At 35.9% G+C, this 288,358-nt stretch overlaps 2 protein-coding genes across 6 annotated transcripts; one reads left to right on the top strand and one right to left on the bottom strand.

The window, feature by feature from the left end:
• Window positions 1-48,754: 48,754 nt before the first annotated feature.
• Window positions 48,755-255,624, top strand: mino (glycerol-3-phosphate acyltransferase mino). Of its 5 annotated transcripts, none has more exons than XM_069834076.1 (13): window positions 48,755-48,789; window positions 201,528-201,690; window positions 203,096-203,209; window positions 207,700-208,031; window positions 211,100-211,333; window positions 213,564-213,751; window positions 217,640-217,875; window positions 224,546-224,771; window positions 229,253-229,437; window positions 233,896-234,058; window positions 237,829-238,160; window positions 244,815-245,007; window positions 255,051-255,624. In XM_069834076.1, the coding sequence occupies exons 2-13, from the start codon at window positions 201,538-201,540 to the stop codon at window positions 255,239-255,241; spliced, it is 2,547 nt and encodes an 848-aa protein (XP_069690177.1). In that variant the 5' UTR covers window positions 48,755-48,789; window positions 201,528-201,537; the 3' UTR covers window positions 255,242-255,624. The 5 variants fall into 5 exon arrangements, with proteins under 5 accessions (XP_069690177.1, XP_069690176.1, XP_069690174.1 ...); XM_069834075.1 differs by having other exon boundaries at window positions 48,760-48,893; XM_069834073.1 differs by lacking the exon at window positions 48,755-48,789 and adding an exon at window positions 122,460-122,685.
• Window positions 255,625-273,257: 17,633 nt separating this feature from the next.
• LOC138704350 (uncharacterized) lies at window positions 273,258-287,684 on the bottom strand. The gene is made up of 4 exons (XM_069832191.1): window positions 287,636-287,684; window positions 287,089-287,206; window positions 285,153-285,273; window positions 273,258-273,618 (listed from the first exon to the last, which is right to left on the bottom strand). The coding sequence occupies exons 2-4, from the start codon at window positions 287,199-287,201 to the stop codon at window positions 273,493-273,495; spliced, it is 360 nt and encodes a 119-aa protein (XP_069688292.1). The 5' UTR covers window positions 287,202-287,206; window positions 287,636-287,684; the 3' UTR covers window positions 273,258-273,492.
• Window positions 287,685-288,358: the final 674 nt, after the last annotated feature.

Here is a 288,358-nt window from a genome sequence, read left to right as displayed (position 1 = left end):
AGAATCTTTGCAATCTAAATATCACTATTCTTGGATTTCCCTATTTCATTATATCATGACCTGAATCAGTTTCTTCCAATTTTGTAATATATGCATAGGCATAGTAAGAAAACTTGGTACAAAGGCTGTCCCTCAGGTGCATTTTTTTCCTAAATCTTGGTATATACTTACTTACTTACTTACTTACTTACTTACTTACTTACTTACTTACTTACTTACTTACTTACTTACTTACTTACTTACTTACTTACTTACTGCCTTTTAAGGAACCCGGAGATTCATTGCCGCCCTCACATAAGCCCGCCATTGGTCCCTATACTGAGCAAGATTAATCCATTCTCTATCATCATATCCCACCTCCCCAAAATCCATTTTAATATTATCTTCCCGTCTACGTCTCGGCCTCCCTAAAGGTCTTTTTCCCTCTGGCATTGATGAATTCCGAGGACGAAATGCACTTTTTAGAGGAGATCCAGGAATTGGCTTTGGGGCATTCTTCAAATGCCTTTATGTGGGAGCTGGCACCATGACTGGAATTATTGTTTTCTGAGAACTTCTCTGAGATGTCAACTATTATTCCGAATTAAACCTAAAGCTAAGCATGTCTTGTCTCCTTATTTTAACTGCGCCACCTTGTACATTGTTAGGAGTTTTATGAATTCGTGGAAGTTTATAGAACATTGGAATTGTGTGAAAAGTCTGAAAGAGATCTCCTGAAGTACTGAATTTTAAATAAAATAAAGGCAGGAGAAGAGATTTTCCCCACTTCTTCACATGAATCGATTCCAAGGTTTTCCAGTTCTTTCTGTCGTTTATAGCATAAATTTTGTACTAACGATTTGAATATTTTATTATTTGATCGGTTTGTGACTTCACAGTTATTGCAGATATGGAACTGACTTAATTCACAGTATCTCTGAAAATTGAATTAATTAATAGGCCTGCTTTTGATGTGAACTAATTGATAACCTTGAAGACATGTTTGATACGTATCATTCAAAGCTTCAAGTCACGTTAGTGCAAGTGTTGCAGACATCTGGTTGTTAGAAAACAATTTTCTCTCTCAATAACACATGCAATAAAACCACAGTTATTAAGAATTATTGCATTTCTATTAGTAATTATGTCGGCTTTAATAACTGAATTTTGGTAGTGAATATTCAGGTTATTAAGACACTGATGAAATTTTTATGTCAATAATCTTCTTAAAAAAATATTTTCCTGAACATAAAATAATATATTTTTGTGAAATGTACCGTTTCTCGTCCTCAAAATATAATAATACCAGTGGGAAATGTTACAAGAATTTTCTTTATTCCTAATCTTATGTGATGTGAATTTACTTCTTGTTGATTTTTAATCACTATCATTGATTGTGTTTTAAAATTGTTTGTGCTCGACCATGCCGAAATGTACTAATTATACATCTGGTAGCAGTCCTTTAATGCATGTCATTAAAGTACACCTACTCATTAAAGTACAGATCTTCAGCCAATGATAACTCAGCTTACATGTGTTCAGCCAATGACAAGTCAGCTTTGTACCGTTATAAAACCGCAAGTATCGATTATTCTCGGATATGCAATCGAAAGAGAATTAGCGAAAAGTCACGGAGGCTGGAAATCCAATACTGTCGCAGAAGGTTATGTTCTGTTACTATAATAATTAGCGTTAATTGTAAATAATATTCAAATAAATTCAATTTGTCATCTCGTTTTTCAATGTCGAATTCAATAATCAAGGTTATAATATTATGTTATTATCAAGTTTAACGGGACTACGTCAAGGTCAATGACATTATTGTTCCTCGGAAAAAATCAATACTTTAGCGTCTGCGCACATTTCACAATTCACGACCTAGAACAAGGTCACTTCCGATCTTGTCAGTTACAAATAAAATGTATACATCTGAATACCGGTAATTTCAAGTTAGAAATATGGTCGAGCATAAAAAGTCGTATGAAACTCGCCTATAATGGTAATTAAGAAGCTCGTATGAAAATTATGAAACTCGCTTGCGCTCGTTTCATAAATATCCATACTCGATTCTTAATTACTATCATTATAGGCTCGTTGCATAATGTACTATTTCACTTTACAAATCGAATTAGTCTTGTTCAGTGTTGTTATTAATGTAAAAGAAGTTTAACAAACGACATACGAAAATTCAGAACAAAACATAATTTACCTCACACCTGACAGCGCGTTCAGCGAATAGGGATTATAAGGAATGGACACTGAGCGAATTTTCCTGTCTTTTGTTTCTCTGTGCGCCGGTTTTTAGTTCCATTTTCAAGCGCTAGAGGTTAGTGTAATCGAGCACACGCTAAGATAATAATTAAGAATAGAGTTGGGACACAGGATTCAAACATCGCCTACCTTATTGCATAATCCAGTAACGCTTTGCTTCAAATAAATTGAAGTTAACAGCTTTTCCTTATTTCTTAGTGAAAAACTAGTTGTAATAATAATTTTTATTTTTCGTATATAGTAAATTATTTTATAAAATTATGTATCAAATTCGTTTAATATTTGTATACAATATATAGGCATATGATTTTACTTCTCATAGGAGTTTTGTTTTTCCATTTTCAGTGCTATCAAATCAATACATATTTTAATTGTTGTTGGGGTCAACGTCTCAACTCTCATTATAAAGGAACTCTAGAGTCTAGCCTAGACATTACAGATAATGACGGAATTATTATTTCATCGGTCCAATTTATTTTATTTGAGTATATAATGTACGTAGATGTATTAATTGTATGTCTGTTATATTCCGCTCTGTCGACTGTTAGCTGGTGTGATGTAAACGCCAACTCTAGGGAAAAAGCAGAAATCTCACGCTCAAGCTGGTTTGAAGGTCATTGAAATCATTCCAGCTACATCAAAGGTACCGACGCGAAGTGTCCATACTTGTAATTCCCTATACGCTGGCACGTTCCCCTGATACCAATCCAGCAGATTTTTTTGGCTGTGGGGTTATTTAAAAAAACCGAGTTTTTTTTTAACTAATCCTACGACTACCGACGAACTATAGTCGCGACGCTGTTATTCCCGGAGTGACTCCTCTTCTTTGCTTACGTCTTAGGAAGTGAAGGCTCTGTAAAGTCTAGGTAGGTAGTATCGTTCGCCATTTTTGTTCTTTCGTTTCCGAGCTACCAGACGAGGAATCTATTTGCAACACCGTTAAACATTATCATGTCGTAATTCCTATGATATAAATCAAACGCACTGTATTTCAGCAAATAATTGAGAGGCAAATAATGTCTTCGTGTGCTTTCTGCGAACGCCAAGGAAAGAGCCAAAATGGCGGGCGATTATATTAAGTATTTATCTAGCCTTAGGAAATGCATAACGTCTTCAACAGCGAATCACAAGACGCAGACGTTTAAATGTAGCCGACCTGCAACGTGATTGGCTGCCGGAAATTAGAGCGACGGGACTATAAAATATGCAATTTCGCAACAAATTGAAAATATCCCACCAGATCTATTAGTAAATGCTATTCACAACATAGAAGAAAGATTGTTGCTTGTTGAAGAACAAAATGGCGGACATATTCAACATTTAAACTAAATCCAATAAGCCCCATATCTTCATGAGTATAAGTGTGTTCTTGTTTTGTGTATATCTTAATTCTTAAAAAGGTTATGGCGACGTCAAAATGTAACTTTTTTAATAACCTTGTATAATACAAATATCCTAGTGCAATGGCTATATATGATATGATGTAAAGAGATACTTGGTTTAATATTGCGATGTTCTAAATGTATTTCTTGCTTAATTTAATAAAAAAATAGTAGCTGGACATGTTCTAATTGCTTAGAGTTTTAACGAAAAAAATTATCAATTTGTAAGTACAATGCGTTACATAATTAGCCTACAGTTTTTTATCACCCGTTTACCATTGCATTGTTTGATAAACACAATTCAGCAAGGCCTTAGCTCTTAGATAGGAAAATACTGCGCATATACGCTTGCACCAAGTCTGCGAAACTTCGTATTTTTTTGTATGTCACATATTTCCTTCTACGATAATTAAAAGCTCGGCGGATCATTACCCAATAACTGAATGACTGAGCTACGTAGCCGTCGATCACATTAACGGTCTGCTTTTACATACTACCGTTTTATAGGTAGGCCTATACTACGTAACAAGAAACGTCCGCATAGATATTTTTTTTTATAAATGACAAATACTGATTGACTTTCTCTCTTCTCTTTTGATGATTTATGAATTCTAACCTTACAATATAATCAAAGAGCTAGTTGCATTTTAATTCCAAGTTTTCAAAAATAACATTTTAAGAATCTGTATAATATCATCATCATCATCATCATCATCATCATCTATTAGGCCGCTGTTCTGACTCCCTAAGTCACTTTACGCCATCTTTTCCATGGTCACCTCCGCTTCCATCTTATTTTAGGTTTAAATCATAGGAGGAAAATTCGCTTCTGCGCCTGGGATCGAACCCGGGTCCTTGGTTCTACGTACCAAGCGCTCTAACCATTGAGCTACCCCGAAGTTCAATCCACAGCACCGGATCGAATCCCTCTCCTCCAGTGTTTTTCCCTTTGTGGCCTGACTACAAGTTCGACATGTATATTGACAGTTTTATATTAACAGTATAACTAATAAACCATGTATAGTTTTTATACGAGACTTATGCAGAGTTGAGACAGAAAACATTACAAATAAACCGTGAATAGCTATGGACGTATAAACAGGCTGTAACTATACAATGGGAATTGCTTTGCAGTAGTTATATACACGAAACCCCTTGTTTAAGCGTTGTATATAGGGAAAAAATGGCCGCCCCTTTAACAGCTGTTTGCATCGACTGTCATTTTATGATGATGTTTACCTTGTAACCACAGAAGAACAAACCAAAGATCATAGGTTTATTAGAATAATATTGCTGTAGCTTGTACTCTTTGACCAAAATGTAGTGTGGTAATCGATTAGAGCCAGTTGTACTATCGATATTTAACACGCCACACTAGAGCGCTCTACCGGATGCAATAGAAAACCTCAAATACTCTATTACCTTTCGTAACGAAGTAATGACGAAACTATGACGTAGCTGTGTAACAGTTGTACTGCTATACACGATGTATGTCGTGATTATTAGTAAGGAATTTACACACGACTTATAAACGAGCTACTCATTGTATAAGTATAAGACAGTTAAACGTCTGTATATAGAGTTTTTATTAGTAAGACCGAAAGTCAACTGTCATTATACAAGGAGCGCACTCAGTTGAGTGACTTGGTGGCCGGGATTCCACAGTAATGTGCACTGTTACTCGAAAAATCTACGTAAAGATTAATTTTTTTTTGGTTCTACAGAATACGTTTGTTACGGTAACAATTAATATCTTTCCTTAGATAGTAATTTTTGCGCTCTCTCGAGCCAATACTGAAGACAGTGACACATATCAATATCTACACTACACCGCCATTAAGTATATGAAAAAGACCCAACCCCACTGGGTTAATAAGTATAAAAATATTTGATTTTTAATAACAATATTATTATCTTACTTAAGTTTTGTAGTTATATATAGCAGTCACTCAGTAAATGATAGAAATGGAGATCTAAATTAAGATATTCTCTACATTTACTTACATAACCTCAAAACGCTTCACTTTCATGTCATCAATATAGCATCAATATTATTTACAATTAATGAAAAATAGACGCATCATGATATTAACTATAATATTTTATTTATAATGGTAAAAATTTCATCAAACCACCTCAAGTTTCGTAGATTTGAATATCCAATACACAGCTATACTCAGAAAATTATGCACTGCAGAATCGGTTTTTAATAACAAATTGAATTGAGCTCTAAATATGTCGGCAATCCTGCAGGTCATGGCCTTCGTGTAATAGCCTATTGTTTATTGCAGTGTGTGTTTTGTTCTGAAATTCAATCAAGTCGGCCGTGATTCAATAAAATTAGTTCTCAAAACTGACAACAGATGGATTTTGGAAAATAGAAAAATTATGTAGGAAAATTGACATTTCACCGAAAACTACTACTTTTCCGAAAAACTTTGGACGCCAGGCATGAAAATGAGGGGTCACTCATTAAAATCCGTTCAGCCGTTTTCCTGTAATTTCCATTACCAGTTCAAATTATTAATATTCATTGTTACCGTAACAGACGTATTCTGTAGTACCAAAAAAAATCTTTACGTAGATTCTTTTAGGTTTGTACAGCACTGCGATTTTCGCTATTCTCTCTTCTGGCATGCGTTGTAGATGTTCTTTCCAATTATTTCTGTATTGCTGAATTATGCCTGTGATGTCCTTGACATTTAATTATTTTCTAATGACGTTATTGGTTTTGCGGTCTCTTAACGAGTATCCTGCTACAGAGGAGAGCCAATCTCATTTCTGCAAACTCTTGATTGAGCTGTTGTGATTGTCCAGTTTTCGAGTAAGGGAAGGGCTTTGACTAATTTCATTAGTGTTTCCTTTCTTACTTTATGTTTCAGTGTATGTTGGATCTTCACAGTAAAATGCCATAAATTTATTAAGTTTTGTATTTAAGTCTTATGATATTTATATGTAGAATTAAAACCTAAATATTTTATTCATATTTGAGGAGAAAAATTGGCTCTGGCGCCGGGGATCGAACCCGGGTCCTTGGTTCTACGTACCAAGCGCTCTGACCACTGAGCTACGCCGAATTCAATCCACAGCACCGGACCGAATCCTCCTCCTTCAGTGTTTCCCTTTGTGGCCTGACTCCAAGTTAGGCATATATGTTGACGTATATGTCTAGTGTCAACTGCCATTATACTAGGAGCGCACTCAGTTGAGTGACTTATTTGGCCGGGATTCAGCAGATTCGATCCAGTGCTGTGGATTGGATTCGGCGTAGCTCAGTGGTCAGAGCGCTTGGTACGTAGAACAAAGGACCCGGGTTCGATCCCCGGCGCCGGAGCGAATTTTTCTCCTCAAATATTAATTGTCAACATTACAGAGATTATTCTGTAGGACAAATTAATAAATTCATAATATTCTAAATATTTAAATTCACTGATCTGCTGTATTAATTTACCATTTATCATAATTTTTGCTCTTATTGGATGTATTCCTATAAATTCTGTAGTTTTTGTTTCCTGAGTTTAAATTAAGTACTCTGGAAACTTGGTTCGTCTTCAGCTCTTCCTATGATAAGCTGTTCATCTCAAGTAATAAAGACATCAGATCATTTTCATTTATTTTGAAATGATTTTTAGATTTATCTCCCATTTCTTTATTGTTTCGTCTATATAGACTATACTGATAATAAATCTGTAGCCGAAATTTTTCTGATAATTTTCGATTTTCCAAAAATAATTGGTCCTAACATATATAATTAACCGCCCTGAAACCGAAAATCGCTTTCTTGACATTTTTGTTTGTATGTCTGTCTGTCTGTCTGTCTGGATGTTTGTTGCCTTTTCACGTGATAATGGCTGAACTGATTTATATGAAAATTGGAATATAAATTAAGTTCGTTGTAACTTAGAATTTAGGCTATATGGCATTCAAAATTTTTTATTTAAAAGGGGGGTTATAAGGAGGCTTGAATTAAATAAATCGAAATATCTCCCTTATTATTAATTTTCATGAAAAATATTACATAACAAACGTTTCTTTAAAAATAATTTCCGATAAGTTTTATTCCATTCAAAATTTTGATAGGATTGATATTTAATGAGATAAATGAGTTTCAAAATTACAATAACAATGCCATCTAAGGCGGTGTAACGAAATAAAAAACAAATGACTTCGTCTATAAGGGGCCTTGGACAACAACAATCGAAAGCTATGAAACATAGCCTACAGAGAATGTTTCTGTGTTTGTATGAAGTAATATCGGAAGCTAAATTAACCGATTTGTATAATTAATTATTAATTCACCATTGGAAAGTGTGGTTTCTCTAGATGGACATATTGCTATAATGTTATTACAGTAACTTCTGAGTGAATCGAGGACAGGTAAGATTAAAATAGCTTCTTATGCACAGAAAACTTGATAGGCATTCGTTTCCTGTATTTACCGAAATAATTTTTATGACCAAATGAGTGGTCTCTGGATCAAAATGATCGCATTTTAATTTTTTAATACAATTTAAGTAACATAATAAACGATTTATCCTTCTATCAAATACGAATGTTCCCTGGATCAAATGTCCTATTTTAATTATGTAATTACTCTGAGAGAGGAACATAGGTTAAGGGTGTTTGAGAATAAGGTGCTTAGGAAATTATTTGGGGCTAAGCGGGATGAAGTTACAGGAGAATGGAGAAAGTTACACAACACAGAACTGCACGCATTGTATTCTTCACCTTACATAATTAGGAACTTAAAATACAGACGTTTGAAATGGGCAGGGCATGTAGCACGTATGGGCGAATCCAGAAATGCATATAGAGTGTTAGTTGGGAGACCGGAGGGAAAAAGACCTTTAGGTAGGCCGAGACGTAGATGGGAGGATAATATTAAAATGGATTTGAGGGAAGTGGGGTATGATGATAGAGACTGGATTAATCTTGCACAGGATAGGGACCGATGGCGGGCTTATGTGAGGGCGGCAATGAACCTTCGGGTTCCTTAAAAGCCATTTGTAAGTAAGTAAGTAAGTAATTACTTTATATTTATTTCTAACGGTTGCAGCGGAGCGCACGGATACGGCTAGTATTAAATAATATCGGTAACAGAGGACAACCTTGTCATACTCTTTGATCGACACTGTCCTAGGTAGTTGACAGCATTCCACTTTTGACAGTCAGCATCTTCTTCTTCTTCTTCTTCTACAACATGGAATTAGGCCTCAGGCCTGTTTCCACATCAAGAGATCGAGTCTCTCCACCTTGTCATCAGACGCCCAACATTCCTTCTACCTTTAGGTTGGTAGTGGAGTAAAATCAGTGGAAGCCTTTAAGGTGGCATTCTTTCTATGTGCTGTAGCCAATTAGATCTTAGACTTTGAATTCTTTCTGTCAGGTTAAAAATATTTAATTCTGTTCTGATCTCTTCATTATATTTCTTGTCCAATAATGTATAGCCTGCTACTGAACGTAAGAGCTTCATTTCAGCTGCCTCTATTCTTCTTTTATTTGATCTGTTAAGTGTGCAATTTTTGCAGGCGCATGTCGGCATTGGTACTGCCATTGTTTTATAAAATGTTAGCTGTGTGGATTTTAGTGTTTTATTTTTCAATGTTCTTCTTATTGTTCCGCACATGTTATAAAATCTATTTAATTTTATGTTCATATCGTTCTTTTCACAGTAAGATACGTTGAATCCTAGATAATTGATCTATTAATTTATTATTAACTAGCCGTACCCGTGCGCTCCGCTGCACCCGTTAGAAATAAATATAAAGTAATTACATAATTAAAATAGGACGTTTGATCCAGGGAACATTCGTGTATGATAGAAGGATAAATCGTTTAATATGTTACTTAATTTAAACTGTATTAGAAAATTAAAATGCGATCATTTTGATCCAGACACCACTAATTCCGTCATAAAAATTATTTTAGGAAATACAGGAAACGAATGTACAGAATAGCCTATCAAGTTTTCTGTGCATAAAAATCTATTTTAATCTTACCTGTCCTCGATTCACTCAGAAGTTACTGTAATAACATTATAGCATTGTGTCCATCTAGAGAAAGTACACTTTCCAATGGTGAATTAATAATTAATTATACAAATCGGTTAATTTAGCTTCCGATATTACTTCATACAAACACAGAAACATTGTCTGTAGGCTATGTTTCATAGCTTTCGATTGTTGTTGTGTAAGGCCCCTTATAGACGAAGTCATTTGTTTTTTATTTCATTACACTGCCTTAGATGGCGTTGTTATTGTAATTTTGAAACTCATTTATCTCATTAAATATCAGTCCTATCAAAATTTTGCATGGAATAAAACTTATCGGAAATTATTTTTAAAGAAACCTTTGTTATGTAATATTTTTCACGAAAATTAATGATAAGGGAGATATTTCGATTTATTTAATTCAAGCCCCTCTTATAACCCTCCTTTTAAATAAAATATTTTGAATGTCATATAGCCTAAATTCTAAGTTACAACGAATTTAATTCATATTCCAATTTTCATATAAATCGGTTCAGCCATTATCGCGTGAAAAGGTAACAAACATCCAGACAGACAGACAGACATACATACAAACAAAAATTTCAAAAAAGCGATTTTCGGTTTCAGGGAGGTTAATTACATATGTTAGGATCAATTATTTTTGGAAAATCGAAAATTACCAGAAAAATTTCGGCTACAGATTTATTATTAGTATAGATCATTATTTTGCATCTTTTATGATTTGTACCTTCGAAAGCCATTGCTTTGGCTTTCTTCTCAGAAATACTCACATTATATTCACTTGCGAGTTCGTTCAGTTTATGAGCAGCAACTTGTAATTCGTCCTCAGTGTTACTAAAAATTACTTGATTGTCTGCGAACAGTATACTGTTCAAGACTTCGTCATCAATTTTAAAATGAGTAGGTCTATTTAGTTGTTCTTGCCATTGTCTAATGACATTGTCAATATATACAGAGACATCATTTTATTTTTACTTCAATTTTTATTGTACCTGAGTTTTTTAATGTACTTCACTCCCACCCCCTCTACTGATGAAGTCCACACCTGTGGAGTAACGGTCAGCGCGTCTGCCGCGAAACCAGGTGGCCCGGGTTCGATTCCCGGTCGGGGCAAGTTACCTGTTTGAGGTTTTTCCGGGGTTTTCCCTCAAACCAATATGAGCAAATGCTGGGTAACTTTCGGTGCTGGATCCCGGACTCATTTCACCGGCATTATCACCTTCATCTCATTCAGACGCTAAATAACCAAAGATGTTGATAAAGCGTCGTAAAATAACCTACTGAAAAAAAAATCTACTGATGAAGTTCAACCGTCCTGCACAAAGATCCAAGACCGTATATACAGTCATAGTAGCCTTACGGTCATAGTAAACAGTACGTTCCAAAAATATGTTCGCGTTTTTCAGTGACGAAAGAGCTTTCAATATTGAATCATTTTCGCACAGGTACTATCGTTCATTTGCCTACGTCGTATCCCGATTTCCCCACCTGCTTTTATTCGCCAGCTAGTGACTGGGCTGTCGTCTTAGCTCTTTTGTGAGAACATTATTTTCTGTTAGGAATTGGACGTCTACGTAATAATATACAACTGTTTAAAACAACTTAAATAAACGGGCCTCGTTAAATAATTAACTGTCACGTGATTTCCTCCCTTTCTACGACCCTACGACATAACCACTTGGACGGACAGTAGATAGGATGTCTGAGTAATTTTATCTTTTCGGATCGGGCAGAAGTGAAGATTGAATTTTCAGTACGTAAGGTACTCTTTTATAGAGTAGGTACAGAATTATTTCAACATGAGTTACTAGTTACGAAGGACGAAACTGGTAATTGGGATTAGGTACAATAGTGCGATAATATGCACATTAGAAGTGAAGCCTGTATCGAAATGAACGGCCACCATTTTAAAAAATGTGTTTAAATATCCATATTATGATTATTTTTCAATTTAACTTCATTCTCTATATTGTACGCTAATGTGCTGTAGACAGTATAATATACACTGCATAATGAATACGTCCGTATGGACAGCTCAGTTCATGAGTAAAAACACTCATTGTTAATACTATATTGTATTTTGATTAAACAAAAACCCAATGAAAATGATCAAACTCAAAATCGCGGTATTTCCTAGTTTACGTAAATGGATGAACTACTTTTCTTCCCTCCTATACCTAGTAAAATGATTTGTTTGTATATTACGCCAGTATCATCGAACTCCAGTCGTGGAAGGGGGTAGCAAACGGCGTTGATCAAAAGGTATAGCCAGGTTAATATTAAAAATGTTAGTAAAAATAAAATTATGTCCCTGTATATACTAAACAGCGCAGGGGACATTGGACAGCCCTGTTTAACTCCTTGGTTAGTTTTTATTTGTTTATTACTGGTGTAGTCTGTTCTTATTTTTATCTGTGTTCCGCATCTTAATATTGTTATTGCTATAAAGTGATTGTATTGCTTGAATTAGATGTTTAGGGATTCCTATGTTTTTCAACGTTGCCCACTATACTTTATCGAACGTTTCTTTGTAGATAGTACAGTATGTTGGTAAGTTAAGTTCTCTTGTCTTTTCAGTAATTCGAGTTATTACTTAATATGGACTTTTGGTAATTATTTCGCGGCAATGTGGCTTTTGTTAAGTCACCCTGGTTGCTTGAGCGGTTATTACTATTCTGGGCATTAGATGAAAACTTTACGGACGATGAAAATTCTTAGCGTGGCTTCTTTCAAAAGCAAACAGAAGCCAGAAGACGTAATTGTAGATTTACAGCAGATAATGAAATCGTGGGACGTGAATATGTTAGGAAAAAATCCACAAAAGATTAGAGAAAACACGGGAATTTTACTGGAAGCAAGTAAACAGATAGGTTTGGAAGTAAATCCCGAAAAGACAAAGTATATGATTATGTCTCGTGACCAGAATATTGTACGAAATGGAAATATAAAAATTGGAAATTTATCTTTTGAAGAGGTGGAGAAGTTCAAATATCTTGGAGCAACAGTAGCAAATATAAATGATACTCGGGACGAAATTAAATGCAGAATAAATATGGGAAATGCCTGTTATTATTCGGTTGAGAAGCTGTCAAAAAATCTGAAAGTTGGAATTTCTAAAACAGTTATATTACCGGTTGTTCTTTATGGTTGTGAAACTTGGACTCTCACTTTGAGAGAGGAACATAGGTTAAGGGTATTTGAGAATAAGGTGCTTAGGAAAATATTTGGGGCTAAGCGGGATGAAGTTACAGGAGAATGGAGAAAGTTACACAACACAGAACTGCACGCATTGTATTCTTCACCTGACATAATTAGAAACATTAAATCCAGACGTTTGAGATGGACAGGGCATGGACGATTCCAGAAATGGACGATTCCAGAAATGCATATAGAGTGTTATAGTTGGGAGGCCGGAGGGAAAAAGACCTTTAGGGAGGCCGAGACGTAGATTGGAAAATAATATTAAAATGGATTTGAGGGAGGTGGGATATGATGATAGAGACTGGATTAATCTTGCTCAGGATAGGGACCAATGGCGGGCTTATGTGAGGACGGCAATGAACCTCCGGGTTCCTTAAAAGCCAGTAAGTAAGTAATGAAATCTTGTCCTTGAATGAGGTGACTATAGACAAAATTAACTGGCTTATTTGAGCCCACGTTAAACTACTCTCATTATCATCCTCACCCATCATATTGTTTTTGTGGCTAATAAAATTTTCCTCTGAAGTTTCTTGGGATATAAATTCTATTTCTAGTCATTGTGCCCACTTATTCATTTCCTTTAATTGGCTGAGGCTATATACGAAGTGCTCTTTAAAATTGATCTGAGACTAATTAAAAATAATCAATTGATTTAGTTGACGTATTTTATCCCATTACTGCCGAAATTATTACGCGAAGTAATTTAAAATTCTGTGTTAAAATATTCTTGAAATTGACTTTTGTTCGCCATAAAGTAACAAGTTTAAATAATTAAATATACTGTAAATTTGGCTTATCGTGACTCTAAGATTCCACGTCACGTGTGCACACGTAGATACATAATTATGAAAATCTTGATATTGAATTCTCTCATGACTAAAACGCACTTCATTTACAAGACTTTATAAATAATTACATGTTCTAGTTGATGTTTTAAATATGTATTTCCTCAATAATTCATAACCAAAATCTCTCGCAAAACGAGGTAGAAAAGAAGAGAAATTCCTATATTTTTCAAATTCAAATTCAAATTCAAATTCAAATTTATTTACAATTTACATACGAATTGAATACATGTGAATAGATACCCGAAATGAGCATAATGCTCGTGCTCGGGTACAGTCCAGTAGTCTACATAAATTTTACAGGGTTCAAATAATAAAGATGATATAAATAATAACAACAATAATAATAATAATAATAATAATAATAATAATAATAATAATAATAGAATAATCGTGACAGAAATTATACAAAGATTGTCATACAAAATAATTCATTAATAATAATAATAATAATAATAATAATAATAATAATAATAGTGATAAAACAAAAATATTTACAATAATAAAATAAATACTAAGACGGATAAAATAAAATATAAAACCACTAGCGAGAGTTAACACAACTTAAATAAGGATATAATAACCGGAAAAAATGCCAAACTCGAAAATCAACAGAAAAGTTCGTTGTATCGCAGACGATAGCAACCGCCGTATTGACATTGTGTTGTGCATTAATGGTAGTAGCGGGGAGCTGAAAGTCTACGTAACTGCCGTTCTCTTCGAATCTTCTCGTAAAATCATGGGAAGTTAATGCTGTAAAAACAAAATGTCTAAGAGTCAAACTGTTCATTATTACCAGGATAAATACAAATAATACTGAAATATATTAATCGAGTTTCAGTTATAGATCTCTCCTTTTGTGCAAGAGGTATCATATCAAAATATTTTATGAATGGCGGGGAAAATATAAATTTCAATAACTTTCTAGTGACAATATATAGTGACAAGTACAATCAAGTGTATCTGTGGCGATGCTAAGGAATCATTTATTGGAGATATACACTGTTATTAATTAAGAAAATGATCTATTTATATTTATTACAATGTTTTATCTTATAGGGTACATGCATCAGATAAATACAATAAAAATTAGTACCATATAATGCTAGTAACACTTAAAAAAATTAATATAATTTATCAAGTATCATACAAACATTTTCACTTTATTTTTAAACTTAAGAATGTGTAAATTGCTTAGGTCTGGATTATTTTTCAATACTGAATTGTATAGTCTTGGTCCATAATTCCTACTGTGTCTTAATCCAGCTGTAGTGTGGCATTTAGGTTTTGCCAAAAGAGTTGGGACAATTCTTCTGGTGTTACGTATATGTTTTTCAGTTATAAAATTCATTCGATTTTTGTGAAAATAAGTTAGTAATGTATGTTTATATATTTGCTCAATTTTTAGTACTTGGAATTCAGAATAAATAAATTAATACTTAAGAATCATATTGATTATTTTTATTTGGTTCAATTGAATAAAAGAATGCCTGGAGTGAAAAAGTTAGGTGCATACAACATTTTATCTGAGACGTGACATGCTGTTTTGTTCAAAGACATAAAACAGTTCCGTCAGAACGGACTTTCACTATTGGACGTAGATGAAACTGTAATAAACAGTTTCTTTTTTCACTTCGTAAAATTTTGATGCAAGTTCTTCAAAAATTAATAAGAAACTGTAGAAACAGCGGGTACTAATTACATAGTACACAATATATTGTAACCACATTAAATGACAAGCGTCTTTATAACAGGAATGATATTTTGTATTTCAGGTAATTCTGTAAATCTAAATGATAAGCAACATATGAAACAAAAATATTAGCCAAATAATGAAGAAGAAGTAGAAGTTCTTATTGGATGATTACACTTAGGAACTCTAGCTCCGTGCCTCGAGTGTACGAATTTCACATTGATTTCAGTCTTAAAAGCGCGCGCACCCCTTAGGAACAACGTATCGTTCGGCCCAAAAGATAAGATCGTCTATTCTGGCCATCTTTTCCTTTAGTTTTGCGTCTTATATCGCGAAATCAAGGTTAAGAAATGATTCTAGATATACTGAAAACATTTTACGTGATAAGGACTAGCATAAATAATTGCTTTTATTCTCCAGTAAACGTTTGAATGCCTGATACTTTGTCCTACTATTTGCCCTTTGTAGATCTTAGGTTCTAACGCTAATGCAATTATCCGTGTTACCTACTTTGTCAACAAAAATATTAAATTTATGCTAGAAACGATTTCATTTGAGTTATAACCTACTGGTACTGGTGGACACGTATTATGTATCTAACGTTATAAATCAAGACTGTTGTTGTTAACAAATATTGAACAGAGAGGTACTTCTGAGACGAACGGAATTGGAAGAATACCTTCGGGTTTTATAAATGCAGATACGAGGATGATATTGATGTTGATAAAAAAAATGAACTCTGAAAGTAGGACACAATGGCCGGTTACTGGATTCTAGACAAGTAGACGCTTTTTCGAATTACAGAATTCACCAAGTCAGTTAGTTCTGCAATTGTTACGGAAATCAACAGAAATTAAAGGTCTCGGTTTCTATTGTACTCAGGTCTACCGAAATATTTCATTGTTCCTAAATTCCTTCTGTCCCGAAGCCCCGTTAACTCTATGTGGAATATCCGTGTGTGGCTTGGGATGTGAATTTCTACTGCAAGAAGGAAATGCGATATCACCGCCTTCGTGGTGGGGGAAAGAAGTGCATAACGACGAAGTGTGTGCATATTGCGGAAACAAGAAACTTATGGAGAATTATGCTAGGAACGATGGCGTTGGCAGTATTGCAGAACATCATATTCGCGCAGTTCGCACTTGAGGCCAGTCTTATCGATCCCTTCACAGGCCGGCCATTAGAAAGGATTGACACCGTTTAGCATGTACCTTTCTTTCTTTTCTGTAATTCGTTCAGTTGAGCGAATTGAAATAGGGGCGCTGCGCAACCTACATTGAAGCTCGTAGAAGTAAATGTACTGCACCTATAGATGGCAGGCAATGACATGGCATGGATTTGCCATCTGTAGGCAGAATTTTAAGGTTGGTCTCTGCCACTTTGATTCTTATGCTCTGGGTCACGTTACATATAGAAGGCCGTGATTTAACCAATGGTTCCAACAATGAAAATATAAATTTCCTTCGTAAACGAGCATGTGATCTGTGAGAACGAGTGAGTACGGAAAGCTGGAAAATGGTGGTAATTTAAACTTATAAAACATACATAACTCATAGTTATGATTCGTACATAGTTATTATAATTTCATTTTAGGAATATTAAAGTATAGCGAAAGTAATTGGCCTACCTGGCGTAATGTATACAACGACCATAGACATATAAGATGACTTTCATGTCTATGACAACGACCAAGTAGTTTTAACATTACGCAAGTTCGAATCCCATCTACTGCATGCTTGTGACATGATGTTAAGCCTTGTTCAGCTTGCTCGGTGCTGTTGACTCCAGTGTTTGTTTCGGTAATGGTGTTTTTCATACTTAGGGCATGAATATCATCCATGCTTAGGGGCTGTCTTGCGCTGGGACATGAAAATTCATAAACTTTAAACGTGCAAGTTGTGATAATTATAAGCTGCACAAAGGAGGCGTTTGGCAGTTTTATTTGTCTTGCTGCCTTTGGTCGCTGACAAAAGAAAAATGTGGAGCCGAAAATGGTTACAGCGTAATAATACGAGATGCATTTTTTTTCAGTGCTAGTGGGTTTGAATGCACATAGTGCTAAAAGAAAAACACATTTCAGTGCCTCCTAGCGCATTCGTTTATTATAGTAATTCGGACTCTGAGTAGCATAGAGGCAAGTTTCTTCCCAGTACGCCTCAATAGAGTCCTATTTGATCCGTGGTCCAACTATAGCTCATTTTGGATACAAACTTTTTAGTTGATTTCTTTAGTTCAAATTGTAAAATCACCTACTGTTTGTCTGCTTCCTCGTCTATTACCAACACTCATGATGAATAAGAAATTAAACCATAAGTGGAAAACAACTGAAGTTCTGTATTGACAATAGTAAATGTTATAACAACGTAAGGCCGGGTGCATACAGAATCAGACGCGACGCGACATTTTGTCTGATAGTAGGCCTACTTGTCTTCCATTGATTTCTTATGATGTGATGCACAGAGAAACGCGGCGCAGACACGGAGAGACAACATCGAATGACTACTTGAAATTCGTTGCGAGGAGACTGATAGCTGCAGTGTACTGCGCATGCGTTAGTAGTGGCTATGATTGCACACTTTCACTATCTACGAGCCACCGGCGTAGCTCTGTCGGCTAAGGCGCTTGCCTGCCGATCCGGAGTTGCGTATGGGCGCGGGTTCGATTCCCGCTTGGGCTGATTACATGGTTGGGTTTTTCCGAGGTTTTCCCCAGCCGTAAGGCAAATCTCAGGTAATCTATGGCGAATCCTCGGCCCCATATCGGCAAAATACCATCTCGATATCACCAATCTCATCGACGCTAAATAACCTCGTAGTTGATACAGCGTCGTTAAATAACCAAGCAAAATAAAATAAAAACTATCTACGAATACTATTGTATAGTGCACATTATTCATAATGTAGCTCGATGTGGATAAATTAGTTGTTTTAGTACAGGAAATATACGTTTGTACAATCTTTGAAACAATATCACGACAATAACGTGATTTCTAAAAAATATGCCAGAAATTGTAAATGAGATGGTCTCAGGATGGCGCCCAGTGCAGACATTGCACTGAGATAGAAACCTTACCCCACATCCTGGGATTCTGCCAACATGGAGCTCTCGTCCGGAATACTAGACACCATGCACTACGAGAACTTATTGCTAAAAGTCTTCCTTCCTTCTACGAGGTTCACCAAGAAGCCTTGCAAAAGATGGAAGTTCTCGGCGAGTTGACATCATTGCCATTGATAGAGGAAATGACAGAGCAATTATCATTGATCCCGCCGTGCACTTTGAAACTGCAGTTGAACAACCTGTAGCAGTATATGAAGAAAAGAAGACCATTTATGACCCTACAATTCAATACTTTAAGGATTATTATCATATACAAGGACAGATTGAAGTATTTGGACTATTGTTCAGAGCAAAGGGAACAATTCCAAAATTCTCAGTTGAATTTTGGAATTCCTTTAAAAATTTTGAATATTATTGCTATAGACGTAATGAAATATTCTGTTTAGATTTTACGTAATCATCTGTACACCTAAATTTCTTTATATTCTATCTGATTATTAATAATTATTGAATAAAAGTACTTTCCCAAGGTTAGCTTCCATTTGAAAATAATAATCATAAATACTGATAACTACAGCTAGGATTCGTATGTAGTAATAGCTAATATTTTTAGTTAGTTGGAAAACAACTAACTTGGTGACACTGTCAAAGTATGCAAGAAAAATATCAAGAAACCGTACAGTAAAATTTTCCTCTTAAAGATTTTTTTTTTTTTTTTTTTTTTTTTTTTTTTTTTTTTTTTTTTTTTTTTTTTTTCACTGGTTAAATTTCCAACTTCATTACTGTGTTAATATTAGGATTTACCATAGCTAACTAGTTCTTCATTGTCCAAAGCCTTTTATGGAGGAGGGACCCGAAGGCTTGCACTGCAGCCTGAAGCTTATTGTGCTTACCACTTCTATTCTGAGAATGATTGGGTAGCCAAACGGCCACACTCTTTTACAAGTACAGCATGCTGCACCGTGAACTGAACCCAGGCTATGGTATGGATGATGATGATATGTAAATTAATGATGGCGAAATGAGTCCGAGGTCCAACGCCAAAAGTTACCCAGCAATTCTGCTTCAATCAGTTCAGGGAAAATCCCGGAAAAGACACCAACCAGGCTTCGAATCTGGGCCTGCTCGTTTCACGACCAGACACACTGATCGTTACCTTACTTAAGTTGCTAAATTTTGTAATTGTAGGCCTACTGATAAAATTTTTACACTTATTGCACTGATTCAATAAATAAATTGCCCTGAAAAGTTTTCAAGAGCAATTTTTTTAGCCTACTGAGTTTGCTAAGTTTTATAATTGTACTGATAGCAACAGGCATCTATAATTAACACCGATCAAAATACCCCTCATTTCTCGTGAAAAACAACAACTGAATAGACTACAGCGGACTATAGTGGACTTTATGTTGTCAGCAGACAGCTGGATACATTAAGAAGAGGTAATTTGCTAGGAGACATCGTTGCATATAGACTACGGTTAAACGAAGTATTTTCCCTGGACCAAAAATACAAGATGCATTGCTCGTTTCACCTTATTATGAATAAGTATCGGGGAAAGTGTCTTATTTTAGGTTATAATTCAGAACTTGTTCAATATTTAATAAGATGTTTAGGATTAGTGTAAAACTGGCCTATGTGCAAAGACGTATCCTAGCAAATTACCTAAGAAGATTGATAACTGTATTGATATATTGTAAATTTTTCTGAAAATGTTTCCCCTTATTAAGTAATTTTTTTAAGCTTATTGATTTTGCTCATTTTTGTATTACTGTTATAATTATAGATTTTTCTGAAAATTTTCTCTTTGTTAAACAATTTTTTGAGGTCATTGATTTTGCAAATTGTTAGAATTGTACTGATATGGGCCCTAATTATAAATCTTCCTGAAAATATTCCCCTTATTAAGCAATTTGCTTAGCTTACTATTGATTTTGATAAATTCTACAATTGTATTGATATAATAATTTTAATTTCTTTGAAACTTTTCCTTTATTCATAATTTTCTTAGTTTATTTATTTTGCTCAGTTTCATAATTGTACTGATATAATTATTATAAAAATTCCTAGGTCATTCTATTGTAAGAATAATGGAATTTACAGTGTGACCAGCACAGGCTGCTAGGCCTTGATCCTTGACTGATGATGACAACGACTATGATGACTATACTAAAAGCCAGGTTATGAACCGACGAAACAGGAAGTAGTTGGGAGGGCGAGAGGAAAGTGCGGGTTAGAGGGGTAGCCTGTGCAGTGATGACATGTTGAGTGTGGGGGATGGAGGGAGAACGAGAACGGAGCTTTTCATTGGACCTCGCGTGAAAATGTCGTCTGCTAACGAAAATCTGGCAACGGAAACACGGAGACAGTGTAGCCAGTTCATTTGCAGTACCACGTGCATTACGAGTCGCATTTCGTACCAGCATCATTAGCTCGTGCTTTCTTAAAACTTACTTACTTACTTACTTACAAATGGCTTTTAAGGAACCCGAAGGTTCATTGCCGCCCTCACATAAGCCCGCCAGCGGTCCCTATCCTGAGCAAGATTAATCCAGTCTCTATCATCATACCCCACCTCCCTCAAATCCATTTTAATATTATCCTCCCATCTACGTCTCGGCCTCCCTAAAGGTCTTTTTCCCTCCGGTCTCCCAACTAACACTCTATATGCATTTCTGGATTCGCCCATACGTGCTACATGCCCTGCCCATCTCAAACGTCTGGATTTAATGTTCCTAATTATGTCAGGTGAAGAATACAATGCGTGCAGTTCTGTGTTGTGTAACTTTCTCCATTCTCCTGTAACTTCATCCCGCTTAGCCCCAAATATTTTCCTAAGCACCTTATTCTCAAACACCCTGAACCTATGTTCCTCTCTCAGAGTGAGAGTCCAAGTTTCACAACCATACAGAAGAACTGGTAATATAACTGTTTTATAAATTCTAACTTTCAGATTTTTGGACAGCAGACTGGATGATAAGAGCTTCTCAACCGAATAATAACACGCATTTCCCATATTTATTCTGCGTTTAATTTCCTCCCGAGTGTCATTTATATTTGTTACTGTTGCTCCAAGATAGTTGAATTTTTCCACCTCTTCGAAGGATAAATCTCCAATTTTTATATTTCCATTTCGTACAATATTCTGGTCACGAGACATAATCATATACTTTGTCTTTTCGGGATTTACTTCCAAACCGATCACTCTACTTGCTTCAAATAAAATTTCCGTGTTTTCTCTAATCGTTTGTGTATTTTCTCCTAATATATTCACGTCATCCGCATAGACAAGAAGCTGATGTAACCCGTTCAATTCCAAACCCTGCCTGTTATCCTGAACTTTCCTAATGGCATATTCTAGTGCGAAGTTAAAAAGTAAAGGTGATAGTGCATCTCCCTGCTTTAGCCCGCAGTGAATTGGAAAAGCATCAGATAGAAACTGACCTATACGGACTCTGCTGTATGTTTCACTGAGACACATTTTAATTAATCGAACTAGTTTCTTGGGAATACCAAATTCAATAAGAATATCATATAATACTTCCCTCTTAACCGAGTCATATGCCTTTTTGAAATCTATGAATAACTGATGTACTGTACCCTTATACTCCCATTTTTTCTCCATTATCTGTCGAATACAAAAAATCTGATCAATAGTCGATCTATTACGCCGAAAACCGCACTGATGATCCCCAATAATTTCATCTACGTACGGAGTTAATGCTTTCTTAAAACAGTAATTTTAATTACTAATGTTGTAGATAGTGTTGTCGAGAACTATTTACAGTAGTTATTTTAAACATATCGGTGACAAACGCTGAACACGCTTTGAATCTCGCCCCACTATGTGGCAACAGAGCTCAGAAAGAGACCAACAGAACGTTGCTTCCGGTTTAGTCGGTTCATAACCTGGCTTTTAGTATAGGACTACGATTATGACGATGAGGCTTGCTTTAAGGTTTGGGTATATGTGACTGATTTGTAAGCCATGAATGCTTTGTAAAAATAAAGTAGGGAATATACAGACATAGTATGAAGCTGGGGAATCAAGAACCACATACCGTACCATATTAATGTTTCCCTCAGGAAATAATAACTAATTGTTTTAATATGATAGACATGCATCAGCCTCATAGTGTTAATGACAATTTAAATTAGATCAGGAAATTTCTCAGAATATCATCTGCACTTACTTGTATTTCTTAGTCAGTGGTGTACCGGTATTTCTAAACAAAACAATGCCCTGGCTGTGGTAGTAATTGTCTTTGTCTTCTTCTTCTTCTTCATCATCATCACCATTTCCATAGAAATGCTTATGGAATACTTACTTACTTACTGGTTTTTAAGGAACCCGGAGGTTCATTGCCGACCTCACATAAGCCCGCCATTGGTCCTTATCCTGAGCAAGACCAATCCAGTCTCTACCATCATATCCCACCTCCCTCAAATCCATTTTAATATTATCTTCTCATCTACGTCTCGTCCCCCCCAAAGGTCTTTTTCCCTCCGGCCTCCCAACTAACACTCTATATGTATTTCTGGATTTGCCCATACATGCTACATGCCCTGTCCATCTCAAACGTCTGGATTTAATGTTTCTAATTATGTCAGGTGAAGAATACAATGTGTGCAGCTCTGCGTTGTGTAACTTTCTCCATTCTCCTGTAACTTCATCCCTCTTAGCCCCAAATATTTTCCTAAGAATCTTATTCTCAAACACCCTTAATCTCTGTTCCTCTTTCAAAGTGAGAGTCCAAGTTTCACAACCATACAGAACAACTGGTAATATAACTGTTTTTAAATTCTAACTTTCAGATTTTTTGACAGCAGACTAGATGACAAAAGCTTCTCAACCGAATAATAACAGGCATTTCCCATATTTATTCTGCGTTTAATTTGCTCCCGAGTGTCATTTATATTTGTTACTGTTGCTCCAAGATATTTGAATTTTTCCACCTCTTCGAAGGATAAATCTCCAATTTTTATAGTTCCATTTCGTACAATATTCTGGTCACGAGACATAATCATATACTTAGTCTTTTCAGAATAATGCTTATGGAATGTCAGACGAAAATACATGGGTTCGAAACTAGATAGAGGTTGAATAATTTCGAGGGAAAAATTGTTCCGGGGCCAGGCATCGAACCCGGGACCTTTGGTTTAACGTACCAACGCTCTACCAACTGAGCTATCCGGGAACTCTACCAGACACCGATCCAATTTTTCCCTCTATATCCACAGACCTCAAAGTGGGCTGAAAACCGTCAAGCAACCAACATTGAGTGCACACTAACTCTGTGTGACTTAAATTGTGGTTTTCTGTTAACGAACAGTGATGTGTTTTGCAAATCAAGCTTTCAGGTATAACTCCCTGTAAAGTTGATTTGAATAATTTCGAGGGAAAAATTGTTCTGGGGCTGGGCATCGAACCCGGGACCTTTGATTTAACGTACCAACGCTCTACCAACTGAGCTACCCGGGAACTCTACCAGACACCGATAGAGGTTGTAGATCTGTGGAGTAGATCTCATTATGAAAATGTTTAAGCACGAATAAAATTTGATTTCTAATAAATGCGAAATTTGACAATAATATGGAAATCATAAGATTGCCCTGGTGCCATCCATCCTTTGAAAAATAGTACCCTGGTGCCATCAGGGCATGCCAAGCCTGAAATACACTCCTGTTCTTAATTAGTATGAATGTTATGGTAAGCAAATTTGGCAATGGACCTGGTTTGAGCCAAAATTGATACAATCATCAAAGGTTAGACAATTTACGACTCCTCATATAACCAGTGGTGTACAGTATGCAGCATTTCTTTCTTGGGGAGGAGGAGGATTTCAATCAAATTTTTGTCCCAATCATAAAGTTATATAGGCTGCTGTATTAATTATGTAGATTTTCAATGCACTTGAAACCCCACCCAAGATCTAAAACTTCATACTATGATATTGTTCCCCTACTATATTTCACTCTTATGTTGTTTTATTAACAGTTTATAAAGAATAATGATGGCCTGGTAGCTCAGTTGTAGAGCAACTCACAACGGAATGGAAGGTCCCAGATTCAATCCCAGGAAGTGGAAGGATTTTTGTCTTTGTTAAAATTGATTTAATATAATATTGTTTTATTTGATGTTCAGTCTAATTGACATCACAATTTAAAAAAATTAATGACATTTACATATGTAAATGATCATTGGTATTATGAAACTTAAGCAAACGTTTTCGCCCTTCGGGCATCATCAGGCATTTTCTTTTTATACAATATCTTGTACATTTTATGTCTTGTTGTGGAATCTGTACAATCTAATTAAAACACAACCTATAATATAATGTTGAACCAATTATTTGAGATGAACTTGTGATGATTAACAATCTGAAATATAAAATACAGGTATAAAATTTAATATATAAATAAAATTGTAGCTGACCTGTCTGTCTTATATTTAAATTATGACATATGAAATTGCAACATGATAAAACTATTTGGTTCCTCTTTAAACTTCATAATAGCTTCCATTAGTTGAATATTTGTTGCGAGTCTTGGTCTCTGGTTACATCACTCGTTTTTCAGTGAAGTATTCTGAAATGTATTGATTATTCTAATCAATTTTGGATGGAAAATCTTGTATAATACAAACGATAAAATTGTAATCGGAATACTCACATTTAAGAATACGTGTGCAGCACTGGGTTATCATGACGACAATTTCAATGAATCAATTTTGTGGGATTGGGTTTTATCTGTAACGAAGTATAAATACCAAATGTATAAGGCGTTAGATACGAGAAATTATGATAATTGTATGAACATACAGTACTTACGTTAAATCTATCACAAACTTCCAGAATGGTCCTGATATTAACTCAGCTTCTATAAAATTGAGTCAGTCTACTGGGTCATTCCTGGGAACAAAAGGCAGTTGGAGTATGATACCGACCACTTCACCTCACTCTAAGGGTGAGGTCATGAAAGTACCTCCATGCCCCTCAGGCACCTTGAGGTATATGAAGGGAATACCTTATAAAGGAGAATATTATTTGTTAAAAACAGTAATAAAATTAATATTCTCGCCATGAATATTGTGTTAATGCATTTTGAACACAATGCACAAAGTAATAATGACTATTGAAATACTACTTCTGGTACTGACCTAATTAGAAATAATAAAAAAAGAGCGTTATTTTCGTTTTTTCTTAGGATTAATCTTGTGATAGATTTTTCCAGCAATTACAACCTTATATGTTAAGACATACAGTTGAAAATACTCACGTTGACATAGAAATTGCACATAGTGATGTGAGAAGGAAAATTTTGCAGAGCATTTTCTGAATTTGGAAAATTGTCTACTGTATTTTTCCGGAAAAATTTCCGACTATCCAAATGATTGCTTTCTTGCACCCTTCCTTACTGTACAGCTTCACTAACTGCATATGTATTGCTCGTTCAGTGTTCTCATTAGCCATTAGTTTATCAAACACAAGGTATCCTGGTAGTGTTGTTGTAATGATGAGAACAACAGAGCCATTGAGCTAAATAACTGAATACAATTATTTTATTACACATCTTTTGTTTTGTCATAGAATATATATTTATTTCGGAATATGTATGATAAGAACTTTGTTGTGTTAAATTTTAACGTACCTTGTTAACATGTTTCGACCTTTTTCGGTCATCTTCGGAACTGGTCGTTGTTGGTCTTGGCACCTCTTGTTTCCTGTGTGGGTGCGTTTGTAGTGTAGAGTCAAAGAGTGTATGTGTTTTGAAATTGAGTTGTGTTTTGAGAATATCGTTGGGGTGTGTTTTCGTGTGTCTGTATATTTCATATTGTTCTAGTGTGTTGAGTTTCTGGCTTTTTGGTTGGAAGTGCAGTATTTCCATGTCTGTGTTGATGTCTCTGTAGGTGTGGTTGGCATTTGTGATGTGTTCTGCATATGTGGAGGTGTTTTGTAATTTTGTTATGGCTGTGATGTGTTCTTTGTAACGTGTTTGAAATGATTTGCCTGTCTGTCCTATGTAGAAGTTGTTGCAGGTGTTACATTTGAGTTTGTATACGCCTGTATTGTTGTATTTGTTTGTTTGTGTTGTTTCTTATCATACATATTCCGAAGTGATACAGTGTTAAAAGTTGTGTAATCAAGATGTATATATTTATTGGCCCAAAATTTGAATAATTCGTTTTTAGAATCCTGAGTGTTTCAAAATACATAGGAAACCATTGTAGAGATGTGACAAAAAGTATTGTGATTATAACCATATGCAATCTTTGCACTCTATAAAAATAATGGTATGAGAAGAGATTCCCTAGAAATAATTGACAAATACCGGTATTAAGAATGCTCTGACAAATACTTATTTCACCTTAGGCTCTTCTCACAAAAAGTATGCAAATGTGTCTGATTTCTTCAATAAATTATTTGTGAATTTGTATGAAAAGTTGATTGAAGAAATAGCAAGAAGAAGAAAAATTGTTGAAGCTTCGATACATACATCTTTCACATATAAACGAAAAGACACAATGCATTTTGTGAAATTCATTTGATAATGAAATAGGTACCGGTACCTATACCGGTACCAAATGCAGGTTTAATAAATGTTTCAATATGCATTAGACGTAACACCAAAATATCTAGTGTGACTGTATCTTTATGGACTAGAGTTATCATACAATTCTTATTTTTACTTAAGAATCACCCAGGTAGAAATTCTGAGAATACACTAGTGTTTTCGGAAAATTGTCTTAATAAGAGATATTGATTAATGATAATACGAAAATGTTAAGTCTTGATTGTTCAGTCTTTGACTTATTTATTGTAGCAAAATAACAAAAAGTTATTTCACCAATACATACTAGTGAAATAACTTTTTGATATTTTGCTACAATAAATAAGTCAAAGAGTGAAAAATCAAGACTTCAGATTTTCGTATTATCATTATATGACTTATTGGAATATAACTAAAATGAATTCAAAATTAAAAAATACTGATTAATGTTTTCCATTAATTATATTAATAAAAGAATAAAATAAAAAAATTACGTAAGTCCACACTCTGGATTTCTACTTCTAATTATTATATGTACCGGTACATATTTTAATGAAGTTGCTTACAGCTCCATCGAAGTCATAATATTATGTGCTGAACTTCATTTGGAATTAAGGCAGTGGCGTTGTTACATAATGATACTTGTTAACTGTAGAACCAGTGAAAGCTATTGCACTTATTAAAGAAAATTGCAAATACCGGTATTTGAATTTTAAAGACTTCTGTAATTATTTGACTAAAAATAAAGATGTGTTGAATATATCATGTCACTAGAAAAATATTAATGGGGCACAGAAGTGAAATTATAACCTACTGTAAAGTTGTGATTAGATAAATTTGAATAGCTTAAGAAAGGTGGTGGATCATGGGCGTCATTGGAGGGGATATGAAGATGTGGGACATGTCTCACCCAATAATTGTTTGTATAATGCCTGTCTGTGTATTTGCACTACAACATAAAAAATTTGAATAAACCTGTTTATTTCTGAGCTTCGAATTTGTAGGAGATGAAGTTAATTTATTTCTGACTGCCGATTGTATTGTTGCAAATATTCGAAGATATACCGGCACCATATTTAGAAATAGAATTAATATTAGTTTTGAAATATGTTTTGTTTAAAATGTGGATATGTTTCTTCGGCTGTTGCTAGTTTATCAAATCAAGTTGAAAAGCAAATAGAAGTCTCAATATCCTTCATTATTTGAAGACATATTGAAAATAGACTAAACTAATCATGAACACTGTAGGTCTACATAGTAGTTTGGTATTACACATTAAGATTTTATTTAGACAATCTTGACAACAAAAGAAGTGGCCGCAATTTTAGTTTCAAGAAGTAATATGCTTATAAGAAAATGTTTGGCATTGATCATTAATATGTGTGAACTTAGATGTCTGCTGGGATGATGGATCATATTTTAGTGAATTGCCTATAATTTATTTTTCATTAAAATATCTATGAAATCTCTGTCTGAAAATCGACAAACAATTGGGGAAAACGCAGAAATTCTACTTAAAGCAAGTAAAGCAATAGGGTTGGAAGTAAATCCCGAAAAGACTAAGTATATGATTATGTCTCGTGACTAGAATATTGTACGAAATGGAACTATAAAAATTGGACATTTATCCTTCGAAGAGGTGGAAAAATTTAAATATCTTGGAGCAACAGTAACAAATATAAATGACACTCGGGAGGAAATTAAATGCAGAATAAATATGGGAAATGCGTGTTATTATTCGGTTGAGCAAATTTTGTCATCTAGTCTGCTGTCAAAAAATCTGAGAGGTTAGAATTTATTCATTCATTCATTCATTCATTCATTTTATTCCATAAATCTTACATGAGCAATGAAGCTTTAAAATGTGGAACAAGTCAAAGTTTTACAATATTACAATTACAATTTTTACAAATTTTTATAGTTTTACAATTTAGTAATTTTCTACAATTTTTACAATTTTGTGCAATTTTTTACATTTTGGCGAGCTGTAGTGAGATGAAGTGAGGTCCGAGGATTCGCCAAAATATTACCCGGCATTTACCTTTTGGTTGGGGGAAACCTCGGAAAAACCCCAACTAGGTAATCAAATCAAAGAGGTTGATGCCAAGGACTCGCCATAGACCATCCGGCTTCAGTCCCACAGCTGTGGAAAACCTCAGAAGAAACCGAAGACTAAAGGTGGAATCCAATCCAAGCCCGAACGCAGCTCCGGATCAGCAGCCCAGCGAGTCTGCCGACTGAGCTACATTGATGGCTCTAATAAAAGTATACAATACATAGCCAATCAGATTATTAAATTTACAAACGCAAACGATCATTCATCAGTTGAGCTATATGTATAATACAAAACAAGTTAATTAAATTTAAGGCATAAACAATTCCACCAGTTGTGATATACAGAAATTGATAATACATATCATGCAAACTACTTCAAATTACAAACACTAACAATTTATCAATAGAGCTATATAGATTACTATTCAATTTAAAGCATATACAATTCATCGGCCAAAACTATAGAAATATATACAATACAAAGTAGCATACTTTCATTAAGCTATTCAAATTTTTGCAATTAATAAAACAGTTATATTACCGGTTGTTCTATATGGCAGTGAAACTTGGACTCTCACTTTGAGTGAGGAACAGAGATTAAGTATGTTTGAGAATAAGGTTCTTAGGAAAATATTTGGGGCTAAGAGGGATGAAGTTACAGGAGAATGGAGAAAGTTACACAACACAGAACTACACGCATTGTATTCTTCACCTGACATAATTAGGAACATTAAATCCAGACGTTTGAGATGGATAGGGCATGTAGCACATATGGGCGAATCCAGAAATGCATATAGAGTGTTAGTTGGGAGGCCGGAGAGAAAAAGACCTTTAGGGAGGCCGAGACGTAGCTGGGAAGATAGTATTAAAATGGATTTGAGGGAGGTGGGATATGATAGTAGAGACTGGATTAATCTTGCTCAGGATAGGCACCGATGGCAGGCTTATGTAAGGGCAGCAATGAACCTGCGGGTTCCTTAAAAGCCAGTAAGTAAGTAAGTAAATCTCTGTCTATATATTATATTGTAGTATGTTTATATTTATGGAAATGTGATTTCATTTCAAAGACAACAATAGAGAATTGGGGTTCAGCACAACATGTATGGAATTATAACAACTTTAATAAAATGTAGCAGTATTCCTGTAATTAGGCATAGGAATCCATATGTTGTAATAGAGAAAATAATCCATTCAGTAATATCTTTGAATATTGGAGTAAAATTAAAAAACAAAATTAATAATGGTGTATTAGCTTATGCTGACGATTTAATATTACTGGCAGAAAGTGAAGATGACATCAAAATTCTTATTATCGAACTGAAAAACTTTATCACTGCAACTGGTTTAAAAATTAATACCGACAAGACAAGATATCTAGTGCAGGTAGAATTCAGAATGTAAATCGAAGTTATTATGCTATATTAAACATTGTGAATAATACTGTACGTTAATTTCAAGAAAGGAAAAATTGTATGGGTCATGAAGTACAATAACCAGCTAAAACACACATCTTACGCGCATATACACACATGCATGCAGAGGAGTATTTTAGGCCTGGCAGGCTCTGGTAATGCCAAGGTACTATTTTTCGAGGCCGGATGGCGCCAGGGCACTTTTCTCATTTTCATGTTATCGTCAAATTTGTTTGTTTTAAGGGAACTGGGTAGTGATGCCTGTGTGATTAAAAAATTTCAGTACAAAAATTTAATTCAATATTTCTAGGCTTTTAGTGCTCAGAGTGGAATAAAAATTGCCATGTGATACAATCAATCATTCTGAATTCAGTGGTATAAAAGACAACTAATTAGTTTCGTATCCAAGTGCAAAAGAAAGGCCCTAACTAATAACCTGTTTTCCCACTTTGTTCAATGTACCTCATTCTTCAGGTGCACATTACTTTCTACAATCTTCACTCATATACCTTGTATTTTTTAAAGTTATATAGTAATGTGTATTGTAAATACTAAAGCAAAATTTAGTTAAATATTTCACCCCTAGTGAAACAGAAAAATATTGAACTTCATTTAACATTTTTTTGCATTTTTTTTTTCAATGTATTTTTTCTCGTCTTATGTCTGCGATATTCTTAAACACGTAGGTCTACTATGTAGTACACAAGCTGCAGAAAACACTGTAAAAATTTTATGTAAATTGATTCAGTAGTTTCAGAGAAAAATGCACTTACTTTTGAAAAATGTCAACTTATGGAAAACTGCATTTAAAAACAGAAGGATATATGAATTACATGCACAGTCAAATTTAAAGAGGTTATTTAAAGGATTTACCTCCAGAAATACCTCCCAGAGTATTTATATTGTTTTAAAGAGCAAGTTTTGTTCTTTTTTAAAACACAAAATAAGAAATCGGATTTTTGACCTCTAATCACTACCTGGTTCCCTTAATACACGTGCACTCGTTGTGAATGCGTGTCAAAGATGGCAGCACTGTACAGCATACAGAACTCTAACAGCTGCGGCGAGAGTGAGGACTGTTTTTGATACTTAAATGGCGACGTTTTCATTACCAGAGCAGCGTGTAATCCAGTAGCGGCCAGTGATCGAAATATTCGGTGAGGCCAGATGCAACTAGTTTAAGTGCCTCCGATAGGAAATGTTTATTTATGATATTTATTATTATTATTATTATATTAATATCATTATTAATGTATTATTATTATTATTATTATTATTATTATTATTATTATTACTACTACTACTACTACTACTACTACTACTACTACTACTACTACTACTACTATTACTATTAATGAAAAATAATAATTTCACTCACCAAATAAGCTGTTATGCTGTGAGTTTCAGTGATTGTTTCAGTGTGATGAAGCATCCCATATTATGTGTTGAAAATCCCCTTTCTTTCTTTTCTTTTTATTTTTTTCCCCTTGACAGCAAGGCCAACAGAGAAGTTTATTTTGCACCACATTACACTTAACCATTTATGTTGCCCATACCAGGATGCAATAGAAACTCGCGTTTTAAGATTATCTGTCAGAAAAATGTCAGCGATGTCGTAGGTATCTCGGTAGACTCTCTCTTTATTTAAAACTTCCTTTCTTTCAATATTATTTCTTCTCGAAAAAGGACACTCTAACAATGAATTAACTACACCAGCATTATTTCTCGCATTTGTTTCTGTTTATATTTTCCCGAAATACATAACAACATTGGCCCAGATTCGCTACTGTACTATGAAGTACAATAGTACAACACCCTAGCTTAAGTCATAAACTAAGGCATAAGGGGAGAGAATAATGTGGGTCTCTGCCTATCAGAGAGCTGGAATTTTTGTTATTTATGGCCTATTTAGGAAGACAAATCACCATTGCTATTTCCCCCCCCCCACTCTACCCTTGAGGCCGGCCCATGGATGGGAGGAGTGAAACCTGACCAGGCCACGATGCCAGACGAATTGTGCCTCAGCTGCAATGTTTTAAGCACAAGCTCAAAGCCCGCGAAAATACAGGAAATGCAGAAACCAGACCCGGCACGAGCGATCTTGGCCTCAGGAACAAATTTTACTGCAAAACAGGTCTATATACATCACAAGCCAGACCCAGCACGAGCGATCCTGGCCTCAGGAGCAAATTTTACTACAAAACAGGTCTATATACATCACAAAGTTTTCAAATGCTTCTACAGCGATATATGCTTCATTCAAATAACTAATACATTATATAAAAACACAAAATTTGATTTCAGTTAAGCCAAGTGACTGAGGCCCGGCCTCACTTGCCTCAGCCAATCAGCCACCACTGGTGTAATCATTCGTTTTCTCCATTTGCGTGGTGTGACACCGACTGAAATTCATCGCCAGTTGAGTGAGACATGTGGTGAAGGTGTCATGGATGTGTCTAATGTGCGTTCGTGGGTGCGACAGTTCAAAGAAGGCAGAACGTCGTGTGACAACAAACCAAGGCAATCTTTGCCTTACACCAGCTGGTCTGACATGATCAAGCGAGTGGAGAAAGTTGTTTTGAAGGATCGCCGAATGAGTGTGGAACACATTGCCTGCAAAGTTGGCATTTCCTTGGGATCTGTGCATACAATCCTACATGAAGACCTGAAAATGCGAAAAGTGACCTCCAGGTGGGTGCCACGAATACTGACAGATGACCACAAGGCTGCGCGCATGGCAAGTTGCCAGGCAATGTTGACGCATGATGACAGCATGAATGGGACTTTCTTTTCATCGATTGTGACAATGGATGAGACATGGATGCCGTTTTTCAATCCTGAAACGAAGCTTCAGTTAGCTCAATGGAAGCACAAAGATTCACTGCACCAAAAAAATTTTGGGTAAGTTCCAGTGCTGAAAAAATGACGGTGGCCATGTTCTGGGACAGCAATGGCGTAATCCTTACTCATTGCGTTCCAAAGGGCACTACGGTGACAGTTGCATCCTACCAAGACATTTTGAAGAAAAAGCTCCTTCCAGCATTGCATGCAAAACAGCTGGAAAAGGCTGCATGTGTGCTCTTTCATCAAGACAATGCACCAGCACATCAGGCGAACGTGACACAGCAGTTTCTTCATGACAACTTTGAAGGGATTTCTCATGCTCCCTACTCACCTGAGCTGGATCCTAGCGACTTCTGGCTGTTTCCAACGATGAAAGACACTCTCCATGATCGCACATTCACTAGTCGTGCCGCAATTGCATCAGTGATTTTCCAGTGGTCAAAACAGACTCCTAAAGAAGCGTTTGCAGTGGCCATGGAATCATGGTGTAGACATGTGAAAAATTTGTGCGGCTGCAGAGAAAGTTTAAAATTTTTCGTGTGATTAGTTTGTGAAGAAAAAAAAAGTCGGAGGTGTTATAACTTGAATGCACTGGTAAAAGCTCCTATGTGACAGAATTGGAAACATTTTTCAAAATAAAATTGCAAATTAAGTACTAGAACGACATTTTATGGAACTTTTAATGTTAATTAATTATTTTTGTTCTTAAAAAACTGCAGGAGGCCATGATCTGTTCATATGCTACCAGTTTTTGGTGATTAAAAAAATTGCATGAACTTTTCAAATAGAGACTTTTGCAACTAGGCAATTCAATAAATAATAAACTAGTACCCCAGAAACTTACTGTACAGCTTCAGTACTTTTCGAGAAAAGGGTTTCTCCAAACAAGAAAACCGAAAAACTTTTTCTGTGTGGAACGTCTCTACATTACTGAGTAGAAGTTTCACGAATGTATCCACAAAAGTTTCTGACACTAATAATGATTATTATTCGTAACACACTTCAATATGTCACACTGGCACAAGCTAGTAGAAAAACGTTTTTTTTTTTATAGTTTGAGCAGACATAGGCCTATACAGATGAGCTGCTTGGTGTTGCACCTACCATTGGCAATTGGGAATACGCTATGTCATTAAACACATTGTTAAAATGGTCTTATAAGCAAGCAGTATAAGCAACCATCAGATGCGTTTGAGCAGATGATGCATGTGGATGATGCATTCTTTCTCGTAATACGTTTCCACGTTTCGTAATAATTCAGATTCTTTATCATGTAGTGAATGATATAACTGTTTGTGGTTTATTTTCATTTAAACAAACACTTAAACGAAAACATTTATTTATTAATAATGGAGAACAAAGAATTCTTTAGGATCAGATAATTAATAATATCATATAGCAAACATTTACTGTTCACACAACTGAAAATGTAAATATTCTTATTGCACATAAGAGACATTGCTTATAATTCCAAACATAAGATTATTTAGGGCCAAATTAAAGAAATACCTAATTTCTCACGCCTTCTATTCTGTAGGTGAATTCGTGACATTCAATAATGCTTCATGAAATTGATACTAAAACTTTGTGTTGTACTAGTAGACTATATTGTAAATCTCTTCTGTATATATTTCATCTAGACTGTGGCTATAAATTAAGACTTTATAATAGTATTAAGTTTTTTGACTTGTTCCATATTCTAACTGTGAAGCAATGTATGAATACCATGGAATGTTAATAAATGCAATACAAAACGTAGAATACTTAATTTCATTTATAAATTGTCCACTTTAATTAGATGTTTATGGTCAGTTTTTAATGAATTCATAGAAAATAGCTACTATTATATCATAAAGCATAATTAGTTGCGATATTATTTTTACTACTAAGATTTATTACAAATCATCCGTCCTCAAGTGAGGTTGACCACTGGGATCCGGAATTAACAAACAGAAAAGATAAAGGGAAATGAAACGAGCAAAATACTGATTCGATTTGTACATTTAAAAAATTTACGTGGTAACATATAGATGATAGTGTAGAATTTGAAGAGAGGCCTTCAGAATTTCCATTGCTTATTTAATTTATACATAGAAACAGCGATTTCTGTTAACGTTGATGATAAACTATCTAATTGGCTTGAAATTTCTTCTGAGTTAAGGGGACACTTCTGTGAGTTTTAAAACTTTTACAATTTTCATCCAAAATTTATGAATTTTAAACTACAGAAACATACCTACAATACTATCATCTGTACAAAATGTTGTGCCATTAGGGCTAATAATTTTGAAATGATACTTTTTAAATATATTTTATATTGACGTCAGTAAAAAGGCTCCTTGCATCACAATTTCCACAATTTTTAATTCATATTAGCTCAAAAGCTTGAAAATAGTCATGGGAACATACATGAATTAGCTTTTTGAGCTCGGTCTAAATAGAGAGCCATAATAAATTTTTAAATCGATTTTCTTAATTTTTCACCATTATTTCACCATAGTGTCTCCTTAAGGAAGCCGACATTCACTTCTTTTACTTAACATTTATATGAATGGAATAATACGTGAATTTAGACATACAAGACATGGACATAATTATAGTTATCAACTTTTAACACTGTATCACGTCCACACCTGTGGAGTAATGGTCAGCGCGTCTGGCCGCGAAATCAGATGGTCCGGGTTCGATTCCCGGTTGGGACAATTTACGTGGTTGAGGTTTTTTTCTGGGGTTTTCCCTCAACCCAATATGAGCAAATGCTGGGTAACTTTCGGTGCTGGACCCCGGACTCATTTTACCGGCATTATCACCTTCATCCCATTCAGATGCTAAATAACCTAAGCTGTTGATAAAGCGTCGTAAAATAACCTACTTAAAAAAAACACTGTATCACTTCGGAATATGTATGATAAGACTTTCTTGTGTTAAATTCTAACGTACCTTGTTTACATGTTTCGACCTTTTATGGGTCATCCTCAGAACTGGTCGTTGTTGGTCTTGGCGCCTCTTGTTTTGTTTCCTGTGAGGGTGTATTCGTGTGGTATAATGTACAGTCAAAGAGTGTGTGTGTTCTGAAATTTATGTTTACATACACTAATCTTCACAGATGATTTAGTCTTATTAGCTAGTTCTGGAGATGACCTACAACAGGGGCGTATTTTGCGGGCTACCGGGGCTACCGGCGGTAGCCCAAGGAAATTACAAAAGAAAAAGTTTATAATATAACATAATGTAATAATTTTGTATTATTAGTTTTACCATAGTAATTAAAATTAAAGTAATTGTTAGATATATTTTGTGTAATAATAGGGTCAGCGGTAGCCCAAACCCTTTAACCAGTGTACGCCACTGACCTACAATGATCAGTCTATAATTTAAAATTAATTGCTGACAAATTTTACGTGAAAATCTCCACTCACAAAACTAAAGTACAAGTAATGGCTTTCTCTGGCAAAGAATCAGTACCAAGTAAGATTTGTATAAATTATTGCTGGGTAAAGAAGGATTCGTGAATTCCTGTGGTTCATGGCTTTCAAGCGGTGTAGATATACTGTCCGCAGAGCATACCTCCTCCCTTGGTACCATTACTAGTTTGTGTGGGTACAAGCAAGCGGCAGCAGTGGTGGAGCAATGGCTGTGTTTAAACCTTCCACTTCTAACAAACGGAGATTTCTGGTGAAATGGGAGGAAGAGTTCATCTGTTGTAGAAAAGATTATGATAGTGTAAAATGCCTAATTTGTAATAAGGTGTTAAGTGGCTTTCTTCGAACCAATATTAAATGGTATTATGACATATCATGCATTATGTGACGAAAAATATATGTAGGCTAAGTACCGTGTATCTATCTTCATTATTTCTTCATAAATTATTATTATTATTATTATTATTATTATTATTATTATTATTATTATTATTACTGTCATTATTAGGGCTAGGATTTTGATGACCTATAAATAATGAAAAAATGTCCTAAAAACAATGCATTTATGACCTAAAAATCTTTCAAAAATGCCCTAAAATTGATCTTACTTAATTGACTTGGTATTAAAAGAGGTTTTGTACCACTTAAAAACCATTCATTCATTCTTTCATTCAATATTTAGACTAGTAATTAAATTAAATTTTACATAATTTTTTCTGAGTAGTACACTTTAATTAATTATTTTACCTGATGTAGTTTCCATGTATGATCGTTCACCTTTGCTTCAGCATGTGGACGTGAGGTCAGCTGGTCGGTCTTGGCCTTTCGTGGGCTGTAGCGCCATGGATTTACTTTACTTTTAGTTTCCATGTAGTCCATCACAGGCCACTCTTATCCGGAATTAGCAGGTATAGAGGAGTCTATATTGAAGGGGAGGTTGGACTGATCCATTACATGGGGTGTACTACGTTAAAAGGCAATATTTATGTAGAAAAACGATTAAAATATTACACAAAATAATGGGTATTAATGGACAAAATATGTAAAGAAAATATCAAAGTAAATTAACTATTTTACATTAATAATAGAGATTTATGGCCAAAATTAAATAAAAATGCCTAGAAAAATGAACGAAAAAACAAAAGATGCTCTTATGAGTTGAAAAAATGCATAACAATGCCCTAACAAATATGTCTCAAAACACTCAGTTTATCACATAACATATAAATACTAAAGCAGCTATGTTACTGGCTTACTAGGAAAAAGATGCAATTTCATCAAAATTCTAGCCCTAGTCATCATCATCATCATCATCATCATCATCAACATCATCATCATCATCATCATCATCATCATCATCATCATCATCATGTGTTGTATTTCAGATTTAGAACATGTCAAAATATTGCAGAATTTGAAAGATAAAAACAAATTACAAAAGGAGGTATCATATGACAGTAGCAATTCAGATATTAACATAAAATTATTCACTTATGCAGTAACTTACGAGATCACTACTACATAAGTGGCTAATTTTATATTAAGTTACAGGACGAAGGATGGGTGAGCGATTTGGCACTTCTTTGCGACATATCTCACCATTTGAATGAACTAAACCGTAATCTTCAAGGTCTCAACCAAAGCATTATAGAGATGTATAGTGCTGTGAAATCATTCATAAGGAAACTTGATTTGTGGATTGGTCATATGAAGAAAGGATAATTATTTTACTTCCAATGTCTAAGTGCACTTTCCACTGTAACACAAGAAAATCTTGCTATGTAGGTCTATAAAGCTATTATGGATAACCTAAAAACTGAATTCACTACACGCAAATTCTGCGATTTCAGGAACATGGAGAATGATCTTGCGGTGTTTGGCAACCCTTTTCTGTATATGTAACCAGTGCAAGAATTAACTTGCAATATGAACTTGACCTACAAACAGACTTAGTGATGAAAATCAACTGCAAAGATTTAGTGAGTAGGAATTTATTTGCACATTTATATAAAGTGAAATATAAGAGAGATTTTGCTGCCTCTCTTACAGCAATATTTAGTTCCATCTATGTTTGTGAACAATTCTTTTCTAGAATGAACGCTGCTAAATCGAAAGCAAGATCCTCTATTTCAGTGACAATCTTTAGGCACAGCTGCGTATAGCTGTTACAGACATTACTCCACATTTTGAATGTATAGTCAAAGGTTCAGATCGAGATTATTAATTTTCCTACTTCTGTTTTCTATTATTTATGTTTTCGCAAGGGAAAATTCAAATACCAATTCAACAAACCACAGTAAGTTTCTGATTGTATGTAATAAATGACAGTTCGCTAGTGTGCAATGTTATATTGCCTATATTGATTTACTTCGAATGAATTGTGTCTGTTTTTCTGTACTTCATATGTTTGTAGCTTTAATTTTGCTCACCAGTGTAGAAGAACGGGAACTTAACGTTCTACTCTCTCGGACGTTCACTATAATGCTAATCTGTCAATGCAAACAAGAAACAGTCAGGACTTAAAATTCATGCACGTGGGACACTTTATAAAGGATGATTAATTTATATAGACTTCTTTATCAGTAATCTTCGAGAAAACTAATTCTTGAGTAATAAACTTGAGTTTTGAAACATCATAGAGTTGTTATTTCGAAGTCGATTTTTTCCATAATAAATGTCATGAAATGGTAATGTAGCATACATAATGTGTTTTTTGATTTACTATTTTTGTCTATTGTTACTGTATGCACGGCCATGAAAACTATGGTGGTTAATACAGATCAAGAACTACATATCAGCCTCTGCTTTATATAGAAACATAGGCTATTAATTTATTATTTTAAGAGTTACAATGTCAGCTCCAGTGGAGTAATGGCTAACATGTCTGACTGTGAAACGAATGGGCCCAGGATAAGTTACCTGGTTGGGTTCTTTTTTCGAGGTTTTCCCTGAACTAATTGGAGCATTAAATTCTAAATAAAACTTACTTACTTACTTACTGGCTTTTAAGGAACCCGGAGGTTCATTGCCGCCCTCACATAAGCCCGCCATTGGTCCCTATCCTGAGCAAAATTAATCCATTCTCTATCATCATATCCCACCTCCCTCAAATCCATTTTAATATTATCTTCCCATCTACGTCTCGGCCTCCCTAAAGGTCTTTTTCCCTCTGGCCTCCCAACTAACACTCTATATGCATTTCTGGATTCGCCCATACATGCTACATGCCCTGCCCATCTCAAACGTCTGGATTTAATGTTCCTAATTATGTCAGGTGAAGAATACAATGCGTGCAGTTCTGTGTTGTGTAACTTTCTCCATTCTCCTGTAACTTCATCCCTCTTAGCCCCAAATATTTTCCTAAGAATCTTATTCTCAAACACCCGTAAATACTAAATAAAACAACAAACAAAATAAATAAAATAATATAATCTCCATCTTATGGTGTTTGGTGACGTATACACGTCCGTTGATGTGACATATTAATGGATTTAAATGCTATTATAGTCACAATCATGCCATGGTATGAAAGTATGAAAGAAAAATTTCACAACCTCGAGCGGGAATCGAACCTGTGACTTCCTGTTCTCCAGACTAGCAGTGCTGACTAGATCAGACGCTATGGACAGTACTCTATAACAGAGTCGACATTATCAAAGGATAATTCCAAGACTTTGGCATGAGACGAACTCGCTAGATCAGTGGTAGAGTGCCTGACCGGAGAACAGGAAGTCGCAGGTTTGATTCCCTCTCGAGGTTGTGAAAAATTTTTCTTTCATACCATGGCATGATTGTGACTATAATAGCATTTAAACCCATTAAAATAATATATACAAACTCTATAGGGTCTTTTCGTCCCTTAAATAAATTTAAGCTGTTTAACTTAAAAATTAAAGGGGAGGAGGGGGTACAATCAGGCAGGGGGCACAATTAGACAGTGACTTTTTCGCAAGATGGAATAGTTGTACATCAAACACCATCTAGTGACAAGAAGTTGAACCCATACCAAGCTGTGAGTTGTTGATTGCAAGACTGCTTTGTCTGTGCTTCGTGAGTTAAAGGTGTTTTGTATATTTCAGGTAAGATTTTGAAAAAAATTCCTTTCATTATTATTTTGTTTGTTTTTATGTGTATATTTTTTTTTAAATAATTAAATATAGGACACTTTATAAAGTTGTTTTTAAGGTACAGTTACACACTGATCAGAATCCGATCACAGTATCCACATGGCAGTGCGAAATCAAAATGTAGTTATGTGCACTATGGGGCACAATTAGACACCCACAATGGGGTACAATCAGACAATGTCTGCCATTAATAAGTATTATAAAATATTGTTTAATTATTACAATAAATTTATAATAATAATAATTGTGACAGTAAAACATTTGTTATTCTAATTATAGGATGGTCAGAAATAGACAAAGGAAGACTGACAAAGGCAGTTTTACATCAGACATGATGAAACACTGAAATCACACCAGTAGTGATAGATCGTCTTGATACCACATCAGCCAGTACTTCAACATCAGGTTCTAACAGGAAAAATTCTTCTGAACTCAGTAAAATGAATCAAGTCCTCCAGTAAAAGGTTTTGTCAGCCCAGTAGAATTCAGAGGCTACCCGAAAGCTGGTGAGCAGAAAAACAGAAGAAAGGGAAGGAGGACAGAGAAAAGCTGCATTGCAACAGACACTCCAATCAAAAAACCTTTAGAAGAAAGAGCATCGAACCAAATTGAAGGCAAAATGGTTAAAAAAAAACAACTATTTAGGAGAAAGATAATAACAAACAAGAAGCCAGAAACCGAATCTTCAGATGACGAGCAAACAATGGACATTGTTTATGATGAAAGTGATCATGACATGGATTGGATGACAGTTCCAGATCCTACTGGTTTCGAGGAATTAGACAGAGGGCCTCAGGAAGGGGATTATGTGCTGGTCCATTTTCATGACAAGAAAAACATTTTTTATGTTGGCAGGATTATTGCTCCAAAGGATGAAAATGGTGATTTTGAAGTCACTTTCCTGCGGAAGAGCTTGAAAATGGAAAATAAATTTGTACAACCACTTGTAGAGGACATATCGTCTGTAAGCTTACAAGATATAAAACTTATTTTACCACCACCACTGAAACTAAAAGGAACAAAACGTCAAGCATCTTATCATCAGTTTGAAGTCCATTTTGATAATATTGATGTGCGATAGAACTTAGAAACTTTGAATTCAGAATGATATATGATTTGTTAATCAAGTAAATGGAAAAAAAAAAAATTGCAGGATTTTATCAATGTTAGTCATGACTAATTCTGCCCCAGTGATGTCTGATAGTGCCCCTTACTAGGGCACAATAAGACACTATGCTGCTGTAATATTAAATGTTTGTATCTAATAAAATTGTTGCATTAAAATTCTGTGAGTTTGTCAGGTGTTAAGTGAAAACATAAATAATGTGCATCCCTAAAAAAAATTGGCATATTCCTAGAAATTTAGCAGTTATAATTTTTTTAAATTTTTTGTCTGATTGTGCCCCCTCCTCCCCAATTATTTTATTTTATTTTTTATGTTAAAATTAATTAATTGTTTTTGTATATGTTGTTGATTAAATTTTACTCGTCTTCAATGGTTTCTGGTTTTTCAGGAAATGAATTTAATTTATATATTATTATTTATATTTCTGGGCAACTTTCGGCATTGGACCTCAGGCTCATTTCCCCATAATTTCTTCGTCAAAGCAAAATTATAGAATCCCAATATAATAAGGTTATGGGGGACATTTTTTACCTTCTCCCCCATTATAGCTTGACCGTAGTACAGAATATCGGAATATGATCATTTAATAAAGATCTTTCCGGGGGGCATATTTCTTTCAGTGTTACATCCATATCCGCGATGTTTTGGACCGAGTTGTATAGGACTAGAAATGTAGGTCTACTACAAATTATAATAACTTAAAACAATCTCCCTATTTTTCTCTGTCATACACAAACACACGTATACATCAATAACACTGCGTAACAGTGCTAATAGCTTCTACCTGAAAGTCAGATTTGCATAAGAAACTTTTTATCTGAAGCTTACTTTCCTGAAGATATCATATGAAATGTAAATTCTTATTAGTTTACTTAATCTCTCGTCTTTAAGTTTACACATTATACCCGGATTACTTTTCTTCTTTCTGCATTGTTGTGCAGTTTGTTATTCATACATCTCCAAGTGGCGGCCTGAACACCTGCAGACTTCTAACACATGAGTACAGGCTGTTACAAAAGAAACATTACAGTGCTTCCATTCCTCAAATGAGGTATAGAAATTATTATACATTCAGAAATTTAAAATAAATATTATAATCCAGACACGTGATCTGAAGACATTAATTCGTCAATTTAAGCACAGAAACTTATTCATAAAAAAGCAAGTAACATCTTTTGAATTCAATATTTTCTAACATTAATAGAAAAAAAAAAAGAGTTCATACAAGTTTGGGGAGGCAGTGACCCCCCCCCCGCCATTCCCCCCATAACTCCGCCTATGTCCTCCTCTCTCAGTCAAAATAAATAAATAAATCACAAATTGAAATTAAACAAAAAAGAGAGACAAGTGGCCATATTTTACACTTACACTTACGATTGATATTCTCACGTTTCTGGTTAGTATGAAAGACATACATCAGAAAATAATTTTTCTCTTTGGAGTGTAAATGCAACGTATCATATTTGTATAATAATTCTATAATCATGCCAGATCAACTATTGACCAGATATTTTGTATTCAACAGATAATGGAGAAAAAATGGGAGTATAAGGGTACAGTGCATCAGTTATTCATAGATTTCAAAAAGGCATATGACTCGGTTAAGAGAGAAGTTTTATATGATATTCTTATGGAATTTGGTATTCCTAAGAAACTAGTTCGATTAATTAAAATGTGTCTCAGTGAAACATACAGCAGAGTTCGTATAGGTCAGTTTCTGTCAGATGCGTTTCCAATTCACTGTGGGCTGAAGCAAGGAGATGCACTATCTCCTTTACTTTTTAACTTTGCTCTAGAGTATGCCATTAGGAAAGTCCAAGATAACAGAGAGGGTTTGGAATTGAATGGGTTACATCAGCTGCTTGTCTATGCGGATGACGTGAATATGTTAGGAGAAAATCCACAAACGATTAGGGAAAACACGGAAATTTTACTTGGAGCAAGTAAAGCGATAGGTTTGGAAGTAAATCCCGAAAAGACAAAGTATATGATTATGTCTCGTGACGAGAATATTGTACGAAATGGGAATATAAAAATTGGAAATTTATCTTTTGAAGAAGTGGAGAAATTCAAATATCTGGGAGCAACAGTAACAAATATAAATGATACTCGGGAGGAAATTAAACACAGAATAAATATGAGAAATGCCTGTTATTATTCGGTTGAGAAACTTTTATCATCCAGTCTGTTGTCAAATGATCTGAAAGTTAGAATTTATAAAACAGTTATATTACCGGTTGTTCTTTATGGTTGTGAAACTTGGACTCTCACTTTGAGAGTAGAACATAGGTTAAGGGTGTTTGAGAATAAGGTGCTTAGGAAAATATTTGGGGCTAAGAGGGATGAAGTTACAGGAGAATGGAGAAAGTTACACAATGCAGAACTGCACGCATTGTATTCTTCACCTGACATAATTAGGAACATTAAATCCAGACGTTTGAGATGGGCAGGGCATGTAGTACGTATGGGCGAATCCAGAAATGCATATAGAGTGTTAGTTGGGAGGCCGGAGGGAAAAAGACCTTTAGGGAGGCCGAGACGTAGATGGGAAGATAATATTAAAATGGATTTGAGGGAGGTGAGATATGATGATAGAGACTGGATTAATCTTGCTCAGGATAGGGACCAATGGCGGGCTTATGTGAGGGCGGCAATGAACCTCCAGGTTCCTTAAAAGCCAGTAAGTAAGTAATCATGCCAAGGCTACGGGTTCATGTGATTAGTTTTATCACATTTTATCTTCGTATTTCGATAACCTTTGAATACTTTTAATTATTATAGCATATATGTCGTGTAACAACTGCAGTTGACACTCAATATTTAATTTTTAAGAAAAACATCAACACGGAAGAAGGTAAAAGAAACTACAGGAAACTAAACAGCGAACTAAGAAGAGAACCTGATAAGGCCAAGGAAGACTGGATGAAAGAGGAATGTAAACAAGTAGAGTATCTAGAGAGAAAAGGAAGCTATGATTTAGTGTACCGCAAAGTTAAATGTTTGGACTTCACAAATAAGAACAGGAAATCCATGTGATTAATAGACGACGAAATAGGAAATGAAATAACAGACAAACAAGGAATACTAAACACATGGACGAAATATGTAGAAGAGTTATATGAGACAGGAATTCTTCCAGATAAGTTAGCCATAGGAGACGAAAAAACTGTATCAGAAGACAAAAAAGGATTCTCTATTTTAAGAGAAAAAGTTGAACTAGCATTTCAGGATATGAAGAATGGGAAAGCAACAGGAGTTGATGGTATTCCCAATGAGGTAGTGAAATGCTTGGGTGAAGACAAGGAGGAAATTCTATCACTATGCAACGAAATATATGAGAAAGGCGAATGGCCTGAAGTGTAAAGATGATGACACGACAAGGAGAAGAAAACAGTAACATGATCATGCAGCGTAAGCGGATTCCTAATCTACATACGATGGCGGTAAGATTAGCGCACTCCAGAAGGAATGCTGACAATAACGGAACAAGAAATACAGGCACTAGAAAAAAGGCGAGTGGTGATAAAAAGAGAAACCAAGATTCAGGAAATGATAGAGAAGAAAGTAGTGAAAAGAATAAGGGTGCGAGTGTAAGTGGAAATCTAGTATCGGAAAGTGAAAGCGTGGGGGGGAAAATAAAAGAGGAATAGAAGAAGAAATAAATAGGAAGACAGACAAGGACAAAAATAAGGCAGAGACGAACAGCAAAGAAAGGTCAAAACCTGCGACAGCTGAGGATATAGCAGAGATATTTGATACGTTTAAAAAAATGTGGATGTGATCAAAAAGTGCAAATAAAGTGAAACTGGAAAAGATCGAGAAGTATAGGGGAGAGAGAAAGTGTATAAGCAGACGTGTAGAATAAAATATAAGTAGGCTATTTATAGGAAGTGAGAATAGTGACAATGGATTAAGTGTAAGCAGAATAGTGAGAAAGTGAAAGTGAGCGCAAATAGGAATGAAATGAAAGAAAGTAGTGAGAAAGGGTTAAGAGAAGTGAACAAGTGACAGCATAAAATTAGTACTAACATCTGAATGGTCCACACCTGTGGAGTAACGGTCAGCGCATCTGGCCGCGAAACCAGGTGGCCCGGGTTCGAATCCCGGTTGGGGCAAGTTACCTGGTTGAGGTTTTTTCTGGGGTTTTCCCTCAACCCAATACGAGCAAATGCTGGGTAACTTTCGGTGCTGGACTCCGGACTCATTTCATCGGCATTATCACTTTCATTTCATTCAGACGCTAAATAACCTAGATGTTGATACAGCGTCGTAAAATAACCCAATAAAAAAAAACATCTGAACGTTGGAACAGTAAATGAATATAAGAGGAAGATAGGAGAAAAGGTCAGAGAACAAATAGGAAAAATTATTCAATGTGATAATTTATAGAGATAAATTGAAACTGAGATTTTAGTGAATAGTAGTTGGAGGATAAAGGGGGTGTGAAAGTAGTATAGAATATTAGATATATTAGGATTAAGGAACAAATAGAGAATAGCAAATGAAATGTAGGAGAAATACTGAAGTTGAGTTTGACCAAAAAACAAAAAAGATATACATAGTGTAATTGGGAGTATTTGTGTAGACGTGTACTGCAAATAATGTGTTATTGTAATAATATGTTAATGGTGGCACCGGATACAGAAATGTGAGGTACACCATTACATGTAAAGAAGTGCTGTGACGAAATATATCTTATCATATCAAAGGCGAATGGCCTGAAGATTTTGTGGAGATGGTGTTTCTGCTAATACCGAAGAAAAAGAATGTCAAGAAATGTAAGGAGTTTAGGACTATCAGCCTGATATCACACTCAGCAAAGATTATCCTCTGAATACTGAATCGACGTTTATATTCTAAGATGGAAGGGCAGTTGGAAGATGAGCAGTTTGGCTTCAGAAAAGGACAGTCGGTGAAAGATATCTAGAGAAGAATAAAGAAGTGCCTATAGAATTTTTGGAACTAGAAAAGGTGTTTGACAGAGTGGATTAGAACAAACCGATGGACATCCTGAAGAAAATAAACACAGATTGGAAAGACAGGAGGCTGTTCAGTAACCTATATATGAAACAAGTCAAAGTCAGGATAGGAGAAGAAATGTCTGAAAGAAGTGAAATAGGGACAGGTGTACGACAAGGATGCACTTTATTATCTATTCTGTTCAACATCTACTTGGAGAATTTGGTGAAGAACTGTTTTCAGAACATGGGAGGGGTAAAAGTAGGAGGAAGAAGAATAAAGTGGTCCACATCTGTGGAGTAATGACTAGCGTGTCTGGAGCGAAATCAGGTGGCCTGTGTTCGATTCCCGGTCGGGGTAAGTTGCCGGGGTTTTCCCTCAACCCAATACGAGCAAATGCTGGGTAACTTTCGGTGCTGGACTCCAGACTCATTTCACCGGCATTATCACCATCTCATTCAGACGCTAAATAACCTGAGATGTTGATAGAGCGTTGTAAAATAATCTACTAAAAAAAAAAAGAAAGTGCATAAGATTTGCTGATGATATGGCGTTGTTAGCAGAAGAGGAGATGATAATAAGGGATATGCTACTGGAGCTAAATGACAGCTGTAAGCAGTATGGGATGAAGATAAATGCAAACAAGACGAAGACCATAGTTGTCGCAAGAAAAATAAAGAAGGTAAACTTGCGAAATCTAAATGAGACACTAGAGCAAGTGAACAGCTTCAGATACATGGGATGTACTATAAGCAGTACCGGTACCGGTAATGTGAACTGCAGTCAGGAAGTCAAAAGGAGGATAGCAATGGCAAAGGAAGCTATTAAAAGAAAAAAGAGCATTTTCTGCGGACCTCTGGAAAAAGAACTAAGGAAGAGAATAGTGAAGTGCTTTGTGTGTGGTGTGGTATTGTAAGGCGCAGAAACATGGACATTACGACAAAATGAAGCGAAACGAATAGAAGCATTTTAAATGTGGATATGGAGAATGGAGCTTGTGAAGTGGACAGACAGAATAAGAAATGAAGCTGTGTTGGAAAGAGTGGGTGAAGAAAGAATGATGCTGAAACCGATCAGAAAGAGAAAAAGGAATTGGTTGGGCCACTGACTGAGAAGAAACTGCCTACTGAAGGATGCACTGGAAGGAATGGTGATTGGAAGAAGGATTCAGGGCAGAAGAAGATCTCAGATGATAGACGACATTAAGATATGTGGATCATTATTATGCGGAGACTAAAAGGAAGGCAGAAAATTCGGAAAGATTGGAGAATGCTGGGTTTGCAGTGAAAGACCTGCCAATGGGCAGTATATGTATGTCAGTTCTTTCCTTTATAGGATTCCCCAAGTTACGTTTATTACTTTACGAAAACAGGTGATTATGTGAGAATTTTGGAACAGGAATTTATTTGCATTAAAAAAAAACGAAATAGGAATGCGGGATACTATCACAGTCTAGAGTATACAGTTACGAAGCTCAATACGTAGCAAATATGCATCCACAGATAGTTGCTAACCACTAGGATCGCGACTATCGCCTCGTCACTGACAATTGGAAATAGTACCTGCACAGTCTATTGGTCCTAGTGCCCTCATAAACTCTAGCTTCGTGACTATCTGTGATACTATGCAGTGGCAGAGTTGCCAATGTAACGATTTTGCCCTTAAATCTGGCGACAATTTCTTTTTTCCTTAAATATGCATTGAGCGACTTTTTAATTATCCTCTAGGGACAAAGATAAAATGTCTCTATTGATAATAAGGAATCAAGCGACTTTTAACTAGTTTGGCGACTTTCCTTTCGCTTCCGTTGGCTACTCTGCGTAACAAAAAGTGGCGTGTTTATTATTCTGTGTAGGTAAGCATGTGGTCTTTTGGTAGCATATTTTGTGAAAATTAATGTATTCTAAATGTGCGATAAGTATTCTCATACGTCCGATATCATCAGTCTTCGAAGTAATAGTAAGTTGTAGTTGTAGTTGTGAATGTTAACGCTCTATATACTGTAGTGTTTTAGTATTACGTAAATATGCAATTTTCAAGGACGGTGCCGGCTAGGTTGTAGGCCCTATGCAATGAATTACTAATTGTTGTTTCATATTCCGATTCTTGAAATGAGCCACTTGAGGCTCCAAAAGGCAGCACTGGCTTTTATAGTTTGTATTGTACTTTAGAATAAAATTAACAGGGCAATGGTATACTTGAGCGGTCCCTGTTTAGGCCCTTATTGCAGGCATGCCGATCAAATATACCATTGCCATTAACAGTTCCATATTATTGTTTTGGTAATTTGCTAGGAGACGTCGTTGCATATAGACCACTTTTACACTAAACCTAACCTTAGTGTATACAACGTATATTAAAACACTAACCTAACCTAACCTGTCACAGATTAAGGAAAAGGTTAGGTTAGAGTTTTAGTATATCTTGCAAAAAAATTTTTAGGTTTAGTGTGAAAGTGATCTATATGCAACGACGTCTCTTAGCAAATTACCATTATTTTTTTTATTATGTTGGAAAACTTGAATATATGTAAGCATCATTGCTTCATGAAAGTGTCATGAAATCACCTAAAATAAACTATGAAAGACAAGTGAGTGGGGTGAGGAAGGCGGCGTTAACATTGTGAGAACTTTATTCTTGCCCACGCGTCCCAAATATTGTCGTTTTCTAAGATGTTGATAAAGCGTCGTAAAATAACCTGCTAAAATAAAATAAATATTGTCGTTTCATATAGGTTTATAGGAAGAATTCGTCCAGCAGATGGACTGTCATATTTTTTATTTCATTTATTGTAGCCTATTCCATAGATCTTAAATAGCATTGTAGCTTTGCGGGTATTTCTTTACAATTGCGTTACCATATTAAGGTACTAAGGTACAAATGTATTTACGTAGGCCTACTTGGCTTCTAGTTGAGTCATATGTATTATAAATGAAGGAAGGAGAGGAGAAACTACACTTTCTGTCCCACAAGAAATTTTTTTTAAAGTCCAACAATATAACACTGATCATGCGCAAGACACAGATAAGTAAGGGAGCTGCTACTCCATAGATAAAGCTAGTGAATAGCAAGACTTGAGTACCAAAACTAATTTTGCGTCGAAATAAGGGTGGAAAGTTTCTGTGAAAGTGGGGGCCGATGGAGAGGTATGGGCAGGCGAGTTCACTCTGTCAAGGTGGATGGAATAGGTGGCAGGAGGGGGGGGGCAGGACCGTCTTGACAGCGTTATAGGCCTCCGGGTAAAGCAATGAACTGGGCCCTGCCTACACAACCACTCACCACAGGAGTAAAAATGTAAATTATCTATAGTAATGTCACTTGTTTCGCTTGTGGATTTATCTGGGAAATCTCAGACCTCGAGTGACATTTATTAGGACTATTTCGTGAATAAAATAAAAATGTAAATAATATATCCCTAAAATTCGCTCACAAAATGTTAATACCGGTAATTATTTATTTACGAATACTTAACCTATTCAGACATTGTGAAATTGAAATAGATGAATATCGATTACTGCAAGAAATAAAAATTGGATGTTATTCAATAATGCCAATTGAGAAAAGGGAAGTACAGGTTTAACAATGTTAATTACATATACTGCGCTTTTCTATTATTATTATAACAGAAGTACATTTGGGTGCGCTTCCGAACAGGAGCAGCGGCATTTCCTCTAAGGTTAGAGCCCAGTTCAGGTGTGTGTATATTAATCGAAAATTAAGGGCTAGAAAATATTGAGAATAGGACGCAAGTTTATATGATATTGTTTTCGATTAATATACACACACCTAAACTGGGCTCTAACCTTAGGGAAAATGCCGCTGCCCCTGTTCGGAAGCGCGCCTGTACATTTTCATTATCTTCTGAAATCATAATTTAATTTAAACATTTATAATATTGTAACTTTTTTTACTCAACAACAATGTAATTTTATTATCTCAACAATAATTATCACTCTCTACAATTTAATTTCACTCTCGTCAACAATGGGATTTGCTCTCCGCACAGCAACACAGCGTTCGTTATTGCACTCCACAAACGACAATGACAATTTACTTGGATTATTGAGAACAACAATGAACTGTTAATTTTAACTAATATTCACAAAGCACTATTTACAACACAGAACTGTCATTTCACAGCTCGTTTGTCTTGACTAGTTCTTCTAGCTCAGTCACTCGCGTTCACAGAATCTCGAACCCCAGACCTTCAGAGACGATCCGCTGCACTTCGAACTCAGGTCCCCCAACTGCGGTCCACTGCACTCGAACTCCGGGCTTCAGGCTCCACAGTTACGGACACAACTCAAGTCGCGCTCTGGTCTCGAAGCTGACTTCACTGCTACACAAGACTGTCTGGCTTGCTCTCCACTGACTTTAACAACACTGCCTTACTGACTGATTGACTGAACTGAACTGAACTAGTTCACTCGCGTTTCTTCTTTTATAACTAAACCATAGTTGCGAGAAAGTACGAGTTCTGGATATTTCCAAACGTGTGTCCATTCTCGAATCATCCGGATATCTCTTCTCTCTGCCGCAGTCGCCCTTTCCCCTTTCTCCCCACCATAGCACATGCCACAGGAAGCAGATGCGCGCGCAACCTCCGCGCCGGCCGACCTTGCACTTCCTTCTGTTGGTCGTGAGTTCGAATCTCACGTCGCTGTCACAATATAATTAGAAGTAACCTGATTAATACATTAATTGAATGAAGAATTGTTAAAAACGCAGTTATCAAATCTGAATGCGGGAGTGTAATTTTCTGTAGATAGCCTACAATGAATATGGAATTAGAAGATGTAGATGTGGAAGTAGGATTTCGCACTTTATTTAGTACTTCATCGTTACATTACATTGAGGACTATGAGCTAGGCTATGTAATATGTGTGGAGACAGTTAGCAATGCTTATGTATTCACAGTTTCACATTATAGCGAGACATATGTTGCTACACAGTGGAGCCATCTCTGTATAGATAATTAAAACACGAATTTTATTACGCCATACGTAAGGCAGTTTGAACAAAGACTTTGTATACAGATTGAGTAAAAATTATGGAACAATGCTTGTAACTTTCTTATTTCTAATTTTATGAAGAAATTATTTGTACAAAAGTTGTAGGGTATCAAAGAAGGAACATTTTGAACATGTTTTCAAATACTATGCTTTTCATTTATAAAGACTGTGTCATTGAGTATGTTTTTTTAAATGGCCCCATATACTTATTTCCCCATTTTTGGATTCTTCAGGTTCCAGTACGTACAAAATCATATATATTTTTTTTTCGCCATTTATAAACTATTGTTTTGTATAAATTACATCTTTTGATGACAATGTATGTGTACTGAACAAAGGGAAATTTAGTACACCAATTTGAGGAAGCTTTGGATTAAACAATTGCAGACAAAAACTAATAGAAACAAGTAAATAAAGATAATAAAAAACAATTGAATAACAATATTAATATTATTTAAATTTATAATTTAAAAAAGACACATTGTAGGATACGCATCATTGAAATTTAACTGAAATAGCAATACAATGAAACCAAAATTAGCATTGTTGTATTGTATCACGTGTTTATTTCAGTTTACAAAAGGTGCTCAAAATGCCATTTCCTGTCAAACAATGCATAAATCTGTATTTGAAATTGTTTAATGTTCTTAGCAATACTGTTCGACTGATCTGCTGTGTTTTCATCCCTAAGTCTTTGTTTTAAGTCTTCCAGGTCTCATCATCGTTCTTGGTAAACTCTCCACAACAATTATCCCCATAAGAAAAAATCTAATGCTTTCAGATCAGGGGATTTTGGCGGCCATTCACTACTTCCTCTTCTGCCTATCCATCTTTCTGGAAATACTCCCTTCCATAATGTGCAGGGGCACCATCTTGCTGGAATAACATATTATCTCAATTCCTCGTCCTTCTCCAGTGAATAAAGTACCACTAGCTGGAATTATTCCATTCTGCAGAAGGTTTAATAAATACAGTTCGGAATTTAAGTTGCCGTCATTGAAAAATTGGCCTATAAATAGGCCTATGCCATCAATTATAGCAGCCCACACACTTACTTTTTGTGAATGTTGTGTATGGTGTTCTATCATCCAACAGGGACAATTTACATTACCGTTTAGACCATACATGGTCATCGTGCGTCACTTGAGAATTAGTGCCTCACTGACTTCACAGAGCTTATCGTTCTGAGTAACATCATCTTCACAGTCCCCTTTCCTCCCTCACGTAGCTCCTAGGCGTGGGCAGGTTCTATATCAGTTTCATAAGCAATATCAGTGGTGGCATAATGGTATTATCAAAGCAGTGTGTACACGTTAGAAAACGATTATTTCATGAGAAATGGGAGGAAGAGTTTTTTTTTTTTCTGTTTAGAAGGGGCGAACATACGATGTATGTCATGCTCGAAAATCCTATTAGGCATTAATAAATTTAATGTACAGTGTCATAAAGAAAGTGCTGAATTAGAAGGTAAGACAAATTAAATGTTATTTTTTCGTACTATTCCGAAGAAAATTCATGATCTTAACATTTGCTTAGTATACTAAATACGACATTATACCTTAAACACGCTGTATTAAAAGGTACGAGGAATTAAATGTTGTTTGTACTCATTATTTCCAAAAGAAATTTATAAAAAAATATATCAAATGTGCGTAGAAAACGAAATATGATTTTCTGAAATTATTTTAGATCGAGAACGTGCAAATCTATTAAGTAATCTTAACGCCAGAATATTCAAGAAAATAAACATAGACAACGTGATGGAATATTATTGGCTAGTTACACAATTTCTCGCCTGTGATTTAAATCAATTCAGCGACGGAGAAATAGTAAAGGGGTTTATGATTAAACCTGCCGAATTAATTTGCCAAATTGAATAAAGGTTTTCGAGTCTCTCACGTTAACCAAGCGCTTTCCTAATAATTCGCCACTGACCGCCTTAGCGATTACGATAAGGTGACGCAGGTCACAGCAGTTTATATTTCCCATCCTACTCTGCAGTCTGCTCTCCTAGTAAACAAACTATTTCAAATCGAGTGCCTCACGTAACCGAAAATTGTGCCCATGTATGGTTTAGACAGAAAGTAGATTCATCGGAGAAACAAACAAGGTAATACCTGGTTGAGCATATCATTGAGGGTTTCAGCAAACTGAGTATGTCTATGAAAGTCATTTTCACTGAGTTCTTGCAGCAGAAGTACCTTGTATGGATGCCATTTGACTGCCTTCATGGTCAGCTGCAAGTTGGCGAGTCGATAAATGTGGGCTGTCTTCTACTGCTAATACAATGTGAAGAGCTTTTTCACTATCTGTAATTTGTTGTGACTTTCCAGGCTTTGGCTTATTTTTAACACTTCCAGTTTCATTGAGCTTTCTTAAAATTTTAGTTGCCGTAATGAGTAATGTTCCTTTCTGGATGAATTTCATTAAATAAGACATATAGGCTACCCCTTCTTGGGTCTTTCTCCTATCACCATAGCCGATCATAATATTAGTACAGTGAAACCTGTTCAAATCGGAACCTGAATAATCCGGAATCCTGTCTATTTCGGAACAGTTTATTGGTCCCGACAAAATTTGTATGTATTATGTGTAATTTTTCCTGAATAAAACGGAAACTGTCCAACACGGAAACGAAAACTGTCTGCTACAGCGCAAGTGTAGTGATTTCCAGGTAAAAAAAAAAGTGCATAAAATGTGGCATTAACATTAAGTGATGAAGTAAAAGTTATCGAGATAAAGGAAAATTAGAAACAAAGTCTATGTGAAATAATATTGAAGTACAGTTGTGGAAAACTCAGGTGTGGCACTTTAAAAAATAAAGATCATAATGAGTGAGTGGCGTGCGGCCAATATTGGTGACACAAAAGGAACCAGAAAGCAACTGTTTATGTGGAAATAAATGAACTGTTGTGGGAGTGGGTTCTTCATGGCCTTTCAAAGAACAAGCCAATTTCTGGATCTGTTCTGCAAAGCAAGCTATTGAACTGGGAAAGAAATTAAATAAACCAGAATTCAAGGCTTCTAATAGATGGCTTCTAGTCCAATTAATTAATAATGTGCAGTGATATGCAGTACAGTATTAGAGTATAGTGTTAGATATTAAATAGAATGAGATTAGTAAACTTTAGTAATGTTTAATGACTAATGAGTGAGTTACGATAATATTTATACAGAAAATGAGATTTTAATCAAGATTATTCACCAACGTAATAAGCGACAGAAAGCTGATTTAATGTGATTAATGTTAAATAGAATATTTTGTACTTCTTGCAGTTTGCGGCATGCCATTTTGTTTTTCATGTATATGAATTTAAAAAATTCCATTTTAATGTCACACCTGAATAATACGGAAACCTGTCCACAATGGAAAAAAAATTAGGACCATGTCACTTCCGTCTTGAACAGGTTTCACTGTATTTCAATTCGTTGTTTTTCTGTAAGGTTTGCCATGATTAATTACTTTCAGGAAGATATTGGAATGAAATTTTTTTAAATATATAAACATTAAATATAAACATTTACATAGAGATAAAAAATTTTACAGGAGAAAAAGTTCGTCCAAAGGGCTGGACTCTGGAAGAGTACCCAAAACGCTCATTGCATTTCCGCGTTGAATAACAATACTTAAGCGTTGACGCAAATAAGTAGTGCAACGGCGATCACCAGTAATGGAGATCAAAATTTGGCCGATTTGAGATACCAAAACTTTAGCGTCATGACTCCAAGGACCGAAGGTCTCCACAGCAAATGGGACAAAGATATAATTGTCTAAAAGATGAGCATATTTATTGACTTTCTTCTTCACGGCTAATTCAGCAGCAGATGCTGCACGTCTGGAGGTATTCGGCAAGTGAGATGGAGCTAGAGTGTCAACGCAAGTGGAGTCCCAAATTAAAGATTTTCCTCTAGACCATGGAATTAAGGTCAGACCATCGGGTCGTTTACCATCTGCGCGACTAATACCTGGTGGTTCCAAAAGAGACGGGATGCCACAAGAAGTCAGAGATCTTTTAATAATATCATTGAGTGATGTATGTCTGGGAATGTGACCCTTGCTCCTCGCACAGCTGAGTGCATGATGACCGTAAATATCAGCAATGAAATAACCATTGTTATTCATTTGTTTTTATTAGCTTTATTCACTTGTTTCTATTAGCTTTTGTCTGTAATTGTTTAATCCAAAGCCTCTTCAAATTGATATACTGAAGCATTAAAATTTCCCTTTGTTCAGTACATATACATTGTCATCAAAAGACGTAATTTTTACAAAACAATAGTTTATTAAATGGCGAAAAATAATGATTTTGTATATACTGAGACCTGAAGAATCCAAAAATGGGGAAATAAGTATATGGTGCCATTTAAAAAAAAAAACGGACTCATTGGCACATCCTTTATAAATGAAAAGCATAGTATTCGAATATGTTCAAAATATTCCTTATTTGATATCCTACAACTTTTGTATAAATAGTTTCTTCATGAAATTAGAAATGAGGAAGTTACAAGCATTGTTCCATACTTTTTACTCACTCTGTATAATACTATACAAGGTCATTGGGTTTGATATGTGCTGATGTTACATAAATTTGAATATCTGACTTTCTATTAATTGTTTAATTTCATTCACGTAATACAAATTTTTGGAAAGTAAATACGGTATCACCATAGATGGACTGAGAATGACCCACCTCCGGTTCGCAGACGATATAATATTGGTAGCGAAATCAGCAGCAGATCTAAAACAGATGCTTGAAGAATTGGACAGGATCAGCAAAGAGGCAGGCTTATCCATGAACCCAGAAAAGACGAAACTAATGACCAACGCGTCTGAAGACCGGATCCACTTAAATGGCCAGCCACTAGAATATGTGGAAGATTATACCTACCTGGGCCAGAACCTGTCCTTCTCCAGCAATTCAGAGAAAGAGATAAAGAGACGAATCAGCATGGCATGGAAGAAGTTCTGGTCTCTAAAGTTCATACTTACAGACAAATTCCAGAAGCTAAGCTTAAAGGTTGAGACCCTGGAAAAATGTGTATTACCTGGTCCCTAACATCAAAACAGAGGCGTATGCTTCAAACCTGCCAACGCAGTATGGAAAGAAAAATCCTGCAACTTTCTCTGAGGAACAAAGTAAGGAACGAGGAACTACGCAACCGTACCAGCATGAAAGACGTCCTAAACACCGCCGAAAGCCTGAAGTGGAAATGGGGAGGGCACGTGGTAAGGATGGACCACAGACGATGGACGCACAGACTGACATTGTGGGATCCCAGGATCGGCACAAGAAGAGTGGGACGCCAGACGACTAGATGGGCCGATTTCTTCAAGAAGAAGGCAGGACCACATTGGACAAGCAGTACAAGAGACAGACAGCTATAGAGAAATCTAGAAGCCACCGTCCTCAGTGTGTAGTGTGGTGCGAATCTTACAAGTGCATATAGTGTTTTCGTACATGGAACACTGCTTAGGATCGGCTCACCTAACGAGTGAAGTCTACTGAGCCAAGCCCTGTCAATCAGGAGGCCCTTGCCCTTACGGGATCTAGCAGGCTAAATTTATTTATTATTTATTATAATACAAATTTTATAGGCTTCAATTGAGACATGTAAATGAAAAACGCTGAAAGTGCCAAAACTTCAGAACATAGTTTTGTATCTGAAAACAGGAGAAAATGACGTCGCCAACAATGTGGGATATTATAGAAATTCTGTAAGATATTTGTTTAGTTTCTAGACCGAGTGATAGGTAGAGTTGAGGTTGAAGTCCCTGTGAATGAAACATGGGTAAGGATGAATATCCAAGCATCACAGTGAATGTGCCAAGTGCGCGTCTAGTGTACTCTTTGCTTTGCTGGGACTCGCTGTGAACGTGTTTGTATTTTGAGTGTAAGATCAGTTGTCTATCAAATAAATGAACTTAGACCGTCCTGTTTGTAAGGTGACTGTGTTGAAAATTCGTCGACGGGCGAGACAGAATGGAAAACGCCATGTAACAAGCTCAGGGAAATAAACTGCAAGTAAACAACCACTGCCACAACAAGCCACCTATTCATGTAAATATGCATGTAAAGATCTTGCACCTGAACAAAAGGAGCTGTTGTGGGATTCTACAAAGTTAGCGAAAACCTACAAGTAAATCATTTACTGAAAGGAATACACATGCAAAATGTGGGTTATAGGTGTCATGGAAAATATGGTGATCCAGCAGAGAGTAGATGTCAGTGTACATTTTCATACAGGATACCAAATGTCTCTGGTAAAAATGTATAGGTATGCTCTAAAACTTTCAAGGATAATTTTGCAATTCTACACATCCGTGTCTTTCATAAGAACCGTCATGTCATTAAAACATCGAGTTTGGATCTTACAAGTGTGTGGACGAAAACAGATGTTCTCAACAAAAGGAAAAAACTTAACTCACTTCCTGATTTACAAAACTTGCCAAGGATTCAGTTTGTTTTCAAAATCAGCACCGAAAAGGCCAAAGATCTACTGGGGATGATAAAGTACCTTAAGAAAGTAGAAGACAAACAGTTCTACCAGGAACTTCTCTTAAAATCTAACAAGAAGGGACACTGAGTTACTTTCGGGAACAAAGATGTAGCGCACCTTGTCGAAGGACATTAATCTCCCCTGTCAAAAAAAAAAAAAAACTTGCTAGGGTCTGCCACTGAGAATGTAGATATTCCATTATTTAATTTATACATCTTGATTACACAACTTTTAACACTGTATCACTTCGGAATATGTATGATAAGAACTTTCTTGTGTTAAGTTTTAATGTACCTTGTTAACATGTTTCGACCTATTTTCGGTCATCTTCGGAATGGTCGTTGTTGGTTTTGGCGCCTCTTGTTTCCTGTGTGGGTGCATTCATACCAACAACGACCAGTTCCGAAGATGACCGAAAATAGGTCGAAAAATGTTAACGAGGTACTTTAAAATTTAACACAAGAAAGTTCTTATCATACATATTCCGAAGTATTTAATTTACTTTGTACCTAATGATTATTGTAACCTGTGTCATAGCATGTGGATATTACTAGTTTATTTTGTGCCTTGAGAGTTGTTTTTTTTTAAGCAGGCAGTATTAGAGTGCGTCTGCACTTTGTTCTTCTCAAGTACAAAATAAATGACATAAAAATATGTTTTCTCTTTGTACCTTGAACTTTCATCCTTTCATAAGTAGCCAGGTGATACACTATTCTCCAGGTTTATGAACAAAGAACTTTCCCCCTTATCCATGCATTCTCCTTACAAAATAAAAAAAATGAATTGAAAAGAATATGATAATATGTAAAATTTTACAATTCAGATTAATGCTTTTTTTTTTCAATAATTTAAACTAAAAAATGCCAGCTTTAAACAGTTTTATGTGATTTCTACAAGTTCATACTTGCAGCACTTTAGCCTTTTCCATTTGCATGCCTCAATTATAGGTTAGGTCACCTGTGGGAGCAGGACCAATGTTAACTAAGCCTTATTTCGAGCGTTACTCTGTGCTACAGGAAAGCATTTTCCATAGCTCGACAAACACATTCTTACGATGTAAGAGTAATGGAACGGAGAAAAATTCTCTCTGGCAACCGGGATTTGAACCCGGGTTTTCAGCTCTACGTGCTCAGAATTTTTCTCCGTTCCATTACTCTTACATCGTATGATGACGCAGAATATCTGCATGGAAATATAATATGTACTTCGGTACATTAAAATAATATATATGATATGCGTAAATCACTTCGTGATTTAAGACGGCGCTTATTCCGTCAGATCCCGGCCAACTAGTCACTCATAACGAGTGCATCTCAGCACACGTGTGGACTTCAGTCCTACGTTCATAGACATCTATGACGTAGTGCAGAGGGTGGCCACTAGAGGGAACCCAAGAGTTGGAGCTTAATCTGAGACTATTCTGTCTGACGCCGGGGTGGTATCCGGTGTGGCTTAGTGGATAAAGCATCAGCACGTAGAGCTGAAAAACCGGGTTCAAATCCCGGTGCCGGAGAGAAATTTTCTCCATTCCATTACTCTTACATCGTATGATGACGCAGAATATCTGCATGGAAATATCATATGTACTTCGGTACATTAAAATAATATAAACACATTCTTGCTGTAGTGTGTAATGGGACTAAAGCTGCAGCTACACAGTTCAGTTTTCCATGCACGAATGCATGCAATCTGGGAAGAATATTGAAAGAATCAAGTTTAAAATGTACATTCAGTTAAGATGCATGAAGATTTTGTGTCTACATGGTGCGCCATTTTGAACATCGTCTTCACTGCGTAAATATATCTATATATATAATTTGAACTGGTAATGAAAATTACGAGAAAATGGCTGAACGGATTTTAATAAATGACCCCTCATTTTGAAGCTTAGAACCCGAAGTTTTTCAGAAAAATAGTAACTTTCAGTGAAACGTTAGTTTTCTTACATAATTTTCATATTTTCCAAAATCCATCTTTCGTCAGTTTTGAGGACTAATTGCATCATTTCAGAATAAAACAGAATAAACACACTAGCCTACAATAAACAATAGGCTATTACACGAAGACCATGACCTGCAGGATTGCTGACATATTTAGAGCTCAAATTCAATGGGTTATTAAAAACTTCAAGGCTTACTAAAAATAATTTACAGGTCTGATTCTGCGGTGTGTAAATTAAGAGTACAGCTATGTATTGGATATTAAAATCTACAAAACTTGAGATGGTTTGATGATATTATTACCATTAGAAATTAAATATTTTAATTAATGCCATGATGCGACTATTTTTCATTAATTATATGTATTAATGCTATATTGATGATATGAAAGTGAAACTTTTGGGGTTATATAAGTAGATATAGAGAATATATGAAATTAGATCTTCATTTCTATAATTTACTGAATGGCTGCATGTAGTATATAACTACAAAACTTACGTAAGATAATAATATTGTTATTAAAAATGAAATATTTTTATAGTTATTTAATCAAGTGGGGTTGGGTCTTTTTCATATACTTAATGGCGGTGTGGTGTAGAATTTATCTGCATCATTCTCTTCAGTACTGGCTCGAGAGTCCACATCTGTGGAGTAACGGTCAGCGCGTCTGGCCGCGAAACCAGGTGGCCCGGGTTCGAATCCCGGTCGGGGCAAGTTACCTGGTTGAGGTTTTTTCCAGGGTTTTCCCTCAACCCAATACGAGCAAATGCTGGGTAACTTTCGGTGCTGGACCCCGGACTCATTTCACTGGCATTATCACCTTCATATCATTCAGATGCTAAATAACCTAGATGTTGATACAGCGTCGTAAAATAACCCAATAAAATAAAAAAAAATTGGCTCGAGAGAGCGCAAAAATTACAGTTCCTAAGGAAAAACCAAAAGGTATTACTTACTGATAAAATAAGAGACTTAGAAAATGTTGTAGTCTCCCGATCATTTCAGCAAGATCTCTTAGCAGGATGAAATGATTTTACCCTCTACATTTCAAGCTCTCCATGCAGCAGGTATACCAAGATGCTATGTTTATTGTTCGAAAACATAGCAAACCTGACATTTTTTTAACTTTCCCGCACAATTCACAATGACCTGAATTAGCTATTATTTAGTTCCATATGAAAAACATACTGATCGTTCCGACATTGTTATTTGCGTTTTCGCGTTGAAACTCAAAACCTTAAGGTGGATAGGTTCAAGAAAAAGTATTTGGTATAAAAAAACATTCAGAGGGAGTATATTTCATTATTACGGAAGAAAATAACTTTCAAAATGTCTGGATTCTTCATTGAAAATAAATCTGAAAAATTTTTATTTGAACGCCTAATTTACTTAGTTTGCAGCATTTGCTGCACAAGCCACTAGTTAATATTAAATATCAACCTTGCATTCATTGCTTTGAATGCGTAAAGTTGAAAGTAAAGTTCAACCGTGTAGATGCATCTTAATGGATTCATTCTCATCGATTTACGGGGAAACAGTTGGCGACACTGACTAAACAAAAGAACGACCACATGATAAATTGATAGTGATAAATCTTGCTGCAAAAATTATCGCGATGTATGACTGTGGTTGGTTGGAATTCAGAATTTCAGTACACTTCATTGGTCGAAAATGGAATGACGTCATATAAACCAAATAGTCTATAAAATAAACTTACATTCATTGGTACCACCAACAAAATCGGTAAGTTATTTTGTCATTTAAAAGAAACATGATGCACAAGAAAGTTGAGTTGGTCAGTACAGACGTTTGAAGAGTATAACATGAGCCTTGAACTTGAAAAACAACAATTTTAGTACAAAAATGATAAATTATACTGATGGAGATTATACAGGCACACATTACGAAATTATCACTAAAATTATTTGTTACTGATCAAGTGTTAAACACTAACATTTGCAAAATTTCTTTGTGGAGAATTCCTTCTGGCCCATCATCTCTAGTAAGACTACACTTCCCTTTTGTTCCCATTTTTTTTTTTCACATCTCTATAATCTGAATCCAGACACGTACTTCTGGCTTTCAATCCGTATTCACTAAATTTGTGTCTAATTTCTTGAAGATACAAGAACAGAAGGCGACAAATATGTTCACATCCCCTGTTCGCAGGGCCTTACTTGTTCTATCCACTCTCTCAAGAATGTCACTCCAAAAAATTGTGAGGAAGATCGTTTCCAGGTTCTCCATTTGCCTTTTGCCTTGTGTTCACTTCCGCACTCCACTCAAAACATTGTTTCATTTCTCCTCAAAGAATTATTTACGAATTTCACTTATACGTAATAAGTCTACAGCTTCTTATTGTCTACAGTTTCTTTTTCCTCACATCACTTTCTCACATTTTCTCTAACAAGTTAGACAAACTTTAATGTTGTAGCAGATGCTAGGAAAATTTGTATTGAATTCTCGTCTGTGCATAGATTTTCATGGGGCCCCTGGGCAACTGCCCAGTGTGCCCATACATTCAGACTGCACTGAGGGAGGGGCAGCACATGTGATTTCCATGCTTTTCTTGCTGATCACAGAGAAAAAGAGAGTTTTCGCAAGGTCGAAACAGTGATAGGCTAGGATAGATTAGTTTAGCTTTTGGTATGCCTTACATGTACTCACATTTGTCTAAGAAAGTGTCCTTTCGTCCAAGACTGTTGAGTGTAGAAAGGACCTAAGTATGGGGCTCATATTCTGTAGAATTGCCATGGATGAATATATGATAGGATGCCAAACTTAACAGAGTTTCCCATAACACATACTAGAGGCGCTGTTGTAGAAATTAATCTTGCTGCCACCTGTTTGGGGGAGGGACGTTATTACATCTAGCAGCGCACCAATTAGCGAAAAGAGTAATTACTCCATGCATTTAGCAGCGCACCTGGTGACGAAAATGTAAAACTGTGCAGAAAGTATTCCCTCCCACCCTCATCGATATTCAAAACTAACCCAATTTAAAATAAAACATTTACATTTTCACTCCTCACAGCATCTTCTACTGAAAATTCTTACCGGAGCCAACAGGAAGATAAAAGAGACGATCTATTTTACACTACCCAATTAAAATATAACCAGACAGAGATAAAAAATAAAGCAAAAAGTTAGATAATTGGGATTGTATTCTTTGGGTATTTATTGTATAGCGCAATGGAAAAGTCTGCAAGAACTACTTAGATAGTTCAATTTTATTATATTACTATTACTTTACAATACATTCAACAACACTATTTTTACAACGTCCATAAACATCACTGTTTAACATACATTGCTTATACACACACGTATCACTTTATGTTCACTTATTAGCAAGTTTCGTCTGCCATCTCGTCTCCTCGAGCAATATCTTGAACGGATAAATAGAGAACTCTGGGTAATGTACCCAACACGTAGTTCTAATGTTCACCACCAACGACATTGGGCGCTGATCATCTTATTCCATCCCCCTGCCGCCAGCTGGTGCTGACCGCAGTTTCGCATCCTATTATATATTTATCCATGGAATTGCCAGAAGTGCAGTGAAGACCACAATGCATGAATTGTGAACTTTTTTGTAACGGCTGAGACTAACAGAGAGTAGATGGAGTTCTAATTTGTGTCTTGTATTAAATTATGAATGTTTTTATTAGCACTAAATGTATCTTCGTTTTTAATATAAAAGATCATTAGGGAAAGGATATACAGCAAAGAGGGCTTACTGGTTAAGGTAATTATTTCTAAATGTTGAAAAATGTTTCTACAGGTGTCTTTTTATGCACATATTTCATTATTCTTAGGGCTTCCTTTTGTGAAATGGAAATATGTTTGAGGAAATCTGAAAGACTGGTTCAGCTTGCTCTTTATAGGATGTCGAGTGATACAGATATTAATGCATAACAGGAAGAGCACAGTTTGGCAGTAGATCTGATGTATTCTATGTGTGGTTTTTCAGTTCAATTAATTATCCAATTTCAGATTAAGAAATTTTGTGCTAGATATTCGTTCAGATCAGTTCTATTTAATCTAATATTGTAGGAAAATTGAGCACTTGTTCCACCATGTTATTAAAATATTCATTGTCCTTCACTCCCACCCATCCCTTCATGTTTTAACTGTTAAGGCTTTTAGCACAGATATTATGATTAGTTTTTCATATGAAATGAGACGAAATTTTTAATATCATGGTTGCTTCTGCATGTTCAAACATCGCAGAACGCTAATGTTTACTACAGATGGCTATGCCATAACAAAAGCTGGGCAAGCCACTGGTGTATCTTAGGTGGCAAGCATGTTTGCGTACTGATCCAGTGGGCGTGGGTTTGAAACCAGCTTAGACTGGTTATCCGGTTGGGGTTTTACCGAGGTTTTCTCTGACTGTAAAGCCATTGTCAGGTAATCTTTGGCGAATCATCGGCCTCGTCTCGCCAAATACCATCTCACTATCACCAGTTCCATGAGTACTAAAAACCTAGTAATTGATACAGTGTTGTTAAATAACGAACTTAAAAAAAAGTTCGGATATATTGCATAACGCTAATGCATTTTGGGAAGTGATATTTCGAGGGTTTATTTTGTGAAGCACATACTGTAGGTCTGTTCAAGACAACTTTTCTCTACTTCAATTCATATTGTGCTCTGTTGTATCCACCTCCAGACCTCCACATTAAATTTATCACTTCCAGCCATCCATTTCAAGAATATTATAGGTAAGAAGGATATCCTTCATAATAATTTTATTGTTACAGACTTTGATGAGGGGTGGTCCTCCAGCTTGGGGGTTGGGCGAAGGGCTAACCCATCACCGCAAAAAACAGCTTGTTATGAATCCTTCAAATAAGATAACAGAGAGGGTTTGGAATTAAATGGGTTACATCAGCTGCTTGTCAATGCTGATGACGTGAATATGTTAGGAGAAAATCCACAAACGATTAGGGAAAACACGGGAATTTTACTTGAAGCAAGTAAAGAGATAGGTTTGGAAGTAAATCCCGAAAAGACAAAGTATATGATTATGTCTCGTGACCAGAATATTGTACGAAATGGAAATATAAAATTTGGACATTTATCTTTTGAAGAGGTGGAGAAGTTCAAATATCTTGGAGCAACAGTAACAAATATAAATGATACTCGGGAGGAAATTAAATACAGAACAAATATGGGAAATGCCTGTTATTATTCGGTTGAGAAGCTTTTATCATCCAGTCTGCTGTCAAAAAATCTGAAAGTTAGAATTTATAAAACAGTTATATTACCGGTTCTTTATGGTTGGACTCTCACTTTGAGAGAGATAACATAGGTTAAGGATGTTTGAGAATAAGGTGCTTAGGAAAATATTTGGGGCTAAGAGGGATGAAGTTACAGGAGAATGGAGAAAGTTACACAACACAGAACTGCACGCATTGTATTCTTCACCTGACATAATTAGGAACATTAAATCCAGACGTTTGAGATGGGCAGGGCATGTAGCATGTATGGGCGAATCCAGAAATGCATATAGAGTGTTAGTTGGGAGGCCAGATGGAAAAAGAGCTTTAGGGAAGCGGAGATGTAGATGGGAAGATAATATTAAAATGGATTTGAGGGAGGTGGGATATGTTGATAGAGAATGGATTAATCTTGCTCAGGATAGGGACCAATGGCGGGCTTATGTGAGGTGGCAATGAACCTACGGGTTCCTTAAAAGCCAGTAAGTAAGTAAGTAATACGTAATAATAGGAAGTTTTTTTTTTTTCATTGTTGCAAAGGAATGAACTCTTTTTTTTTTTTTCTTTTTTTTATCCTATCATCATTGATGAAGTACTGTTGATGAAGTTAGTGGAAAGGTTAATCATGATTTGTCTACATGGATGGGAAGATTTTGTACTATTGACTTTGAAAGTTTTGTTCTTTGTAACAGAATGTTGATAACATTATACATTTTTTTAAAGTGACAAGAAATGATGTGACTGTTTTCTAAAATATATGTTAGAGCACAGGCGGAAAATGTGAACGCCATTCTAAATTCATAAAGCTTGCATTATTTTTCTGTTCATTGTAACAGAATATTGAAAGTAAGTCATCAAGTGAATACAGTATGAAGAAAACTGTGAAAATAATTCCTCATTCAAAATCAGCAGAATCATTGGGTGATGTGATAAAAGGTGAGCATCCTCTCTTCACTCGCGAATTGCGAGAGGATTCTGGTCTTCGAGTGAAAAAATTCTTGGAGAGAGAGAGTATACTCTGGATTGACCTTCGCTCCTTGAGTTCTGGTGAGTGAACGTTTACTTCTGTAAACATAAATGAGGGAGATATCTCATGTTTTCCTGAGTTAGTCGGTGGTTGGCTGAGCATTTTTTTTTGTCATGTAGAAGGAAGGAAAGATGGTCCTCTTCCATATGAAGAAGAAAGAAAGAAAAGAGCATCTTCTTTGACAATGTCAGTGACTCGGGTTTTCATAGTGCAGTGGGTGAAGAGATCGGCGTTCATCGCAGTACTATAGCAGAACATTTTCACTTATTATACTAATAACAATATAATCAGAAAGGATCTGTGGATCCATTTTCTTGCTAATGTTGCTTTCTGTAAACTGAATGGCAGAAGCTCTATGCTTTCCCTCACCCTATAGGAGTAGTGAACTTCACTCACGTGCAAATAAAAAAATCACAATTTCATGGGGATGAATATACGAGGGTCGTTCCGAAATTACTGTCTCCTTTTTTTTTTTTTTTTTGTGTTGACCTATAACGTCTGAGTCGGATGTTAGTGGCGTTGTAGTAAAAGTTGAACCTTCACGCTAATGTTCTGTTAATTTGGTTGTTGTGCAACAGAAAGTGGCAGCAGGGTAGTGTACCAAAATGTTATCAGACATAGAGATGCGTAAGAAACAGAGATGTATTACTGAATCCCTCAGTGCCGAACAAATTGCATCCACTGATGCTTGCTAAAGGTGTACGAAGACCATATAGTGGATGTGAGCACAATGAGGCAGTGGGTAATACATTTCAACAGTGGCGAAAATGACAGTCTTTTGGGAAAGACAGGATGTGATTCTTTTGGATGCCCTGGCTTGGGGAAACTGTCAATTCTGAAAGCTATAAGAAGATGCTGGCTAAGCTGAAAGCCTGACTGTCCAGAGTCAGGCTAGAGAAGAAAACCTTTTGCTTGCAACACAATAAGACCAGGCCCCATACCAGTTTTGCAACCACCGACCATGTTGCAAAATTTGGCTGGACTGCCATACCACATCCATCATTTAGTCCAAAGCTAGAGCCTTTTGAGCCTATGAAAGATGAACTACGTGGCAACATTTTTCAGACAATAATACTGTTAACACAGCTGTAAGAAAGTGGCTTGTCTCTGCTGATTCAAATTTTTCCGAGTGCGGCATACAGGCTTTTGTTCATCACTGGCAAAAATGCATAATGAATGGTGGTAACTATGTAGAAAAATAACTGTATGCAGCTGAAATCTTGCTCTATTTAACTGTGTTAGTATGCTCTCTGTATCTGGTGTCGTTTCCATGAGTGCAATTCCATGGTTACTGATGTAACATTCAGTAAAGTTGTTCCCTCTCCTAACTATGAACTCTTCTTTGGGAAAACCTATCAGATATCAATGGGTTTTATGTAGATAAGCAATAACAGCAACAAGAGTTTGATTGTTTGATTTTATTTTTCCTTATAAAATATAAAAACTTCATTGTTACTGACGTAACATGAAATGGACACAGATTTTATAATGAAATTTTTAATGATGAATTTCTCTGAAGTTATATAGGCTAGTAAAAAGATAATATGAATATAATTTGTGAATCTGATATAGATTACATTTTTTTTATAATCATTAACACTTGTTAAATGTTGTTGTTTTCTAATGCCAGGCGTTTGACAATAAAGTCATTTGACCTCTTGAACTCCAATATTTTTCAAAGATATTATCATGGTCATCCACTGAAGCACAGATTTTGAGGTGTTCAGAATCGATTGCTTGGTTTGAGTTGCACAATGGGCAGTTAGGGGACTGATATATTCCAATTCTATGCAGGTGTTTGGCCAAACAGTCATGGCCTGTTACCAATCTAAATGCAGCTACACACGATTTTCGTGGTAAATCGGTAATTAATTGTGGATTATGATGCAGAGAGTTCCATTTTTTCCCTAGAGATTGTGTTATCAAATTTTGTTTGTTGAAGTCTAAGTATGTAGTTGTTAAATGTAAATAGCATGAAAAACAGACATTTAAAATAATGTTACTGATGTAACTGCTGCAAATTAAATTTATTTATCTCTGTTTAAATTATGTAAGAAAATTATAATCGTATTTAAATTATGACCAGAACAGTAAAAATAAGTGTTACGATATAAATGGACAATTCTACTAGACATAGTAGATATTGTAGAGCTTTCCAAGACAATATCATACACTTTTTTGACATAGAATGTGGAAATATTCTATTTCTTCACTTTGCATGGCATCTTCCAATATGGTTTTGCTGAATGTTAGTGTTGCACCTTTTACATGTTGCACATTATCATTGACCAATGCATATGATGTTTACTTCAAAACAGCTGTAAATATGATAATACTCTTGTTGACTCAGTATGTGGATGCTGGTGTTTTGTCCCAAAATTTTCTGCAAAATCTTTTTGTAAAGCATGATAGGTTGCAAGATTTCCTTTCAGATATTTTATTTCTTGCAGTTGTGTTTTTGCAAATAAACATAGTTTGCGCAAAGCCTTCAGTTGTTCGATCAATATATTTCTTGCAGTTTCAGGAGGACAGGTGACTGCTTCCATTTTATTTGTGTCTGTTCATTGATGAAAACTGCAAATTTGATTTTCTGATTTAGTACTATCTGTAAATAGATTTGTAACACTAATTTATTGGTAGAACGGATATTTATTCGAAATGCACTTGTGTAATCCGTCAATACGAAGTCTACATTTTCATGATGTTGACAACAGCAAACATTTTGATCTTTTTCAGAAACTGGAAGTACATAGGCCTACCTATTTTGGTCGTAAAGTAGCAAACTTACATTTTTTAATTGAACATCTGGATATCCACTTTTAAAAATACTCTAGGTATGCTTCCATTGCTGTCTTCTGTTTTCTTTCTTTTCTCCATCTATATTGATGCAAGCGACAGAATCTTTGTATCCTGGGAATACACTCGACACTAGACCACTTTCGTAAAATTGTAAAACAGCTGAATAATCATGAATTTTCACCTTCCTTCTTATCCTTTCGATAGAAGATGTTGGAGGCATATTGTCTGAAACCTTGATACAAAAGGTTGGATAAAAAGTAATGGCAACAGTTCGATATTTCTGACATGGCTTTATTCACAGGGGTACAACATTTACGTACCTTCAGTATAGTCAGCCCTCTTATTTATCACCTTTTGCTAAATGTTTGGAAGGTGTCGTACACCATCAGCTTGTCCATCTTTGTTATGTTCCGTATTGACCACCCTATAGCACGGATAAGTTCATCTCTGGTATTGTACCGGGTCCCTCGCAGTCGTTCTTTCATTTTGGCGAAGAGATTGTAATCGCATAGACTCATATCACGTGAGTACGGTGTATGTTCCAGAATCTCCCATTGCCAGCGGCGCAAGAGATCCTTGACAGCAGCAGCGGTGTGACTCCTTGCATTGTCGTGAAGATGATTGGGTTCTGTACCACCAAATGTCGTTGTTTTCTCCTGAGCGCTGGACGAAGATGGTGCTGCAGGAACCTGCAGTAGTAGTCCACATTTACTGACTGCCTTGGAGGTACAGCATGGTGCAGTACTACCTCATCAGTGTCATATACCACAATGAACATCTCCTTCACAGCACTTTGTGTAGGACGCACTTTCTTTGAACGAGGAGAACCGGGATGCTTCCATTCATTTGAGTGGCATTTCAAGTTTGGTTGGTTCGTATGAGTGAGCCCAGGTTTCGTCCATGGCAACGATTTGTCCAAGAAAGTCTTCACCTTCCTTTTGGTACCGGTGTTCGATATGGCAACACTGCATCGCCACATGCTTCACACAGTCCCTGAAAACATTCTTGTGCACTACGACCTCGTGCCACTTCAATTTTGATCCAGGAACGTTGCTCTAGTTTCGTAAACATGGTCTTAGGGCGCTCGCACTATCCCTATGAAAGTCAACGTTCTACACACTGCAGTAGATTGACAAAGTACTGTCGCCGCTGGCTGCACTAACTCATCTAACAGTCCTTGTTCATGTCCACACAGCTGGCAGCTCTCGAACGCACCATCGTCACGTGACAGCAGTGTTGCCATAACTTTTTATCCTACCCTTGTATTTGAAGTCAATAATTAAATACTGTTACATCAGTCAGTAACATCAATAGCTTCGAAAAAAAATCACAGATTGCATGAACTGAATGGTAATTAAGTTTGTTAGAACCTCTGTAGTCATTTAAGTTTATTGCGGCTAATTTATTTATAACATCAATTTTAATAACTTTAATGTTACTAACGCAACACAGAAATTAGCATTGAACATCATAGTGAATTTTAAGAATAATCATTTTATGATAGAAATTATTAGTAGGCTAACCTTTCTTCTTACACGAATATTTCTTTATTTTTAATTATGTGATCAATAAAGCTTCAATTACCTACTTGAGAAAGAAGACATTCCATGGTAAGAATAAACATGAGTATATAGTATATACTGGACATTTTTTTAGTATATACTCTTGTTAGTAAGAATAAAAACGTTTGAGTACCTACTCATTTTTGATTACATACTCATAACATGGAAGCATAGTAGAATATACTCAAGTGTCCATCTTGTACAGAATATATACTCATGCTTGATAAGAATAAAAGCTAGTATATTCTCATATTTATAAGTTCGTTCTCATGTTATTCTGAGTATGGTTTGTAGCAGGCTCAATTCTGAATATTTGTTGATATGTGTTCAGTTTAAAGTTAAATAAAAAAATGGCAGAATTTATGGACAATGTAGTACCTCATGGAAAAATATAGAAAAAGCCGTGAACTTCAGAAGCCTTTAACACTTCACAAAAGTTAATGTGAAAAAGGTTAAACACGTATTTGTAATTCATAAAAAACATAACCTATGAAAATATGAAGGCTATCAAATTATAAGGTTAGATTGTATTGTTGAATATAATTAACAATTACAGTTTATTTTGTAAAATTTGAATTGCAAAATGCAATTACTAGTAACTTTAAATTATATATATAACTCTCTATAATAAAAAATAGAATTAGCATAACTGGAATTCTAGAAATGGATTGTAATCTCTATCCAACATCCCGTAATGATGATTTCCCAGTACTATTTCCTTGTTTCCGTTTATTAACGTCACTTATCTGATTCACTCTCTCTTTCATGTTTATTTATTCATTTATTTATTTATTTACTTATTTATTTATTTGTTTATTTATGTATTTATTTATTTGTTTGTTTGTTTATTTACTTATTTATTTATTTATAAAAAGCAAAACACAAACCATTACAACATGCGGATAGCATGTGAAAGTCTATAAAAAAAACTGAGCATCACGGTGCAATGTGGTCAAAGAGGATAGGTAACACGAGTATATACATACTAACTTTTAAACGATCAAGAAAGCTGTAGAGATGAGTATATATTCGCGTTAGGTAGAATGTCTTTATTCTTACGAATATGAGTATGTTCTAGTGGTTACGATCACAGGAAGTGCTCATACTCAAAAGTATAAACCTTGAGAAAGTACTTAAGCTTTATTCTTACTACCCATTATTAATGCTGAAAAATTCTCAGGTGCATGTATACAAAAAAGAAGAAAAACTGATTTCTATAGCAAAACGTAATTCAAATTGGTGATTAAAATATTACAAGCAGTCATATTATAGATGTAAATGACGTTACAAGTTTCCATAAAAAATCATATTAATTTTTTAAGCCTGATGTCCTTATTTTCGTGGAATTGCCCATGAGGAACAGAAAATGAGTCCCTAGCATTAACGTGCACGGGGGAAATAAAATATGTTCATTGATGTAGAAGTCTCTTGGCAAGGCTCCGAAGCTACATTATTCTGGAATTTGGCGAAATTCAGACATTTGTAGAATGATGTCCAGATGCATTGCTGCTATGGAATCTCGCCATGGCTGGTGACATCATACAGAAATCTGAGAACTCCAGTAGAAAGATTCTATAACACCTGTAATTAGTGTAACCAGGAAACTTGTTATTGAAAGATGTTTTGGGCAGTTAAATCAGCACTTTCCCATTCTCTACAGGAAGATACAAATTGCCACTAGAAAGTACCGTTCGTCATTTTGTCACATTTTATACTCCACAACATAGCGAAATATCTCCGTGACGAGGACTTCAAAGTTCCAGAACTGAGTAACAATGAGGAAGATGGAATAGAAGTTGGAAAGGGTATGGTGCACATAACAGAGGGAGAGGGAATTAAAGGATGGGTGAAATAGCTACAGTAATATATAATTTTCATTGTTACTCATATGAAAGTTTAAATTAATTACAATGATCATTCCTTCATAATGATTTATTAATTTAATTATAAACTACATTAGTAATAATAATTCGAATATTCTAGCGATTGTTTTCCAGAATTGACTTTGACCCTGATTTTATATCTCTCCAAATACCATTTCGCTATCACCAATCTCATCGACGCTAAATAACCTAGTAATTGATACAGCGTCGTTAAATAACCAACTAAAAATTAAGTGTTAGCTCAACCTGTTTCCTTAGACTAGAAAACATAACTAATGCTAATCACACATACAATAACATAAATACAGACATGGAAATCTTACACATATAACCCCAAAACCAAAAACTCAACACACTAGAATAATACGAAATATGCAGACACATTAAAACACACCCTAATCAAATTCTCAACACACAGATCAATTTCAGAACACACACACTATTTGACACAACTCTTCATCACACGAACGCACCCACACAGCAGGCAGCGAAGTTGAGATAGCGCCGAGATCTAGTAGGCTCTGAGGATGGTGGCAAGTAGCACCGAAACAGCTGTAAGCCACACATGCTTACATAATTAAAACGAGTAAGATCGCCATTTAATCAATTATTTATATTCAAGTGTTAAAAGTAGTGTACGAAAGATTCAACATAGATTATCAAGAAAATCCTTATTCGTCTTCTGATACGGCTGAGTCATTTTCTGTAGCTAAGTTATTTGGACGATTCCATGTCTCATTAACCTCTATAAAAATACATATAATTCTATCTGTTCAGTATGGTACATCTTGGACAATGCTTATAGGTAGGCAGCAAAAAAAAAAAAAAAAAAAAAAACAGGCTATAACAATTGCAGTTTCGGCGTGTAAAGATTTATCATTAGGAATAAATATGGAATATAACGACGAACGTAACCACAAAATGAATTGAAAAATCAAAACAGAGGTTCAGAACTTGAATAGTGGCAGGCTTATTTAAAATTAGCGCGTTTGCGTGAACAGGTTTGTAACATTCTAACTCTTGGGTTGCATAGTTCGGGAAAGTGACCCGCTGCACGCTACTTTTAGATAATGTGTGCATGTGACGTGCAACGTCTTCAGCTGTGACAGAAAAGTGGTGAGGGGGAGCCGTAGATTTATTCAGCAGTGTCTTTGTTTTAGGGCTTTGGTCTCTATTATAGTACAGGTTTTTCATCATAGTCTATTTCGCCAGCTTCAGATCTGAACCGGGAATTATTTTGCTTTTTACATTTCTAAGGAATTGCTACTTCGTCCTCCACTCTTTTATTGTTCAGTAAATACCGTTTAATAGTATAGAATGGTGCGAGAGTCCCAGCCCACCGGCTGACTATACTGAGGTTCGCTGCGTATCCAGTTTTCGAACAGGCAAGTTCACTCGTCCCTAAGCCAGCCTCCTGCGTGCGTCGCCAGCCGGCGTTCGGAGAATACTAAGGAATGATAACGGAATGATGTTGATGCTTAACGCGGGGAAACGGTACAAACCCGAGAAAAATCCCCCCCCCCCACTTGCGATCTTGTCCGCAACAAGTGTCAGTACGGCTACTGATTTTTCAAATTAAAAAACATCCTGGCCTGACCGGGACTCGAACACGGACCGCTTGCGTGACAAGCTGAAGGTCTGACTACCCAATCATTCATACTACTGTTATTACTACTAATTCTAATTCTAGTAATAATAATAGTAATACTGTAGTAGTATTAGCAGTAGTAGTAGCAGCAGTAGCTATTAACATCAATCTGGTTTCATTTTTTCGAATATACGGGAAATTTCTCCATTGTAGATTACCGACCTATAATAATAATAATAATAATAATAATAATAATAATAATAATAATAATAATAATAGCGTGTAAAGAAATAGGTTTGTTTTCAGTTGGGAGAAATTTTATTTGGTGTATGGCTAATTCTATAAAACAGTTACATTACCGGTTGTTCTTTATGGTTGTGAAACTTGGACTCTGACTTTGAGAGAGGAACATACGTTAAGGGTGTTTGAGATTAAGGTCCTTAGGAAAATATTTGGGGCTAAGAGGGATGAAGTTACATGAGAATGGAGAAAGTTACACAACACAGAACTGCACGCATTGTATTCTTCAACTGACATAATTAGGAACATTAAATCCAGACGTTTGAGATGGGCAGGGCATGTAGCACGAATCCAGAAATGCATATAGAGTATTAGTTGGGAGGCCGAAGGGAAAAAGATTTTTAGAGAGGCCGAGACGTAGATGGGAGGATAATATTAAAATGGATTTGAGGGAGGTGGGATATGATGATAGAGAATGGATTAATCTTGCTCAGGATAAGGACCAATGGCGGGCTTATGTGAGGGCGGCAATGAATCTCCGGGTTCCTTGAAAGCTAGTAAGTAAGTAAGTAGGGCTACTGATTTTTCAAATTAAACATCCTGGCCTGACCGGGACTCGAACACGGACCGCTTGCGTGACAAGCTGGAGGTCTCACTACTCAATCTTTAATACTACTGTTATTACTACTAATACTAATTCCAGTAGTAGTAATAATAATAATAATAATAATAATAATAATAATAATAGTAGTAGTAGTGGTAGTGGTAGTGGTGGTACATATTAACATCAATGGTTTCTCAGATTTGTAGTTTTATGGTCAACCATGCCGAAATGTGGTAATTATACACCTGGTAGCAGCCCTTTAATGGACCTCATTAAAGTACACCTATTCATTAAAGTTCAGATGTTCCACCAATCAGAAAACACCATTGTAGCAATATGAAAGCAAAAGTATAAATTATTCTCGGATATGCAATCGAAAGACAACTAGCGAAACGTCACGGAGGCTGGAAATCCAATACTGTCGCAGAAGGTTATGTTCAGTTACTATAATAATTAGCGTTAATTGTAAATAATATTCAAATAAATTCAATTTGTCATCTTGTTTTTCAATGTCTAAATCAATTTCAAGGTTATATCAAGATTAATCTTTATTTTACTGTCTAGATTATATCAAGGTCAGTGACATTTGTTTCTCGGAAAAAATCAATACTTTCGCGTCTGCGCACAGCTCTCAATTTACGAGATATTGCACGAGGTCAGTTCCGCTCTCCAGTCAGATAAGAATAACTTCAATACTTATGAATAATTTCAAGTTAGAAATATGGTCGAGCATAAAAAGTCGTATGAAACTTGCCTATAATGGTGATTAAGACGCTCGTATGAAAATTATGAAACTCGCTTGCACTCTTTCATAAACATACTCGCGTCTTAATTACTACCATTATAGGCTCGTTGCATAATGTACTATTTTGAGTAGCCTATACGGGAAATTTCTCCATTATAGGTTACCGACCTATATTTATTTATTTATTTATTTATTTATTTATTTATTTATATTTGTGTGCTGAACAACAGCCAGAGGCCAATTATAGTTCAGCACAATACACAAACAGAAGATACAAAGGTGCAAAACAAAAATAAATAATATCTTAAATAACAAAAACATACATAAATAAAATTGAGTACAAACAGTAACAACTAATAATCAAAACAAAACTAAATCTTAAAAGGATCTAAATTGTGCCCATGCAAATTGGCATATTTTATGCATCTACAGACTGGAGAAAGTGATTTTGAATTTCGGTTATAATTTTTTTTTTTGAAATCTTAAACCTTTTGTAGGAATACGAAGGCTGATATTGTTTATGATGGACTCACAATCAATATCACCCTTGATAACTTTGCAAAAAAATTGATAATCAAGATTTAGACGTCTAGCATAAAGGGTACAACAGTTAAAATATTTACAGGTAATCTCATATTTAAAGTCAGTGGAATTGGGTATATATCGAAAAGCACATAAGGAAATAAATTCTCTTTGAATATTTTCCAATTTAACCGAATCGGTTGAAGTAATGGAATTCCAGGCTACATATGCATATTCAAGTTTAGAGCGAACCAAAGTAAAGTATAGAATTAATAGTGACTCAGGAGTAGAAAAAGAATAGGTTATAGACCTTATTAAACCAAGCATTCTTATTGAATGATTATAAATATATTGAACATGATCGTGAAAGTATAATTTAGAATCGAGTAGTACACCAAGATCTTTTATAGAATTTTTCCTAATAATACAGGCGTTATTAAGAGAATAATTAAATTTTATGGAAGTAGTTTTTCGAGAGTACGAAATGACAAAAGTTTTTGTTTCATTAATTTTCATTCCATTAATGTCAGACCAAAGTTCAATGGAGTTAATATCATTTTGAAGAGTTTGGCAATCGGCAGAATTATTTATTGAGCGAAAGATTTTGAGATCATCAGCAAATAACAGGTAGTTTGAACTTATTCTTTTACATATGTCATCAATAAATAATAAAAATAATAGAGGGCCCAATGTAGATCCTTGGGGAACTCCACATAAACAATTAAATGGGTCCGAGAGAGAATCACCTAGACGAACACAACATTGTCTATTAGTTAAATAGTTTTCAAACCAGCTCACGTAGTTAGAAGAGAGACCAAAGTTTTTAAATTTATTTATCAAAATATTGTGAGGTACAACATCAAACGCTTTGCTAAAGTCGATATAAATTGAGTCAATTTGACCTTGGGTTTCAACAACAACAACAACAATAATAATAATAATAATAATAATAATAATAATAATAATAATAATAATAATATAGCTTAGAAAGAAATAGGGTTGTTTTAAGTTGGGAGAAATTGTATTTGGTGTAGGGCTAATTCCCGTAAAATTAATGAGTATTGGTAAAATAGTTTATAATAATTAACGTGTTTCATCCATATTTTTGTTTCATTTGGGGTACAGAGTACCTGCCCCTGTTTATGCTTTGTGAGGGAGAAAAATATTAAACATTTAGCTCGTAACGTTACTACTTGTCGAGGAGAGAGTTCAAGGATATGTAGTTCTTTCCAGTGTTCTGTAATTTCCAAAGTCTTTCCCGCTCGATATGCCCGTCAAAATATTCGGAACGGAGAGTAGACACGGCGTTGTTGTCTATTGAACAATTTTTCGAAATTCAAGATGGCCATTATTGTGACGGACGGACACTTGTTACTTGAGAGACGGGCAAGATTCGAGGTCACACTGAATGATAGTTCAATTACCGCGTGCGACAAGTGTCTCCAAGGATGTCCAAACAATCGGCGGTCTGAGATTGATTAATTGGTGCTGGGTGCTGTCGAGACACTCCTTTTCATGTCTATCCGGTTTCCTTTCGTTAGGAACAGACATGGTCTCATTCGAGGTATGAATTTCCTCTGAACTTACTAGCGGCATATCAATAAAGAGTAATATTTGAAAACCATCGCAGTAAAAACAGTACTTAAATTGTTACTCGAGATGATCATACTGTAGTACTTAAGGAGCCAGGAATGCCGTTTTCGAAATTATATTCATAGTTTGTCGCTAAAGACTTTTCCATCCACATACGTTTTCCAATAATTGTCAGTCATGCGTTATTTTTATGCTCCTCTTCAGTTTCTTCATTGCAGAGGATAGGATTGTACAGGGACATCATTTTATTTTTACTTGCATTTTTATTGTACCTGCATTTCTGAATGTACTTCACTCCCAGCCTTTCACTAATGTCCCTGCTCCCGTCAGACACACAAACTTACGGCCGCTGTTGCATTCGAAGTCTTCAAGCAGTGAAGTAAACACTGCAGTGTATAGTGTGTTTCATAAATATGATTGCGTTTTCTGTAGAAGAAAGAACCTATATTAATAATATCGTACTAAAAATTATATTCAAGAAACGATAAATTCAATTTCAGAGAATATGCTTCAAAATGTTTTTAATAATATGCGTACTGAATTGAAGCCTGCATTGTAATGAACGGCAACCATTTTCAGCAACTTGTTTAAAACTTCAGATTAGCTTTTTTTGAATTGAGGTGGCTAGAAGCAAAGGAATGCTAGTTACATTTGTAATAACATGAGTTAAGTGCATCCAGTGTAAGCAAAAGTATCTAAAATTTTAGTGGCAAAGGGATATTTTAATCGCATCACACATTAAAATTTAAATAAAAATTTCACCGATTCTACGAAAGCTTAAATATTTAAACCCCATTTTCTCAAAAGTAACTTAAGCGCACTTGCAGCCCTTTACTTATGACCCTCTCAATTTAAATGCACTCTCTGTATTGTATGTTAACACCAATAATTAATATGCTAAATAAAGTAGACATTACATAACGAACATAGCCGCCTGAAAAGTTGAGTTTTTTTTTTTTTTTTTTTTTTTTTTTTTTTTTTTTTTAATGTTACTACTCTACTGTATTTTGATAAATTCCGTATAAGTGATGATCAAACTGAAAATCGTAATACCGTATTTCCCTACAACATAAATGGATACACTACTTTTGTCTCCTCCTATACCTAGTAAAATGATTTGTTTACATATTGCACTAGTAACATCAAACTCCTGTAATGGAAGGGAGCAACAGTATTTCCGAGTATAGCCAGGTTAATGTTAAAAATGTTGGTAAAAATAAAGTGATGTCCCTGTATATCTTGCAGAAATTACAGGTTTATGATATACGTACGTATTAGGTGTTTTGAGAACAAATTTCAGTCCCAAAGAAGAAACTATAAACAGAAACAAGATTGGAAGATCAGTAGTACAGTGGACTGTCCTAAGTGCGACTGAACAGAATTGAAAATTCAGTCCAATAAGGGTAGTGGGTGTGGCAGGTCAAAGGAATACAAATTCTTATTGGTTATCTATCAACGAATATAGTACTGTATTTGCATTTCCTGCCCGCCCCGAGACTTGTGTATGCGCTTTTAGTACCACAGTGGGTTTCGACAATTCCGTCTCACAAACGGCACAATTCTCAAATAGAAAAAAAAGAGTTCATTAATTTAAAATCAGTGATTAAATATGGTTGTCCTAATCAATAAAATATTCTGTTTTCCTTTAACAAAAGTATCACTACAAGACACAGAACCAATTCCCATTGAAATGGCAAACCCATTTCTTAGTGCCCGTATAGGGAGGTGTCTAATTCTCCTACGTAAGCAGTCGAACTATAGGGTGTCGAACTTCGAACTTGATTTCTGTCGAACTTAGGAGCTTCCACTGTATCAAGTTTTGGTAGCATGTTTAACAATTTAAAAAAATGTGAATATTTGCATTGTATTATAGCGAAAAATATACGATCTGATTATGAAACAAAGCAGTTGAAAGGAAGATTCTTAATTTAATTATCAAATCGTATAGCGTGTTTCACGTAGGTGAGTCAGGATAACAAAGGGAAAATACATATAAACTCTCTGTCTTGTAAAGGTTGATGTAATACGGACATTATACTGTACACGAATTGAAAAAGCGTTGTTATCCAAATGGAATAAGGAAAAGGAAAAAGTCATATAATTGGATGTATTGAATGTCTTGGTTGTTAGGAATTGGAAGGAGGCTGTGGCACTAAACGAACGACGTAGGGTAGACCTATGGGGTAGGTTTCCTTCGAGTACTTATCCTCAATTGACCTCATTACTTAATTGTATCTGATTTGGTTCCAGTCTTTTGAGTGTCACGGGCCCCTTGAAGCTCATACTTGATTATGGCAGACCCCAAAAATTGTTTTCCATAATTTAGGCCCATGAACATTCTTTGCTTATAAAAATATTTGCATGATGTTGTAAATTAGGGAGTCTGGTTCAGTTGTAGATACTAAAGTTGGAAGTTTAGCTCAGCATTATATTTACTTATGTATTTGTTCTTCAAGAATACAAAAGCAGAAAATATACACTGGGCACAAGTGTATGTTGATGAAAATTTCATTTCAGTATTTTATTGCAATTCGGAAAACATAAGAATGCATGATCGTGCATGTAACCGAGATTGCAACAAAGTCGTTGGAGAAAACAAGATTTTTAAGTTCGAATCAGATGATAATTCTAACATTCTAACAGCTTGTACCCTTCTCCAACAAACTATTTTTTTGTCAACAAGAAGGGTTTCAACCACCAACGTAGCTCAGTCGGCTGAAGCGCTTGCCTGCAGATCCGGAGTTGCGCTCGGGCGTGGATTCGATTCCCGCTTGGATTAATTACCTGGTTGGTTTTTCCAAGCTTTTCCCAACTGTAAGGCGAATGTGAAGTAATCTATGGCGAATCCTCGGCCTCATTTCGCCCATACCATCTCGCTATCACTAATTGCATCGTCGCTTTATAACCGAGTAGTTGATACAGCGTCGTTGATTAATAATTTCAACTAAAAAGTGTTTCACTCAATTGTTTTCTCAACTGAAAGAAGGAAAATATGTTCTTAATTTTATTGTTAATGAATAAAGACGTTCTTTATATTTCCAACGATATTGGGAAAGAGCTCATCATTAGTCTAGAAAGTCACTTAAATTAATAGAATTTTTTATTGATAACTAAGAGAGACCACAAGTTTAATTTCTTTACTCTTTATTCAGTCATATCGTTAATGGTTAACACTATTAAAGTTGGGCCCTGAGAACTGAAATAGATAATTTAGAAAACAGACAAAATTCGCAAACCAAGAGAAAGTCCCTCACGCGATTTCATTCCTGTTTCTGTGTTTCAAAAGTGTGACACGAACAAAGAATATCCCAAGAAACAGAAAAATCAGAGAACATGATAAAGTTAAGTTCAATTAAAACACCATTTTAAAATATACTTTGTTTCTACGGACCCCTTTCGAACTGGATCCGCGGAAAACAGATTGAAAACCATTGGCCTACTGGATAATTACTCTTGAGTATGTTGTATCATCCTATTCCTCGACACAGATATTTATTTCTTATGTCTCTCTTTCCTGACTCGTTATGCATTGTACCGTACCTTTTGTCGTCTTTTCAGAACATCCGTTTCATTTTTTTTTAGCAGTGTGCGTGTTTTAATGTGTTAGAATAGCTTAAGAATCAACTTCACTCTCATATGATTGTTTCACCTGGGTTTATCCATTTCATTTGTTAGCAGTGTGCGTGTTTTAATGTGTTACAATAGCTTAAGAATCAACTTCACTCTCATATGATTGTTTCACCCGGGTTTGTCCGTTTCATTTGTTAGCAGTGTGCGTGTTTTAATGTGTTAGAATAGCTTAGGAATCAACTTCACTCTCATATGATTGTTTCACCTGGGTTTGTCCGTTTCATTTGTTAGCAGTGTGCGTGTTTTAATGTGTTAGAATAGCGTAGGAATCAACTTCACTCTCATATGATTGTTTCACCTAGGTTTGTCCGTTTCATTTTTTACCAGTGTGTGTGTTTTAATGTGTTAGAATAGCTTAGGAATCAACTTCACTCTCATATGATTGTTTCACCTAGGTTTGTCCATTTCATTTGTTAGCACTGTGCGTGTTTTAATGTGTTAGAATAGCTTAGGAATCAACTTCACTCTCATATGATTGTTTCACCTAGGTTTGTCCATTTCATTTGTTAGCAGTGTGCGTGTTTTAATGTGTTAGAATAGCGTAGGAATCAACTTCACTCTCATTATTGTTTCACCTAGGTTTGTCCGTTTCATTTTTTACCAGTGTGTGTGTTTTAATGTGTTAGAATAGCTTAGGAATCAACTTCACTCTCATATGATTGTTTCACCTGGGTTTGTCCATTTCATTTGTTAGCAGTGTGCGTGTTTTAATGTGTTAGAATAGCTTAGGAATCAACTTCACTCTCATATGATTGTTTCACCTGGGTTTGTCCATTTCATTTGTTAGCAGTGTGCGTGTTTTAATATGTTAGAATAGCGTAGGAATCAACTTCACTCTCATATGATTGTTTCACTTAGGTTTGTCCGTTTCATTTTTTACCAGTGTGTGTTTTAATGTGTTAGAATAGCTTAGGAATCAACTTCACTCTCATATGATTGTTTCACCCGGGTTTATCCGTTTCATTTGTTAGCAGTGTGCGTGTTTTAATGTGTTAGAATAGCTTAGGAATCAACTTCACTCTCATATGATTGTTTCGCCTAGGTTTGTCCGTTTTATTTTTTAGAAACGTGTGTGTTCTAATGTGTTAGAATAGCTTAGGAATCAACTTCACTCTCATATGATTGTTTCACCTGGGTTTATCCGTATTGTTTCACCTGGGTTTTCCGTTTCATCCAGTTCACTACAATATCTTATATCATATCATATCATATCTTACTCATTCAGGAGTGGGCTAGTTTATCTTTCATTGTATTTATTAATTTGTATTCATTTCAATCTTACTAGCAATAATAAATAAATAATAAATATGATTGTTTCACCAGGGTTTTTCAGTTAGTCGTAATAATTCCTTGCGTAATAGGGGACAGTTTAATGTTTTAAATCCCGATTTCTGTTCAGTCTTCTCTTGAAGGTGATGATTTGTTCTTCATTTCGTTTCGGTTTTACTCTTGAAGGTGATTGGTTCTTCATAGAAATGTACCTATATGAACTGCATTGGCTCTGGTGCTTAAGGGAAGAGGATGGTATTTTTTGGTGAAAAATGAGTAAATTTTCAAAAAACAATTTTTTTTCCTTAAAATACTCTGTGATATGTGTAGAATACATTGTATAATATTTTGTGGGTATCTGTGCCCTTATTGGATGTTGAGACGCCATTTTTAAAGTTCCTGCGCTCTGGATTATTAAATCACACCCCCTTTGATTGCTGTTTCTGAAACTTTATTTTTTTGCTACATAGCCAGACAAAAATGGATATAATTTTTGAACTATTAAAGATATATGAATGAAATTTAGAATACACATTCTCTAGACTACTAGGAAACTTTTCTCTGTAACGGAATTTCCCTGATTGATTTCATTTTAGAAATAAGTCTCTCTGTTTGCAAGAAAGAAAATTAAAAAAAATGTTATAAAATTTTAATTATTTATTTTACAAATGTAGGAACTAATATCAAAATTCTGTTACAGACAGTTTGTAGAGCGTGCTTTTACAAATAAATTGTAACATAATGTTTGAATTTATCTTTAAAAATGGCTTAGATATATCGAGTTTAGTAAAATCCTGCATTGGGTACTTTTTTTTTTTTTCAAATCTGGCTCCCAAATAATGTTTTCAAAATATTTCTATTTGGTTGAGTTGCTATAGCCATGAGCTCTCTACATACAAAAAATTAATATTTTACACCAAATAGGAAAAAAGTTTTAAAAATTACCATCCTCTCCCCTTAAAGAAAGTATATCGGAAACCGGAAAAATTTGTGGTTATATACAAGAGTGACTCAAAACAGCTTTCTCCCACATCCATAATGGTAGGAATTTTTGCCTCTGAAGCAGTAGGATCGATCCCGGTTGTACAGATTACCTGAGTGGGGATTTTTCGACGTCCCGAACTTTAAGGCGGATATCAGATAATTCCCTGGCGAAACCTCACTCTCCAAATTTCTCGTTATTACTAATTACACCAGCGCTAGATAATATCACAGTTGATAGCGGTTAAATACCTAATGCTCTTCAACCAAAAACAGATACCTAACATTGGAAAACATGTGTAACTTCGGATGCATGATTGAAACTATTCTTTGGAATAGGCATATAAATTAATTAGTTTTGTACCCAATTTTTTAAGTCGGAAGAAGGCGAAAAGTCTGCGATTATTGAAAAACTGGATTTTCATGTGACATTGCTGTGAATGTTACATGTTACCAAAAGCAGGGTATGAAGTAGTTTGGAAGATAGGACCCACTCGTTCTCTATACCCTTAAAGAAATGTACGAGAGAGAGAAGGGAAATTACTTGCTGGAAGTGGATGTGTTGTAGTAGAAATGTAATTGTGTGATCAAGACATAACATGGAACGATATAATGAAAATGTAAGTGATGGTATAACTGTAGCGGCTGGTGATCAAAATCCTCGGTGAGGCCAGATGCAACTAGTTTAAGTGCCTCCGATAGGAAATGTTTGTTTATGATATTAATTATTATTGTTATTATATTATTATCATTATTACTGTATTATTATTATTATTATTATTATTATTATTATTATTATTATTATTATTGGTCTATTCTTATTACTATCAATGAAAAATAATAATTTCACTCACCAAATAAGCTGTCATGCTCTGAGTTTCAGTGATTGTTTCAGTGTGATGAAGCATCCCATATTATGTGTTGAAATTCCCCTTTCTTTCTTTTCTTTTTATTTTTTTCCTTTGACAGCAACAAACAAGGCCAAGAGAAGTTTATTTTGCATCACATTACCACATAACCATTTATGTTGTCCATACCAGGATGCAATAGAAACTCGCGTTTTAAGATTATGTGTCAGAAAAATTATCAGCGATGTCGTAGGTATCTCGGTAGTCTCTCTCTTTATTTAAAACTTCCTTTCTTTTAGTATTATTTCTTCTCGAAAAAGGACACTCTAACAATGAATTAACTGCACTAGCATTATTTCTCTCATTTGTTCCTGTTTATATTTTCCCGAAATACATAACAACATTGGCCCAGATTCACTACTGTACTACGAAGTACAATAGTAGAACACCTTCGCTTATGTCATAAACTGAGACAAGGGGAGAGAATCTCGAGTGGGTTTCTGCCTGCCAAAGAGCTGGAATTTTGTTATTTATGGCCTAATTAGGAAGACAAGTCACCACTGCTATTCCCACCCCACTCTACCCTTGAGGCCGGCCCATGGATGGGAGGAGTGAAACCTGACCAGGCCAGCCGAATTGTGCCTCAGCTACAACGTTTTAAGCGTAAACTCAAAGCCCGCGAAAGGACATGAAATGCATTAAGCCAAACCCGGCACGAACGATTCTGGCCTCAGGAACAAATTTTACTGCAAAACAGGTCTATATACATCACAAGCCAGACCCGGCACGAGCGATCCCGGCCTCAGGAACAAATTTTACTGCAAAACAGGTCTATATACATCAAAGTTTTCAAATGCTTCTACAGCGATATATGCTTCATTCAAATAACTAATACATTATATAAAAACACAAAATTTGATTTCAGTTAAGCCAAGTGACTGAGGCCCGGCCTCACTTGCCTCAGTCAATCAGCCGCCATTGTGGTATAACTGTTCAAATAGCAAGTGATTGACGATAATTTTGCATACTTAAGTACCTTAGTTGTGAATCTTTTACCATGTTTGCAGTTATGTCGTAAATTTTCAAACTCTGTCCGAGTCGAACGCATTGCAACTTATCGTGTGTAATAAATTCTCCCTTACAACTGCCCTAGCTTAGAACTAAAAGGTGGATGTTAAAAATGTTATGCGTTATTTAACGACGCTCGCAACTGCAGAGGTTATATCAGCTTCGCCGGATGTGCCGGAATTTTGTCCCGCAGGAGTTCTTTTACATGCCAGTAAATCTACTGACAGCCTGTCGCATTTAAGGCACACTTAAATGCCATCGACCTGGCCCGGGATCGAACCCGCAACCTTGGGCATAGAAGGCCAGCGCTGTACCAACTCGCCAACCAGGTCGACTAGTTTAAGGTGGAAATCTTTACATTGTCAGACTAGCAGACATCGAGAACGTCTTAGTTGCCACATCTGGAGGTGTTCGTTCGTATGCTATTCTGGTAACCATTCATTGTCATGAATGCCATGACTCAGTTCCTCTATGTAGGGGTCCACACCTGTGGAGTAACGGTCAGCGCATCTGGCCGCGAAACCAGGTGGCCCGGGTTCGAATCCCGGTCGGGGCAAGTTACCTGGTTGAGGTTTTTCCTCAGCCCAATACGAGCAGATGCTGGGTAACTTTCGGTGCTGGACCACAGACTCATTTCACCGGCATTATCACCATCTCATTCAGACGCTAAATAACCTGAGATGTTGATACAACGTCGTAAAATAACCTAATAAAATAAAAAAAAATCTATGTAGGAGCCGACAGGTTTACAATCACAGTCCCATCATTGACCTTTCCTGCAAAACGTTGATGACGTTTTCGAAGAAATAATTACGAGGGAGGATCGTAAAGTAATGCACTTTTTTGGCAAAATATTTAATAGGCAAGGAAAAGAAACTACAGGTTTTTACCTATTTTTAGACATATGAACCAAGTCTCTCGACATATTTCCTCTATCGTGACACCTATTTCAGTATACCTTGTTCATAGAACTCCATTTCCTGCGAGTATAGCCACCTGCACATGACCGATTTAACTTCTTGATCCGAACTGAAGCGTTGGCCTCCCAGAAATTTCTTAATGGGTCTGAAGAGGCGAAAGTCGGGCGGTGCGAGGTCTGAACTGTAGGATGAATGATTGAGCACCTTCTAGCCAAATTTCTCTATTTCTTCACGAACAGGAGCCACAACATGTGGACGAGCATTGTGAAAAAGTCTGACATTTTCAGCGTCTCTGTTAGGGCGTTTGTCCCGAAAGGCACAACGCAACTTTGTCAGTATTAGAGCTGCTCTTCACACGTATAAGATGCTAGCAAACACGCCATCTATAGTCAGTTGCCGCTCGTTTCACCAGAGCGACACCTGATCAAGACATTGCTATCTGTAACGCAAGATTCAAATTAACTTTCTGCCAACTTTGAACGTCCAGACTAAAATAATAATCCGTAAAAAATTGTGTGTGCATTACTTTCTGATCCTCCCTCGTAATTACTCAGCCGTCTAGAAAAAGAACCTGATTAAAAATCTCGTCAAACATCTGTCATTATTATCATTAATTTCTCTAAATAGAATACAAAACCTCTAATGGCAACATTTCATTACATTAATATTCTTATTGTATAAATATATTTAGATTTATATTTTTTTCTCCCTATAACATAGTTCTAGTAAACTTATATTAAATTATCATTTTACTAGCTATCTCAACTTAATTATAATTTATTGAATTAAATTCGCTCATAAATTAAGTTATTACTTTATCTTATAGGTTTATCTAAATAGCCACCGGCATAGCTCAGTCGGCTAAGACGCTTGCCTGCCTATCCGGAGTTGCGTTCGGGTGCGGGTTCGATTCCCGCTTGGGCTGATTACCTGGTTGGGTTTTTTCCGAGGTTTTCCCCAACCATAAGGTATGGTAATGTATGGCGAATCCTCGGCCTCATCTCGCTATCACCAATCCCATCAACGCTAGATAATCTCGTAGTTGTTACAGCGTCGTTAAGTAACCAAGTAAAATAAAATGTATCTAAATTTAAACACACATGTGCTAGTCGTTAAAACTTAACTGAAGAATATTGCTGGAGAATCTTTTAAGTGTAGTGTAAATATTCGTAATTTAAATATGTATTGTATTGATTAAGGCTGGTTGAGTGGAAGAGAAGGCCTTATGGCCTTAACTCTGCCAGCGAAAATAAATCATTCTATTGTATTCTATTTTATTCTATTTTATTAACCAAGGTAGACCAAAGAAATGTTGGAAAGAACATTTATACCGGTACAGAAGGTATCGCCAAATTTCCGGTATAAGTAGAAAAATGAGAATTTTAAGATTGTCATTATAATGGTAGACTAGTGGCTTATGCAGCAAATGCTGCTGCAAACTAAGTTCGTTAGACGTTCAAATAAAAATTTTTCAGATTTATTTTCAATGAAGAATAATTGTCTTTTTGATAGGTATTTGCTTCCATAATAATGAAACATACTCCCTCTGAATGGATTTTTTTTTGGCCAAATACTTTTTATTGAACCTATCCAACTGCAGGTTTTGAGTTTCAACGCGAAAACCCAAGTATCAATGTCAGGACGATAGCAATAGCTATTTCAGGTCATTGTGGATTGTAGGCAAAAGTTAAAAAAATGTCAGGTTTGCTAAGCTTTCGAACAATAGCATTTTTGTATAGCTGCTGCATGTAGAACTTGAAATGTAGAGCGTAAAATCATTTTATCCTACTAAGAGATCGTGCTGAAATGATCTGGAGACTACAAAATTTTCTAGGCGTCTTATTTTATCAGTAAGTAATACTTTTTTATCTTTCCTTAGGAACTGTAATTTTTGCGCTCTCTCGAGCGATTTTTAATAACAATATTATTATCTTACTTAAGTTTTGTAGTTATATATAGCAGTCACTCAGTAAATTATAGAAATGAAGATCTAAATTATGATATTCTCTACATTTACTTACATAACCTCAAAACGTTTCACTTTCATGTCATCAATATAGCATCAATATTATGTACAATTAATGAAGAATAGATGCATCATGATATTAACTATAATAATATTTAATTTCTAATGGTAATAATGTCATCAAACCACCTCAAGTTTCGTAGATTTGAATATCCAATACACAGCTGTACTCAGAAAATTATACACTGCAGAATCAGTATTTAATAACAAATTGAATTGAGCTGTAAATATGTCGGCAATCCTGCAGGTCATGGCCTATTGTTTATTGTAGTGTGTGTTTTGTTCTGAAATTCAATCAAGTCGGCCGTGATTCAGTAAAATTAGTTCTCAAAACTGACAACAGATGGATTTTGGAAAATAGGAAAATTATGTAGGAAAATTGACATTTCACTGAAAACTACTACTTTTCCGAAAAACTTTGGGTTCCAAGCTTCAAAATGAGGGGCCACTTATTAAAATCCGTTCAGTCGTTTTCCCGTAATTTCCATTACCAGTTCAAATTATATATATAGATAGATGTGCTGTTAGGTAATGTGATCGCTTTGGTGAATCAAAGTTTTCGAGACTCATTAACGTTCTTGTACAGCATTGTGCTGCCGGAGAAATTTATGAATTGTATTGTGATGAAATGTATATATTTCAGCCTTGTGTTCGCTTTATTAGCTATTGTGTTTTGGAAATATGACCGATCAGATGTCGGACGTTCACATTGTTAGTTGAATGAGACATTGTGTTTCCTGAGAAACATGAATCGAATTAAACTCCATTGTGAAGGTAAATTACACAAACTTCTCTCTTCATTCCTCGTGTGCTGTAGGTTTTGTCTCGAGCAATAGTCTGTAATCTTGATTCTGTTGGAGAGAATGATAGATGGTTCAATTCTGTTGCGAGAAGTGATCAGAATTCATACTTTTTGCACGCCGTTAATCATGCTGAAGTCCTTGCAAATGCAATTCAAGGATTTAGTAATCAATCACATATTACTTTTACATTCTCACTTTATTGAGATTAATAAGTATTACTCAGGTACATTAAAACATTTAACTGCTAATGAGTTGCAAAATAACGGTGTAAAATGCATTTTTAAATTATGTTGAAAGTTAATTATTCATCTTCAAGTGGGTTGCCAGACATAAAATGTGGTGATGCCTGTTCCAGAGAATTCTATCGGTCATTTACTGTATATTTAGCTCGCGAATCTGCATAAATTCTTGGTTTTGGTTATATTGCATTCTTAATCGAGATTGAGAATAGTGGATGATAGGGATATGATTGATTCCAGAGAGAGTTGAGTGATGAGCCTAGTATTGTATCGAGATTTGAAATCGGGCCATAAGACAGGAGAGGCGAGTCAATAGCCTTTCGGCCAAAATTCTGTGGTGTTCGGGTAAAGGGGTACCTACAAGTCATTTTTTTGTCCAGGTGAAATTTTGTTCCCCAGATGAACACAAGTTAAATTATACAAGTGGGTGTGCAAAAATCAAAGAATACAAGCAGTTGATGTGTTTTATTTGTGTAGAAAATTATTTGTAATAAGGGTTCCAAGTTTAATTTTCATTTATCTCCGAACTCATTATACAAGTGGGTGTGCAAAAATCAAAGAATAGAAGCAGTTGATGTGTTTTATTTGTGTAGAAAATTATTTGTAATAAGGGTTCCAAGTTAAATTTTCATTTATCTCCGAACTCATTATACAAGTGGGTGTGCAAAAATCAAAGAATACAAGCAGTTGATGTGTTTTATTTGTGTAGAAAATTATTTGTAATAAGGGTTCCAAGTTTAATTTTCATTTATCTCCGAACTCATTTTTATGACTTATCTCCCTTTACCCAAACACCACAGAATTATTCCCTGAAACGATTATAAAGAATATTTATTATTATTGATTACGTGGTTAGTTCCCTTTTCTGATTACGAAGACGAATCTATTCCCTACAGTACTGTTGTATGAAGAGTAATAATGAGAAAATCATTGATGAAAAGACATAAAGGATTTTTGTAGCTATCAATCCTGATCACTTACTTATACATCAGATTGGCTATTACCATGTTACGAAATGGCAACATATAAAAGAGAACAATGCGGCGAAGATTCTCCTGCGAATACTGAATCGACGTTTAAGTTTTAAGATGGAAGGACAGTTAGAAGAAGAGCAGTTTGGCTTCAGGAAGGATAAAGGTATAGTTTGACAACTTCAAGTGAAACCCCGTAAAACACGCCAACTTCTGGAATCTCTCTCTTTCTTTCTTCTCTCTCCCTCGCCCCTCGTCATTCAGTCACCAATCACCACGTAAATATCTGAGAGGGTGTGTGTGGGCATCGCGACCCATAGAAGAACCGCTCTCCAGTATTACCACAATAACGGATTCTTCATTTTTGCCTCGATTGTCGGCTAGGAAGGTTCCATTATGCTAGCATTGCAGGCAACTAGTCAACCTTTTAATGCTTTTGTTAGCAGGTTTGACAAACTGTGAGTGGACCTGCAAGTACATAGTGCATAGTGCTCTCTCCCTTCCCCCCTTGCTTTCTCACTTGCTCCTCCCCAAGACAGCCAGCGCTCACGTAGTAACTCGGTCAGGGTTTCAGTTCGATTTGTCAATCTATACGAGGAATGCAATTGGACTACTACGAACAATGAGCGAAAGATACCTCGGGAAGAATAAAGAAGTATATATAGTATTTGTGGACCTAGAAAAGGCGTTTAACAGAGTGGATTGGAATAAACTGATGGGAATCCTGAAGAAACTTGGTGTGGATTGGAAAAAGGCGAGGCTGATCAGAAGTCTAATCTTTATATGAAACAACGAGTCAAAGTCAGGATAGGAGAAGAAATGTCAAAAGGAAGCGAAATAGAGAGAAGAGTACGTCAAGGATGCCTTTATAACCTACCATGTTCAACATCTACTTGGAGGATTTAGTGAAGAACTGTTTTCAGAACATGGGAGAGGTGATAGTAGGAGGAAGAAGAAAGTGCATAAGATTTGCTGCTGATATGACGTTGTTAGCAAAAGAGGAGATGATACCAACGGATATGCTACTGGAGCTAAATGACAGCTGTGAGCAGTATGCGATAAAGATAAATGCAAACAAGACGAATACCATGGTCATAGGAAGAAAAGTAAAAAGGTTTTTGTTTAGTCAGCTATCCGAAGACAAGTCTGAATCTCACAAATGATATCAACATGGCACACTTGTGAGGCAACTTGTCCAGGAGACAATGCGGTAGGGTGACCAGTTGGTAAACTTGCAAACTCTAAATGAGGCAGTATAACAAGTGGACAACTTCAAACATTTGAATTGTAGGCTACTATAAATAGTAACATGAGCTGTTGCTATCTTTAAACAAAGATTTTGGAGCTCGATACGATCTACGTGAATTTCTTTCAACCAGATCTTACAAAGCTAGCTGTTTAGTACTGAGGTTTGAGTCGAATCAGAATGTAGTCTTAGCTCAAGTGCTGTTGAACGCGGACACCTTAGCACTTTGGATAAGTAACACTGTGACAGCTTTCAAGATGTTCACTATGTAAAGTTTTCCGTTTAGGAGATAGAATCAGAAGTGATGCTAATGCTGAAATATGCTCGCAGCACATACTGTTGCATAATTTAGTGTATGTTAATTTGGCGATGTTATTTTTGTCTCCTATGTTTTTCTTTACCAAAATCACTCATTTCAGTGATAAGTAGTAGTAGTTTACCAGGCATGAAATGATTATTAGATATTGAAATGACTGTTGTCAATGTTAGTAAGTTTTATTCATAACAAAACAAAGAAGCTATTTCTTTCTGTCTTTGCGGTGGGCGTTCACATAATTTCTCTGAACGGCTATAGGAAGATTATGATTTACGAACCGACAGAGACCTGAGGGTGTTTTGATACATTTTTACCTGAAATAGTTACTTGCGTTACAACATGAAATGTATAATCGGGAATGTGTCATTTGCATTTTACTGTGTAACTTCATATAAAATAAATTTCTAAATTATAGACATCAGCTCAAAGAATTCTGAGTGACCACAAGAGTCCTGAATACAATAAACATGTACAATATAATGTGATGTGATACATTAAAGAAAAAAAGAAAGTTAATTGTTGAAGGCAAATATAGGTTGATTAATTGAAATAGAGATGATGATGTAATATTTGAAGAGAATCCTTGATAATATTTATAAGAATAGACATTACATAATCAAAAGGAATGTGAAGTTCCTTAAGATAATTCCACGTGAATTTTGTGATTGAACCTCTACTGCCAAACAGCAAACCAATGACGGACCATTGTTTAAGAGGGACGTTGTACTTTTGAGAAAGATACGGCAGACAAGGTTCATATATGGACTTCTTCTCAATATCAACTTCGGTGGCCTGATTTAGGTTTCTTTCGAAACGGATAGTAGGGTCAAGAACAAGAGCCCGTTTTAAGCGTCCGTTGATAGCACTAATGTCTGCCCGTCTAAAAGAACCATCTGGTGATACACAATGTACTTCCTCATGAATCTCCCAATTTAAAGTTTTTAACGATATCGCCAAAGCATGTAGTACACGATGATGTCTAGCATTGATCAGCAGCTCGCCTTTGGGGCATTGTCCAAGCACGTGTCCAAGTGTTTCAAGCTCGCTACAGTCTGGATGACGGCAGCGGGTTGTGCTTAGAACTTGAATAAAAATTCCAAATTCCAACCGATTCTAATTCCTTCAAAAGGTATTAAATTCATGTTCCTGCACACATATCTATCAAAAGTTTCATGGTCCCATGCAGAGAAACATAAATTTGTTAGTATATATATATATATATATATATATATATATATATATATATATATATATATATATATATATATTCGTCCACCTCTGCTTCGACATGTGGGCGTGAGGCCAACAGCCGGCTGGTTGGTCTAGGCCCTTCACGGGCTGTAGCGCCATGGATTATTATTATTATTATTTTATATATATATATATATATATATACAGACGTGGACAAATTATTAAACTAAATTAATTATATATGTGCAACGAAGCTGTATTTATCGGTAGAAATAATGAACAAATATGTATTTTGCACAGATATAATGAATAGAAAATTGAGTCTTGAGGTTACTAATGTTTTGTGAACATTCCCTTATTCTTTATTAACACGTTGATTTTGTCAGGGATGCTGGAATCCGAAGTTTAACACTTTCGTTGAATATCAGCATCATTTAACCAGATATCAGATAGTGCTTAAATGAGTCCATGTTTTGTTGTAAGCCTCTTTTTGTTCACTTTCTTCAGTATAGAGCACACATTTTTCAATTCCGTTCATGTCCGGTCTTCTTGCTGGCCATGGGAGAATATCTTCTGCAGTATATAATTAAAACATCAGTAATACCAACATAGCCAGAAAAAATATACTTAACCATTGGAAAAATATACCAGAAGATGTAAACAATCATATTTAAACCAATAGAGACTCTGTGATTTATACTGATAGTTGATATGACGAATTATATTATGTTTCCAAGAAAACGTTTTAGTCTAATATAATTTGTCCACGTCTGTATATATGAAATGGCAAAATCATGTGTTTGGGACGACGAAAACATATTATGTTTACACACCAAACAAGTCTGTTGAGCCAACACTTCAGCAAGTTGAAGTTATACAGGGACATCATTTTTATTTTTACTTGCATTTTTATTGTACCTGCATTTCTGAATGTACTTCACTCTCAACCCTTCACTAATGTCCTTGCTCCCGTCAGACACACAGACTTACGGCCGCTATTGCATTCGAAGTCTTCAAGCAGTGAAGTAAACACTGCAGTGTATGGTGTGTTTCATAAATATGATTGCGTTTTCTATAGAAGAAAGAACCTATATTAATAATATCGTACTAAAAATTATATTCAAGAAACGATAAATTCAATTTCAGAGAATATGCTTCAAAATGTTTTTAATAATATGCGTAAAGAATTGAAGCCTGCATTGTAATGAACGGCAACCATTTTCAGCAACTTGTTTAAAAATTCAGATTAGCTTATTTTGAATTGAGGTGGCTAGAAGCAAAGGAATGCTAGTGACATTTGTAATAACACGAGTTAAGTGCATCCAGTGTAAGCAAAAGTATCTAAAATTTTAGTGGCAAAGGGATATTTTAATCGCATCACACATTAAAATTTAAATAAAAAATTTCACCGATTTTACGAAAGCTTAAATATTTAAACCCCATTTTCTCAAAAGTAACTTAAGTGCACTTACAGCCCTTTACTTATGACCCCCTCAATTTAAATGCACTCTCTATATTGTATGATAACATCAATAATTAATATGCTAAATAAAGTAGACATTACATAACGAACATAGCCGCCTGAAAAGTTGAGTTTTTGAAAAAAAAATGTTACTACTCTACTGTATTTTGATAAATTCCGTAAAAGTGATGATCAAACTGAAAATCGTAATATCGTATTTCCCTACAACATAAATGGATACACTACTTTTCTCTCCTCCTATACCTAGTAAAATGATTTGTTTACATATTGCACTAGTAACATCAAACTCCTGTAATGGAAGGGGGCAACAGTGTTTCCGAGTATAGCCAGGTTAATGTTAAAAATGTTGGTAAAAATAAAGTGATGTCCCTGTATAAATGAAGGGTCCAGGGGAAAAGCACGTTTACTCCAAATTTAGTAATTTTTATATTTTAATTGAATCTGGCAGTTACAATTGAGATCTTTAAGATCCCCTAATCATAGAGGGGAAAAAATCGCTTGGTTCCTAATTATAAGCATATTAAGGAAAGGTTTACACTGGAATAAACTGTCAGTTCTGTGAACGCTCCCTGAAAAATGTGCAAAATGTGACTAAACGTGTTTTTTCCCTGGACTTTCAACTGGAATTTACCTGAACAGTTACGTCACATATGCGTGTTTATATTTAATACAAGATAAAGTCCTCGACTGAATATTGCATGCAGTCACTTCGTGAATGTATTCTCATCACTGCAGTTCTTCATGCTACTTGAACAAAGAGCAAGGGAACAACACACTGTTCTGCATGACCTCTTCTGCTTGTTGAGAACGAATCATGCTGATTTGTTCTAATCTATAAAGAATAAGAAAAGGAACGAGCCTTTAGTTTTTATTATCTCGGTTTATGTTGCTACCAGGACAGAAGTGCTGTACATATGCAAAGCTCGTGTTTTAGATTTCATTTGTAATGAGGTCACGCACAAAATTTCGGACAGATTTATTGGGTATTTTGTATAAGCAACGCGACTCAGCACAATGACTTTGTGTTTACCTTTCCTAGATGTTGTGAAATTGTGATTTCATAATTTTTATGGGCGTAAAGTATTCTCAGAAATTACCTTCCACTAAGAAAACGAGACATTTTCTATTATTGTTATTATTAACATTAACATTATCATTTCTGAATAGGCAAACACATGTTTACATCTATTCGTCTATATATATATATATATATATATATATATATATATATATATATATATATATATATATATATATATATATATATATATATATAATTTGAACTGGTAATGCAAATTACGGGAAAACGGCTGAACAGATTTTAATAAATGAAGCTTGGAACCCAAAGTTTTTCAGAAAAATAGTAATTTTTAGTGAAATGTCAATTTTCCTACATCATTTTCCTATTTTTCCAAAATCCATCTGTCGTCAGTTTTGAGAAATGGCCCTTTCAGAATAAAACAAAACAAAACACAAACACACTACAATAAACAATGTCACACGAAGGCTATGACCTGCAGGATTGCTAACATATTTAGAGTTCAGATGGCTGACATGTTGCCAATATGTCGAGTTTCATTTGTGTAACTTTTTCTGAACGTTTCTGTAATATTGGTTATTAAAAACTTCAAGACGTAAAAAGAAGATTCTCTGGTGTGTAATTTTCTGAGTACAGCTGTCTGTGTATTGGATATTAAAAACTACAAAACTTAAGAATGTTTGATGACATTATTACCATTAAAATGAAATATTATTATAGTGAATGCCATGATGTATTTGTCACCAATTATACAGATTAATGCTTTATTGATGATATGAAAGCGAAACCTTTTGAGGTTATATAAGTAGGCGTAGAGAATATCTGAAGTTAGATCTTCATTTCTATAATATTTACTGAGTGACGGCTATAATAATAATAATAATAATAATAATAATAATAATAATAATAATAATAATAATAATAATAATAATAATGTTTTATTTTCGCTGGCAGAGTTAAGGCCATAAGGCCTTCTCTTCCACTCAGCCAGCCTTAATCAATACAATACATAAATTTAAATTACAAATATTTACACTACAGTTAAAAGGTTCTCCAGCAATATTTTTCACTACATATTTATTTAAATTTAGATAAATCTATAAGGTAAAGTAGTAACTTAATTTATGAGCTAATTTAATTCAATGAATTATAATTAATTTAATATTTGAGATAGCTAGTGAAATGATGAAAATTAATTTAATATAAGCTTACTAGGACTATGTTACAGGAAGTATACGAGTATATATATTTCTATTTCTATAATGAGAATATTAATGTAATTGCCATTAGAGGTTTCGTAAATCTATTTAGAGAAATTAATGATAATAATAATAATAATAATAATAATAATAATAATAATAAGAATGGACAGATGTTAGTTTCATTATAAGTAACAAATATTAATCAGCAATTAATCTGTTAAGTAAGAATTTATGTAATTTTGACCTAAATGAAGTTATTGTCCAACAACCCCTTATATCACTCGGAAGCGAGTTCCAATTTCTAGCAACTGAAGTCTATACAAAACTTACGTAAGATAACAATATTGTTATTAAAGTGAAATATTTTTATAGTTATTAGTCAAGTGGTATGGGTCTTTTCCATATATTTAATGCTGGTATGGTATAGATATTTAAAGCTGAAAGTTAGAATTTATAAAACAGTTATGCTACCGGTTGTTCTTTATGGTTGTAAAACTTGGATTTTCACTTTGAGAGACGTACAGAGATTAAGGATGTTCGAAAATAAGATGCTTAGGAAAATATTTGGGGCTAAGAGGGATGAAGTCATAAGAGAATGGAGAACGTTACACAACGCAGAACTACACGCATTGTATTCTTCACCTAACATAATTAGGAATATTTAATCCAGACATTTGAGATGGCAGTTCATGTAGCACGTATGGGTTAATCTATAAATGGTATAGAGTGTTAATTGGAAGACCTGAAGGGAAAATACCTTAAGGGAGGCAGACGTAGATGAGAGGATAATATTAAAATCGATTTGAGAAAGGTGGGATATGATGGTAGAGACTGGATTAATCTTGCTTAGGATAGGGACTTCCAAAATGTCTGGTATTCTTAATTGGAAATAAATTTGAAAAATTTTAATTTGAATTGTAATGAACTTAGTTTGTAGCATTTGCTGCACAAGCCACTAGTTTCTTTATATTTTAGGCCTACTTTGTCAACCTAAGTTTACAGTTTCTTCATGCCGGTAATTTCCTGATTTTCAAGAAATTCAGAAACATGCGTTCTGTTTTGTTGCTTTGTTTATTTATATATTGGTATTTTTTTGGTTGTGTGAACGCTTCATTTCTCTTCTTTATCTTGTATTATTACTACAGTACATCGTCAGCATAGAGAATCACATTTAAATATTGATGTCTATTCAGTTGTATACCTTGATTCACCTCTTTCTTCCATATCTTAATCAGATTATTCACTTTAATTTCACCTGTTTTTGATATGCCTATGTTTATAATAATTTTTGTGTCTTTATACAGAGATAATATATTGGTATTTAAATAAACAAAATTGTAGTAAAAACCAATACGTTACACCACAACAACACATTTGCTTACTTGGGCTGCAACCTCTTAATTCATGGACAAAAGTGCATAGGTTGTAATAATGTTAACGTTAGAATTTCTGAATAACATATTACATCCAAACGTAGCAAAATAACTACAAAAGTAACATTATATGAATAACTAGTCACTTCGACACGTATGTCATTCATTCATTGTTCTACCCAAGAGCAGATCTTTCACTGCAAACCCAATTTTCTCCAGTCTCTCCTATTTTCTGCCTTCCTCTTTGCCTCATATGATCCATATATCCTAATGTCGTCTATCATCTGATATCTTCTTCTGCCTCGAACTCTTCTCCCGTTCACCATTCTTTCCAGTGCATCCTTCTGCAGGCAGTTTCTTCTCAGCCAGTGACCCAACCAATTCCATTTCCTCTTCCTGATCAGTTTCAGCATCATTCTTCACCCACTCTTTCCAACACAGCTTCATTTCTTATCCCGTCTGTGCACTTCACACGTTCCATTCTTCTCCATATCCACATTTCAAATGCTTCTATTCTCTTCTCTTCTCTTCACTTCGCCCGCCGTAATGTCCATGTTTGTGACTCATACAATGCCACACTCCAGACAAAGCGCTTCACTAGTTTCTTCCTTAGTTCTTTTTCCAGAGATCCGCAGAAGATGCTTCTTTTTGTATTAAAAGCTTCCTTGGCCATTGCTGTCATCCTTTTGACATCCTTTTTTTTTAACAGCGCATTTAGCGCTATACAGATCATTTATAAATAAAATATAACTACAATACATGACACTGAATTGAGGGCAGCCTAGATTGGGCTCCTCAATGAACAAAAATAATTGTTAATAAATAATTGTTTACATAGGTTGGTGTGATGATAATATTTGATTATAATATGAGGTCCATTGGAAGTCGGCTCTAGGTTGTTATAGAACTTGTTAGCTTGTGAATGAATAAACTGTTTGATTGTGTCAATGCCAGTTTCTCTGTGTAGTTTGCTGAGTGAAATTCGTAGGACTTTATTTTGAAATGACTGGATGTGTTTAATTTCACTTATTGCAGCTCCTCCCCAGACAGGACAGGCATAAAGCAGTAGAGGCCGTAATAGAGATGTGTAAAGTAGCATGGCAGCAGTTCATGTTACTGCTTATAAGTACATCCCAAGTATTTGAAGCTGTCCACTTGCTCTACTGCCTCATTTAGAATTCGCAAGTTTATCTTCTTTATTTGTCTTCCTATGACCATGCTCTGCGTCTTATTTGCATTTATCTTCATCCCATACTGCTGGAAGTGAAATTTGATTGCTCTTGGCTTGGCTTTTCGAGTTCCTGACACAGGACGGATCCTTGCATTTAGGCTTGCTTTGGTTCATTGCGCTTCCCATATTTGCGATGAATTCCCGAGTCCGACAGGGGGCCTAGGTGACATTCGTGAATACAGTGCTGACAGATGGGCCTTCCTGTTTGAGCCCTGACAGCCAGGTCCTCTCCTCAGACGAGTACCTAATAAGTCTCAGGGCCTGGAGGAGACCCCTAACCTCTTCCTATATCAGCATCAGAAACTCGTGCTGCCCCCAAGACTTCACCCCAACCTATTTTTAATACATCTTGATTATTTTTAATTATTTCAGATTACACTATGTAATTCACTATTTTTGTCCTTGGATAGTAAGTGTTATTTCTTGATTGCTTATGTGTAAAACATGCAGAAAATAACGGTTATTGTTAACAAACTTTGTTTTTCTAGTCAGGAGTTTGATACCTTTAAAACTCCTCAATTTCACGTATTCCTGTATTTTAAAAGTAGATTAATTTTGATTTCTGCTTTGAAATTAATGTGAAAAAACGCTATACAAGTGACCACAAAAAAAAATAAAAAATAAATAAAAAATTGAAAAACACATAGAAGCGACCAAAAAAATTAAAAGTGAATATTTTTCCGAGATTTTCGGCCGTATTGCAAGTCACTTTCCCGAATAAGTCCCCAAATATAGTCTCCCGACATGTTTTCATTATACTATCCTTGATAACGTTCAAATTCCAATATATCTTGATGGAAACGCTCGCCTTGCTCCTCCGAATAAGCTCCCATATTTTCCTTGAATTTGGCAAGATGTGCATCAAGAATATGGTCTTCCAGTGACATTCTGCAACCCATTCTGCAAAAATTTTGTACCATAGTTTCAACCAGGTTCACATAGTTTTCGGCTTTTTGTAACTTCCCAAGGAACCTTAACAACTGCAAGAAAACTATTCCAAGCCTTTTTCTCCATCTCATTAAGCATCTTGGGGAATTCTGCACACTCGATTATCTTCTTAATCTGCAGTCCAACGAATACACCAGCTTTGACCTTAGCCTCAGACAATTTAAGGAAGAAGTCTCTAAGGTATTTGAAGGCTATTGACTCCTTAGATAAATTTAAAAGACATGTTGGTTCAGAAAAGTGTGAATGCAATTAATAATTATATATAACAAATTTTCAGTTGCATACACTTTTCAGACAAATATGGCATTCACCACGACGAATTAGGCTGCGTGCTCTCCTACCAACAGCATTTGCATCACAGCTTTTTCCATCCCTTTTAAATTTATAATACATTATATATAACATTTTAACATAGTTAATATCAAATTGTACAAATTTAATTTTAATGATATGACCTAATGAGAATACTTAGCCTTTAATTGTATAAGGTTAATATCATGCTGTGCCTTTCCTTGTTTTGTACACATACGAGAATCTAGCATCAGTGTTCAACTTTACCATGTACAGTTTACCTCAAGAGGCACAAAACTTGTATACTTGTAAATGCCAGCACGTGCATTACTTACTATATCATTAATTGTTAGATCAACTATCACCTAATTTAAAATTGTTTGCATCTCATGCACCTGATGATGACTTTTTAAAGTCGAAAATATTAGTGAGTTTGTAATAAATATTGTGATGTAACAGATTATCTGACCTCACAAACTGAAAAGTGTATTTGACTGAAAATTTATTATATATAATTATTAATTCCTTAGATAAAGTTTTCACAAATTGCTTCCTGAGGCCCAGTTTGATGTGAAGAGATGGCATCAACACTTTGCTGGGATTTACTAGTGGTTCCCACTTGGCATTGTTGATCTCCACGGAAAAATCCATCTATGATCTATGATAGTGCGCTTTGGTGTCCATAGCAAGGAAACTTGGTAAACCCACCTTGGAGACCCATCAAGAATGCCACCATTTTAAAATTACCTTCCAGAATTCGTCTGCAGTATTCGCAGCTGACATTAGGTTCCCAATGCTAATCAAAATCTCCAAGAGACATACCGAAACATGATTTGTAGGCATCACACAGAACACCACACGAGTTTAGGTGGTACTGTTTTTTTGTCCTTGTCTTGATAAATTCTCCATATACTGTATATAACAGAATGCATCTACCAAATATGTGCAGCGTCTTGAAGCCATGGCATTTGCCGCTCAGCTGACTGTGCTCAAGACCACACTGCACTTACTGTATACAGGTTACAGGATAGTTCTAGAGTTTTTTAAATTTTTTTTTTCTTGTAAAACTCACTGATTACATCCACTCACATTTAGAAAGTAAGAAATTTGATATTTCAATATTTCTCTAGCATGAAAGTTCAAAATATCAAAGCCCTGAACATGGAAACAACGTTTTTTTGGAAACAATTGTTATTTTCTAAAGTAGTAAGACATAAAGAATGTGAAAATAACAGCTATTACCCAAGGACAAGAAAAAAAAATATTTTTGGTACATAGTGTAATAGATGAAATGAGAGGGAGGTGGAGGCCGTTGGTAAAATGATAGAAATGGTAGTATCCTTATAAGGACTGTCTAACGTCTGGTTTGTCTGTCACAAATTTCATCACGACTTGCCTCCGGATCGAACCTGGACCGCCTAATTTGATTTCCCAAACAACAGGACTAACACGTAAGTGCTGGAAATATTGTATGACTTATCTGTATCAAACCGTGGAACATTCGCTTTTGAAGTACAGAAAGATTAAAACATTTCTCAAAAACTTAGAAGCAAACATTCTTATGGAGGCAGATAAAAAATTACTTTTTTTTCTTCCACCGTGTTAATACAGTAATGCAAAAACAAGTGCTTATACAAATTTTGGCCACTCGAGCGCAATTACAAGGACTCCCCAGAAAGTAAGTTTTCGTATTGTAGTTTACAGAACGGAAACACAATTTCATGAAAAAATTTATTGGAACAGATACAGATATTGTTGAAGTATTTTTCAACGTATTCTGCACAGGAAATGAGACATTTGTCATACCGTGGGATCAACTTTTGTATCTCTGTGTCGTAGAATTCTGCCGCTCGGGATCGGAACCAGTGTGTGACAGCCGTTGATCTCATAGTAGCCTATGAGAAATGTATCAATTCCAGTGGGGAAAAATGTTGAAAAATAGCTCAGCAGTTGCTGTTTCTGTTCCAATACTTTCTGGGGGGCCCTCATATTTGCGCTCGAGTGGCCAAATGTTGAAAAATAGCTCAACAGTTGCTGTTTCTGTTCCAATACTTTCTGGGGGGCCCTCATATTTGCGCTCGAGTGGCCAAATGTTGAAAAATAGCTCAGCAGTTGCTGTTTCTGTTCCAATACTTTCTGGGGGGGCCCTCATATTTGCGCTCGAGTGGCCAAATGTTGAAAAATAGCTCAACAGTTGCTGTTTCTGTTCCAATACTTTCTGGGGAGCCCTCATATTTGCACTCGAGTGGCCAAAATTTCTGTAAGCACTTGTTTTGACATTATTAATATGGTGGAAGAAAACCAATTAACTTTTTTATCTGCCCCCATGAAATGTTTGCTTGTGAGACTTACATCGTTAGAAGATAGTTGTAACATGACAGAAGGATGCAGAACTTCATAATTTCAAATGGATTTATAAGATATAGCCCCGTCGGAAAGGTGACCGGATAGATCGCAGAAAAGACTAATTGACGATCCCATTAATTTGGCACCAAAACTGGCCAGCATCTTGCCCCAAATTCGTAATTTTAATATGATAAATAATGATGACAACACACATTATCTGATGATATTTCAACTTGTCAGCACAGATTAATTCTTAAGGATATATGTTTTGCTAACGTTAGAGGACAATAATTTCAGTAGGAGTTTACAAAATTTCTAACTTCAGCTTTTGGAAGTATAAAAGTTGTTATAAGTATTATATTTATTGAAACGTACAGAACGCTGAGAAAGCTTTCTGAATTTCGATACGAAGATGATGTAGTAAGCATCACGCCAAAATAACATTATCTACAACACCCGTTCATAATTCATTTAGTTTAAATTATAAAATATGTATGATTTACTAAAGTGAGGTCAGCTGGAGTTCAACTCTGACGTTTGCTGAACACGCTATTGTAAAGCATGTAGAGGTCATAACCATACAACTCATCGTTTCTGTTTCTGTATGCATTTCTGTAGCAATCTAAATTCGCTTTCCAAATTTATTTGATTTTCTAGCAGTGTAAACTTGTTTCTAAATAAGGTAATATCGCACTAAATACGGCTGCGCGGTAATAAAAGTAATTATGTAACGTTTTGGATGGTCATTTTGTGCATTATCCGTTTATAACACGTACTTAAATGAGTATTGGTGAATTTAAAAATGTTATTAATTAACAATGTAATAATAGTGAGACTTTGCAGCGTATTATATTTCCAGTAGTTCAATTATCACCTTCTGCACAGTGGTCCTTATATTTTAGTGTTTGTCTTCCTAATGACTAGGGACTGGATTTTTATGTACAGTGACTGCACAAAGTGTTCGTACATCTACAAAACGTGAGTAAAAATAGTTTCTGAGGACAAATGAAACGTCTGAAATGTTTACAAATAACAATATTGTGACTGAAAATTCTTTATATTTTATTGAATGTAGCAAAAAAGTAAAATGCTAATAATTTCTGTAATATATTTAACAAAAATTAAATCACTCCTATTTTCATACACACAAGAAGTTATCGTACGCCTGCTATCGGGAATTTTAAAAAAACCAATATCTCATTTCAGTACCTTGTAGGATTTCCCTTTACCGCGATTATTGCCTCCAATCTTTGTGGCATTGATTCTAATAATTTTCTGTAATTGTGGGATCAATGAAGTCCCATTCTTTTTGAAGAGCTTGCTTAAGACTTTCTTTATTTGAGAAATAATGCTTTCTTATGTTTTTGTCTAGAATAGCCCAAAGGTGCTCTATGACGCTAGTGTCAGGTGGCTGAGGGGTGTGTGAAGTTGTTTTGGAGTATTGCAGATCAGCCACAATCGAGTGTTCCCCGCATTATGTTTGGGATCATTATCTTGCTGGAAAACAAAAGTACTTTGAAGACCCAACTTTTCAGCACTAGCATGGAGATTCTGCTTTAAAATGTTCACATACCTTTTGCGGTCCATCGCACTATCAATAAAATGCAGTCTACCCACGCCCGAGGCACTCATACACCCCCAAACTAGTACTGACCCGCTTCTATGTTTTACTGTAGGCACAAGATGTTGAGCATCCATCTCTGTATTCTTTTGTCGCCACACCATACTCCTCCCATCCGAACCAAAAACATTAAATTTGCTTTCGTCCGAAATAATTACTTCTTTCCAATACTCCATTCCTTTATCTCGATATTTTTTCGCGAAATTAAATCATTTGTGCGATTTTTCTTCCTCACCCAACACTTTTTCCGGACTATGCGACCATGATAACCATGGCTGTGCTGGCTGAAACTTTCACACCCTGTCTTGCCAGATCTGCGACAACCTTTACTGCATTAATATTTGGATCTTTTTTAATTTCCGTAATAATCACGCGCTCATCATGTTCGGTTAGAACTTCAGGTAGGCCAGTTCTTGGCTGTTTTTCACAGTCTTTGATGCGAAGAACCTACATAAATTGATTGGATGGTAGACCGAGGTCTCCCAACAAGTTCTGATATTTCACGTAACGATTTGCACTGGTTATGCAGTTTAATAACTTTTCTTGTCTCCTCACTTGTCTCTTTACGGTTGCTGCCCATTTTGACGTTTCAGCTCTTCACTCACTGCTGACGGAGCTCTCTCCCTGTCACTGCTGCACACACAGAGGTACACAAACGAGTACATACTGGCAACACCACCCCTCGAACTCTTCTTTTAGTATGATTACTCCAGGTGTACGATCACTTGTTGTGCCGACTTACATGTATCATTATTGAGCTTTATTTAATTTTCCAAATATTGTACTACTTTTGTTGTTTTTATAGATAGCATATCTGTGAGCGTCAGAACTCAGTATTCATAATTAGTGCATTATTGTATTCTCGGATCCTGCGATTCTGCTTGAAGTGTATTATAATCTGAATTTTCTAAGAGTACGAACATTTTTTGCATTCACTGTATGTATGTATGTATTCACACTGCAAATGGGTATATACCTGGTGGCAGTGGTAACTAATTACACTCAATAATGACAATTAATAATAAACACAACTAATAAAAAACAATAATTAATAATAATAATATTAATAATAAAATAATAATAACAAGGAGCATCCTAAATTAAATGAAGCATAGTCACTTAAAAAACATTTAAAGTAAATCTAATTTGTATCTTAACCCTAAGTTCATACTAAGACCCACGAGTGTGACAGGTTCATACCTGCACAAGTACCTTTGGGCACTACTCTTATTTCGCTGTCAACTCACTCACTGCACTGATTCTACCTGATTTCACTAACACTTCTAACCATTTCACTGTTCACAGTGCACAGCCACTTCACTGACACAAACACACTTCACTTACACAATAGACTTCACTGACACTACACACTTCCTCACTGGTAGAATACTTCAAATAACAAGATATCAATTACACCCTTTAAGTAATGTGTATAATATACTACCGTCTATTAGTAAAGTCCTTAAGCCTATTTTTAAATACATTTTTGGTTATTGGTAAAGCCTTTAGTAAGTCTGCTGGTAAAGCATTCCAGTCCCTGTAGTACGATTGAGAAAAAAAAAACTTTCCAGTGTCCGTCCTCTGTCTTCTTTCCCTCAATTTATATGAGTGGTCGTTCCTTGAAGAGTAATTTAGTGGCTGCAACCTATTTTTTATTTCTCTCCAGGCAGGCTCACCGCTGTATGTTTTGAACATTGCGCATAATCGAATTCGCGTTCTCCGGTCCGTGAGTGTGTCCCGTTTTAATGGTGAATTTGTAATTACATATTATATTCCTTTGAACCTAACCGTATATAAATAACAAATCTTTGCGAATCTTGTAATTACCATTAATATATTAAAATTGGATACCACATATTTTTACATATTTATCCCATATTACATATTATGGCTTGGTATTACATAAATCTACATATTTAGAGATTTTAATCATTTTTACTTCTTTGAAAGGAAAAAAAAACTTCTGCTGGAGAAGTTTACAATTTGAATTGTTGTAGGTGTTACATTTGAGTTTGCATACGCCTGTGTGGTTGTATTTGTTTGTTTGTGTGTTGACCTGTAACACCTGCAACAATTCTACATAGGACAGACAGGCAGATCATTTCAAACACGTTACAAAGAACACATCACAGCCACAACAAAATTACAAAATACCTCCACATATGCAGAACACATCACAAATGCCAACCACACCTACAGAGACATCAACACAGACATGGAAATACTACACATCCAACCAAAAAGCCAGAAACTAAACACACTAGAACAATATGAAGTATAATAATAATAATAATAATAATAATAATAATAATAATAATAATAATAATAATAATAATGATTTATTTTAGCTGGCAGAGTTAAGGCCGTAAGGCCTTCTCTTCCACTCAACCAGCAAAAAGTGTATATACATATGCATGAACTTACAAAGAATCCAACAATTTGATTTAGATGGGAGTTAAATGTATACAAAAGTTATTTACAAATTAAACAACAAAATACTATGAACTATTAATTAAACACTGAAATAAACTGTGTAGCAGAATTAAACTAAAATACATAGAATGTTAATATATTTCAAATAATATTAGATAATAGAAAGAGATTATTACGAGACAATTAAAATACAGCACAATCAGGATGATGTCTAAAGAAAAAAGTAACAATGTAGTCAGTGATAGTTTAAATCAGTATGATTGGAGTGAAATGCTAATAATGTTATCTTTTAAGCTGTTCTTAAAGGTGTTTATTGTCTTGCAGCCCCTAATACTTTGTGACAGGGAATTCCATTGACGCGAGGTGGATATTGTAAAAGATGATGAATAACAAGATGTTCTATGAAGAGGTATACTTAGCGTGCCACAGATAAGTGATCTGGTATTTACGTCGTGGTTAGAGTATAGATAAGAGAAACGAGACGAAAGGTAATTTGGTGTTGAAGTGTGCAGAATTCGAAAGAGTAAAGACAAAGAGTGTAAAGTTCTACGTTCTTTAAGTCGGAGCCACGAGAGACTTGCGAAGGACGGTGATATGTGATCATACCGTCGGATGTTGCACACGTATCTGACGCACAAATTCTGAGCTCGCTGTAACTTGACTGACAATTCAGAACTTAGGTCACTTAACAAAACGTCACAATAATCGAAGTGCGGCGTTACTAGGGTTTGCACTAGGGTAAGTTTTAGTTGCTGGGGCAAGAAGTTTCTCAAGCGACTCAAACAGTGAATGGAGGAACAGATTTTTTTTTTATCGTTTCTTTAACTTGAAAATTCCAACTTAGATTATTATCAAAAAAGAAGCCGAAGTATACAGACACACGAAAACACACCCCAACGAAATTCTCAACACACAACTCAATTTCAAAACACACACACTCTTTGACTTTACATTACACCACACGAACACACCCTTACAGGAAACAAAATAAGAGGCGCCAAGACCAACAACGACCAGTTCTGAGGATGACCCATAAAAGGTCGAAACATGTAAACAAGGTACGTTAGAATTTAACACAAGAATCATACATTCCGAAGTGATGTAGTGTTAAAAGTTGTGTAATCAAGATGTATAAATTTAATAGTAAATGGTTAAAACAGATTCATATTTAATAAAAGGAAAATACGATTATAGTGCTCACTGTACCGTGTGCCCTTCGTATTTTATTGTTTTTGAGGAAGGCGAAAACGACATTAAAAAACACAGAACAATGCTTTCTAGAAAACGACTAGAAATATTATGATAAAATCTTGATATCGTCTTAAGTTAGCTTGTGATATCCCGATTTCGCTCTGAAGAAACCTGGAAACCCTGATCTGCCCACAGTACAGTCCTCATAGCCACGGGCATCAAAACTCATAATGAAACGGTAACTCACAACATTAATAATAGTAATAATAATAATAATAATAATAATAATAATCCTTGGCGCTACAGCCCACGAAGGGCCAAGACCGACCAGCCGGCTGCTGGCCTCACGGCCACATGCCGAAGCAGAGGTGGACGATCATCCAACCAGAATGGAAGTATCGTGTGGTTAGCACGATGAGCCCCCAGCCGTTATAGCTGGTTTGTGTAGCCTATCGTAGCTCCCCAAGTGCATCGCTATGCTGGGTGGGCACCGGTCCCATACATTGGCCGAAATTTCATGAGAAAGTTTCTTGTCCCATGAGGACTCGAACCAGCGCGCATTCCGTAACGCGAGTCCTAGGCAGGATGCCTTAGACCACGACGCCACGGCGCGGGACACTCACAAAATTACCAAGACTATTTTATGCTCAAAAAAAGACGACACCTCTGGTGAAACGTAAATTAATAAAAGTATGATATGAAGAGTTCGCGGGAAAAACGATGAATGTCACAGTTTTGTTATGGTTGATGTCATTATCTAATTCAGTGGATCACTACGAAATTTAATGTTGTTCTTATGAAAAATGGTAAAAAGGAGAATTATCACCACGAATACAGTAATCCTTTCCTTTATTTTCTATAGAAACAGCACTACATCTTGCAGTTATAGACTCAACTAGATCATTATCTATTCCTAACAGTTAATGTGACATTCATCGTTTTTCCCGCGAACTCTTCATATGTAACTCCCCTTCCGTATAGACTTAATATGTCTCATTTACCATGTTAAACTTACCAGATAGATATATATTATTTTAATGTACCGAAGTACATATGATATTTCCATGCAGATATTCTTCGTCATCATACGATGAAAGAGTAATGCAACGGAGAAAAATTCTCTCCGGCGCCGGGATTTGAACCGGGTTTTCAGCTCTACGTGCTGATGCTTTATCCACTAAGCCACACCGGATACAACTCCGACGCCGGTTAGAATCGTCTCAGATTAAGCTCCAACTCTTGGGTTCCCTCTAGTGGCCGCCCTCTGCACTACGTCATAGATGTCTATGAACGCAGGACCGAAGTCCACACATGTGCTGAGGTGCACTCGATATGAGTGACTAGTTGGCCGGGATCCGACGGAATAAGCGCCGTCTTAAATCACTTCGTGATTTACGCATATCATATATATTATTTTAATGTACCGAAGTACATATGATATTTCCATGCAGATATTCTGCGTCATCATACGATGATAGAGTTCACCGAATTAGTTCTGTGGTGGCGTGTCTGCCTCCAGACTGGCTGGCCCGGGTTCGATTGCGGCGGGGTTAAATTTTCATGTAAAATTACTACCTCGGGACTAGAAGAGATGGCGGTGCACAACTTCCAATCACTGAATAGTGCACCAATATCCCTGGGTTAAATCCCAAATCTCTCCGCAGTGTATGTGAAGGGAAGGCATACAGCAGTATGTCACTCTTGATAGTGATTCGTCTGTCGGACGGGACGTTAAGCCTGGCGGCTCCCTTGGTGCTATTCGACAGGAGTAGGCTACGCACAGGCACCGGGTTTCCCCTTCTCCCTTTCTCATCTTAATCATCATCCTCATCCATTCTCTACACTACACTTACACATACACTCACCCTAGTACACAATATATTATTTTCTACAGACATACATCATGTACCAGCTGGCTACGGACTGGAAAGTCCGGGGTTCGATCCCAGGTGGTGACCGGATTTTTTCTCGTTGTCAAACTTTCAGAACGGCCCCGAGGTTCACTCAGCCTCCTACAAAATTGAGTACTGGGTTTTTCCCGGGGGTAAAAGGCGGTCAGAGCGTGGTGCCGACCACACCACTTCATTCTAGTGCCGAGGTCATGGAAAGCATGGGGCTCTACCTCCATGCCCCCCCAAGTGCCTTCATGGCATGTTACGGGGATACCTTTACCTTTTACCTTTTTTATACATGTATAGCGTGGCCCGCCAAAGTGGTGTACAAATTTAAAATGAGTGATAGTGCTGCCATCTATCCGATATATGCGAAACTTAAATCACGCACGTGACGTGGGGTAGGCATTAGACACACACACCATACAGATAAACAATGACATTAAGATGACATAGGCCTACCTACTTTTTAAGTCTTTTATTTAACTACGAGGTGAGGCCACAGTCTAGTATTATCGCCGCACTCTCATGGTTAACATGTCGGCATCATAAATAACGTGCGGTGTGCTTTTAAAACATAATTTTGCCGACCGATTGTTGCTCTGTAGGTTTCACTCTAAGCGTCACGTTGTCACGTCTACTTCCTCGATAAGAATAAGCACTAGTTTGTTATATTGTTAAATGGCTATTATTATTATTATTATTATTATTATTATTATTATTATTATTATTATTATTTCATATAAGAGTCCGTTGACATTCTTCACTCTTAATAATAACTCTTTAATAATAATTTTTAATCACATACCTTAATGTTCGTCCTCAGCACAAGACATTGCAACCTCGGTTTTAGTCCACTTGGATTAGACAAGTAGGTGTCATTTAATAATGGAAGCAGCTTGCAATATTGAAATTGAGGCGAGTGATTGGAGCGGCGACATAAGAAATTGAAAACAATAATGCAATTAAATTTCAAAGACCTGCCGAATGTTATGCACGAGGCCGCTCAAAGACCTGCCGAATGTCGGCTATAATATATACAGTCACGAAGCTTGAGTTGTTGAGGGTACTAGGAACAATAGACTGTGCCGGTATTATTTCGCATTATCTGTGATGAGGCGATAGTAGCGATCCTAGTGGTTAGCAACTATCTATGGATGCGTATTCCCTACGTATTGAGCTTCGTGACTGTATATACTAGATTGGTGAGGCCGAAGATTCGCCTTCCAAGTAATGTATTTAATATAAATTCCAGGCGTTTCTGTGGTTCTAGATAACATCTCCGTTTCTTATGTCTTGTGTGTGGCCTACATTCAGGCACACTCTGGAAAATTATTGACTGCTCCTTGTAGTTCCTCAAGAGTTTTATGCGATTTTAAACAATAAATTATATTCGTGCTAACAGTGACAGACCGTCATTAGACAAAGAAATATTTGCTTTGTAGTTTTTCGTGATACGGAAAACACGGGAATTTTACTGGAAGCAAGTAATGACATAGGTTTGGAAGTAAATCCCGAAAAGACAAAGTATATGATTATGTCTCGTGACGAGAATATTGTACGAAATGGAAATATAAAAATTGGAAATTTATCTTTTGAAGAGGTGGAGAAGTTCAAATATCTTGGAGCAACAGTAACAAATATAAATGATACTTGGGAGGAAATTAAACACAGAATAAATATGGGAAATGCCTGTTATTATTCGGTTGAGAAGCTTTTATCATCCAGTCTGCTGTCAAGAAATCTGAAAGTTAGAATTTATAAAACAGTTATATTACCGGTTGTTCTGTATGGTTGGTTAAGGGTATTTGAGAATAAGGTGCTTGGGAAAATATTGGGAGCTAAGAGGGATGAAGTTACAGGAGAATGGAGAAAGTTACACAGCACAGAACTGCACGCATTGTATTCTTCACTTGACATAATTAGGAATATTAAATCCAGACGTTTGAGATGGGCAGGGCATGTAGCACATATGGGCGAATCCAGAAATGCATATAGAGTGTTAGTTGGGAGGCCGGAGGGAAAAAGATCTTTAGGGAGGCCGAGACGTAGATGGGAAGATAATATTAAAATGGATTTGAGGGAGGTGGGATATGATGATAGAGAATGGATTAATCTAGCTCAGGATAGGGACCAATGGCGGGCTTATGTGAGGGCGGCAATGAACCTTCGGGTTCCTTAAAAGCCAGTAAGTAAGTAAGTTTTTCGTGAACTGTCGTGTACTAAGTATATAAAATTAAAATGTATATTGTACCTTTGGAAAAAAAAATAATAAAGGGAAAGGTATCTAAGGATAAAAAAATGACGAAAACCTGTTATACTGTATCTTCACTGATGCATTTAAAAGGCAACAAAAAGAAGTTTAGTAACTCCACGAAGATTTGAACTTACAAGCTCACGAACTGTTAGGCTATCGCTCTACAAACTACTCTAAGAGTTTTACTGCAGTCAGAATGACACTGTATTGAGCAGTGGTCATACTCCACTTGAGAACCTGTTATACAGTGTATAGTGTTTGTGTTACAATATTAACTGTTTAAACACTCTGAACGATCTGTCTATTTTAAATCTCGTATACAGAGGTGAGCCTGCCTGGAGAAGGTTGCAGCCGCCAAATTACTCTTCAAGGAACGACCACTCATATAAATTGAGGGAAAGAAGGCAGAGGACGGACACTGGAAAGTTTTCTTTTCTCAATCGTACTATCAGGGACTGGAATGCTTTACCTGCAGACTTACAAAAGGCTTTACCAACAACCAAAAATGTATTTAAAAATAGGCTTAAGGACCTTACTAATAGACGGTAATTATACACAGTATTTAAGGGGTGTAAATGATAAGTTGTTATTGAAGTGTTGTATCAGTGAAGTGTGTTGTATCAGTGAAGAAGTATGTCGTGTCAGTGAAGTGTGCTGTGTAAGTGAAACGTGTTCCTGTCAGTGAAGCTTTATAGTTTATAGTGGCAGTGCATAGTATTTGAACAGTGAAATGTTTTTGAAGTGTTAGTGAAATCAGGATAGAATCAGTGAAATGTGTCGTAGTTCCATTGCAGTGAGTGAGTTGACAGCGAAATGAGTGTAATTTGAAAGGTACTTGTGCAGATATGAACATATCATACTCGTGGGTTTTGGTTCGATCTTAGTTTTAAGATACAAATTAGATTTATTTCAAATGTTATTTTAAGTGATCGTTTCATTTAATTTAGTATATTCCCTGTTGTTGTTATTATTATTATTATTAATTATTGTTAGTATTAATTATTAGTATTATTAATTGTATTTTTAATTAATAAGTTTATTATTGCCATTATTGAGTGTAATTAGTTACCACTGCCACCGGGTATATACCCACTGCAGTGTGAATAAATACATACATACATATTAATTATTTTCTCGGTAGATTTTAGTGATTAATAGTTGTGTTACCCATTTTAACTACTGGAAGAATATACACAGTCTTTTGAACAAAGCCTGGCTCTCCCGAGCGCTCATAGAAATACCTGATTCGAACTTAGTCTCTCAGACACCGGCCACTTTCATTTTGACCAAGCGTACTTTGTGAGCAAGGATATTTGCGAAACAAGGCCGCAGGCCGAGTGAAGCATAATTGCAAACAAAATAAGTCATTGTTAACATTGTGTGTCGGAACTATGTTGTAGACAGGCGTTCGTATGTGCTGATGAATGGACTATACCCCCACCCCCCGACTTCTCCACTGCTGTGATCCTCCTCATTGTAATAGTGAAACTTTATCACTTAAAAAAAAAGTGCGACCTTGCCCGCCACAAGGGCCACAATGAATTTTTGATTGGATTTTTCATCAGTCCTGACCGGGAGTAGAACCCGGACTGCATGCATGGCAGGTTGAAGCGGTATGGCATAGTTGCGCTCCGCGGTCAATTGGGAGGCCTAGGCATGGCATAGTTGCGCCCCGAAGAAATCAGGTAGCAGAATGGACATGGCATAGTTGCGCCCCGATGGGCATAGTACACACGAAAGTGATTGTCATAAAATAAATAAATTACTTAAAAATATTATAATGGTAGCTGCATTGAAATCAGGTAGGCCTAGCATATGATCAATTTTGCTATTTAAAATAATAAATGAACTGCATTTTTTGTTTGTACACCGATATCTTAACCCTGCGGTACAGGGTTTCGAAAATTTAAACTTAGAATCATTGTGAATTATTAACTCTTTACCCTTTTCACTAAACTTAACATTCATTTTAAATTAACCTCACTGTACGTCACAGACGGTATGAAAATCGCTAATAAAATGTCAAGACTGCTAAGGCCCCATATTTTAACGGCTCACCCATTTGAATATGTCAGTTAATAAAGTACTTCCAGCTTCATGGTGTTCATTTTTACGGTAGACGATCGATAATCACTGCATGAACAGTAGAAAAAACAGTTAATAAAGTACTGCCAATTTCATGGTGTTAGTCCACACCTGTGGAGTAACGGTCAGCGCGTCTGGCCGCGAAACCAGGTGGCCCGGGTTCGAATCCCGGTTGGGGCAAGTTACCTGGTTGAGGTTTTTCCGGGGTTTTCCCTCAACCCAATACGAGCAAATGCTGGGTAACTTTCGGTGCTGGACACCGGACTCATTTCACCGGCATTATCACCTTCATATCATTCAGACGCTAAATAACCTAGATGTTGATACAGCGTCGTAAAATAATCCAATAAAATAAAAACTATTCATGGTGTTCATTTTTACGGTAGACAATCGATAATCACTGCATGAACAGTAGAAAAACAGTTAATAAAGTACTGCCAACTTCATGATGTTCATTTTTACGGTAGGCAATCGATAATCACTGCATGAACAGTAGAAAAACAGTTAATAAAGTACTGCCAACTTCATGATGTTCACTTTTACGGTAGGCAATCGATAATCACTGCATGAACAGTAGAAAAACAGTTAATAAAGTACTGCCAACTTCATGATGTTCACTTTTACGGTAGGCAATCGATAATCACTGCATGAACAGTAGAAAAACAGTTAATAAAGTACTGCCAACTTCATGATGTTCATTTTTACGGTAGACAATCGATAATCACTGCATGAACAGTAGAAAAACAGTTAATAAAGTACTGCCAACTTCATGATGTTCATTTTTACGGTAGGCAATCGATAATCACTGCACGAACAGTAGAAAAACAGTTAATAAAGTACTGCCAACTTCATGATGTTCACTTTTACGGTAGGCAATCGATAATCACTGCATGAACAGTAGAAAAACAGTTAATAAAGTACTGCCAACTTCATGATGTTCATTTTTACGGTAGGCAATCGATAATCACTGCATGAACAGTAGAAAAACAGTTAATAAAGTACTGCCAACTTCATGATGTTCACTTTTACGGTAGGCAATCGATAATCACGGCATGAACAGTAGAAAAACAGTTAATAAAGTACTGCCAACTTCATGATGTTCACTTTTACGGTAGGCAATCGATAATCACTGCATGAACAGTAGAAAAACAGTTAATAAAGTACTGCCAACTTCATGATGTTCACTTTTACGGTAGGCAATCGATAATCACTGCATGAACAGTAGAAAAACAGTTAATAAAGTACTGCCAACTTCATGATGTTCACTTTTACGGTAGGCAATCGATAATCACTGCATGAACAGTAGAAAAACAGTTAAAAAAGTACTGCCAACTTCATGATGTTCATTTTTACGGTAGGCAATCGATAATCACTGCATGAACAGTAGAAAAACAGTTAATAAAATACTGCCAACTTCATGGTGTTCATTTTTACGGTATCGATAATGAATATTAAATCGATAAGAAATCAATATGGTTGGTTGATTACGAGGCTCGAGTTTCCGTAGTGTCTTTTTCTCTACATATTTTATCGGAGCGCAACTATGCCATGCCCCTTTTCTCTACCTGATGGGAACTGAGCGCAACTATGCCCACAAAACAGGGACCCTTTTTATCTGCTGCATCTTACCTGCCCTGGGCCGCAACTATGCCCTGCCGGCTGAAGATCTGACCACTCAGCCACCACAGGGACTTCACTACATGACAAGCAGGCCTACACTGGTGGCCATAATTCTGGAAACTTTTTGTTTTTGTATTATTATAACATCTGCATCGATTCACAGATTTATACAATCGAAAATGTTACTCGTGACTGATCCGTTAATTATGGGAAGATCTAAATATTAATTTCAGATTTCATTATTATTTCTCATTATATCCTGTATTAATTATTATTAATCGACAAATCTGCCTCACATCTCTTGGACTTACTTTAGGTTTTCTACCAGTCCTAGGTGTTGTTTTACAAGATTTTGTGGATTTGTACTTCTGCCATACCTTCTGGACGCCAGACACTGTAGCACCTTTACCAAGTTTCCTTGCAATTTCCTTGAATGTATAGCCTTCTTCTCGAAGTGTGACTGCCCTAGAACGTTTCCAATCCTTTCGTGCATCCATTGTGATAAAAGGATCAATAAAATTTGTTGTAAAGCATTCAGGTGTTAGTGGCGTATACTGGTTAAAGGATTTGGGCTACCGCTGACCCTATTATTACCCAAAATATATCTAACAATTACTTTAATTTTAATTACTATGGTAAAACTAATAATACAAAATTATTACATTATGTTATATTATAAACTTTTTCTTTTGTAATTTCCTTGGGCTACCGCCGGTAGCCCCGGTAGCCCGCAAAATACGCGGCTAATGATAGAAACACACTAATAATGTCCATATTTTATGCCAACAGCGCTCAACAATGCTTCTGTTGATCAACAATAATCTTAAAATCAACAATGGACCAGTTTTTATTATGGTAAATAATGGGAAATTATAATGAAATCTGAAATTAATATTTAGATCTTAAACGACAAGAACATAATACATAGTAATGATTATTTATTGTTAAAATATTCAGGATTTAATATAATACCTTTATTACAACCCCAAAATTAACGGATCAGTCATGAATAACATTTTCAATTGTATAAATCTGTGAATCAATGCAGATGTTATAATAATTCAGTACAAAAAAAAGTTTCCAGAATTATGGCCACCAGTGTAGACTGAGGGAGGATAACAAAGAATGTTAAGCCTGTCAAATAGGTATGGGGTAGTATAGTAAGTAGCGCATCCCCAACTCCTCTTGGTACTGATTGGCAAGGTTCGACCCAATGTTTAAACTCAACGGCTGGAAGTTTCCCTCTGTACAAAAAAAAACAGAGTAGAAGTGCGCATGGGTTTGCCCCTTCCCCCAACCACAGTCCATCTCTTCATAATACGTTCATTTACACTATGCCTCACATTGTACACGAACCTATATTAGCTTTCTGCTTCGGTAAGGTTAGTGCTAATGACAGGAAACTTTTCCACAAACTTTACACATATCCAACAAAAATATGAAGACGTGAAAATGATATAATCGTAAATCACAAAGACAAAATTTCACATGAGAGCGTATTAAAAGTTTACAGTTCAGTACTGTATACATATTTCTGGTGGCGTGGAAGAGAAGGCCTGATGGTCTTAACGCCACCAGAATAAATAAATTTATTATTATTACTATTATTATTATTATTATTATTTTTATTATTATTATTATTATTACTGTTAGGTGCGACATGATAATTTATTCAGCGTTTATTTCTGTTATTTGTTTCAGTAGTAGCTTCCCCGTAAGTGTAAGAAATGAACTAGCACAAAGAACTGTTTTTGTTAAAAGTTGTGGCTTTGGGCTGTATCTCATTTTACCCTTTATAGGCCTATATCCACACCAGAGGTGTGCATCGGACGTTTTCGCTCGAGCGCCAAGTAGTTCATAGCATAATCCGATAGGTAGCGCACATGCATGTTGGGTAAAATTATCACGAGCGATAAATCCTCGAACGGTATAAGCCGAGCGTTAGACATTCGTTCTTGTTACAGTGATGAACTGTATAGTAACATCATAAATGTTTATCATTTCAAAACTTTGCAGTGTTTAACTAACCTCTCCATAGTACAACTACAAAACTTGCTTTAAAATGTAATATAAATATTGTAGCTAAATGTTCCACCCCCCCCCCCCCGCCACAAAGGAGTGATTTTGTTTTTGCCACATCTGATAGATGTTATTGGATGTAAATGTAATTATTATAAACGGAGAACACAATCACGATAATGCAAGAACTGTATCAAGTTTTCTAGTAATAATAATAATAATAATAATAATAATAATAATAATAATAATAATAATAATGTCTAATAATTAGTGTATCAATCTTTGCGCCTGTAACAGTTGTGCAGCATGATTATTCGTTTTATTATATTTTCTGTGACGTTATCTCTACTAATATTGTTATTAATCTACTGCTATATCAATAATATTTTGCAAAACGTTTCTTCATTGCCGCAGTATATAGACCAGGCGTCTCAAGGCCAACGCATAAAAGTTGTTACAGAGAGCGAGTGTAGATAGCGTAGTCAGCTGAAGAGATAAGCGCAGTACCCGAAGATAGCCGATCGCTGATTAATGTTACAAGCATGAGCGAGCTAAGTTGTAACTGTCGCGGGAGAAATTCCACAAAGCTGCACTTTTGAGCTGTACTGTCACAATAGACGGTTTTCGGAAGGAATTTCTTAAGTAGTTTGCAGTAATAATAATAATAATAATAATAATAATAATAATTAATAATAACATACTTATTTTCTAATTATAGACTATCAATGAGTAAAAAGAAGATATCTGAAGCATGAAGAACCATACATGTTACGTAATTATTTAAGCACAAGGAACTTGCCACCTTACTCCATTATCTCCTAGCCTAGTTGCCTCATAAGTGGTGCCTTGTTGGTATCACTTGTGAGGTTCAGACCTGTCTTCGGACAGTTGACTAAACAATAACAATATTTCATTTCTAGTAAATGGTTTTTGGTATCGCTCTTTTTTTAAGTTTATACTATATTTAATAAAATAAAATTCAATCAAATAATAATAATAAAATTACAATTAAACTTGTTGGTTGTTAAAGTAAGTATTCTTATGTTACGTTAATATTAATATATTAATTACAATAATAGTTAAATAATATGTTTCGTAATGTTTTCAATAATTAAAAATAACCAAAACATCTAAGAAATTCACAAACAATTATTTTAAATTAGAACTATTCAAATCCTAAATCTGATTTCAAATTCTTTTCTCAAGTCCTTCAGTAATTCATTATATTTGTTACACTGGTCTTGATTCAAATTAGGTAACAATTTTAGATTAATAAAGTGGTAACAGTTACCCACTGAAACTTGCGACTCCCACAATTTCGCTTTCCCAATGAAAGCTTTTATTTCTTCGTACATTTGCGGTAATAAGGATATTCTTTCCTCGGACATGGAGACAACATCGTAGCGGTTGCAGATGTCTATTCAAACGTCGCGGTCAATGACGTCATCCGGAGATACACGAACTGGTCCCGCATCTTGTTCCACTCTTACATTAAAAAGAGAGAAAGAGGAGGAAGTGCTCCGAGGAGGCCCTATTGAGACATCTGATATAGACCGATGTATGGACCTATCATATTACAGTATATTTGTGGTAAATCAAATATTGAATAATTATTAATTAGCAATAATAACTGTACGGTATATCGAAGTTTTTCATACTATTTTATTTATAACTTCATGTTACTGTTTTGGTACGTTCCATTGACTGTTCCATTAAACGTTTGTCATAAACGCAAAAAATAAAGCCTTATTTTTAACCGTGTGAGCAAAACATATGTGTATTTTATCTGTCGCCTTTCATACAAGATAAAACATGTCGGTGAGATGACCTTGTACTGTGCTTCTATTTATTACGAGCGTATCACGACCGATCGTATCTCACTCGAGGGTGCGTCACTCGACCGAGTTCAAGCGAGCGATTTAACTCCAGGGCAGCGCTATGATCCACACCATCCACCCCACCCAAAGACAAAATGTGAAATATGTTCATAAACCTTACATTCATTTATGTGATCCTCTCCTCGACCGTAATCCAGAAATCACAATTTCCATCCTATTCCAGCAGTATCGCGACTCAACTCCCTAGTTCATCGCCTAGGCCTACATGATAAGACATACAGACGTGGACAAATTATTAGCAAAATTGAAGATTTTTATTATATATTTTTACAAAATTCGATTCTTCAATTTTGACTACAGTTGACATTTTTGCGTATTTCCAAATTATTAGCGAAATTGAAGATTTGTATTGTATATTTTTAGAAAATTTAACTCTTCAATTTGGACTACATTTGATGTTTTTGCATATTTACAAATTACTTGCAAAACTGAAGGTTTTTATTATATATTTTTACAAAATTCGATTCTTCAATTTGGAATTCAGTTGACATTTTGGATATTTCCAAATTATTAGGCCTAGAAAAACTGAAGATTTTTATTTTATAGTTTTACAAAATTTGACTCTTTAATTTAGATTGTAGTTGACATTTTTGCTAATTTACAAATTATTAACAAAATTGAAGATTTTTATTATATATTTTTACAAAATTCGATTCTTCAATTTTGACTACAGTTGACATTTTTGCGTATTTCCAAATTATTAGCGAAATTGAAGATTTGTATTGTATATTTTTAGAAAATTTAACTCTTCAATTTGGACTACATTTGATGTTTTTGCATATTTACAAATTACTTGCAAAACTGAAGGTTTTTATTATATATTTTTACAAAATTCGATTCTTCAATTTGGAATTCAGTTGACATTTTGGATATTTCCAAATTATCAGGCCTAGAAAAACTGAAGATTTTTATTTTATAGTTTTACAAAATTTGACCCTTTAATTTAGATTGTAGTTGACATTTTTGCTAATTTACAAATTATTAACAAAATTGAAGATTTTTATTATATATTTTTACAAAATTCGATTCTTCAATTTTGACTACAGTTGACATTTTTGCGTATTTCCAAATTATTAGCGAAATTGAAGATTTGTATTGTATATTTTTAGAAAATTTAACTCTTCAATTTGGACTACATTTGATGTTTTTGCATATTTACAAATTACTTGCAAAACTGAAGGTTTTTATTATATATTTTTACAAAATTCGATTCTTCAATTTGGAATTCAGTTGACATTTTGGATATTTCCAAATTATTAGGCCTAGAAAAACTGAAGATTTTTATTTCATAGTTTTACAAAATTTGACTCTTTAATTTAGATTGTAGTTGACATTTTTGCTAATTTACAAATTATTAACAAAATTGAAGATTTTTATTATATATTTTTAGAAAATTTAACTCTTCAATTGAAACTACATTTGACATTTTTGCATATTTCTGTCTATTGTTATGATAGAGATATGCAAAATTGTCAACTGTAGTCTAAATTGAAAAATCAAATTTTGTAAACAGAATTATCATACAAATCGTCAATTTTGTTAATAATTTGTCCACGTCTGTAAGTTGCAAGATCAAGGACCAGCACCACTCCATCTGTCCCTCGACTACTTGACATATTACGCAAGCGTCAGTCAGTTCCACCCTCTGTAAAATTCCCTACTGCAGTCCAGAGTGTAGACGCTGGTAGACGGACCAACCGCCATGAAGAGCGTCCACTGCACGACGCCGACGCCTCTTCTTCGATGGCACCACCACCTCCGTATCGATTGTCTCACCTGCAGCGACCTTGAATAGCGATTGGCTATCTAAACGAAGATTAACCTACCAATAAAATGCAACTTAAAGATGGCAATCGGGCATTCCGCATGGACTATAACACAGTAGTGGAGTGGAGTAGGTCCGCTATATGCGTAGTAGCGCGCTGCGATTGGCATGAGCGTCACGTTGCGCGATCACGCCACTGGGGCAGATCCCCGCGTCGGAGCTCGCGGAGAACAGAAGCATGTCGACACAATGGCCGGCCTGGTCGAGCTGGGATTGCTCGTCGCCGTCCTCTACTGGCTCTTCTACCCCAGGTGAGTAATACGGGTGCGGAAGCGGCGTCGCCAGCGACTTAACGGCATTGTTGAATTACTGAGGCTTGAACTCCGGTGTGACAACAGGTGCAGGTGTCATTGCGTGTCACCGTGTGTGATATCAAGAATCTTTACTCTTTCCAATTAGTGAATATGGGTGACCGTGATCAGGAATCTCAGTTACAATTGAAAAATGAGTTCTATTCAGTCAGTACTTAACATAAAACACAATAAAACCTGTTATAATAACATTTACACAGATTTAAAAACGAACGTTTTCGCCAATTTTGATTGTCATCTTCAGGTCGTGTAGGTCGAATGGAACATGTTATAAAAAGTGAACACTTGGTATATGACGTTAAAAACCAAAGTTATAGAGGTGTGAAAATTATTAGAATAATCTTAATTTTAAAGGTTTTTTAATAGTTCCTTCACACATATTCATTGAATTGATGAATATTGGTATATAATATTACTACACTTATGTAGGATATATTTACCACTAACAATGCCGGAAAGCATTGTTGTACATTGGTATTTTTCTTATTTTAAATTGTTATAGGAATTCGGAAATTATTATATTATGTTGGCGGAATTGGAAATATAAAAAATTAATTAAGAAATGCTTTAAACAAATTGTTCTTTGCGTTTACATTGTTGTGAAGGTTCAAATGAACGTATACATCTGTTTTGTGCATATAATTTTTTATGTTTCCAATTCCGCCAACATAATATAATAATTTCTGAATTCCCATAACAATTGTAAAATAAGAAAAATACCAATGTACAACAGTGCTTTCCGGCTTTGTTAGTAGTAAATATATCCTACATCAGTATAGTAATATATACCAATATTCATAAATTAAATTAATATTTGTGAAGGAACTATTAAAAAACCTTTAAAATTAAGATTATTTTAATAATTTTCACACCTCTGTACAACTGTAATATCACTTAAAAACAGAGAATAGAATATAGCAAAAAGCCTCCACGATGTGTGTGGAATCACTGTGTAGAAAGAGGCGTGTGTGAACCAAGGAAACAGCAAAACTCTTCTGTCATTGTAGATACAGTTTTCAAGATAGATTTGAAAATGCTACGAACAGGTCGGTCGCGTGGCCGTTATGGAGAGCAGAAAAAATCCTGTAAATTGTAAGGATAGAATGAAGGAATATTTAGAAGCATTTAAGTATTATTTAAATCTTCTAAATCAATACTTACAAAAAATGGAAGAACGTCTTGAAATCCATGAGGACGGCGACACGACTGATCTTTACATTAAGTGGTAGCGTATGACGAAAACTGTATACGTTGCACGACTAGTGGATGAGTGACCGTTACTTGCGTGTGATTTTAAACAGCGGGTTATTTGAATTTGGGTATTGTTCGTTAAGGAGCGGGCTATCATTATTATTAGAAAAGGTGGTAATATATAGTTCCTCCGCAGCATTAATATAATTATGATTAGAAGAGTTTTGCTGTTTCTTTGGTTCACACACGCCTCTTTCGACACAGTGATTCTACACACATCGTGGAGGCTTTTTGCTATATTCTATTCTCTGTTTTTAAGTGATATTACAGTTGTAACTTTGGTTTTTAACGTCATATACCAAGTGTTCACTTTTTATAACATGTTCCATTCGACCTACACGACCTGAAGATGCCAATCAAAATTGGCGAAAACGTTTGTTTTTAAATCTGTGTAAATGTTATTATAACATGTTTTATTGTGTTTTATGTTAAGTATTGACTGAATAGAACTCATTTTTCAATTAACATTGAACTTCACGGAACCAATATGCCTTTGAAATCAGTTACAATTGCTACGTAACACCAGTAGTGACTGAACACGACCATGGTGTGATATCAACAATATCGCCGCGCTCTCATGGTTAACATGTCGGCATCATACAATAACGTGCGGTGTGCTTTTAAAACATAATTTTGCCGACCGATTGTTGCTCTGTAGGTTTCACTCTAAGCGTCACGTTGTCACGTCTCCTTCCTCGATAAGAATAAGCACTAGTTTCTTATATTGTTAAATGGCTATTATTATTATTATTATTATTATTATTATTATTATTATTATTATTATTATTATTATTATTACTTACTTACAAATGGCTTTTAAGGAACCCGAAGGTTCATTGCCGCCCTCACATAAGCCCGCCATCGGTCCCTATCCTGTGCAAGATTAATCCAGTCTCTATCATCATATCCCACCTCCCTCAAATCCAATTTAATATTATCCTCCCATCTACGTCTCGACCTCCCCAAAAGGTCTTTTTCCCTCCGGTCTCCCAACTAACACACTATATGTATTTCTGGATTCTCCCATACGTGCTACATGTCCTGCCCATCTCAAACGTCTGGATTTAATGTTCCTAATTATGTCAGGTGAAGAATACAATGCGTGCAGTTCTGCGTTGTGTAACTTTCTCCATTCTCCTGTAACTTCATCTCGCTTAGCCCCAAATATTTTCCTAAGCACCTTATTCTCAAACACCCTTAATCTATGTTCCTCGCTCAGAGTGAGAGTCCAAGTTTCACAACCATACAGAACAACCGGTAATATAACTGTTTTATAAATTGTAACTTTCAGATTTTTTGACAGCAGACTAGATGATAAAAGCTTCTCAACGGAATAATAACACGCATTTCCCATTATTATTATTATTATTATTATTATTATTATTATTATTATTATTATTAATACTTACTTACAAATGACTTTTAAGGAACCCGAAGGTTCATTGTCGCCCTCACATAAGCCCGCCATCGGTCCCTATCCTGTGCAAGATTAATCCAGTCTCTATCATCATATCCCACCTCCCTCAAATCCAATTTAATATTATCCTCCCATCTACGTCTCGGCCTCCCCAAAGGTCTTTTTCCCTCCGGTCTCCCAACTAACACACTATATGTATTTCTGGATTCGCCCATACGTGCTACATGCCCTGCCCATCTCAAACGTCTGGATTTAATGTTCCTAATTATGTCAGGTGAAGAATACAATGCGTGCAGTTCTGCGTTGTGTAACTTTCTCCATTCTCCTGTAACTTCATCTCGCTTAGCCCCAAATATTTTCCTAAGGACCTTATTCTCAAACACCCTTAATCTATGTTCCTCGCTCAGAGTGAGAGTCCAAGTTTCACAACCATACAGAACAACCGGTAATATAACTGTTTTATAAATTGTAACTTTCAGATTTTTTGACAGCAGACTAGATGATAAAAGCTTCTCAACGGAATAATAACACGCATTTCCCATTATTATTATTATTAATACTTACTTACTTACAAATGGCTTTTAAGGAACCCGAAGGTTCATTGCCGCCCTCACATAAGCCCGCCATCGGTCCCTATCCTGTGCAAGATTAATCCAGTCTCTATCATCATATCCCACCTCCCTCAAATCCATTTTAATAGTATCCTCCCATCTACGTCTCCGCCTCCCCAAAGGTCTTTTTCCCTCCGGTCTCCCAACTAACACTTTATATGCAATTCTGGATTCGCCCATACGTGTTACATGTCCTGCCCATCTCAAACGTCTGGATTTAATGTTCCTAATTATGTCAGGTGAAGAATACAATGCGTGCAGTTCTGCGTTGTGTAACTTTCTCCATTCTCCTGTAACTTCATCTCGCTTAGCCCCAAATATTTTCCTAAGCACCTTATTCTCAAACACCCTTAATCTATGTTCCTCGCTCAGAGTGAGAGTCCAAGTTTCACAACCATACAGAACAACCGGTAATATAACTGTTTTATAAATTGTAACTTTCAGATTTTTTGACAGCAGACTAGATGATAAAAGCTTCTCAACGGAATAATAACACGCATTTCCCATTATTATTATTATTATTAATACTTACTTACTTACAAATGACTTTTAAGGAACCCGAAGGTTCATTGCCGCCCTCACATAAGCCCGCCATCGGTCCCTATCCTGTGCAAGATTAATCCAGTCTCTATCATCATATCCCACCTCCCTCAAATCCATTTTAATATTATCCTCCCATCTACGTCTCGGCCTCCCCAAAGGTCTTTTTCCCTCCGGTCTCCCAACTAACACTCTATATGCAATTCTGGATTCGCCCATACGTGCTACATGTCCTGCCTATCTCAGACGTCTAGATTTAATGTTCCTAATTATGTCAGGTGAAGAATACAATGCGTGCAGTTCTGCGTTGTGTAACTGTCTCCATTCTCCTGTAACTTCATCTCGCTTAGCCCCAAATATTTTCCTAAGTACCTTATTCTCAAACACCCTTAACCTATGTTCCTCGCTCAGAGTGAGAGTCCAAGTTTCACAACCATACAGAACAACCGGTAATATAACTGTTTTATAAATTCTAACTTTCAGATTTTTTGACAGCAGACTAGATGATAAAAGCTTCTCAACGGAATAATAACACGCATTTCCCATTATTATTATTATTATTATTATTATTATTATTATTATTATTATTATTATTATTATTAATACTTACTTACTTACAAATGGCTTTTAAGGAACCCGAAGGTTCATTGCCGCCCTCACATAAGCCCGCCATCGGTCCCTATCCTGTGCAAGATTAATCCAGTCTCTATCATCATATCCCACCTCCCTCAAATCCATTTTAATATTATCCTCCCATCTACGTCTCGGCCTCCCCAAAGGTCTTTTTCCCTCCGGTCTCCCAACTAACACTCTATATGCAATTCTGGATTCGCCCATACGTGCTACATGTCCTGCCCATCTCAAACATCTGGATTTAATGTTCCTAATTATGTCAGGTGAAGAATACAATGCGTGCAGTTCTGTGTTGTGTAACTTTCTCCATTCTCCTGTAACTTCATCTCGCATAGCCCCAAATATTTTCCTAAGTACCTTATTCTCAGACACCCTTAACCTATGTTCCTCGCTCAGAGTGAGAGTCCAAGTTTCACAACCATACAGAACAACCGGTAATATAACTGTTTTATAAATTCTAACTTTCAGATTTTTTGACAGCAGACTAGATGATAAAGAGAATAATAACACGCATTTCCCATTAGTATTATTATTATTATTATTATTATTATTATTATTGTTATTATATTATTATTATTATTATTATTATTATTATTATTATTATTATTATTATTATTATAATTGTACGTTGACATTCTTAACTCTTAATAATAACTCTTTAATAATAATTTTTAATCACATACCTTAATGTTCGTCCTCAGCACAAGACATTGCAACCTCGGTTTTAGTCCACGTGGATTAGACAAGTAGGTGTCATTTAATAATGGAAGCAGCTTATCGGTTGCAGTATTGAAATTGAGGAGAGTGATTGGAGCGGCGACATAAAAAATTGAAAACAATAATACAATTAAATTTCAAAGATCTGCCGAATGTTATGCACGAGGCCGCTCAAAGACCTGCTGAATGTTAACCATGAGAGCGCGGCGATAATACAGTTATTGTTACCACACAACACTATCTGTGAACTATGTTGTGATCTAAAAAATATTAACAAGATGGCGTCATTATTGTCACGCCACAGCCTAGTGAATGCAGGTGGCCATAATGTGACAACAAGGGTCTGACGTAATCTTTTAATTGGTTATTTTACGACGCTTTATCAGCTGCTATTGTTATTCTAGCGTCTGAGTGAGATGAAGGTGATAATGCCGCCGAAATGAAATAAAATTAAATTGTGGTTTATGTATTTAACGACGCTCGCAACTGCTGAGGTTATATCAGCTTCGCCGGTGTGCCGGAATTTTGTCCAGGAGTAGAGATGAGCTTAAACGATATTTTCAAGTATCTGTGACAACTGTGACTGTGACAATTAAATATCTGTGACTTTTATTGGTGATTTTGTCACACCGATATTTTATATCGATACGTAGCATGAATTACACCGATATTTTGTCACACCGATAAAAATTAGCAGGAAATATTGAAGAGCAGTGAAATATGAATACGATTTCTCTATACACACCACTCATCACTGATTTATATGGGAAAATCCAGCAAAGAAATTATGTATATGTACCATTAACAAATAAATACTTACCTAACTGAACAGTAACATGTAAAAAGTTAACCTCATGTACCAAGAGGTTATATTATAGATAGTGAACCAGTTGATCATTTTTAAATGTAGTTGGGTATGGAGAAATTGAGGTTATATGATTATCCTAATCGTTTTAAAACTTGATCCTTTTTATTGTATATAATATAATGGATAAATTATTTTAAATTGTGCATTAACATTATAATATTGAGTCATAGAATAAAAATTAATGAAACATAAGTATTCGGGAAAACATTGGAAAATAATTACAAAACAAAATAGTTGTTCAGACAGGATTTTACACAAGATTAAGTACTGGTAACCAATGGTGTTATTATTTAAATCGTGTAATAACTACATCATTTATAATAAGATGGAGAAACTACAGCTAGATTGCTGTTATTGTATCATGCGCACGCGCAAACCTACGACGTAGAGGAGAAAATATCAGTCACAGAGTACTGAATACGGAGCAGATTTCGATAGCGATATTTTGTCACAGATATTTCGCTTCATCAGTCACAGGCTTATCTGTGACAAAAAAATACCTGTGACAATATATCGGTTTGTGAAATATCGGCCATCTCTATTCCGGAGTTCTTTTACATGCCAGTAAATCTACTGACATGAGCCTGTCGTATTTAAGCTCACTTAAATGCCATCGACCTGGCCCAGGATCGAGCACAGAAGGGAAGTACTATACCGACTGCGCTACCCAGGCCGACTCGGCGAAATGAATCCAGCGCCAGTAAATCTACTGACATGAGCCTGTCGTATTTAAGCTCACTTAAATGCCATCGACCTGGCCCAGGATCGAGCACAGAAGGGAAGTACTATACCGACTGCGCTACCCAGGCCGACTCGGCGAAATGAATCCAGCGCCGAAAGTTACCCAGCATTTGCTCGTAATGGGTTGAGGGAAAACCCCGGAAAAACCTCAACCAGATAACTTGTCTCAACTAGGATTTGAACCCGGGCCTGCTTGTTTCGCGGTCAGGCATACTAACCGTTACTTCACAGCGGTGCACCAGATGACGTAATAGTTGTCAGTTTATACTCTATTGTTTTCCTTGATCTAATGCCAGAAATTTCCACTGCTTGTCATATTATTAAACGCAAGTGTCTATAGAGTGATTCCATAAATCTGAAATCTGTACTGATAGTCACAGCATGACGAATATCTCGTGCTGTGGAGTAATTCTTAAATACATTAAATTTGAAATTTAAGGAAATGGAACAACTTTTACATCTCTACAAGATCGAGTGTATCGGAGACGTAGTGTGTCAAGTGTGGCTAAGATATAGAGTAAGTGTAAATAACAAGTTGATAACAATGTGAACGTTTAATGATGATATGTCGGTTAATATGTTTATAGTAGGCAACTCACTGTGAAACGTAAGTGGCCACGCTGCGGAGTGAGTGACTGATGTCCTCGGGAAGTAATAAATGTCAGCTTACACTCGGCCGACGGCCAACCTACACGTACGGACCTTAATCGGTTCCAACACTGTTCGGTGTCTTTTCGTATTCGAGCCGTATGGAATGATAGTTGTCTTTAAAAAATCGTAGTTCCAGAACAGTGTCTTGTGAAAAGATTTGTAGCTAATACAGGGTGGTGCAAAAAAAAAAAGATAACCGAAATTATTGTAGTATTAATCCTTAAATTGGCAATGTATCCTATAGGATACAACAGGATAATAGGTTATATGTTATAATTTTAATAGAACAATAGAAAAAAATTGGTAGGAAAATTAAAATTTCACAATACTGTAATATTGCACAACATATAAAATATGTACATTGCGACAGTTGTTTTCTTTACTGTGCTACACGGTTTAATAAACTAGTGTGAGAAATGAAGTTTTGCCAGTTTAAGGGTTAAGAGAATAATTTTTGAAGAACTGAAAGAAGCTGACTTTCAAACACGCCTGCGTTACTGTGAAAGTGCTTGCGAAAGTTCTTATTATCTCCGAAATTGGTGTTGGTCTTACGAATGTCATATGATACTCGGTGAACATGTCAATAAGCAGAATTTTATTGTTTCTTCGGATTGACAAAAACGGATGAGTGAGTATGCAGAGACCATTACATTCGGAAAAGTAATAGTGGGGGCCACTGTGTCTTGCCATGGAATTTTTGGTCTATATTTCATTGTGGTTGAGAATGGAAGCAGAACTAACGCCATTGCACTACCAGCGCCGAAAGTTTTTTTTTTTAGTAGGTTATTTTACTACGCTTTATCAACATCTTAGGGTATTTAGCGTCTGAATGAGATGAAGATAATAATGCCGGTGAAATGAGTCCGGGGTCCAGCACCGAAAGTTACCCAGCATTTGCTCATATTGGGTTGAGGGAAAACCCCGGAAAAAAAACCTCAACCAGGTAACTTGCCCCGACCGGGAATCGAAACCGGGCCACCTGGTTTCGCGGCCGAACGCACTAACCGTTACTCCACAGGTCTAGACCGCCGAAAGTTACCCAGCATTTGCTCATATTGGGTTGAGGGAAAACCCCGGAAAAAAAAAACCTCAACCAGGTAACTTGCCCCGACCGGGAATCGAAACCGGGCCACCTGGTTTCGCGGCCGAACGCACTAACCGTTACTCCACAGGTCTAGACCGCCGAAAGTTACCCAGCATTTGCTCATATTGGGTTGAGGGAAAACCCCGGAAAAAAAAAACCTCAACCAGGTAACTTGCCCCGACCGGGAATCGAAACCGGGCCACCTGGTTTCGCGGCCGAACGCACTAACCGTTACTCCACAGGTCTAGACCGCCGAAAGTTACCCAGCATTTGCTCATATTGGGTTGAGGGAAAACCCCGGAAAAAAAAAACCTCAACCAGGTAACTTGCCCCGACCGGGAATCGAAACCGGGCCACCTGGTTTCGCGGCCGAACGCACTAACCGTTACTCCACAGGTCTAGACCGCCGAAAGTTACCCAGCATTTGCTCGTAAGGGGAATTCTTAGTCATGACATGCAAAATAATGGTAAAATAGCCTGTCTACAAGTAGTCATAAGTATAATACTATTTATCAGAGCGCTTTCATATTTTTAGCGGTGTGTATACACTTTAAGCTTTAAAATACAAAAATAATGGTTACTCTAGAACAGTAAATCTTTCACCTTAAAATAATTTTTTAATTTAAACATATTTTCTTTATAAATTTTCTACATGCCTGTGAATAGGTGCACTCTATTCACTTATAACAACACACATTGAATTACAATTATAGCTGCTTACTGCTAATAGATGCTACCAAAATTATTAATATATCTGCAATATTATAAGCATAGAGCTTATACCAATCTTCATCATCAAAAAAAAAAAAAAAACACGCGAGCGCGTCAGAAGTCAAAATTCCCTCCTAAAACCGTCAAAATTCCTCCCTGGTTGGGAACCACTGGTTTAGATTATACGAGTGTGCCGCGGGATTTTAAATCACACCTTAAGTGTGCCACATGTTGAAAAGGTTAAAAAAAAAACGCAGCTTTAGAGTCTAGTACATCACCCGGGCCACCAGATATCTGCTTTGTTTATGTAACTTCTAAGTAATAATCAGGCTTCGAGACTTGGGACCTGATACAATAAGTTTACTGTGCATGTACTATAGGTTGTTGACTCGCTGCAGGTAGTGAAAGGTAGAGATATGTTGAGATAACAACGTTGCTATTTAGAGTAGAGTACGGTAGTGTGGGGAAACACATATATGTACATTCTGAAAGTAAATCTACATTACTCAATGACAATGTCAAAAGAATGTGAAAGGCATTTATTCTTCTGTCTTTTATAAGCATTTGTGTTTAATTATACACAATGTTAATGGTGGAAATAAACATGTAGAAATTTTAATTTCTTCATTTATCCTATTGGTCATCTTTAGGAAGTGCAGTTACAGTACCGAATTGCAATGTACTACAATATACATTCTCAGTGTCTCAAACGTAAATCTTTTTCGGATATCTGCCAAACACAGTTTATACTGTGAAGAGCTGCGCTCTACGTCCCATGACGTGACAGGAGCAAAACGAAAAACCCAACATCATTGCAGAGACAGTCCTTTATTTTCGGTTGACTCTATGTCCACTAATTTGCTGTTTATGTTACACAATGTTCCATATCCTTTATTTTTACATAAAATTGATTTCCACTTCTGTTTTACACGTCCAGTAACCGGTGTACTTGGTGTCTCATTAATTCTCTGCATCATTTTCTCAATTAATTTGAGGACTTTCGGCATCTCTTGCTCTGACTTTTCTAACCGTGTAATAGTTTCAGACACAGTTTGTATGAAAACCAAATTATTAGTCAGAACCTTCAAATCCAGAGCGTTTTCCTTTGCGTATTTGTTGGCATTCATTCTACAGTACCCCCACCCACTGTACGCTTTACAACTATACTCAGTACGCTGTTATGCGGATTTCCCACTGAACTGCTCTATTGGGTCCGAAGTCTCGAAGCCTAGTAATAATGTTGAATAGATTTTTACAAATCCTCATCTTACATGTCTTGATCCTATAATGTTTTGTCCTTCATGGATGAAAAGCAGCTTGGCACTTAGGAGCAGAGAAGAGATTATGAATTAGCATTTTAGGATTTCGTAACATTCTGTTCATCAATAAATATGAATATGCCTACCTGCGTGCAAAAAGGGTTTAACATGCAAAGGAAAGGAAAAAAAATTATTTTCTGCTTGAATTATTTGAAAATGTTTCTACTTTTTTTCTTTATATTCCATAGTGCATGTACAACAATGTGTTGAATTGAAAAAAAAAAAACATGAAAAAGTGTTTCATTTTCCAAAATGAACAAAACTATGTGTTTTCCCGTGCAAAAAAAGTTTTAATGGCTGCTTTCATTGTAAGTTACAACTTTATTAGTGTTTCATGAAATTTCTCTTTCTGCATAGTAGCCTACTCCAGCGATACTAATACAAAATATTACTAAAATTACCAAAATTAGTTAATTACTTCTGGACACTAAGCATGAATGATGTCTTTTGTTATTTTATGCTTTTCTGCACACCAAAAATCACCTAATCGCTTTCAAAATTTTCATAAAACTTCCTGTACTTTTTTTTGGAATGTATCGGTACATAGTGTTGAGATCATACACTGTGCTTCTTATCATACAGACAAGGTACATTGTGCAAAGTTACAGCAACTGATGCAAGTGCTAGTCCTATTTTCTCTGGAGATTGTTTAGCCACTTTTGCTGAATACCATGACTGTAAGACAGTATGATTGTTTCGACGCTTTAGAACTAGGCAAAGCCGAGGACATTTTGAATAAAATATCTGTAGTGCTCGGGAAAAGTAACACAACTCAGTTTCCACAAACCTTTTTTGATAATTTATTGACAACTTACGGAACATCTGTTCGCTTGGAAAAAAATACATAGGTATTCCTCCCATTACAATAATTCATACAGAAAAAAATCAAATCGACATAAACCAGTGTAAGTTGTCAATAAATTATCAAAAAAGGTTTGTGGAAACTGACTTATGTCACTTTTCCCGAGCACTGCAGAAATAATGTCGCTTTAAATGACGTAAAATTATTCCCAGACGTTTGAAAAAGCTCCAAGAAAATATTAAATGTAGTAGATCTTTAGATGATGATAAGGAAAAGCATGAAAACCGTCCGAATAAACTTACGGATGATGTTAGACATGCCATAGGGCAGCACACGAACCGGGTAAAAGGTTTTTACATGTGAATTTTAAATTTTACAGAAGAGGAAAAAATTCAATTCCTGCTGGAATTTTATTTGAAAATGTTTCCTATTTTTACTTTGTATTCCATAGTACATGCATAACAATATATAGGCCTAGTGCTCATTTTATAAAGTGAACAAACCAATGTGTTTTCCTGTGCAAAAAGTTTGTAATATCTGCTTACATTGTAAGTTACAACCTTTTGTCTACAGACCGATCGGAACCTTTCTGCTTCCGCACAACTGTTGACAACTGAAATGTGACTAGCAAAATATCAGGTTTGCCAATATTAACTCAGTAGACACATTCCATGACATACATAATCATTCTGATTGGAAAAAAAAAAAAAATAATAATAATAATAATAATAAAACTTTTACAAAATCGCGTGTTTCAGCCTTTTTTTTTTATCCCACAGGTATTTACATGTTGAATTTATTTTAAAATGTGATTTCTCTATTTGTGTGCATTGATTATGATTCGGTTTTCACCAAGTGATTTAAATCACTTCTATTTTTGGCGGCCAGTGACTATACCCATTTGTACTACCTGAAATCGAACCCGGATGATCATAGGGTAAAAAAGTAAGATCATCTTTAGCGTATCTTATTACTATTGTAATTTTTGTCCATAAAATTATTTCCGTCTTTATATTTTAGATAACGGTTACCTGTACTGCAAGAAAAACAGTCGTATCCTCTTCGTGTCTGCACCGAAGTACAACTGTAACATTCTTTCGTGCTTTATAAAGCGTAAAACGCCGTTTTTATTTTTTTTGTTATCCAATTTAATAAACCCTATTTCACCCTGAGGTATATTAGGGTTATAGTTGGCATCAAAATACATATTTTATAACCAGAAAACTATAGTAAAATTATAATATAAAATTGTGGGCACAGTTACAATTCACATGAATTATGTAGAAGAATGCACCTTAATGAAAGAATGGATCCTGTTAAAGATTAATGAGATGTTTGAGGAATAATCAATGCAAAGATATACAAGAATGTCTAACTGTTTCAGAGTAAATACACGACCTTAAAAATATAATCAATAGTACAACAAAGTTTGACTTTCACTTTCAATTGATACTTAATTCATGAACAATGGAACAATTAAGAGTAATAAAAGGATATTACAAGCAATGATTTACGGTTACAAGTTAAATACGTGATTCAGGAACAAGTACAATAATTAAAATAATAAGACAAGTAATGACTTATAACTAACGAATAACGAAATTCTTGAAGGGCAATATATAATAGTAGGGGCAATACAAAATATTTAAAAACAAATGTAAACAGCAGGGGCGAATGCTAGTCACGAAAGTTAGACTTGCTCTTTTATTCATAGGGGAAGATGGGAGGATATAATAATTCATAATTAATAAAATAATCAGACCCACATAAATAATTTATTTTATAATTATGAAATCATTATGAGTCATGGATCATATTCGCTTATCAGATGTAGAAGTTCGATATAATATAACAAACATGGCCAACAAAACAGTTTATTTAGTTTTTTCGACGCTGCCAACCAATGCACATTGTTGTATTGAGCTGCACTGAACGAGCGCACATATTCTCTAGAATGTCTGTCTTCTCTTGAATAGTCCTTCGGGAAAATGGATTTAATAATAAGGTTTCAATAACACACAAAATTCCGAACTCATTGCAATACCTCAAATTAATGTTTAAGAATTAATAATACATGCAGCAGCTAACACAATTACATTGCACTCGCAAATCACAGCACATTCCCGCTGTCAATACTGCTCTGTGTAACGTTAAATAGTCGTTGTTGTAGCTCTCGGACCAGAGCTTCAAACAACACATAGTGCGCCTAGGACGGACTAAGGAGGAAGGCACTTGCGCGCGCATCATATTCTCGCTACTTCTACGTCTTTCCTGTAGCTCCGAGAAACGAGCAAGCGTTACAATACTTGCGGTGTGCAACCTGCGGATGGTATTACAGTTATACAGTATTCCAAAAATCAAAATAAATTTTAATGTACGTAACGCCATTTTGAGAAATACACATTCTACGAAAATATTGGGCTTGCGCAGCAAGCATAGCATGCCCTGAGAAATCGCCTCTAGTAAACAGTAAAGGAATAGTAGAAAAATTGGCTTAAAATTACAAGTTAAACACATTCTTTCGTTTTTATTTTAAAGGATTTTACTATAAATGAATTGTGAAAGAGTTTTGACGTACTGAACCTACTTGACTGGTAGAATTAACTGAACACGCTATTCATACTCTTTTAAGAAGGAATTAACCAGTTGTTGTTTAGTCAGCTGTCCGAAGACAGGTCTGAACCACGCAAGTAATACCAACAAGTACCACTTATGACGAGGCAGCTAGGTCAGGAGATAATGGGGTAGGACGACAGTATGGTAAAGTAATATCGTATATACAGAGTGAAAAAAAAGATAACAACATTATTTATTCCCATTTCATCGGCTGAAATACAAACCACCTTGTTTCGGAAATCAAGTGTGAATACACTAACTAAAATTAATTTTTAAATTGAAGCAAATCATATTATGTCAGTCTTGAAATGTTTGGAATTATCTGGGAGGGGAGGAAAAATTTGATATATACTTTTTCATGTGTTTTACTAATTTCGGAATGACTCTGTTCCTTCCATCACGTTATGCAGCCACCGGCATAGTTCATGCGGTAGGCACGTTTACCTTCTGATACGGGGCCGCGCTCGGATGAGGTATCGATTCCTCTTGATTTGATTACGTGGTTGGTTTTTTGTCGTGAATAAGTCTTTAAAATCAAATAAAAAAATGGGCAACCAGAAAAAAATTTCAAAAGGAGGACATTAAAAAAATCCTTACATCATGTTACACTTCTATTTATTCACTGAGAACAATAAAAATAATAAGCAAATACCGTAAATGTTTATGTTGTTATTAAGAGGAACTTTCCTTCAGTGATTTGGAGATTTCAACAAATAGGCGTGAAATTTTTACACGAGAGATGCTTTAAATTTATTATATTGTACAACAACTATTTTTAACAAAATAATCTGCCCTCAATGAGGGTGACCATAAAGATCCAGAATAAAAGCACTACAGAAATAATTTAGAAAGACAAAAAGATTAAATACTGGAATTGTTTAGTAAAACATCCAGAGAAATGCAAACCCGAAAGAATCGTCAATGGCCAAAATATAAATGGTAATGCAATATTTGGATTGAATCCTTAAGAATATCCAATAAAATTTTTTAAATTTCAAAAAATCGGAGACCGAAGGCTTTTAAAATATTCCATGTGAACTTAGGAAGAGTGCCACGCGCACCAAACAAAAAACCAGAAACACTCCACTAACTAGTGGGAATGTTATATTTCTCATTTAGGTATGGGATGCAGGACTCATAAATGGATTTCTTCTCCTCATCAACGTGTTGTGCCTGCAGGGCATCCCTCTCAAACCGGATTGTAGGATCAAGAATGATTCCCTTAGATTGAGTCCTGTGGATGGCTACAATATCTGCTCTTCTGTTCGAATCTAAGGATGAAATGCAGTGGATCTCCTCGTATACTTCCCATCCACGACGCTTGAGGACATCAGCAATACCGGTAGTTCCGTTTTTCGACAGAACCCCAACACGTGACCAAGAGTTTCCGTCTCGTTGCAGCCGGGATGGCGACAACGGGTTGTGTTGAAACTTCTGCCGGGCACAGATCTAACCGCAGATAGATTGCTGGACATCTTAATTGCATTAATGTATTCTGAAATGGATAAATTTGCTTTTGATGACATCCAGGAATTCGCCTTGGGGCACTCAGAATACAGGATAACACCTTTGCCCTTATGAGGTAATTTACACCATGATTCAAAACTTCTGTTCCGCAAGATCTCCCTCAATTGTCGACCTTTAGAGTTGGGAGCAATAGAAGACTTATTGATGTTTAGTCAACGTAGACTCAGTTGCTGTTCAATGTGCAGGTTCCTTACAAAGTTAAGATGCATATCATTAATATGGGGAAGACAATATCCTTTAATGTTATGCTGTTGTTAAAATAAGTTTGTGTCGCGATATGATTTTTGTTATAAGTTAAAGCGACAATAAATAAAGAAAAAAATACCCTTTAGTGAAGAAAGTTGAAAATCTTTAGAACTATTGACTCTAGTTCAACAGGCAATAAATCAGTTCCATTTTGCGAAGTATTGTGAAGAATATGAGCAGGCCAACCTATTCGTGCAAGATCATTTGACAAAACATTATTTAGAAGGGCAAAAACATTGTTTTCAGAAACAGATCTGTTGACGTCTTCAAAATTCACATTTACAATATCACCACAAAATGGAATAATTGTTTTGACTAATACTATGTGTTTCTAACACACAAACTAATTAGAAGATCTAATATGGCCTTAACAGTTTCACCCTCACAGCTACTTAAATCTAGAATTTTAGGCACTGTACCTTTTTCCAATCGAAATATTGAATTATAATTCAAAATAATTTCGAACTACCGTGATTACTGGCATCAGATGCTTCACCTATAAATGTAGCGCCCTCAATATACAGGGTGGTTATAAAGTAAGTACCCATTTTTGTGAAAACGGAATTTAATGAAATTGAAATTATTATAATAATAAGGTAGAACATCGATATATGCTACTAAATCAGTACATTTCGACATGACCACCTTGCATATCTCGACACATCTCGCGAAGGGCACATGTATCAATTTGAGATAAGGAACCCTGATCCGGAAATGACCGAGTCGAAAGTTACAAGCAAAAATAGTTCTGTGGAAATGAAATAATTTTATTCCTCTGTGCACCTTATTTATGTGTATTTATCTGTACATCTTACACATACTGTATTCATCTGACGTTGTTTACGTTGTCTACTTACAGTATTCCATTCAGTGCGCTGTCTGAGGGGTGGGGACAGGAAACTACACTAAAGCAATGCAGATAGCGTAATGTGTAACGGACATGATCAGTCCTGATATGTACGCCTGTAGACAGCAGTGTATGTGTACAAGTTGCAGTGTTCAGTCGATCAGTCCTAGTGAAATGGAGGAGTACACGTGAGCGGAATAAGCAGACCTGATTTTCGAATACGGATGAGCCAATGGGAACAGTAGACAAACTCAAGGATTGTATCGATACAAGTACTCACGTAGGAGACATCCGGCCCATACCATTTTTCCACGACTGTTCCAAAGGTTAAGGGAAGGAGGGCATGTGGTGCCAAATTACAATTCCATTTCCACACAACTATTTTTGCTTATAGGCTACCTTTCGACTCAGTCATTTCCGGTTCATGGTTCCTTATCTCAAATTGATAGGGTCTACATGTGCCCTTCGCCGTCATCCCTGAAAGTTTGTAACACCACCTCGAAGACACCCTGTATATATAATTACTATTATTATTATTATTATTATTATTATTATTATCATCATCATCATCATCAATAATTGTCTTATTTTTTTATACTTTGTATGCCTCATTTATTTTGACCTGCTGTTCACATTTTATTATGCTTTTTTCTTTCTTTCTGTATGTTATATATTATGTCTGATTTCTTCTTACTTGTTGTTTACATTTTTTTATTATTATCTTATTCAGTTTTGTGTGTAAAATTGTAGTGTACTTTGTAAATTTGTAGTGTTTTTGTAACGCAGTTTTTACTCCTGGTTGAGTGTTAGAGAAGGCCGAATGGCCTCAACTCTGCCAGGTTAAATCATTATTATCATTATTATTATTATTATTATTATTATTATTATTATTATTATTATTACGATCATTTTTAATACTTTATTTTTGTATTTGCGAAAACCGAAATGTAAAAATGATATAAGTACTAAAATTATTGGAGTCAATCACAGAACGAAAACCAGAACCCATTCATAGCTGGAGAGAGTTACGAAGTACAGGTCTATTCAGTTATCTTTCTGATAGGCCTACTACTGCTATGAATATCAGCCACTGGCTCTTTCCGTTATTGCTTAGTCTGCTGAAAAGCTGCCGTTTGATTTGATAGAAAGCTATAGGTAGCGCGTTTGCCTGCTGATGCAGAGCTGCGCTCAGAGGTGGGTTCAGTTTCCGCTTGAACTTAATACCTGGTTGAGTTCTGAGGTTTTCCCCAACTGTAAGATGAGTGTCAGGTAATCTATGACGAATGCCCGCTGTCATCTCACCAAATACCATGTCGCTATCACCATTTCCATCGACGCTAAATAATCTAGTTGTTGATTCAGCGTCGTAAAATAACCGATTAAAAACAGAATTTAATAGGAAACATTTCTTACAAACAACATTCTGATGGGGGCAGATAAAAAGTTAGTTTTGTTTCTTTCACCATGTTAATAATGTCAAAAGAAGTGCTTATACAAATTTTGGGCACTCGACCACAATTACGACGGCCGTAAAAAATTAAGTTAACAGAAATATAACGAAATTTCATTGGAAAAAATTTATTGGAATAGATACAGAAATGTCTAACCAGTCGTCGTGCATTATAGAAACACGGGTATCATGGCAGGGTTCCACGTAAGAAACCTTTTATTAGTGAGTCAAATAGAATAAAAAGACTTCTATTTGCGAATGAACACGTTTCCAAAGAAGAGGACTATTGGGATCGTGTAATATGGTTCAACGAGACGAAGATAAATCTTTTCGTTGCAGATGGTTGCAAGAGAGTGTGGAGGAAGGAAAACTCTGCCTTTAGGAAAGAAAAAACTATTCCTACTGTAAAACACGGAGGTGGTTCCATCATGATATAGGCCTCTATGTCTTCCTCTGGAGTCGGAAACGTACACTTCATTGATGGAATTATGGATAAAATGATGTACAAGAATATTCTTATGACAAATTTGAAAGAAAGTGCTAAAAAATGGACTTCCAGGGTAGTTATATATTTCAACATGATAACGACCCTAAAGACACCGCCGAAATCGTCAAGACCTGGCTCATTTGGAACGTTCCCCATCAACTCAAAACGCCACCTCAATCAGCGGATTTAAATCCTATCGAACATTTGTTGCCAATTTTGAAAAGGAGGGTACGAAGTGGCAAGGTAACATCCATTCCGGAGCTCAAAAGAATAATGGCAGAAGAATGGCAGAAGATCACTTGTCTATTCAATGAAAAGAAGATGTGAGGAAGTTATTAAAGCCAAAGGATGTGTTACAAAATATTAATTTTGTGTAATAGTTGGCAATCAAGACTTTGAAAAGTACAAAATGATTAGATGTACGAACAGAAAAGTTGCATAAAAAGTGCACTTTTTTATTTCCTATGTTCATTATATTGATTTGAAAAATTTGATGAAGTTTATTTTATATCCAGAAAAGAAGATATTGTTTTTTTTTTCATATTTTAATTTAACCCATTAATAGTACATTATACAACGAGCCTATAATGAAGGTAATTAAGAAGTGAGTATGGATATTTATGAAACGAGCGCAAGCGAGTTTCATAATTTTCATACGAGCTTCTTAATTACCATTATAGGCGAGTTTCATACGACTTTTTATGCTCGACCATATTTCTAACTTGATATTATTAATTTTTTAGCAATGTCCCGTATGTTGTGAGATGTGCGCAGACGCGAAAGTATTGATTTTTTCCGAGGAAAATAATGTCATTGACCTTGATGTAATCCCGTTAAACTTGATATAACCTTGATTATTGAATTCGACATTGAAAAACGAGATGACAAATTGAATTTATTTGAATATTATTTACAATTAACGCTAATTATTATAGTAACAGAACATAACCTTCTGCGACAGTATTGGATTTCCAGCCTCCGTGACTTTTCGCTAATTCTCTTTCGATTGCATATCCGAGAATAATCGATACTTGCGGTTTTATAACGGTAGAAAGCTGACCTGTCATTGGCTGAACAGTTGTAACCTGAGTCTTCATTGGCTGAAAGACCTGACCTTTAATGAGTAGGTGTACTTTAATGACATGCATTAAAGGTCTGCTACCAGGTGTATAATTACTACATTTCGGAATGTTCGAGCATAAAATAAATTATATTTTCGTTAACAAAATTGTATATTTTTAATAACAATATTACTGTACGAACAAGATGGTTACATACTGTTTGTACTAATTTTGTTGACCTGGATATATGTAAACAATTTTGTAAATTAATATACCCCAATCTACATAGTTCCGCCATGAAATTGCAGCAATGTTTATCTCCACCTACATATGCAAACAATTCCCCCCCCCCCCCAACAGATGAAGTTGGCTAAATCAAAATCGAGATCCACACTTACAGACGAGAATTTGAAAGATCAGCTCACGCTTGCAATGACTGATATTATTCCCGATTTCAGACAACTACACTTGCGGGATGACTATGAGTAATTTGATAAATTTGTTTTCTAGTAGGCTACTCTATTTCCTAACAGCACGTTATTTTGAATTTGTTTCGTATATTTTAATATACATTTTTAAGTTTATAGTTTAAAATACATGGTGTATAATATTTTGCAGTCCACCGAATATAGATTGGAATGAATTTATACACATATTTGATATCAAACGAGAATAATTAATACCCTGTGTCTTTTGAACCATAACGCAGAATGAATTCCAGTATTTTCTATTATCATTGCCCATTACGCACACGATTTACAAATCTATATCCATACAACCCCTGACTCACTCAATGACGCAATACACAATCTTAACGAGGACCTTGAATCTATATCTGCATGGGCCAGAAAGTTTGGTTTGACTCTCAATGCAAGAAAATCACAAGCAATCCTAGTGGGACATCAACGTCTATTATGCAGCATTACTCCTGCTCTTCCAGTCAAGTTAAACGACATAATAATCCCTTTTGCTTCCTGTGTTAAAAACCTTGGAGTTTACTTTGATACGCATTTAAATTGGAATAACCAAGTAACCCATATTACCAAAAAAGTGCTTTCCATACTATATTCCTTAAACAGCATTCGAAAATTCCTTCCGCTATCACTCAAGAAAATACTAGTGGAAACACTAGTAATGCCCCACTTCGATTATTGTGATTTTCTACTGACTGACCTCAATGTCGACCAGTCGCAAAAATTACGTGTTCATAATTCTTGTGTTCGCTTCGTCTGCGATGTCCGTCGCGCTGACCACATTACCCCATCCTTCCAAACTCTAAACTGGCTACGGCTTAACGAACGTAGAAATTTTCATTCTCTTGTTCTCCTTTTCCAAGTCCTTCACACTTCTATACCTACCTACCTTGCCTCTCGTTTCAGTTACCTGTCATCATATCATAATCTCTTCACACGCACGCAAAATAGCCGCATCCTAGCCATACCAACACATAAGACATCATCGTATTCATCATCATACACAATCTCGCTCTCGCGCTTGTGGAATACCCTACCCAGTGACATCAGAGACTGTCGGAATTTAGTAGCGTTCAAAAGCAAACTTATTAAGCATTTTCTTACTGCGTAGAGTAGGTTTACTTTTTACTTGTATGTTTTTATTTATTCACACTGCAAATGGGTAAGTACCCGGTGGCAGTGGTAACTAATTACACTCAATAATTACAATAATAATCAAATACAGTCATAATATTAATAATAAAATAATAATAGCAATATATAATAATATTAACAAGGAGCATCCTAAATTAAATGAATCACGTAATATAACATAATTAATTAAAGTAAATCTAATTTATATCTTAAACCTAACTTAGAACTTAAAACCACGAATATATATCACACAAATTCCACAATTTGGGACATCTGGCCGAAATCTACGGCTGGCCACTAGGATCCAGAATACAAAGCAGAGGTTAAATGAAAAATACAATATGATTGCGGAGAGAATACGGTTCAATGATAAATTTAAAAATAAAGTACAATATGAGTTCGGAGCGACATGAGATGAACATACATTGAAGAGTAATTAGATGAACTGAAAAAAAAATACATACTATTATACAAGTGATTGTGTAAAATGGAATCTCTCAATACCATTAGACAAATTTTGTTAATGTCCTCATTAGAACATTTAAGAGAAAGGAGAATGGTTTTGGTTAACTTAAATGAAGTTCCCCTAGCGCCAAAAAGAATTCCTTTCACTTCCCATGTATTAATATTCATTTTGTATCTCTCATTGAAGTGAGGAATACATGGGTTGTAAATAGACTTCTTTTCATTGTTAACGTTATTGGCTTGTTGATGATCCTTCTCGAAACGGACAGTGGGGTCAAGAATGAGGCTTCTTTGATTCCGGCGATCGATGGTTATAATGTCTGCTCTTCTCGCTGACCCATTCTCAGCCAAGCAGTGCACTTCTTCGTAAACCTCCTACTTTGCCTTCCGAAGAGTTGTTGCAATGGAGCTTCTCACTTTATGGTGGCGATTGTTCCTCAGTAGTTCTCCTTTAGGGCAGTAACCCAAAACATGCCCAAGGGTTTCTACTTCGCTGCATCCTGGATGACGACACTTTTGATCTTGAAAGGAACGACCTGGCACCGATCGTACTGCTGTGATGTTTGTGGACATCTTTATGGCATTGGTCCACTCTGAGGATGATGTATGTTCAAACTTGCATAAGTACCTTTCAGCACTACACTCATTTCGCAATCAATTCATTCACTGCACTGGAACTAAGACACATTTTACTGACACTATCCTGATTTCACTAACACTTCAAAAACATTTCTCTGTTCAAATACTTTGCACTACCACTGTAAACTATAGAACTTCACTGATACAAACACACTTCACAGTCACAACACATTTCACAGACACAACACACTTCTTCACTGATACAACATTTCAAATAACAGAATATCAATTACATCCTTATTATTCCGTAGAATTGTACTTACTATATTAACCTCAAATCGCTAGCCTAGACCCCATTACAAGCAATTAGGACGATCACTATAACTCACACCCATTCACTATAAGTCTATTTTTCTGCCACTATAACTCTCAGAATTTACTTATAAGCTCACTGCACTTTCACTACAACACACTGCACACCCAATATGAATCACTGGAGATTCACTATGTTTCTCTGCTTACTCACTGTACTTGTAAAACCAGAAATAGTCTGCATAATTTATTACCGTCTATTAGCAAAGTCCTTAAGCCTATTTTTAAATACATTTTTGGTTATTGGTAAAGCCTTTAGTAAGTCTGCAGGTATAGCATTCCAGTCCCTGATAGTACGAAGGAGAAAAGAAAACTTTCCAGTGTCCATCCTCTGTCTTCTTTCCCTCAATTTATATGAATGATCGTGTCTTGAAGAGTAATTTGGCGGCTGCAACCTATTTTTCATTTCTCTCCAGGCAGGCTCAGCTCTGTATGTTTTGAACATTGCGCATAATCGAATTCGCGTTCTTCTGTCCGTGAGTGTGTCCCATTTCGTTGTTGAATTATTACGACAACGCTTGAGAGCCCGTTTTTGAATCTTTTCCAATGTCTTAATATGATCTAATCTGTAAGGATCCCCACATGCAGCACCATATTCCATTACTGGACGAACTAGTGACTTATATGCAATCTCTTTGGATTTAGCAGAACCTTTTCTCAGTACCTTCATCACAAAGTGTAACGCCCTCCATGCCTTTCCCGCTGTGTCAGTAACGTGTTCCTCCCCAGCCGAGATCGCTGCTGAAAGTTATTCCGAGATATTTACATTTATTAACTTACGGAATGGTTTCACCTCCTAACGTATACGATGCGATAATTTTATTTCTTTTTCTTGTAAAATTGACGGCTTTGCTCTTTAGAGAATTTATTTTCATTTTATTGGCCATTGCCCAATCGTTTATTCTATTGAGGTAATTTTGAAGAAGAGTAGTATCTTCATTACTTTTTATTTCCTTATATACGATACAGTCATCCGCGAATAAGCGAACCCTGGACAAGATGTTAACTGGCAAATCATTTACAAAAGCCAGGAATAGAAGCGGCCCCAAGACACTCCCCTGTGGGACTCCGGACATAATTTCTATTGGGCTCGATAATTCCTCCCCCACCCTACTCTCTGAGTGCGACAAGTTAAAAATTCCTTGATCCACTGGATTACTCTGAAGTCAATCCCGTTGATTAATAGAAAAAAATGTTTCTTCGTAACTTTTACAATAAACTGTCTAGCTTTTAAATCAGTTAATATTTTAGTACTTTGATTTTTATTGTATTTCTAAATCTATATATATATATATATATATATATATATATATATATATATATATATATATATAATTTGAACTGGTAATGGAAATTACGGGAAAACGGCTGAATGGAGTTTAATAAATGACCCCTCATTTTGAAGCTTGGAACCCAAAGTTTTTCGGAAAAATAGTAGTTTTCAGTGAAATGTCAATTTTCCTACATCATTTTCCTTTTTTCCAAAATCCATCTTAACTAATTAATTGCATTCACGGCCGACTTGATGTTCAGTTCCTTAAGCGAAGCGAGCATCAAGTCGGCCATGATGCATTTCAGAATAAAACAAAACACACACTACAATAAACAATAGGCTATTACACGAAGGCCATGACCTACAGGATTGCTGACATAGAGTTCAGACAGCTCAGATTCTTTCCCATCATAATGTCAGTATGTCGATCTTCATTTATTTTTTGATAACGTATAAAAAATAATTTACAGGTCTGATTCTCTGGTCTGTAGTTTTCCGAGTACAGCTGTGTATTGGATATTAAGAACTACAAAACTTAAGAATGTTTGATGACATTATTACCATTAAAAATGAAATATTATTATAGTTAATGCAACACACAATGCCCTATACTGATATATGAAAGTGAAACCTTTTGGAGCTTTATGTGAGTAGACGCAGAGAAAGAATATTTTATATTAGATCTTCATTTCTATAATTTACTGAGTAACGGCAATAGGCCTATATAAACTTATGTTACTGAAAACTATAAAACTTACGTAAGGTAACAATATTGTTATTAAAAATGAAATACTTTTACAATTATTAATCAAGTGGTGTGGGCCCTTTTCATGTATGTAATGGCAGTGTGATATAGATATTTATATGTCTGATTCTCTAACTTTCCTTAGTAGTAATTGAGTCATGCTTCCTATTTTAGCTGCGTCTTTAAACTACATCAAAATTAATTTCATATTTCTTTGGTTTAATTGATTAGATTTGTGATCGCTGCCAAGCATATTTTGTTGTAGGGAAAATAGCATGCCATTTCACTTCTTGCTACCGTGATGAGTAAGTTTATTTCCCGCAACCAGCAACAAATGAAACACTGAAGCTGCTAACGATTTACGATGGACAATTTTTTTTAGGGCGCATATAAGATTTTACAACTCTGACATATCATTCGCCTCATTTTCCACATCTCAGCAATAAATTCCTCACAACAGCCTATATTACAGAAAATATACGAAATATCATTCATTATTACACAAATTAATCCAGCAGTATTTGATAGATCAGTATTCTCTGGAAGAAGCGCAAAAAATTACAATTCATAAGAAAAGACCAAAAGGTATTACTTATTGATAAAATAAGAGGCCTACAAGATTTTGTAGTCTCTTAATCACCTCAGCAAGATCTCTTAGTGGGAAAAAGTAATTCTGCCCTCTACATTTCAGGGTAGTTCACGAAACATGCAGCAGCTATACCAAGATGCTAAGTCTTTTATTCAAAGCATGACAAACCTTACATTTTCTTAACTTTCACATACAATCCGCAATGACCCGAAATAGCTACTGCATTACTCCCACATTAAAAACCCCACTGATCATCCTGACATTGTTACTAGCGATTTCGCATTGAAACTCAAGAACTGAAGACGGATAGGTTCAAGGAAAAGTATTTGGTAAAAAAAAAAAAAACATTCAGAGGGAGTATGTTTCACTATTATGGAAGCAAATAACTATCAAAATGTTTGGTATTCTTCATTGAAAATAAATCTGAACAATTTTTATTTGAACTTTTTATGGACTTAGGTTGCAGCAATTGCTGCACAAGCTACTAGTTTAATATCAATTGTAATTGTATTCTTAATATCGTAGTTGTAATCCCCTGGTAGAGGGGAAGAGAAGGCCTGATGGCCTTATCTCTACCAGGTTAAATAAATAATAAGTTCAGTGCTAGCAAATTCATCTTTTGTTTATTTCTAGATTTGTAGCCGCGTTTGAACTCTCGAACTTCGAATCTGCTGACGAGATAGATAACTGGCCATGGCTATATGCAGCCAATAATCAGTCTTTTCTTTCCCTTTTGAAAGAGTTCAAATACCAACAACGTTAAACACACGGCGTGTCTCTCGTCATTGCATATAGCTTATTGAGAACTTTTCGTAGTAAACACACGTAGCCTACAGCTTTACCGTAATAAAGATATCAGTGTGAGAGCCGCTGTATTTAGCACTTCATCCTAGGGCAGAAAAGTGCTAACAGATACAAAACGACTGATTAGACTTGGCGTGTTATGAGGTTATGACAGTGATAAGTTGCTACGAGTCGCAACATTGTCGCAGCATGGTACGAGCGCTCCAGATATTGATGTCGCGTTGTATGAGCAAAATTCGGGATCTTCGTAAAATCCCCTTTCGTATGCCTTCAGTTATTTTGTAGTTGATAAGAACGACGCGCTACTTAAATTAACGCGATACACTGTAAATGTTTACACTCTGAATCCAGTTTTCTACAGTGAAACCTCTCATTTACGGACATTGAAGGGACGTAACAATCTGTCCGCATCTGGGAGGCGTCCTTTATAGGGAGGAAATGTATCCCTTCACGCTTTAAATGAAATGTATTACTGTAGTTTAATTCTAAATACAGTATACTGTACTACAGTAGATTCTTTGCAACTTTGAACTGTAGTAGAAAAGACCGAAAAAAGGAAAATATAGTACTGTGCCTTACTTACTTACAAATGGCTTTTAAGGAACCTGATAAGCCCGCCATCGGTCCCTATCCTGTGCAAGATTAATCCAGTCTCTATCATCATATCCCACCTCCCTAAAATCCATTTTAATATTATCCTCCCATCTACGTCTCGGCCTCCCCAAAGGTCTTTTTCCCTCCGGTCTCCCAACTAACACTCTATATGCATTTCTGGATTCGCCCATACGTGCTACATGCCCTGCCCATCTCAAACGTCTGGATTTAATGTTCCTAATTATGTCAGGTGAAGAATACAATGCGTGCAGTTCTGCGTTGTGTAACTTTCTCCATTCTCCTGTAACTTCATCCCGCTTAGCCCCAAATATAGTACTGTGCCATGTAATTTTATTCTAGGTCTACAGTTGTGCAGTACTGTAATTTAAGGCTCATTCACAATGAAAATTAAACATAACGTAAGCGTTAACTTAAGGGGAGAGGATGGTATTTTTGATGAAAAATAACTAAATTAAAAAAAAAATCTTTAAAATACTCTGTGATATGTGTGGATTGCCATTTTTAAACTTCCTGCATTGTGGATTTTTAAATCACTCGCCCACTTTTATTGTTGTTTCCGGTAAATTAAATTTTCAAATTTTTTTTCTTTAAAATACCCTTTGATATGTCTGGAATGCATTGCATAACATTTTGTGGGTATTTGTGCCCTTATCGGATGTTGAGACGTCATTTTTAAACTTCCTGCGCTATGGATTTTTAAAGCACATGCCCGCTTTTATCGGTTTCCAGTAACTTCATTGTTTTTGCTACATTGCCAGACAAAATGGATATAATTTCTGAACTATTAAAGATACATGCATGCAATTTAGAACACACATTCTTTAGACTATTAGGAAACTTTTCTCTGTAACAGAATTTTGTTAATTGATTTCATTTTAAAAATACGTCCGTTTGTTTGCAAGAAAGGAAATCAGAAAATTGTTACTAAATTTTAATTGTTTATTTTGCAAACGTAGGGACTAATATCAAAATTCTGTTACAGACAGTTTGTAGAACATACTTTTGCAAATACATTGCAAAAACTGTTTGAATCTATCTTTAAAAACGGTTTAGATATATCTGTTTTAGTACAATCCTGCATTGGGTATATTTTTTTTTTCAAATTTGGGCCCCCAAATAATTTTTTTCAAAATATTTTTATTTGGTTGAGTTGCCACAGCTATGAGTTCTCTACATACAAAAAATTAATATTTCACACCAAATAGGAAAAAAGTTTTAAAAAATACCATCCTCTCCCCTTAAGAATGTAAACGTAAAGACCCATTCACAATGAAAATTAAACATAACGTAAACATTAACCTAAGCACATAAACATATGCCACAAACTTAAGTAGCCAAGGCCCATTCACAATGAAAATTAAACATAACGTAAACATAACACGTGTGTGGAAACAAACATACCGGATCGACAAAACTACAGAATCTATTACATAAAAATGGAGAATTGCACAATGACTGACGATGTAGCTATTCAATTTATGTTTCTAGTAACTACAATGGCATCAGTATATGGCTTTCAATACTTGAAATCAAAGAAACGGAGATGTAAAATAATCAACTTTTCGTCATATGATTCCATGTTGCGCGCCTAGCTATCATCACGGCCAATAGATCAAAATATTGCCTGTAGGCAAAGCCCATGAGATGTTAAACAAAAAGTGAAAACACGCTTTCCGCTTGTGTACTGTTTCCAAATCGCATAAACATAAGCATGAAAGTTTGAAGTTTGCAAACTCTCATGTTAACGTTTTATGATTAAGATTAAGTTTATGCTTATGTAATTCATTGTGAATGCTTTCATTAAATAACTTGGACACAAGGTTTTATGCTTACGTTATGTTTATGTTTAATTTTCATTGTGAATGGGCCTTTACGGTAAAATCAAGAAGTCATACCATCATTCACGATGGGAACATAAACATAACAGCAAACATACTTGGTAACCATGGAAACATAACAACGACGCAATTTCCTCATATTCTGTCGTATACTTCAGCGCTCCACGATTGTGTTCTCTTTGCAAATCACGTAAGCATAAGCATGAAAGTTTGGAGTTTGCATACTTTCATGTTAACGTCTTACGGTAATGTTTATGTCAATGCTTATGTGAATCATTGTGAATGATCCCATTTGGTAGCCTGGGCGCAAACTTCTGTGTTTATGTTACGGTTATGTTTAATTTTCATTGTGAATGGCCCTTTACATTTTTCCACTTAACCTTTACGTTCAAGTGCCATGTCTTTCGAAACAGAACAACTGATTGAAGTGAAGAAAATAATCCTACTAACCCTATCATGTGTCAAATACAATTTCACGATCGCGGAAACTTTGGAACCATCAGACAGGTTAAATTTTATGACTTTGTTTATCCACCCGCTTCCAGCTAACAAGCTGTAGCCGGCTGGACTAGTGGTAGCCTACGAGTCCCTTATTCTCTTCTTTCATGTTAAGGAATTTCTGTACTAAATTTTCCATTTTTGTAACACATTAGGGCCCAATTGTATAAAGCTCCCTGACTAAAGATCAACTTTGATCGAAGATCGAAAAGTGAACCGAGTTCAGACACTTCTTCTATTGTATAAAACTTTTCTGCGATCAAATTACCTTGGTTCAAATGCAATCTAAGTTCACGTGAAAAGGATTTGGCAACATCGCATAAACAAGTGAAATACGTGATGCGCGGACAGGTTTGTTCAGTGTTGCCAATCTAGCGTCTTTAACTCCTTTTCAACAACAATTTCTTTTAACTTTTATATTGCTTAAATAGGGATTTACCGACCTTTTTAACACACCATAGTGACAAAATTTAATCTTTCTTTGTTGATAATGAGAAATCTAACGACTTTACAACTACTTTTTGGCGACTTTCCGTACACTCTGTTGGAGACAATGGTTTTTTGTGCATTGTAAATAATGGCGGACAATAAGAAGAAGGTTGACTGTTCTCCGAGTTGTTATCATGTTATGGTGTTTGATACTGCTGAACATAATAAAGCTTTATAAAACGACAATTTTCGTTTAGTAATACAGTTAATTGAAAATTTATGAATGTAGCTATCATATCCATTAATAATTAATGGTTGTTATAAACATAATATAATTATAGGTTATGTTATTTGATACTGCTGAACACGATAGAGCCTTATAAAATATAAGAATGTTTGTGTATTAAGGCAAGAAATTGAAAGAAATATATATAAATGTACCTAACATATCTATTAATATTAATAATAATGGATATTTTATTTTCACAATCTGTCACTCGTATATTTCAAACAGAAAAGAAATAACTGAACTTGGATCATCTAACTTAATCGGAGAAATTTCTTCAGTCAAAGTTGACTTTAGTTTGAGACAAATTAATCTCAGATTAGACTCTATGCAACACAAAATTCCAAGTTCAGCTGAAACAAGAATCAATTTAACCTCTGATCTAAGATTAAATGGTTTATACAATCGGGCCTAGGTCTTGAAAACCAAGCTCTGTCCGCAGTCTGGAGGTAAAGCAAGCTTTAGGACTGTGAAACAGCTGTCCGTGTCCATGTCTGAGAGTGTCCGTAAACGAGAGTTAAATTTATCATTATTTCTATATTATTTCAGTTGGGACATAAAAATCTGTCCGTATCTTGGGGGTGTCCGTAAGGAAAGCTTTCACTGTATATTGTTTTTCAAACATAGCCCAAAATAATTTTGCCACTAAGTGAAGTTATTGCTACATAGGCTTATTCTCTCTATTGATTTAAAATAAGGAATGTATGTATTGCGTTACGTACTTCATAGTGGCTCAAATTCAATGGACAAATATTCGATTCCCTTTGAAGCAAGTGGAAATATCTATCGTAGGTCTCCTATCGTGTATTGATTTGCTTTGTCAGCTTAAGCGGCATGCTTTTCACACAACCAGGAGTCCTTGTACCTGAGATTATCTTGTGTTAGTTCATTATCTTCACAAGAATGAAACGAGAAGTAGAGGGTGGTGGTTATGACGGTGATGGTAGTGACTATGTTTTTTTGTAGTAAGGCTTATCGTGAAAGGCGTAGCGTTAGCCTGTTTGAAGATGGATCAAAGTTTAAACTTAAATATACCCAAGCTTGAATTTAGCTGAAGAATGTTTCCTTGCCATTTTATCAGTACTTCTCCATAAATATTCCTTTATCGGCTCACTATATTACCATTCCAGAAGCGTCGTCTTAGTGACGAAACTCAGATAAGAGACTAAATATTGAAGAAATAAGAGACAAGTAAAGAAAAAGAGAGAACAAGGTCTATGTAGGACTTGAGACTTTCCCGGCGTTGGATATGGAATAATCTTCTGGGGTTCTCAGCCAGGTGACTTGATTTGCTGCTTCCAAGCTTTCGATCAACCCCTGAAGAAAATGGCAGAGCTAGTTATCGAAAGCTTGGAAGCAACAATCCAATTCACCTGGCTGAGAACCCGGGAAGAATTATTCAACAAGATCTATGTTTATCGCCTCTTTTAATATCGCGTGTTTCTTAGAATGTACAGTGGTATTTTATAGATGTTACTGTTTAAGGGGAGAGGATGGTATTTTTTTTTTTTTTTACTTTTTTCCTATTCGGTGTAAATTATTAAATTTTTGTATGTAGAGGGCTCATAGCTGTGGTAACTCAACCAAATAAAAATATTTTGAAAAAAAAATTATTTGGGGACCAAAATTTGAAAAAAAATATACCCAATGCAGGATTGTACTAAAACCGATATATCTAAACCGTTTTTAAAGATAGATTCAAACAGTTTGTTTGCAATGTATTTGCAAAAGCATGTTCTACAAACTGTCTGTAACAGAATTTTGATATCAGTCCCTACGTTTGTAAAATAAATAATTAAAATTTAATAACAATTTTCTAATTTCCTTTCTTGCAAACAAACGAACGTATTTTAGAAATGAAATTAATTAACAAAATTCTGTTCCAGAGAAAAGTTTTCTAATAGTCTAAAGAATATGTGTTCTAAATTTCATGCATGTATCTTTAATAGTTCAGAAATTATATCTATTTTTGTCTGGCAATGTAGCGAAGAAAAAATGAAGTTACTGGAAACCGATAAAAGCGGACGTGTGATTTAAAAATCCAAAGCGCAGGAAGTTTAAAAATGGCGACTCAACATCCGATAAGGGCACAAATACCCACAAAATGTTATGCAATGTATTCCACACATATCAAAGGGTATTTTGAAGAAATTTTTTTTTTTTTTTTGAAAATTTAATTTACCGGAAACAACAATAAAAGTGGGCGAGTGATTTAAAAATCCATAACGCAGGAAGTTTAAAAATGGCGACACAACATGCGATAAGGGCACAAATACCCACAAAATGTTATGCTATGCATTCCACACATGTCACAGGGTATTTTAAAGATTTTTTTTTTGAAAATTTACTCATTTTTCACCAAAAAGTACCATCCTCTCCCTTTAAATTGCTAGAAAAGAAACATATTTTATTCATACGATGAAAGAGTAATGGAACGGAGAAAAATTCTCTCCGGCGCCGGGATTTGAACCCGGGTTTTCAGCTCTACGTGCTGATGCTTTATCCACTAAGCCACACCGGATACCCACCCCGGCGTCGGACAGAATCGTCTCAGATTAAGCTCCAACTCTTGGGTTCCCTCTAGTGGCCACCCTCTGCACTACGTCATAGATGTCTATGAACGTAGGACCGAAGTCCACACATGTGCTGAGGTGCACTCGTTTTGAGTGACTAGTTGGCCGGGATCCGACGGAATATATATGATATGCGTAACTCACTTTGTGATTTAAGACGGCGCTTATTCCGTCGGATCCCGGCCAACTAGTCACTCAAAACGAGTGCACCTCCGCACATGTGTGGACTTCAGTCCTACGTTCATAGACATCTATGACGTAATGCAGAGGGCGGCCACTAGAGGGAACCCAAGAGTTGGAGCTTAATCTGAGACGATTCTGTCCTACGCCGGGGTGGGTATCCGGTGTGGCTTAGTGGATAAAGCATCAGTAAGTAGAGCTGAAAACCCGGGTTCAAATCCCGGCGCCGGAGAGAATTTTTCTCCCTTCCATTACTCTTTCATCTTATGATGACGCAGAATATCTGCATGGATATATCATATGTACTTCGGTACATTAAAATAATATATATTTTATTCAGTTAATTTAAGACACAGCGTAAAGTGAAACTGATATTGACTAGTTTATATTGCATGTATTGCATTGATGTTTGTCGTAGTATTAAGATATGAATGCTGATTTTTTGATAAGTGACAATTATTAAGTTACAATGTCCAGCGTCTATTTAAAGAGTCGAATATACTATTTAAGAGCTTCTCTCTTTCTTCTGTGACATCTGAAAATTCCCACGGTGACTTGTTGTGTAAATCGTTCGTCGAAGATGAAGTAATTTGTGGATACTTTTTGCATCGTTGAAAGGGATAATTTCTTGAATAAAGCAATGACATAATCACGCAAGGGAAAGCGAGAGTTTTCCAAGAAAACTCGCCCAATCACCGCCTTTGTCTACCGAAAATTATTTTACTTGAGCCATCAGAATTTGAATACTCTGGCATTCGGTACATTATTATCAATTTTCAAATGGAATTGTATCATGAATATTTGTGAAAGATTGACAGTGTAGATACAAGGAAGCATTGCTCCTTCAGGTCAAAGTGATATGCTACTGTTTCTCTATAGAAATAGGTATGACGAAAGCATAATTCTGTGGAGTTATGGGTTTATTTGCAAATCTATATATATATATATATATATATATATATATATATATATATATATATATATATATATATAATTTAAACTGGTAATGGAAATTACGGGAAAATGGCTGAACGGATTTTAATGAATGACACCTCATTTTGAAGCGTTAGTTTTCCTACATAATTTTCCTATTTTCCAAAATCCATCTTTCGTCAGTTTTGAGAACTAATTGCATTTCAGTATAAAACAAAACTCACACTACAATAAACAATAGGCTATTACACGAAGGCCATGACCTACAGGATTGCTGACATATCTACAGCTCAAATTCAATAGGTTATTAAAAACTTCAAGATTTCCTATAAAAATAATTTACAGGTCTGATTCTGCGGTGTGTGATTTTCTGAGTACAGCTGTGTATTGGATATTAAAATCTACAAAACTTGAGGTGGTTTTATGAGATTATTACCATTAGAAATGAAATATTATTATAGTTAATGCCATGATGTGACTATTATTCATTAATTATACATATTAATGCTATATTGATGTTATGAAAGTGAAACGTTTTGGAGTTATGTAAGTAAATGTAGAGAATATCTTAAATTAGATCTCCATTTCTGTAATTTACTGAGTGACGGCTACATAGTATATATAGCTTATATATAACGACAAAACTTACGTAAGATAATACTCGTAATATTGTTATTAAAAATAAATTATTTTTATAGTTAATAATCAAGTGGGGTTGGATCTTTTTCATATTCTTAATGGCGGTGTGGTGTAGATATTTATATGCGTCATTTTCTTCAGTATTGGCTCGAGAGAGCGCAAAAATTACAGTTCCTAAGGAAAGACCAAAAGGTATTAGTTACTGATAAAATAAGAGGCCTAAAAAATTGTGTAGTCTCCCGATCATTTCAGCAAGATCTCTTAGCAGGATAAAATGATTTTATCCTCTACATTTCAAACTCTACATGCAGCAGCTATACCAAGATGCTATGTCTGTTGTTCGAAAGCACAGCAAACCTGACTTTTTTTTTTTAACTTTCACCAACAATCCACAATGACCTGAAATACCTAATGCTTTACTCCCATATGAAAAAACCACTGATCGTCCTGACATTTTTACTTGCGTTTTCGCGTTGAAACTCTAAAACTGAAGGTGGATAGGTTAAAAAAAAAGTGTTTGGCATAAAAGACATCATTCAGAGGGATTATGTTTCATTATTATGAAAGCAAAAATCTTTCAAAATATTTGGTATTCTTCATTGAAAATAAATCTGAAAAATGTTTATTTGAACGTCTAATGAACTTAGTTCACAGCATTTGCTGCACAAGCCACTAGTTAATATACAAATCTAACTTTACGTAAACGTTATGTTTCTAAATATAGACATTCATTATGCGATTTATCTTTTCGTAGTATGGGAAGGAAAGAATTGGGACAAGCCTGGAACATTTTCTAAGAGAGAGTTTATTCGGTTCACTTCATGTGACTGTGAGTTTGCGAATTCTCCGTTCCCTTTTTTTTTTTTTTTTTTTTTTTTAGTACAGAACAAAGTGGAGATAAACTTATTAATACTAATGAAGATACTGCTAATCCTATGAATAATAGTGTGAGTGTTGAGGCATCTGCTATTGTTGAGAGTGATGACATTCAACCTACAAGTGATAAAAAATGGCGAAGTGGGCAAATATGAAGGATCCTACAGAATCACTGATGACACAGCTTTCTAGCTCAAACAAGGATCTTAAGATCTTGTTAACAAAAATCGACAATATTTATTTGATATTGGGTCATTTGAATAAAACTTAGTAAAATCTTTTAAGTGATTACTTGGCACTGAAAGTTATTACTGGTCATTAAAAGCAGTCATTGACTTTCAACTGAATAAAAGTTTACTTTTACTGATAAGTAGACTTTTGAATTGCCACACGCACCATGCAATCAGGTTGCCGGTGTACGGTAGTATAGAGGAGGTGAGCGACCGCCCGGTCCCGTAGTATAAGCAATTCATGTTAAGAGATGTGACCGGTCCAAATAGATGGAGCAGCTACAGCTAATGTATACCTAAGTAAGCACTTGTTTTTGTATTACTGTGGTTGGAATAGTCAAAGCTTAACATTTGTTCAGTGCAGGCAAGAATTCAATCAAACATACTACAATGAGAGTGTTGCTGTTCCAAATAATTGCCCCTGGAATACCCTTACCCCCGCAGCCAGTCTTGACCCGTTGGGGAACGTGGTTGGATGCTGTTCATTATTATGCAGAACATTACGGCAAAATAATGGAGGTAATTGATGCATTGGATAGCACAGACAGTTCCGCTGTTGCAGCTGCAAAATCATTGCCTTGTGAACAGCTATTGGAAGATATTCTGTTCATTGATTCTAATTTTAAAATCGTGTCCAAAAGTATCATCGTGTTAGAATCGTCTAAACTACAACTCTCAGATTATAGTGAATAAGGTATCACAAACCGTTATCCAAAATAACAATTCACTAACTTCAGAAAAAATGAAATGTGAGTTGAGAAACATTATTGCTAAAAATTCTGCCTATTCACAACTTCGTACTATAAATGATGTACTATCACGTCACGACAAGACATCTGAAGTTGGTGTACTAAAAAGTAGTGATTTTCCGTTCTTCAAATATGTACGTATTACATCGTGTGATGTTGAACGTACATTTTCCCAAAATAAAAACTGTTTAAGTGACCATCGGAGGAGGTTACTTTGCAGTCGCTCAAAATGTACGTAAATCTTCACTGCAATGCACATATTCAAGGATGATGTGAGTATCTTACATTAAATTTTAAGAGTTAATATATCTCACTATAAAATAATTGTGTATTTACATGTTTAGACATTTCCTACTTCAATGATCATCCATTATATTTCTTGAATGCAGGATACAGGTTTTATTGTAACCGCAGTATACTGCTCAGTGTTTACATCAGAGGCATACTCCATCCTTTGCACGCCTCATTCTCATACGGTCTATACCGCGTGCATAGTGAACCTTGGGATTCTCGTGGCAATTCCACGAAGTCTACTGATAAGTAATACCTGGAAAATTTGAAGTGTTCACTGAGTAAACAAATGGAAAAATACCTACATTGAATGTAATGCATTTCAGATTAACCTTTGAATGTGCTGGCTCATACATAAATTATCAGGCAGTACGTCTCACTTGAAGATGTCAGAGAAAAAAACAATTGATGCATACATCTTAAATCCGATTAGTGAAATATGTTACTAATCGGCGATGTATGCAATGGTGAAGAAAGGAACATGCAATCCTAACCCATTATTTCCTGGCTTAGTTGCCTCATAAGTTATGCCTTATTGCTGTCACGAGTTTCCAACCAGTCATCGGAACGTTAACTAAACATATGTATTGCAGATGTCCTTGTAATAATGTAAAAAAGTATAATTTGCTGCTGTGAACGTAATGCTCCACTTCTTGTTTAGGCCTAATCGGTATCGGATAAAAAATGGCTCTTAATGTACGGTCACACGTCGCTACTTTTGCAGCGCTGCAGTACAAAAAACTGCGCAACACTCGTACTGCGACGTGTGAACAACGGTACAACCCGAAAAGTAGCGGCTGCCGAACCTGCTGCCCGCTACTTTTCCATGCTGCGCGCAGCTTAAAAGTAGCGACGTGTGAACAGGGTTCTCAGGGTTGCAGCCGCAGCATTTTTGATATCGGTTTTGTTTAAACTTTTGCTGCGGTTGCGACCAGTGTTGCCACCCAAATGTGCCAAAGATACTTTTATTGCTTGGATGTATTTTAATGTTAGATGTGATGAAAATAAATTATTTGTAACAGTTATTAAATGCACAACACAGTCTGAGCATATTTGCTGACGATATAATTCACTTTTTTTAATTTTCTGTAGCGTAGTTTCAAACAGGAGGGTTGCCAACATTGATTACGTGAATATGCTGTTGGTTATCATTTAAGTATAGACTATAATATATAGTTCCCGGGTAGCTCAGTTGGCAGAGCGCTGGTACGTTCAACCAGAGGTCCCGGGATCGATACCCGGCCCCGGAACAATTTTCCTTTGAAATTATTCAAATCTGCTTTACGGGAAGCTTTACCTGAAAGATTAGATTTGCATAATATATACGTCACTGTGTGCGTTAACAGAAAACCACAATTTCAAGTCACACAGAGTTTGTGTGCACTCGATGTGGGTCTCTGGCGTTTCGTCAGCCCACGCGAGTTGTGTGGATATAAAGGGAATCCTCCGACTGGCGCGCCGGGCACGGTGTGCGCCATGCCGTGATTTTCCGGTTGTGTGTGGAGGGGATAAATTCCTATTTCTTCTGTGCGCTCCTATTTCTCCATTAGAGTGTTCGCTTTGTATTAAATAATAATAATAATTAGACTTCGTGGAATTGCCACGACAATCGTAAGGTTTACTGCGCACGCAGTATAGACTGTATGAGAAGAGGACGTGCAAATGATAGAGAATGCCTCTGATGTAAACACTGAGCAGTATACTGCGGTTACAATAAAACCTGTATCCTGCATTCAAGAAATATAATCAATGATCATTGAAGTAGGAAATGTCTAAACATGTAAATACACAATTATTTTATAGTGAGATATATTAACTCTTAAAATTTAATGTAAGATACTCACATCATCCTTGAATATGTGCATTGCAGTGAAGAGTTACTTACATTTTGAGCGACTGCAAAGTAACCTCCTCCGATGATCACTTAAACAGTTTTTATTTTGGGAAAATGTACGTTCAACATCACACGATGTAATACGTACATATTTGAAGAACGGAAAGTCACTACTTTTTAGTACATCAACTTCAGATGTCTTGTCGTGACCTGATGGTACATCATTTATAATATGAAGTTGTGAATAGGCAGAATATTTAGCAATAACGTTTTTCAACTTACATTTAACTTTTTCTGAAATTAGTGAATTGTTATTTTGGATAACGGTTTGTGATACTTTATGCACTATATTAAGGGCTTCTGAGAGTTGTAGTTCAGACGATTCTAACAGGGTGATGCTTTTGGACACGATTTTAAAATTAGAATCAATGAACAGAATATCTTCCAATAGCTGTTCAGAAGGCCATGATTTGACAGCTGCAACAGTGGAACTGTCTGTGCTATCCAATGCATCAGTTATCTCCATTATTTTGCCGTAATGTTATGCATAATAATTAACAACATCCAACCACGTTCTCCAACGGGCCAAGATTGGCTGCGGGGGTAAGGGTATTCCAGGGGCAATTATTTGTAACAGCAACACTCTCATTGTAGTATGTTAGATTGAATTCTTGTCTGCACTGAACAAATGTTAAGCTTTGACTATTCCAACCACAGTAATGCAAAGACAAGTGCTTACATAGGTACACATTAGCGGTAGCTGCTCTATCTATTTGGACCGGTCACAACTCTTAACATGAACTGCTTATATTACGAGACCGTGAGGTCGCTCACCTCCTCTATACTACCGTACATCGGCAACCTGATTGCATGCTGCTTGTGGCAATTCAACGAAGTCTAATAATAATAATAATAATAATAATAATAATAATAATAATAAAGTGTATATGAACGATATTAAAAATATTCAATTAACATTATAGAAAAGGCCGTTTTTTTAATGAAAAATTGTGTGGCGCACAGTGTACTCCGCGCGCCTGGTCGTGTTACGAGAAAAGACGCGCCCGCCGAAGGGTTAAGAAGTTGACACTTCCTCTTTCAAATCTCAGAAGCTCCTCTGAATTACTGGGACTGATATCCCTTCTAATTTTGCATCTTTTTTCTTTCCTGACAGATAGAAAAGCAGTCATTGCCTTCATAGCCAAATTAACAACTCATGGAACAACTGGATAATAGAGAAAATATCTAGCCTTTTACGGAAAAAAAAAAAACTTTAGGGGCTATGAAATTATTCACCGCTTTAATTATATTACCGTCTATCAATATTACGAAATAAAAACTGTCATAAAGGCCATGACGGACTAGAAACGTAGATACCGAAGAGATAAATCCATTGGCCGTGATGAAACAAAAGAAAATGCGAGAGAGATTTTAGTTCGAGATAAAATGGACTCACTATTTTGATGACCATACTGTTAGTAACTGGAGATCGCTTGTAAGATCTGTCTTAATCTTGTATGTAGAAATGTCGTCCAAGCAAATTGGTGGTCCAGGGAAAAATCATTGCAATAGATGAGAGCAACAGTGGTGCTATCTCTCAGTAATGTTCAGAACGAAGGAGGTAGAGAGAAAAAGAAACAAATTTCTCCTTCTAACGACACCAGATACCAAAAATCATGTTCTTATGTTGGCAACATTGTGTATGTAATTAAATTTGGTGGTAAACGTAACGGCACGGTTCAAAGCTACCGTGGTAATTCTCGAGTATAGCGCAAGTTTTCATTTCTCTAGTAAACTTAAAAATGTGTAAGTAATTGCAGTTGCTGAATCGGACAAGTAGACCTAATTACTGAATAAAGAAGTAATAGCTGGTCAGTAAACTATAAACTGCAAGTTATTACTTAAGTTTTACTCAGTTGCCACTGAAAATGATCTGTAGTATTTATCTGGGAAATCTCAGACCTCGAGTGGCACTTATTAGGACTATTTCGTGAATAAAATAAAAATGTAAATAATATATCCCTAAAATTCGATCACAAAATGTTAATAATTGTTTATTAACGAATACTTAACCTATTCAGACATTGTGAAGTTGAAATACTCGTAGATGAATATCTATTACTGCAATAAAGAAATTCTATGTTATCATTCAGTGATGCCATTTGCGAAAAGCGAAATACAGGTTTAACAATGTTAATTACATGTACTGCACTTTTCTCTTATTAGTATAACATAAATACATTTTCATTATCTGCTGAAATCATAATTTAATTTAACAGTAACAGTGGGGACAGCTATATACCAATGCTTATGTATTCACAGCGAGACATGTTGCTACACAGTGAAGCCATCTCTGTATAGATAGGCCTAATTAAAACACGAATTTTATTACGCCATACGGAAGGCAGTTTGATGAAAAGACCTTATTATTACTATGCAAGGTCATTGGGTTTGATATGCGATGATGTTACATAAATTTGAACATCTGACTTTCTATTAACTGTTTAATTTAATTCACAAAATACAAATTTTATAGGCTACGTATAGGTTATGTTACCTGTGGGAGGAGGACCAATGTCAGCTATGTCTTATTTCGACCGTTACAATCAGTGCTACACGAAAGCATTTTTATAGCTCGACAAACGCATTCTCGCTGTAGTGTGTAACGGAACTAAAGCTGCGTCTACACAGTTCAGTATTCCAATTGCGTATGCGTGCAATCTGGGAAGAATATTGAAAGAATCAAGTTTAGAAGGTACGTTCAATTAAGATGCATGAAGATGTTGTGTCTACATGGTGCGCCGTTTTGAACGTCGTCTTCACTGCGTAAATATATTAATTAATATTAAATATCAATCTTGCATTCATTGCTTTAAAGTTGAAAGAAAAGTTTAACCGTGTAGTTGCATCTTAATGTATTCATGATCATCATCAATTCACGGGGAAACAGTTGACGACAACGACTAAACAAAAGAACGACCATGCGATAAATTGATGGCGATAAATCTAGCTGCAAAAATTATCGCAAAGTCTGACTGTGATTGGTTGGAATTCAAAACTTCATTACACTTCATTGGTCGAAAATGGAATGACGTCATAAAACGAAATAGTCATTGAGATTTCTGTAAGTAAAGTGGTTCATTTGTTTTTATTCAGTTGATAAATTTTGGTGTACTTAGCTAAGCAAGATATAGCTTCTTCAGAAGGCATAATGAATGTTTATTTTTTCATTGTGTATATGTAGGCCTACGTATTTGTCCTTTCTATGAGTGTAAGATCATTCATATGCTCGTGATAAGATTATGTATTGTGAATTAGCGTATCATCCTATTGTGCCTCCCCTTTTCTCCAAGGAAATCGTTCTATCTCCCTCTATAACAGTATAGCTGGCCTATATAGAGGATAGTCAAGTTTTTACAACTGTTTGTCGAATTAAGTTTCCCACTTCATAAACAGAATTATGCCCATATTCAGACTGTGGAACGTGGGGGAAATGCCTTAACTCGAAGACAATAAAAACAATTTTTGACACTGAGTAGGTATATGGTATAATGTGTAATTTGTTTTCCAAAGTTGGCAAATACAATATGTATTGCATAACTTTTACGTAACATCGCTTCTTTATAATTCCAAAGTCCTGTTTAAATCTTACTAGAGAATAAATTCAAAGCATGTCTATCTATAATAATTACGATATTATGGAAATATATTTACACTAGTGGCTTGTGCAGCAAATGCTGCAAACTAAGTTTATTAGACGTTCAAATAAAAATTTTTCAAATTTATTTTCAACGAAAAATACCAGACATTTTGAAAGTTATTTACTTCCATAATAATGAAACATACTCCCTCTGAATGGTGTTTTTATGCCAAATACTTTTTCTTGAACCTATCCACCTTCAATTTTTGAGTTTCAACGCGAAAACGCAAGTAACAATGTCAGGATGATCAGTGGGTGTTTCATGTGGGAATAAAAGAAGAGCTATTTCAGGTCATTGTGGATTGCAAGTGAAAGTTAAAAAAAACGTCAGGTTTGCTGTGCTTTAGAACAATAAACATAGCGTCTTGGTATAGCTGTTGCATGTAGAGTTTGAAATGTAGAGGGTAAAATCATTTTATCCTGCTAAGAGATATTGCTGAAATGATCGGGAGACTACAAAATTTTGTAGGCCTCTTATTTTATCAGTAAGTATATACATCACACCGCCATTAAGGATATGAAAAAGACCCAACCCCACTTGATTAATAACTATAAAAATAGGCCTATTTGATTTTTAATAACAATATTATTATCTTACGCATTCACTATAATATTTTATTTCTAATGGTAATAATGTCATAAAACCACCTGAAGTTTTGTAGATTTTAATATCCAATACATAGCTGTACTCGGAAAATCACACACCGCAGAATCAGACGTGTAAATTATTTTTAGTGCGTCTTGAAGTTTTTAATAACCAATTGAATTTGAGCTGTAGCTATGTCAGCAATCCTGTAGGTCATGGCCTTCGTGTAATAGCCTATTGTTTATTGTAGTGTGTGTTTTGTTTTATACTGAAATGCAATTAGTTCTCAAAACTGACGAAAGATGGATTCTGGAAAATAGGAAAATTATGTAGGAAAACTAACGCTTCACTGAAAGTTACTATTTTTCTGAAAATCCTTGGATGGCAAGCTTTAAAATGACGGGTCATTCATTAAAATCCGTTCAGCCGTTTTCTCGTAATTTCCATTACCAGTTCAAATTATATATATATATATAGATAATGCATCACCAATCCAATGACTTGTTTGCTATGTTGCAAGTTTATTTCTTTGTATCAACAAGGAACATGTTTGCATACCCTTTGAGGTGAAGGAAATTCTATATATTTGTCTTGTTGGGCAATAGGAATGATTTTATTCATAAAGGGTCGCGTCACATCGAAGTGGCGTGTGTTTGAAGACATCGCTCGCCTCGTAGCATTGACCCGGTTGTGCCGAGGTCTGTGCGTGCTATGAATGCCGGGCTTTCTTTCACTGCCCATATCAAACAGGTGTTCCTGGCAGATGCGCAACTTGTGTACTCAAGCTAGGGCTTTCCCATTACATTTTAACCTGATTTTCAAACGCATAACCATCCATCTTCTTACGACGTGTTAACGGTGAGTAGGTATAGCGAATGACGAACCGTTAAAGAACGAAGAGTGTGTAAGCTTTCTATACTGGAGGGTCGGGTTCATATACCGGCAAATCGAAGTGGAATCTGTGGTGAACAGAATGGTTTATGGTAGATTTTCTCGTAACGCTCAAATCTCTTTATCATTCAGGCATTGTTTTATAATTCATAATCACTCCTTATTGCTAAAGGTCGGATTTTTTTATCTATTATATTCATCCTTATCTACAGATAGATATACAGGGACATCATTTTATTTTTACTAACATTTTTAATACCAACCTGGCTATATCTTCGGATTAAAGGTCTAGAAACGGAAACACCGCTTGCTCCCCCTTCCAAGACTGGAGTTCGATGATACTGGCGTAAAATACAAATCACTTTACTAGGTATAGGAGGGAATAAAAGTAGTTCATCCATTTATGTAAACTAGGAAATATCGAAATTTTGAGTTTGATAATTTTCATTAGGTTTTTGTTTAATCAAAATACAGTACTTATTAACAATAAGTGTTTTTACTCACGAACTGAGCTATCCATTCGGACGTATTCATTATACAGTGTATATTGTACTGTTACAGCACATTAGCGTACAATATAGAGAATAAAGTTAAATTGAAAAATAATCACAATATGGATATTTAAACACATTTTTGAAAATGTGGCCGTTCATTTCGATACAGACTTCAGTTCTTTTGTGCATATTATCGCAATATAGACTATCGTACCTAATTCCAATTACCAATTTCGTCCTTCGTACTAATACCTAACTCATGTTGAAATATTTCTGTACCTACTCTATAAAAGAGTACCATACGTACTGTAAATTTAATCTTCACTTCTGCCCGATCCGAAAAGATAAAATTACTCAGAAATGCTATCTACCGTCCATTCAAGTGGTTTTGTCGCAGGGTCGTAGAAAAGGGGGGATATCGCGTGACAGTTAATTACTTAAGGAGGCCCTTTTATTTAAGTTATTTTAAACGGTTGTATAATATTACGTAGACGTCCAATACCTAACAGAAATTAATGTTTTCAGAAAAGAGCTAAGACAACCCAGCTACTAGACTTTACAGAGGGACGAACAGAAGCAGGTGGGGGAAACCGGGATGCGACGTAGGCAAACGGACGATAGTACCTGTGCGAAAATATGATTCAATATTGAAAGCTCTTTCGTCAATGGAAAACGCGAACATATTTCTGGAACGTACTATACTCACTAACTCAGTATTGTATACGCGGCCTCGGTTCTGTGTGGAGTATGGTTGGAAGTTTACTAGTAGAGGGGGTGGGAGTGAAGTACATTCAAAAACTCAGGTACAATAAAAATTGAAGTAAAAATAAAGTGATGTCCCTGTAGAAAACAAAAACATTTGCGAATGATTTTAGCTTAAATATAAATTACATGCTTCCGTCTCATTGTACATTGAACTGTATATTTTGACTTTCGTCTTAGCGATTGATAAATGTGTATTGTTGTTAGTTTTGGAACAATGTCCCGATAATACGGAATTTCAACTGAACACGACCAGCATTACAAATCCTGGCGTTTAGTTTTTAGATTGTTTCCACAATTCAGGGTATTGTTCTTTAATGACATTTGTACTGAGGTGTATTAGGATTAAACTTGGGTTAATGTACAAGAGTTTATAATGACGTAAATGAACCATATGGGCTATTCCATATGAAATCGATCAGTAAAAAACCTCGCATTTTTATACCCTAATTTTTTCCCTATTTATACAAGGTGCTGAGGAGAGTGCATCTTCAAAAATATACTATCGAAAGTCAAACGGTTTTCGTATTGTTGAGCGACAAATTTAGCGTATTTTATAAAAACAAGCCTCTTTCAGCGCTCAGAACTCTGGAACCATTTACTGCAGAACATTGAACGGAAGCTCATTTTGAAGCTGACATTTGGTAGGTTATGTTAAGAAGTAATCCTTATTTTTATTGTACACAGAGAGGCAGATAATCTGATTTTACTTACTTTTAGGCTTTTTGCCAATTTGTAAAAATGTAAAAAAATATTGAGAAAAAACCTTGCATTATTAAGAGGGATTCGGCATTGTTTGCTTAGTGATATGGCAATAAGTTTCGAGGGTATTAAATAGATTATTTTCACACACCTGGACTTGAACGGCGCAGTACCGCACGCACTGGCCGAGATCTGAAGATAAGCGAGCGTTGGGCGTCATTTTACTCCTATGTTTATGAAAACTTGTGATAAAGCTAGCCCAGCTATGCGCTACTAGACGAAACATCACGTCTCCTGGCCTTGCTTGTCTCGGCTAGCTCCCGTCTCACAGTCAGCTGGTTAGTTGACGCGCGTACTATTTATTTTCTTTATTTGATTTTTCAATGCTTTCTTATCAACATACTGTACCATTAGTAAAAAATATGTGTTTATTTGTACTTTCAATGCGGAATCTAACTATATATTTTTAAAATATTTTTTCGGTGGCAAAGCCGTCTTAATGAGGAGAAATCTAGATTTCTCCATTTCCATTAAAAAGTAAGAAAATCTGTTTATATGTCAATATAAACTTTAATTTCTTAGCATCAAAATAAACTATGATTTTAATCATCGGGTGAAAGGGTTTCGGAGCGACAACAGTTTAAAGTTGCTAATTTTATGAAAATTCGATAAATTTAAATATTTTAAATTTAAACACTATGAAGTTCTGATGCCTCAAACTTTGCACAAAGCATTGTATCACAGTTCTCTAAGTACAAAGAAAGTTTCATTGTATTTAGAAATTGTAATGTCAATTTTCTCTATATTTCGGTCGATTTGAGATGGAATAGCTCCTATGCATTATTAAGTAAAATAAAAAATGGGTAAAAGTTTCCTCTTTAAACGCCTTGAAGCCGCATGAGGACATGGAGGTACTGTTGTCACGCCAGGAGAAGGCGGCTGAAGTACTTAGACGGGGCGGATGGGAAACAGTCGCGCATGCGCACCGCGCTGTTCACTGCAATATTCCTGTTTTACAAACATCTACTGCACGTGTCTATGAGTCTTTGCGACTTTGTGAAAATAATAGTGGGGTTTTTACTGTAGTGTTTTATTAGTTTCAACAAGACAATTGTTTTCAGTATACCACAAATCTTGTATTGCTTCAGTTATCCTTTGCTTTTCGTGTTAATAGGGTTGATAATGATATAGTTAATAGAATTTATGTTATTGTACACTGTTATTTAGGTTTATAGCAGTTTTTTGTTTATTGTAAATATGTCGACAAAGAGGAAACAAGGATTGAGAATCTATAGCGAAGAAAGGAATATTATTAGAAGTGCAAAATAATTCTGTGATGAAGAAAAAGAACAATAGTGCCTTTGGATTCCTCTTACGAAACCTACAGCAAAGGTAGAAAAGTACTCTAATCTATCCACAAGAACAATACAGCGTATAAGGAATGAAATGAAAGACTGCACAGAAGAAAGTGCGTTGTCAACACCTGAGGGAGAAAAAAAATGTAAACATCCAGACTACCGAAACGCAAATGTAGATGACTTCGACGGGAGATTGACAAAAAAGATATAATTGAGAATTTTTATTTGAAAAAGAAAGAGGGCCACCGGCGTAGCTCAGGAGGTAGCGCGTTTGCCTGCTGATCTGCAGTTGTGCTCGGGAGTGAGTTCGATTTCCGTTTGCGCTGACTACCTGGTTGGGTTTTTTCCGAGGTTTTCCCAAGCGGAAGGCGAATGTCAGGTAATCTATGGCGTATCCTTGGTTTCATTTCGCCAAATACCATCTCGCCATCATCAATTCAATCGACACTGAAGAAGCTAGTAGTTATTACAGTGTCGTTAAATAACAAGTAAAGAAATAGTACCAAGCTGCAACAAACGTCCACCCTTTCACAAGAGAAAGTTGATTTGAAATGAAAGACAACATTAAGACGAATACTGAAGAAAAAGGATTTCAGGTGGAAGAAGTGTGCAGCAAAAAAAAATTGAGGAAAACACTGTAAATTAGAATACGTGAAGATATCTACAGCAAATAAGAAAGCTTAGGAAAGTGGAAAACCCGATTTTGTATCTGGACGAAATGCGGATAGATATGCCTACCAATTTAACGTTTTCCAAGTTCTGGCACGATAAAAAATGTTACGGGAGTTTTGACTACCGTAAATGTGTCCAGAACACTCATTGTTGTTCATCAGGATGGGGGCGGTGGGGCTAATGGCTTTGTTGAGAGATTCGAATTAATATACACGGCTGGAACAACAGATCATACTCCAGAAATTTTGAAAAATGTGATAATGATAGTCATAGCGACAGCACCGAAGATGCGGAATCTTTTATGTCTGACTCCGTTCCCGTGTAGCCAAGTAAGTGGACTGACGTTTTCAGGTCAGAGTGTAGCGTAAAGTTCCCCCGTCCCGCCTATCTACTCCCCGCGCCAACTCGTAGCGCGAAGACAGTAGAGCTCCATGCTTTCAGGATCTCGGCACTAGAATAAGATGTGTGATGGCACGACGCTCCCATCGCCTGTTCACTACCGGGAAGACCCGTGAAGAAATTTCCTACAAAGAAAATTAAATGCTAAATAGTAGAAAGGAAACGTCTTGTACCAGCGAGTTGTAGGATTACAATAGTAAAATTACTTGAAAACCAGTTTCAGCAATCATATTTAAAAATGTAATTTTAGTAAAAACTGTCTATGTTTTGCATTTTTATGAGGGATTAATGATAAGTAAGCAGAGGTGTCAACCTTTCAAGTGAATTATCAGTAATCCCATAATGCGAATGTCCACTGTTCTGCCAACTAAGGTGTAAAACATAATATTACTAGTGGCTTGTGCAGCAAATGCTGCAAATTAAATTCTTTAGACGTTCAAATAAAAATGTTTCAGATTTATTTTCAATGAAGAATGCTTGTCTTTTTAATAGTTATTTGCTTCCATAATAATGAAACATACTTCCTCTGAATGGATTTTTTAGGCCAAATACTTTCTCTTGAACCTATCCAACTTCAGTTTTGGAGTTTCAACGCGAAAACGCAAGTATCAATGTCAGGACGATAGCAGTAGCTATTTCAGGTCATTGTGGATTGTAGGCGAAAGTTAAAAAAATGTCAGGTTTGCTAAGCTATCGAACAATAGCATTTTCGTATAGCTGCTGCATGTAGAACTTGAAATGTAGAGCGTAAAATCATTTTATCCTACTAAGAGATCTTGCTGAATTGATCTGGAGACTACAAAATTTTCTAGGCCTCTTATTTTATCAGTAAGTAATACCTTTTGATCTTTCCTTAGGAACTGTAATTTTTGCGCTCTCTCGAGCCAATACTGAAGACAATGTCACATATCAATATCTACACTACACCGCCATTAAGTATATGAAAAAGACCCAACCCCACTGGGCTAAAAAATATTTGATTTTTAATAACAATATTATTATCTTACTTAAGTTTTGTAGTTATATATAGCAGCCACTCAGTAAATTATAGAAATGAAGATCTAAATTAAGATATTCTCTAAATTTACTTACATAACCTCAAAACGTTTCACTTTCATGTCATCAATATAGCATCAATATTATGTACAATTAATGAAAAATAGATGCATCATGATATTAACTATAATAATATTTAATTTCTAATGGTAATAATGTCATCAGACCACCTCAAGTTTCGTAGATTTGAATATCCAATACACAGCTGTACTCAGAAAATTGTTATACACTGCAGAATCAGTTTTTAATAACAAATTGAATTGAGCTCTAAATATGTCGGCAATCCTGCTGGTCATGGCCTTCGTATAATAGCCTATCGTTTATTGTAGTTTGTGTTTTGTTCTGAAATTCAATGAAGTCGGCCGTGATTCGATAAAATTAGTTCTCAAAACTGACAACAGATGGATTTTGGAAAATATGAAAATTATGTAGGAAAATTGACATTTCACTGAAAACTACTACTTTTCCGAAAAACTATGGGTTCCAAGCTTCAAAATGAGGGGCCATTTATTAAAATCCGTTCAGCCGTTTTCCCGTAATTTCCATTACCAGTTCAAATTATATATATAAATATATAATTACAGTGTCCTGTCACTTCTGCGGGGGGGGGGGGAAGTGATTTGTGGAATGTTTTAAACTACTGCTCCGTATCATCTTCCCAAGTGATGAAATCCGTGGGATCCAAACGATGAACACAAGTAAATGGATAATCCCAGAAGTTGACACCGATGGGCGTTTGAATATTCGAGTGTGATACCATGAGTTGTAAGCTTACTATTTAATATTTAAGAGTTCTTTTAAACTTCAGTCTATTCAGAGTACTGCCCGTGCCTCACTTCCTGAGCTGTTTCTTTGCGGGGCGAGAAGCAGAGGGGGTGAGTAGGAGGTGCTAGGTACCGCATGTGTCTACTACCCTACGTTCAACACATCGGCGTTTTCAGGATTCCTTTCGTCAGCTATGGAGCAAGATCAGCAATGGACAAGCGAATGTATAGGCTATCCCCTCACAAAACAAATTATGTCCTCATCATTTCCTGTAACTAAACACTAATACCAGTGGTACAGTCTCTACTCGAGATTATCGACCTAATCGCGATTATGGTTGTCATGTGTACACATCCGTAAACTCTTTCCTCTATGGCAGTGTTTCTCAAACTTTTTCCACCGCGAAACCCCTTTTAATCTAAAGTGTAACTGCGGAATCCTTGTAATATTTTATTAGTGTTTAATAAAATTAACAGACAAGCGAAAGCTAGTATCTCAATAATTCTGTTCAGTGGGACGAATGTATTAGCTTTTTAAGCCTGCAATCTGGTTTTATGGTGGAAAGTTGTAGTCTCATTTTACTGTACTTCTGCATTTTGTCTTTTCGATATTTTGTTTTAGTGAACACATACGCAGAGAATCCAGTGATGAAAGTGATAAATATTATGGGCATTTTCCGTTTTAGATGTTCATTAAATATATTATTACACATATTATTGGAATATTATTACGCATATTCTTGGATTATTATTATTATTATTATTATTATTATTATTATTATTATTATTATTATTATTATTATTACTATTATCGGTTATTTCATGTTATTACTGATTCATATTTTCGTAACATATATTTTTATAGTATCCACTAAGTATAAAATAGCGACCGGAGCAGCCCAGTCGGCTAAGGCGCTTGACTATCGTTTCAGAGTTGCGCTCGAGCGCGGGCTCGATTCCCGCTTGGGCTGATTACCTGGTTGGATTTTTTCCCGAGGTTTTCCCCAACCGTAAGGCGAATGTCAGGTAATCCCCGACTTCATCTCGCCAAATACCATTTCGCTATCATCAATCCCATCGATGCAAAATAACCTAGTAGTTGATACAGTGTCGTTAAATAACCAAGTAAAAAAAGTATAAAATGACATTTAAAACCATATAGGGCTCACGGAACCGCGGAACATACTTTGAGAAATGATAATCTATGGCAATTCAGTAGTTGTCCAGACTGAACGAAGAGTGGCCTAGTGTGTACATACATTTTAGGAAATCGCCATCAGAGATAATAGCGATAGTGGTAACCACGATTAGAGTATCCAGTATTATAACCAGTAAAGATCCCTGCGATGGCATAGGATAATGTTTTCAGCACATGTAATATTCTGCCGTGTCGCCACGCTGCAACTGCCGTGCCGGTCCGATCAGACCTAAGAGGCGTGGTTATAAGCTCTGGGGAACTCTCGGTTCAGGACGTGAGACACGTGCAGTAGGAGCTATTCCATCTCAAATCGACCGAAATATAGAGAAAATTGACCTAACAATTTCTAAATACAATGAAACTTTTTTGTACGTAGAGCATTGTGATACAATGCTCCTTGCAAAGTTTGAGGCATCAGAACTTCATAGTGTTTAAATTTAAAATATTTAAATTTATCGTATTTTCATAAAATTAGCAACTTTAAACTGTTGTGGCTCCGAAACCCTTTCACCCAGTGATCAAAATCATGGTTTATTTTGATGCTGAGAAATTAAAGTTTATATTGACATATAAACAGATTTTCTTACTTTTTATGGAAATGGAGAAATCTAGATTTTTCCTCATTAAGACGCCTTTGCCACCGAAGAAATACTTCAAAAATATATAGTTAGATTCCGCATTGAAAGTACAAATCAACACATATTTTTTACTGATGGCACGTTGATAAGAAAGTATTGAAAATATCAAATAAAGAAAATAAAAATAGTACGCGCGTGAACTAACCAACTCACTGTGAGGCGGGAGATAGCCGAGGCAAGCAAGGCCAGGAGACATAAACAAGTGATGTTTTGTCTAGTACCGCATAGCTGGGCTAGCTTTATTACAGGTTTTCATAAACACAGGAGTAAAATGACGCCCAACACTCGCTTATCTTCAGCTCTCGGCCAGTGCGTGCGTTACTGCGCCGTTCAAGTCTAGGCGTGTGAAAATAATTTATTTAATTCCCTCGAAACTTATTGCCGAGCCACTAAGCAAACAATGCCGAACCCCTCTTAATAATGCAAGGTTTTTCTCAATATCTTTTTTACATTTTTACAAATGGGCAAAAAGCCTAAAAGTAAGTAAAATCAGATTATCTGTCTCTCTGTATACAATAAAAATAAGGATTACTTCTTAACATAACCTACCAAATGTCAGCTTCAAAATGAGCTCCCGTTCAATGTTCTGCAGTAAATGGTTCCAGAGTTCTGAGCGCTGAAAGAGGCTTGTTTTTATAAAATATGCTAAATTTGTCGCTCAATAGTACGAAAACCGTTGGACTTTCGGTAGTATATTTTTGAAAATGCACTGTCCTCAGCACCTTGTATAAATAGGAAAAAAATTAGAGTATTAAAAAAAATGCGAGGTTTTTACTGATCGATTTCATATGGAATAGCCCGTAGAATTTCTCGTATTTGGGGTTCAGCTAACAAGTTCTTTATACACGAGTGTAGTTAACGGAGCATCAGACATCTCAAATTTTAAAAAAGTACGCCTAATATCGGACAAGTGAAATTTTTATGATATATGTATTTCATATTACCGTCGTAGAGTTATATGTTACTTACTGACTTTGAAGGAACCCGGAGGTTCATGCCGCCCTCACATAAGCCCACCATTGGTTCCTATCCTGAGCAAGATTAATCCAGTCTCTATCATCATATCCCACCTCCCTCAAATCCATTTTAATATTATCTTCCCATCTACGTCTCGGCCTCCCTAAAGGTCTTTTTCCCTCCGGCCTCCCAACTAACACTCTATATGCTTTTCTGGATTCGTTATTTAATATACATACTAGGTTCAAAAAGTTCCCGGAATTTGTTAGCATCATAGAAACAACGTACCTTAAACACTATTCTACAGAATTCCCTTCAAAATAGTTGCCTTCCGCAACTACACACTTTTGCCAACGCGTGTAGAGTTCCTGGAAGCAGGCCTGGAAGCCATTTTGTGAAACTCGTCTTAGTGCTCTCGTCGCGTTTGCGATAACCTCTTCAGCATTGAATCTCCGTCCTTTCAGATGACTTTTCAGACGGGGAAACAGAAAGTAATCAGGTGGTGAGAGATCAGGAGAGTATGGTGGGTGATCCAAAGCAGTTATGTTGTGCCTGGCAAGAAAATTCTTTACAATAATTGCGCGATGAGCAGGTGCATTGTCACATGCATAAGGAACCAGTTTTTTTCTACCCACTTTTCTGGACGTTTCCTTCTCACTGCGTCCCAGAGGCGACGGAGGGTTTCTACGTACAATTCTTTCGTTACAGTACGACCTTCTGGAATGAACTCATGGTGCATGAGACCCTGAGAGTCGAAGAAAACTTGCAACATAACTTTGCTTTAAGTGTGCTTAAATGCGACAGGCTCATGTCAGTAGATTTACTGGCATGTGAAAGAACTCCTGCGGGACAAAATTCCGGCACATCCGGCGATGCTGATATAACCTCTGCAGTTGCGAGCGTCGTTAAATAAAACATAACATTTAAAATAACTTTGCCTTTGGAAGTGTCCCTAGGAAATTTTTGCTTCCGAGGAGATGTTTTCGATTTCCACTCAGATGACTGTCGTTTAGGGACTGGGTCGTACAAGTAGCACCAGTTTCATTTTGTTTAAGAAATGACCATCTTCATCAGCCATACTGATCATGTCCCCAGCAAAACACAGAACTTGATGTTTGTACTTTGCTCTGTGGACATAATTACAAAATGCGACGAACAAACAAAACACTATGATAAACAATTGCCTACAACTCAAAACCAATAATTGCCATTATCAACAAACTTTAAGGAAATGACATCATGAATGTTACCAACAAAACAAATGTATAATATCCCTTGTTATATATTAATACGAAAAATGGTAGTAAAATTCCGGGAACTTTTTGAACCTAGTAGTATTTACGAGAGAACTGCTAATGAACTCGTATCAAACTGCACACACATAGCGTATCTCTATTGCAGACAGACAAAAAAATAATAACTGCCAACCTAGGACCTCCTCTGTGGTGTAGTGGTCAGTATGCTGGTCTCTTACGCAGAGAGTCCGGCTTTGATTCCCGGTCGGGTTGAATTTCTTTGTTGAGGCTTTTCAGGGTTTTCCTTCAACCATAAGGCAAATGCCAGGGAATTCGGACCACAACGTCCCTGAATGTCACCGGTCTCATTCATCACCGAAATCATATAACAAATCAGTAATACATATACAGTCGCCATCTAGTTCACAACAATAGAACCAGTCTCAACAATAGTACACAGGCCTTTGGATTTCACTCAAAAAGATTAACTCGCGATAAGACCAAAGATGTTAAAGTAAGTATAAATAACAGAAAGAAAAAAAAATAACTGCCTATCGTTTTTATTTTTTATTTTAGTAGGTTATTTTACGACGCTTTGTCAACAGCTTTGGTTATTTAGCGTCTGAATGAGATGAAGGTGATAATGCCGGTGAAATGAGTCCGGGGTCCAACACCGAAAGTTACCCAGCATTTGCTCATATTGGGTTGAGGGAAAACCCCGGAAAAAACCTCAACCAGGTAACTTGTCCCGAGCGGGAATCGAACCCGGGCCACCTGGTTTCGCGGCTAGACGTGCTAACCGTTACTCCACAGGCGTGGACACTGCCTGTCGTAACAGTAAAAGTGTGAATACTTACTTGGAATTTTGCATTATTAAGAAACAACGGCGCCTACGGTACTTGGAGTACGTAATTGAATTGCCATCCTCCATTAATGCCTATCCTGTCACGTGACATGCGAGATAAGCTCATGCACTCTACGCGCTGTATCAGCTGATTAAGCACTATCGGCGCAAGACCGATAGCTATTCACTTTTTCTATAATCTGTTATTGAAGCTTCAATTCCGAATCTTACAGTTAGTATGTGGGGCAGGCTAGCTTTGTGGTGAAGGTACTTCGCTACAAGATCGAAGTTCACGGGTTAGATTCCCGATCGGGTCATGAATTTTTACTATTGATATAATACTTCTGGGTACTCTGTGGCATCGGGGGTTTCGTTGGTATTACAAACTAAAGGATGTTTTATAGCACTCCCGGAGTTGTAGCAATATCAACTTATATCAGGGCCGGGCATGAGAGCGGCTCCATTTAGCCGGCCATAGCTGCTCTCGCTCCGCAAGGCAAGCCAGAGCAGAACGCTCACGCAGTGGCGGACTCGCATTACAGCTACCTTCCCTGCATTAATATAACAAGAGCCACGGTTGTTCTAGTCATTCAGTCTGTCAGTACATAATAGTTTATAAGGATATTACATCAATCCATTGTACATTACAAAATTTATAACACTCTTATTAATTTAATGAAATAAACTTCGCTCTATGCACACACACACAAATCATTAGGCTTATTTACATAACTCATAAACAGTGCTTTAACAATTATATAGCCTAATGGTAGACTATTAATAATACAAACATATGTAATAAAGGATTACAATCAGACATAATGGTAGTGAATTAATAATATAAACCTATACAAGTTATTATACATATAGTAATATATAATTTTAAATTATACGACAGAAGTACGAATTTGTTACAATAGTTTATTCATGTAAAAGAAAAGTGTAAAAGAGTGTTTATTAATAATTTCCGTAAAGCTAGGTCAAAATTTGTGGAAGGTTTTGAATGTGGCAAAAATGCAGAAACAAAACACCGTCAAAAATGGAATTGAAAAGCAGAGACTGGAGGGGATTTAATGCTCGCGTACATTAAACAACTGTTGTAAGGAGCGCAAGTTATCAGATATTTTACGAGGAGCATCTGTAAGTATCGAGGTATTTTTTTCAGAACAAAGACAAACTTTTTTTAATTAAAAGTCATTATTTCACTTCAGTGTACCCTTAAGAGCCGATAAAATTGATGGCATATGCCTTCGAAAGAGAAGCAAAACCGAGAATGCTGTATTGTAGATAGGCTACGGTCGCGAAAGAACGCTGTCTCTGGTTAAGGGCTCCAGAGAAAATTACACAGCAATGTTTGTCGCTTCATCAGTTGCTTTCTTGGTGGTTCGCAGTGTCCAATCTTCCTAGTCTAGGTGAACAAAAATCAAATTTCGACTTCTTTAGTTAGGCATACATAGGTGAATATGAATTCATATTTTTTAACATTTGAGGAATGTTGTGAGAAATAGTTTTTACTGTTCTATCAACAGCAAGCTATATTTAGAAGGGTTTGAACAATGAGTTCTTCCTAACACTTCTCGCTCTTTTTCAGCCGTAGACAGAGAGACTTACTATGTGGGTGAAAAAGAGCCAATTGTTAGTGATTTATTGTTTTGTGAGACATGGAATCTGTTCAGATAGGTACATTCTTACTCATGTAACTTCAGTTACAAGTTTGTAAAGTATTTTTGTGCGAGATCGTGCGTATTTGCTTATTTTCCGCACAGAACCAATACGCGGTAAGTGTGAAATACCACATTGAGTATTCCCAACGTAACACACATAACAATTTCCCTCTTCTTACCGCTTAAGCGCGACATTCATTTTACTGCTTTAGGCTTTTAACATATTATTTTTAGAGACGTTTAACATAGTAATAATTATAAATTGGAAACTTTCCACTGCAATTTCACCTAAATTGCAATGTTAATTATTGTGTTTAAATATTTGCAAAAATTAAGTAAAGTCTACTACTCCACGAAACTTATTGCATTCCTGATACAAGTAACATTAAGGAAGCCGTGAAAAAATCAACAAGATTCCAGATGCGGATGTTATTACTGCAATATGTTATATAAATAATATTGTTAAAATATTAAAATGAAAAATAAATCATTACATAACCTTACCGTTTGTTTTAAGTTCGCATTTATAGACTGGGGGGAAAAAAATACAGACGTATATCACGGGTCAACTACGTTTCGCTTTTTCAATCTTTTCCTCGAACGTGAAAACGTCAACATACTGCTCTTGTAACGTATATTACTATTCTTCTTACAGAAGGGATTAAACATTACAATTGAAAAAATATTATTTTGTGCGAGATCGTGCGTATTTGCTTGGTCTCCGCACAAAACCAATCCGCGGTAAGTCTAAAATTCCACATTCAGTATTCCCAACCTAACACACATAACAATTTCCCTCCTCTTACCGCTTAAGTGACATATTGATTTTACTGCTTTAGGCTTTTAACATATTATTTTTAGAGACGTTCAATATAGTAATAATTATAAATTGGAAACTTACCACTGCAATTTCACCTAAATTACACTGTTAATTATTGTTTTTAAATATTTGCAAAAATTAAGTAAACTCTACAACTCCATAAAGGTACTGCATTCGTGATGCATGTAACATTAAGGAAGCCGTTTGTTTTAAGTTCGCATTTATAGACTGGGGGAAAAAAGACAGATGTATATCACGGCCTGCTGGAGTATAGTAAACACAGAAGACATTTTAAAGCAACAATGTTGAAGATAGATATTTTTGTTTTACAAATTTGCCGTCATTGAACAGAAACCAAGATGGAGATTTCATTGCAACTAATTAGAAATTCCTCTTTCAGGCATGTAATAAACGATCTTCGCACAAAATAATGTACGATACACGAGCGGTATGTTTTCTTTCAATTCTCGGAAATTAAAAAAGCTCAACTACGTTTCGCTTTTTCAAACTTTTCCTCGAACATGAAAACTTCAACATACCGCTCTTGTAACGCATATTACTATTACAGCTCTACAAATATAATGTGAGTTTTAATATAACCGGTTACAACAGTTCTTTTACCATTTAATACAGCATCATTTAGGCCCAATTGTATAAAACTCCCTTACTAAAGATCAACTTTGATCGAAGATCGAAAAGTGAACCGAGTTCAGACACTTCTTCTATTGTATAAAACTTTTCTGCGATCAAATTGCCTTGGTTCAAATGCAATCTAAGTTCACGTGAAAAGGATTTGGCAACATCGCATAAACAGGTGAAATACGTGATGCGCGGACAGGTTTGTTCAGTGTTGCCAATCTAGCGACTTTAACTCTTTTACAACAATTTCTTTAAACTTTTATATTGCTTAAATAGGGATTTAGTGACCTTTTTAGCACCCCATAGTGACAAAATTTAATCTTTCTTTGTTGATAATGAGAAATCTAGCGACTTTACAACTACTTTTTGGCGACTTTCCGTACACTCTGTTGGAGACACTGGTTTTTTGCGCAATGTAAATAATGGCGGACAATAAGAAGAAGGTTGACTGTTCTCCGAGTTATCATGTTATGGTGTTTGATAGTGCTAAACATAATAAAGCTTTATAAAACCACAATTTTCGTTTAGTAATACAGTTAATTGAAAATTTATTAATGTACCTATCATATCCATTAATAATTAATGGTTGTTATAAACATAATATAATTACAGGTTATGTTATTTGATACTGCTGAACACGATAGAGCCTTATAAAATATAAGAATGTTCGTGTATTAAGGCAAGAAATTGAAAGAAGTATATATAAATGTACGTAACATATCTATTAATATTAATAATAATGGATATATTATTTGCACAATCTGTCACTCGTATATTTCAAACAGAAATAACTGAACTTGGATCATCTAACTTAATCGGAGAAATTTCTTCAGTCAAAGTTGACTTTAGTTTGAGACAAATTAATCTCAGATTAGACTTTATACAACACAAAATTCCAAGTTCAGCTGAAACAAGGATCAATTTAACCTCTGATCTAAGATTAAATGGTTTATACAATCGGGCCTTAGAGTATTGAATCCCTGTTTTAAAGTTTGCGAATTTCTTGCGCATTTATCAGTAATTAATTTTTTTTCAGTGGTGGGGCATACGGTAACTGTTCCATGTTTGGCTGAACAGCAGAAACGAATCATGGATTAAGGAAGTTTTTAATCACTTGCGAGTGTTTTAAGCATGTAAAATTTATTTACATGACATCGAACATCAGGTTAAAATACATTGGACACATTTTTATCTACCTTAACAAACACACAGTGAAACAGAACGCAAATCACTAGCTGGACAAAATTTATAACTTCTCTGCATTCTAACGAATTATTACGAAACTTTGTACATGCTTACAGGTGGCGCACATTTTTGTGTACAAACTCTGATTACGTTTGCACAAGAAAAAACTACCCCTTTACAGCGGGTGCATTTAAAAAAATTAATAACTTCTCTCCTATGCAACAGATTTTTCTGGAATTTTATACAGAAATTACAGGTGGAATATATTTTTTGTCTACAAAGTCTGATTATATTTTATAAGATGAACTGCCCTTTTATAGTGGTGCATTTAGACAAAATTAACAACTTCTCTCTTATCTATATATATATATATATATATATATATATATATATAATTTGAACTGGTAATGGAAATTACGGGAAAACGGCTGAACGGATTTTAATAAATGGCCCCTCATTTTGAAGCTTGGAACCCAAAGTTTTTCGGAAAAGTAGTAGTTTTCAGTGAAATGTCAATTTTCCTACATAATTTTCCTATTTTCCAAAATTCATCTGTTGTAAGTTTTGAGAACTAATTTTATCGAATCACGGCCGACTTGATTGAATTTCAGAACAAAACACACACTACAATAAACAATAGGCTATTAGACGAAGGCCATGACCTGCAGGATTGCCGACATATTTAGAGCTCAATTCAATTTGTTATTAAAAACTGATTCTGCAGTGTATAATTTTCTGAGTACAGCTGTGTATTGGATATTCAAATCTACGAAACTTGAGGTGGTTTGATGACATTATTATCATTAGAAATTAAATATTATTATAGTTAATATCATGATGCATCTATTTTTCATTAATTGTACATAATATTGGTGCTATATTGATGACATGAAAGTGAAACGTTTTGAGGTTATGTAAGTAAATGTAGAGATTATCTTAATTTAGATCATCATTTTTATAATTTACTGAGTGGCGGTTATATAAACTACAAAACTTAAGTAAGATAATAATATTGTTATTAAAAATCAAATATGTTTATACTTATTAACCCAGTGAGGTTGGGTCTTTTTCATATACTTAATGGCGGTGTAGTGTAGATATTGATATGTGTCATTGTCTTCAGTATTGGCTCGAGAGAGCGCAAAAATTACAGTTCCTAAGGAAAGATAAAAAGGTATTACTTACTGATAAAATAAGAGGCCTAGAAAATTTTGTAGTCTCCAGATAATTTCAGCAAGATCTCTTAGTAGGATAAAATGATTTTACGCTCTACATTTCAAGTTCTACATGCAGCAGCTATACGAAAATGCTATTGTTCGAAAGCTTAGCAAACCTGACATTTTTTTTTAACTTTTGCCTACAATCCACAATGACCTGAAATAGCTACTGCTATCGTCCTGACATTGATACTTGCGTTTTCGCGTTGAAACTCAAAAACTGAAGTTGGATAGGTTCAAGAAAAAGTATTTGGCCTAAAAAAAATCCATTCAGAGGGAGTATGTTTCATTATTATGGAAGCAAATAACTATCAAAAAGACAAGTATTCTTCATTGAAAATAAATCTGAAAAATGTTGATTTGAACGTCTAACGAACTTAGTTTGCAGCAGAATTTGCTGCACAAGCCACTAGTATAATATATTTTTATGCAACTTTGTACAACTACTAGGTCTACAGGTAGCATACAGATGTAATCAAAATTTGTACACAAAAATGTGTGCTACCTGTAACTCCTGTACAAAGTTTCATAAAAATCTGTTATATAGGAGAGAAGTTAATTTTGCGTAAATGCACCCGCTGTGAAGGGGTAGTTCCTCGTACACAAACGTAGTCAGAGTTTGATACAAAGAAATGTGTGCTATTTATAAGGTCTATACAAAGTTTCATAACAATCCGTTGGAATGCAGAGAAGTTATTTTGTCCAGCTAGATTTGCGTTATTGCACACTGTACGGTTGGAGGACAACGTTTCGTGTGGTCGAAGTGCAAGATGAATCGCAGAGAACTATGACAGATAAAGCAGGAAGCAAATATTCGAAAATATGAGAACTAGTATACAATATTGTATAGTATAATATAAAACTTTGGGGATTCATTGTTAATGAACAGCTAGAACATCAACTTTGCATTGTGGAATTTCTCGTTTCGAATCCCTAGAGTTCACGTGAAATTTGTTGTTGTTTTCTAATGCCAGGCGTTTGACAATAAAGTCATTTGACCTCTTGCACTCCAATATTTTTCAAGGATATTATCATGACCAGCCACTGAAGCACAGATTTTGAGATGTTCCGAATCCATTTCTTGGTTTGAGTTGCACAATGGACAGTTAGGGGACTGATATATTCCAATTCTGTGCAGGTGTTTGGCCAAACAATCATGGCCTGTTGCCAATCTAAATGCAGCTACAGACGATTTTCGTGGTAAATCGGGAATTAACTGTGGATTTTGATGCAGAGAGTTCCATTTTTTCCCTTGGGATTGTGTTATTAAATTTTGTTTGTTGAAGTCTAAGTATGTAGATTTAATAAATCTTTTCACAGAGTAATACGTAGATTTAGTAACAGGTCTGTAAGTAGCAGTGCTGCCCTTCTTTGCTAAAGCATCCGCATTCTCATTTCCTAGGATTCCACAATGGGATGGTATCGATTGGAATACAATTCTTTTATTGAGTGATATTAATTTAGAGAGCATTTTAGTTATTTCTGCTGTTTGAGATGAAGGTGTGTGTTTAGAGACTATTGATAGAATAGCTGCTTTGGAGTCTGACAATATAACTGCATTCCTAAATTTATTGATGTGGCATAGAAGATTCCTGAGACTTTCCCTTATTGCAATGATTTCACCATCAAATGTGAAATTTATGTGGAGGTAGTGTTGGGACAGGTTTTTCTCACAGTACTCCCATTTCTCTTGCCATTATTTCATCATTCTTCATGATCGCATCATGCTACATCGTATGATCTCTCGAAATATATTACGAAACAAGTAGTCAGTAATGCCCTCTGACTTTGCTATCTGTCTACGCCTTAATGAGACAGATTGCCTATCAAGATAGGGGTTTATGTTAAGTTTAATTTAGCTGTATCATTCTCCATTCTGAAGATATTCAGTGACACTTGGGCCACGTGGTGTAGAAATAATTTGTCTCTAGCACTTTAAAAACTAATTTCTGCGTAGCCTGTCATAACTAGTAGACTTAGATGTGCGAGACCTGGTATGTGAGCTATGCGAGAAGGGAAAGAATGAGCTATCAGACAGAGAGTTTGTTTCATGATACGAATCTACCGACACGGAAGTTCATCTCAGACTAAATCCTATCTTTCCCTCCCCATTAGTGATATAGCCTCGAGGTCTTGCCTCCTTTACTGTACTTAAATGTAGATTATGTCTAAAAGTGGACCACTGATTCAAGTGGTGATTATGCTGTATAATGAGCAAGGGAATGCAGATACCTACCGAAGATTTATAATAAATAATCAATTTTCACGGTTAATTATTAATAAATATTTAGTATATTAACACCTTTTGCCACTTAGGAATATAGTTATAAGCATTTTTGTGTGTTAAAATAAAAACTAAGTTGTGAATTTCCTAGTTGAGTAATTTCAGTTTTGTGTCAGCCATCATTAGAACTGCTGAGACAAAGCTGAAACTATTTAGGCCCAATTGTATAAAACTCCCTGACTAAAGATCAACTTTGATCGAAGATCGAAAAGTGAACCGAGTTCAGACTCTTCTTCTATTGTATAAAACTTTTCTGCGATCAAATTACCTTGGTTCAAATGCAATCTAAGTTCACGTGAAAAGGATTTGGCAACATCGCATAAACAGGTGAAATACGTGATGCGCGGACAGGTTTGTTCAGTGTTGCCAATCTAGCGACTTTAACTCTTTTTCAACAACAATTTCTTTTAACTTTTATATTGCTTAAATAAGGATTTAGTGACCTTTTTAGCACCCCATAGTGACAAAATTTAATCTTTCTTTGTTGATAATGAGAAATCTAGCGACTTTACAACTACTTTTTGGCGACTTTCCGTACACTCTGTTGGAGACACTGGTTTTTTGTGCAATGTAAATAATGGCGGACAATAAGAAGAAGGTTGACTGTTCTCCGAGTTGTTGTCATGTTATGGTGTTTGATACTGCTAAACATAATAAAGCTTTATAAAACCACAATTTTCGTTTAGTAATACAGTTAATTGAAAATTGATGAATGTACCTATCATATCCATTAAAAATTAATGGTTGTTATAAACATAATATAATTATAGGTTATGTTATTTGATACGGCTGAACACGATAGAGCCTTATAAAATATAAGATTGTTTGTGTATTAAGGCAACAAATTGAAAGAAATATATATAAATGTACCTATCATATCTATTAATATTAATAATAATGGATATTTTATTTGCACAATCTGTCACTCGTATATTTCAAACAGAAAAGAAATAACTGAACTTGGATCATCTAACTTAATCGGAGAAATTTCTTCAGTCAAAGTTGACTTTAGTTTGAGACAAATTAATCTCGGATTAGACTTTATACAACACAAAATTCCAAGTTCAGCTATAACAAGGATCAATTTAACCTCTGATCTAAGATTAAATGGTTTATACAATCGGGCCTTAGTCAACTATACTCAGCGCATTTCGAACTGGCTGATCAAGGTCACGTACAAACCACGCACGAGTCACTGAACTGAACTGTGTGAACTGAAGCGCTGGTAATCCCGGCTTTCCCAGCTGACTTTAGTTGAGGGAAATGGTCCAGGATTGGGGGGGGGGTAAGCACACGTGACAAATGCAGTCCATTGCTTGACCTTGATCAGCCAGTTCGAAATGCGTGGAGTATAGGTAATATGAAACTTGGTTTTTAGTTTAATATATTGGATCCTTGCGATCATGACAACCATTTGTTCGTTGAAGATGATGATAACTTATGAAACGATAATGGAATAGGTGTTTTCCACCAAAAATACCATACCTGTCGAGGTTGGAATCCGGGTCTTCGAAATGGAAGGCCAACGCTCCAGCTGTTAGACTAACAAAATGCGCCATGGTAATTGGATTATAGCAATATACAATGTGGATCAATATGGCTAAATTCACTATTTATCGGCCCTTTTGAACTGCACACGCTGTTACAACCTCTTTAAGATAGCTACGTGTTGACGTAACAAACATGAAATACTGTATTGAAGCCGCAAGACTTAGAAGGGAATTTTCCCCTTAATAATTGTGTCTACTATAAAAATGTGCAATATATGACTGTTGTCGGTCGACAAACTCCTGTTCCTTTGATTAGAAGCAGTGTTGCCAACAGTTGTTCGTTTATTTTATTGGGTTATTTTACGCTGCTGTATCAACATCTAGGTTATTTAGCGGCTGAATGATATGAAGGTGATAATGCCGGTGAAATGAGTCCGGGGTCCAGCACCGAAAGTTACCCAGCATTTGCTCGTTTGGGTTGAGGGAAAACCCCGGAAAAAAACTCAACCAGATAACTTGCCCCGACCGGGATTCGAACCCGGGCCACCTGGCTTCGCGGCCAGACGCGCTGACCGTTACTCCATAACTCAGTTACTTCTAACAAAAATCTCTAGAACTTAATGGATATTTATATTAATAATAATAATAATAATAATAATAATAATAGTAATAATAATGATAATAATAATAATAAAATAAGTGTTATAGCGGACAAGTTTAACTTTCGCAGAAGCTAGTCAATGAAGTTTTCGTTTCGGCACAATGTAAGACATTCAATTTATACCCATGCAATTAGTATTGATAAAAAACATGTAATTTAAAAATCACTATCCGGATCATCTCCATTTGAATCATCTAACGCAGGGGTAGTAAGTTATTCCTAGCCTGGCCACTTTGATTTCTGTACGTAGCCAAGGTACATATTTCCTCCAAAATCTCTGGTGGTACCTGATAATTCTTGCAACACTTGTTCACACGACCCAGACCTGCCCGTATTGTCAAAATTGCATTCATTAATTCTGTCCCCATCCGTTTTCATAGACTTCACGACATTCATCATACTAATAGGCCTATTCTTTCCACTTGAGCCTTAGACCAACCACTCTTAGGCCCGATTGTATAAACCATTTAATCTTAGATCAGAGGTTAAATTGATCCTTCTTTCAGCTGAACTTGGAATTTTGTGTTGTATAAAGTCTAATCTGAGATTAATTTGTCTCAAACTAAAGTCAACTTTGACTGAAGAAATTTCTCCGATTAAGTTAGATGATCCAAGTTCAGTTATTTCTTTTCTGTTTGAAATATACGAGTGACAGATTGTGCAAATAAAATATCCATTATTATTAATATTAATAGATATGCTAGGTACATTTATATATATATATATATATATATATATATATATATATATATATATTTTTTCTTTAAATTTCTTGCCTTAATACACAAACATTCTTATATTTTATAAGGCTCTATCGTGTTCAGCAGTATCAAATAACATAACCTATAATTATATTATTTTTATAACAACCATTAATTATTAATGGATATGATAGGTACATTCATAAATGTTCAATTAACTGTATTACTAAACGAAAATTGTCGTTTTATAAAGCTTTATTATGTTTAGCAGTATCAAACACCATAACATGATAACAACTTGGAGAACAGTCAACCTTCTTCTTATTGTCCGCCATTATTTACATTGAAAAAAAAAAACCAGTGTCTCCAACAGAGTGTAATACGGAAAGTCGCCAAAAAGTAGTTGTAAAGTCGCTAGATTTCTCATTATCAACAAAGAAAGATTAAATTTTGTCACTATGGGGTGCTAAAAAGGTCACTAAATCCCTATTTAAGCAATATAAAAGTTTAAAGAAATTGTTGTTGAAAAAGAGTTAAAGTCGCTAGATTGGCAACACTGAACAAACCTGTCCGCGCATCACGTATTTCACCTGTTTATGCGATGTTGCCAAATCCTTTTCACGTGAACTTAGATTGCATTTGAACCAAGGTAATTTGATCGCAGAAAAGTTTTATACAATAGAAGAAGTGTCTGAACTCGGTTTACTTTTCGATCTTCGATCAAAGTTGATCTTTAGTCAGGGACTTTTATACAATTGGGCCTTAAAAGGATTTATGTTAGATGCGTCCGGTAAGTTGCACTTCATGTAGCCACTCTTTACGAAATCTTTGCTGATATTGAGGCCCCATATCTCAATTATTTACGGATAAATAGCACAGAGAAAGGTTTAACGTTATTGTGCAGGTATATTTATAAAACGAGTAATAGTTAACACTGTCACGGTACACGTCTTACACAAATAATATTCTTTAAGCAATTGAATTTAATCTATCTCTGTATGTATATTACAGTCTTTGTTGATCATGTGAAGTACTGCTACATGGCGGCAGCAGATGTTCGATTTTTAACGTTTGATTAGAATGCCGCCGCACTTACATTTTATTACTATCCGATTGTTAAAATCGGCCGGTATTAAACTTGCAAAAACAACAATAACGCTAACATGAATTTCATTTCAGAAACTTTAAAGATTAAAAAACCGCTAGTATTTCCGCTAAGCGGGATGATATAATTTTACCGGCAGACGGTTATCCAAAAAAGCTAGATTTAGCGGGAAAACCGCTGAATTGGCAACACTGATTAGAAGCTAAGTTCGGAATCATTGCGAATTGTCCGAGTTGCATTGATTACTGTCCTTATCTAGTGCAGATCGCGACCCACGAGTAAAGGGCAAACGCGGAAATTTTATAAAAAATTGTTAGATAAGACTTTATCTTATACATGTGACGAAGGTCAGTAAAGCTTGTGAAGTTGCATTACACAAAGCGGCCTCTGTAGCATTGTTTTTAAATTCCTGTAAACAATATAAATAAGAATGTGAATATTTGCACATGACCTGTTAAGACGCAAGCTAGAGTTTGGGAAATATTTGAAAGAACCTAATTCTTAGCAGGACAGCGTTCAGTCCACGTGATACATTGAACATTATCGCCGAGTTCATGCACTGGGACTGTGTTTTAGCAACCAAGACCACATGGTAAAAAGTGGAACAGCGTCTTCAAGGAAAGTGGCCCTGTAAATGACGCATCTGATATTCTCATTTTGTATTTTTTTCTAACAAAACAACGATCCCGTGTCCTAGATTTACAACATGCAAAAGAACTCTGCCCAAACTGAAAGGACTCCACTCAAAGGTTATCGACTAGCTATTTCTCGTCTCAACAAGTTTCCTACGTCTCTGACAGACGGGCCTAAATGAGGAACAGTGTAATAGTAATATACGTTACAAGAGCGCTATGTTGACGTTTTCATGGTCGAGGAAAAGATTGAAAAAGCGAAACGTACTTGAGCTTTTTTAATTTCCGAGAACATGAAAACAAACATACCGCTCGTGTATTGTACATTATTTTGTGCGAAGATCGTTTATTACATACCTGAAAGACGAATTTCTAATTAATTGCAATGAAATCTCCATGTTGGTTTCTGTTTAATGACGCCAACTTCGGAACACCAAAATATCTTTCTTCAACATTGTTGCTGTAAAATGTTTTCTGTGTTTACTATACTCCAGCAGGCCGTGATATACGTCTCTCTTTCCCCCCCCCCCCAGTCTATAAATGCGAACTTAAAACAAACGGTAAGGTTATGTAATGATTTATTTTTCATTTTAATATTCTAACAACATTATTTATATAACATATTGCAGTAATAACATTGGCATCTGGAATCTCGTTGATTTTTTCACGGCTTCCTTAATGTTACTTGTATCAGGAATGCAATAAGTTTAGTGGAGTAGTAGACTTTACTTAATTTTTGCAGATATTTAAAAACAATAATTAACATTGCAATTTAGGTGAAATTGCAGTGGTAAGTTTCCAATTTATAATTATTACTATGTTAAACGTCTCTAAAAATAATATGTTAAAAGCGTAAAGCAGTAAAATGAATGTCGCGCTTAAGCGGTAAGAAGAGGGAAATTGTTATGTTTGTTACGTTGGGAATACTGAATGTGGTATTTCACACTTACTGCGTATTGGTTCTGTGCGGAAAACAAGCAAATACGCACGATCTCGTACAAAATATTAATGTGAATCCTGAGTACAGTGAAACAATACGCTACAATTATCTGGGACTGGTTCACTACATCGTATCGCATTCCTCGTACGAATCGCACGCAACGGATATTTTAAGTGCAGTGCGTTCACTGTAACGGCTTCACCTCATCGCCTCATCGCCTCATCGGATTCCCTATCAGCTGTTTAAAACATGACGTCGTACGATATTGACATTGCTGAAAACAGAGGAGTTGAGGTTAGGTCTATTAATTATGACTGTTAGCGAATAAGAATTTGTAATTGCTTCATGGGTCTTAATTGAAGAGGAGGAAACGAAAGAGATATTGGTTACATAATATATATATGTAAGAAACGACTTGATTACTGTAATGGGAACGCCTCAAATTATATAATTCTTCGCAATTTTCTACAAGCGAAATAAGTTTTCTGTCTGCCATTTTGGCGCGACACTGAACATGGCACACCATAATAGTAACACTTGAGCAATTAAAATTGACTTATTAAAGGAGGCCATGATCGCACGCATCGGAAAAGTTGCTCATCCGAGAAACGTGGACGGATTTGCCGAGAGGCGTTGTGTCCGATACGATGTAGTGAACGCGGTTACATAACAATTACAGCAAAGATTGTCTTTTTCCGATTCGTCCGATACGATGTAGTGAACGCGGTTACATAACAATTACAGCAAAGATTGTCTTTTTCCGATCCGTGCGATTCGTCCGATACGATGTAGTGAACGCGGTTACATAACAATTACAGCAAAGATTGTCTTTTTCCGATCCGTGCGATTCGTCCGATACGATGTAGTGAACGCGGTTACATAACAATTACAGCAAAGATTGTCTTTTTCCGATCCGTGCGATTCGTCCGATACGATGTAGTGAACGCGGTTACGTAACAATTACAGCAAAGATTATCTTTTTCCGATCCGTGCGATTCGTCCGATACGATGTAGTGAACGCGGTTACATAACAATTACAGCAAAGATTGTCTTTTTCCGATCCGTGCGATTCGTCCGATACGATGTAGTGAACGCGGTTACATAACAATTACAGCAAAGATTGTCTTTTTCCGATCCGTGCGATTCGTCCGATACGATGTAGTGAACGCGGTTACATAACAATTACAGCAAAGATTGTCTTTTTCCGATCCGTGCGATTCGTCCGATACGATGTAGTGAACGCGGTTACATAACAATTACAGCAAAGATTGTCTTTTTCCGATCCGTGCGATTCGTCCGATACGATGTAGTGAACGCGGTTACGTAACAATTACAGCAAAGATTGTCTTTTTCCGATCCGTGCGATTCGTCCGATACGATGTAGTGAACGCGGTTACATAACAATTACAGCAAAGATTGTCTTTTTCCGATCCGTGCGATTCGTCCGATACGATGTAGTGAACGCGGTTACATAACAATTACAGCAAAGATTGTCTTTTTCCGATCCGTGCGATTCGTCCGATACGATGTAGTGAACGCGGTTACGTAACAATTACAGCAAAGATTATCTTTTTCCGATCCGTGCGATTCGTCCGATACGATGTAGTGAGCGCGGTTACATAACAATTACAACAAAGATTGTCTTTTTTTCCGAATGTTAAAAAAAAAATGTTATGTTTTATTTAACGAAGCTCGCAACTGCAGAGGTTATATCAGCGTCGCCGGATGTGCCGGAATTTTGTCCCGCAGGAGTTCTTTTACATGCCAGTAAATCTACTGACATGAGCCTGTCTCATTTAAGCACACTTAAATGCCATCGACCTGGCCCGGGATCGAACCCGCAACCTTGGGCATAGAAGGCCAGCGCTATACCAACTTGCCAACCAGGTCGACTCTTTTTCCGATCCGTGCGATTCGTCTGATGAATGCGATACGATGTAGTGAACGCTTACCTTTAGTGGAAGTTTAAATTCGAAATTTGTTTGGAGAAAAATGTGCAAATATATCCGTAGGAACTTTGCTCCTGTTATGAAAGCATTCTTTCTTATTTCGTTAGGACAAAAATTAGACATTCCCATTTCATTGCTTAAATCTCTATAATAGGGTAGCTATATTCTAACGATTCATTGTGTATAAGAAATAGCTTGTGTATATAGGCCTAAAGGGTCTTACTACCGAAGTTTAGGGCTAGTCGAGGGAATCACAAATAATTTCACAATATGAACACAAGTCCGTGAACACCTTAGTTACAAGTTGTAAATGATAACGTTCTATAACAAAAAAAAAAAAAAAAATAATAATAATAATAATAATAATAATAATAATAATAATAATAATAATAATAATGGTATAATACGTGCATGCGAGAAGACAGCTTGACTGGCTTCCTGGTATTTTATTGACTACTTTAATTTGGGTTCTAATTCGCAACCGGGTTGTTTCTAGGAATAGGATTCTGTAATCAAATTTCCTTCGCCTTCTATTAGCCCTACACATTAGTAATGCTACTGAAACAGTGCGGGCCACACCTGTGGAGTAACGGTTAGCGCGTCTGGCTGCGAAACCAGTAGCCCGGGTTCGAATCCCGGTCGGGATAAGTTACCTGGTTGAGGTTTTTTCCGGGGTTTTCCATCAACCTAATATGAGCAAATGCTGGGTAACTATCGGTGTTGGACCCCGGACTCATTTCACCGGCATCATCACCTTCATTTCATTCAGACGCTAAATAACCTGAGATGTTGATACAGCGTCGTAAAATAACCTACTACTTAGTACTACTTACTGGCTTTTAAGGAACCCGGAGGTTCATTGCCGCCCTCACATAAGCCCGCCATTGATCCCTGTCCTGAGCAAGATTAATCCATTCTCTATCATCATATCCCACCTCCCTCAAATGCATTTTAATATTATCTTCCCATCTACGTCTCGGCCTCCCTAAAGGTCTTTTTCCCTCCGGCCTCCCAACTAACAGTCTATATGCATTTCTGGATTCGCCCATACGTGCTACATGTCCTGCCCATCTCAAACGTCTGCATTTAATGTTCCTAATTATGTCAGGTGAAGGATACAATGCGTGCAGTTCTGTGTTGTGTAACTTTCTCCATTCTCCTGTAACTTCATCCCTCTTAGCCCCAAATATTTTCCTAAGCACCTTATTCTCAAACACCCTTAACCTATGTTCCTCTCTCAAAGTGAGAGTCCAAGTTTCACAACCATAAAGAACAACCGGTAATATAACTGTTTTATAAATTCTAACTTTCAGATTTTTTGACAGCAGACAGGATGATAAAAGCTTCTCAACCGAATAATAACAGGCATTTCCCATATTTATTCTGTGTCTAATTTCCTCCCGAGTATCATTTATATTTGTTACTGTTACTCCAAGATATTTGAATTTTTCCACCTCTTCAAAAGATAAATTTCCAATTTTTATATTTCTATTTCGTACAATATTCCCGTCACGAGTCATAATCATATACTTTGTCTTTTCGGGATTTACTTCCAAACCTATCTCTTTACTTGCTTCCAGTAAAATTCCCGTGTTTTCCCTAATCGTTTGTGGATTTTCTCCTAACATATTCACGTCATCCGCATAGACAAGCAGCTGATGAAACCCGTTCAATTCCAAACCCTCTCTGTTATCCTGCACTTTCCTAATGGCATACTCTAGAGCAAAATTAAAAAGTAAAGGTGATAGTGCATCTCCTTGCTTTAGCCCACAGTGAATTATTGGAAACGCATCTGTCAGAAACTGACCTATACGAACTCTGATGTACGTTTCACTGAGACACATTTTAATGAATCGAACTAGTTTCTTGAAAACCTACTTAAAAAAAAAAAAAAAAAGAAACAGTGCGTCCTATACACACATTCTCATTTTCAGTGCTTCCATTCCCATTTTTTCCCGCTTATGTATGGCGTACATATCTAGATATGTATGTATTATGTATGAAATATATGGTTAGCGTTAAGCATTAGTTCTCCACAATTCCTCGATGCCTGATTCTTTAAATGTGACATATACGAGGTAAGTTTGCAAAGTTCGTGGCCTGACACATAAACGGCATTGAAAACGTGTCAACAATGCCGCCATTGTTAGCAGCCATTTTACATTAGTTCAAGCACGAAAATTCATCATTTTCTTTTGACTACATTTTGTGTAGTTTAATTTTGAAGTTAGTGCGCCGAACAGATTGACAAAAATGGAAAATTTCGAGCTTCATGCTGTCATTAAATATTTCGTAAAAAGAGAATGAGTCCAACAGAAATTAAAGCAGACATTCATCCTACACTGGAGGAATCCGTTCCAGCGTTTTCGACTGTGAAAAAATGAGCGGCACTATTGAGAGTGTGGAAGACCATCCCAGCAGTGGACGTCCAGTAACAGCAACAAGTGCAGAAATCTTAGAAAAATCCACAGTGTAGTGTTGAATGACCGTCGGCTAAAATTGCAGGAAATTAGCGAGGTTATGCATATCTCTGCCTCTGATTGATGTTCTGGCGGATGAATAGGATAAGAGGGCGAAGTGCATAGAAAAAAAAAAATAAACCCATGTCAAATTTCGAGATTGCGGGATATAAAAGTAATTGCTAAGTATCTATTGTGTCTGTGAAATTGCTTGGATATCAAAACGGACTAATAAAACGCCAGAAATCGTTGCTGACTACAGTCTTGGTGTAAATTGAAAGTGCGCGACTGTAGGGTGTTGCTTGCCTCATGTGTTCTTTAATAAATTACACGTGTGTGTGCATGTGTGTATTACTCGCAGGGTACAATTTTATCTAACATTGCGGAAGTGAAAAGGCCCCTAAGACGTGAAATGTCTCCATATTTACATTGGGCCATTCCTTCGAAGTTTGGGTCGGTTATGGTCTGCGTGGAACTTATGTTTAAGAATAACGAAACTATTTATTTATATTTATCGGAATCTATTAATTGCGTTCCTTCTGCTCGTGAATGTAGAGTGGAAGTGATTGTGCACAGCCCAGCTGAACGCATGCGAACGTGGAAAGATAAAATGTATGTACTGTAAATTTTATTTCAATCTACAGAGTTGGATTTTACCCAAAAGAAAAACTGCATTTTGTTCGTTTCTAATTTCTTGATTTGCCTTCTTGTCGCCTATTGTAAAATCCGCCACACATAAAAACTTAATTTAAGCAGTCTGTATTCGTTTTTCCTGTGATGGTTAATATTTCACTAACAAATATTAAAATCTGCGTGGTCATTGACATTAGGTATGCAGCTGAATTTACGTTCCCATTCTCGTCTTTTACGAGTTGTCCTTTAGTAGTAGTAGTAGTAGTAGTAGTAATAATAATAATAATAATAATAATAATAATAATAATAATAATAATAATTTAATAATCTGCAAGGAAATAAAAAAGAGAAGAATAAGATATGCTGAAATAAGGAAATATTGATAGTGAGAAAACTGTAGTAGGTGTAATAGAACTGAAAAGATAAGAATGGTATGGACATGTAGGAATGGTGGCCGATTGTAGATTACCAAAAGCTATAATAAAATGAGAGATGAATGAAAGAAAAATAAGAGGAAGATCGATAGCAAAATGATTAACATTAAAATAGTCTTATTGTTCGGTGGGAAAGAAACCGACATAGATTGATTAAACTTTTCAAAGATGATGATGATGATGATGATGATGATGATGATGATGATGATGATGATGATGATGATGATGATGAGGACGACGATGACGACGTGATTAGATTACCCTCTATGTTACTCCGTGAGAAAAATTCCAAATAGGTGTAGGCGTTCGTATGTTTAATTCCATCTTTACAGGATTTTATATCTTTTTTTTTCTGACAATTTCGACGTGTAAAAGTTAACGTGGAGTTATCACGATTATGAACTCCAGTAAGTTAAATTTAACTCTCAAAATTATTAATTTGAGATATTGTTTAGTCCAGTAGCTCCCAATCTTCTTTGACTGACGACACACTTTACTGAACACCCACGATATCGCGACAAACTTATTCGTTTTATTAATAATAAAAATAGTGCTTTTCTTCTGTAGAAAAAGATTGTGGAACTCTGTGTAGAATATTTTATAGCGGACGTGGAGATGATTACTGTTCACTGCCCGGGAATTTTGTCGTTTTTAACCTCCTTTTCCTCCAACTAAGACTTTCAAGATCTAAGCGGAATTCAAAGAAAAATTGTATTAAAAACATAGTTATTCACACATATTTCGATTCCGTGATGAAGAATGAAACAAAAAGGTGCCGGAACGCCGTTCCAGCGCGTTTCGCCAGAAAAAATCACTTATAACTTCTGTGTAGTGTCGGATATCCAGTGTTGTAGATAGATCGATGTCAATACGCAATCGAAAATTCTAAAAAAGCAAGCAGCAACTTGAGTGGCATTATAAAAAAAAAACTTATGTGTCAAAAATCCCAACCTATCTATGCTGGATGTCCGATAAAAGATTTGTATTATCATTTTTGAAAACTTACCTATTTGAAATAATGTGATGTCTGCGCTTTGTGGATTGCACAGAGTTTATCTATACGTGGCCTTGTGATTGACAGGCTAACACGTAAGTCATCTTCAAAATGCAGCAGTCTGTTCCTTTTTTTGGATTTCACTATTTTTATAGTAGAAAATGCTGATTCACACAAGTATGACGTTGAAAACGGCAATTCTAAATGTCTTTTTAATTTATTCGGCACCATCGACTGATTTGACTAACATTTCCGCATATAGGACACTCGGGATTTTGTTTTTATTCATCTCCACGCCACGTAATAGTAATATGCGTTACAAGAGCGGTATGTTGACGTTTTCATGTTCGAGGAAAAGATTGAAAAAGCGAAACGTAGTTGAGCTTTTTTAATTTCCGAGAACATGAAAACAAACATACCGCTCGTGTATCGTACATTATTTTGTGCGAAGATCGTTTATTACATACCTGAAAGAGGAATTTCTAATTAGTTGCAATGAAATCTCCATCTTGGTTTCTGTTCAATGACGGCAACTTTGGAAAACAAATATATCTATCTTCAACATTGTTCCTATAAAATGTTTTCTGTGTTTACTATACTCCAGCAGGCCGTGATATACGTCTGTCTTTTTTTCCCCCAGTCTATGTTGAGTCTGGAATCTTGTTGATTTTTTCACGGCTTCCTTAATGTTACTTGCATTACAAATGCAGTAACTTTTGTGGTGTTGTAGAGTTTACTTAATTTTTGCAAATATTTAAAAACAATAATTAACAGTGCAATTTAGGTGAAATTGCAGTGGTAAGTTTCCAATTTATAATTATTACTATATTGAACGTCTTTAAAAATAATATGTTAAAAGCCTAAAGCAGTAAAATGAATATGACGCTTAAGCGGTAAGAATAGGGAAATTGTTATGTGTGTTAGGTTGGGAATACTGAATGTGGTATTTCACACTTACCGCGTATTGGTTGTGTGCGGAAAGCAAGCAAATACGCACGATCTCGCACAAAACCATATTGCAAGTATTCATCATATTTACGAGACGTGGTGCGGTGCGTTTTTGTGAACCCTGAAGGGAATTTTCGCTCACATTATTTGAATTAGAACTGCTGTCATCTAACCCAGAACTCGATTCAGATTGTCTTTTTCGAATTAAAATTTGTCCATGATAAAATCTAAAAAAAGCACTTTTGATAAAATAGCCTAGTCGCGCTCTCACATATATACTGAAACTGACCAATATGTTCTGACGATTCTAAACTCTGTTTATTACTGAGTGGGAAAAGTAAACAAATTACTAATCATTGTTTCTGGTGTTCACTTTCATTCGAATTATCGTCAGGCAGAAAAAATTAAACTTAGCATTGTTTCATTGGTGAAGTCTGTCTCAAAATAAAATTAATCATATCACAGTCTTCGTTGTAAAAAAAATGCGTTGTAAAGAGACTTTCTGGATGGCATAAAATATATTTTATGCTCGACCATGCCGAAATGTAGTAATTATACACCTGGTACCAGTCCTTTAATGCATGCCATTAAAGTACACCTACTCATTAAAGTACAGGTGTTCAGCCAATGACAACTCAGCTTACAGATGTTCAGCCAATGACAAGTCAGCTTTGTACCGTTATAAAACCGCAAGTATCGATTATTCTCGGATATGCAATCGAAAGAGAATTAGCGAAAAGTCACGGAGGCTGGAAATCCAATACTGTCGCAGAAGGTTATGTTCTGTTACTATAATAATTAGCGTTAATTGTAAATAATATTCAAATAATTTCAATTTGCCATCTCGTTTTTCAATGTCGAATTCAATAATCAAGGTTATATCAAGTTTAACGGGATTACATCAAGATCAATGACATTATTGTTCCTCGGAAAAAATCAATACCTTCGCGTCTGCGCACATCTCACAATTCACGACCTAGAACAAGGTCACTTCCGATCTTGTCAGATACAAATAAAATGTATACATCTGAATAATTTCAAGTAAGAAATATGGTTGAGCATAAAAAATTGTATGAAACTCGCCTATAATGGTAATTAAGAAGCTCGTATGAAAATTATGAAACTCGCTTGCGCTCGTTTCATAAACATCCATACTCGCTTCTTAATTACTATCATTATAGGCTCGTTGCATAATGTACTATTTAAATTCCAAAATTTCGCGACGCACTCCATGAGGCTGCGCGTCGCGACACAACGGTTGGGAACCACTGGTTTAGTCAACTGTCCGAAGACAGGTCTGAACCTCACAAATGATACCAAAAAGCACCACTTATGAGGTAACTAGGCCAGGAGATAATGGGGTAGGGTGGCCAGTTCCTTTCCCCCTCCATTGCATACATCGCTCATTAGTTTATGTTATACTAATTAGTTTATGTTATACTAATCAGACTTCAGATGCACACAAACAGTTCTCCAGAGGACGGGCAAAAGAGCTTAAGTCATTATTGTTGTGATCTAAGATTTCCTTCATTAAACACGTTTCCTAAAAGAGATTCTAAAACCAGTGACATCAGCAATAAAGAAAATCATGAAATAGCCGAAATATGTCACTTTTAGGATTTGCAGCAGTTGTTTAAATCTTTGAAAATTCCTTCTGTAAATTTTGCATAGAGTGACTTAAGCCCTTTTGCCCTCCCACCAGAGAGTTGTTCTTCTGACACATATCGTCAAGTGAGATGTACTACCTGATAATAGAGGTACATATCAGCCAGAACCTCAGTCAGAGGATTTTGAGATGTTATAGTCCATTAAAATTAGTTGTTCTACAAATCCAACTTACTTACTGGCTTGAAAGGAACCCGGAGGTTCATTGCCGCCTTCACATAAGCCCGCCATTGGTCCTATCCTGAGCAAGATTAATCCATTCTCTAGCATCATATCCCACCTCCCTCAAATTCATTTTAATATTATCTTCCCATCTACGTCTCGGCCTCCCTAAAGGTCTTTTTCCCTCCGGCCTCCCAACTAACATTCTATATGCATTAATGGATTCGCCCATCTCAAACGTCTGGAATTAATGTTCCTAATTATGTCAGGTGAAGGATACAATGCGTGCAGTTCTGTGTTGTGTAACTTTCTCCATTCTCCTGTAACTTCATCCCTCTTAGCCCCAAATATTTTCCTAAGCACTTTATTCTCAAACATCCTTAACCTATGTTCCTCTCTCAAAGCGAGAGTCCAAGTTTCACAACCGTAAAGAACAATCGGTAATATAACTGTTTTATAAATTCTAACTTTCAGATTTTTTGACAGCAGGCTGGATGATGAAAGCTTCTCAACCGAATAATAACAGGCATTTCCCATATTTATTCTGTGTTTAATTTCCTCCCGAGTATCATTTATATTTTTTACTGTTGCTCCAAGATATTTGAACTTCTCCACCTCTTCAAAAGATCCAATTTTTATATTTCCATTTCGTACAATATTCTCGTCACGAGACATAATCATATACTTTCTACAAATTCAACAGGCTCTATAATTTGTAAATATGGGCATTTCTCCCTTTCCTAATAGATGTACAAAATGTAACTTTAATTGAAAAATCTCATTGCGTTAATAAGTACATAAATAGATGTGCAGAAAGAATCAACCCATGCGTGGCGTTGACCGCTTCACGCCATCTAGTGTCATGTTTATGAAAGTACTGTATGCCACTGACCTTAACACGCTGAGCTGATTCCGTTTTCTTGTATCACAGTTAAAAGCACGCTCCAAATGAATACGCAGTCTATAGCATATGTTTCATTTTGAACACTGTATCTTGAAGTTACACAGAGTAAAAGATAGTGTGTTATAGTTATCAATTTATCATCAGTTTATGTTAACGAAAAACGGTATTAAATATTAAATTGGATTGTATTGCTGTCTTAAGACTAGGAATGAGTTCAGTGTTTTTCATCGTGCACAAGTTGTTTACTTTTTCGATTCCCCCCCCCCTCTCCGGGTAGTGACCAAAACTGCACACATTTCATATTCACCGTGGTTTCCATTTCTTTTCTGTTGCATTCATTTTAGAACTCTTTAAGTTTTTTGGTGAATGTAGAGTATCCAACGCCCACTGAACGAATATTTCACTTTTATCACTGCCAATGTTGCGCTATGATCGTATATGCAAGGTAGGCTATAACAAAAACCTAAACTAACCAAACCTAACCTGTCAAAGAAGCAACAAGTTATACTAAATGTGTGTAAAATTGGCCTGTCTCTATAGTGGGCGGGACATAAGTAACATTGACCTGTTTGTTCTCAGTTTTTCTTAGTTTTTATTGCGATAATACATGAATTGTAGGATGAATACAATTAAGCTTTCTCCGTGCATTTCTAGTAACCTCTGTTAAGCTGATTCCTTTGTCTTGTATGAAAGTACGGTACTTGAAGAAAATATTAATACAACGAAGATTAGTTCAGGAAAAAGCACGTGATACATCTATGTTGGTCAAGATCAGACTTCATTAGTGTAAAGCAATGTGAAAAACAATTGAACTGTGGACTCCGTTCTTTCTCTTTTCTTATTCTTGAAAGAAGTGTTTTAGTTCATTGTGTGTTTTGTGATATCGCAGTTTTTTCGTATCATAGCCGAACGTTTGACTTTGATCAGTTTGCACTGAGGTTCTCAAACATTGACCTGCTGTCACTTGAAGCATCTGTTGCCATGCACTGTGTTAGGTACAGTAGCGCACCTTTGTTTACGTGTTACTTATACTGTTATCATCATGTCTCGCTCCAGGGCCCATAGGATGGTGGACGTGCTGTCTGCACGCCTGCAGGACGTGTACGCCAAGTGGGAGAGTCGCAGTGAACAGGTGAACCTTTCATACACGGGACTCCGTCGATATGGTCACCAAGAAAGACAGAGAAAGCGCGCTCTGGCCAGGGAGGCTTCCAGAGAGGTGAGACTACGGGCCGAATTCATAGTCGTCACTTATAAAATGAGGAAACACTTAAGTAATGAGCATTTCCTTAGCACTTATTTCAGATCGTATTGCAGAGACGCTACTCATTCATATGCCCTGAACATTCCCTTGACATCGAAAGAAATATGGCAACATGGCTAGACGTGAGCGCTTTCCTACATTCAATTGTTTTCCAGCGCCTTCAAATTGTTAAGTCGGCATTATTGTCATACACAAATACAGAAGTAAATATTATAGAGCTAAAAATTATACAAGATGTCCAGAAATCATTTTACAGAAAAGAAGGAAGTGAGCTAAGATAACTAGTTATGAAATATGGAGATATCGTCGAAAGGAAAAAAAAATTGATAATAATAATTGAAGGGTACATGGGAATAACGATCAAGGTCCATTTTAGAAAGTTTCGAGAAAAACGAATTTTAAAGTTTAAGCACTTAATACTTTGTTATGTGTGTATTTAATAGAAATTGACGTAGTGGAATGTCAAGAACGATGATTTCTTATTACTAGCTAGACCACATGATAGTACTTCCTTTCCACTATAAGATGGCATTATTAACTCAATTTCGATTTTTGATTGACCTTGATCGTTTTTCCCGTGTACCCTTCAATTGTTCTCTCCAAAAGAAGAAATTGACATGGAACAAAATTGCAGTTGAGTTTAATGCAAACTCCGGAAATATTCCTGTAAGTAAATCGTTTTAATTTATTTTTCAGTTATGTTCATGGTAAACAAAGTGGAAATGATATAATTACGCAAATTTTAACAGCTTATTCTTTGGTAGAATACAAACAAAAATGCAAATAACACTTTGTTGGGACGTGAATACTTTTCGAAAAAAAATGCCACTTAAATCTACCTAAATGCTGCTGTATCATAAAATCTCAAAGCAACCAGTACTTTCAGCAGTGGCGAAATCGGTAAGCCTCATGGTTGTATTGTGAATTTTAATGAGAGACACCAGAATATTCACAACAGTGTTCTTGTCGAAATGGTATCTCCTCTTAAATTGTTGATCATTATACATCTCTAAAGGGTTTTCCATATTTCTGATATATCTTTTGCTTGCCGAAACTCATTTTCATTTTAATTACAGAACTCAATAAATTAAATTAAATCAAATCATAATCATCATCTACTGTATACCGAATCAGCTGATTACAATGCATATGAGGAAACACTTGAGTAAACTGACAAGCTACCTTATTTGAATAAGTGTTCACTTCAGTGGGATTTATGAATTGGAAATTATTATAAGCAACTCCTTAAGTGTTTCCTTACGATAAGTGTTGACTATGAATTCGGCCCTTAAAACTTGGTTTGAAACATATCACGACTAAGTGTCAAAGGATACAGTACTAATAATGAACTAAATTGCAGTCGAAGTCTGGGGACCTTCTGGATATTAAGGAGGAGTCGTGGCAGATAGATCTAACTAAGGAGACACGCCCCTTTATGGGACTATGCTGTAACACCTGCACTGCCAACAGTAGAGTGAGTAGACTTTAGTGTTTTCTTTAAGATAAGTGTTGTTTTGTTTACAATCATTATGAATGTTATCATGGATGTAATACAATAGTCAAGACAATATAATCATATTCAAGATTATCATGCTGATAAGAGCCAACAGTCCACACCTATGGAGTAACGGTCAGCGCGTCTGGCCGCGAAACCAGGTGGCCCGGGTTCGAATCCCGGTCGGGACAAGTTACCTGGTTGAGGTTTTTTCCGGGGTTTTCCCTCAACCCAATACGAGCAAATGCTAGGTAACTTTCGGTGCTGGACCCCGGACTCATTTCACCAGGATTATCACCTTCATTTCATTCAGACGCTAAATAACCTAGATGTTGATACAGCGTCGTAAAATAACCCAATAAAAATAAAGAGCCAACACACGCAAAGACACGGTAGTGTGCAGAGCTGCCCGTAGGAATTGTGGGCATTTGTCAGGACCCTCCCCCTTCGCCAGTATTTTAATGAATATTCAAATTTTATAATTTAAAATGAAGCACTAAGACAACAAGCTAAAGAAATTGTATTACAGTACATTGTTCCCACTATTACTTCAGTAGTAGCCTGTTTTTAAAACTTACTGAAAATATAATTGCCATTTCAATAATATGTGATTTATTTATTTATTTATTTATTTACTTACTTATTTATTTATTATCAGCACATCAATGATAATATACAGAAGCCAGTATACAGCTACAATTTTTGTAACACGTAACATTTTGTGGAATGAGATGAATTCCTCAGCTCTTATTTATGCAGTTAAGTACCCTCATAATAATTGCACTTTATGTGAAGTGATTAAAATAAAGTAAGTATAATTAACATTTGCTTAATTCTTCTTATAAAATTATATTTGTTTTCTGATAACCAATTAAATATTTTAGTTAGGACAATATATTTGCACAAACTGTATTATAAAAGTAGTATTCAAGTCACATTTTATTAATGGACATTGTAATGTAACGGAAATATTTTAATGGTTGCTATTCAGAGTGTCTAAAAAATAAACCGACAAAATATTTGGAATATTCTTCAATTAAAAAAAAAAAGCACAGACATAAAAGGTTTCAGTCTTCAAACTCAAATACTTGAGATATCAAATGAACATGATTTGTGATTAGGCAGTGTGTTGTTGTACATCGTATGTATACTACCTAGCATCGAACTGTTTAGCTAACTTTCCGCGGAGCCACTGGTGTAGCTTGGGCTGATTACCTGGTTGGGTTTTTTCCGAGGCCCTCCCCATCGTAAGGCGAATGTCAGGTAATCTACGGCGAATCCTCGGCCTCATCTCGCCATCACCAATTCCATCGATTTTAAATAACTGAATAGTTGATACAGCGTCGTTAAATAACTAAATAAAAAAAACTTGCCGCGGAATCAGAGAAACAGCTCTTCATGCAGTGCCTATTGAGTTTACATAAATGTTACCTGTTTAAAAAAAATGGAAGTCATTTGATCGAAAAGAAGCAAAACATTAGTAGTGTTTTTCCTACAAATAACACTTACTCTTTGCCGTCTTTCGGCCTTTCAAACATTGTCTTAACTTTCATTATTGAGAGTGGACTTTTAACAAATTCACAGAATGATAACTTGGAAAATATGTAAAATAGGACTGTTGAGTTTTCACTGGCATATTCTTTACTCTGTGACTACTACCACAATAATTTGTCGATCTATTATTTTAGACACCCTGTATACAAGTACGAAGTATTGATGAAGATGGTAACCATAGAGAGAATGTTTGCAGATTGTAACTAAATAGGGTACATTGTTTCCTGTATCAGTCAAAACATATTATTTTCAAGACAGGATGTACTGGATACGAATATATGATTTCTTGCAATTTTAGGCATATTATACTAGGCAATTTTAACGGATGAGCCATATGGACCCAGGCCCATCCAGAATTTGTTTACTATAGTTAAAAATATTTTTAAACTTTAAACGAAAATGGAAATCATGTTCACTGGCTTATTATAGAAGCCCTTAAGGCCTGAGAGGTGTATGCATGCAAAAACATGTAACAATATGCAATGATTTCTTGATGTTAATATAAATAGTAGCATTCACAATTTTAGATAAATTTGGTTATTTTTTAAATAACGTAGAATAAAATAATTTGAAAGTTTCGGTACTCTTAATAATGAAGTTACATGACCGTCTAAAAGCTTTTGTTGAGCTATCAGTTTTTTAGTTAAGCACTTTTGCCAAAGAATATTGTTAGACTGCTACTTAACGTCAATTATCTATACGTTATTTACTTTTCACAGTACAGTGTGATACTCATAATAAATGCAGTTTCTTTTTATATCATTGCATCTATGAAAATTTTTTAATAAATGTAATCAGTTAAACGTCATTAAGATATGAAGGTATTTTCGTCTGACTTTTCACCCTACTTATATAAATAATGATATATAATTTATTAACTTTGTGTGATTGTGAGTGTGCCGGGTTAATATTAATTAACCAATCATCACAAATAAAAATACATCAGGACTGTCGCTGGGCAGTAACCTGAACACACGTTTCAGCGTCACATTGTTGGCAAGTAACTCCATCTGTTAGCACATCCATAAAGCATCTAATAGATGCTATAGAGTTACCAACAACGGAAAAAAAAAAAAAATTAACTAAATGTAGTTGAAGGTAAAGACTTATTTCAAGTTTCAGCCAGGTCCACCCAATATATTTTAATTACTACCACCATCAGGGTGTGAATTAACGGGGTAGATGGCGAATTTCCCCCCTGTTGCAAAGTAATCCCCCTCTCATAAATTCATATTAACATCCCTGCCAGGGATAATTTCTATCTCCCTTCACAAAATATAATTGTTTTAATACGAGTATGCTTTATAAAGTACAGTATAAAGTAAACAAAGAAAATAATATTGATATATTATCATCACCGGCAAGCTGACAACAATCAATAATTTAGGAATTACACATCTTATCTTAAGCCTGCTTATAGATATAATTATTATTATAATCAAGATGCAAGACAAGCAACTCAGTGCAACCAAGCATTGAGCCGTATTGAATGAGGATAACAATAATTTTATGTATGGTATTCTCCACCTAGGATTCTACCCCTCCCTCATCAGAAATCTTAATTCGCATCCTGACCACCATTGGTATCGATAAAAAGGTGAAGGTAAAGGTATCCCCGTAATATGCCATGAAATCATGGAGGTAGAGCCCCATGTTTTGCATGACCTCGGCACTAGAATGAAGTGGTGTGGTCGGCACCACGGTCTGACCGCCTTTTACCCCAGGGAAAGACCTGGTACTCAATTTTATACCATTGGTATCAATACAGATAATAAGTAATACATACTGTTGTAATGAAGATAAGACTACAGTAGAACTTGGTTATAGCGACCTCGTTTTGTGCGACACCTCGCCTATAACGTCCAATATTCTGTGGTCCCAACTAATTCCCCATAAGACATATGCTTTCCTACCTTGCTTAATACGACAAACGTATACACGTCTACCTCGCATATAACGTCATTTTCAACCTCAGTTTGGAATACAATTTTCTAAGTACCAAAGTATTTTGCTGAAATCTGGCAAATCCTTTACTGTTCTCTTCTATCATAGACCTCTGGAATGCAGGCAGATTTCCCACCTCATTGTAACCTGCCCGAATTCATGCGGTATTAATGGTACCTGCATGCAGTCAGTTTAAACAGGAAGTTTTCACTAAGTGCACGCATTTTAACGCAGTATGGCCACTAAAAGAAGTGAGTGACACTTTAGAAGCCATTAAAATTGTGAACATTTCTATGAAGCTAGGAGAAGGAGCAGTGAAATTGCAACTGAAATAATGAACATAGAATTTAATTTAGGAAGTGTATATTGGGCAAGCAGGAGACAATAGAGTAAAATGACTGATTACTTCACTCCTCAGTAAATAAGTTTGGTGAGTAATGAACAAACTGTTTTAATACAGAATACTGTATTTATAATTGCACATGTATTTTATTGTGTTCATGGTATGCTTAAAAGTGAATACATAAATCTAAAATAAGCCTAATTATGTTTATTATTTTTCATTTTCCACCTCACTAGACTGATAATATGAATCTCGGTTATGACGACACTTGTTTATAACAACATAATTTTCAAGGTCCCTTGGATGTCGTTATAACCAAGTTCTACTGTACAATGTTTTTGTGTATAGTTATATTTCACTGAGTATTTTCGTTGAGACTGTAGAACAAATACAATGTTTTCGTACAGGTAATAGAAGATGCAATGTTTTTGTGTGTGCTTTAGTGTTGGCACAGAACTGCACTTGGCAGTGGGCCCACTTAGTAGCAGAGTCACTATCTTATATTTAGCTACACTTGCAGTGATGTCGTGTGAGTGGCGTGGCTTCATACACCGGGTAAGTTTTTATATTAGATTTTACTGGAGTGAAGTCTTATGCAGCTCATGGAATCTGTGCTTTTGTCTCGCAGAACTCGGTGGTGGCCAAAGTCCACCAAGACCGTTGGATGCGCAATGTGTTGGATGTGGATGCTGAGAGCTGTGGAAACAGCTGTATGGCACGAACCTTCTGTCATCTATCGACCGTGTACCGAATCAAGAAGTACGAATACCCTCAGCTTGCTCCTACAGTTTTACGTGACGAACGGTTGAGGCAGGCTGTGGAAGCTGCAGCACAGTTAGACTACGGTAAACCTGTTGACGGAGATGACCCCAATTATACAGGATTGCTGCAGAGGCATGAAGCCAGGGCTACAAAGATACTATGGGACATGCGATCCACAATGTCGGATTTCTTCTTAAGGTGAGTCATATTCAAGTTCATATGCAGGAATGTTGCCAAAAAGATTTGGGGTTCAGGATGGGAGTTACATAGGAAGCCAAGAAGGACTTTACTCTAAGGACGATTCTGTTATTAAAAACTGAAGACTTTTAAAAAAATTTCACTCACTAATCATAAATTAGTTACTTATGGTACTTGTGAGGTAAGTGCATCATTATTGCGTGAGTGGAAAAATTTAAGCACGAGGTGTCAGCCGAGTGCTTAAATTACACGAGCGCAATAAAGATCACGCTCACAAGTGCCATACGTAATTTTATCCATGACCATAACGAAAAATCCTGTTTTATAAAAGAAAATATGTTGAAAATAAGTCCTCATATAATCACATATCATGGCATGGATTTTAGAATCGATACATTTACTAGGTAGGTCATGATGTAGGAGGCCATGATTAGTGAAGAATGGTATTAAAGGTGTTGGATAAATAACAAATTATAATTAATTATATAATTTTAATATATATTTTTTTCATTTTAAACGTGTCTTTTCATCTTTTTGAAGTTTCAGGGATTATTTAGAAGTGTTCATGGGACTAATGTGATTAAAATAATTTCACATTTTACTTCTGTAAACTTAAGAGGAATATTAAAACGTAATTAGTCATCGTGTCTGTTTAGCTCAGTTGACTAAGGCGTGTTGTTATAAAATCCTATAAACCCAACTTCGCAGGTTCAAGTCTCCTCACCTCCCAAAAGGTAAATTATTACAAATTAAAAAAAAAAATACATATTAGATATGGATGCAATGCACAAATTACGACGTAGTAGATAGAGAAAAGAGAAGGAGATTGAGTGTATGTATATTTAAGAAATGGTAATAAAGAAGTAGAGGTAGTGACATCTAGTAACTAATATATTAACTTCTTGAGTAATAGTTGAATGGATAAGTATACGTGTGTACCCGGGTACTAGGAACATACTAATGAACTGTGAGATAAAGTTCAAACTGTGAGGTAAAGTCTTTATCTCACTAGTGGAATAAAGTAATGTTGAATAAAAGCCTACTTTACAAACGCAAAAGTAGTTGGTAAAGGCATGTTTTTCGTTATGGTCATGGATAAATTTTATTTATTCACTGCCGCTTTTAAAATACAGAAACTAGTAAGAGTGGATGAGATTATGACAAGGCAATGATGGACTTACTAAAACATGTCTCACAACCACTTATTTCACCCTTTCAAAATCTGCCAGGGATTGAAGTATGTTTCCTTTGGTGAAGAGTCATTGCTTTATCTCCATAGACGTTCTCTACATTTGCACCTGGCTGCTGTCTGACACACCACATGCAGGACAGGAGAGGTAGCTCCATGTTAACGGCCAGGAAGCTAGCAAACAATCGGCCAGGCTAAGGAAAAATTCAGAGCAGCTACTACATCCGTACGAAAGTTCCCCTATTGCTGCAGGCTTGATGCTTGTCCCTAATCAGACTGATAAAATAGGGAAACTTACTTTTCGGACGCCCCTCGTATAATGTTTATTGTTGCTTTTAAAGGTTCTCATCTGACTTCCTAGAGAAATTCTAGTAGTAAAAATAGTTATCAGTCGAAAGTTTTCTTTTCTGAAAGTTTTCTTTTCTCAATTGTACTATCAGGGACTGGAATGCTTTACCTGCAGACTTACTAAAGGCTTTACCAACAACCAAAAATGTATTAAAAAATAGACTTAAGGAGTTTACTAATAGACGGTAATTATACACAGTATTTAAAGGGTGTAAATGATATTTTGTTATTGAAGTGTTGTATCAGTCCAAAAATCTGAAAGTTAGAATTTATAAAACAGTTATATTACCGGTTGTTCTGTATGGTTGTGAAACTTTGACTCTCACTCTGAGAGAGGAACATAGGTTAAGGGTGTTTGAGAATAAGGTTCTTAGGAAAATATATGGGGCTAAGCGGGATGAAGTTACAGGAGAAAGGAGAAAGTTACACAACACAGAACTGCATGCATTGTATTCTTCACCTGACATAATTAGGAACATTAAATCCAGACGTTTGAGATGGGCAGGGCATGTAGCACGTATGGGCGAATCCAGAAATGCATATAGAGTGTTAGTTGGGAGACCGGAGGGAAAAAGACCTTTAGGGAGGCCGAGACGTAGATGGGAGGATAATATTAAAATGGATTTGAGGGAGGTGGGGTATGATGATAGAGACTGGATTAATCTTGCACAGGATAGGGACCACTGGCGGGCTTATGTGAGGGCGGCAATGAACCTTCGGGTTCCTTAAAAGCCATTTGTAAGTAAGTAAGTGTTGTATCAGTGAAGAATTATGTTATGTCAGTGAAGTGTGTTGTGTAAGTGAAACGTGTTCCTGTCAGTGAAGCTTTATAGTTTATAGTGGCAGTGCAAAGTATTTGAACAGTGAAATGTTTTTGAAGTGTTAGTGAAATCAGGGTAGAATCAGTGAAATGTGTCGTAGTTCCAGTGCAGTGAGTGAGTTGACAGCGAAATGAGTGTAATGTTGAAAGGTACTTGTGCAGATATGAACATATCATACTCGTGGATTTAGTTCGAACTTAGGTTTAAGATATAAATTAGATTTATTTTAACACCTCAAAATCTGTGCTTCATTGGCTGGTCATGATAATATCTTTGAAAAATATTTGAATGCAAGAGGTCAAGTGACTTTATTGTCAAATGCCTGGCATTAGAAAACTACAACAGATTTATTTTAAATGTTATTTTAAGTGATCGTGCTTCATTTAATTTAGGATATTCCCTGTTGTTGTTGTTATTATTATTATTATTATTATTATTGTTATTATTATTATTATTATTATAAATTATTATTAGTATTAATTATTATTATTATTATTAATTGTATTTTTAATTAATAAGTTTATTATTGTCATTATTGAGTGTAGTTAGTTATCACTGCCACCAGGTATATACCCATTGCAGTGTGAATAAATACGTACATACACAAGGAATAGGTGTTTCTAAATAACAATTTCGGTATATCTACCTATTTTTAATTCTTTAAATATAATCTTATAGACGGCTGACTTTCCCAATTTGCTGCGTTGCAGGGTAACGTCATGGCTCCTGTACAAGCTGCTGCCCTGCTTCCTCACGTCTGTAGTGGCACATCCTGCACAGATCCAGATGCTGAAGAAGGCAAGTGACACGGGGCTACCCCTTATCTTCCTGCCCTCCCATCGCAGCCATCTCGACTACATTCTCACCTCGTTTATTCTGCTCAACAACAATATTCGTCCTCCTCTGGTGGCTGCTGGAGACAACCTCAGGATTCCCCTCATTGGGTAGGTTGAGTGACAGATGACTAGGGAGCGGATTTTTATGTGCTGAAAAATTTAAATATATTTATTTTTTATGTGCTAAAAAGTACGAAAATATTTGCTAAAAATGAAAAAATACTTTGTTTTAAATGACAAAAATACTTTACTTAGCTTGAAAAAATATATATATTACTAGGTACTCACCAACCACACTTTAGTGCTAGTAGTTAGCCGAGAATTGCAGTGAACAACAAAGGTCATCTCCAAATTCTCCATCACAAATACATGCCGATTACCTCTGAACAACGACTTATACTGTGAAAACGATCTTTCCACATTACAGGACGTCAGACGTGCATATTTAAAGAGAGGAATGTCACAAACACCTACACCGTCAATTTCACTTACAGGCACAACCTCCAATACTTGAACAAATTTACACATTTTTTTATATCCACTGTTTTTCCCAAACACATTCTGGAATTTGTCCCTTAGTAATTGTGCTTCTGAACCTGGTAGCGAGTCTAGTTTAATTTCCACGGCACGCACCTCCCTGTTTCAGACAACAGGTTTTTGGATGTTTCGAGTTTTTTTTTTTTATGGTGTCACACAAAAAGCTTAGATTTGCTAATAGGAAAGCCAAATCGTTTTTTAAACAACCATCTATCAGTATATCTTGAAGGATATCGATTGACGAAGCCCAATAACAGGGAATCACAACAAGACGTATTGCCTTACTTGATGGGCATGAGCGAGAGGCGAGAGATTTGTTTAAATTAAATAATGTTCATACCCGAGCTCTTATCTGTTGTGTTTCACAAACAAAGCGTCGAATGAAATCATCTTCAGCAACAATAAACATTCCTAATTATGTGTTGCAAGATCTCTCCTCCTTGTCTATGTTAATTTATTCTCTACCAATAACACTGATATGCTGCCTAGAAGTTCTCAGAACTTGAGGCGATACTATTACGAAAATGGATACACCACACAGCCCATTGAAACACGAAACAACCAAGAATTCTTAAAAAGATAACGTACTTCTGAGTGATATAATTGATTTAGTTTTAAAATATTTAAAAGTTCTTGTAAAAAAATTATTTAAGTAAAAAATCTCCAAGATTTATGTATTTATAATACATTTCCTGAAAATATGTATTTACATGATTTTTTTGTGAAAATGTGTGTTTTTATGTGAAATAAAATTCGGTTTTTAAACTTGAAACTTCATGTTCGGAATGTTTAATTTTGTTAATTGTGTTTTATCACACGCAAAAAGAATATTCAATTACATAAGAATCCGCTCCTTACAGATGACATATGCATATTATAAATCACCTAAGAAAAAACCTAATCTCAACAAACGTGGCAGTACAAAATAATGTATTGCTCTGCTGAAATATTGAATCTGATTCTCACTACTATCACAGTGCGGAAATTAGCATGTGCATATTGTATAGTTTGGCTAATGACAAGATATGTTCAGAACTAAGACTAGGAATCGCACCATATTAATAGATACAGTGCTACCAATATTCAAAATCATATAGTTCTCAAAACCGTATAGATTATTATTAATGCATTTTTCATGTTACAGAAATCAATTTCGGACATAGAAGTTTACAATTTGTGAAAATAATGAAAGGGATTCTCTATTTCGAATTAAACAGATTCTATTTCATTACAAAACAGCCAGTCGTATTTGGCAAGAGTGTGAATTATGCTTTTTGTTTGGTTCTTCGTGTCATGAATGAAACACATGCTTTTTCACTATCTGCCCGATAATGATTCATTGTTTGTTTTGTTTGACACATAGTCCCTATGTTATATCACTATTTAATTGTTTATGAACATGCATAATACAATCAACAACGTAAATTAGTCTACAAAGCGAGGCATAATTTTATTGAATGCTATGAGTACTGTTCAAAGAAAGTCCACCTACCATTGCAGTTAATAAATTTCGTGATTTTGTTAGTAAAGACGGATTTCTAGACATTGCAACTTCTATTCATTATAGAATTCTGATTATAGAAATCTTTTATTTCTTTTCCGTAATATCCAGTATATTAACTAGGACTACTTTTTCTGTAGGCCTACTAGGCTTACGTCATTAACCAATTGTAACATTAATATAAATTTGGGCATTGTCTCATATTCCGCCTTTTTGTTTACATCAGGGTTTTTCTTAGGTGGTTTGTAGTATAGTGTAGTTTCATATGACATGCACTCACTTCTCTTAATGCTATTGCAGTTGGATGCTCAGAGCACTTGGGGCTTTCTTTATTAAGAGAAGAATGGACCCAGTGCAAGGTCGACGAGACACTGTCTACCGTGCTGTCCTGCACACATATATGATGGAATGCCTGCGTGCAGGTCACAACCTGGAGTTCTTTATAGAAGGTGGCCGCACAAGGACAGGCAAATCCTGTTTGCCCAAAGGTATTTTAGTTTTTGCTTTTCAATTTCTATTTCTTGTGGTTTTTGTTTTGGGATGGAGTTCAGATTATTGTAATGAGGTATAGCTATACACTTCCTCCATGGAATGGTAAAATGAATATCGAAGAAATTAGATTATGCAAAGAAAACTTCATTTTTCCCACGATAGAATTTGATCTGATCACTATAACTACTTGCACAAGAGGCTATCATTGATGCTTATATAGCTATACTGGGTGTAACTGGATTCTGCTAGATTCCAAATATATTTTACAGTTATACTTACTTACTGGCTTTTAAGGAACCCAGAGGTTCATTGCCGCCCTCACATAAGCCCGCCACTGGTCCCTATCCTGAGCAAGATTAATCCATTCTCTATCATCGTATCCCACCTTCCTCAAATCCATTTTAATATTATCTTCCCATCTATGTCTCGGCCTCCCCAAAGGTCTTTTTCCCTCTGGCCTCCCAACTAACAGTCTATATACATTTCTGGATTCGCCCATACATGCTACATGCCCTGCCCATCTCAAACGTCTGGATTTGATGTTCCTAATTATGTCAGGTGAAGAATACAATGCGTGCAGTTCTGTGTTGTGTAACTTTCTCCATTCTCCTGTAACTTCATCCCTTTTAGCCCCAAATATTTTCCTAAGCACCTTATTCTCAAACATCCTTAATCTATGTTCCTATCTCAAAGTGTGAGTCCAAGTTTCACAACCATAAAGAACAACCGGTAATATAACTGTTTTATAAATTCTAACTTTCAGATTTTTTGACAGCAGACTGGATGATAAAAGCTTCTCAACCGAATAATAACACGCATTTCCCATATTTATTCTGTATTTAATTTCCTCCCGAGTATCATTTATATTTGTTACTGTTGCTCCAAGATATTTGAACTTCTCCGCCTCTTCAAAAGATAAATTTACAATTTTTATATTTCCATTTCGTACGATATTCTCGTCACGAGACATAATCATATACTTTGTCTTTTCGGGATTTACTTCCAAACCTATCTCTTTACTTGCTTCCAGTAAAATTCCCGTGTTTTCCCTAATCGTTTGTGGATTTTCTCCTAACATATTCACATCATCCTCATAGACAAGCAGCTGATGTAACGCGTTCAATTCCAAACCCTCTCTGTTATCCTGGACTTTCCTAATGGCATACTCTAGATGTCTAGAGCAAAGTTAAAAAGTAAAGGTGATAATGCATCTCCTTGCTTTAGCCCACAGTGAATTGGAAACACATCTGACAGAAACTGACCTATACGAACTCTGCTATACGTTTCACTGAGACACATTTTAATTAATCGAACTAGTTTCTTGGGAGTACCAAATTCAATAAGAATATCATATAAAACTTCTCTTTTAACCAAGTCATATGCCTTTTTGAAATCTACGAATAACTGATGTACTGTACCCTTATACTCCCATTTTTTCCTCCATTATCTGTCGAATACAAAATATCTGGTCAATAGTTGATCTATTACGCCTAAAACCACACTGATGATCCCCAATAATTTCATCTACATATGGAGTTAATCTTCTCAAAATAATATTGGACAAACTTTTGTACGACGTCAAGAAAAGTGTTATTCCTCGAAAGTTACTACAGTTAGTCTTGTCCCCCTTCTTAAAGATAGATATTTTACAGTTATGCTGCGATTTATTTACGTGAAACTTGGGGTAGTATTTATGTGATATAAAATACACAAACATTTGCAAGTGTTATTTAAATGCCATTTCCGTTTTAACCAAAAATGACATTAACTTTCTAATTTCAGATGAACACTTTGGATATTTCTAAATTTATTTTACTCGTCTTCAAATTCTGAATCTAATGATATGTGATAGAATACAAAGTGTTCCATTTTAAATAAGAAAGTTAATGCCATTTCCAGTTAAATCAACCCAAGTAATTGTTCAGCTAGGTGAATGAGAGGAGATACAACTGACATGTTATAGTCTCTATTTGAAATAGATTTTAAAAGAGAAACTTCCAAATTGTATTTCCATTGCTTTTCATATGTCTTGAATAACAGCATACAAAATTCTATTTTTATAATTTCAGTGTCATTATGTAAGATTATTTAACTGCCATAATCTTTTAGCATTGACAAGATCAAGTTTATGGCATTTCATTGTAAGAATAATGGAAAGCAGTTACTGTGTTCCTTTTTATTGTTGTATTTTAAATCTGATGCAAGACATCAAGAATCTTATTCTGATTACTAAATGTTGTATGTTCATAACATAAATTCTACTTTAACAGTAAATGTTTAGGGAAATGAGTTTTGAAATTGAAATTACCGCAAAAAGAGTTTCGAAATTTTCTGAAGCTGCTTATCCCTGGCTGTCAGGTACCTCAGCTGGTTACAGACTGGAAAGTCCGAGTTGAATCACAGGTATTAAAAATTTTTCTGTGAGTATAAAAAGGTGATCAGAACATAGTACTGGCCACATTACCTTAGTCTAGTGCTGAGATCATCAAAGCATGGAGCTCTACCTTTATGCCCCCATTCTCTCTCGTTTCTCGTTTGGAACAAGTATAAAAAACTGGAATTTATCTTTAATACTATTACTTCAAAGGACTACCTCTTAAAAATGCCAAGCCGTTCTTGCATAATAATCAAAAAGGAGATTAATGAGAAGTTCAATTGAATATGAGAATACTCGTACAATACTTCATTCAGGACTAATCAAAATTTCTTCTTCTTCTTCTTCTTCTTCTTCTTCACCAATTCCACCAGATTGTCATTTGACATTTCTGGTCTCTCCTGGCACTGGCTTATTTGTAACCCACTTCTGAGGTTGGGTCACCTGGAAGGTGGAGTTACGCTGCCCCAATGTTATTATGATAGGATGATTATGAAGTGCCGGGAGCGGTCTTAAACCTAAGTCTAACCTAATTTCCAGACCATGGACGAACACAGGAACATTCCCCTTTAAGAAAAAAATGTCTGTGTTCTAACCGAGAATCGAACCCAGGACCTCATGAACTGTAGTCAAAACTCTGTCCACTAGCCCATGAGGCTGGTCAATCAACATAACATTAATGTTAAGTTTTAATAAATACAATTTACACATAAAGTAAAAATTAAAGAAATAAATAAAAATATTTTATGCTTGACCATGCCGAAATGTACGAATTATACACCTGGTAGCAGCCCTTTAATGGACCTCATTAAAGTACACCTATTCATTAAAGTTCAGGTGTTCCACCAATCAGAAAACACCATTGTAGCAATATGAAAGTGCAAGTATCGATTATTCTCGGATATGCAATCAAAAGATAACTAGCAAAACATCACGGAGACTGGAAATCCAATACTGTCGCAGAAGGTTATGTTCTGTTACTATAATAATTAGCGTTAATTGTAAATAATATTCAAATAAATTCAATTTGTCATCTCGTTTTTCAATGTCTAAATCAATTTCAAGGCTATATCAAGATTAATGTTTATTTTACTCTCTAGATTATATCAAGGTCAATGACATTTGTTTCTCGGAAAAAATCAATACTTTCGCGTCTGCGCAAATCTCACAATTTACGAGATATTGCACAAGGTCAGTTCCGCTCCCCAGTCAGATAAGAATAACATGAATACTTATGAATAATTTCAAGTTATAAATATGTTCGAGCATAAAAAGCCGTATGAAACTTGCCTATAATGGTAATTAAAATGCTCGTATGAAAATTATGAAACTCGCTTATGGTTGTTTCATAAACATACTCGCGTCTTAATTACTACCATTATAGGCTCGTTGCATAATGTACTATTATAATAATATTGACTATGGTTTGTTGACTGATAGGTAAATGGCTGGCATGTTAAAATTGTAAGGTTCTTGTTTGATTTTACTAGCTATTTTGCTATTTTTGCAGGTGGTCTTTTGAGTGTCATTGTGGATGCGTATATGGATGGAACAATTGAAGATGCATTGCTAGTCCCTGTGAGTGTTAATTATGAGAAACTCGTTGATGGAAACTTTGTTAGAGAGCAGTTGGGTCAACCCAAGCAAATGGAGACGTTTGGGAAGGCTATGAAGAGTGTGTGGTCAGTTCTGAATTCCAACTACGGCATGATGAGGATAGACTTCAACCAGCCTTTTTCTTTGCGAGTAAGTGGTTTCTGAAGCAGATAACATTTATGAAAACAAGTTATCATTAAATATTATTATTAATCATATTAAATAAATTGTGCACATACCGTACCGGGTAGCTCAGTTGGTAGAGCAGCTGGCTACGGACTGAAAGGTCCGGGGTTCGATCCCAGGTGGTGACAGGATTTTTTCTCGTTGCCAAACTTTCAGAACGGCCCCGAGGTTCACTCAGCCTCCTATAAAATTGAGTACCGGGTCTTTCCCGGGGGTAAAAGGCGGTCAGAGCGTGGTGCCAACCACACCACCTCATTCTAGTGCCGAGGTCATGGAAAGCATGGGGCTCTACCTCCATGCCCCCCAAGTGCCTTCATGGCATGTTACGGGGATACCTTTACCTTTTACCTTTTACTGTACAATGTTTGTAAATAAAAAGGGCATTAAATTCTTGCAAATTTATGAACTTTCTGTAATTCTCATATTATTCAGGAAATTATCCATATATGGTAATTATTTAAATTAAAACTGAAGACTTCCCTCAGTATTTTTTTTTAAGTAACAAAGTCTTCTGAATATCTTGACGTATTTTTTTATATAAAACGGATGTGAAGTGTGAAATGTTTATTTTTATATTTTTTGTGTAATCTTACTAAAGGGTGCGTCAGAAAAATGGATGGATTTCAAACTATCGATACGCAGCGAGGTGAGGGATACAGTGATGGGGACCACGACTGTTGGGTCAGCCAGAGAATGCAGTTTCAGTTGAGAACATGGTGTTGGTCTGGCGAACAACGTGCTTTCATCGTAGAGACATTTTTTGAAAAATGAAGAGTCTGTTATCGTCACTCACGACTCATTTCGACATCGGATGTCATGCTAGGATTCCAACTCGGAATACAATTTTGCGGTGGGTGGCTTCATTTCGTATCACAGGTTCAACATTAAAGGAGCAGTCCACGATAAAATTAAGTTGGCTTTAATCAAACACGTTTTTCAATCTAAGTAGAATGTAATTTGCCGCATGTCAATGCGAGGCATGGTTCTTGAGTTACTGACTCCGCACAAATACTTATGACGTCACAGCCACAGAGCTGGTGTGATTGCGTAGTAGACCGAGAACATCGGCGAGTGCAGCGCAGCGCAGCGCTTTATATTAAAATAATCTTCTCTCGCCGTAGTAAACGTGAACAGAATTTCGGACTTAGTTATGATTGTGTGAAGTCATGTTTTGCTTTTCATTTAATCATAAAACCAGCACATACCAATGTTGTGGTTTTATGTAGACGTATTTTCTTTTATATGAACGATTTTGAACTACAGTAGACTAAACAGAAGAAATTGTATCGTAATGCAGTTTAAAATGCCGTGGTGTTGCGATTTTTCGTGTTCAGAGGGAACAACAAAAACAGAACATGAAGAAGGGGGTATCATTTCATGTATTTGCGAACGGAGAAAAGTTACTGCAAAGATTTAAAACATGGGTGAAGAAAATCAACAGAAAAGGTTTTACACTATCGAAAACTACTGTTGTGTGTTCCAGTCATTTCCGTGAAACTGATTTTGAAGAATCGTCTTTACTAAAAAAGGCGTTTAATGAAAGACAATAGAACTCCTATGAAAATTAAGAAAACTTCTGTCACTTTCCTATTTTTGAAAGGAGAATCTCCCCAAGACAGTTCTGATCCTACGCGCTCCTCTGCTTATAAATGAAAGAAAGTCGTCGAAGAAGCAATAGCAAGTTGCAGTAATGCACCTATAGCTGAAAATATTGACGTGTGTGTAGTTCTCGATGAGGCTGAAAATTCACAGGAACCTAATATAAACAAAGCTGTGCAGTGTGAGATAGGGTGCGAGACACTAAGAAATGTGTGTGGTGAATCCGATGTGGGGGAGAGAAACTGACTTAGAGACATATTTTCAAATAGAAGAAGAAACTTCAAATTCTAATTCATCAGGTTCTGAGGACGCTGCATATGAAACAGAAAGTAAGTAGGAATTCAAAAAGTTTTTTTGGTCAGCGTTACAAATTTTGTTTTTCTTCTGTAATATTTGTCATTCCTCTTTTACAAATATTTGGTAGAAACAATAGGACCATTGCTGAAAGTTAATGCAGTGTGCCAGAATGCCCGTAATTGGGAGTGGAAATCCGAACAGAGGTGAAGCATAGCAGTGAGTTCTGCGTTATACTTGTGCGATATAAGATACAAATTGTTTGAAAAATTTTCAAAAACTTTACAACTATGTTTCATCGGCAAGACAACATTTTATAAAATAATTTCAAAATTCGTAGAACCAACAGTCAGATGTACTTATTTTCAGATTCATGAACAACTTATCAATTCCCTAAAAGATAAAAACTTGCGAATCGCGGTGATGGCCAATTTGACTCACCTAGTTACAGTGCAAAATATGTGACTTACAGTGTAATGGACCTCGATTCAGATAAGATTATAGACTTCGTAGTTCTGCAAAAAGGTCTAATTGTAGCGAAGCAGCATGCGAATAAATTCTAGATCGCCTAAAAGAAAAAATGAACATTACCCTCTTTCTATCGGACCGCCATAGAGGAATTAGGAAATTGATAAGAACCAAATATGAATGGATGGGCTATCAATTTGACATTTGGCACATGGCAAAAAGCTTAAAGCCGCCGCACAAATGTGGAAAGAGAGCATCATAAATCACCTATGTGGTCTTGTGCTACATGTGAAGGTGATTCTGACGACTTAGAAGACAGATTCATTTCTGTATTAAATCATGTTTGTAATATACACGAATGGGGAGAAACAGAGACATAATAAAAAATGTGCATACATTTACCCATACAATAGTGAGAGGGAATGGATCGAACTTGGATCCAGCGATTACAATTCTCTGAAATAAGTTGTATGTAACCCTGCCCTTTTAAGAAACCTAAATCAGACTAATCATTTTGTCACACCAGCAAATTTCAATCATACCATAACCAGAGATTGCTTTACACTCCTAAGAGAAAACACTTTCCATATGGTGGAATGGTAACAAGAACTATGATTGCGATAATGGACCATAATTACAACGTGAAAAGAGATGTAACTGGCTCCAGACTCCAGTACTCTAAAGTCTCTAAACGATGGGTGGAAGACAAAACATACAGCTGGAAGAAAAATGCGTGGAGAGAAGATACTATACAGAAAAATGTCTTGGAAATAGTGCTGGTTATCAACTGCCGCAATTCGATGATCCACATGTTTTAGAGATTCCCCCCCAAACATAGCTTCGTGCCTAAACCGTGTGACTCAACAACTATGATGCAATAGAATAATATAAACCATGTACTAATTTATTGTTGACGTGAGATAAACACGTATTTGCAGTCCATAACAAATATTCACATACATTCACTCACTCAGTGAAGGCGTTGACTTAGGTTATAATGGATCGACATATTAAACCTTTTCAGTTTGAACCCTTACCAGACCCAAATTGTTCTAATCACTATGAGTACGAAATTCAAAATGGGTAAGTTATTATTATTATTATTATTATTATTATTATTACTACAGTATATGCACGTGATAAGTCCTAAGTGTGTTAATAATAACTGACTGTAACGTATGAATATATATTTCCTCGTTCTACGCTGTCTGTCAAACGGAACTACAACACAGTCTTATGAAGCGATCAGTGGTTATGACATCAGAGCTTGCATCAAGACCCTTAATATTTCGCAAACTAAAAGGCGTAGAGCGATGCGACAAACGCCGTTAATCCAAGGATTACTTTGGTAAACATCCTATAATATAATCGAAATATGGAATTTTATCGCGGACTGCTCCTTTAAAGAAGAAATCACCTGGACGAACACGGAGCGTGTGTACACCTGCAAATGTGGAGACAGACACTAGGTTTTCCAGCCACCTCAAAGATCAGCCTGCAAACATGCTATGGCACTGAGATTGTCCGAAGCTACGGTAAGATCTCGCGCCCTGCGATTTCTTTCTTTGGGACCATTTGAAGGCGTAAGTTTGTAAACATTGATCACATATACTGGACGAACTGAAGACGGCGATTCATGAAGAAATCGTGGCAATTCCACCAGCTATGACTGTGAAAGTGATGGCGAACGTCAAAAAACGCCTCGATGCCTGTATTGAAAGCCAAGGACATCATATCGATGATGTTGTTTTCCATAAATAAACTGCATGTATTGGTGAATTTGTTAACAATAAAATTTTGATTTGATGAATCCTTACAATTTTCTTGCCATGTGAAATCCATCCATTCTTTCTGACGCACCCTGTATTAACAACAAAAAATGACACTACGGAATAATATTGATAGTATAAAATAAAAACATTACGTACATGGTTTTCTTCTCATTTTATTCTGTATGCTTCTGTACTGGCCTAAATGTGTAATTCTGCACTGTTGTAAATGCGTAGAATAGTGAATGATTAGTTGAGGAATGTATTGGATGGGAAAACTGGCATTTATTTATTTACCAGTACATAATGAGGGGATTATTTTATTAAATGACACTTTCAGTAACAGAAGTTATTGAATGAGGAGGTGATTTTATTTCAGTATAACTTCAAATTATACTCTGAACTTTTATCTGCAATGCTCTTTTCTGGTCTCATAGAAGTGTACTCTTATCTGGAACCTGCTCCATGAATTCAAATTCATCTCAAGTCGACGAATTTTTAAAAGTAGTGAAGGGACTAATATAGCTTCCGTGTTTCCTTGTCCTGCAAGTACATAAACTCACTCTTATTCTCCCGTGTACTGGATGAAATATGTTTTTTCCTCTTTCCTGAGCAATTTGCAGGAATGCATTCCTAAGGACTTCAACTTCATACTAAGGATTTTTTTTTTATTTATTTATTTTTTTTTTTTATTCAGATATTTTGAGTCATCATACGATGAAAGAGTAATGGAATAGAGAAAAATTCTCTCTTTCATCGTATGATGACGCAGAATATCTGCATGGAAATATCATATGTACTTCGCTACATTAAAATAATATATATGATATGTGTAAATCACTTCGTGATTTAAGACGGCGCTTATTCCGTTGGATCCCGGCCATCTAATCACTCATAACGAGTGCACCTCAGCACATGTGTGGACTTCAGTCCTACGTTCATAGACATCTATGACGTACTGCAGAGGGCGGCCACTAGAGGGAACCCAAGAGTTGGAACTTAAATTGAGACGATTCTGTCAGACACCGGGATGGGTATCCAGTGTGGCTTAGTGGGTAAAGCATCAGCACGTAGAGCTGAAAACCCGGGTTTAAATCCTGGTGCCGGAGAGAATTTTTCTCTGTTCCATTACTCTTTCATCGTTTCATACTAAAGAGTTTGGCACAATAAGCCTTAGGCTGTTGGTGCAAGCCTTAAGGAAGGGGGGAGGGAAAATGCACTGGAATTCCGCCATGCTCACATTTCTGCTTACCCAGTACAATATATATATATATATATATATATATATATATATATATATATATATATATATATATTGTCGGACCATCGGATCTGTGCCCCTTCAGCGCTGTCATCATTCTTGGAAAAGTTAACGTCTGTACTCACTCCATTCCACTCACTTTCCTACTACCACGTTAAACAGCAGGCCACGAACCTTGCTGAATAGGGATGTTGCCAAACTTCCATCAAGTGGTGTCATAAATAACTGGTCCTATATGCTACAATATTATTTCTTTCAATCAAAGTACATCTTGTATTTCTAGATTTTTAAACCTAAATCCCATGTCTCGAATCACTTTCCGTAGTTTTTGTCTCCAACCTTGGAAATTATTACTTCTTTCGCAAGCTTCAGTAATTTCTTCAATGTTGAAACTGCTTTCTGAACGGTATAAAATTCTTGTATCTTTCTTCTTAAAATACATCGGTTCATATCATCTACAATAATTAAAAGTTCCCTTGGTCTGTTCTTCTCTGGTGATTCTAGCTTTTCATCTCCTGCACAGACTCCCTCTCTCCTGATTTTCTTTATTAAGAGTTCTGACCTGTCTATATAAATTACATAAAATGTTGTATTATTAGTATTAGTTAAGTAAGTAATTTTAATACATAATCAATTGAAATAAAATAAGCCTCACCTGTGATATCAGTTGCTCTTTTCGTTGCCTGATTTATAGGAAACAGATATTGACCTGTTTGTTTCTCTTAATCGCAAAATGCTATTACGTACTTGCTTAATAATATTTTTTTCATCACTCCGTGCTACAGTATTCATGTTGAGTTGACACACTGGACTGCAAGTGCAAATAAACTTTCCCGCAAGAAAGCCAAAATTGTGAGTAGTGGGGGACAGAAAGGGAGAGAGATAGAAAGGAGAGAGATAGGAATGCAGGGAGAGAAATGAATTACCGAGGCTGAGAAGGAATTAGGTTCAGTTCGAATATCTTATGGGGGCACAGATCCGATGGTTCGACTATATATATATATATATATATATATATACACAGTAATATTTCTTGAAATGTGCTCCAAGACAGTACCATCAGTGGATACAGGCAAATTACCCATTGCCTACCAACTCCGAAACTAATGACTAGCTCATTTATTTGGGAAAGAGTGTGAATAAATTATCAAAAAATTATATAATTTTAAGTACTTTTCTAAGAATTGCTATTATTTAAAGCTTCTTACAAATTTCATTAACAGAAGCGTTCTATTTGTCACAGGAACTTGTGAGGTCGTTCCATGCTTGCAACAAGGAAAAGTTTCGCTCCAATATTCCTGATGGTGGTGGTGGTGGGGATGTTTTGATCTCGCCAATTCCTAATGGGGAGCCTAAACCGAAAAAGAGTCTCCACTCTGTGCCTTCCAGTGCGTCTTTGTATGGAACGGACATTGTAGCAGAAGAACATAGGCAGCTGGTGGAGAGTATAGCAAGGCATGTTGTGTATGGTGAGTGACTTTGCTGTCTGTTTTGTAGGGATATGACCAGTATTCAATTTTATCGCTTCATCATAATTCGTCCAATAAGCTACTAGAGATAGTATGATACAATTGAACTGTTGTTGTTTGTTTTTGTTTTCTAATGCCAGGCGTTTGAAAATAAAGTCATTTGACCTCTTGCACTCCAGTATTTTTCAAAGATATTATCATGGTCAGTCACTGAAGCACAGATTTTGAGGGATAGAATTGAACTAAAAAGACAGTAAAGCTCTTTAATTCCTCATTATTAGGAAGTGTGAAGGTAGTTTTATGATGCTGATAAATATGTGCTCATATTTATAGATATAGATCTGTGGCCGGGAGGAAAAAGGTCTTAAGTAAAAATTTTATACTTTTCAGGAGAGCAGTAGAAAGATTAAAATTGGTGTCAATTATAGAGTTTTTAATTCAGAAGTTTTTCCTGGATATTTTGTTTATATTTCTTCTAAAATAGGTAATGTTGCTCATTTAACAATTTTCTTGATTATTTCCAAAAATAGCCGCACTTAAGTCCTTTTAAGACTAGAACCCAAACTGAATAGAAGGGACTATTTAAACATAAGATCTTTTTCATGTCAAAATAAATTAGAAATGTAAATTATTAGGAATGCAAAATGGGTCTTAAGACAATTATAGGACTGTTTACCCTGGTGCTTAAAGTTTTAAAAGGAAAGGGCATCAGTATGTGTTAAACTGGCTAAAATACAAGTTAGACCTTTTTAATAGGGAAGCATGGAAAGTAAACATGTGATGGTTTGTAAGGAATAAAGTATTAAATATTCTTAAGTCCTTTATTCTGTGTGTGCTCGATTCAAAAAGTACTTATGACATTTGGTAACGCTCTATAAATCCAGTCAGGAGTCTTATTTGACATTAACCATTTACCAGATTGTAGAGAATTGTTTCCGTTTTCAGAATATATACAAATTTCATTTTCACAAAAAATTGACTTAAGACCTCTTTCCTCCTAGTCACAGATATACGTATATGTGATTTCTTCTGTCGTTTCTTTTATTTTGTTGGATGTATTTCTTGTCATATTCATTATTTATAAGTTGATTTGATGAAATAATAGGCACATGAAATGTGAGAATTCAGACTCAAAAATAAGCGTGCTATGAAATTCTTGAATGAAATTGTAGAAAATGCTTTGAATAATAAACAACTGTATATTCCAAAATGTTTTTTAACTACATTTTACATCACATCACATTACTACTTTGTCCAGAGGAGTGAATAACTGACCTTTTATACTGCGCCCTTCAATATTTTTGTTTCTCCTACTTTTAATTCCATAACATTGTAATATATATAGTATAAAGCAGCCAGCTTCAACCTCTGTGCCGCAAATGATCTGCTTATGTGCTGCGAGAAATTGAAAATAGTAAAGATTGTCATAGCAAAAATTGGAAAAATAAAAGTGAAAAGATTAGTAAAAAGAAAGTGAGTTCACAAAAGTCAACATTCAGTAAACACAGTGTGGGTGTGTGATTGGCAGAGGAAAGAATGACTGACGTGCAGTTAGGGTTGCCAGGTTAGCACTGTCTTCCTCCGACGAGTTTAGCGCTGGGACCTGAGATGCGGGGGGTTTCAGGTAGATTCTTTTGTTGCTACAGCCAAGCCGAGCCGAGCGGAGTGGGAAGTATTAATCGTCCAAAAATATGCAGTCTTCAGTTTGTAGTAGTGTGTGAATATTTCATATACATATTGTTTACCTAGGCCTATATGGTTTTGTTATTAATATATTAAATATATTGTTGCAATTTTTGCTCAAACATCTTCCTAATGTTATCTATGTTAATATTATATGAATTACTCATATTAAATATTTCACTGTTGCAAGTCATTTTTAAGGAAACATGCTGTGGAAAAGTTTTTGGTTTTATTCTATTGGAATTTTAGAATATGTGTGATTGGTATCGTGAAAAACAGATTGCTATAATGTAATGCGAAAATCGTTTGTTGGTGATATCTTAAAATAGAAATCAAGTGAGTTCAGCAGTACAGTATATTTAAATTGATTACTTCACAAATTTAATTCAATTCTACTAATCATTAAATTTTATAGTATGATTCTTCTTTTCATTTATATTATTGTAGTTTTATTATGATTTTTCTTTTTATTTATTTTATTGTATTTGTATTTCTGGTGGTGTGATGTCCTTAACTTCACCAGAATAAATAAATAAATAAAATGTTCTACAATACTTTCCTTCTCTGAACACAGAAGTACGAATGGTTGTATCTCTATCTCGCCAAAAATACGTTAGAAAACTAATAGACATACTGCTCTCGTAAGTTGAGCGAATGTTTTCAGTATGATTGTACTTCCTTCCAGACTGCCGCTGTCACTGTTCCCTCCCACTCCAGTACCGCGCTAGACTAGTTGCAACCGCATTCCTCTCAGCCCTAAACTCCTCAGAGGATGACAGTAAATTTAGAATATTGTACCCATCTCGAATTCAATTGAAATCGACTATGCCCCATCACTGCGATGTATTAGATCTGTTTTGCTGACCCTCAAACTATGTGCATTCCTAACTCACACTGACTACTGACTATATTTAAGATTCGCTGCTTACCCAGGTTTTGAGCAGGCAACTCCACTCGTCCCTAGGCCAGTCCCCTCCATGCTTCGCCAGCTAGCATTCAGGGAATGCTATGGAATGATGATGGAAGGGAGAAATGTTGACGGAATAATGTAGATGTCTAATATGAAGAAACGGGAGAAACCCGAGAAAACCGTAACTGCGACCTTTTCTGCCACAAGAACCAACTTTAGGAAAAATATCGGAATTTTAAATGTTTTTTATGGAAAAAAAAAATCTCTGGTTAGGAACCACTGATTTAGATTATATGTGTGTGCCACGGGATTTTAAATTATAACTTCAACACAATGACCCAGACATCTATACTGGGAAGCATATCTTCCAGCTGGACAGAGGTGAGAGGAAGTGAAGAACAACTCACAGCAGGTAGCTGAGGTTTGTAAGTCATGGAACTGTCTACATCTACGAGAGGAATCTCCGAAATAAAAGTACCTGCTGCCTTGTAGATTGACGTTGATTCACCAAAGACCTAATGGCCTGCCATAGTCTCAGTGCTAAATTTTCATTCCTGGATGGCCGAAGGATCCTTTGGCCAGCTAAAGAAGAGGTAGACTGGAAGAGATCCTTAGGCCTTGAAATAAGGAATGGATTGAAAATTCAGCACTAAAGACTGTAACAGGCCTGAGCCTTGTACTTAAATGAATAAAGATGATGATATTGATGATGATGATCATCATCAATCTTCTTAATGTATCCAGCTGCTTGCTGACAACATAAAGTCCACTATAGTCCACTGTAGTCTCTTCAGTTGTTTTTCACGAGAAATGAGGGGTATTTTGATCGGTGTTCATTATAGATGCCTGTTGCTAGTAGCCAGAGTTGGGGTGCAGTCAATATATACTGCAGGGCTGTGTCTTCTGCAGCTGGTACTGATGATTTTAATTTACTTCTTTTGTGGTTTATGGATGGACAGTATAGAAGAATGTGTTCCAGATCTTCATCATGATTATTACACCACAGACAAGTAGGATTATCAGAAATGTGAAATCGGTGTAGGTACAATTGAGTGACAATGTGACCTGTTCTGGCTCTTGTTAAAAATGTTTGAACATATCGGGGCAAGTTTTTGTACATTTCCAGGTCATTTGGTTTCTTTTGTACAGACTGTAAAATTTTTCCTTTGTCAGAAGAGAGCCAATTGTTGATCCATAGGTTTGTACAATGAGACTTTACTGAAGCAAAAACACTGGATAGAGATATCACTTGAAGAGGTCTTGGTTGCAAATATTTCCTTTTGGAGCTCTTTTGGTTTACATAGTTGTTTCTGAATTGGAATAATTCTATATGCATATAGGTTTCGTACATATTTAATTATATTAAATATAGCCCCCTTGGAGTCGGTAAGTATGCAAATAGATTTTTCAGACATTTGAGTAACACACTGAAGAGCAGCATCAGTAGCTAGCGATGATGATGATGATGATGATGATGATGATGATGATGATGATGATGATGATGATGATGATGATGATGATGATGATGATGATGATGATGATGATGATGATGATGATGATGATGATGATGATGATGATGATGATGATGATGATGATGATGATGATGATGATGATGATGATGATACAGTTTAAAAATATAAACACGTCTTCAAAAGGGGGCAGGAACGAAAGTGGGCACATAACCCATATTCTGTATTATGGAAGTGATAAACTGAATATGTTTGAGTAATCACAGTATTTATGGAAATACCTTTAAGGAAACGATCATGAACTATTTGTATTTGTCCACAGAATAGCTAGCCTGGAAAGCAATCGCATATCCAGTCTGTTTTGATATTTATTTTGTTGTGTATAAGTAAGAATCACGCTATGTATGTGCATTTTCCAGATTGCTCAGAGTCAACTGCTGTGATGTCAACGAATGCAGTGGCATTTTTGTTGCTGAATAGATTTCGCAACGGTGTTACCATGGAGAAGCTTGTAGAGGCAATGGAAAGGCTCAAAAAGGATTTGTTCTACTCAGGTCGGGATGTGGGCTTCACGGGTGAGATGGTGGACGTCATCAACCATGCAGTAAGTAGATAAACTCAAATCCTTATTAGCTTCTTATGAATAAGTATAGTGGAACTTGGTTGCAACATCATTTTCACGCCTTTTTTGTCTGTTTTTTTTTTTTCTCGGAAATAATCCCTTATAAATAACGCTATTTTTTTCTGGCTCTAGCATTCCTGGAACTGTCACTTTGTCATATTAATCGTTGAGAAATCACAGTCCGAACATAATATTTTCCTGCATGGATAGTTTTCTTTTACTTTGAGAGGATAAACTCTGCTCCCCATTATTGTCTTTAAAATAAGTGAAGACTTGGAAGGATTGCTGTAGAGACTAACACCATGCTTCTGAAGCATTGATACTGTAAAAATCACAATTGCACTCTGACATGCTCCTAAAAAAAACTCATTTGAGTTTCTAATTTTTGTCGTAATGGCACAATTCATGCATGTTGTAAGTTGTTAACCAGATATTCTATAATGTGTTTTTGTCATGTTCAGATAAGACCTGATGAAACTAAGGCAAAAGTGCTTGTTGTAAAATAAAATAAATATATTTTTATATTCATTGATATAATTCATTGTTTTAAGTAATAAGTAATGACTAAACAGTAACCTTGTATAATTGATTCATTGGTAACTTATCTGAAAACAACAATGTCTGTCAAATTATTGAATGACTTATGTTTGACAGACAACTGAATGACTTATGTTTGGTAAACTGGTACCTAGTAAAGCTGTGATATATTTTCAGCCCCTTATTCCAGTGATGTTCACCTTGTTCCTTCAGATCTGCAATTAGAAGTCATTGATTATAGTGTAATCATAAATTGAAGGACAAGTTTCAAAAGAGGAAAATTTTATGTGTATTTTATGTACAATTTCCATACAATCGGTTTACTTGCTTGCACAGAATGTCGCCCATGTTTTATGCATGTTTGAATCAACATACACTGAAATCTTAAGATATGCAGGCTAAATTGACATCTGAATCCGAAGTGCGACAGTTCGGACTTCAAAATAATTCCTACTATATGGACAGCAAGATACAATAAGGTCACTAGAGGCTGTAGTGTTAGTTTTTGTGCACCTGCTTTCTGCCAATATACTGTACGAGGCCTGTCTAAAAAGTATCCGACCTTAAATTTTCCCACGCAAAGTAGTGAGTCTAAGGCGGCACCACTGTGCACGGTGGAAGGAGGAACCGTAATGCGCATGCTTGAATTTTTTCACCGCATTCGCTTGTGCCAGTCACTGGCTGGTGGTCGCCAAGTAAGGTGCTGTTCTAAGTGTTTGTCGGATTTAGTTTTCTCGCAAGATGACTGAACGAATTGAGCAAAGATACTGCATCAAATTTTGTCAAAAGCTTGGTGATTCTCAAAGTCAAACAATTCGTAAGATTCAGCAGGTGTTTGGGGAAGATGCGATGGGTGTAACACAAATTAAGGAGTGGTTCAACCGATTCAAAGATGGCCGCACATCAGCGGAGAGTGAGCAGCGTTGTGGCAGGCCCCAAACTGCTCGTAGTGCAGCTGTTGTTGAGAGGGTCCGAAATTTGGTGATGGCAGATCGTCGTTTGACCATGCAGGAGATTGCCGAAGAGGTTGGAGTGAGTAAAGATTCTGCACATGCGATTTTGCGTGATGATTTGAACATGAACCGAGTGGCTGCGAAATTCGTGCCCAAGTTGTTGTCCCCAGAACAAAAAGACCTCCGTCGTGACATTGCACAGGACCTTCTGGACACCGCCAACACTCATCCTGGGTTTCTGAACACCGTGATAACTGGAGATGAGTCATGGGTGTACGAGAACGACCCAGAAACAAAAAGACAGTCGTCGCAATGGAAGCATCCCGAGTCTCCAAGGCCGAAGAAAGCGCAGCAGGTGCAAAGCAAAATCAAGGTGATGCTGACTGTTTTCTTTGATGTCGGTGGAATTGTGCATCACGAATACGCACCGGAAGGACAAACGGTGACAAAGGAGTACTATCATGATGTTCTCCGGCGACTCCGTGATGCAATTCGGCGCAAAAGACCAGACATGTGGACGGCGAACAACTGGCACTTGCATCACGACAACGCCCCCGCACATTCATTCCAATTGATCCACACTTTCTTGGCCAAACATGGAATTACAACCGTTCGCCAACCTCCCTACTCTCCAGACCTGGCTCCTTGCGACTTCTGGTTGTTTCCAAAATTGAAGACACCACTGAAAGGATCCCGTTTTGAAAGTAGAGAAGAGATAATGTGGAACGCGACGACGGAGCTGAACACCATTCCAAAAGAAGACTTCCAGAGGTGTTTCCGGCAGTGGAAGGATCGGTGGGCTAAGTGTGTGCAAGCACAAGGGGCCTACTTTGAAGGGGATTAGGGTCCCAACCCCGTCAGGTATTTGAAATATTTTTTCTGGCTAAAGGTCGGATACTTTTTAGACAGGCCTCGTATATACACTATACGGGGTTTATATAAACTGTCTCCTCAGACTTGGTGGGGGTGATATGGGAATGTTAAATTGTTTAGGTATTTCCTGTAAAGCAGACATGCATCAAAAGAATAAAGATTTTGTCTACAGATAATTTTATAGGCGACAAACTACTGAAAGTAATTGGAAATAGTTTAGCATTTGTTTATTTTTACACATTTGCAGTAAATGTTCAAATTAAGGCCCCCAAACTCAATGCAAAGATGTAGGCATCACAACAGGCTTTGCCATGTGCTCTCAGAGACACCACTGTTACATCTAACATACACGGCTGTTGCAGGAATTGTTGATGAGAAACATTCCAGTCTCTATTGGATTTTCATAAATGAGATTTTTCATGTAGCCTCATTAAAGTGTCGTAATAAATTCATAATAAATGTATTAACATTTCATTAGATTGGCAACAGGCCATGATTGTTTGGCCAAACACCTGCATAGAATTGGAATATATCAGTCCCCTAACTGCCCATTGTGCAACTCAAACCAAGAAATGGATTCGGAACACCTCAAAATCTGTGCTTCAGTGGCTGATCATGATAATATCTTTGAAAAATATTGGAGTGGAAGAGGTCAAATGACTTTATTGTCAAACGCCTGGCATTAGAAAACAACAACAACAACATTTCATCATGCATCATTGTATACAAGACTGTTTTTTGTCATATTTACAAATGAAGGTTGCAAAAATTAGTTTATTACTCTATTACATTTGATGTATCCCAACCAATTGAGAAAAAGGAAAAATCTGTGATTGGCTGTAGGTTATATATATTACAGTTTTACTTCAAAACAGTAGCGGCCGGTGATCAAAATCCTCGGTGAGGCCAGATGCAACTAGTTTAAGTGCCTCCGATAGGAAATGTTTATGATATTAATTATTATTGTTATTATATTATTAATATCATTATTACTGTATTATTATTATTATTATTATTATTATTATTATTATTATTATTATTATTATTATTATTACTGTTATTAGTCTATTCTTATTACTATCAATGAAAAATAATAATTTCACTCACCAAATAAGCTGTTATGCTGTGAGTTTCAGTGATTGTTTCAGTGTGATGAAGCATCCCATATTATGTGTTGAAACTCCCCTTTCTTTCTTTTCTTTTTATTTTTTTCCTTTGACAGCAACAAACAAGGCCAAGAGAAGTTTATTTTGCATCACATTACCACATAACCATTTATGTTGTCCATACCAGGATGCAATAGAAACTCACGTTTTAAGATTATGTGTCAGAAAAATTATCAGCGTTTCGTAGGTATCTCGGTAGTCTCTCTCTTTATTTAAAGCTTCCTTTCTTTTAGTATTATTTCTTCTCGAAAAAGGACACTCTAACAATGAATTAACTGCACCAGCATTATTTCTCTCATTTGTTTCTGTTTATATTTTCCCGAAATACATAACAACATTGGCCCAAATTCACTATTGTACTTTCACTATAACACACTGCACACACACACACACACACACACACACACACACACACACACACACGCACCCACGCACGCACACACACACACACACAGACACACACACGTTCTGCTTACTCACTATAACTCCCTCACTTTTACTACAACTCTATCAAATAGTGAGTATATTATAGTACCGCTTATTAGTGAAGGCCTTAAGCCTATTTTTAAAAGCATTTTTGGTTATTGGTAAAGCCCCTTGTATGTCTGCACAGTCTCTGATAGTACTGTTGAGAAAAGAAAATTTTGCAATGGTCTCTTCTATCTTTTGATTTTACTTATGGTTTTGTAATATGAATATCATGCTGTTTGTTAAGTAGAGATGCATGACAATTTAGATCACCATATACAAGATGGAAAAGTAGTAAGATACTTGATTTTCCAGAATTCTGAACTGTTAAGTGTGTCATAACATAATGCTTTTTGTTTTAGTGAAATTATTGATCATGCCATTAGATGGTAAGGATATGAAAAGTTGGAAATTCCTAATTGAAATGTTGAAATTGTTTGCAGTGTGATCTTCTTGGTCCAGGTCTAGTGCGGCGGGAACGAATATTGAAAGATAATGCTGAACCATTTGTGATGGTGCGGCCCTTCACAATGGCTCCTAATGTGATCGAGCTATCATATTATAGCAATGCACTCTTGTCACACTTTGTGTTAGATGGTGTTGTAGGTGAGTGTTTAATAAACTGGGGCTTTTATTATAGTTTAAATTAGAGATAATGAATAAAATTAGGAAATGAAAAGAGTTGTTATTACTGCAATATTCAGATCCAAAAAAAAGAAAAATTATATTTTTATCCTAGTTTCTATTTTTATATCTATACTCGGTATACATTTATAACTAGGGAGCGGATTTTTATGTGCTAAAAAATTTAAATATATTTATTTTTTATGTGCTAAAAAGTACGAAAATATTTGCTAAAAATAAAAAAAAAATATATTTTTTATAAATATGACAAATATACCCTACTTAGCTTGGAAAAAAAATGTTACTAGGTACTCACCAACCACATTTGAGTGCTAGTAGTTGGCCGAGAATTGCAGTGAATAACAAAGGTCATCTCCAAATTCTCCATCACAAATACATGCCGATTATCTCTGAACAACGACTTATACTGTGAAAACGATCTTTCCACATCACAGGACGACAGATGTGCATATTTAAAGAGAGGAATGTCCCAAACACATACACCGTCAATTTCACCTACAGGCACACCCTCCAATACTTGAGCAACTTTACACATTTTTTTATATCCACTGTTTTTCCCAAACACAATCTTGAATTTGTCCCTTAGTACTTGTACTTCTGGGCCTGGTAGCGAGTCTAGTTTAATTTTCACGGCACTCACCTCCTTGTTTTAGACAACAGGTTTTTGGATGTTTCGAGTTTTTTTATGGTGTCATACAAAAAGCTTAGATTTCCTAATACGAAAGCCAAATCGTTTTTTAAACAACCATCTTTCAGTATATCTTGACGAAGCCCGATAACAGGGAATCACAACAAGACGTATTGCCTTACTTGATGGACATGAGCAAGACGAGAGAGATTTGTTTAAATTAAATAATGTTCATACCCGAGCTCTTATCTGTTGTGTTTCACAACAAAGCGTGGAATGAAATCATCTTCAGCAACAATAAACATTCCTAATTATGTGTTGCACGATCTCTCCTCCTTGTCCATGTTAATTTATTCTCTAATGATAACACTGATATGCTGCCTAGCAGTTCTCAGAACTTGAGGCGATACTATTACGAAAATGGATCACGGATACACCACACAGCGCTTAGAAACACGAAGCAACCAAGAATTCTTAAAAAGATAACGTACTTCTGAGTGACATAATTGATTTAGTTTTAAAATGTTTAAAAGTTCTTGTAAAAAAATTATTTAAGTAAAAAACTCCAAGATTTATGTGTTTATAATAGATTTCCTGAAAATATGTATTTACATAATTTTTTTTTTTTGTGAAAATATGTGTTTTTATGTGAAATAAAATTCGGGTTTTAAACTTGAAACTTCATGTTCGGAATTTTTAACTTTGTTAATTGTGTTTTATCACACGCAAAAATAATATTTAATTACATAGAAATCCGCTCCTTATTTATAATTGTTTTCTTAAAAAAAATACACTGTAAAAGTTGTTGTTGTTTTCTAATGCCAGGTGTTTGACAATAAAGTCATTTGACCTCTTGCACTCCAATATTTTTCAAAGATATTATCATGGTCAGCCACTGAAGCACAGATTTTGAGGTGTTCCGAATCCATTTCTTGGTTTGAGTTGCACAATGGGCAGTTAGGGGACTGATATATTCCAATTCTATGCAGGTGTTTGGCCAAACAATCATGGCCTGTTGCCAATCTAAATGCAGCTACAGACGATTTTCGTGGTAAATCGGGAATTAACTGTGGATTTTGATGCAGAGAGTTCCATTTTTTCCCTTGGGATTGAGTTATCAAATTTTGTTTGTTGAAGTCTAAGTATGTAGATTTAATAAATCTCTTCACAGAGTAATACGTAGATTTAGTAACAGGTCTGTAAGTAGCAGTGCTGCCCTTCTTTGCTAAAGCATCCGCATTCTCGTTTCCCAGGATTCCACATTGGGATGGTATCCATTGGAATACAATTCTTTTATTGAGTGATATTAATTGAGAGAGCATTTTAGTTATTTCTGCTGTTTGAGATGAAGGTGTGTGTTGAGAGACTATTGATAGAATAGCTGCTTTGGAGTCTGACAGTATAACTGCATTCTTAAATTTATTGATGTGGCATAGAAGATTCCTGAGACTTTCACTTATTGCAATGATTTCTCCATCAAAACTTGTTGTTCCATATCCAAGAGATTTATAAAGTGAGAAGAGACAGCACATAACAACTGCACCGGCACCTTGTTCCCTGCAGATCAAGGATCCGTCAGTGTATAAATGAAGCCAGTTTTGTGGAGGGTACCTAATATTAATTGACTCTAAAGACAATTGTTTCATTATTTCAGTGTTTACTTCTGATTTTAGTATTTCTTGTCTTAAATTTAGATTATATTCTATATTTAATAGAGTTAAAGGGTTTGGTTTAATTTGTAAGTTTTCTTTTAAATTAGGGATATTGATTTTCTGTTTTAATTCTTGAATCATGGATATGAAATTTTTTTGAGTTTTCAATCTACAGAGAGGACTATATGAATGCCAATTATTTCCTGGTAATCTGATAAGTTTTTCGTATTGAATCAGTGCTTTTTCTTCTGTTGTCATTTTGATGCTGTTAATATTAGTTAATTGCTACAAATATAGCAGACAGTTATGATCTCTAGCTACAATTGAAGGGTTTGCCAGAAAAAGGGCGTATACGTCAATATGGTGAATTGAGATACAGGCAATCTAAGATTTTAAAACGCACCTGAATAAAATGTTATACAGATAGTGAACAAAATTATACATTAAATTAAAAATCTTAGCGAGTATAAATGTTTTGTAGCATTTAGGCAATTTATATTATTAAATTTCCTTATATTTGTACCATATAAAACTTCGGTCTATACGCCATTTATCCATATAATGATTTGCTTAGGGGGTTTAATGTAGATTTCAGATTTAAATTTCACACGGAATTGAAACAAAGATACATTTTATGACATTTATTATCTATTTCTAAAGTAATTTACATTATTTCAGATATACTGAGTAGACATTAAGTACGCAAAGCAAAATCTTTGAATATAACAGAAAAAGAAAATCTCCATTTTGTGTGAACATAAATAAATAAAATTTATTCTTTGTATAATCCTGATAACAATAAGCCCAAAAATCTGAATATTGTAACAAATCTCTTTATAGAACATAAAATATTTCCGTCTGAATCTATGAGTTTCATAAGTTTGTTTACTCTTAAAGCAAGGACAATAATGAACATAAAAAGCAGTCAAAGGAAACAACTGGACTGACTAAATTGAACTATATATATTTGCTTAGTCTCTACCAAGAGAAAACACACACAGTACAGTATGCGGTAACGGGCAGCACTAGCTCTACTTGTAGACTGACTGACTAAATCGCGCACGCATGCACGCAGCCCTGTCCTGCAGGTATGTACAGTACAATCAAAACAAAATTTCGCTACTATAATTAGTGAATTATTCACTATATTTTAAACCGTTTTCCCGAAGAAGGGCGTAGAGGTCTATCCGCCTTTCTTCCGGCAAACCCCTCAATTTCTCTTGCAAGCACAGCATGGGATGCCATTTGCCTAATATTTCTAGCTCCTTTGGATGGTGTTCATTATTTAAATATCATTAGGTCCTTTTGTAGGCAGCAAACTTTGTGTGGCAAGATCAAGCTTATATCCTTCCCACCAGAATCCATATTTCGAGGTTTTTAAGCTTAATTCACTCTCATTTTGCAGAATTGTTGCATTAGTGATGCTCACAGAGATGATTTTGTTGTTACAGTGACTTCTTTGTTTTCACTGCTATCTGCGGACACAAGTCAGCCGGTCATGTCTGGCTGTTACCGGGTTCTGAACTTCACAGAAGGGCAAATCGTGCAGTGTGCTCTGGAGCTGTGCGAGGTTCTGCAGTTCGAATTCATCTTCACAAAACCATGCAAGCAGCTGGAGACGGCCATTGAGGAAGCCATCTCTCAACTCAGATACAAAGAGATCATCATGGTGCATGAGCCTGTGTATTCTGAGGAGCAGCAGTGGAGTATGCGCTATGCCCGCAATTTTGATGATGAAGACAGCGACTCTGGCGAGGACAGTCGCAGTAGTCGGACACTTATGGTGAGATACGTTTTAGTATGCGTGGTGTTCACTGTGCATTAGTGGTTACTGTGCTTGTTTCTAGTCCTCAGATATGAATGAACATTTGAGAAATACTGATTAATGTTGAATATAAAAGCATCTCTTTATGTTTCACAATCAGGTTTTGATCTTTTTTATATTTTATGCTCGACCATGCCGAAATGTAGTAATTATACACCTGGTAGCAGCCCTTTAATGGACCTCATTAAAGTACACCTATTCATTAAAGTTCAGGTGTTCCACCATTCAGAAAATACCATTGTAGCAATATGAAAGCGCAAGTATTGATTATTCTCGGATATGCAATCGAAAGACAACTGTTTTCGCAGGAGTTCTGCGACAATTTTAGTAGACGCTGGCGGTGACATCACAACATTGAAACTTCACCGAGGCTGGAAATCCAATGCTGTCGCAGAAGGTTATGTTGAAGAATCGATCCAAAATAAAATTGAAATCTCAAATACAATATTAAATTCGGTCGAAAAAAAAACACACAAATTAACATCAATTCACCGTCATCTTGCAGCCTTTCACAAAGCACATTCCCGCAAAGTCATTTCACCAATTGCACAATAAATCACCTATATTTGAAATAAAGTCAGTTCTGGTACTATAATAATTAGCGTTAATTGTAAATAATATTCAAATAAATTCAATTTGTCATCTCGTTTTTCAATGTCTAATTCAATTTCAAGGTTATATCAAGATTAATGTTTATTTTACTGTCTAGATTATATCAAGGTCTATGTCGACATTTGTTTCTCGGAAGAAATAAATACTTTCGCGTCTGCGCACATCTCACAATTTACGAGGTATTGCACAAGGTCAGTTCCGCTCCTCAGTCAGATAAGAATAACATGAATACTTATGAATAATTTCAAGTTAGAAATATGGTCGAGCATAAAAAGTTATATGAAACTTGACTATAGTGGTAATTAAGACGCTCGTATGAAAATTATGAAACTCGCGCTCGTTTCATAAACATACTCGCGTCTTAATTACTACCATTATAGGCTCGTTGCATAATGTACTATTTTAATGCAGTAGAAGCCCATTATAATGTGGTTGTTGGGGAGAGGGTCATAGTTAACCCATGCATTACAGCTTAACTGCAGTATAATGGAATATGGCCTGTAGAGAGAAAAATGATATACAGTGAAACCTCTCCTTATGGATACCCCCAAGATACGGACACTCCTCATAGACGGACAGATTTTTATGTCCCAACTGAAATAATATAGAAATAATGATAAATTTAACTCTCAGACACAGACACTGACAGCTGTTTGACAGTCCTATAGCTTGCTTTACCTCCTAACTGCGGACAGAACTTGGATTTCAAGATCTAATGTGTTACAAAAATGGAAAATTTAGTTTTGAGAACTAAATTCCTTAACATGAAAGAAGACAATAAGGGTCTCGTAGGCTACTACTAACCCAGCCGGCTACCCCTTGTTAGCTGGAAGCGGGTGGATAAACAAACTCATAAAATTTAACCTGTCTGATGGGTCCAAGGTTTCCGTGATCGTGAAATTGTATTTGACACATGACAGGGTTAGTAGGATTATTGTCTTCACTTCAATCAGTTTTTCTGTTTCGAGAGATATGGCACCTGAACATAAAGGTTAAGTTGAAAACTGTAAATTACAGTACTGCATAACTGTAGACGTAGAATAAAATTGCATGGCACAGTACTGTATTTTCCTTTTTCGGTCCTATCTACTGTAGTTCAGAGTTGCAAAGAATTTACTGTAGTACAGTAGACTGTATTTAGAATTAAACTACAGTAATACATTTAATTTGAAACGTGAAGGGATACATAATGCATATTATCAATTTACTGTTAGATTGGGGAGCCTCCCTCCCAATAAAGGACACCTCCCAGATGCGGACAGATTGTTACTTCCGTTAGATGTCTGTAAATGAGAGGTTTCACTGTACAGAGAATCTGGGAGAATACTACAATGTATTGCCCTTGTATGGACTACATACCGTTTATTGAAATATGTTTGTGGCAAAAGGATGGTAACTCTATCTTTATTCATTTTTAAGCCAGATTTATTTATTGAATTCTTTACGTCCAGAGTTCTAGTAGGAAGCAATCGAAAATACAGGCAGTTTCATCACAGTTATACACTCAATAGTCGTTTAAATTGTTATAGAACTTTATGTACTTACAAATGGCTTTTAGAGAACCCAGAGATTCATTGCTGTTCTCATATAAGCCTGCCATCGGCTCCTGTCCTGAGTAAGATTAATCCAGTCGTCTATTATTTGAAAACTTCTGCCCTGAACTCTTCCCTGTTCACCATTCCTTCCAGTGCATCCTTCAGTAGACAGTTTGTTCCTAAATTACACACACACACACACACACACACACACACATACTGAATGAGATCAGTTAGTCCTAGTCCCATTTGTATGACTGCATACCACATTCAGAATAAATCTTATAAGAACTAGTGGACAAATCTCAATGAAACTTAGAAATAATATCATATTATTACAAAAACTTCATTAGTATTTTACTTGGGTTGGATAAAAAGTAATGGCAACAGTTCGATATTTCTGACATGGCTTTATTCACAGGGGTACAACATTTACATACCTTTTATATAGTCGCCCCCCTTATTTATTACCTTTTGCCAAACGTTTGGAAGGCGTCGTACACCATCAGCGTGTCCATCTTTGTTGATGTTCCGTATTGACCACCCTAAAGCACGGATAAGTTCATCTCTGGTATTGTACCGGGTCCCTCGCAGTGGTTCTTTCACTTTGGTGAAAAGATCGTAATTGCATGGATCATATCGGTTGAGTACAGAGGATGTTCCAGAATCTCCCATTGCCAGCGACGCAAGAGGTCCTTGACAGCAGCAGCGGTATGACTCCTTGCATTATCATGAAGAATGATGGTGTTCTGTACCCCCAAGTGTCGTCGTTTTCTCCTGAGGGCTGGACGAAGATAGTGCTGCAGGAACCTGCAGTTGTAGTCCACGTTTACAGTCTGCCTTGGAGGTACAGCGTGGTGCAGTATTACCCCATCAATGTCATACACCACAATGAACATCACCTTCACAGCACTTCCAACAAGGCCTTCCCGAAATGCTTTAACCCATCGTGCCACTGTGCGATATGGCAACGCTGCATCGCCACATGCTTCACACAGTCCCTAAAAACATTCTTGTGCACTACGACCTCGTGCCACTTCAATTTTGATCCAGGAACATTGCTCTAGTTTTGTAAACATGATCTTAGGGTGCTCGCACTATCCCTATGAAAGTCAACGTTCTACACACTGCAGTAGATTGACAGAGTACTATCACCACTGGCTGCACTAACTCATCTAACAGTCCTTGTTCATGTCCATACAGCTGGCAACTCTCGAATGCACCATCGTCACGTGACAGCAGTGTTGCCATTACTTTTTATCCAACCTATGTATAATTACAGTTATTAACCAATTAATAGTTTCGTGATGTGTTCATATTGCATATTAACAGAAAATCATAGACTCATAACTTTTTTATGTGAAGAAGAACCTTTAAATTATGCAGATCGTTCATAGGAATCAAACTTGCGTGAAATAGGAATAAGAAATAATGATATGGCAGTCGTAGATAGTTTAAAGAAGGCATTCTTTAGATGCTAACTATTATGGCTGTTACTCAAACTAGAATGATGCAGACGAATGTTGTTAATGTTGTTTTCTAATGGCACTGGGTTTGTAGTTTCAGTACCATTTACCTTTCAATATCGCAATATAAATCTGTCAGATCTTTCGCATCACTTATTCACAGTTTTTTCCTTCTTTTTCTTTTCTTGCGTAATAATTTTATTTTATGTAATTCTTGCACCCTAGATTCTTTCCTTTCCTTCTAAATTCGAGTACTAGTTGAACTTTACTTTTAAAGTGTAATGGTCACATTAAATGACTGGTAGTTGTAAATAGGTAGATGTAGATTTCTTCTTCCCTTTGCAAGATGGAATATATTTTTTTAAGTCTTATGTATGATGGATTTCAATGGAAATATTTTTTTAGTCATCATCATCATCATCATCATCATCATCATCATCATAAACTTCAAGGTTTGGGCCTTATGACCCATTCCGTCTCCAGGACTTATCTGATCTCTCCATCGTTTTCTCGGTCTTCCAGGTGTTCTTCGTCCTACCGGTTTGTATGTCCACATTCTTATAGATAGTCGTCCGTCGTCCATTCCTTCAACGTGTCTTTGCCAATTCAATCTTTAATTCTTGATTTTGTCTGTTATGCATTCAACGTTTAATTGTTCACGGATATCTTCATTTCGAATATGATCTAATAGTGTGTGTCCTGTTAAAGGTCTAAGGATGCGCATCTCAGCGGCTTCTAGTCTTCTTTCCTGTCTTTTAGTGAGTGTTCACATTTCCGCACCATACAGCAAAATTGGTACAGCTAATGTTTTATAAAATTTTAATATCGTGTCCACTATAGCCTTTTTAAGTAATGTGCTTTTAATTGTTCCTTTCATCTTTTGGAACTTCAGAATTTTATTCTCTGCATCACTTGATGTTATAAATGAAAGGTTACAACCCAGGTAATCGAAAGAATTGGTTTGTTCCACTATCTTATTTTCTATTACAATCTTCGTTCTGATGGGACATTTTCCCTTGAAATGCCAAAATGTTTCTTTTGTTCATGGACATCTTTAGGTTATATTTCTTTGCAACATTACTCAGTGAAAATACTGCTCTTTGTAAATCATCCTCCGTTTTGGCTAATACCACCTGGGGCCTGTTTCTCAAAAATAGTAGTTGACCAGTTACTAGTTACCAGAGTATATTTCACCAGCTCTAATAGATTCTGTTTCTCAAACTATTTCACCAGTTTAGTAACTTGTGACAATTTTTTTACTAGTCAGCTGATTGAGTTCATTTGTTTATAGTCATGAGTAGGTATTGTCATTCGAGGTTAGAAAGTTAAGTTGTTTGTGCTTTGATTTTGATTTCTCTTGTGGGTTGAAATTCCATCAATTGAAAGCAAATTAACTATACTCATTATGTTTAATGAATCAAAGGTTGTATTATTCGGTGCTTTTTCAAGCACAATAACAAAAAATGATGCAGTAAACGATGGATAAAAAATTTTGTAATGCGTTAGGCTATGGAACTAATAGACCTACCTGGGAACAAAGATTATGCATACGTTAGAGACACTTATTGGACGAACAGTAAGAAAGAAACTTTGATAAGTACCAATTCACGTTCACAGTATCATAATGTGAACATATGATGTAGCTTAGTGAGTCTACTGCCAACATAAATGTCACATATGACTTAATAAAAAATTCGCTAATTTTTTTTTCAATTTTACATTTGATCTATTCTTAAATTAGTGTAGTTTTATATTTAATTTGTAGGCTAAAGTTGACAATGTCAGAAGAACTGGCAGTGGAGGAGGAAAGCCAACAAACATTGCTGCAGTTGATGAATTGGTATTAGATTATTAGGAAAAAATTCTGCAAGTGTTGCTGGTCTACGACAGAAAGACCATTGAAAAATAATAAACATCCCAATTTGTAGAGCAATTTGTATTTGAAGCTTTGCTGATAATGTGTGACTTCTGTTCGTTTGTCTTGTTATGGCATGTCCCACTATATTTAACAACTCTTCAAACTTTTCAGCACTTTACCTAAGCCGTTCATTATATTTAAAAAAGCTCCCGTAAAGGATTAATAATTGTTCTTTCTCGATATAATTTTAGCTCTTCTCACAACTTCTTCATCACTTCAATCGCAATCACTAAACCACATATTAAAAAAATAACTACAATATTTTCTTTGATTACCTGAGAACGGTTGTCACTGGTAACTGATAATATAGAAGTCACCAGTCTTTAGAGTCTTGTAGGAATATTCCTGTTGAATACTAGTATAATCAACTAGATCAGCATTTTGAGGAACAGAATCACTTATGAACTGGTGAAATCGACCAATATTACTAGTCTGTGAACTGGTAACTACTACTTTACCCTTGTAGTTTCTAGAAACACAGACTTGTAAAATAAACTAATAATACTACTTGTACAGACCAGTATTACTAGTCCATGAGTTTTGAGAAACAGGCCCCTGATCATCCGCAAATAATAGTGTGTTCAAAGGGGTTCTATTTATAGTAAAATCCTTATTTAAAGTATGCTGCCATTCTCTTGTGACATTGTCTAAATATAAATTAAACAGTGTGGGTGGTAAAGGTTACCATTGTCTGACCCCTTGGTTAATTCTTCTGTAGTCTCCCCCATTTCGTATTATTATACTTGTGTTCTGATACATGTTTTGTATTGTTTTTATAAGATGGCTGGGTATGCCTTTAGTCTCAAGAATTTTCCAAAGTTTGTTTCTATCAACTTGGTCAAATGCTTTTTCATAGTCTATAAAGGCTATGAAAGTTGGAATATTAAATTCCGTATGCTTTTCTATTAATTGTGCCATTATAAAAACGCTATCTATACATGACCTCTTTTTTCTAAATCCATTCTGTTCTTCCATCAGTGTATGTTCAGTAATTGTATTTAGTCTGTTCGTGTATTTATTATATCTCTAATTTTTTAACTCTTCAATATACAGTACTAGTAAATTGATTTTAATTTCTCAGCTAGATACAAGGGAGGAAGCCCTTGAGAATTTAGAGTTCTACCGCTGCTTACTCCAGCCACTTATTGACGTGTATGCAGTCAGTGCGTTGGGACTACAACGACTTGTTGGACGACAGCTTACTGAGCGGGACTACATGCAAGAACTGCTTGCAGAGATGAAAACGCAGCTCAAAATGGGCTTTGCACAATATGGTAAGAGTCCATTGCGTTTTGCGAAGCCTGTGTACTGATACTATTTAGCTATGAGAAGTTCTAGACATATAAAACAGTACAGTAGTACTTATTAAATAAATTAAATAGTATTACATCATATGATATTGCTGCTTTGAGCTACAATGTTATTGTTTTTACTAACCGTAGTTTTCCCAGTTCATATACTGGTACATTCCCTCTCAGAGACTATAGGATTTTTCACATTTAGAAAAGAGTATTGATCTCAAGGCAGAATATTTTAATGAGCATGTTTGTTATATATAGTACTCAGAATGGTTCCCAAGAAAATTGCTGCAAGTGCGTTTTGTTGATAAATTTAATGCAATTGTGATCAAGGACAATATCTCTTCTAATCAGTGGCGTACGCAGAATTTTGTCAAGGGAGGGTCATTATTAAAATTGTTTTCAATTTACATTATCGGTATTTCAAATTTGATAAATTATTATTTTATTATTATTATTATTATTATTATTATTATTATTATTATTATTATTATCATATGGTATATTTATAAATATTATACTATGTGACACAGAAGTCAGTTGACAAATGGTAAACATTACTCTAATTGAAAATACAATTGTGTACAATACGTGGTACAGTCATTAAGTTCTAATACTGAGCGCATAGTGGCGTTGTGGTGCACTATAGCGCATAGGTGACACCATGGTATGATACCTTGTCAGTTAGTCTCTCGACCCAACAAGAGACAGTTGAGTGCATGCACTGTAAGCAGAACTACGGTCTTTGTTGTGACGGTGATTTGAATGCGCGCGTCGGAACTCGAGTATGTTGCAGTTTGAGCAACGGGCAAACGTCACGTTCTGTCAGAAATTAGGTGAAACTGCTATAACCGATCATAACTGGAGACGAAACATGGTGTTTCCTTTACGATCCGCAACTGAAGCGACAATCCGCCACCTGGAAAACGCCATTATTTCCACGACAGAAAAATCCGCAACAAGACAGGTCAAAAGGCAAGGTGATGCTTTAACAGTTTTTTTATTCAAATGGAATTGTTCACATAGAATTCATCCCACAAGGTGCAACTGTAGACAAGATCCTCTACAAAGAGATTCTTGGCCGTTTAAGCAATTCAATTCGTCGTAAGCGTCCTGAGCTTTGGCATAGGAAGAATTGGCTGTTGCTACACGACAACGTTCCTGCACATCGCTCCATCCTTGTCCAAGAGGAACTTGCAAGGCAACAGGTCGCTGTTTTGCCACACCCTCCGTACTCACCTGATCTCGCACCATGCGATTTTTTTTCTCTTTCCCCTCATGAAATCAATCCTACGAGGGCGTAATTTTTATGCGGCCGTACGGCATCTTCCTGCCAACATCTTTCAGCGGTGCTTCCAGCAGCTACACCAACGTTGGCAAACGTGCATAGCGGCCAACGGCGACTATATTGAGGGAGGATGTCGATCTGTTTAAGTGTACGCCGTATCACGCGGCATCTTCTGAGACATCCAGATTCTTGTGGGTGCCTACCCTTCAGGCGTCAGTGTCAGAACTTAATGACTGTACCACGTATGTTCACTACCGCAAATGTTTAAAATATGCTCCATTTACTTGAAGACAGTGCCTCACTCGATCCTGACATTCTTTTGTCTCGCTTAAAAGTGTTAACAGATGGAATATGCTGGATACATGGGTGATCCTTTATTTCAAGTCACCTATAGATGTAGGCTCTGTCTGAAAAACGTGCTGTTTCACAAATCCCCACAGAAAGAAATCGAGGTGTGAGATCTGATGATCGAGGAGGCTATGACTGAGGTCGACCTCGTCCAACCCAGTGCACATCAAACATCTCATTTAGCTTCTTGCAAACTTTTAGAGCATAATGTGCCATGTCCCCATCTTGTTGAAACCATATTCTTATCCATTTTTTCAGTGGTAAATCATACAGGAACTCCAATAAAGTACTGTCCAGCAATTCCCCATGTGTGTTGGTTTACATTTTATCACGAAAGGCAATACAGTATTACTCCATTATGTAATTACTGCGCATCAAAGACATTTGCAATATGTACTGTACTTAATTCTTTCGAAAAAAGTCATTCATAGTTTATATATTATTTTAATGTACCGAAGTACATATGATATTCCCATGCAGATATTCTGCGTCATCATACGATGAAAGAGTAATGGAACGGAGAAAAATTCTCTCCGGTGCCGGGATTTGAACCCGGGTTTTCAGCTCTACGTGCTGATGCTTTATCCACTAAGCCACACCGGATACAACTCCGACGCCAGATAGAATCGTCTCAGATTAAGCTCCAACTCTTGGGTTCCCTCTAGTGGCCGCCCTCTGCACTACGTCATAGATGTCTATGAACGCAGGACCGAAGTCCACACATGTGCTGAGGTGCACTCGATATGAGTGACTAGTTGGCCGGGATCCAACGGAATAAGCGCCGTCTTAAATCACGAAGTGATTTACGCATATCATATATATTATTTTAATGTACCGAAGTACATATGATATTTCCATGCAGATATTCTGCGTCATCATACGATGAAAGAGTAATGGAACGGAGAAAAATTCTCTCCGGCGCCGGGATTTGAACCCGGGTTTTCAGCTCTACGTGCTGATGCTTTATCCACTAAGCAACACCGGATACAACTCCGATGCCGGATAGAATCGTCTCAGATTAAGCTCCAACTCTTGGGTTCCCTCTAGTGGCCGCCCTCTGCACTACGTCATAGATGTCTATGAACGCAGGACCGAAGTCCACACATGTGCTGAGGTGCACTCGATATGAGTGACTAGTTGGCCGGGATCCAACGGAATAAGCGGCGTCTTAAATCACGAAGTGATTTACGCATATCATATATATTATTTTAATGTACCGAAGTACATATGATATTCCCATGCAGATATTCTGCGTCATCATACGATGAAAGAGTAATGGAACGGAGAACAATTCTCTCCGGCGCCGGGATTTGAACCCGGGTTTTCAGCTCTGCGTGCTGATGCTTTATCCACTAAGCCACACCAGATACAACTCCGACGCCGGATAGAATCGTCTCAGATTAAGCTCCAACTCTTGGGTTCCCTCTAGTGGCCGCCCTCTGCACTACGTCATAGATGTCTATGAACGCAGGACCGAAGTCCACACATGTGCTGAGGTGCACTCGATATGAGTGACTAGTTGGCCGGGATCCGACGGAATAAGCGCCGTCTTAAATCACGAAGTGATTTACGCATATCATATATATTATTTTAATGTACCGAAGTACATATGATATTTCCATGCAGATATTCTGCGTCATCATACGATGAAAGAGTAATGGAACGGAGAAAAATTCTCTCCGGTGCCGGGATTTGAACCCGGGTTTTCAGCTCTACGTGCTGATGCTTTATCCACTAAGCCACACCAGATACAACTCCGACGCCGGATAGAATCGTCTCAGATTAAGCTCCAACTCTTGGGTTCCCTCTAGTGGCCGCCCTCTGCACTACGTCATAGATGTCTATGAATGCAGGACCGAAGTCCACACATGTGCTGAGGTGCACTCGATATGAGTGACTAGTTGGCCGGGATCCGACGGAATAAGCGCCGTCTTAAATCACGAAGTGATTCCTATTGCTGCAAGGACTTCCTGTGGCATAGGAACAGATTGAACTGATTCCTCTTCTTCACCCCCTTCCACCTCAACTGTGACATGAATTTCTATGATGTCATATAAATCAAGAATATCTGAGGTCACAACACCATTGTCTACAGATATGAAATCCTCCAAGTGAACATCGCCTAGCTTTTTGCTCACAGTAACCCAATTCTCATCGCCATCTTCATCATCAGTTACGTCAGATGGACTATTTTCAGGCAATGAATTATCGGAACCCTATGAATTAAAAAAAAAAAATGTACAGTAAGTAACCACAATAACAGAAAGGTATAACTTACAATACAAATTTACTGTAATTAAATTACGTTTCGTACCTTGTTAAATCCAGCTTTTCTGAAGCAATTATTGATGGTATGGGGCTGGATTCTCTCCCATGCAGCGCTGACATAATTGACAGCATCCAGAAGTGTGACAGGTTTCGATTGCTACTGTCAATGTGTTGTAGGTACCGCAGGATGATTCTCTTGCAATAGGGATATCCTGAACTAGCATCAGCAGATAGCGCACGTGTACTTTGAGGGAAGCGCTTTGCTTGTGAATTTGTTTTTCGGTATATAAACATTGAGGATATACGTAGTGTATTAGTATATTAAACACTCTTAAAAACAACTCAAAATGCCAATTTTTGTTATATTCCTACATGTAAAAACCAGGGAAGGATATTGTAACTATGTTGTTGTTATTGTTTTCTAATGCCAGGCATTTGACAATAGGGATATCTAATGCAAAGTTTTACTGTTAGATGGCAGGAGCGTTCCATGCAGCACAGGGCTGTATTATGTCGTATGCTACAGTTCATTACGTTCTCCCATCTGTTGGTTTTCTGTGCGTGTCAAAATTATATTTATATTATTTTGTATAACCTAGTATAATTTAATATAGTTCAGTATTTTCTTACCTCATAATCTAATTTAATTTACAATAAACAATAGCGTAAACTTGTATAATACTGAGCTATTCCCTTTAAGAGATTGATGGGGAAATCTGCAATATGCAGAATATAGATACGAGTAAATTGAATGTTCATAAATCTAAACGAGAACTCTGAGATCGAGGTGCACGAATAAAAAAATAGGATCTTTGTCGAAGTTGAATATTGCCTCTTTAAACATAAGTATTGTAAGTAGGTACCGTACGCAGTGATAAACAGAATATGCAGGCACCAATGTATTTTTTTTTTTTTTTTTTTTGTATAGGAAAGGGACTATGAGGCTTGAATTCCTCGTTCATTTTTTTCTCTAATTGCAGAAAGAACAAATGCAATTTTTAATGGGATAATATAATATGATCGCAATAGTAGCATGATTATTCGTGCGTTTTGTATGTTAAGGACATGCAGTTTTGATTACTATGATGATTTTGAAAATTTGAAGTTAAAACATGGTTTCAATAAGTTACATAGACTATTATTTACAGACTTATATATTTTTTTCACTACGGATCATCCTAGATAATAAACATCCCAGTTCTTCGAGAGTTTACTGTAGGCCAAGTATCTTTCCATTGTAAAATGCAGTTATAAACTTCGGGCACTCCTACAAATACTGCATACAATCTAAGCTAACAAATTCAATAATAGTTTATAAGACTTTAAATTTATTGAAGCCAGTCAGGCTAGACTGAAAATATAAACTATTATTGAATTATAATTCATAACACTTTTCTGAAACAATATGACCTTTAAATTTATTGAAGCCAGTCCTATTATTGAATTATAATTCATAACACTTTTCTGAAACAATATGACCTTTAAATTTATTGAAGCCAGTCCTATTATTGAATTATAATTCATAACACTTTTCTGAAACAATATGACCTTTAAATTTATTGAAGCCAGACTGAAAATATAAACTATTATTGAATTATAATTCATAACACTTTTCTGAAACAATATGACCTTTAAATTTATTGAAGCCAGACTGAAAATATAAACTATTATTGAATTATAATTCATAACACTTTTCTGAAACAATATGACCTTTAAATTTATTGAAGCCAGACTGAAAATATAAACTATTATTGAATTATAATTAATAACACTTTTCTGAAACAATATGACCTTTAAATTTATTGAAGCCAGTCCTATTATTGAATTATAATTCATAACACTTTTCTGAAACAATATGACCTTTAAATTTATTGAAGCCAGACTGAAAATATAAACTATTATTGAATTATAATTCATAACACTTTTCTGAAACAATATGACCTTTAAATTTATTGAAGCCAGACTGAAAATATAAACTATTATTGAATTATAATTCATAACACTTTTCTGAAACAATATGACCTTTAAATTTATTGAAGCCAGACTGAAAATATAAACTATTATTGAATTATAATTCATAACACTTTTCTGAAACAATATGACCTTTAAATTTATTGAAGCCAGACTGAAAATATAAACTATTATTGAATTATAATTCATAACACTTTTCTGAAACAATATGACCTTTAAATTTATTGAAGCCAGACTGAAAATATAAACTATTATTGAATTATAATTAATAACACTTTTCTGAAACAATATGACCTTTAAATTTATTGAAGCCAGTCCTATTATTGAATTATAATTCATAACACTTTTCTGAAACAATATGACCTTTAAATTTATTGAAGCCAGACTGAAAATATAAACTATTATTGAATTATAATTCATAACACTTTTCTGAAACAATATGACCTTTAAATTTAAGCTAACAAAGCTTGCTGTCGAGGTTGCATATGTTTCATTTTTTTTTTTCTTTGTCCTCTTGCAAAATGAAACTGTAGCCAGCAATTCCTTACGTGAAGTAGTTCTTTTTGTTTAATAGCGTAATTTAATTAGTTATACTATTTAAGGTTGAAAGCATATATTCAGAATTTTTCGGGATCTAATTGAAGGCAAAAAGCTTTCCCTGGTTTTTATGTATAGGAACACAACAAAAATTTTGCATTTTGAGTTGTTTTTAAGAGTATTTAATATACTAATACGCTACGTAAATCCTCAGTGTTTATATATTGGAAAACAAATGCACACGAAAAGCACATCCCTGAAAGTACACGTGCGCTATCTGTTGGTGCTAGTTCAGGATATCCCTATAAAGTCATTTGACCTCTTGCACTCCAATATTTTTCAAAGATATTATCACGTTCAGCCACTGAAGCACAGATTTTGAGGTGTTCCGAATCTATTTCTTGGTTTGAATTTATTGTAACTATATGTAGGCTTTAAGCACGCAGGTAAAGAGTCGAATAAGAGAGTGTAAGAAGAGGGTGAGGTATTGTACAGTATGACAGTTTAAGTGCGCAGTAAAGGTTCGAATATCAGTACTTTTCAGGTTAATGGCACCAGTGAGTTCAATGGCCAAAATGTTTCATTGCTGAAAATTACATCGAAAATATTCCACAAAAATAGCGTATTATGCAGGATTTGAGCGTAACAAACAGGGTATTTTATAAAGGCATTATATATGAAATGTGTGGGGACTGGACAAAAAAAGCGTATTACACGGGATAGCGTAATAAGCGGGCGTATCTTATGTAGGTTTTGCTGTATTTAAAATAACAGATATCCTTTTTTTCTAATTATTATTATATAATATCTTACAGCACTGATTAAAATTTCATCATTAATTAAGGGGCGGGGACAGTATTTTTTGGTGAAAAATGAGTAAATTTTCAATTTTTTTTTTTTTAAATACTCTGTGGTATGTGTGGAACGCATTGCATAACATTTTGTGAGTATTTGTGCCCTTATCGGATGTTGAGACGTCATTTTTAAACTTCCTGTGCTATGGATTTTTAAATCACATGCCAAAATGAGTAAATTTTGAAATATATATATATATTTTTTTCTTTAAAATACTCTTTGATATGTGTGGAATGTATTGCATAACATTTTATGGGTATTTGTGCCCATATCGGATGTTGAGACGCCATTTTTAAACTTCCTGCGCTATGGATTTTTTAAATCACACGTCCCCTTTTATTATTGTTTCCGGTAACTTCATTTCTTTGCTACATAGCCAGACAAAAATGGATATAATTTCCGAACTATTACAGATACAATCATGAAATGTAGAACACACATTCTCTAGACTATTAGGAAACTTTTCTCTGTAACAGAATTTTGTTAATTGATTTCATTTTAAAAATATGTCTGTCTGTTTTCAAAAACGGAAATCAAAAAGCATTATTAAATTTTAATTGTTTATTTTAAAAATGTACAGACTAATATCAAAATTCTGCTACAGGCAGTTTCTAGAGCATGCGTACATTGCAAAAAGCTGTTTGAATCTATCTTTAAAAATGGCTTAGATGTATCGGTTTTAGTAAAATCCTACATTGGATACATTTTTTCATATCTGGGCCCTCAAATTTTTTTTTTTTTTTTTTTTTTCAAAATATTTATATTTGGTTGAGGTGCTACAGCCATGAACTCTCTAAATACAAGAAATTAATATTTTACACGAAGTAGGAAAAAAGTTAAAAAAAATACCGTCCTCTCCCCTTAGGCTGGTATTCATAGTCGACACTTTATGTCACCACTTTGCAAAGTGACACTTTTGACGAAAGTGGCTCTTTCATATTAGTGGTATTCATAGACGATTGAAGAAGTGCACTTCACAAAGTGTCACTTTACGCCAGCAAAGTGTAGAGTTACAATTTGGTTGGTAACAGAAGTCCCACAATGCCTTTCAAAACAAATGAACAAACAATAACAAATTAATGACGTATATCCTACAAATTACAATGCTTGTGATTTGAATTGGGAGCCTATTGATTGCGCGAGGAAGAAAATATATATTTAAAGTTGTTTTATTTCAGTTTCTAGTTTTTGTTGCCGATAGTTTAGATTATTTCAGTCAGTTCAGATATATAACATTTTATTAAATAGTTAGTGATCTGCTGGTGAAATTAGGTTAGGTTCTGTACACATCTTTTTCATTGATTTATGTCGCTAAGTTAGATTTTGTATGCATCCGTTCCACTGATTTATACAGTTCAGTTAGATTTTTGTAGCCTACATATCTTCTATTAGTTTATATAGTTAGGTTAAGTTGGACTGAGTAGGTTAAGTTTTGTGTATATATAATCATTAAATTTATATCATTAGGTTAGGTTTTATACGTATCTGCTTCATTGATATATCATTATTTTCATTTTTGTCTTTTTCGTGAATAGTGAATAGAAGTAAAAAAAGAATGAGATAAACACATTACTACTGCTATTATTATTATTATTATTATTATTATTACTACTACTACTACTACTACTACTACTACTACTACTACTACTACTACTACTACTATTGCTTTCTCTCTTTCGTTTCCATTATTGCCTGCTGTTCAGGACTATTTTGAATGCCAAATGTTTCTACAATGCAAAACAAAATAGGCCTAATAGTATGAGATCTCTTTTCATGGTGAGGTTATGACTGCACATGAACTAGAGACAGTAGATGTATTGCTTACTGGCGTGAAAATATATATTACCGATATCAAAACAGTAATGATTATATCAACATCATGATAAATCTTATCTCAAAATACAGGTAGTCAACAAAAATCAAAATCATTTTAAACCCAATATAATTATGGAATCTGCTTAGAAGGCAGGCACGTGAGGTCTCTCAATGCTAATTTAGATTGAAGTTATTTAAGTTAAAAAATTCGTTTCAGTAATAAAAAATAGGTTATATAGGCATATCTACCTACATATCACTTCATTGAATTGAGGTTATAAATATACGAATGTTACTACAGAAATACCTGAACTATAATATTATATATATTAATGTATGGTACATACCTATAGCATAGAATTTTAATGCAGTCAATAACTTTATTATTGGAGGCACTGACAAACGTCTATTATTCGTTTTTGTCAACCAGTCATCGAAAATATAAGCAATCTCAATAAGTTTCTTTATCAAATCGGAACCGTTTTTTTTTTAATTCTATATCATTATAAAATTCCACGGGATTGTCTTTAGGCCTATCTCTAATTTTACATTGTCCACTAATTGTGCTATCTCTTCCGCACATTCTAATAATCGACAACTTCCAAGACGTCCGCCATTTTTATACAAAGTGCCACTTTCGGCTCAAAGTGTGGTCGGAACTACACTCTCATCCAAAGTGTTTCTTTGCACCAAAGTGTCGACTGTGCAACGGAAAAGTGATACTTTGCATCTTCCAAAGGACACTTTAATCGAAAGTGTCGACTATGAATACCAGCCTTAATGTCTTCACTTTGATAATAAAGGGGTGTATACATTTGGTCCATTGGAGCTGATATGTTCAGAAGTATTATATAGTCAATCTTTAGTTCTGTTCTGTGCTATTCTTTTATTAATACAATCATTATGTTAAAACTTTTGGTTTGATTTTAATTTTCAGAGGAAAGTGTTTCTGTAGACCCATTCAAGAACTCACTCAAGTTGTTCGAGCGGTGGGACATTCTTGAGTGCTTGTCACACGATCGGATAAAACTGTACTACCTGCGAGATGAGTACGACAGTGAAAGGAGTGTGCAGACAGTGTTTGATAAAGTGAAGAGGTTCAAGTGGGCAGCTAGCAGTGTGTCGTAACATTCCACAGATCAGGACCCTGTTTCACGAAGTCTTTTGTTAGTTCACTAGTTACGAGTTCTAAAGAGAAGATTCTAAGTGTTTATTGAATCTGTTTCGTGACAGTTTCATTGTTATTTCATTATTTTCACTAGTCAGCTTTTTAAATTACTAGTCAGCCATGTTCAGTTGTTGTGTGTGTACGTAAGTAAGTCAGTGTCTAGTAATAGCTTTTCAGCATGCCTGTAATTTCCAAAAGAATTTCAGTGCAACAAAACTAACTAATAGGTAAAGTGAATGGAGCCGAAATAATAGGCCTAATACTGAAACTGTATCACAATTAAACATCATTCAAGCCTTTTGTGATAAAATATACGAGAAAGAGGAAGCTTAGCCATGTGAAATTATTACAGAAACTGCGAAATTTATTTCATTCCTTTCTAACTCTTGACCTGTGTAGACTTATGTCTGCTTATGCCGCAGTTCATCTTTATTACAGATGGTTTCACTCCAGTGTATATTCTGAATAAGGAGCGGATTTCTATGTAATTAAATATTATTTTTGCGTGTGATAAAACACAATTAACAAAGTTAAAAATTCCGAACATGATGTTTAAAGTTTAAAACCCGAATTTTATTTCACATAAAAACACATATTTTCACAAAAAAATTATGTAAATACATATTTTCCGGAAATCTATTATAAACACATAAATCTTGAGTTTTTTTACTTAAATAATTTTTTACAAGAACTTTTAAACATTTTAAAACTAAATCAATTATGTCACTCAGAAGTACGTTATCTTTTTAAGAATTCTTGGTTGCTTCGAGTTTCTAAGTGCTGTGTGGTGTATCCGTGATCCATTTTCGTAATAGTATCGCCTCAAGTTCTGAGAACTGCTAGGCAGCATATCAGTGTTATTATTAGAGAATAAATTAATCTGGAAGAGGAGAGATCTTGCAACACATAATTAGGAATGTTTATTGTTGCTGAAGATGATTTCATTCCACGCTTTGTTTGTGAAACACAACAGATAAGAGCTCGGGTATGAACATTATTTAATTTAGACAAATCTCTCGCCTCTCGCTCATGTCCATGAAGTAAGTATGTCTTGTTGTGATTCCCTGTTATCGGGCTTGGTCAATCGATATCCTTCAAGATATACTGAAAGATGGTTATTTAAAAAACGATATGGCTTTCCTATTAGAAAATTTAAGCTTTTTGTGTGACATCATAAAAAAATTCGAAACATCCAAAAACCTGTTGTCTGAAACAGGGAGGTTCGTGCCGTGGAAATTAAACTAGACTCGCTACCAGGTTCAGAAGCACAATTACTAAGGGACAAATTCCAGAATGTGTTTGGGAAAAACAGTGGATATAAAAAAATGTGTAAAGTTGTTCAAGTATTGGAGGATGTGCCTGTAGGTGAAATTGACGGTGTTTGTGTTTGCGACATTCCTCTCTTTAAATATGCACGTCTGACGTCCTGTGATGCGGAAAGATCATTTTCACAATATAAGTCGTTGTTCAGAGATAATCGGCATGCAATTGTGATGGAGAATTTGGACATGACCTTTGTTGTTCACTGCAATTCTCGGCCAACTACTAGCACTCAAGTGTGGTTGGTGAGTACCTAGTAACATTTTTTTTTCCAAGCTAAGTAGGGTATTTTTGTCATATTTAAAACAAATATTTTTTTTGTTTTTAGCAAATATTTTTTTGTTTTTAGCAAATATTTTCGTACTTTTTAGCACATAAAAAATAAATATATTTAAATTTTTTAGCTCATAAAAATCCGCTCCCTAATTTTGAACAGGGGCGAATGCTAGTCATGAAAGGTAGGCTTGCTCGTTTATTCATAGAGGAAGATGGGAGGATATAATAATTCATAATTAATAAAAATAATCAGACCCACATAAATAATTTATTTTATAATTATGAAATCATTATGAGTCATGGATCATATGAGTCAGATGTAGAAGTTCGATATAATATAACAAACATGGCCAACAAAACAGTTTATTTAGTTTTTTCGATCCTGCCAACCAATGCACATTGTTGTATTGAGCTGCACTGAATGAGCACACATATTCTCTATAATGTCTGTCTTCTCTTGAATAGTCCTTCGGGAAAATGGATTTAATAATAAGGTTTCAATAAACACAATTCCGAACTCATTGCAGTACTTCAAATTAATGTTTAAGAATTAATAACACTTGCAGCAGCTAACACAATTACATTGCACTCGCAAATCACAGCACATTCCCGCTGTCAATACTGGTCTGTGTAATGTTAAATAGTCGTTGGTGTAGCTCTCGGACCAGAGCTTCAAACAATACATAACAGAAGCATGTGTGCCTAGGACGGACCAAGGAGGAATGCATTTGCGCGCGCATCATATTCTCGCTATTTCTACGTCTTTCCTGTAGCTCCAAGAAACGAGCAAGCATTGCGATACTTGCGGTGTACAACCTGCGGATGGTATTACGCCTATAAAGTATTCCAAAAATCAAAATAAATTTTAATGTACGTAACACCATTTTGAGAAATACACATTCTACGAAAATATTGGGCTTGCGCAGCAAGCGTAGCATGCCCTGAGAAATCGCCCCTGATTCTGAAGTATATTTGGTTGAATAAAGCTGCATGTACACAGTTCAATTTTCCATGCACATATGCATGCAATCTGGGAAGAATATTGAAAAAAATCAAGTTTAAAATGCACATTCAATAAAGATGCATGAAGATTTTGTGTCTACATGGTGCGCTGTTTTGAACGCCATCTTAACTGTGTATGTATATATATATATATATATATATATATATATATATATATATCTACATTTCAATTTATAAAATCATATTTTTGTAAAAGGCAAGGGTCCAAGAGACCTGGTACTTTTAATAAAAACATCTCAAAAAAAAAAAAAAAAAAGCATAACAGATCAGAGAACACAATAAACCGTTTTACTAAAAAAGGGCACATTTTCTAATATGCCCTTCTTGCACCCAGTCCCTCAATTAGTCCTGGCACTAATAGATATGGCATCGTGGTCTAAGGCATCCTGCCTAGGACTCGCGTTACGGAATGCGCGCTGGTTCGAATCCTCATGGGGGAAGAAATTTTCTCATGAAATTTCAGCCAGTGTATGGGACCGGTGCCCACCCAGCATCGTGATGCACTTGGGGAGCTACGATAGGTAGCGAAATCCGGTTGCGAATACCAGCTTTAACGGCTGGGGGGATCATCGTGCTAACCATACGATACCTCCATTCTGGTTGGATGATCGTCCATCTCTGCTTCGGCATGTGGGGGTGAGGCCAGCAGCCGGCTGGTAGGTCTAGGCTGCAATGCCATGGATTATTATTATTATTATTATTATTATTATTATATATATATATATATATATATATATTCAATATCAATCTTGCATTCATTGCTTGAATGTGTAAAGTTGAAAGAAAAGATGAACTGTGTAGATGCACCTTTAGGATATTCAAAATTGGTACTGATTTAATAAGAAAATGGATATTTAGAAATTAATTGTACATCTGTAACTCCCTGGTAGCTTACAACTGCATACTGCACAGCATTGCAGTATAAGCATTAGATACAGAATTCTGTGAGAAACTAAACCCAGAAATCAAAATAAAAGTGATTAACATAGAAACTGATGGTAAAGCCTTTTACACCTTATCACAAAAGTAAGAAACTGCAAATGTTGGATCTATTCCAGGCATGACTGCCTGGTACACCACAACACATTAAATTACTGAACTCATGTAACTTGGTATTATGGGAAGACAAAAACTGTGCAGTGGATATTGAACGCCTATTATGTATTCCAGTGTGTATGTACGATTTTGTGTGTGTGTGCATGTCTGCGTGGGTCAAACAGATAAATGATTTAAAATCAAAAACCTACCACTGGAAAGTACCGTATTTACCCGCGTAATATGTTGTTGTTTTCTAATGTCAGGCATTTGACAATAAAGTCATTTGACCTCTTGCACTCCAATATTTACCCCGCGTAATGTACGCATCCTTTATGCGAGGAAAAAATTTTAGTGGAAAAGAAAAAAAAACACGTATTAAAGGTGCACCCAGCTCGAATGCTGAAATAATCGATAGAATACATAACAGTATATGGGCTACGACTAATTTATACATTGATTGTATTGCACTTAAGACAATCGATAGTTTGCAGCAGTTGTATAAACAAATGATAACTTGTAACAACGAATACAGTGACAATAAGACAAGACATTTTATTATTATTATTATTAACACTAGCCTTACCTGATTCACTGGTACCATGGATTGTTGCTTAAAAACTTGAATTTAAACATAAGCAGTGCATCCAATCTTACGACTTATGATATTATTAAAACGATCTTTGTTTAAAATGAGATGCATCTATTATGTGGGGAATTTTTTTTTTTCTTCTTTTACGCGAAAAATTGGGGTGCATCCATTATGCGGGTAAATATGGTAATAACATATCGATTGTCCAGTTCAAAAGTGCGACAACTCAAAAATTGCCATTTTTTGGTTATTTATACTACTGAAAGCCCCTTTCGGAGCTTTTTCCGATTCAGTATTGAGATAAGTAATATTTACAACCAAAAAGAAAAAAACTAAATAAACTGCTTTAGAAGTAATTATAACTATGGACTTTACTAATTCATTATTAGTACATTTCGAAATGTATTAATAATGAACTGGAAGATTGTGATATACTCGCCCTGAATACTGACTCATTTCTAATTGTCGTGGTTATGAACCAGAACTCTGTTCCTTTCTAAGTGATTTATTTGAAACTTTCAACTGAAGATATCTCAAAACTTGTTTTTTTTTAGTTGTCGCACTTTTGAACCAGACAATCGATATGTTATTACAGAACATGTTTTATAAAACCACAATCAAACTCTATAATATACAGTCTGGTGACATTAACGCTTTTCCATGTCAAGTGATGTTTTCACTTACACACATCTTTTCTCTTTCAGTGCAGCTTACCATATGGCGGAAGTTTGAACGTTTGTTGTGTCTATATAAAAAAAATCATTCGAGATATTCTGTTGTACATGCATCTCTCACTTATCTCGGAAAGTTATAAAAATGGATTGTTTCGAATGTTGCATTCCATAACACTAAAACTTGTTGAAAAGAAAAATCATTCAAGTAACATCAGACATTATTATCCAAATTAAATTGATAGTTATATATAGTAGAGGGAAATCCATGGTATATTACTTCTTTTGTTTAACAGACTGACATATGTACTTACAAGTACATTGAGTATCCAGGTCACTGGTACATTGTACAGTGCTTCTATTATATGTACTGACCACTGGTGTGTTTTGCTTCTTGGCAGCTGGTTATGTTGCAACCAGCCACACTCATATGTAGAGACCGGATTTATATGTAATATCAAGGTGTGAAATATGTACATATTTATGTAAGAAAAATAAGCTGAATATGTACCAAAATATGTAAAATCATGAAAATATTTAATATCAATATCTGGCAGGTATAGGATAGGTAGGACTCTCCAGTTGTGATTTCATAGAGCACCCGACTTTTTTACCGCACACTTGACACATTACTGTTTTTCCATCTATAGTGAAAGCTTCGACCATTGCAATACATGATTTTATTTTTGTCGTTAGGGTTGAAGATACAGGGGCCATTTTAGTTAGTGTTGTTTGAAAAGTGACATTCCTGTCTCATTCAGAAGGGTAGGATTATTCCAGTCTAGAACCATACTTTCTAATTGCTCGGAAAATCCCATTTCCGTATAGGTCTACTAAATTTAAAATAAAGAGGTCAAGCAATAACCTGAAAGTCTCATGTCAAACTTGACATGGGTTTTCCCTGGACGAATTAGGAAGATGGTGGGTAAGGTTGCAAACTGCATGGGAATGGCTTGTTAAAATGTGTGCAGAACAATTATAGTTTGAGAAAAATCATGTCGTTCTCCACCGCATGAAGGCAACGCTACCTACTTTCTGAGTGATTTTTACAATACAAGGTAGTTGTGTGAGAAAGACTGCCTTTTGTTCACTCATATTTACAGTGGGCGGTGTGGTGTGAGTGCCTCTATTACTTCCTGGAACTAAGGATGTTATGTTTCGTCCCGAAATATATCCTTTCGTGGGTAGGTAAAAAGGCTTTTTAAATCTGTGTATTTCAAATTGTAAACTTCCCCAGCAGGAAGTTTTCTTTTTCCTCTCAGAGAAGTAAAAATGAATAAAACCCCTAAATATGTAGATTTATGTAATACCAAGCCATAATATGTAATGTGGGGTAAATATGTAAAAATATGTAGTATCAAATTTTAATATATTAATGGTAATTACAAGATTCGCAAAGATTTGTTATTTATGTATGGTCAGGTTGAAAGAAATATAATATGTAATTACATAAAAATCCGGTCCATACTTATATGTTAACCCCACTATTTAAAACGTGTATAAAAGATTTACTCTTCTTTGTTTTTAAATTGAGCATTTTAATTATTGTGAGGGTAAATATCATAATTATATATTGGTAGAACAAATGAAATCAGAAACATTACAGTGGCCAAACTTAATCGTGTCAATCAGAATGTGTTACAATGGCTCTTTAGCTGGGGAAGGACGACATTTCCAGCATATTCTATAAGATATGATTTTATACATGTTCTAAGTAGCGGAATGTTGACATATAAGTGTGGCCAGCTGTAACATGCCCAGCTGCTGAGAAGTGAAACATTGCACTAGCGCTCAGTACATAGAAGCCCTTTATAAAGATTAGCTGCTATTTGTGAAATTAGGATACAATGAATATAGCAGAACATTGAACATTACAATGACCACAGCTACCATTTATTAGTACATTATGCAACGAACCTATAATGGTAGTAATTAAGACGCGAGTATGTTTATGAAACGAGCATAAGCGAGTTTCATAATTTTCATACGAACGTCTTAATTACCATTATACGCAAATTTCATGTGACTTTTTATGCTCGACCATATTTCTAACTTGAAATTATTCGTAAGTATTCATGTTATTCTTATCTGACTGGGGAGCGGAACTGACCTTGTGCAATATCTCGTAAATTGTGAGATGTGCGCAGACGCGAAAGTATTGATTTTTTCCGAGAAACAAATGTCATTGACCTTGATATAATCTAGAGAGTAAAATAAACATTAATCTTGATATAACCTTGAAATTGATTTAGACATTGAAAAACGAGATGACAAATTGAATTTATTTGAATATTATTTACAATTAACGCTAATTATTATAGTAACAGAACATAACCTTCGTATTGGATTTCCAGCCTCCGTGACGTTTCGCTAGTTGTCTTTCGATTGCATATCCGAGAATAATCGATACTGCACTTTCATATTGCTACAATGGTGTTTTATGATTGGTGGAACACCTGAACTTTAATGAATAGGTGTACTTTAATGAGGTCCATTAAAAGGCTGCTATCAGGTGTATAATTACTACATTTCGGTATGGTCGAGCATAAACAAACAAAATTTCAGCTGCTACCAAACATAATTAGCCCAATGTTTGTAATACCCACAGCTGCAATGCAAGCAGACTCTATGTTCTAGTTGGTTGTGGTAAAACAAGTGTTGGTAAATAAAAAACGCACTGATGGAATAGTCCATTAGACTGGGTAGCTATAGGTTAACAACTGGCAAAACTCCGCTGTAGGAGGTTACTAAACCTTATTGCTGCACTGGAGGTGGAGGCAGAGTCGGAATTTCTCTCCATTAATCTGAACCATTGTCGCTACTGATTGACAAGTCATCTGATGCATCACTGCTATCAGTTAAACCTCTTATTGGCTGACAATTAGGAGGAAGGAGATGAATAGTATATTGTGTCACTCTTTAAGATTGACGCATGCACAGATCAACGAAGTTTACTAAGTTGTTCCCCTATAATAGTATAGGCAAACGTTTTAGAAATAATTAAAAAAAAAACGTGAGTGCAAACTAGTGTTACTAACATATGACTTTCGTGAAATAGGGCCAACTGGTTTAATCATTTCTCACACCAATGTAAGACATCTTCGCGTGTCTTCAACTTTGGTGAATATGTGGGTTGTGGTCATGCCAGAGTACAAACACAGTGCCTGTATGTATACTGTTGTATCATAGTTATTTTCTTATTATTATAAACTATAAGAAATAAAGTTTTATAATTTCACAGAGTGTTTTATAATTGAGGACCGTTTTTGCAAAACTTGCTAACTGCAAAATTTTCAAAATTGAGATTTTGGGTGGATTAGTTAACGTAAGACAGGCCTCTACATGATGCTAAAGGCTTCTTAGGAAAATCTTATTATTTCCTTCACAATAGTGTGTCAAAGTGTGATCGTTTTTTTCAAAATTTACTTTCTGCTATGTTGAGAGCTATAGCAAAACTTGGAGTTATTTTAGTTTTTTTTGTTTCCTATAAAATTTAGTTTTTACAGTTAGCAAGTTTTCCAAAATCAATCTTCTTAATGTATCCAGCTGTTTGCTGACAACATAAAGTCCACTGTAGTCTATTCAGTTGTTGTTTTTCACGAGAAATGAGGGTATTTTGATCGGTGTTCATTATAGATGCCTGTTGCTAGTAGCCAGAGGTGAGGTGTAGTCAATATATACTGCAGGGCTGTGTCTTCTGCAACTGGTACTGATGATTTTAATTTACTTCTTTTGTGGTTTGTGAATGGACAGTATAGAAGAATGTGTTCCAGATCTTCATCATGATTGTTACACCACAGACAAGTAGGATTATCAGAAATGTGAAATCGGTGTAGGTACAATTGAGTGACAATGTGACCTGTTCTGGCTCTTGTTAAAAATGTCTGAACATGTCTGGGCAAGTTTTTGTACATGTCCAGGTCATTTGGTTTCTTTTGTACAGACTGTAAAATTTTGCCTTTGTCAGAAGAGAGCCAATTGTTGATCCATAGGTTTGTAAAATGAGACTTTACTGAAGCAAAAGCACTGGATAGAGATGTCACTTGAAGAGGTCTTGGTTGCAGATATGTTGCCTGTTTTGCAATATTATCGACTTTCTCGTTTCCAGATATACCACAATGACTAGGTATCCATTGAAATGTTATTTCCTTTTGGAGTTCTTTTAGTTGTTTCTGAAGTGGAATAATTCTATGTGTATATAGATTTGGTACATATTTACTTATACGTATTTGCTCGCGTAATTTGCGCACCTTTTAATTAACTTTGGCCATTGAAAAATTGGGGTGCGTAAAATATGCGGATTTTTCAAATAAGAGGTCCTGTTCTGAGTTTATCTCAATTAGTATATGTATAGGTAAGTATTTACGGTAGGGCTAATTTTCTATACCGGTAACTTGTCTCTGCCAAGGACAAGCATTGTTAAAGTAGCGGGACTTTGGGGTTTCTTTCTGAAGCAGGTACTTCAGTTGCTGGTGAATGACCTACGATGGACTGTAGGGAAGGAAAATCCCTACTACACTGAAAAAAATATGTACGTAAAATGTGTGCCCAAAATGCATGTAGCAAAAATAAAGTTAAAAATAATCCCTTAAAAAGTAGGGTTTGCAAAATACGCGGGGGCGCAAATTACTCGAGCAAATACGGTATTAAATATAGCCCCCTTGGAGTCGGTAAATATACAAATAGATTTTTCAGAAATTTGAGTAACACACTGAAGAGCAGCATCAATAGTTAGCAATTCAAAGTTTTCTAAAAACGGTCTTCAATTTTAGTGCTAGACTGAGTTCACAGAACTTCTCATGTTTGCTATCTATTCTGGAAGAAAGAACACATTGCAAGATTTTCCAAGTGCCTACAAAAGTGTTTATTCGAGAGGTATGTTGATGCACTTAAATACTATACTTTGACTCCTTCAAAAGTACCTTCAAAGTTTTATGGCTTTGCTTACTTGTTGGTGTTTGATCTCACTCAGCTAATTTTTTGCTATTTCTTTTTACTGTTTCAAGGTATACCAAACGATATTGACCATAAGATATTCGTGCATATAGGTCTCGCAAGCACAGAATAACTACGGAAGGAATGCGAATCAAACATTGCGATAATGAAGAGCGGGCGACAGGAAAGGTCACGAGATAACTTGAATGATATTCAAGAGTATAGTCGGCAGAGAAATGACATCGATAGAATCAGTCTTGCGTTGTCATAGTTACATTACGACTTTAGTTTGTTTCATTGCATGTGAATATGTGTCTTGTATCGCACGGTATTATTATTTCATTCGTAAACATATGTTGTGCGTTTAGTTTTTCTCTTGCTACGTTCTTAATTTCCACAGTGATGTCCACATCTGTTCATCATCTTGGAAGAGACAGTACTTCCATCGGCTCGCGCCTCTCCCTCCCTTGGTGTGCCTACATACACACGTCAAAACAGACAGCAACGCCACCATTGGTTTTCAGTAATCGTTTCTTGCGCAAGTTATACCACAGTGTATTTTTTTGCTCACATTTTCACTTATTACTAGGGCTAGGATTTTGATGAAATTGCATTTTTTTTCTAGTAAGCCAGAAACATAGCTGCTTTAGTATTTATATGTTATGTGATAAACTGAATGTTTCAAGACATATTTATTAGGGCATTTTTTTTTTTGCATTTTTTGTCTGTTTCAACTCATAAGAGCATCTTTTGTGTTATTCAGACATTTTTAGGCATTTTCATTTAATTTTGGTCACAAATCCCCATTATTAATATAAAATAATGTTTATTTCCTTCGATATTTTGTCTACATATTTTGTCCATTAATACCATTTACCGTATTGGTCCGAATATAAGCCGCACTTTTTATTCAAATTTCAAACTCGAAAAGTTGGGGTGCGGCTTATTTGCGCGGCCGATAAATTTAAACTTGAAATGTGGCGCATGTTGCTACCGGTAATTTTATATCAACTTCCAGAGGCACGTCATTGAATTGCGTCAGCGCCACTCTTACCCATTACACCAGATCGGCAATGCCGACGAGACGCCCGTATTTTGGGACATGCCGAGCAATATGACAGTTGACAATAAAGGGGCGAAAAGCATATCATTGAGAACAACTGGAAATGAAAAACAAAGAATCACTGTGATGCTGGCGGTTACGGCAGATGGAGGAAAACTGCCTCCGTACGTTATTCTGAAGCGTAAAACATGCCCAAGGAGAATTTACCTAAGGGATTAGTGATTCGTTGCCAAGAGAAAGGATGGATGACAACCGAACTAATGGTGGACTGGCTAGCTACGGTTTGGAATCGCAGACCAGGTGTGCTGCTCTGTAAGAGGGCTATGTTAGTATTGGATGCCTTTAAAGGTCACCTCGCACTCGAAGTAAAGAAGAAAATTACTGCATTGAAGACAGACCTAGTCGTCATACCTGGAGGTATGACATCAAAATTGCAGGTGCTTGATGTCGTCGTGAACAAGCCTTTTAAAGACCAACTCCGAAAACAGTTTTCGGATTGGCTTCTAGAAGGGGGTCATGCATTCACTCCATCTGAGAAGATCAAGAAGCCATCTGTCAGCCTTATGTGTGAGTGGATTCTCTCTTCATGGCACACGATATCACCAGATTCAATCATCAAAGGCTTCAAGAAATGCTGCGTGTCTAATGCTCTGGATGGCAGTGAGGACGACGTACTTTGGGCGGAGAGTGATGAGCAAAGTGACAGTGATGAAACAAATACCGGTACCGGTAGTAGTGAAGTCAGCAGTGACATTGGAGAAGACAGTGATTAGTTGTACCGGTATTTTTGGTGATTTACCCACGTAATACCGTAATTGAAGAAAAAGTGTTTAAAAAGTGTAAACAGTTTTGTAACTGGATAATGTGACTGGTAAATTTCACTGCACTCAATTTTCCTTTTTTTCTCATTCTGCACTCAATTTTTCTTTTTTTTTTCTCCTTTCCCCCTAAAATTAAGGGTGCGGCTTATACTCGGGTGCGGCTTACACTCGGGCCAATACGGTACTTTTTACTTGGTTCTTTAACGACTCTGTACCAACTACGAGGTTATTTAGCGTCGATGGAGTTGGTGATAGTGATATGATATTTGGCGAGATGAGGCCGAAGATTCGCCATAGATTACCTGACATGTGCCTTACGATTGGTGAAAACCTCGGAAAAAACCCAACCAGATAATCAGCCCCAGCGGGAATCGAACCCGCGCCCAAGCGCAACTCCGGATCGGCAGACAAGCGCCTTAACCGACTGAGCTACGCCGGTGGCTAATACCCATTATTTTGTATAATATTTTAATCGTTTTTCTACACAAATATTGCCCTTTTAACGTAGTACACCCCATGTAATGGATCAGTCCAGCCATCCCTGCAATATAGACTCCTCTATACTTGCTAATTCCGTATAAGAGTGGCCTTGTGATGGGCTACATGGAAACTACATAAGGTAAAATAATTAATTAAAGTGAACCACTTAGAAAAAATTATGTAAAATTAAATAAACTTAAATGTTGGTACTAGAATTTAATTTAATTACTAGTCTAAATATTAAATAGCACAAAAATTCCTTTTGCTACTAAGCCAATTTTAGAAAGTAAGATCAATTTTTAGGGCATTTTGGAAAGATTTTTAGGACATAAATGCATTGTTTTTAGGAATTTTTTTTTATGATTTATAGGTCATCAAAAACCTAGTCCTACTTATTACGAATTACAGTATAATTTCTCATTTATTTATGTTCATGGATTGTAATACATGAAATAGTGGCGTCAGAGTGGCTAGTAACCAGTAGTAGATCTTAATCGTACAGAATTCAGCCTATATTAAATTTACGGAGATGTTATTGTTGTAGTTTTCGAATGACTGGAGCTTGGTTTCACACATTAGTCCCAGTGCTTCCCAGGATTGTCCCTCTAAATCTTTTCAGTCCTTTTTCCCTGAGTCCAGTCATCTGCAGGTATTTACAGAGATTTGAACCTAGATATGTTGCGGGATGGTTTGCACTTGAAAGATACAGAACACAATTCGAGGCTCCAGTTTGGAATACCAGATGTAGAAGAGGAAGTGAGGAAAAGGACTGGAATCCATGATGCCATTGTCACCAGAAGTCTTAATGTAATTGGGTAGGAGCTGTGCCACCAACAATGCATATACATGGTACAGTCATTAAGTTCTAATACTGAGCGCATAGTGGCGTTGTGGTGCACTATAGTGCATAGGTGGCACCATGGTATGATACCTTGTCAGTTAGTCTCTCGACCCAACAAGAGACAGTTGAGTGCATGCACTGTAAGCAGAACTACGGTCTTTGTTGTGACGGTGATTTGAATGCGCGCGTCGGAACTCGAGTATGTTGCAGTTTGAGCAACGGGCAAACGTCACGTTCTGTCAGAAATTAGGCGAAACTGCTATAACCGATCATAACTGGAGACGAAACATGGTGTCTCCTTTACGATCCGCAACTGGAGCGACAATCCGCCACCTGGAAAACGCCATTATTTCCACGACAGAAAAATCCGCAACAAGACAGGTCAAAAGGCAAGGTGATGCTTTAACAGTTTTTTTTTATTCAAATGGAATTGTTCACATAGAATTCATCCCACAAGGTGCAACTGTAGACAAGATCCTCTACAAAGAGATTCTTGGCCGTTTAAGCAATTCAATTCATCGTAAGCGTCCTGAGCTTTGGCATAGGAAGAATTGGCTGTTGCTACACGACAACGCCCCTGCACATCGCTCCATCCTTGTCCAAGAGGAACTTGCAAGGCAACAGGTCGCTGTTTTGCCACACCCTCCGTACTCACCTGATCTCGCACCATGCGATTTTTTTTCTCTTTCCCCTCATGAAATCAATCCTACGAGGGTGTAATTTTTATGCGGCCGAAAAGGTCATGACTGCCACAAGAGAAGCCGTACGGCAGCTTCCTGCCAACATGTTTCAGCGGTGTTTCCAGCAGCTACACCATCGTTGGCAGACGTGCATAGCGGCCAACGGCGACTATATTGAGGGAGGATGTCGATCTGTTTAAGTGTACGCCGTATCACACGGCATCTTCTGAGACATCCAGGTTCTTGTGGGTGCCTACCCTTCAGGCGTCAGTGTCAGAACTTAATGACTGTACCACGTACTTAGGTTAGATTCGTGATGTATTGGTTTATTTTTCCGTTGCTTTTATTAATGTATTATTGAGGCAGATTGGATGTTATACAGTATCAAGTCTAGTATGGTGGTAGAAGAGAAACATAATGGTAATTCCGAAATAATAAATGAAAATGTTCAAGTAGGTCATCCATTTCTCTAAAAACAAATGACAGTAATGGAAATTCAAGCAGTGTACAATGAATGTTAGTGAAGATGAAGAGTGTGTGAATCTTGATACTGGTAAGCCTGATATTTCTACTGAAATTGAAAATGGAAGTAATAGCGCTCAGCAGAATGAGAGAGAGAGAGAGAGAGAGAAAAAACTCATCCAGCCTTAATTAAGGATGACCACGAGGATCCGGAAATGAATAGCAAACAAATACAATTAATTAAATATGAATATTGTTATAAAAATAAAGTGTAATAATTAAGTACCATTGATTATCAATTGTAAAATAAAATCTTAGAAAATGACTAAATTATACTGATAAAAAAAGATTTTATTTAAAATTAGCATATCCTTAATTAAGGCCTTCTGAGTGGTATAAATGAAATTGTATAATCTGCAGGGAATCTTTGAGAATTTGCGAGATGATTTTTTGAATTCAAAAGATGATATTGATAATTGTTTTAAAAAATGATATGTAAATTTTGGTAAAGAACTCCGAGCACCAAAAAATAAACCTGTCACTGACCAATTGAAGAGAGGGATGTTATACTTGGCACTAAGGTAGGGAATACAAGGTTCATAAATGGCCCTCTTTTCCTGAGCAACCTGATGACTTGGTTTAGATCTCTCTCCATGCGTATAGTTGGATCTATGATAATAGCCTTTTGTTGTTGCCTGTTTATTGCTATTATATCCACTCTTCTGTGAGAGTCGTCTTCAGAAATACAGTGGACCTCTTCATGAACTTCCCAACCCTTGTTCCGAAGAAGACAGGCGATAGCTCCACGGACTCTATGATGCCTGTTGTGACGCAATAACTCTCCTTTCCGACAAAAGCCCAACACGTGGCCAAGAGTTTCTGTCTCGTTGCAGCCTGGTTGACGGCAACGGGTCGTGCTGAAAGCTCTGCCAGGAACGGAGCGCACTGCAGTAAGGTTGCAGGACATCTTGATTGCATTAATACACCGTGTTCCGCTTATAAGTATAACAAAAGAAATAGCTATAACTTCTGAATTAGTACAAGTATATAGTTGAAACCAACTGCTACAAAGAATGAAAACTGGGAATTTTTGTTACCTTATGTTCCATAAACCTCAACATGGCTTCCATTGGTGGTACGGGAAATATCCAACCGGTATTCAACCTCGACCCAAGTGTTATGAAGCATCTGTGGTGTAACATTGTTGACAGCAGCATAAATTCTTTCTTGTAAGTCTGCCAAATCACGTACTGGCGTCCTGTAGACCTGGTCCTTAACAAACCCCCACAGGAAAAAATCAGGTGGTGTTAGATCTGGTGATCTGGCAGGCCATGTGATGTACGGTGATCCTCTTCCGATCCATCTTGCAGGGAATTGTTCGCCTAAGAATGTGCGAACCATGTTGGCAAAGTGTGGTGGAGCCCCATCTTGCTGGAAAATTGCTCCATCTGGGAGTTGTGGCACAGCATACAGTTGCAACATATCCAGGTACGTGTTTGCAGTGACTGTCTTTTCAGCAAAGAAATAGGGACCAATGATTCTGTCACGCATGATCCCACACCAAACATTCCATTTAGGGGAATCCCGTTGGTGTTCAATTACGACACTTGGATTTTCCGACCCCCAGATGCGACAATTGTGTCGGTTTACTTTTCCACTGACGTGGAAGGTTGCCTCATCTGAGAAACAGACTCGAGTTAGAAATGTGTCGTCATCGTCCACTTTATCCAACATTGTTTCTGCAAAGCGTTTTCGTTCCAGTTTATCATTCGGCGTAATCATCTGATGAAGTTGCAGCTTGTACGCTCGCAAACGCAATCTTTTATGGAGCACTGTATGCACTGTTGTTGGTGGGATGTTCAACTGCACACTAGCCTGTCGAATGGATTTCCGCGGGCTTCTCTGAAATGCCTCGCGAATGCGTTCGACATTTTCGTCAGACACTTTACGCTTGGAATGTTTACCTGCATTAGACAACAAACTTCCTGTTTCTCTGAGCTGCCTATCCCATTTCATTATTGAGACGTACGTCGGTACAGCTTCCCTCGGTCTAAGATTGTACTGACGGCGAAACAAGCGCTGTACACGAATTATGGATCTATGTTCTGCTAATGACAGCACACAAAAGGCTTTCTGCTGTGGCGTCCACATGCTGACTGACTAAAGATACGATACGAATTCTCTTATTTAATGATCTGCGCATGCGTGAGTCTTCTAAAAATAAGTAACAACAATGGATTAAAACTTCCCAATTTCCTCTTTACAATGGTACCAATCTTAACCCATTTGCATGCATTGTTATGAAATTATAACTATTTCTTTTATTATACTTATAAGCGGAACACGGTGTATATTCTGAAGACGACAAATTCCTTTTGGTGCTGACCCATGAATTGGCTCTTGGATATTCTTCATAGATGACTACACCTTTCCCCTTATGAGGTAACTGACACCAGGAATCAAACGATCTCTTTCGCAATTCATCACGTAGATGTATTCCAGTTGTTCGAGGTGTTATGTTGGCTTCAGGAATTTTCAGGCGCTTGAGAGCAGTTCTTGAGTACCATACTTCTTTTGATGATACTACTAGAGACGAATTTCCTGCTGATCGTACTAATTTTCCAGATATTTTAAATGACGAGTCAAAGGAGTTTAATATACGGTATGACTGTTGCAAACTCCAAGGTCCATTTCTGGAAAATACTATGCAAAATATTAATGTTTCTCCAATTACTATGAAAAATTAACAAAATCTGCGTTAAAAATGACAAGAAAATGCTTCTGTTCTACAAAAGGAGACTTTGTTTATTGTGAGCCATGTTGGTTATTTGCTAACAGCAGTTCAGCATCTTTTCAATTTGCCTGGATAAAAGGCATTCGTGATTGTCAGGGCTTATCAAAAAAATTTTAACACACGAAATGTCTCATTCCAATCTGGGGGCATGTGTTGTTTATAATGTTTGGAAAAGAAAATGGTAGATTCTAATCTGGAATGTGAATTAAAGAAATAAATTAACATAATATGGAAACAAATTCTTCATCGCATAATTAAATGTCATAATCAAATTCTCAGTATCTAATCTAGCTTTATGAGGTCATAGAAAAGAAATAGGGAAAGCTCACAGTGGAAATTTTTTAGCTATTGTGGACTTATGTTGTTGTTTGTGAACTCTCCGAAGACAGGTTTGAACAGCAATGAGGCAACTAGGCCAGGAGATAAAATGAACATTTACATGAAAAATCTTGAAATCAATTTGCTGCAGCATCATAGTATTTTGTCTGTATGTAATGAGCGAGTAAAAAGAATGTTCCACAGTATGAAAAAGGAAGAAAAACTTGTATAAATGAAGAAAAGAGCCTTAAAACCAGGATACTCTGTCTTGCTTAATATAATGCAAAATGAGAATTCCTAGATTGAACTGTGAAAAAGCATTCACAATTATAAACCTGCCAACATGTGGAATTTTATCGAAGATAAAATATTTCTGACCGTTTTATATCGAGATATAGGTCATTCATTATCTCGTGAAACCAAATGGTTGTGTGCACCATAGCATATACCAAGAACCTTATGGTGGGAGTAAGTGAGCTTGTTTGCTACGAATAGGAGCATAGGAGTGTAGCAAGGGAGGGAAGCTTCTCAGTCCACATTCTTCTTCCCCTGATACGCAGGTAAGTTTCACGAGATAACGAATGGCCTATACCAGAATGCAAATTGCTTAAAATCATTGGGCAATGTTAGGTTAATCATTTGCATAAATTAATTAAGTACTCATCTTATGTCATTTAAAAATATATATTTCGGTGTAAAAATACAAACATTAGTACAGCAAACTATTGTTCCAAAAGCCAATAATGATTTAAATCCAATAAATATCATGCATGGACAATCTCACCAAGTGAAATGAAGTCGTGCATAGTTTTGTCTTCTTATATTAAAAGTATTTGAGCATTCCAAAGATGGAACCTGCAGTAAAAGTGTTTGCGATATTATGAACCATAGTTATGCTGTTCATGGTTTCTTCTTCCTCTCCTCAACAGACACACGTTGTCCTCTCACAGGCAGAGAAGGGATGGAGATTTCTTCATGCATGTTTTTAAAGTGGAGTACTTGGAGCTTCTTCTGAAGTCGCACTAACTGCATGGGGGAGAAAAAAGGAAAGGAAAAATTAAACACAATAAACTTTCTGTTACGACATGATAGAGTCAATAATTTCTTGGACTATAAATGCCGTGAAAACAAGTAACAAAGGTTATGCACAACCATGTTCAAAGTAACATCTGCCATTTACGATACACTTCTGTCAGTGTTGGTATTATTATCAGAAACAGCTCTAAAAAGTATTTTTCGGAATTAATAAAAGGCTTTGCTTTACAGCCGTGATAACATTCCATCTTGAAGAGAATCTGCATCCACAAAGTTGGGGGAAGGGCAAACAACAAAGTAGGCCTACTCTGTTGGCAGATTGTGAAAGATACGGCTAAGGGCTTTGTCACCATACACTTGTAGAGCATTTTCAGACTTAATCGCCATTTTATCTAACTTTTAAGAATAAAAATCATATTCATTTCTCCATGAACTAATCCATCAAAAAATCTGAAACTTAGAATTTATAAAACAGTTATATTACCTGTTGTTCTGTATGGTTGTGAAACTTTGACGCTTACTTTGAGAGAGGAACAGAGATTAAGGGTGTTTGAGAATAAGGTTCTTAGGAAAATATTTGGGACTAAGAGGGATGAAGTTACAGGAGAATGGAGAAAGTTACACAATGCAGAACTTCATGCATTGCATTCTTCACCTGACATAATTAGGAACATTAAATCCAGACATATAAAAACCTTGCACTACCAACTCTCCTCTATGAAAGCGAAATTTGGGTTCTGAAACAAAGAGATATCAGCAGATTAAGAGCAGCTGAAATGAAATATCTGCGACGAACTGCAGGATACACACTTCTGGACCACAAGAGGAATGAGGATATACTGCAGGAACTCAACATGCAACCATTAGAAGAAAAAATTACAGAATACAGAAACAGATGGCTTGAACAAATTTCTCGTATGGAAGCTGGCCGGACACCCCAAGAAATGCTAAAATACCACCCTCAAGGACGATGACGACGATGACCTGGACGTCCACAGAAACGTCTATTGGATCCTGTATAGCTGGAACCGAAACAGGCCAACAATGGCCTAATTTCGTGCCTGGAATATGGTGATGATGAAGAAATCCAGACTTTGAGATGGGCAGGGCATGTAACACGTATGGGCGAATCCAGAAATGCATATAGTGTTAGTTGGGGGGGGGGGCCAGAGGGAAAAAGACCTTTAGGGAGGCCGAGACATAGATGGGAGGATAATATTAAAATGAATTTGAGGGAGATGGGATATGATGATAGAGAGTGGATTAATCTGGCACAGGATAGGGACCAATGGCGGACTTATTTGAGGGCGGCAATGAACCTTCGGGTTCCTTAAAAGCCAGTAAGTAAGTAAGTATGAACTAATCCGTATTAAACAAAAGTTGTATTTTTTTCCAATACTTACTGTATGACACTAATGAAAATGGAAATGGAAATTGCAGTATCATGAGGAGTTGAGATGACTGACAACGAAATTAAATTCGATATACAGAAAAAGACTGATACAATGATAACAGATTCAGTATTCTGTATGTGTGTGTGTGTGTGTGTTGTTTTTTTTTTCTTCAAATTCAATGTGTGATCACCCTGAGCTTCAATACTCTTCCCACCATCATGTGGCAGACAATCAATGAGTTGATTTATTTCTCTTTGGGAAGTTTTTGCCTTTTTGCAGTTCATTTTGTCTAGATCTTTTTGAGTAGCTTTAATAAAAGTGTGTGTGTGTGTGTGTGTGTCCAATGCCTACTCACTTTCACTTGCGTTTTTCGGGTTCTGCATATTGCGGATAGATGGCAGAACTGTGACCCATTTTCTAGTTGTACACCACTTCGGCAGGCCACGCTGTACATGATGTGTATCTGTGGAGAGTTAGTCGTGTACTGGGGTGAGTGTACGTGTAAGTGTAGTGTCTGTAGATGAGTGATGATGAAGATGAGGAAGGGAGAAGGGGAAACCCGGTGCCGGCACGTAGCCTACTCCTGTCGAATAGCACCAAGGGGGCCACCATGCTTAACGTCCCCATCCGACGGACGAATCACTATCAACAGTGACATATGCCTTCTCTTCATATGCACTGTGGAGACATTTGGGATTTAACCCAGGCATATTGGTGCACAATCTAGTGATTAGAAGTTGTGCACCACCATCTCTCCTAGTCCCGAGGTAGAAATTTTACAAGAAAATTTCTGACCCTGCCGGGAATCGAACCCAGGCTGGCTTCTGGAGGCAGGCATGCTACCACAGAGCTAACTCGGCGGACATTTTAGAATTGTCTATACCTGAAATTTATTGCTATCCTCTTAAATACCTGTCAGCTGTTTTCATCTTAATCCACCTATTGTGGAAATTGACAACAGCTTGAATTTGAGTTTCAAACTTCAACATAGCAATTTACATACACTTGAATACGAGAATGCTCAAATATGTAATTTTATGTAATATCACTAAGAATATGTAAAAATACGGTATGTAAACTGAAATTCAGTTATAATGACCTTAACATAGTAGTTTGTGAACATATAACTTTTCCTAGCATCTACTGTAAATAGGAAGGAGAAAAATATGTAATTACATAGAAATCCCAGCTCTACATATAACACAACCGTACTCGTATTTGGCACTCTGATGGAGTATGGATTGTTGTTTGATTTAGTCCAAGGGACACTATTAGTCGACTCTAAATCTGCAATAGAAGCTGTTAGCAACTGCAAAATCAAACCAGTAGTATAGATGAAGTAAGACACAGCATCAAAAGTCTGCAAGCACAGAAAATCAATCATTCTGCAGTGAATCTCATCACATATTGGACTAATGGGAAATGATCAAGCAGATTTCTTAGCCAAGAAAGACAACGCAATAATTCAGAAACCAATACAACTCATGACAATAGAGAAAAGACTAAAAGAACTCAAAAGAAGATAAAAACAAAACCATTGAGCATCTATCAAGGAAAACAACAACTGCACTCTTCCGCTCTTCACCAGGCATGACTGCCTGAATGAACACCTCAACAAAATAAAACCCATAAAGTCATGTACCATCTGTGACAGCTATCCAGTTATGAACAAGGACCACCTTCTCCAATGTAGGAAAACAAGGAAGACAAGATCTTGCAGGATTATATTGAGAAGCAAGAGCATTAATGGCTTAGGTCAATAATCAGCCATTAGAAAAAAAAACAAACACAATCAATGAGGCTCTGGATATCTTTCTGCGCAATGGAATTGCATGCTTGCTATACTTGGAGAGTCATTTGTTGAACATCCAGAGCTGACTGAGGAGAAACATCCACTCATCTTCCAGTCATAGGCGGAGTTATGGGGAAGCACTGCCCTCCCAAACTCGTCTGAACTTTTTTTTTCTATTAACGTTAGAAAATATTCAATTCAAAAAAATTTTTTTGCTTTTGTTTATGATTAAGTTTCTGTGCTTAAACTGATGAATTAATGTTTTCAGACCATGTGTCTGGACTATAATACTTACAAATGGCTTTTAAAGAACCCGGAGGTTCATTGCCGCCCTCACATAAGCCCGCCATTGGTCCCTATCCTGAGCAAGATTAATCCAGTCTCTATCATCATATCCCACCTCTCTCAAATCCATTTTAATATTATCCTCCCATCTACGTCTCGGCCTCCCTAAAGATCTTTTTCCCTCCGGCCTCCCAACTAACACTCTATATGCATTTCTGGATTCGCCCATACGTGCTACATGCCCTGCCCATCTCAAACGTCTGGATTTAATGTTCCTAATTATGTCAGGTGAGAATACTATGCGTGTAGCTCTGTGTTGTGTAACTTTCTCCATTCTCCTGTAACTTCATCCCTCTTAGCCCCAAATATTTTCCTAAGCACCTTATTCTCAAACACCCTTAACCTATGTTCCTCTCTCAAAGTGAGAGTCCAAGTTTCACAACCATAAAGAATAACCGGTAATATAACTGTTTTATAAATTCTGACTTTCAGATTTTTTGACAGCAGACTAGATGATAAAAGCTTCTCAACCGAATAATAACAGGCATTTCCCATATTTATTCTGCGTTTAATTTCCTCCCGAGTGTCATTTATATTTGTTACTGTTGCTCCAAGATATTTAAACTTCTTCACCTCTGCAAAAGATAAATTTCCAATTTTTATATTTCCATTTCGTACAATATTCCCGTCACGAGACATAATCATATACTTTGTCTTTTCGGGATTTACTTCCAAACCTATCTCTTTACTTGCTTCCAGTAAAATTCCCGTGTTTTCCCCTAATCGTTTGTGGATTTTCTCCTAACATATTCACGTCATCCCCTGTGGAGTAACGGTCAGCGCGTCTGGCCGCGAAACCAGGTGGCCTAGGTTCGAATCCTGGTCGGGGCAAGTTACCTGGTTGAGATTTTTTCCGGGGTTTTCCCTCAACCCAATACGAGCAAATGCTGGGTAACTTTCGGTGCTGGACCCCGGACTCATTTCACCGGCATTATCACCTTCATTTCATTCAGACGCTAAATAACCTAGATGTTGATACAGCGTCGTAAAATAACCCAATAAAAAATATATATATATATATATATTCATGTCATCCATATAGACAAGCAGCTGATGTAACCCGTTCAATTCCAAAGACTCTCTGTTATCCTGCACTTTCCTAATGCCATACTCTAGAGCAAAGTTAAAAAGTAAAGGTGATAGTGCATCTCCTTGCTTTAGCCCACAGTGAATTGGAAATGCATCTGACAGAAACTGACCTATACGAACTCTGCTGTATGTTTCACTGAGACACATTTTAATTAATCGATCTAGTTTCTTGGGAATACCAAATTCAATAAGAATATCATATAAAACTTCTCTCTTATTCGAGTCATATGCCTTTTTGAAATCTATGAATAACTGATGCACTGTACCCTTATACTCCCATTTTTTCTCCATTATCTGTCGAATACAAAATATCTTGTCAATAGTTGATCTATTACGCCTAAAACCACACTGATGATCCCCAATAATTTCATCTACATATGGAGTTAATCTTCTCAAAAGAATATTGGACAAAGTCTAGACTATAATATTTATTTTAAATTTCTGCAGGAATAAGAATTTCTATACCTCATTTGAGGAATGGAAGCACTATAATGTTTCTTTTGTAACAGCCTGTACTCATGTGTTAGAAGTCTGCAGGTGTTCAGGCCGCCACTTGGAGAAATATGAATAACATACTGCACAACAATGCAGAAAAAAGAAAAGTGATCCGGTATAATGTGTAAACTTAAATACGAAATTTAATAAGGTAGGTAAGCTTCCTATAAAAAAAGTTTTATTGATGTGTGCTTGTGTATGGGAGAGAAAAAGCGGAAGATTGTTTTAAGTTATGCCCTATTATAATTTGTAGTAGACCTACAGTTCAAGCCGTATACAACTCACGGATATGGATGTAAGAAACATGCCCCCGAAAATACCTTTATTAAATGATCATATTCCGATATACTGTACCACAATCAAGCTATAACAGGGGGAGGAAGTAAATGATGTCCCCATAACCCCGTTATATGGGGATTCTATGATTTTGCTTGCCCCCTTTCCCCCCCCCCCCCGCCAAGGAAACAGTCCTACACATGCTGAATCAGGCTCAAGTCTAGAGACGTAGTGCATCATGTTAGGGCAGTGATGTCAAAGCAAGCGCATTTTCCTGACCTTGACGTCGTGCGCGGGCATTAAGCGCTAGGTATGCTAGGAGGAATAAGCGGCCTGTTGGATTAAGAAAACAGTGGTGAACAAACTTCAAACGGAACGTGAAATTTTATGTCGTTATTTTTATATGGCTTCTTTCTGTTTGATATTTTCTATATTGTCTGTAAAACAAAAGTACTAACACCTATTTCTTAGCCTAATATTGCAGTTGTGTTTTAAACGTTAATAACATAATAAAGAGTAAAGAAGGAATATTCACACAAATTCCACAATAACTACAACTATACCACAGTCTACTATATACAGTCACGAAGCTTGAGTTTTGAGAGTGCTAGAAACAATAGACTGTGCTGGTACTATTTCGCATTGTCTGTAATGAGGCGATATTAGCGATCCTAGTGGTGAGCAACTATCTAATGTTTGCATATTTACTACGTATTGAGCTTCGTGACTGTATATACTAGACTGTGGCTATACTGTACTAAGTGAATTAAACACATCATTCAAAGTGTTGTCCCAAAGAAAGACACTGAATATGACATGATAACTGGAAATTGATATTGATGGTATCTTTAGCCTTATAAAAGTATTATCACTATTAAATCGAGAAAAATTCGTTCCGGCACCAACAACCCGAGACCTCTTAGCTTTGCGCGCTGAGGGCTCTTTCTAACTGAGCTATGCCAGGACACGATCCACGGTGCCGGTCGAACTCCTCTCATTGTACAGCGCGCAGAGCTGAGAGGTCCCGGGTTCGTTTCTCGGTGCCAGAACGAATTTTTCTCGATTTAATGGTGATAATACACATTGACTACTTCATAGTAGTCGTGTTAATATTCAATGAGGGTGGTGAGACCTCATATAATGAATACTTATGAAAATAATCAAAACAATATTATAGTACAAAGCAAAGTTGTCTAGGTATATGTTTTAACTGTAACTAATATTACATAATAAAACTCTTATCGCATTATGCTTTTAGGTGATATTGGTGCGCAACATTCTGTTACCGGGTATCAGAATATTAAATTATCTCGAAATCTGCTGAAGCTATAGAGCTGACATTTTACCAATATATATATGCACATATCTTTTGTTTGTGATGTAACAGTATTTGCTTTGTTAATTCATTTCCTTTCAAACATTTTAATACTCGTCTTCAGTAATACGTATTTACGATATATTATATTTACGAAAACATTGTTTTAGTACCTGTAAGGCTACTAAACAAACATATCTGAAAATTTCACTTTCTGTAAAAAAAGTTGAGAAAATATTCCTTTTGAATAAAAAAGCAAACTTGTGAAAAATGAACATTAAAATTAAAACTCACATTCTTATAATGCACTTATACTTCTCAGACAAATCTAAAAATTAACATGGATACAGTTTTAATAAGTTCTATTCTCTTTATCTATTGAATCAGTGCTGGCCATCCCTGAATATAGCTCGACCAAGTGGCATATACCACCTCTTTCGTCTGTCTCTTTCCTTTCTGCTGTAAAGCGCTCAGGCTCTCCTGAGCTCTAAAGCGCGCGCTTGCTCCTATGAGCATCAATTGACATCACTGTATTAGGGTTTCACTTTCTTGGAGAGCTTGTATTGAGATATGAACCATTCCATTTTAATGTTGAACATTACAGGGATCATACAGGTTTGATTATTCTATCCACATATTGGCGAGCATTCAATGTGACATCAGTGATAATTACCAATTGGAACCTCACATGATAGGCAGTCGCATCCTAGACCAACATGCTTGGTGTTTGCCATGTGTGTCTCTCAACAGTAAGTTCTGGTTGTCCATTATGCCATTAGATGCCAGTACACCGGTAATTTGGTAGAGACACAATCGAGGTTCATCATTGAACATATTGTGCCATTGTTTTTTCAACACCAGTCCAGTCTTTGATGTCGATGGTAAGGGTTTACTGGAACACAATCTACACCAGGGCTCGAAATGGACAGTTTACACGAACCGAAACGCTCTGTTATTTCTGTGGACACAATGGCGTTGATGATGACAGTGACGGAATTAATGACCAGTGAGTTGACGCCAAGTATTACATTGCTATATAATTATTTAGCATATTATGTATGCTACATAACATTGAAATACAGAGTGAATCAAAAGTCTGGAACCATATATACTGTGACAGTCGGGAGTCGATCGCATCCCACAGAGGTCGGGGCACACGAGAAAATGAGCAACGCAGCGAAGAAGGTTGCGGCCGCTCGGATCTGGAGGGGACAGACGTAAGGGGGCGCGAGGAGGCAGAGAGGGGGGAGTAATGTGCCTGCCACTGAGGGAAGAAATCCAGAGAATTCGAGAGGTGCCATCTTCTGGACATCCGTAGAAATTTCCAGCATCTTACGTTCCTGAAACTATGGTTTGGTTATAAAAGAAGAGCGCAAGTGAGCTGACATCAGTTAGTTAGTAGCAGTTGTTGTTGTAGTCGTTGGACAGCAAGCCAGCCAGTCTTGTTTAGCAGTGAAGCCAACTTCGAGACCGGAGTTCGACTTGAGTGTGTCCGCAGCTGTGTGAGCGTCCGAAGTTCTGAGTTCGAGTGCAGTGGACCGCAGTTGGGGGACCTGAGTTCGAAGTTCAGTGGACTGTCTCTGAAGGTCTGGGGTTCGAGATACTGTGAACTCGAGTGACTGAGCTAGAAGAACTAGCCAAGGCAAACGAACTGAGAACTGACAGTTCTGATATGTAAATAGTGCTTTGTGAACATTAGTTAAGATTAGCAGTACATTGTTCTCAATAATCCAAGTAAATTGTCATTGTCGTCTGTGGAGTGCAATAACGAATACTGTGTTACTGTGTGGAGTGGAAATCCCATTGTTGACGGGAGTGTTTACATTCAATTATAGAAAGTGATTATTGCCGTAACAATAAAAGTTATATTGTTTTGAATAAAAGTTACTATATATATATATATATATATATATATATATATATATATATCTTCCATATACTTGATTTTCGATTACTATAGGTGTTACCAGCAGTATCTGTAAGACCAAATGCTCTACCAGTGACACATTCGATTCTAGCCCTCAGCTATCTCAAAAGCCATAATTTTGAATGCAACTTTGAAATGAGCTGTTCAGAGCAGAAGTGGTGTAAGTCAAAAAAGGGCAATGAGGGTTAAAGTAAACATTCTGTAAAATGCAGCGCAAAATAGCAATTAATATTCAATTTATTTAAGCTATTAGTAGTCAGTGGATAGCAAGAAGGCCATGTTAATTGCTACTTTACGCTGCATTTTATAGAATTTTTACTTTAAACCTCATTACCAAATTTTGACTTACACCACTTTTGTTCTGAACGGCTCAAATTTTAAATGGAAAGAGGGTCATGTAGGTTCTCAAAATCATGTGAAATTTTCTGAGAAAAACAAAGGTGCAATCTGTTTTGAGATATCTCTAATCGTTTTCAAGTTATTTAAAGATAACTATCATAATGACACAAACATTAGTTACTGCATCTACAGATATTTTGTAATATGGTACAGTACTAAGGAAGCTTTGGAAAAAGTGTTTTTATGCAATTCTGGTAATTAACTTTTCCTGCTTTACTGTTTGGTTAACCTGGGCAATTTCAATGCATTGTTGTGATTATTTGAAGCTTTCCTATAACAAATTTCTTGATTTTCGTGATGACATTATCGAAAGAGGAAAGAATTGATATCATTCTTCATTCTGGTAGGTTAAGCCACAGAAATATTGCAGCAGACTGGACAAACAGTTCCCTGGACATTGGATTGGTCGACGTGGACCAGTAGAATGGCCGGGCAGGTCTCCAGATTTAACACCCCTTGATTTTTTCTTTTGGGGTTATATAAAGAGCTTGGTAGGATGAAGAGAAAATTGAGAATGTGGAACATTTAAAGAACTGTATCATTGAAGCCTGTGCTAAAGTGTACCCGGAAATGCTAAAAAATGGTCATATTCCAAATGTATTTATTTCAATGTATTTTTATTATTTGAGAGATAGCATTGTATTCTCTGCAAACTTTTCAGCTTTGTTGTTTACCATCACATTTGCTGAAAATTCCAATATGTTATCTCAGAACAAGTTGTAAGATTATTACCGGTATTTTTTTTAATTTTTTCTCTTTGAAAATTTGAGAAATCAAGAGAAAATCTGAATAGAAATGTTTCAAAGTTGCTTCTAAAACGTAAAAGGAAGATGCGTATTGGTAACTGAAAGAAGAATGACAGAAAAAAGAAATAGAGGTGAAAGTTATGCAAACGGTGCAAATAGATACGTGGAAAGATCAGCAATTGGTACTGGTACTTTATGCATGTGCCGAATGAAATGCCTGCAGATTTTATCAGGTCAAACGGCTACAATTTGGGAGTAATAAAAAAACCATATGGGTATACATTTCTAAACCATTCAATTTTTTATCTTTAAAACTTTTGTTTCCTATTTAATATACGAATATTTTAATATTGAAAGAATTTGAAATGTGATTATGTTTCGGTACTTCATAGAAATTAAATTCGTCTTTATTATGACATTGTTTTGTTACAGTAATTAAACAGAAATTTATTACTATGTTCTACATTATATTGCTTTTCCAATTCACTGCGGGCTAAAGCAGGGAGATGCACTATCATCTTTACTTTTTAACTTTCGCTCTAGAGTAAGCCATTAGGAAAGTTCAGGATAACACAGACAGTTTGGAATTGAACGGGTTACATCAGCTTCTTGTCTATATGGATGAGGTGAATATGTTAGGAGAAAATCCACAAACGATTATGGAAAACGCGGAAATTCTACTCGAAGCAAGTAAAGCGATAGGGTTGGAAGTAAATCCCGAAAAGACAAAGTATATGATTATGTCTCGTGACCAGAATATTGTACGAAATGGAACTATAAAAATTGGAGATTTAGCCTTCGAAGAGGTGGAAAAATTCAAATATCTTGGAGAAACAGTAACAAATATAAATGACACTCGGAAGGAAATTAAACGCAGAATAAATATGAGAAATGCCTGTTATTATTCGGTTGAGAAGCTTTTGTCATCTAGTCTTCTGTCAAAAAATCTGGAAGTTAGAATTTATAAAACAGTTATATTAACAGTTGTTCTGTATGGTTGTGAAACTTGGACTCTCACTTTGAGAGAGGAACAGAGATTAAGGGTGTTTGAGAATAAGGTGCTTAGGAAAATATTTGGGGCTAAGAGGGATGAAGTTACAGGAGAATGGAGAAAGTTACACAATGCAGAACTGCACGCATTGTATATTTCACCTGACATAATTAGGAACATAAAATCCAGACGTTTGAGATGGGCAGGGCATGTAGCACGTATGGGCGAAATGCATATAGAGTGTTAGTTGGGAGGCCAGAGGGAAAAATACCTTTGGGGAGGCCGAGACGTAGATGGGAAGATAATATTAAAATGGATTTGAGGGAGGTGGGATATGATGGTAGAGGCTGGATTAATCTTGCTCAGTATAGGGACCAATGGCGGGCTTATGTGAGGGCGGCAATGAACCTCTGGGTTCCTTAAAAGCAAGTAAGTAAGTATAATAGTAGGATAGTAGTTATACATTATATATTTTCGTGAAGTTTTGTAGTGAGTACAATGATTTTCGGAATTTTAAATACAATTTTAATCATATGTAACGTACAGTAACGTCTGTAAATGTAAATAACTTATGCATAATGTCAGATTTGGTAGATTTTATAAAAAAATATATATGAAGTAGAAATATTTAGCAGTCTTCATTAAGGCTTTATTTACCTGTTCATATGTGCTCACCATTTATTCTTTCTAGTGGACCTTTTCAAATCTTAAATAGTCATACGTAGTAAAATAGAATAGGAAATATCTTGTGCATACCATTTGGATCTCGTTGTTAAGGATGCTCTGCTCAGCTCGAGGAGACAATGTGACATTCTTTTTGGAGTCATCCATTTTCTGCAGTGATTTGAAGATTTCTGACATTTCTTCACCAATGTTCCTATGGCATTTAAAGGTTTAATATACAAGTTTTAGGAATAAACAGATAGTTAAATCAGTGCATTCTTATTAAAATCTAACATCCGTGTTGCTGGGATTCTATTTAATATATTTTGAGAGAAAGTACCGGTATGTTTCTTAGTGATATTTATGCAGACATCTCCCTAGCTTACAAGAAACATAGCCTTGGCAGTTTTCATTAATGATATTTTTCACTTCTAAATTGATATTTTGGATTAAAAAATACTAAATTTATTTAATTTATATTCTGCTAATACGAGGCGTGTTCTTAAAGTAAGTTCCGTTTTCAATTATAGCCGTCGCATTGCTCCAATCGTTATTTTGCGCATGCGTGTTTTCTTCTTCAGTCCTCAGGTAAGCTGTGCGTGCAGTTTCAGAGCTTCAGTCCGTGTGTGTGGCTAGTTGTGATCAGTTGAAATGTTTAAAGTGATCGAGCACCCCGCTGACTGTGAGATGCGGTCTGTTATCCGTTTCTTGAATGCGAGAAACATCAAACCAGCTGACATTCATCATCAACTTTGTGAGGTGTATGGTGATGATGCCATTAGTGATGGAATGGTCAGGAGATGGGTTAGGAAGTTCAACGAGGGCCGCGTCTCTGTGCATGACGAGCAGCGTACCGGTCGGCCATCTTCGATCAATGATGATTTGGTGCGTGCTGTCGATGAAAAAGTTCATGAGGACAGGAGGTTCATAATTTCTTTGCTTTCCTTGAATTTTCCACAAATGTCGTGGAGTGTTCTCTACAAAATTGTGACAGATCGATTACGATATCGAAAATTGTGCTGACGATGGGTACCCAAGATGCTCACCGAGGAACACAAAACCAAACGAGCTTCCAGTGCATTGAGCTTTCTCACACATTACAGTGAGCAAGGTGATGAGTTTCTTGACCATATTGTGACAGGTGACGAGACTTGGGTGTCTCACATGACACCTGAATCGAAGCAGCAGTCCATGGAATGGAGGCACACTGCATCGCCAAGGAAAAAGAAATTCAAACAAACCATATTAACACGCAAGATCATGTGCACTGTTTTTTGGGACAGAAAAGGAGGCCTACTCATCGAATTCTTGCCTCGGGGTGAAACCATTAATAGAGAAACCTACTGTCAGACCTTGAAGAAGCTCCGTCGCGCAATTCAGAACAAGAGACGTGGGATGCTGACCGACGGAGTTGTGTTGCTTCATGACAACGCTCGGCCACACACAGCTCGTGACACCCAAAATCTCATCTCGAAATTTGGCTGGGAACAAATTGACCATCCCCCCCTACAGCCCGGATTTGGCTCCGAGTGACTTTCATCTCTTCCTGTACCTCAAGAAGTTCCTCGTTGGTCAACGTTTTGATGGTGACGATGAAGTGAAAACAGCAGTGTGGGAGTGGTTCACATCGCAGGCGAGCGAATTCTGCAATGAGGGGATAGAAACACTTGTGCCACGACTCGATAAATGCCTCAATAGCGGTGGAGATTATGTTGAGAAGTAATTGAAGTGTGGGGAATACAATGCAACAAAAATGGTTTGTAAATATCTTCCCGTTTACTTACTACACCCTTTTGGAACTTACTTTAAGAACACGCCTCGTATCTAAAAAAATGAATGTAGCAATTTGACAATAGAAAATGATTGAATTAACTGAAATGAGAATCAATGTTTTAGCTCAGTTTTAATATAACATATTCTTATCCAACATTCAATATCAGTAAATCAGTAAATGAAAATTGGGAAATGGGGTAAGCAGACACGTTTGTTGGTGCTTTTTCTTAGCAGTTCCCATTGAATGTGTACTCACGTGGTAACCGTCTGTTGTGTCTGTTGTTGCTTTTGTCTGGATGAAGGGTTTTGCAGCTCTGTTCTTGACATCATGGTCATGTAGTTGGGGTCCGTGTCATATGGCAACTCCATAGAAACTGCAAAGTTACATACTGTATATAGTAAATGCTATCCATAAAGAAATAATATTTTAAAATTTGGAGATCTTTCCTTCTCCACTCTGTCCTAGAGTAGTGATCGACAGAACTTTTTGTCATCACACTTCTCTAGCTGAAGAAGCAAATTGAAGCCGAAACAGAGAAAATGCAAAATTACAAATAGAGTTTACCCTCTTTAAAACAAGTTTGTGTTTATTTGTTTTAAAGAGTGTAAACTCTATTTGTAATTTTGCGTTTTCTCTGTTTCGGCTTCAATTTGCCCCTTCAGCTAGAGAAGTGTGATGACAAAAAATTCCGTCGATCACTACTCTAGGACAGAGTGATGAAGGAAAGTTCGCTAACGATAAATTTCAAATTGTAGAATTTGATACACTTCCACAAACGCTATTACTTTGTCTTTTAACTTACGTCTTTTGACTTTGCTTTGCAAATAGTATTCATTGATAATTGCAGTGAATACTGCTTATTGTAATCACAGATAATGTTATCAATCGGTTTATGTTATCATTTCTATGAATTCCTATACGGATTAATACTAAAACATTGAACAAGTTCCGTTTACTGTGTTGATAGATTTGGTTAATGTTATCACTAGGGACCGGATTTTTATGTAATATCAAGGTGTGAAATATGTACACATTTATGTAAGAAAAATAAGCTGAATATGTAGCAAAATATGTAAAATCATTAAAATATTTAATATTAATATCTGGCAGGTATAGGATAGGTAAGACTCTCCAGTTGTGATTTCATATAGTACCCGACTTTTTTACCGCACACTTGTTACATTACTATTTTTCCATCTATAGCGAAAGCTTCATCCATCGCAATCAATGATTTTATTTTTGTCGTTAGAGTTGAAGATACAGGGGACATTTTAGTTAGTTAAAAGCAGTAGATAAACTCACTTCCACTTTATACTGTAAGTACTAAAACTAGAGAACTGAGTGAAATGAATGACACAACAGTACTGCAAGCACTGTTTCGCTTTACAGGATTAGGAGAAAATAAGAGGAGATGTAGGACACGCATTTTAGCTGCTCCCTGTAAGAAACAAAGTACCTACTAAAATCTCAAACTATAGGCATTTACAAACTATTGTTTGAAAAGTGACATTTCTGTCTTATTCAG

This window comes from Periplaneta americana, chromosome 8 (assembly GCF_040183065.1).
Source record: "Periplaneta americana isolate PAMFEO1 chromosome 8, P.americana_PAMFEO1_priV1, whole genome shotgun sequence".
NCBI lineage: Eukaryota > Metazoa > Arthropoda > Insecta > Blattodea > Blattidae > Periplaneta > Periplaneta americana.
This window is presented reverse-complemented; position numbering and strand designations above follow the sequence as displayed.

Coding starts and splice junctions, on each gene's coding strand:
- LOC138704350 (XM_069832191.1), bottom strand. CDS start 287,201: ATGGAGTTGCCATATGACACGGACCCCAACTACATGACCATGATGTCA. Junction 285,274..287,088: donor ACACAACAGACGGTTACCAC/GTGAGTACACAT, acceptor TAAATGCCATAG/GAACATTGGTGAAGAAATGT. Junction 273,619..285,152: donor TTAACAACGAGATCCAAATG/GTATGCACAAGA, acceptor TCCCCCATGCAG/TTAGTGCGACTTCAGAAGAA.
- mino (XM_069834073.1), top strand. CDS start 122,543: ATGAGCGTCACGTTGCGCGATCACGCCACTGGGGCAGATCCCCGCGTC. Junction 203,210..207,699: donor CCTGCACTGCCAACAGTAGA/GTGAGTAGACTT, acceptor TTTGTCTCGCAG/AACTCGGTGGTGGCCAAAGT. Junction 229,438..233,895: donor TGGACGTCATCAACCATGCA/GTAAGTAGATAA, acceptor AATTGTTTGCAG/TGTGATCTTCTTGGTCCAGG.